The sequence below is a fragment of the Salmo salar genome, chromosome 05 (genome assembly GCF_965601325.2).
Source record: "Salmo salar chromosome 05, fSalSal1, whole genome shotgun sequence".
NCBI lineage: Eukaryota > Metazoa > Chordata > Actinopteri > Salmoniformes > Salmonidae > Salmo > Salmo salar.
In genome coordinates, this window is record NC_138295.1 from 41705405 (window position 1) to 41993762 (window position 288358).

Consider the following 288358-nt stretch of genomic DNA (forward strand, 5'->3'; position numbering starts at 1 on the left):
CCGTATTCCTCCTAGTCCACCAGGTACTACAGAGTGCTTCGGACCCAACGAGCCTCCAACAGACGCCGGACACTGTAGGCCAGGCGGCCTTCAACACGTCGAGGGGTCGGAGGGGCAGGTGTGGGGGGAGAGAAGGGACTGGTCCTTACCAGCTTGAGAAGGGAGACATGGAAGGATGGACAGACCCTCATACACCTGGGAAGCTAGATAGGTGACTAGGTTGATGCGACTCAGGATCTTGAATAGTCCAATGTAGCACGGAGAGAGCTTCCGCGAGTCCACATTTAAGGGAAAACCACAGGTGGACAGTCACACCCGTTGACCCGGTCGGAGGCACTGAAGAGCCCTTTGGTGCCGGTGGCTTGTCTGGTGTTGGTGTCTGGCAAAGGAGAAGAGCAAGGAGGATCGCGTTCTGATCCAGGTGCGGCAACATAGTCGAATGAACGCCTCGGCTGATGGCACCCCCGCTTAGGCCTCTTGTTCAGGAAACATGCAGGGGTGAACCCGAACTGACACTCAAACGGCGACAGTCCAGTGGACGAGTTCAGCAGTGTGTTATGAGCATATTCCGGCCCAGATGAGGAACTTGCTCCAGTTGATGGCCTGAGTGGCGACAAAACAGTGGAGGAACATCTCCAGCTCCTGATTGACCTGCTCAGTCTGCCCATCAGACTGTGGGTGGAAGCCCAAGGAGAGACTCACCAAGGCCCCCAACAAGGAGCAGAAGGCTTTCCAATACCGCGCGAGGAACTGGGGCCCACGATCCGAGACAATGTCCTGGGGAAGTCCGTGTCGTTCGAAAGACATGGGTAATCATGAGATCAGCGGTCTCCTTCACAGAGGGCAACTTGGGTAAGGCAATGAAATGGGCTGCCTTGGAGAACCGATCGACGACCACCAGGATAGTGGTAAGCCCTTGGGATGGGGGTAACCCTGTGATAAAGTCTATGGACAGGTGGGACAAAGGCCGGCTGGGGTTGGGCAGAGGTTGGAGCAACCCAGCTGGTCGCTGTCGTGAGGACTTGCCTTGGGCACAGGTGGAGCAGGCCGTAATGAAGGATCTCACATCCTCAATCATGTTGGACCACCAGAATCTCCGCCTCAGGAACTCCAGTGTCCGATTAACCCCTGGATGCGCAGTTAATTTAGTGGAGTGTCCACATTGTAGTTCGGGCTGATCGTGGAACATCAAGTCTGTTAGTAGGGCCCACACCAGGGTCAGGTTCTTGGGTCTGGGTTTGTCGAACCGTGGTCTCAATACTCCATATCATGGGGGCCATAATGCGGGATCTGGAGATGATGGGCTCGGAGTCCCTTTAATTGTTAGAGACATCATGTTGGCGGGACAGGGTATCTGCTTCCTGATTCTTGGATCCCGGGCGATAGGCTAGTGTGAAGTTGAACCTGTTAACCCTTGTGTAGTCTTAACATTCTGTATACTCCCTTTGTCCTAAGGGTCAAAAATGACCCGCCTTCACTAAACCCTTAAAATAAAGCATCTTAATTGAATTTTAAACCCCAAATCTATTTTGCATGACGAAACAACCTGTCATTCATCACAAACGTTGTGAATATCTTGGTTTTCCCTCTTCACAATGCAGAAAGACTGCATTTAATCAGTGGACACCACTCGTTTTTATTACAACACATCTGTCATAATTGTTTTCTTTACTAAAGTGGAGGTATTATTATTATTATTGCTAAAGGTACTGTATAGGTGTAAACATATATTTTTTAGCAAGAGATATGCTATACAAGTGCTAAGAAAGTAGCAGAAATGTGCAGAAAGTAGTTTTGAATGCATTTTATTGAAGGGAAATAATAACAGTCAAACTTTTTTGGCAACATAGTGATATATTCTTAGTCTTCTCCCATTTTTTTAACCATTTCCCCCACCCACAATGTGTATAAACAACAATAAATAAGAATAAAATAAGATAATAGTATCAAAACAAAAACGTGAAGAACATAAATCAAATCAACTCTAATTAGCACATGTAGGACAGTATGCAAGTGTGTGTCCATGGACTTTGCAGATGTATTTCTCACATGTGCAGCACATAGTATTTGTTTTACAGTCCTTCTTTGGGGGCATAATTGGCATCTCCTCCTCTTGCCTGCCCCAGCTGCAGCCTCAGGTGGATCAGGACAAGATTCAGCCTCCTGAACAGCTTTCACAAGTGCGCTGTTGTGTCATCGTCAAACTTAATGATGGTGTTGGAGTCGTGCCTGGCCGTGCAGTCATGAGTGAACAGGGAGTACAGGAGGGGACTGAGCACGCACCCCTGCGGAGCGCCAGTGTTGAGCCACATCCAGCCAATCAGAATGAGTGATGCGACTCACAAATGGCCTTTATTGGAGACAGAAATAATCCTCAGAACCCCACCTCCCTCAGACGATACCGCAGGTGAAGTAGCCGGATGTGGAGGACTTGGGCTGGCGTGGTTACACATGGTCTGCAGTTGTGAGGCCGGTTGGACGTACTGCCAAATTCTCTAAAACAATGTTGGAGGCAGTTTATACTGTTGTAGAGAAATGAACATTCAATTCTCTGGCAACAGCTCTGGTGGACATTCCTGCAGTCAGCATGCCAATTGCAAGCTCCATCAAAACTTGAGACATCTGTGGCATTGTAATGTGTGACAAAACTGCACATTATAAAGTGGCCTTTTATTGTCCCCAGCACAAGGTGCACCTGTTTAATGATCATGCTGTTTAATCAGCTTTTTCATATGCCACACCTGTCAGGTGGATGGATTATATTGTCAAAGTCGAAATGTTCACTAATAGGGATGTAAGCAAATTTGTGCACACAATTTGAAAGAAATAAGCTTTTTGTGCGTATGGAAGAGAAAAAAAGGACACATTATAATACCAACAACTTGTCAAGAAGACAAAAACATGTTGAAACGAAATAGAAGCAAATATAATTTCACAACAAAATCAACATTGCAGGGGAACAACAGGATTGGAGATAGCTGTGAAAAAAAGGAAAATGTGTAAGGCTACAGTAACAAAGACAGCAGCTACAGTGCCTTCGGAAAGTACTCAGACCCCTTGACTTTTCCAACATTTTGTAAGGTTACAGCCTTATTCTAAAAATGTATTGAATTGTGTTTTCTTGCCCTCATCAATCTAGGAGAGTGATGGAGTGCTGCATCAGATGACCTGGCGTCCACAATCCCCCGACCTCAACCAAACTGAGATGGTTCCATATGTGTTATTTCATAGTTTCAATGTTATTCTAGAATGTAGAAAATAGTAAAAATTAAGAAAAATCATTGAATGAGTAGGTGTTGTAAAACTTTTGACCGGTAGTGTATTTTCAGGTCTCTCCAGAGATGTTCGATCGGGTTCATGTCCGGGCTCTGGCTGGGCCACTCAAGGACATTGAAAGACTTGTCCCAAAGCCACCCCTGCGTTGTCTTGGCTGTGTGCTTAGGGTCATTCTCCTGTTGGAATGTGAACACTCACCCCAGTCTGAGCTCTGCTGCAGGTTTTCCTCAAGGATCTCTCTGTACTTTGCTCCGTTCACCTTTGCCCACTAGTCTCCCTGCTGCTGAAAAACAGGTTTTCTCCAAGTGGGCTGTCATGTGCCTTTTTACTGAGTAGTGGCTTCCGTCTGGCCACTCTACCATAAAGGCCTAATTGGTAGAGTGCTGCAGAAATGGTTGTTCTTCTGGAATGTTCTTCTGGAAGGTTCTACCATCTTCACAGAGGAACTCTAGAGCTCTGTCAGAGTGACCATCGGGTTCTTGGTCTCCTCCCTGACCAAGGCCCTTCTCCCCTGATTGCTCAGTTTGGTCGGTGAAGAGTGGTGGTTCCAACCTTTTTTATGTAAGAATGATGGAGGCCACTGTGTTCTTGGGGACCTTCAATGCTACAGAAATGTTTTGATACCCTTTCCCAGATCTCTGCCTCAACACAGTTCTGTCTCGGAGCTCTACGGACAATTCCTTCAACCTCATGGCTTGGTTTTTGCTCTGACATGCACTGTCAACTGTGGGACTTTATATAGACAGGTGTGTGCCAAATCATGTCTAATCAATTGAATTTACCACATCAAGTTGTAGAAACATCTCAAGGATGATCAATGTAAACAGGATGCACCTGAGCTCAATTTCGAGTCTTATATCAAGGGGTCTGATTACTTATGTAAATAAGGTATTTCTGTTTTTTATTTTGTATAAATTTGCAAACATTTCTAAAAAACTGTTTTTGCTTTGTCATTATGGGGTATTGTGTGTAGATTGCTTAGGAAATTGTTTTAATTAATCAATTTTAGAATAAAGCTGTAACTAAACAAAATGTGGAAAAAGTCAAGGGGTCTGAATACTTTCCAAAGGCACTATATGTCCATTCATGACATGATTGAGTCTCTGAGCCCTCTACTGTTTCCATATTTACCCCTGTCCTCTCTGGGCTCTCTCTGAGGACTGGCTGGCACTCCTTCACAGTGAAGTTTCTATCAGTCTGACCCCGTTCCTCACTATTATCTGATACTAGTTGTGTGCTACTCTGTCTGCTCTCTTCATCCCTACATGACCTATTGATGAATACTGGATAAGAATCCTCATCTGAGCTCTCAGACTCAGCGCTCTCCCCATTTTGATGCTTTTGCTGGGGTGGTTCCCTTCTCCACAGACCTCTACTGGGTGTTTCAACAGGTTCCTCAAATGGTAGGAAATTACATGACATGAGCATATTGCGATGCAGAACCCGGGCCCTGCCTTTACCCCTCTCGGGTTTGACCTCATAGACAGGGCTATCATCACCTTTCCTGGTTACCACCACATGTATTTGGTCCTCCCAGTGTGATCTTAGCTTTCCAGGCCCCCCACGTTCTGACATGTTCCTCACCAGTACACGATCCCCTGAGACCAAAACCAAACTCATTTTCTTCCAATCGTAGTAGGCGTTTCCCTTTGCTGTTGATTTCTCAATGTTTCTACTGGCAATGTCATAGGCTTCAGCCATCTGTTGCTGCCACTTCTTAGCATAATCCTGCTATGATTTCTCCTGTTCCTTTATCTGTTTCCCAAAGACAAGGTCAACAGGTAGCAGTGGAGCCCTTCCAAATAGCAGGAAATACGGTGAGAAACCACTGGTGGTACAACTATATGCATGAATGACCTTGTTCAGATAATCACCCCAGTTGGCCTTTTTCTCTTCATCTAGTGTGCGCAACATTGACAACAGTGTACAGTTAAATCTCTCCACCGGATTCCCCTGTGGGTGATATGGAGAGGTTCTGGTATTGGCTATTCCCGTACAGTTCTGCAAAGCTCTGAATAACTGATTTTCAAACTCTCTTCCCTGATCATGATGGATTTTTGACACAAAGCCAAACTTTGTGAAATAATAATCGAAAAGTTTTTTTGCTGCAGATTTCCCTGACTTATTTCTGGTGGGGTAGGCTTGTGCAAAGTTATCTAAAATAACTAAAATGTACTCGTAGCCCCCTCTGCTTTTCTCCAAATGCACATACTCAATTGAAATCATCTCGAAAGGAGCTGTAGCTCGTACATGTTGCATTGGGGCCCTAGTTATTACACTGGGTTTCTTTTGTTTGATACACTTACACACTTTGGTGATAAAGTGTTCAATGTCATGTTGCATGCGCGGCCAATAAAAGCGTTCTCGTGCTAAGTTCAACACTCTTTCTGTTCCTAGATGGGCCATTTCAGTGTGTAAGTACTTGTAAATCAGTGCTCTACACTGACTTGGTACTACAACTTGTGTCCTTTTTGCTGTTTTCCTTTGTAATAATCCATCTGGTGAGACATGGAGCCTGTTCCACTCTTGCAGTAACTGTTTGACTTTGTATGACTCTTGTTGACATTCTGTTGGTTTAGGCTTAGTCCTTTGACTTTTCAGTTCAAGGATTCTCGATACAGCCGCATCCTTTAACTGAGCCTGCATGATATCGTGTGGAGACAGTCAGTCTGTAACTGTTCCCCCCCACCATGACAGCTCATCTTGCACTGATGGCCTTAGTGTGACCGTGGATATCCACGTTACACAGTCATTCTGTTGTGTCTGAACATTATTGAGTGTTGCTTTAACCATTTGAAATGAGTGTTTCTCTGTGCATTCTTCCATGTAATGTTCAGCATGCAAAGGAGAGCGTGACAGAAAGTCTGCGTCAGTGTTTACCTTTCCAGGACGATCCTTCAGTGTGAGATTAAAGTCAGACAACTCTGCCACCCAGCGATGACCGGTGGCATTCAGTCTTGCTGTAGTTAGTACATATGTCAAGGGGTTATTATCACTGTACACTGTCACAGAGGGTGCATAAAATAGGCCATCTCGGAACCGCTCAGTCACTGCCCATTTGAGGGCCAAGAATTCCAGTTTCCCTGAGTGAAGGTGATAGTTTCTCTCTGCTTGAGTCAGGGTGCGGGAGCCATATCCAATGACTCTCAGTTTGCCACTTTCTCATTGGTATAACACCCCTCCCAATCCCTCTTCAGAGGCATCGACATGCAGGATAAAAGGGTCCTTAAAATCTGGGCAAGCAAGCACAGGTGGATTAGTCAACACACTCACCAAGTGTTCTAATGCTCTCTGGTGAGCATCCTCCCATATTACTTTCTGGTGGGGCAGAGCCTGTCCAGACTGCATAGCTACCTTGGCCCTTCGCTTCCCGTATGCTGGGGTCTCCAACTTCACTGCTAGTAAGTCATAGAGACATTTCGCATGTTGTGAAAAGTTCTGTACATAACCCCTATAGTACCCTAGAAACCCCAGTAGTTTCCTCAGCTCTCTCACGTTTGTTGGTGGCCTGTTTACCAGTTCTTACACTGCTACAATTTCTTTAACATCCATTCTGTAACCCTCAGCAGAAATAATCTTTCCTAAATAACGGACCTCATTCTTGAATAGGTCACACTTATCAGCCCTGAGTTTAACACCCCATTTATTTTGCTGCCTGAGTACCTGACGGACATCTTCCACATGTTGTTCAAATGACTGACTAAAAATAAAAATGTCATCCAAATATGGTATACAGATTCTATCTCTTATCCCCTCTAAACTTTCCTCCATGCTTCGTTGGAAGGCAGAGGGACTGTTTGATAAGTCAAAGGGAATTCTATTCCATTCATATAAGGCCCAAGGGGTGCTGAAGGCAGTGTATTTTCTGGACTTCTCTCCCACAAAGCCTTGGTGGTATGCCTTTCCTTGATCTAAAACTGTAAACCATGAGTTTCCTCCCAAACCATCAAGTATTTCCTGTATACGGGGTATGGGATGCCTGTCCAGAACAGTCTTCTTGTTCAATCCCCTGTAATCAACACAAAGTCTTAAACTCCCATCCTTTTTCCGTATGCAGAACAAAGGTGATGCGTAAGACGAAGTTGAATTCCTGATAAAGTATTTGTTCAGGAGCCCCTGAAGGTGGCTTTTCACCTCAGCATACAAGGGGCGTGGCACACCGTTGTATCTCTTTGCCACTGGTATGTTATCAGTCAATGTTATCTCCATTCTGAGATTTTCAATACACACTATGTCCATGTCATCTTTGGTGAAAACAGCTGATTCCTCTCTGAGCATCCGTTTGACTAATTCTTGTATCTCTTGGCTCAAGTGCTGAACCTCTACAGGTAGGTCCCACCACTCTATTTGACCGTTGTCAGGGCCAGGCTCCGGTGGGGATCTGTCCTGAATCTGTGCTACAGTTACCTTTTCTCCACTGGGCACAGGAACCGGGTGACATGCTACTACTCTCTATAATGTCCCTATCACTGTTTGTCTTGGTAAGGTAATGTCATGCTTGGAAGTATTCACTACTGCAATGTCAACTTTTCGAGATGGCCGTTTTGATGGTTTCACGACCTGACTTTGTAGGTCCAAGCCCCAGATCACTCTCACGTCCGGTTCAAATAACACAATTTCATCATTGAAGTGAGCCCGTCTTGGGATACAGGATGAATCCTTTTTGTTTGTCCACCTGGAATGACAACATCACGTCTGCCTGCTGTAAGCAAGCATTCCTCCGTGTACTCTGAGTGCTGAAGCAGATCGAGTAGAGTCTTTGCCTTTCCCTGTCCTAGCTTAAGTGCACTTCTAAGCATCTTTACTGTATACATCAGCTCTGAGGGCTCCTTGTTACTTTTTGATTTAACTATTTCTTCAATTACATTAAACCCAATGATTGGTTTATCCAGTCTTTCATTTGTGACTAATATCGGAACCCTCAACTGTTTTCCTGCAATGACCTCAGCTTTGGAATCAAGCAAACCAAAGCAAATGTCCATCCAACCCAGAAAGGGAATTTCAGTGCCATTGTCTGCCCTCAGATCCTGTTTCTCTGTATTGCCCATGATTTCTGCCAATTTGTGTGCGTGGCAAATTAAGTTTTCTCCAATCCTTACTTATGATGGATACCTGAGCCAGTGTCCCATAGTGCTAGAGTCTTTACACCCTCCATATAACACCACACTTGACATTTTTTACCAATGAGCTGTGCTATATTACAATGTCCTGTGGTAGCTGGGGTAGTTGGCCCCCACTCTTTCTGTGTCATGGGACAAGGGGAGTTGTGGTCAGTCTTGCGGGCAGTCTTACATGTAGGTTGATGCTTTTTCCAATTATCCTGTTGTCACACTTTGGAACAATAGGCAGATTTATGACACAATGAACACAACTTCAACTCTGAGATTCCCCCTGAGATTCCCCCCAGGCTTTTCCCGATGGATGTGCGTTGCCCCTGATCCTACATCCTACTGCCCAATGGCTATCACTGCCACATTTGTAGCAATGATGACAAGTCTGTTGACCAGTCTCATAACAACTTTTGAATTTTCTTTTCTACCTGTTGGTTGGACTTGGTTTTCTGTTGGAGCGATTCCTAACTGAACTGTCACCCTGGCCCTGCACTGACTGTACTAATGAGGCAACCTGACAGGTCAGTTCTTTGATTGCTTCATTGCTCGCATCAATTTTACTCAGGAGAGGATTATATTTATTTTGTTTTCGGAGTGTGGTCTGTGAGGGCTCTGCCTGTGCACATTCCTCTCCGCTATCCCCGTTATCCTCACTCTGTACTGCATTCACTCATGTGGGTGTGAATTTACGGGAAATCCTGGCCTTTTGCATGCGTTCGCTTTCATTGCCCTGGGCAATTTGCATTTTCTCAAGCAACAGTTCATCACTGTTGTTAATATTCTGGAGATGCACTCTCATCTTTGCCTTGACATTATCATTTGTTAATCCTGTAACAATGGCCTACAGGCATTGGCTCTTGACTAACTCTGTGCCATATTTCAGTCCTGATTGGGCACGAGCTGAGGCTGATAACACTTTCAGTCTCAGGTCAAAGACTCGGACTAGGAAGTCCAAGGCAGACTCTCCCGGCTCTTGTGTTGCTTTAGTCAACTTGTGATACAGTTCAGTAGCATCCTTCTCTGCATAACATGTCCTCAAGATTTGCCTTAGTGTGTAGTGTCATGTCTGTTTTTCCCTCCAGATAACTCCTCATCTTAAGCCCTGGGCTCACAGCTCTGATTACTGCTTCTATGATTTCTAATTCATGGTACCCTTTTCTCTGTCCATTTTCAATCTGATGTTCTAGGCTGCTGAAGCTGAGCTTATCTTTTTGATTCTGATCTCCGATCTGTCCATGAATTTTAAAGTCTTTATAACTGGACATACTCACTCCATTCTCTCTCTGTGGCAGGTGCCTTTCTGGAGCTGAGTCCACTTCTCTGCTGGGCTGAGGAGCCCCTCCCTCTTCTTTTCGTTCTGCCACAGCTCCCGTCTCTCCGCTGGGTTCGCAGTCCACTTGCCTCGTTGGCGCCGACTTGCTGGGACTTGTAGGCAGACTTTTCACAGTATCCTCAGAGGCCGATATTCCTTTGATTTCGTCTTTCAGTTGAAGCAGCCAAGACATTCCCTCATCCTCTGATTCCATTAAATCCTCATTCTCACAGTAATCTTCCATCAATTTGCGTCGCAAAGCGCGATGGCTCTTTCCTTTTACTTCAGAGTCATCTACACCTCCTATTCCACAACGTACACACAAGTGCCGTAAATTGTCCTCAGTTAACCTCCCTGGGCAAGGCGGGATGCTTGCGTCCCACCTAGTCAACAGCCAGTGGAATCGTGTGGCGCGAAATACAAATACCTCATAAATGCTATAACTTCAATTTCTCAAACATATGACTATTTTACACCATTTTAAAAGACAAGACTCTCGTTAACCTGTTAGGGCTAGGGGTCAGTATTTACACGGCCGGATAAAAAACGTACCCGATTTAATCTGGTTATTACTACTGCCTAGAAACTAGAATATGCATATAATTATTGGCTTTGGATAGAAAACACCCTAAAGTTTCTAAAACTGTTTGAATGGTGTCTGTGAGTATAACAGAACTCATATGGCAGGCAAAAACCTGAGAAGATTCTGTACAGGAAGTGCCCTCTCTGACCATTCCTTGGGCTTCTTGACTCTTTTTATTGAAAACTTAGGATCTTTGCTGTAACGTGACACTTCCTACGGCTCCCATAGACTCTCAGAACCCGGGAAAAAGCTGAATGATGTCGAGGCAGCCCCTGGCTGAAAAACATCAGCGCCTTTGGTAAGTGGTCTATCAGAGGACATCGAGACTGAGGCGCGTGCACGAGGCGACCCCATGTTTTTATTTTCTCTCTCTTTGTACTAAAACACAGATTCCCGGTCGGAATATTATCGCTTTTTTACGAGAAAAATGGCATAAAAATTGATTTTAAACAGCGGTTGACATGCTTCGAAGTACGGTAATGGAATATTTAGAATTTTTTTGTCACGAAAAAGGCTTTACAGCGAAAGCAAAACATTAGATTATGTCAGGAGAGTACCCTACCAAAAATAATCACACAGCCATTTTCAAAGCATGCATATATGTCACAAAAACCAAAACCACATCTAAATGCAGCACTAACCTTTGATGATCTTCATCAGATGACACTCCTAGGACATTATGTTATACAATACATGCATGTTTTGTTCAATCAAGTTCATATTTATATCAAAAACCAGCTTTTTACATTAGCATGTGATGTTCAGAACTAGCATACCCACCGCAAACCTCCGGTGAATTTACTAAATTACTCACGATAAACGTTTACAAAATACATAACAATTATTTTAAGAATTATAGATACAGAACTCCTTTATGCAATCGCGGTGTCCGATTTTAAAATAGCTTTTCGGCGAAAGCACATTTTGCAATATTCTGAGTAGATAGCCCAGCCATCACGGCTAGCTAATTTGACACCCACCAAGTTTGGCCCTCACCAAACTCAGATTTACTATAAGAAAAATTGGATTACCTTTGCTGTTCTTCGTCAGAATGCACTCCCAGGACTTCTACTTCAACAACAAATGTTGTTTTGATTCGAAATAATCCATAGTTATATTGAAATAGCTCCGTTTTGTTCATGCGTTCAGGTAACTTTCCGAAGGGTGACGCGCGGGCGCATTTCGTGACAAAACATTTCAAAATATTCCATTACCGTACTTCGAAGCATGTCAAACGCTGTTTAAAATCAATTTCTATGCGATTTTTTCGTAAAATAGCGATAATATTCCAACCGGGCGACGTTGTATTTGTTCAAAGACTGAAAGAACAAAATGGAGAATTCACATGAACGTGCATCTCCAGTGTCACTGTCCCCAGGCAGGCCAGTAAGAAACAGAGCTGCTGTACTTAGCCCAGAGACTGCAGAGCTCTCATTCCACTTTCTGGTGCCTTCTGAGAGCCAATGGAAGCCTTAGAAAATGTCACGTTACAGCAGAGATGCTGTATTTTTGATAGAGATAACCTAGAAGGACAACAAATTGTCAGACAGGGCACTTCCTGCATGGAATCTTCTCAGGTTTTGGCCTGCCATATGAGTTCTGTTATACTCACAGACACCATTCAAACAGTTTTAGAAACTTTAGAGTGTTTTCTATCCAAAATTATATGAATATTCTAGTTTCTGGGCAGGAGTAGTAACCAGATTAAATCGGGTACGTTTTTTATCCGGCCGTGCAAATACTGCCCCCTAGCCCCAACAGGTTAAAGTCCATAAACTCTGTTTGATTTCATCCAACAACGTTTCCCTCTCTCGACTCATATTGAGTGGCAACAACGACAATGCAGGCAATGGCAAGATAGCTACACTCCGTTAGGTGGTTAGCCTGCTAACGTTAGCTAGCTAGCTACTCTCCCAATGTCTCTCACTCGTTGTCCGTTCCAGGAATATGGGCCGGTGCTTACATGAAAATAAATCTCAGTGGTGCCTCCAAATTTGTTACCCTTCCAATGAGCTTATCATATAAACTACAACGCGAAAAGTACTGTTTACTTCACTTGTAATCATGTCAGCACAGGTAACAGCGGTTTACAGTCTTTCTTTAGTTTTACATTTACTCTTTCCAATTCACTTAAAGTATATTTCTTTATTTCCCATGGGCTTCACAAGAGTACCCCCTAGTGGCTGGAATACAACTGTATTAAGCCCCTTACACTAGCATAGCGGTTGTCACATCACAATGACTGACATTGTAACAATTATCATGCGTGTTTCATGTTGTGTATTTTGGTGGTCATATCCAGTGGCGTAAAGTAATTAAGTAAAAATACTTTGGGGTATCTGTACTTTACTATTTATATTTTTGACAACTTTTACTTCACTACATTCCTAAAGAAAAGTATGTACTTTTTACTCCATACATTTTCCCTGACACCCAAAAGTACTCGTTACTTTTTGAATGCTTAGCAGGACAAAAAAATGGTCCAATTCGCACACTTATCAAGAGAACATCCCTAGTCATCCCTCCCTACTGGCAGACTCACTTGCGTTGTTTTTAATAAATGATGTCTAAGTGTTGGAGTGTGACCCTGGCTATCCGTAAATGAAAAATACAAGAAAATTGTGCCGTCTGGTTTGCTTTAATATGTGGAATTTTAAATTAGTCATACTTTTACTTTTGATACTTAAGTATATTTTAGCAACTACATTGTAATGCCCAACGCAGGAGATGAGAAGCAGGTACAGGGAGTGAACCATTTAATATAGACGGACATGCAACGGAACAAGAACAGAGTCTGAACATAAACACGACACGACAAACAATGCTACTACAGGGAACAACACAGAGGAGCAGACATATATGCAGGGGAAATCAACAAAGTGAAGGAGTCCAGGTGAGTCCAATGAGCACAGCTGAGCTTAATGATGGTAACAGGAACTTATGATGACAGGTAGCCTGGCGCCCGAGGAGGAGCGGGAGCAGGCGTGACATACATTTACTTTGATACTGAAGTACATTTAAAACCGAATACTTTTAGACTTTTACTCAAGTAGTATTTTACCGGGTGACTTTCACTTTTACTTGAGTCATTTTCTATTAAGGTATATTTACTTTTACTGAAGTATGAGAATTGAGTACTTTTTCTACCACTGGTCATATTTAGAACTACAGCTCACCCTACTATATTTGCAACTACAGCTCCCTAGAGCACTCTAGTTTACAAATTCAGTTTGAATTCGCCCACGCTAGCCTGTTGTTGGGGGGATCTGTAGTTGCAGAGCCTGCTGCTGCCTGTTCTGTATGCTGAGGATGACCAGTGGTGACGTTCGCCACCAGGTGGACATTCACTGAAAAGCACGACTCAGAACTAGTCATCAGTACAGCCAGTGTCATCAAGCCTTGAACTTCAGTTGTTATTATCTCAACTACGTTTCTGTATCGGTTTCTAAACCAAGGTTATCTTTTTCATCAATACTGACTTGGGACCTTATCACTGAATAAGATGGACCAGATCCCTATATTAAATATATGGCTCTGGGAGAGACCGCCGTAGGGGTAGTATAAGCAATACTATTACAATGTGCAGTGCATCTTATTAGGAACCTCTGTCTCTCATACTGCACAAACATGCGCAAATACTTGCTCTGTTCTGTATGACTCAATCACATCCCATACCACATCAACACCTCAAGCTCACTCATTTCTTAAAGCAACAGCAACCCAATACTGAATAGGATAGGTGACATTTCTGAGCACAACACTTGAGTGCCTGACTGTTTCTGCATACAACAACATTCCGTCATTGCATTGGCAATATAATGACAAGTTGGCATGACTGGCGTGTAGTCTACATACATCCTCTTTGGGCCTTTCTGTGCTGCAGTCAGGTTGGCCTATGTGTGGAGGAAGAGAATGAGGCTCTTTTGGCAGTGAGCCACTGAACGTTGGATGAGAAACATTTTGTTCTTTCAAAAGAAGCAGAAATCCACACCTTTCTAGAGTTCCTGTCAGGTCTCACCTGGCTCTTGTCTGGCACCTGGCTCTTGTCTTCACTGTTCTACATTGCTTCACCACCATGGCATTCTCTGGGAAGTACGAGCTCGAAAGTCAGGAAAACTATGATGAGTTTCTAGAGGCAATTGGTAAGTCAAAACACTCAACAATATTTTGAATTAGGGTATTGCACAGAACATTGTTGTTAACCTCAAAATCTCATCAATACTTCCCAACTAACCCTACCCCTAAACATAACCCTACCCTACCTTAGCTCAACCTAACCCTAGATAGGCAGGCAGATAGACAGACAGAGACAGACAGATAGATACAGTAGATAGATAGATATTATTGATCAATTATAACCCTACCATTATGTACTCTTCCCATAGGTTTTGCCAATGCCAAGACAGACATCAAGGTGATAACAGAGGTGCTTCAGGAGGGGGATGATTTCACCTGGTCTCAGGTGATCCCAAACTGGACCTGGACTAACAAATTCACCATCGAAAAGTAGTGTGAGTTAGAGACTATGAGACACTCCAAATTCACAGTGAGGGAATTTATGAACGAGTGAATGATTGAATATGCTTATTAAAATCATTGAATATCAGCTAAAGTATTCTAGAAGTTGTCATTCAAAGATCTGAACTTTTTTTGTCCTTCTTAGACCACCTTCACCATGGAAGGTGGCAAGATTGCTATTCCGTTCCCCCAGTACCGTTTTACTGCTGAGATCAGCGGGGAGAAGCTTATCATGGTAAGAGCAAGTGACCGAGATAGAGAGAAAGAAAGAGGAGAATGACTAAGATAGTAAGAGATTAAATGAAAGAGAGATACATATATATAGTGAAGCTGTGTCCGAATACCCATATTCCATTCTAAATAGTAGGCTTTTTGGGTATGCGATAATATACAGTTTTATAGTATTTTTGCGATCCTGGCTATATGAGTGATGTTTCTATTCCCACCAAGTAGGTGTTTGCCTTTCACGCCAGTGACCAGGGTTCGCTTCCCTTCCCCGCTGTTTGCTACATTGGTGTCAGAAGTGGGATGGTGCCCGTAAGCCCATCTGAGAGGCATGTACAGACCAGGAACTTGGTATTGCGGGACACACTCCCTCTAATGAAGGGGGTAATGTAACGACCTTAACTCAACATCTAGAGACCCCTTCAAAAGATTTGGATCTTTTGGCGTAATGGTTAAAGCTAGAATCCTTAGCTGCTACATACATTTTTGGACTTATAAATCCATTATACACTACCGGTCAGAAGTTTTATAACACCTTCTCATTCAAGGGTTTTTCTTTATTTTTACTATTTTCTACATTGTAGAATAATAGTGAAGACAACACCACGAAATAACACATATGTAGTAATCAAAAAAGTGTTAAATAAAGCAAAATATATTTTACATTTGAGATTCTTCAAATAGCCACCCTTTCCCTTGATGACAGCTTTGCACACTCTTGGCATTTTCTCAACCAGCTTCACCTGGAATGCTTTTCCAACAGTCGAAGGAGTTCCCACATATGATGAGCACTTGTTGGCTGCTTTTCCTTCATTCTGCGGTCTGACTCATCCCAAACCATCTCAATTTGGTTGAGGTCGGGGGATTGTGGAGTCCAGGTCATCTGATGCAGCACTCCATCACTCTCCTTCTTGGTAAAATAGCCCTTACACAGCCTGGAGGTGTGTTGGGTCATTGTCCTGTTGAAAAACAAATGAAAGTCCCGCTAAGCCCAAACCAGATGGGATGGTGTATTTCTGCAGAATGCTGTGGTCGCGATGATGGTTAAGTGTGCCTTGAATTCTAAATACATTACAGACAGTGTCACCAGCAAGTACCCCCACACCATAACACCTCCTCCTCAATGCTTTACGGTGGAAAATACACATGCAGAGATCATCCGTTCACCCACACCACGTTTAACAAAGACACAGCGGTTGGAACCAAAAATCTCACATTTGGACTCCAGACCAAAGGACAAATTTCCACCGGTCTAAAGTCCATTGCTCAAGTTTCTTGGCCCAAGCAAGTCTCTTCTTCTTATTGGTGTCCTTTAGTAGTGGTTTCTTGGCAGGAAATCAACCTTGAAGGCCTGATTAACACAGTCTCCTCCGAACAGTTGATGTTGAGATGGGTCTGTTACTTGGACTCTTTGAAGCATTTATTTGGGCTGCAATTTCTGAGGTTGGTAACACTAATGAACTTATCCTCTGCAGCAGAGGTAACTCTGGGTGTTCCTTTCCTGTGGTGGTCCTCATGAGAGCCAGTTTCATCAGTTCAGCCAGTTCTTGAAATGTTCCGTATTGACTGACCTCAATGTCTTAAAGTAATGAAGGACTGTCGTTTCTCTTTGCTTATTTGAGCTGTTCTTGCCATAATATTGACTTGGTCTTTTACCAAATAGGGCTATCTTCTGTATACCACCCATACCTTTCACAACACATATTATTGGCTCAAACGCATTAAAATTCCACAAATTCGACTGTACATTATTTCCACAAATGAACTTTTAAGAAGGAACACCTGTTAATTGAAATGCATTCCAGGTGAAGTTGGTTAAGGGAATGCCAAGAGTGTGCAAAGCTGTCATCAAGGCAAAGTGTGGCTATTTGAAGAATCTCAAACATAAAATATATTTTGATTTGTTTAACACTTTTTTGGTTACTATATGATTCCATATGTGTTATTTAATTGTTTTGATGTCTTCACTATTATTCGACAATGTAGAAAATAGTAAAAATAAAGAAAAACCCTTGAATGAGTAGGTGTTCTAAAACTTCAGACCGGTAGTGTATATACCTTATGAAGGCCTCAAGAGCATAGATCAACTGTTCTACCCTATCAGACCGCAAAATATAAGCTTGTTTTACTCCAACATTTGTAAACCATATATAGCCTCAAAACATGGTTAAAACTATAATTTCAATATCATGGATGGTTAGTCCTTGCATCCATGTCTCTGTCTATGAATTTGAGAGTGGTTAAACTTCTCCCATCCAGGGACGGACTGGGAGTAAAAAACGGCCCTGGACTTTGATCCAGATCGACCCACCAGAACCGGCCCCCGAATACTCCACCACGGCCGCCCTGCTAATGCACGCACGTACACACACGACCAGCCCTTAATACAGCCACCTAGCTGCATCACAACCATTGATCACTATTGCAGTACTACTTTAAAAAGGCAGCAGAACACACACACAAACACTGCACATTGTTATAAAACTTCTACAGAACACACACCTCACATCACATGAAGCCCAGAGTGAAAATGAGATTCAAAAATATCCACAATACTCATTGAGACATAGAACTGTCTAACTGCTGCTCAGGGTCAGTTGGCTGGCTTAGTGTCATGGGAGTACACCTTCTAAAAAACAATGGTTGAACACCTCTCCAAACATATAATGTTGCCTGTAAGAGAGCAGCACAAGCCATCATGAGTCATGATTCATCTACATCACCTGAAGCCTAGAGTAAAAAAGAGATGCTATAATATCCACAATACTCACTGAAGCATAGAACTGTCTAACTGCTGCTCAGGGTCAGCTGGCTGGCTTCACTCTGTCAAAGTACTGGACAGCAATATTACAGATAGGAAAAAGAGACGGAAATGTAGGAGTAAAATAATGGTCATGGCTTTTCTCTGCAACTCTATCGATCACCATGTCAAAAAAAAAAAACATCCTCTCTGGGCAGCTTTAAAAAGAAAGCCAAAATATGTTTGATGTCTTCTGTGCCCATATGGATAACCCCTATGATGTAACTGCAATGATGAGATAGAGGTTCTTCTTCTCTGTTTTTGTTTTATTATTTCACTGCCATACTGTGTTCGATCTTGTCTAGCCATCTTGTCTCAAGAGGACCACAATGGAAATAAGTCCCAGACTTTAATGTGTTATCCTCGATGATTTTATTCATGTGCATGTATGGCTTTTTCAATGTTTTATGTGTGCTTGTTTTTTAAAATGGTCGAATTAATAAACTAAACTAAAGTATCCAGGGCCATTAGGATGTCCTTCTCGGTGGCCATCAGCATGAAGGCCTCTAGGTGTTCTTGTGAGAGAGTGCTCCTGAGTCTGCTCTTGATATAATTTAAGGTAGAAAAACTTTGCTCACAATCTACTTGGGTAACTGAGAGGGTGAGTAGGAACTTGTATCCAAGGCCAAGGATATGGTATGCATCAGTCAGCAGGTTGTACCGTCTCAGCATCTGGTAACAACACAGTGGACAATCTTTGCAGGATGAGCAGCATTTATTCTTCATTTCCACCTCATCTTCATTTCCATTAGGGCCATCCTCCACTGTCCTGGTCATGTATTCCTCCAATCCTGAAATGTTCAGTCTTTTCCACTGTACAGTGAGGCTTCTCAGCACATACGGCAAATTGTCAAAAGTTGCTTGGCTATCAAATCGAAGCAAACATTTGCTGAAGCAATGTCTCTGGAAGACCATTGGATGTTATTTGGGAGAAGTTTCTAGGGTCCAGAAGGGCTAGGTCAGCATATAAAATGCCATGAGACAGAATTCGCCTGTGGATACTATCTGTGACTGTATCCATAATTTGATTGTGGACTTGAACTTTATAGGCACTCTCTGCCTCTGTCAAAGCTTCGTCTTGAGCCATCTCTCCAGACATGATTTTCTTCTTTCTTGCCCTTTTCTGTGGCAGAGTGACTTCCACCTCCTCCAGCTCTGTGTCCTCATCCTGTTCTTTGATCTTCTTATTTGCAAACTGAACAAATGTGTCTGTAGTTGCCTTAATGGTGTCAAAGTCTCTTGACATGCCTTTCAGGGTTTCCTGTGTAGCCACAACCATTTGATGAGCAGACAGGATGTCCATACCACTTGTCTGCAGGTATTTGGACAGTGGTGACGTGTTCTCAAATATCCAAAGAAATATTTGAGCTGTCAGTATCGTCTTATACCAGAGAAGAGCCTCAGTAAATCCTCTTTCCTTCACCCGAAGAGTTGTCTTCATGTTGACCTGTCCTTGTATGGCTGATAGTGTGAGGAGTACTTCAACATAGAGACCCTGCTCTGGTTTTCCAAAGGATCCAAATACCTTCTTCAAAGCACTATCATTAGCCCACCAGCGTGTTTCTCCGATTGGAGACAGGCGTCTGTGTTGCGTGTCCTGGCTCTTCTTCTCCCACACATTCATCCTTTGGTAGGATTCACGGAGTAACACAGCAATGTCGTTAAGGAGAGCAAACAGCGACCCACTTGCTAAGACAATTTCAGTTGTGTCAGACAAAACCAGATTAAGGACATGTGCATAGCACCATACAGTGCCTTGCAAAAGTATTCATCCCCCTTGGCGTTTTTCCTATTTTGTTGCATTACAACCTGTAATTTAAATGGATTTTATTTGGATTTCATGTCATGGACATACACAAAATAGTCAAATTGGAGAAGTGAAATGAAAATAAAAACCTGAAAAGTGGTGTGGGTATTCCCCCCATTTCCTATGAAGCCCCTAAATAAGATCTGGTGCAACCAATTACCTTCAGAAGTCACATTATTAGTTAAATAAAGATTGCACACATCCACCTGTGTGCAATCTAAGTGTCACATGATCTGTCACATGATCTCCATATATATACACCTGTTCTGAAAGGCCCCAGAGTCTGCAACACCACTAAGCAACGGGCACCACCAAGCAAGCAGAACCATGAAGACCAATGAGCTCTCCAAACAGGTCAGGGACAAAGTTGTGGAGAAGTACAGATCAGGGTTGGGTTATAAAAAAATATCAGCCACTTTGAACATCCCACGGAGCACCATTAAATCCATCATCAAAAAAAGAATTGAAAGAATATGGCACCACAACAAACCTGTCAAGAGAGGGCTGCCCACCAAAACTCACGGACCAGGCAAGGAGGGCATTGATCAGAGAAGCAACAAAGAGACCAAAGATAACGCTGAAGGAGCTGCAAAGCTCCAGTGGAGATTGGAGTATCTGTCCATAGGACCACTTTAAGCTGCACACTCCACAGAGCTGGGCTTTAAGGAAGAATGGCCAGAAAAAAGCCATTGCTTAAAGACAAAAATAAGCAAACACATTTGGTGTTTGACAAAAGGCATGTGGGAGACTCCCCCAACATATGGAAGAAGGTGCTCTGGTCAGATGAGACTAAAATGTAGCTTTTTTGCCATCAAGGAAAACGCTATGTCTGGCGCAAGCCCAACACCTCTCATCATCCCGAGAACACCATCCCCATAGTGAAGCATGGTGGTGGCAGCGTCATGCTGTGGGAATGTTTTTCATCGGCAGGGACTGGGAAACTGGTCAGAATTGAAGGAATAATGGATGGCGCTAAATACAGGGAAAATCTTGAGGGAAACCTGTTTCAGTCTTCCAGAGATTTGAGACTGGAACGGAGGTTCACCTTCCAGTAGGACAATGACCCTAAGCATACTGCTAAAGCAACACTCGAGTGGTTTAAGGGCAAACATTTGAATGTCTTGGAATGGCCTAGTAAAAGCCCAGACCTCAATCCAATTGAGAATCTGTGGTATGACATAAAGATTGCTGTACACCAGCGGAACCCATCCAATTTGAAGGAGCTGGAGCAAATCCCAGTGGCTAGATGTTCCAAGCTTATAGAGACATACCCCAAGAGACTTGCAGATGTAATTGCTGCCAAAGGTGGCTCTACAAAGTATTGGCTTGGGGGGTGAATAGTTATGCATGATTAAGTTTTCTGTTTTTTGGTCTCATTTCTTGTTTGTTTCACAACAAATATATCTTGCATCTTCAAAGCGGTAGGCATGTGTAAATCAAATGATACAAACCCCCAAACAATCTATTTTAATTCCAGGATGTAGGCAACAAAATAGAAATAATACCAATGGGGCTGAATACTTTCGCAGGCCACTGTACATGTACAAACTACCTCAATTAACCTGTAACCCCGCACACTGACTGGGTACCAGTACCCCATGTATATGGCCTCGTTATTGTTATGTAATCTTATTGTGTTATATATATTTTTTTACTTTACTTTATTAGTAAATATTTTCTTCACTCTATTTCAAATCAACATCAAATCAAATTTTATTGGTCACATACACATGGTTAGCAGATGTTAATGCGAGTGTAGCGAAATGCTTGTGCTTCTAGTTCTGACAGTGCAGTAATATCTAACAAGTAATCTAACACTTCCCCAACAACTACCTAATACACACAAATCTAAAGTGGTGAATGAGAATATGTACATATAAATACATGGATGAACGATGGCCAGTGGCATAGGCAAGGTGCAATTGATGGTATAAAATACAGTATTCACATATGATATGAGTAACGTAAGATATGTAAACATTATTAAAGTGCCCTTATTTAAAGTGGCATTGTTTAAAGTGACTAATGATCCATTTATTAAAGTGGCCAGTGATAGGGTCTCAATGTAGGCAGCAGCCTCTCTGAGTTAGTGATTGCTTTTTAGCAGTCTGATGGCCTTAAAATATAAGCTGTTTTTCAGTCTCAGTCACAGCTTTGATGCACCTATACTGACCTCGCCATCTGGATGGTAGCGGGGTGAACAGGCAGTGGCTTGGGTGGTTGTTGTCCTTGATTATCTTTTTGGCCATCCTGTGACATCGGGTGCTGTAGGTGTTGTGGAGGGCAGGTAGTTTTCCCCCGGTGATGCGTTGTGCAAACCACACCACCCTCTGGAGAGCCTTGCGGTTGAGGGCGGTGCAGTTGCCGTACCAGGCGGTGATACAGCCCGACAGGATGCACTCGATTGTGCATCTGTAAAAGTTTGTCAGGGTTTTGGGTGACAAGCCACATTTCTCCAGCCTCCTGAGGTTGAAGAGGCACTGTTGCGCCTTCTTCACCACACTGTCTGTGCGGGTGGACCGTGTGGTGAAGAAGGCGCTACAGCATTGTAGGTTAAGGGCTTGTAAGTAAGCATTTTATGGTAAGATCTACACCTGTTGTATTTGGCGCATGTGACAAATACAATTTGATTTGATTTGGGATTGTACAAGAACCTCTGGCAAGAGACAGGTCGGTAATGTCTCCTTACAACCACTAGGGGGAGATATTTGGCCACTGTTTCTCTACTACTGAAACAACTGAGATCCTTTACAAAATGAAATAAATAATCATTTATCCTCTACACCAGGGCTGGGCAATTATTTTCCATGGAAGGCCACAGAATATATTTTTGCCATCGCGGGTCAGGATCAAATTACATTACTGTGTTGACCAATATGTCTCCTGTAAATCCCATCCAGATATGCTACTTATTTTACTTTTTTAACATGCACAGAAATGAACCATGGTCTCCTTCTGGTAGGTATTTTCATTATTAAACATGCAATGAACTACACGGAGGGAAAAGTACACCGTGCATTCAGCACCACGGACAGAACTCTTGCTAACGGGTATGCACAAAAACACAAGAAAGAGAGTGAGAGCTCAACATTACATTTCAACTACTCAATCAGTGTGAGGAGTGAAGTCTCTGATGGGCATTGACTAGAGCAACAAAGTCAGGTATAGTTTCTGACGTCGCTATGCGCAGGATTGCTGAGAGATGATCTATGCCTTGACTTGTTAATTCCTCACTCAAAATGTCTGTTCACATACGTAGGTTGATCCAAACAGTACAAACATCTTCTGAGCATGTCTCCTAATCTTTGGAAAGTTTTGTTCATCGAGAGATGCATAGAACCTCGTCAGTGACATTGTTTTGAATAGTTCTCCAATCACTGCATCAGACTGAAAATCGATATGCTCAAGTTGCAGGTCAGTGGGAGCGTTATCCACATTGAAGGTGAAAGCTGAGGAAACCAACAGCATGTCATTTTCCAACACTTTGAAATCCTCAGAACGACGAGAAAACTTGCCGTTCGAAAGCACGCAGCAGCAATGTAAACTTCTCCCGCTGGTCATCTGATAGGGAACAGACTAGTTGTGTCGGAAGGTGGGTGAGATTGTTGGCTTCTACTTGGCGGGTCAGGAGGAGTAATCTTCCCTTGAAGGCTTTGACAAGGCTGTACATCTGATGTGCAAAAAGGCCCTTTCCTTGTCGTTTTTAATTCAGTTCATTCATGAGGTCCATGATGTCCACGATGAAGGAAAAATCAGCCAACCATTCTTTATCTTGCAGTTGAGGGAAATCCACATATTTTCCTTTCATTTGCAAAAATGCAGCAATCTCTGACTTCAGATCACACACCCTTCTAAGCACCTTCCCCAAACTCACCCATGTCACATTTGTGCGGTAGGGGAGATCTGCATGACCCGACTCTCTCTCTTCCAACAGTGAGACAAACTGCCTGTAGTTTAAAGATTTTGCTCTTATGAAGTTTACCACCAGTGACTGCATCCACAACAAGTTTACCAGTGACTGCATCCACAACATGGCTCATTTTCAGATCACGCTTACAGAGCACCTCCTGATGAATAATGCAATGCAGGAAAATGATTTTCTGATCTGGGTTCAGCTCAGCTACTTGATCTTGTATCCTTTTCAAAAGGCCAATGTTTTTCCTGTCAAGTTTTGGCACCCATCAGTAGTCACATTGGATAACTTTTTAAAACTCAGTCCCAGCATTGCCACACACTTCTTAACCTCCTCCGATAAATCTTTCCCTGTAGTTGTGCTCTTCATTGACTGCACTGAAGCAAGCTCCTCTGTAATTTCAAAGTCTGGGTTTATGCCTTGTAGAGATTATCAACAACTGCGCCATGTCACGTTCATCACTGCTCTCATCCAGGATCAATGAGAAATATGTGAAATCCTTTACCTTGTCTTTCAACTGTTGTTCCACGTTCTTTGCGATGTCCTCAACACGCCGTGTCACTGTTCGTCTTGAAAGGGAAACATGTTCAAACAGCTCTTTCTTGTCAGGGCAAAGTATTGCTGCAGAGTCAATTAAACATTATTTAATGAATTCGCCCTCAGCAAATGGCTTGCGCAATTCCGTCGTTTGCTGAATGCAGTTTTGTGAAAAGTCCTTGCTGCTTTTGCAACTGAGAAAGCAAGTCCTTCGATGCACCTGCCCTCTGCTCAGAAGACATATTTCTCTATTTCTCTGCATGCTTCATCTGCAATGTGTCGGAACAAGTTGAAGTCTTTCAAGACAGCGATGCTCTCTTTGCAGACAAAGCATACAGCTTTCCCTGATACCTCAATAAAGAAATATTTTGATGTCCACTCTTGCTGGAACACCCTACATTCATTGTCTAATTTTTTGTGCAATTTCTAGCAAGCTACTATATATAACTGTGACGTGAGTGTCAGCCTGTCAGTCACTGTCTATCCTCGTGCAGTTGTTATTTATACGTGCCTTCAAAATAAATGCCCCACAAGTGGTGGGAGTTAAATCATTACACAAAGGCGAGTATTCATTAGCCTTTTAATTTGAATAACAAATACAGTACGTTTTTCAAAACTTTACTAGCAGTGGCTTCTTCCTTGCTGAGCGGCCTTTCAGGTTATGTCGATATAGGACTCGTTTTACTGTGGATATAGATACTTTTGTACCTGTTTCCTCCAGCATCTTCACAAGGTCCTTTGCTGTTGTTCTGGGATTGATTTGCACTTTTCGCACCAAAGTACGTTCATCTATAGGAGACAGAACGCGTCTTCTTCCTGAGCGGTATGACGGCTGCGTGGTCCCATGGTGTTTATACTTGCGTACTATTGTTTGTACAGATGAACGTGGTACCTTCAGGCATTTGGAAATTGCTCCCAAGGATGAACCAGACTTGTGGAGGTCTACAATTATTTTTCTGATTTCTTTTGATTTTCCCATGATGTCAAGCAAAGAGGCAGAGCTTGGAGGTTGGCCTTGAAATACACCCACAGGTACACCTCCAATTGACTCAAATGATGTCAATTAGCCTATCAGAAGCTTCTAAAGCCATGACATAATTTTCTGGAATTTTCCAAGCTGTTTAAAGACACAGTCAACTTAGTGTATGTAAACTTCTGACCCACTGGAATTGTGATACAGTGAATTTTAAGTGAAATAATCTGTCTGTAAACAATTGTTGGAAAAATGACTTGTGTCATGTACAAAGTAGATGTCCTAACCGACTTGCCAAAACTATAGTTTGTTAACAAGAAATGTGTGGAGTGGTTGAAAAACGAGTTTTATTGACTCCAACCTAAGTGTATGTAAACTTCCGACTTCAACTGTAAGCCTACGTGTATATATACATAGCTCTATGATCAAAATCATTTGAAAAACGGCTACTTCCAAGGAGCACCATGAAAGGGTTATAAATGTGACGACCCTAACTGTCACATCTCATGTAGTCTCGTGCATACAGTGCATACAGCGCATTCGAGAAAGAATTCAGACCCCGTGACTTTTTCCACATTTAAATGTGGAAAAAGTCACATTTAGTTTTACTTTACAGCCTTATTCTAAAATGGATTCAATTGTTTTTACAATTTTTGCATATTTATGAAAAAGAAACAACTGACATATACATTTACATAAGTATTCAGACCCTTTAATCAGTACTTTGTTGAAGCACCTTTGGCAGAGATTACAGTCATGAGTCTTCTTGGGTATGAGGCTACAAACTTGGCACCTGTATTTGGGAAGTTTCTCCCATTCTCCTCTGCAGATCCTCTCAAGCTCTGTCAGGTTGGATGGAGAGCGTCGCTGCACAGCTATTTTCAGGTCTCTCCAGAGATGTTAGATCGGGTTCAAATAAAATAAAATAAAATGTTATTTGTCACATGTGCTGAATAGAACAGGTTTAGACCTTAACATGAAATTCTTACTTACAAGCCCTTAACCAACAATACAGCTCAATAAATAGAGTTAATAAAATATTTACTAAATAAACTGAAGTAAAAAAATACAATTAAAAGTAACAATAAAAGAACAATACAGAGGCTATATACAGGGGGTACCGATGGGGAGGGGGGGGGGGGGTCAATGTAAATAGTCTGGGTGGCCATTTTATTAATTGTTCAGCGGTCTTATGGCTTGGGGGTAGAAGTTGTTAAGGAGCCTTTCGGACCTAGACTTGGCGCTCCGGTACCTGCTTGCTAGTGTACCTGCTTGCTAGTGTTACGTGTATGATCTTGTTGTAATATTATTTGTCTCTCAGAGCCATTTGCATTGCTAGTTATAGCCTAATGTTAGCTAGCTAACATTGAATCTGGTTGGTTTATTTGAACAGTGAGAGACAGAATAACAACAAAAAAATCCAGAAAAATCCATGTCAGAAATGTTATAAAATGATAAGCATTTTAATGAGGGAAATAAGTATTTGACCCCCTCTCAATCAGAAAGATTTCTGGCTCCCAGGTGTCTTTTATACAGGTAATGAGCTGCGATTAGAAGCACACTCTTAATAGGGTAGGGGGCAGCATTCAGAATTTTGGATGAAAAGCGTGCCCAAATTAAACTGCCTGCTACTCGGGCCCAGAAGGTAGGATATGCATATTATTAGTAGATTTGGATAGAAAACACTCTGAAGTTTCTAAAACTGTTTGAATGATGTCTGTGAGTATAACAGAACTCATATGGCAGGCAAAAACCTGAGACGAATCTAATCAGGAAGTGTGGAAATCTGAGGTTTGTAGTTTTTCAAGTGATTGCCTATACAGTATACAGTGACTTAGGGATCATTTTGCACTTCCTAAGGCTTCCACTAGATGTCAACAGTCTTTAGAACGTTGTTTAATGCTTCTTCTGTGAATGGGGAGAGAATAAGAACTGACTCAACAAGTGGACTGCCTGAGGCCAATGAGTTGTTTACTGTGCGTCACGCAGACGCGCCGTTCCTTCTTTTTCCTCTGTAATGAATACGCTATTGGCCGGTTGGAATATTATCGAAGATTTATGACAAAAAGACCCTAAGGATTTATTTTAAACATCGTTTGACATGTTTCTACGAACAGTAAAGGAACTTTCTGACTTTTTGTCTAGGGTTTTGCACTCGCGCATTATGCCTTTGGAATAGTGATCTGAACGCGCGAACAAAACGGAGGTATTTGGACATAAATATGGAGTTTATCGAACAAAATGAACATTTCTTGTGGAAGTAGGAGTCCTGGGAGTGCATTCCGACGAAGATCAGCAAAGGTAAGTGAAGATTTATAATACTATTTCTGAGTTGTGTTGACTCCAGAACTTGGCGGGTAACTGTATAGCTTGCTTTGATGGCTGAGCTCTGTACTCAGATTATTGCAAAGTGTGCTTTCGCCGTAAAACGTTTTTGAAATCTGACGCAGCGGTTGCATTAAGGAGAAGTTTATCTATAATTCTTTGAATAACAGTTTTTATATTTTATCAACATTTATAATGAGTATTACTGTAAAGTGATGTGCTCATTCACCGGAAGTTTTTGGAGGCAAAACATTTCTGAACATTACACGCCAATGTAAAAATGGGGTTTTTGGATATAAATATGAACTTTATCGAGCAAAACATACATGTATTGTGTAACATGAAGTCCTATGAGTGCCATCTGATGAAGATCATCAAAGGTTAGTGCTTCATTTTAGCTGTATTTCTGGTTTTTGTGACACCTCTCATTGCTTGGAAAACGGCTGTGTGGCTTTTCTTGTTTAGGCGCTGTCCGAACATAATCTAATGCTATGCTTTTGCCGTAAAGCCGTTTTGAAATCGGACACTGTGGTTAGATTAATGAGAAGTTTATCTTTAAAATGGTGTATAATAGTTGTATGTTTGAGAAATTTGTTTTGAATTTGGCGCCCTGCTATTTCACTTGCTAGCGTCCCACATACCCTAGTGAGGTTAAAGGGAGTGCTCCTAATCTCAGCTTGTTACCTGTATAAAAGACACCTGTCCACAGAAGCAATCAATCAATCAGATTCCAAACTCTCCACCATGGCCAAGACCAAAGACTCTCCAAGGATGTCAGGGACAAGATTGTAGACCTATACAAGGCTGGAATGGGCTACAAGACCATCGCCAAGCAGCTTGGTGAGAAGGTGACAACAGTTGGTGCGATTATTCGCAAATGGAAGAAACACAAAAGAACTGTCAATCTCCCTCTGCCTGGGGCTCCATGCAAGATCTCACCTCGTGGAGTTGCAATGATCATGAGAACGGTGAGGAATCAACCCAGAACTACACGGGAGGATCTTGTCAATGATCTCAAGGCAGCTGGGACCATAGTCACCAAGAAAACAATTGGTAACACACTACGCCGTGAAGGACTGTAATCCTGCAGCGCCCGCAAGGTCCCCCTGCTCAAGAAAGCACATATACATGCCTGTCTGAAGTTTCCCAATGAACATCTCAATGATTCAGAGGACAACTGGGTGAAAGTGTTGTGGTCAGATGAGACCAAAATGGAGCTCTTTGGCATTAACTCAACTCACCGTGTTTGGAGGAGGAGGAATGCTGCCTATGACCCCAAGAACACCATCCCCACCGTCAAACATGGAGGTGGAAACATTATGCTTTGGGGGTGTTTTTCTGCTAAGGGGACAGGACAACTTCACCGCATCAAAGGGACGATGGACGGGGCCATGTACCGTCAAATCTTGGGTGAGAACCTCCTTCCCTCAGCCAGGGCATTGAAAATGGGTCGTGGATGGGTATTCCAGCATGACAATGACCCAAAACACACAGCCAAGGCAACAAAGGAGTGGCTCAAGAAGAAGCACATTAAGGTCCTGGAGTGGCCTAGCCAGTCTCCAGACCTTAATCCCATAGCATATCTGTGGTGGGAGCTGGAGGTTCGAGTTGCCAAACGTCAGCCTCGAAACCTTAATGACTTGGAGAAGATCTGCAAGAGGAGTGGGACAAAATCCCTCCTGAGATGTGTGCAAAAATGGTGGCCAACTACAAGAAACGTCTGACCTCTGTGATTGCCAACAAGGGTTTTGCCACCAAGTACTAAGTCATTTTCTGCAGAGGGGTCAAATACGTATTTCCCTCATTAAAATGCAAATCATTTTATAACATTTTTAACATGCATTTTTCTGGATTTTTTTGTTGTTATTCTGTCTCTCACTGTTCAAATAAACCTACCATTAAAATTATAGACTGATAATTTCTTTGTCAGTGGGCAAACGTACAAAATCAGCAGGGGATCAAATACTTTTTTCCCTCACTGTACATGTCTAAACAAAAGACTCCACTATGCAAGTAACTATTTCAATAGAATGTTTATGATGTCACTGCGACAAATGTCGATAGACGTAGCTGGTAAATTTGCACTAGCTATCTACTCCGATTTCAGAGCGCTCTCGTCTGAGTGTGCCAGAGCACAGAATAACTCACGAATTTATGAGCACTCAACACCTGTTTACATTTACATTTTAGTCATTTAGCAGACGCTCTCATCCTGAGCGACTTACAGTAGTGAGTGCATACATTTCATACATTTTTTTTCTCCCCGTACTGTTGAATATGGTCGGTGTCATTTTCTACTTTTATCCAATGTAAAAAAACACAATTTGTTAAATTTAAAAAAAAAATCACAAATGTGGAAAAAGGGAAGGGGTCTGAATACTTTCTGAATGCACTGTACTCTGATGGATGAGTAGGTAGGTGGTGAGTCACAGGGCCTGCTCCAGGCATAAGCGACACAAGGGCCCCAGGCCTCTAGGGGGCCCCAAACCCTCCTTTTTTTAGGAGCTAAGTCAGGGTCCCAACTTACTGTTGAGGGTTAGAATAGTAGAATACACAAGGTGCAAGTTCTAAATGTTGTTGTGCATCAGCTATTTTTCTCTTGTTAGGTCAGTGACTGACAGTTCCTCAGTTAGCCATTTGTGACCGACCGGCTCGATTCGGTCTTATGTAACAACATTTGAAATAGTGTTTTTTACGTTGGACAAAAGTAGAGACAGCTATTTGCATCCTAGCAATGCTGGATGGTTGCCTTTCACAATGTATAGTGGTATTTTTACCTTCTGTTTGTTGAGCTCCACTGTAACAATCACGCTTCCTCTCACTGGAACAATCTCACCAGTGTATGTTTTCAGCGTCATCTTTGTGGGCTGTAGTGTAAGGTGATGTAGTTTCTTCTGGTATACAGCCTCAGACAGCAAAGATATGGCTGCTCCAGTATCCACTTGCATCTGTACTGCGTTTCCATCCAGTAGTGGTGTCACCCAGTATCCGTGTCCGTTGTCTGAAATGGACAAAACATGCAAAGATTCTTCCCCTTCAGACAGGGTATCACTTTGTTCATCCTCTGTGTGCTCCATTTTATGCACTTCCTTTTTGTACTCCCTGAAGTCGCTTTTTCTTTATTCAGTACTTTTGTTTTATTGTCTCTTTTTGTTTTTACATGCACGTTCGATGTGACCCTTTTTTCCACAACTTTTGCAGTCTTGCAGCACCAACACTCCTCTGCTTGGTGACCTGGTTTCCCACAGCGATAGCATGGCTTGCCACCTCCTGCCTTGTTTTTTAACTCTGTAGACACCTTATGCACTTGGGTCGATACACTTAGCTGTTGTGCGTCTTTATTTGCCATTTTCATTGACGTACTCACTTCTATTGCTCTCTGCAATGTTAAGTTACTCTCAGTAAAAAGGCACTTCTGAATTGCCTCGCTGCGCATGCCACACACTAACCTATCACGTATAGTGTCACTCATTGATCTCCCAAATTCACAGTGTTCAGATAACTGTTTCAATACAGCCACAAACTGTGAGATTGATCCCCCCTCCTCTTGATTTCTCTTATGAAACCTGAATCTCTCTGAGATTATCAGTGGTTTGGGAGAATAATGTCCTTTTAAGGTAGCCACAATTTCATCATATGATTTATCACCAGGTTTTTCAGGCGTTACTGTGATACCCTGTCTGAAGGGGAAGAATCTTTGCATGTTTTGTCCATTTCAGAAAACGGACACGGATACTGGGTGACATCGCTACTGGATGGAAACGCAGTACAGATGCAAGTGGACACTGGAGCAGCCATATCTAGGCTGCGCAGTAGATTAAATGTTTTTCCCCCCATAACAGTCAAAAAGGTTGGCACAACGACTTCTGCTTTAATTGCATTTGCCAACACAAAGTACTCAAAACGTTCTGTGTAAGAACTCCATTGTTCCACAGATTCATCAAACGTTCCTATATTTCCAACCAATGCTACTATAGTAGATTTCAATAGAAAACACTCTGAAGTTTCTAAAACCGTTTGAATGGTGTCTGTGAGTATAACAGAACTCATATGGCAAGCAAAAACTTGAGAGAAATCCTACCAGGAAGTGGAAATCTGGATGCATGGGCTCTCTTCAAGTCGTTTCCCATTGAATACACAGTGACGTAGTAATAATTTTGCACTTCCTAAGGCTTCCACTAGATGTCAACAGTCTTTACAAAGTTGTTTGAGTCATCTACGATGAACAGAGACTGAATGAGAAGGTGGGGAAGTTGGTGAGGCAGGGAATGACATCACTTCATTGGCCTGCATTCACGAGGGTGGATCCTCTGTTCCAAAACGTTTTTCAAGACACAGGAACCGTCCGGTTGAAATATTACTGAATCTTCACGTTCTAAAGGCCCTAAAGATTGACGTTTTACAAAGTTTGACATGTTTGAACGAACATAAATACAACTTTGTTTTACTTTTTGTCGTGACATTGTCCGCGCGCTTCCTACATTTGGAGTAGCTTACTGAACGCGCGAACAACAAGGAGTTATTTGGACATTGTCACGCCCTGACCAGGTGAACACGGGTATTTTGGTCAGGGTGTGTCATGTTGGGTATTTTTCCTTGGTTTGTTTTCTATGTTTGTGTTATAGCCTTGTGTTAGCTCTATGTGGTTTATTTCTATGTTGGGTTCTGTCGATTCCCAATCAGAGACAGCTGTCGCTAGTTGTCTCTGATTGGGATCACATTTAAGTTCCTTTTTCCCCCATGCTGTTTGTGGGGTGTTGCCTCTTTGTGTTTTGAGCAGTTAACGTATCGGCATTTTCTTGGTTTTGTGTACGTGTTTATTTCAGTGTGAAGAATAAACATGTGTTCGCTCCCAGCTGCGCTTTGGTCCGCTTCCTCATCACCCGACGACGATCGTTACAGACATAAATTATGGACTTTATCGAACAAAACAACATTTGTTGTGGACCTGGGATTCCTGGAAGTGCCTTCTGATGAAGATCTTCAAAGGTAAGGGAATATTTCTAATGCAATTTATGATTTTAGATGACTCCAAGATGGCGGCTATCTGTATAGCCTAGTGTATTTTTCTGAGCTCAGTACTCAGATTATTGCAAAGAGTACTTTCCTCGTGAAGCTTTTTTGAAATCTTTCATAGCGTTTCCATAAAGGAGATGTTCATCTATAATTCTTTGAACGACAGTTAAATTTTTTATCAACGTTTATGACAAGTATTTTTGTAAATTGTGGCGCTGATCCACCGGCAGTATTTGAGGGAAAATATCTTCTGAACGTCACGCGCCGATGTAAAATACTGTTTTTATATATAAATATGAACTTTATCGAACAAAAAATGCATGTATTGTGTAACATGATGTCCTAGGAGTGTCATCTGATGAAGATCGTCAAAGGTTAGTGCTGCATTTAGCTGTATTTTGGGTATTTGTGATGCATGCTAGTTGCTTGGAAAATGGCTGTGTGGTTATTTGTGTCGATGTACTCTCCTAACATAATCTAATGTTTTGCTTTCGCTGTAAAGCCTTTTTGAAATTGGACAACGTGGTTCGATTCAGGAGAAGTGTATCTATAAAATGGTGTAAAATAGTCCTATGTTTGAGAAATATAAATTATTAGATTTGGTTTTGAATATGGCGCTCTGATTTTTCACTGGCTGTTGATCCCGCTAACAGGATTGGTGTCGTAAGAGGTTTTAATGCGTTTCACAGGAAGAACATTCCAAGCATTTCAACGTAGGTAAGCAAGGGGGGTTACAGGTGCCCTAAAGGGACAAAACTAGAATATCAATACACAAAAGCGGATGTTTCCGGGTTTCAGGGATACAGTTTTTTTCAACTTAAATTCTGTTTCCCCTGATAAATGGAAGTGGGAACTCCACTCAGGCGTCTTTTTACTCATGCTCTGTTAGGTTTTATGGCTGTAAATCCCATTGTCAAATCAGACAAAGCCATTACCATCAAGTGCTCAACACTAGCCACTTGATGTTCCACTCAGAAGTATATCCAGCCAACACAATGTTTTATCCTACTGGTAATTAGTATTTGACTATGTCAGATTATGTGGAAAGCAGGCACATTTTTAATTTTTCATTGTTGGAGCTAGCTTGATTTGTGACCCAATTTAAGCATAAGTGTTTTTGCAAGGTGGGAAGGAAGGGAAAACACAATGACAATTGCCACAGCAACAGTGGGACCTCCTGGCTATTGACAAACTGCACTGAGTCCAGTAAATATAAACTATTAGAACCACAGTCCTCTATCGATCAGTGTCTTCTACTCCTGCTAAAACAATTCAGTAGAATACATCGAAAAACAGACATAGCTCAGATTGATTGTGTTGAGATAAAAGCACCACAGAGTATCCAATGATATAACTTTCTATAAACCATGACAGAGGTATAGAACAGGGCTTTATTCCAGGGGAAACACCTGGCCTTAGATCATGACAGTATTTTACAAGTTATGCATTTCTCCTGTCAAATATAATTTTCATTTCATTTTTATATTTAGCAGACACTCTTATCCACAGCAACTGCATACATTTTCATACTGGTCCCCCATGGGAATCAAACCCACAACTCTGGCATTAGAAGTGCCATGCTCTACCGACTGAGCCACACACAATATGGCTTTGTGATTTATGATTTGTGCTTGGCAGTGGTTTCATTGTGGGGTGTTTGACATGAAAAATAAGACTGTGTGGTGAGTGAAAGATGTTTTCAATATCCCTCGCAGTCAGACTAGTCCTTCGCTCACTTTTTGCACAGTGTGGTCCCAAACTGAACAAATACACATTCAAAAGAAATCAACTCACTTATGTCTAGACTGGAGGAATTACGAAGCATAATCATGAATTAGTATCTGAAAGAATAGAAGCTAAATGACTGAAGGTTATGAAAATATATAATTTGCTATAAGTTTGAAGTTATGATGGATCTGGATCGATCTCACATTGATCCACTAGGACCTCATCAGAGACTGTGATTCTACAGTATGTAACACACCACTGGACCATTGATAATCTGTCCATCACTAGAGTTGCAGTAATGGACAAACAGGTTTAACAACCAAGTTGTGCCTCAATGGTCAGTCAGGATAGGGAGTTCTGTTCTGTGATGTTTCAGAGGGACCAGAGGAGCCACATCAGCATGGTAGGAGATCAAACATGCCTGTATTTCTAGCCATGGCTCAGTACAGTGAACTCCATCTCCCTCCATGGCTCAAAAAGCGTCTCAGACTCCAAAATCTAGGTCCGTCCCTGTCTGTTTAATGCTATTCATCATGATCTAAAAGGCAAAACTGATCCTATATCAGCAGTCATACTCTGTCCGAGACTCTTTGTACAGGCCCATGCCTGGAGGAGTCACCATCAGCATCAGCCCAGTGGAACTCTGGTATCTCTCTCTCTCTCTCTCTCTCTCTCTCTCCACCTCTCCCCCAGCTCTAGCAGTTAAGAGTGTTGGGCCAGTAACTGAAAGTTCACTGGTTTGTATCCCTGAGCTGACTAGGTGAAAATTCTGTTGACGTGCCCTTGATCAAGGCACTTTACCTTAGTTGCTCTGGATAAGAGTGTCTATTCTAATTGACTTAAATGTGTTGGTGTGAATATTGTCTTTGAGGCAGAACTGAGCAACTTCTGCTAGATTGGCCAGGTGCAAAGTGACAATTTTGTAAAAATACATGAAAACAAAAATGTGCTTTTTGGTCTCCATTTAAGATTAGGGTTAACAATGGGATTAAGGTTAGAGTTAAGGTTAGGTTAAAAACCCGATTTTATGACTTTGTGGCTGTCCCAGCAAGTGACCACTCTGCAGAGCTGCATCCAGAACAAGACTGATGATAAAAAAATGCTAACCTGTGGCTCACAGCTTAAAAGAGAAAAGGAGGGAGCTGCTGGGAAAGGAGGGAGTGTTGGTCATAAAACCCTCCAGAAAGAGAAATTGGCAGTAGACACTTTAGGACACTACTAGTAAACCCATTTCCCAGCAAAGAGACAGTGCTCTAAATATCTATGGAATGTTTGGAGGAAATAATATACAGATAGTTGGAAAACATCACTGATGCCATCACTCGTTTATTTTAGTAAAATGACAACAGGTATCCTAAACAAAACATCTTAAACTGTAAAGGATATGCTGAATAATTACCTTACTTTGACAGGCTGGCCTTTTAAAATATATATAGTACCAGTCAAACGTTTGGACACTACTCATTCCAGGGTTTTTCTTTATTTTGAAAATGTTCTACATTGTAGAATAATAGCGAAGACATCAAAACTATGAAATAACACATATGGAATCATGTAGTAACAAATCAAAATATATTTTATATTTGAGATTCTTCAAAGTAGCCACCCTTTGCCTTGATGACAGCTTTGCACACTCTTGGCATTCTCTCAACCAGCCTCATGAGGTAGTCACCTGGAATGCATTTCAACTAACAGGTGTGCCTTCTTAAAAATGCGTAGAATTTCTTTCCATCTTAATATGTTTGAGCCAATCAGCTGTGTTGTGACAAGGGAGGGGTGGTATACAGATGATAGCCCTATTTGGTAAAAGACCAAGTTCATATTATGTTAAGAACAGCTCAAATAAGCAAAGAGAAATGACAGTCCATCATTACTTTAAGACATGAAGGTCAGTCAATACGGAACATTTCAAGAACTTTGAAAGTTTCTTCAAGTGCAGTCGCAAACACCATCAAGCGCAGTGATGAAACTGGCTCTCATGAGGACCGCTACAGGAAAGGAAGACCCAGAGTTACCTGTGCTGCAGAGGATAAGTTCATTAGAGTTACCAGCCTCAGAAATTGCAGCCCAAATAAATTCTTCACAGAGTTCAAGTAACAGACACATCTCAACATCAACTGTTCAGAGGAGAATACGTGAATCAGGCCTTCATGGTCAAATTTCTGCAAAGAAACCACTACTAAAGGACACCAAGAAAAAGAAGAGACTTGGTTTGGGATGAGTTGGACCACAGAGTGAAGGAAAAGCAGCCAACAAGTGCTCAGCATATGTGGGAACTCCTTCAAGTCTGTTGGAAAAGCATTCCTCATGAAGCTGGTTGAGAGAATGCCAAGAGTGTGCAAGGCTGTCATCAAGGCAAATGGTGGCTACTTCGAAGAATTCTTAGGTATTCTTTGATTACCACATGATTCCATATGTGTTATTTCATAGTTTTGATGTCTTCACTATTATTCTACAATGTAGAAAATAGTAAAATAAAGAAAAACCCTTGAATGAGTAGGTGTGTGTCACACCCAGACCATAGAGAGCCTTTTTATTCTCTATTTTGGTTAGGTCATGGTGTGACTATTGTGGGTAATCTAGTGTGCGTATTTCTTTATTGGCCTGATATGGTTCCCAATCAGTGGCAGCTGTTTAGCATTGTCTCTGATTGGGGATCATATTTAGGCAGCCATTTCCCCACTGTGTTTTGTGGGATCTTGTTTTGAGTTAGTGCATGTGAGCACTCCATAGCTTCACGTGTTCATTTATAGTTTTTTTTGGGAGTCTCATTTAATAAACATGTGGAACCCAGATCACGCTGTGATTAGGTCTGAGTATGCTTCCAGCGACGATCGTGACAGTGTGTAAACTTTTGACTGGTACTTTAGAAACATATCAGGAGGAGATTTGGCGAACTAAGCAAGGCAGACAAAATTGAGAAGCAAAAATACACACTTTATGAAGGAATTAAGGCAATAAGGGCGTTTGATAGCATGAGTGGCGGAAGTTCACACAGTGCTCTCATCTCTGGATTACAGTGTAGAGCCCTATAGTATAGGGGCTAAACTCCATTCAAGTTGAGCTGAGAGATTGAGATTCTCCTCCCCTGAACTTCTAAATGTTAGATGCATTATTAGAAAGCTTATAAAGCCATTCAAATCTAGACTATATTTATAAAGGTCAAGTTGAGACGGTTATCAGAGCCACAGGAAATTAATGGGATCTGCAACTTAGCAGTTTACTCCTCCACGTGACAATCAGGGAAAGACATTGTTCAGTTTCCACCCAATAATTATAAGGTTAGCTTCACCATGGTGCTTGATAACTGTTAGGGACCAATACATCCTTTTTGTAATCAGGCCAAACTGTGAATTCAACATGGTCATGGAAAACAATAGGAAACTATTTCCATTTAAACTAAAGTTTATTTCAAAACAATAGTCTTTGAGGAGTGACCAAAAGTCTTCCAAAATTATATTCACACTTAACAGACTAAGAAATACATAACTGAAGGTCAGGTATGAGAAATAAAGAGGAAGTAAATAAGCAGGAAATAAGGAATGTTTGTGTGCCCCTTCATACTATGGCCAATCAGCTTCTGAAATAATTTGGCAAATATGATTGACAATTGAGGTTTGTAAATCCTGAAACCAATTATATCTACACTTAGTGCCAACCTATTGATTCTGAAAGTAAACAAGAAAATAGATGATTGTGCAATAGTCCAACTTGTCATGGCACAGTGTGTGTCATGGCACAGCGTGTGTGTGTGTGCAGGTATGCGTGCATGCGTGTGCACATTGAGTGTGAGGATACACAGTAAATGTATTTTAAAGTCAAGAAGCAGAGGACGAAAGAAGGAGACTACTTTGTGTGTCAGGCACATATCCCTTTAGGATTACGGTAGGCTAGATAAAACCCCAATGTGGCAAGTCCATCTGTTAAGCCAGTTATGGAAAACTTGCTTTGACAGCTGCAGGATATTGTGATTCTGTAAGGGGTTTCCATCCGATTGAAACACGCCATTGTGTAATGAGGCTCACGTCTGTCTGTCATACTTAGGTCTGTCTGGGAACCAGGATGTGTGGTATTTGTCTGTCAAAAGTCTGTCAGTGACCAAGCTGAGCCATATGGTCCACTGTTTTGGGGCCAAAATGACACAGCAGCAACTCAGCATGTTTGTGGACCTCCGTGATATGTTCAACGTTAGCCTTACTGTAAACCTTAGGAGACATTGTGACATTATGCTAACATGGTTAGCATAATTATGAACCCATGGGACTCCATTAAAAAACATGATAAGATTTACACACAGATAAGTCTGTTTTTACCTGGTACATGTAGTATGTTTATTCTAGACTCTCTCAGTCTGATGCAGTCCCTGTGCACCGTAAATAAACCAGAGGAGAGGTTGGGAGTGACGCACACAGCTGTCCTTGTATTGGCTAAAGGAGAAATGATCTCCTGCTGTCTGAATCAATAGGCTGTATTCTAACTGTGCTGCGGGACTGGAACAGAAGGCCATTGCCTATGGTAAAAGGGTAAAGCTTCCCTACCGGAGTGACCCTCTTTATTCACGATTATATAAGAAGCTAGGCAGCCAATGAACACTCCACTGCCTCACTCATTCTGTTTGAAGAGAAAAAGACTGAGAATGCTTTACATTTGGAATAAACAACTGTAATTCTCTATGAAGTGTTTGAATGATACTGTTATCTGTAATCTAAATTACTAGCATGCTCCCTATTGAAACCAGGTGATGCCTAAAAGAAACTTGACGCCAGGGATTAATAACATCTCTCCGTCTTAAATCATCATTTATTTATTAGAGCTCTCACCGACCAACAGAAAAAGTCATACATGTTCTGGCGCCCTGACAGAGAAGAAGTTCATGAAAATAGTGACCCATCTGTGTTCCATCAAAATAAATACTGAGGAGTTTTATTACAAAAGTTTATTCTTCAACAACACTGTTGGGAGATTTACTGTACAACACATTCATGCTGTGAGCTTCCACTGCCTTCAGGGCAGCCTTCAGAAGTGGCACCCAAAGAGTGAGAGCGGAAGGTTGGAGGAGGTTCCTAGGGTGAAGGCATGGTGACGACATGTTGGGGACTAACTGAAACTGAAAAATGATTGCACCAAAGCTTCCAAACCTAAAGGGAATGTATGGCTTTGAGATACAACTCTTTCTCAGACATTGGTTATATCTGAACAAACTTTTAAAAACGTAATACTGTGTTGAGTTGTAAAAGTAGCAACATTTGTGTATGTTTGGAGGTATGACATTTGCTGCAACTTAAATGGTTTGTTGAAACTGCATATTTCATTTTATTCTTCCTCATTGTCCAATATCTCCCCAGATGAGTTATGTAAGTTACAATTGACTTGATCTGTATATTACATTGTGGCTGTACGCGAGATGCCGTCCCTTGCCTCTGCCTCTAGACAACTGCGTCCGTATCCATCTCAGGGTAGGAGTGCTGATCTAAGATCATTTTAGCATTTTAGTTCATAACAAATAAGATTGTATAGACAGATCCTAGCTCAGCACTCCTTCTCTGAGACTCTTTGTGGATACGGCCCACCTCATAGTTCAGCCTCTCTCAGATGTTCTCAACATGCAGAGGCTGGGGAATACACCACGGGGACAGATGATGCCTGTGGTTCTGATCACTAATGAACAGGTGAAGCATTTAATTAATCATCGCCTTAACCTTTACGTACATGCATGTAGAGCTGGGCGATATGGGAAAAAAAATCCATGTCATGATAAATTGCCAGAATTTATGCGATAATGATAAATAGAATGATACATTTATGACATTACCTTAAACTTTACCACAGCTTTTTTTTAATGATCCTTTAAACCAGGGGTCTCCAACAGGTCGATCACGAGCAGCCCACCTACGAGTAGCTCAACAAACAATTCTGAGGTATGCTATATACAACTTCCCCCAAAACCTTCTCAATTAAATGTTAACCGCAAAGCTGGCTTACCTGGCACAAGTATATCATTTGTATGATATACTTTGTCATGAATTGAGAAGCAGCAGTACAGAACCATTGTTAGACCAGCACATTAGACCGGCACATTCCTCAGTCGCCAGATGTGCAATTAAAGAGGAATTACAATTAAAAATCTAAATTTCTTCCAGACTTAAAAAAAAAATTCTTATGTGATTTAAGCATTGACATGGACTCAGAACATCCAATGTTGTTGTTTCTCTATGAACAATAGGAATTTTAAAAGTGAAAAATAAAACAGAACGTAATTTAGGAAAATATAAAACAGAATTTTTGGGGGAAAAAAATCAGATTTTAAAGGGCCCGGCTTAGAGTAGTTTATTAACCATTATTTTACCAGGTATATTGACAAAAAACATAGGGAACTACTTTCTCTTGTACACTAAGACCCAAGGAAGAGCTGCAGGTGAGAGGAGAAAATGATAATGTGTCTGTTTGAAACCAAAGATTTATTGTGTAACTGGTGACATTATACTTTTTTTTAAAGTAGCTTTCATGCTACAAAAGGTTGGAGATACCTGCTTTAAACTATTGTAGCCATCAAATGTTCCATTAACAATCACCCATATTAGCAAACTCATTTCAAACTTCACATTTCTCTAGTATAGGCTACTTATCCTAATGAACGAAATGCCTGCGATAAGTGACCAATTTGGTCGGTGTCAATCATTTTTGGTTTATTGTCCCAACTCTATGTGTATGTAACTCAACAAGGATTAAAGGAAGTCCTACAGGACTATTCACAGGGAAAGTACAATGTATTACCAATGTATTACTGTGCCGTTCCCAGTATCACGTCTGTTTTCAAAACGTCTGATAAATAATTAGACTCTATATTGTGTAACTGGTATCTGAATATACAGTATAAAATTAGGTAGTTGATGGTTCTCCTTTCAAATCTACCTCAGGGGTGTAACTAAAGTAAATATCCACAGGTTGTGTTCTAATTCTGGACTTTCAACCACCAACACATAATGTACCATACATGTTGATCACAGAGATTTATATTCCAGGTGTCATGGAAACTGCCGGGCCCAGAGGAGTATGTACGCAGCACATCTATTATCACAAACAAAACATGAAGGGAAACCCCCTCCTTTTTAGTCTGGGTGGAATTCTTATGCTGGCCACGTCAATTGAAAACTGGCAATAAAATGTTGTGATGTACAAGGTTTATGAACATCTTGAACATAAAAAACAGCTGTATGTGACTATGCATACACATATGTGTACTGTAGTATATGGTGGCATACATGTTCAGGCTTTATCATTATACTGTGCTGGAAGGATAGGCCAGCAGAGCTACTGGAATGAAGAATATTAAGCCATTATAATTGCTGTGTTCAAGTCCACTGAAGAGACAGACTCATATCCCACTTTTTGCTGAAAAATATTCATCTATGTACACTTTAAAATCCCAGAAATATAAGCCTTAATTATGCTGGAAGTACAATGCATATATCATCTTCTTAATTGGCTGAATTAATTCCTGAAAAAGGAAACACAAACAAAGAAAAATATACAAATTCAATTTTAAAATTGTTCATGGACAAACATTATGTTGCATTGTTTGCACTGTAAGCAAGTAAAGTCCCACTCACAAAGGGAATGATTTGAGACTATTTTGATTATTATATAATTAGAATGGGTCTTCATGGAATGTACACGTGGCATTTACCTTTGTATCCAAAATAATGCACTACAGACTTTTCTGAATGTATCATCAAAAATACAATACAAAACAAAATCTTCAGGATGAATGAAAAGGAAAGTAAATCATTTAAGTGATCAAAATACCTTTGTTTATAAAGTTGGTCTTGGACAATCAACTGATGAGAAGACTGGAACAATCTTTTTACATCATTATCATCTATATATTACTAAAGTGCCAGTGCTTCAATTATGAAGAGGTCACAGTCTGAGATAAATAGCTTCTTTTTTTTAAGGAGCATGAAAAAAACAAGAACAAAAAAAATAACATTGGTTTGAAATCTGTTCCAGAAGGGTATAGCACTGTAAAGGCTCTGCCTACACTGGGTGTACAAAACATTATTGACACCTGCTCTTTCAATGACATACTGACCAGGTGAATCAAGGTGAAAGCTATGATCCCTTATTGATGTCACTTGTTAAATCCACTTCAATCCATGTAGATGAAAGGGAGGTGACAGGTTAAAGAAGGATTTTTAAGCCTTGAAACAATTGAGACATGGATTGTGTATGTTTGCCATTCAAGACAAAAGTTTTAAGTGCATTTGAATGTGGTATAGTAGTAGGTGCTAGGCGCACCGATTTGTGTCAAGAACTGCAATGCTGCTGGGTTTTTCACTCAACAGTTTCCTGTGTGTATCAAGAATGGTCCACCACCCTAAGGACATCCAACTGTGGGAAGCATTGGAGTGAACATGGACCATAACTGTTGAATGCTTTTGACACCTTGTAGAGTCCATGCCCTGACGAATTGAGGCTGTTCTGAGGGCAAAAGTGGGGGGTGTCCTTAACGTTTTGTAAACATAGTGTATATATTCTAAATACATTTAGCTGTCAGTTGTTGCAGGAAAAAACAAGAACATTTCTATTGACCAAAACCCTCTGAATAGAAGAGCTGTCATTGCCACTGAAAATCATGCCCTGTAAAGTCTATCAAGATATATTCTGAAAGTTTCGTCAAATAAAACTTGAAGTTATTATTACTTCCCATGAATGTTCAGGGGAAAGATTGAGTCCAAGGACAAGAGGGAAGGAGGGAGTGACAGACATTTTGGTTTTGTAAGGAGGAAGACAGGATGGATGTAATGACTTATGGCTTAATGCTACTGGACTCTGTGTAACACACTCAACCTTGCCCCAAACACCCCACTCAGAGACAATCTGCTCATAAGGATCATCTGCTGAGCTATCTATTAAAGCCTCATGCAGTCTTTTTCATTTTCATTTTTTAAATCATCACTCAGTGTCTAATAAATCACTATGAGTGTTTGTTTCATGATAATAAATCTAAATATATTTGTCTATCATTTATTTCCCTGAGCCTTCTTTTGCCATTGAAATGCTCAGACTGATCGTGTGGATGTACTGATACATCTGATTGGATCATCTAGACCAGGGTTTTCCAACCCTCTCACATTTTTGTTTGAACTCTAAATCTTCACGCCTTTGCCTAATTGAATCAGATGTGGCACTTTAGGGTTAAAACTCAAATGTGAAACATCTGAGGAGAGGATTGGGAAACCCTGGTCTAGACTCAAGGGCAGGGGTGTCAAACTCATTCCATGGAGGGCATAGTGTCTGCTGGTTTTGGGGTTTTCCTTTCAAATAAGACATAAACAACCAGGGGAGGGGAGTTCCTTAGCGACCTTAATTCATCAACCAGGTACAAGGGAGGAGCGAACACTCGTAGATACTCACCCAGCTATTGGTCAGAATAATCAGATCAGATTGTGATATCATGCTTTGGGCCAAAAACTCCATTCCACCTGAACAAGCTGAAATTCCAGGCATTTTTTTTCTTCAAAAAGCTTACACTAAAAGGGCATTTTCATAATTTTCACAATTTCAATTTTTTTCTCAACCTGATAGTCTGGAAATATCATACAAAAAAATGGTAAATGGTGTTTTTGACTGCACTGCCCTTTAAGATTGGACATTTCATCAGGAAGTTCAACCAACAGGGTAATTTTGTTTAAGTTGCTGTTTAACGGATGAATGTATGGGGAAAATGCAGTTGGTATTCTTTACATCCTGCTGTATATGACTATGTATGATCTCTTTGCATTGTTTTCTGAAAGGAAATATTCCCAGTGCTTTGGACAGAATGTTATTAACTGAACTACTGAGCCTCTATTTGGTGACTCACAGAAAATGAAACGCTGGCTTTGGTGGCGATTGCCTTTTAAACGAGCTAGTCATCATTGGTAGCCTACTGAAGGATTCAGCAAGTGGAATGGTTTGCTTTGGAATTGCACAGGAAAAGAAAGTCAATGTTTACATTTCAAGTGCAGGTAAATATACATTTCAAGGGATAACTTGGATTGTTCATGAATACAAAATGCCAGAAAATTGTAGTACACTCCAGCAAATGTTTTCGGACTGCTGTTAGTAATGCATAAGAAATTCGATGTTGCTGTGGACTAGACTAAACACGTGGTGTTGAGAGGGGCACTTCATGAAGTATAGGACAAGATCTCAAGCATGCACCCACATACTGTACGTAGTATGTACGTACTGTAGTAGACAACACACATCAGTAGGAGGCAAAATACTGTGACCAAGATTAAATTGCTTCAGCAACCATAATCTTTAAAAACATGTCCAATCTTATTGCATGGTCCATCTTTGTCGACATCTGAGAGAGGAGTCATGAGAGATAAGGGATCATTTATAAAGTGTAGTAGCTAATAATGCACTTCAGGGGCTGAATTATTTAATCACATACCATACAATACCGTGGGTGTGTTAAAATACTTTATCACTTTCGGCTTTTGAAAATTATGCAGAGTATCAAAGGAAAGTTATGGGATCTAGGCTGATAGTGATTGAGTATAGGGCACCAATGACAGGGAGAGATAAGAGACCTGAAGTTGAATAAAATTAGAATATTTTCAAGTTAATACTTAATTCTAAATGAAGGGGTTATGAGCCCTCTGTGCCTGTGTGAAATTGCACCTCCTTAGATCAATAAAGCTTATTGAAATGTTTATATTGGTGACAGATAACACTAAGCATTACTGGAACACTAACAGAGCTAGCTAAAGTGGATCAGAAAGATTGAGTGTTTTTCTTCCTTTTCTAAGCAACGGAAATATGAAACGACATATCTTAAAACAAAGTTAATATCAAATAGCTTTGGCAACATTATTCACCTTAAAGTATTCCACAGTCCATAATCGATCCCGCTACTAAGAATTCAGTCCAAACGTGTTGTTGGTTTGGCTGTCTCTCAGTGGGAGAGGCCGCCTTAGAATGACTCCCTCTAGGGCTGGTTCTGGTTCTGACCCAGTCCCTGTCTCAGGTTGCACAGGGTAGTGTCTGTCTGACTGTCTGTGGTTGTCAGAAGCAGGACTCCGGCGACTCTGTGGCTTTTCCTTTTCAATATGGTTTCCATTGTGCAGGGCAGCATACCTGAAATTATACAAACAGAGATTTCATTTCAAACTGACATTGGGTAGTCATTCAATTAACTTCAATATCCGAGATGCATCAATACTCTTTGATGAGTAACTCCTAAAACAAACATTTCACAGAATACAGAACAATAGATTTTACACAGGACTCACTGTTTTGTTGAACTTGTAGCATACCCTTAAAATGAGAGAGGTATTGTTAAGTAACTTAAAACCACATGAAGCGAGCAGCACTCCTGCCTGATTCAAGCAGTCTGGTTAATGTGAAGCTCTGGGATTACAGTAAATTGGGTTCGGCTCTGCGGAGGTGAGCCTGACTTTCTCTTTTCTGGGGTTCTTGTTGGCTGCAATACAGGAGTGGAACCTTAACTGGTTCACTCTAAGGGTCATGATAAATCAGGATTAGTGATAAACCTATGATGTTGTCGGCATGCTTTAAATGACAATATTCAGATCCACTATACAGATATACCCCACAAATCATACAATCCAACATAGAAAAGTGGGATAGGAGGCTGAGTCAAGCCAGTGCCAAGTCTACAAGACTCCTACTTGAGATAACTATCCCTTTCACCATCTGGCATCATAAGAACTTGAAGATACACCAAAAAAGGCAGACATTTTTCCTTTAATGGATGGCTGAAATCATGTCATGTTGATGATACAGAATGGTGAGTGAAAACCATCCAGCTGCACATTTTAGACGCAAGTCATGATTTTAACTTTGACAAGTTTAGGGCCACAGATGTTTTCGTAATACTTATTTTTCCTTACACAGTAAAACATTACTTCGCTAACTTTCAGATGAGTAAGCGATATGATCAACAGTTTCATATTTCTTCAAATTCTGTGACGCTTTGCACTGATCTCCCCACAAAGGACATACAATCAGAAGTTGGAATGAGCTCCCTATAAAGTACAAAACGGTCACGTTGACTGTAACGTGATCATTAATTCACTCCAAATATAAAACAGACTTTCAAGGGAAATTGAGACATAGGAATATGGCAAAAATCATTGCATAAAATAATCATGCTAACTAAATTACATTTCCCACGTGCAAGAAAGCAAATCGTCAAACAGGTGAGAAAGAAACACCATTTGGAAACCATATAATGAGTGATTTCTCTGGAGTAAATCGCTTATATTGAAGTGAATCAAACAATTCCCTGTCATATTGACTCATTGTCTCTGTTTGAGAGGTGGAAGCCATCCTAAAACCATTAGGATCTGTTTTCATAAACAACCAAACCAAAGGCAATTCCTGCTTAGAAATTGGCTGTGAAATTTACTTTAAAAAAACCCCTCAAAACTGTCTAATGTTCCGGGATTTAAGGAAATGTGCTAGAGCTTTCCAATGGAGCAGAACCCAAAATTGCTACCACATTGCAGTGTTTAACCCAAAATGTCCTGCTTGTGGTGGTACAACTGATATAGTGGTACCAATTACCCACAGAGAGGACCACAGACTGAAAGGAAGATGGTGACACTGCTCCTAATGGATAAAATGCTCTGGAAACACATGACTTAGATTATGATGCAGTAATTGCAGTGATCGAGGGGCAGATGAGTTCATCTCCTCTTTTTCTCTGTATCCCTATATCAGCTCCTGAGCTCTGTAATAAGGGGTAGCAGCAACACATACAGTAGGCCAGAGCACCCTCTTGACTGGCATGTCCACCACACAATCTCTGCTGCCCTCTCTCTGATTCTCATCTTGACTTTATTAACGCTTAACCGCTGACATTTTAATGTAATCCATCCAAACCTTTTAGAGAGCTTGTCTTACGTTTCATATAAACAGTTTTGCGAGTCGCTGGGCTTTAAACCCCCTAGAGTCTAGTGACGGTGTGTTAATCTAAATAACCTAATAAAAAAAAAATCCCATCAGAATCTGTCAGTTTAAAACCCTCTAGAGTCTAAGCCCTGTCAAAGCCAGGGTAGGGGTTCTACTAAGCTAACATATGGAATTGATTTAAGATGGTCACACCAAGGATAATTTAACTATTTTATTAAACATTTTAAGACCCCTTAAAGGTATAAAAAAATATTTGATGAAACATTGAATTTGGCATTACTGCTATTAGCCCATATAACTCACTGAATAACAGATTCACTAAATGGAACAACAGATTGTCCGCCCAAAAAATCTAAAGAAAGTTTGTTCTGAAATGTCTGTTCTATATCTGAGAGATATAAGAAAGATCAGGAAACAATTTTTTCTTCCATACATTGTTTTTACTGGTACCTATGACCTTGTGACGAGTCTTGTTAGAGCAAAACAACCGACATGTACTGTACTGTTCACAACAAATTCACCTTTCCACAGAGTGGTCATATTAGTCCCATGACGCTTGTCGGGTGGTAGAGCAAAAACGGAGAACCCCATCGTGTTCATGAGAGTCTCATCTTTCCACAGAGGGGTTTGTAGGCCAAACCGCTTGGACGCTTTCGATGTTTTAGTGAGAAGACCGATTTTCAGGATGTCTCCTGGTCTGACAAACACCGCTTTAGCTCTGCCATCGGGGGATGCAGTGGATTGAGACACACCCCATGCAAAAAAAATACAAAAAGCTACAGCTTAAACAGACGGATTTTGATTGAAGTTGTAGGAGAAAGGTTAAGCAAGAGATATCATTTTTTTTGTTGCATGGGCTGCGTCTCAATCCACCGCATCCGCCTATGGCAGCCTTCTGCATCTGCGGTTGAAGGTGGCCGAACTACAGCGTGGTTTGTCAGAACATGAGACATCCCGAAAAATCGGTCTTCTCACGAAAAACTCTGTAGCATCTGAATGGTAGGCCAAACCATTCAGTTCGAAAGGTTTGGCCTAAAAAAACTAATATGACCACTCTGTGGAAAGATGAGACTCTCAGGAGCACGAGGGTGTTCTCTGATTTTCTCTACAACCCCCACGGGACTCATCTGAAGTTGGTACCGTTGATGTAGCATCCAAACCGTTTAGGCTACAAACTAATGTGAAAAGGGACGATTCTCACAAACACGATGGTGTTCTCCATTTTGCTCTACCGCCCCCACAAGTGCCACGGGACTCGTCTGAAGGTAACCAGTACTAGTTAAAAAAAATATATGGAAGAATGAAGGTAGTTTTGTGCCTACCACAAAAAATGGGTTAAATATGTGTAAAAATATATATATTTACACTACTGGTCAAAAGTTTTAGAACACCTACTCATTCAAGGGTTTTTCTTTATTTTTATTATGTTCTACTTTGTAAAATAATAGGGAAGATATCAAAACTACGAAATAACACATATTGAATCATGTTGTAACCAAAAAAGTGTTAACAAATCAAAATATATATTATATTTGAGATCCTTCAAATAGCCACCCTTTGCCTTGATGACAGCTTTGCACACTCTTGTCATTCTCTCAACCAGCTTCACCAGGAATGCTTCTCCAACAGTCTTGAAGGACTTCCCACATATGCTGAGCACTTGTTGGCTGCTTTTCCTTCACTCTGCGGTCCGACTCATCCCAAACCATCTCAATTTGGTTGAGGTCGGGTGATTGTGGAGGCCAGGTCATCTGATGCAGCACTCCATCACTCTCCTTCTTGGTTAAATAGCCTGGAGGTGTGTTGGGTCATTGTCCTGTTGAAAAACAAATGATAGTCCCACTAAGCCCAAACCAGATGGGATGGCGTATCAGTGCAGAATGCTGTGGTAGCCATGCTGGTTAAGTGTGCCTTGAATTCTAAATAAATCACAGACAGTGTCACGAGCAAAGCACCCCCACACCATAACACCTCCTCCTCCATGCTTTACGGTGGGAAATACACATGCGGAGATGATCTGTTCACCCACACGTATCTCACAAAGACAAAGCGGTTGGAACCAAAAATCTCCAATTTGGACTCCAGACCAAAAGACAAATGTCCACCGGTCTAATGTCCATTGCTTGTGTTTCTTGTCCCAAGCAAGTCTCTTTTTCTTATTGGCGTCCTTTAGTAGTGGTTTCTTTGCAGAAAATCGACTATGAAGGCCTGATTCACAGTCTCCTCTGAACAGTTGATGTTGAGATGTGTCTGTTACTTGAACACTAGGAAGCATTTATTTGGTCTCCAATTTGTGAGGCTGGTAACTCTAATGAACTTATCTTCTGCAGCAGAGGTAACTCTGGGTCTTCCATTCCAGTGGCGGTCCTCATGAGAGCCAGTTTCCGTATTGACTGACCATGTCTTAAAGTAAAGTTCTCTTTGCTTATTTGAGCTGTTCTTAACATAATATGGACTTCGTCTTTTAACCCCCCCCCATTTCAATTAACACCTGTTAATTGAAATGCATTCCAGGTGACTACCTCATGAAGCTGCTTGAGAGAATGTCAAGAGTGTGCAAAGCTGTCATCAAGGCAAAGGGTGGCTATTTGAAGAATCTCAAATATAAAATACAACTGATTTGTTTAACACTTTTTTGGGTTATTACATGATTCCATATGTGTTATTTCATAGTTTTAATTTCATCACTATTATTCTACAATGTAGAAAATAGTAAAAATAAAGAAAAACCCTTGAATTAGTAGGTGTTCTAAAACTTTTGACCGGTAGTGTATATTTCCTGAGTGTATATTTCCTGAACCCCCAACGGCTTAGACCCTTAAGAAGTAAATGTCAAACAATGTAGGCTTCCTGAATCCAAAACTGTTACTTGGGCAAGCTTAGAAATAGGAACAAATACCTGGCTTTTGTCACCTGCCCTGTATATCCAGTAAACTGGTGGTGGATGATCAAGGAAGTGTTCGAGAGACATCCAACTCAGGCCCGTATCCACAAAGCATCTCAGAGTAGGAGTGCTGATCTAGGATCTGTCAATATAATCTTATTCATTAGTATCTAAAAGGCAAAACTGATCCTAGATCAGCACTCCTACTCTGAGACGCTTTGTGGATATGAGCCCAGGTCTCATCTCATTGGTATTAATGGTTCATTACCACTGACCACAACATAACAGCCACTCAGCTGTGGCCACAGCAGTCAAGTGTTTGATCTGTGCCATATGCTTCACTGTGGGTTAGACACAGTGCTGCCTCTGAGAGTTCAACAAACTCCATAATGTAACTACAACAAGAATTACTGTATACATTTGCAGCTACTCTGGTAGAGGATGGTAATTCAAAGTGAACACCATCATTTATTGTGAGAGGGCTTAAACTTTTAAACTTTGGTCTAGGAGAATAAATACATGTGCTCATTCTAACAAATTTTGTCTGAACAACTTTGTTAGGAGAATGACTAAACAGTTGGGCATCAGTTTGAAAATATAAATAGTGAAATTAAATGAATCAGAGAGCGGGGCTGAGAATCTAACTAATTAGATAAAATATGTTTTCCAGTTTGTTTATCTGGTTATCTGGGCGACGTCAGAGCGAAGACTAAATGTTTTGCCATTTCAGCCTGCTAAGGAGCACAATCTATGGCAGAGGAGCAGGGGTCAAAGCTTCCTTACTGAGCTGTTTGGAATTAAATAGGGAAGCAAAACCCAGATAACTTGCTCCTCTTGGTAATAGGCAACTCTGCAATTCCAACCTTCTTTTGGAGGAGGAGAGGGAATCTATTACAAACTAATCTTTTCCAACATGTTCTAGTTCACATCAGGGTGTCACGTAAAAAACTTCCCAGCATGAAATAGTTCCTAATCGTTCTGAATGTGTTCTAAAATGTATCCCACATGTAAATGTTCCCAGTTCAATAATTGCATCTTTTTTTGTGGATGTCTGAGCTCATGCGGATGATTCTCTCTCTCACCCTCCCTCAACCTCCAAAAACTGTTCTGTCTGCATGAGCATTTGCTTCACACATCTGCAAATCAATGGTGGCCAGGAGTATTGACTCTGACCAATCAGAAGCTTGTTGAGGCATGAGGTCAGCATATAAATTCCCGGACTCGCGTGTGAAAGTGCTGAGGGTTGATGTGAGGAGAGATTTTTTTGCAATTGCAAAGACTTGGGTGCTGCGTTTTTGATTGCCAGTGCATATATGTTTGTGAGTTAGTTAGTTAGTTAGTTAGCTATACAAACATGTTAAAACTGCACACCTCTGAGAAGATGCCATCTTTACCAGTTTATAGCTAATTATGCTAGTTAGCTAGCCAAATCAAGGGCGAGGGGGTGTGAGAGAAACATCTGCACAAGCTCAGCCATCCACACAGACGCACGTGCAAATTATTGACTGGGAACATTTTCACGCTGGTAGAAATCTTTACAACATGACGTCACAATCAGAACGATTGGGAACTATTTCATGCTGGGAAGATTTGTACATGACACAGGGCACCGGGAGGGCATCAGGACACAACAGGGGGGGCCTCCCTTCATTACACTGGGGCTCACGTTCCACCTGTATTTCTCCAGAAGAGGGACAGGCACGGCAGCAGGGGGGCGCCCCAGATTTCACTTGAAGTCTTTATTGAACGATGCCAGCCTGATTAAGCAAGCTATTGTCTCTCTGAGGATGTAGGCTGAATGAAGGGTACTGCTCCACATCCACTACCCACTGTTGTTTCCAGTATTTATTTATGCAAAGTCACATTAACATAGGAACCTCATTTACATAAGAATTTCATTAATATAGAAATGTATTTTTGAAGGGAGCCTTAAATGAGACATGGCACCATAGAGAATGCCCATATGCTAACCTGGATATAGACATGGAGCTCCGTCATACAGAATGCCCATATGCTAGTCTGGATATAGACATGGAGCTCCATCATACAGAATGCCCATATGCTAGTCTGGATATAGACATGGAGCTCCATCATACAGAATGCCCACATGCTAATCTGGATATAGACATGGAGCTCCATCATACAGAATGCCCATATGCTAATCTGGATATAGACATGGAGCTCCATCAAACAGAATGCCCATGTGCTAATCTGGATATAGACATGGAACTCCGAACAAGGCCCAGTGCAAGACTGGCAGGACCACAGAGAGAAGTCAAGCAGTGTGATTGATCTTTCAGTGAGGGGTCCAGAATACGGACAGTTCCCTGGCTGGTTAGAAACACACACACACACACACCTACAATCAGGGCAGGGGTCAGACAGGCAGCTGTGGGTGTCCAGGCTAGCTAACACACAGGGGAGCCAGCTGTGGTAGTTGGAGGAACGTTGTGTCTGTTTCAAGATAATAACATCAACATGCTGAAACTCTAAATGGAACAAAGATAGTTTGATTACTTCGAGTTGAGTGACGGTTGCTGTTGCAGTGGTAGAGCATTCCTGACCTGATTGTTTCTTTGACTGGAAAGAGGAGCCAATATGGACAGAGCAAAAATAAGAAAAGTACCTACGAGTCCCCTGGGAGAGGAGAAGTCTGTTAACCTTACAATTCAGATGGCCTGTTTGTTTGTGTGCGAGGTGTGTGTGTCTGTGGGTGTTTGACAGAGAGAGAGCGAGTGTTGAGTAATAAGAATAAGACAGAGTAAACCTTTGTGTGTGAACATGTTTTTAAAAGTGTGTTGTGGAGAGGAGTGTGCTGTAAATGTACAAGTCTGATGCCTTTTTGTCTTCACATAAACCAGAAAAAAAATCTCGCAATACATTTTCAGAGGCCGGCCCCAACACCTGAAGTTCTACGGCCAAGGTTTAGGTGAGGATCGCACTAAAGGGGGTCCTATCCCCGCTTTCCGATGGGAGAAAAATAATATTGCATTTTCTTTGAGAACATTCCCATCATTTAAACTCCCGAGTGGCGCAGCGGTCTAAGGCACTGCATCTTAGTGCAAGAGGTGTCACTACAGTCCCTGGTTCAAATCCAGCCTGTATCACATCTGGCAATGATTGGGAGTCCCATAAGGCAGCGCACAGTGTCGTCCGGGTTTGGCCGTGGTAGGCCGTCATTGTAAATAAGAATTTGTTCTTAAATAAAAGGTTACATTTAAATTGAAAAGAATCACAGTATGTGAGCCTCACAGCCAGGGGAATACAGTAGGGTGAAGAGCGTTGACTCAGGTGAGACCAGACTGCTGTTCATGAATAACCAGAGCAGCCAGGGGAATACAGTAGGGTGAAGAGTGTTGACTCAGGTGAGACCAGACTGCTGTTCATGAATAACCAGAGCAGCCAGGGGAATACAGTAGGGTGAAGAGCGTTGACTCAGGTGAGACCAGACTGCTGTTCATGAATAATTGTAGCTAGCTGCTGGCAGACAACATCCCAAGATGACATTACATGTTTCAATGGGTGTAAAACTTAGGAAACACAACATAAAAAAAATATCAGCTAGTGTTTACCTGCTCATCGCCAACAGGAGAGCATAAGCGTTTATGTTTCAGGACAGTGCTGCACCACACACGTGAGGGTTAGAGGTATGGTGTTTCATTGACTAATTCATACAAAAGTTACTTTTAAAACTCTTCACATTTCATATTGAAGACACAATGGTTGCTTTTATGATAATTTATACATTATACACTATGACAAAGAGCAGACGCCACACAAATGGAAGGAGTAACTCTAAAATGAACGGACTCTCCAAGAAACCTGCCGCTGGACTGTGTCCAACATAGCCCAGAGTGCTGAATTTCCTACAGTCCATTTGAAGAGGAAAACCCTCATATTTAGGTGATGCCCTGACAGTGTAAAACAAACAGCTTTATATCATATGTTCAGAGTTAATCCCAAAAAATTCAACTCATGTTTAAGGTGGAAACACTGACGGGGAGAGAGAGATTTGGTAGAGAGAGAGAGACTCTGTCAGACCTGGGCCCTAACAATAAATCTCAGTAAGACAAAAATAATGGTGTTACAAAAAAGGTCTAGTTGCCAGGACCAGGAATACAAATTCCATCTAGACACCGTTGCCCTAGAGCACACAAAAAACTATACATGCCTCAGCCTAAACATCAACGCCACAGGTAACTTCCACAAAGCTGTGAACGATCTGAGAGACAAGGCAAGAAGGGCCTTCTATGCCATCAAAAGGAACATAAAATTCAACATACCAATTAGGATCTGGCAAAAAAGACTTGAATAATTTATAGAACCCATTGCCCTTTAAGGTTGTGAGGTCTGGGGTCCGCTCACCAACCAAGAATTCACAAAATGGGGCAAACACCAAATTGAGACTCCGCATGCAGAATTCTGCAAAAATATCCTCTGTGTACAATGTAAAACATCAAATAATGCATGCAGAGTAGAATTAGGCCGATACACGCTAATTATCAAAATCCAAAAAAGAGCCGTTCAATTCTACAACCATCTAAAAGAAAGCGATTCCCAAACCTTCCATAACAAAACCATCACCTACAGAGAAATGAACCTGGACAAGAGCCCTCTAAACAAGCTGGTCCTGGGGCTCTGTTCACAAACAGACCCCACAGAGCCCCAGGACAGCAACACAATTAGACCCAACCAAATGATGTGAAAACAAAAAGATAATTACTTGACACATTGAAAATAATTTATAAAAAAACTGAGCAAACTAGAATACTATTTGGCCCTAAACAGAGAGTACACAGTGGCAGACCACTGTGACTGACCGGAAATTAAGGACATATTTGACTATGTACAGACTCAGTGAGCATGGCCTTGCTATTGAGAAAAGCCGCTGAAGGCAGACCTGGCTCTCGAGAAGACAGGCTATGTGCACACTGCCCACAAAATGAGGTGGAAACTGAGCCGCACTTCCTAACCTCCTGCCAAATGTATGACCGCATTAGAGACACATATTTCCCTCAGATTACACAGACCCACAAAGAATTCGAAAACAAATACAATTTTGAGAAACTCCCATATCGACTGGGTGAAATACCACAGTGTGAAATCACAGCAGCAAGATTTGTGACCTGTTGCGACAAGAAAAGGGAAACCAGTAAAGAACAAACACCATTGTAAATACAACCTATATTTATGTTTATTTATTTTCCCTTTTGTACTTTTAACTACTTGCACATCACTACAACACTGTATACAGACATAATATTACATTTGACATGTCTTTATTCTTTTGGAACATTTGTGAGTGTAATGTTTACTGTTCATTTTGTTCATTTCACTTTGGTTTATTATCTATTTCACTTTATTTGGCAATATAAACATATGTTTCCCATGCCAATAAAGCCCCTTGAGAGAGAGAGACCCTTTCTTCTGACTTCCATGGTAGATTTTCCTCAACAGCTCTACAATGTGACCATCAGATAGGCTATTCACTGATTGGATGATGCTCTTTTCTGTAACTAGGGGAGCATGCGTTGAATGTCAACCTTGCACTTGTGTTCTTTAAATTCATGTGACAACTTTTAAATGAAATGTCACAGGTGCATTCATGTTGCCTATACAGTGCATTTGGAAAGTATTCAGTCCCCTAGCCTTTTTCCACATTTTGTTACGTTACAGCCTTATTCTAAAATTGGTTACATGTATTTTTTTCCTCATCAATCTACACACAATACTCTACAACGACAAAGGGAAAACAGTTTTTTAAATGTATTAAAAACGAAAGAAACAGAAATACCTTATTTATATACAGTTGAAGTCGGAAGTTTGCATACACCTTAGCCAAATACATTTAAAGTCAGTTTTCACAATTCCTGACATTTAATCTGAATAAAAATTATCTGTCTTAGGTCCGTTAGAATCACCACTTTATTTTAAGAATGTGAAATGTCAGAATAATAGAAGACTCGAGGCTGTAATTGCTGCCAAAGGTGCTTCAACAAAGTACTGAGTAAAGGGTCTGAATACTTATGTAAATGTGATATTTCAGTTTATTTTGAATACATTTGAAAATATTTCAAAAAACCTGTTGTTGCTTTGTCATTATGGGGTATTATGTGTAGAACTATTTAATCAATTTTAGAATAGGCTATAACGTAACAAAATGTGGATAAAGGGGTCTGAATACTTTCCGAATGCACTATAGATGCCTATCTGGTCTTTCTTATAGTTTGTGTGGGTTGCCACAGGTGGGAGGATGGGTGATATTTTCCACATTCTGTCAAATACATTTTTTGTCATAATTCAGAATATAAAAGTGTGTACGTGGAAATGTAGTCTAGCAAATATGACAAGTAGGTTAAAGTGCTTACTCTAAGTGTCATCGCGCAGTGAAAAGGTGAAAGTAAATACAGTCATTTCATTCAACGATAAAATAACCGTTGAGAAGTGTTACTTAGATTCCAGCACAAAGACGGGCGCATGCTTTCAGAACCCATATAATGGCAGACAGAGAAAAAAGAATGCTAAAGCTACTTGGTGAAATGCTGAAAACCAGCAGCTCTTAGTACTATAGTCCTCTTACATAACCCTAATACAGCTAATAATAGATATGGATTTGGCTTTCCATACTTTAAAACCTGATAAAAATAAAAGAATTAGACATGCACGTCTCAATAAATCCAGTCGTAAATTAGTGTTTTTTTTTTTGTATATCAGATTTTAACATTACCAACCTCGTGTAAACTATCTTTTAAACATGCAGTACAGCGAATTACAGTTAGTAACCTTGTATCTATGAGACTTTAAAATGTCAGACTACCTGTAACATGTGACCCAACCAGAGCTTTTAAGCTATTTCTCATGTGAAAGGCATTCATTTATCACTTTGTCTTAAAAAGGGCACAGGCTATTCATATTTAACCACTTACCCTATTCACAACGACCTGAAAAACATACCAAAGGACAAAGTGCAGACGTCTGCTTGCCTGCCTGCGTGAGTGGATCATGGAGCTGGTATTTCAGTGCATATGGCAGTACCATTCAAAGAGCTATGACAACCATCATGCTTATAGCTCTGTAAATGGCGCTGCAATCTGCACCATGCAGTCTTGGTGTCTTTTGGCAGGCAAAAATCAGTCAAACAACGCAAAAAAAAGGTTAAGCAATCACATTATCATGATCATTCAAGTATCACATTGCTGCGGTCAGTATGCAGAAATATGCAAATAAACCAGTATGCAGATAAACCCCTGTGTTATCAGAGTAAATTGTCCCCACTTGAGCAAAATCATTGAATGAAATATTTTGTATTGACTTTCACCTTTTGGTGTGATGACTCTTGGCTGAATTGTTAAGAAAGTTGTGGAAGTCATTTAACCAATTTTCTACTGTGAAGCTCATTTGTGTTGTTGGAGAGTTATAGTCCCAGGCGGTATTAGATAGAACGTCGTGGCCCCACCGCCTTTGGGGAAAACAACTACTAACTACTGAAACAGTTTTAAGTCCAAAAAGTAATAAAGAAATCGAAGTCTAATATTTTTGTACATTGCTCACCCAATGGAAAGGCCCAAGTTAAACTGAAAATGAATATATTTCAAATGTATTTAATAATTTCTCATTACCGTAATGAATCTTGTTTTCTGTCATCTTCCGAATATTTCTTTTGTCATAACCTATTTTTATGTACACATATTTGGATAAAGAACAAATGTCACGTTATCAAATTAAGCCAAAATGTCTAAAGTATTTGAAAAATATATATTTCCTAAAGATGAGCAGGTTTCGAAGATGCAATTGCATGTTAATATCAGAACTCAGGATAAGACCCAGATGCAGACAGTTCGAAGCACAGAAGTTTATTTACAAAACAGGGGGCAGGAAAACGACAGGTCGGGGACAAGCAGAGGTCGGTGACCATGTCCACCGGAAGTCCATGGATCCGGGACGACATGCTGCACCATGACCTGGGCTGTCTCCTTGGCTGAGTGTAGCTTGGGGAAGGGAATGAAATGGGCAGCTTTGGAAAACCTGTCCACCACCGTAAGGATAGTGGTGTTGCCATCAGACGGAGGGAGACCAGAAGTCCAGAGATATATGTGACCAGGGATGGTGAGGGACAGGACGTGGTTGAAGGAGGCAAGCCGGAGCTTGCTGAGTCTTATTCCGAGCACAGACAATGCAGGCGACGACGAACACGGGGTGCGTCAGGGACCATGGTGGGCCACCAAAAGCATTGTCGAACAAAGGCCAGGGTCTGACGGAAGCCAGTTTGACAGGCAAGCCTGGAGGAATGAGCTCATTCCAGGACCGGGGCGCGGGCAGCGTCTGGGAAAACATCCGGTAAGCCGGGCCCCCCACCCCCGGGGTCCTCACAGACCTGGTTCTCTCTTCCCCAGATGAGTGCAGCTGCCAGACACGAGGTAGGAAGGATGGTTTCGGGGTCCGAGGGTGTAGCAGCGGGGCAATAGCGGTGTGAAAGCGCGTCAGGCTTAACATTCTTGGACCCCGGGTGGTAGGAGATGGTAAAGTTGAACCGAGTGAAAAGCAGGGCCCATTGAGCTTGCCTGGAGTTGAGACGCTTGGCGTTGCGAAGATATTCCAGGTTCTTGTGAGCCGTCCACACAATGAATGGATGTTCCGCCCCCTCTAACCAGTGCCTCCACTCCTCCAATGCCATCTTCACTGTGAGTAGTTCTTGATTTCCCCTCTGTGGCGTTAAGAAGATGGGAGAAGAAGCCGCAGGGATGCAGCTTAAGGTCCAGGGCAGATTGCTGGGACAGGTCAGCCCCGACTCCGTCCGAAGTGTCGACCTCCACCACAAATTGACGGGACAGGTCCCGGTACTCCGTTGGAATGGCGGAGAGGAAACGAGGCTTCTTCCAAGCCCACAGGAAGACGTCCCGGGGCAGGCTGAGACAACTTCAAGGCAATGAGCATAGTCCATGATAGCTCCAGTCCATGATAGCACCAGCAGTCCAGTCGATGAAGGGATTGTGATGCTGGAGCCAAGAAAACCCCAAAACCACAGCTACCTGAGGAGACTTGATGGGCATGAACACTGTGGTTCCCTGACACTCGCAGGTTGATAGGAGTGGTATTGTGGGTGACTCTGCCTATAGAGCACCCATTCAGCGCTCTAACGTCCATGGGAATGGAGAAGAGCTGAGTGGGGATGCCCAGCTCTGACATCAGGTAGTGTTCATGAAACTCTCATCGGCCCGAGTCAATGAGTACCAGGAGAGTGACTGGTCACCCTACCGCAGGATGGCATGGAGAGGGGTACGAGTAAGGGGAGAAGGAAAATTCTCTGTAAGACCCATGAGAGTACTCGTACCTAGTGATGAGCCTGGTCTTTTAATGGACAGGTAGACACGTAATGACCGGTAGTCCAGCTATACAGAGAACTCTTGGTGTTAAGTCTGCGTAAACGTTCGGCTGGAGACAACCTAGCTCTGCATCGGCTCTGGAAGAGGCGAGTTGGCAGACCTCTGAGACTCTCAGGGGAACTCGGGTGACCTCGGATTCTCTCAGAAACATAGACGCGGGAACTTCCGGGATTCCTCTGAGGCGAGGTGGGATCCTTGGGCGAGCGAGTGGGACCTGAATCAGACCTCCTCTCCCTCCTACGTTCACGTAGCCACCCATCGATCCAGATGGTCAAGGCGATGAACAAGTCGAGATCTGTAGGCAGCTCCCGGGCTGCAAGCTCGGCTTTAACCACCTCCGATAATCCGCAGAGGAACTTATCGAACAGGGAATCCGGGTTCCAGGCACTTTCGGCAGCCAACGTGTTGAAATCAACAGCATAGTTTGCCACACTGCGGGAGTCTTGATGAAGCTGGAGTAACTTCCTGGCAGCCTCTCTTCTGGACAATGGAAAACCTTTTTCACCTCAGCCACGAACTCCTCCAGACTGAAGCACCCAGCAGACTATTGTTCCCACACCGCCGTAGCCCAGGTGAGGGCCCTCCCGGACATCAGCGTTATGAGGTATGCTATCTTCGATCTGTCCGAGGGAAAGGACGAGGGCAGGAAGCTTGACGATGAGGGAACACTGGGAGAGAAACGCCCGACAGGGTCCTGCCTCTCCAGTGAAGCGTTCCGGAGGTGGTAAGCGGGGATCTCGGGAAGCCAGGGTGGCCTGTTGAGACACACTGCTGACAGCAGGGTTACTGGGAGGCTGGGAGGTTACAATCCACGGAATTGCTCCAGCAACGTATTCAAGGCACGGTCATGGTGTTCCGCCAATGTCTGTAATCCTTCCATAAGACCTCAAAGTAACTCCTCGTATGTCCCAATGGTGGCTCCTTGGGAGGAGACGGCATTGAGGAGCTGGTCTGAATCTGCTGGGTCAGTCATGGCCAGTTCGTACTATCAGAACTCAGGGTAAGACCCAGATGCAGACAGTTCGTATCACAGAAGTTTATTTACAAAACTCGGGGCAGGCAAATGACAGATCAAGGACAGGCAGAGGTCGGTAATCCAGGTCAGAGTCCGTAAGGTACAGAACAGCAGGCAGGCAGGCTCAAGGTCAGGGCAGGCAGAATGGTCAAAACCGGAAGAACAAGAAACCAGGGACTAAAGCGAACAGGAGTACGGTAAAATACACTGGTGGCTTGACAAGACACGACTAACCGGCAACAGACAATTAGAAAACACAGGTATAAATGCACAGGGGCTAATGGGGAAAATGGGCGACACCTGCAGCGGGGTGGAGACAAGCACAAGACAGGTGAAACAGATCAGTGTCAGGTGCAGAAATCCCGGGGGGGACACAACCCCCCCATCCTGGGAAAAATATGATTTGTCCCCCCCAATATATCACTGAAACATAACTATGTAATTTAAATAATATTAATAATACGCAATGAAAGCAATTGTGCTGATTATAGACACTTAATAGCGCGTTTTTAAGTTTCAAAAGATTGCGACCCCCCCCCACCCTTTGCCTCACAATGGTTTGATCCACTGGCAAGGTAACAGAGGGGTCGTGTCACCTGTCTGAAAGGCACTCAATGAACGTAACTGACGTGAGGTTAATCCAGTCAATCGCGCACACACACTAGCTGAATATGCAGAGCTAGCGCGCAAATATTAACTATTAAGCTAGCTAGTACCTATTCCATTTATGTGGCCTCGTCAAAGATGGAATCTTTGCTATCGTCAATTTATTCCAAGATCAGCATGCAGATGATGTAAGTTAGTGCTTCAAAGTCCCTGTGATAAGGTTAGCGATAAACTGAAGTCCAAACTGAACAGAACTACACTCTCTTCTACCATTGTCTTAAATATATTTAATGGTCTCGTTGCAAAAGCTAAATTGTCGCAAGGGAACTTTTATTTATTTATTTATTTTATTTAACCCGGGTAGCAAAGATTATAGCAAACACCACTGAAACGGAATTGGTGCTCGCTTGCTTTGCAAATTCAGCTATTGTTGGAAGCCAGCCAATATGAAACAAACTATTAAAATTACAAAAGGTTGCAGCATATGTTGTGTAAATGGTGAACTCATACAGCTGTCAACTCTTGTCATTTTAATCCGTTTCACATTTGCTAGCTACCTTTTAGATCGAAGCCCAAATAGAATGATAAAAGATAAGATGATAGAAGCCCATCTCCTACTGTAAATAACCTACACACACTGTGTGTGTAGCCAGCCAGCCAGGTAGAAAAATGGCAGAAAAATAAAAGACTGACATCAGAGTATTTTTCAGTACACCAAAACGCAAAGTAAGAACCCTAGTAGCCTAATATCTCAAAGACTAGTTGATAAAATGTTCATAAGAAAGAAATGAAATTCTAATGGAAATGTTTCACAATGATGTCATTAGGCAGAGCAGGCAACAGATGGCACACAGACAGCAGAGTTGGGGACAGATATGCAGGGACAGACTGGCAGAGACAGAGTTTCAGGTAAGTTTGTTGAGTCTTTGTTTGGCAACATTATGAAAGGTTCTCAATTTTTTGGACTTGTAAAATAGGAACATAATTGGAAAATGCCATGGATACCCCCACTCTCAACTTAAACTGGTGACTGACCTAAGATTTGTTAAAGGCAATGGTATTGCTGTTGTGAGTAGTTGTGTAGTTTTGGGTACCGGTAGTTAGGAGTACGGCAAACACCTTATTTCTTTGGTTCCTCAATATACATTTACCATATTACAATGCAGGCTATGTGTTACATCACTACTTTTGGTGTCCCCCTCAGGAATTGCTCTTGAGAAAATTTAATGTAATTGTCCCCTCCAAAGTTGATATCAGATTTTCGCCCCTGATCAGTGTGTGACAATTTCGGTAATGAGTGTTGCATACTTTCCATTATAAAACTGTACTGAGATCTATCAGAGATTCAGTAACCCAGCACATCGTCAAACTGTCATTTGTTAATCCCAAATTACTTGCATAATTACTGATGTTAATGCACTTGACAAAAAAAATCTGCTTATTTCAGTATTACATTTACGTCATTTAGCAGACGCTCTTATCCAGAGCGACTTACAAATTGGTGCATTCACCTTATGATATCCAGTGGAACAACCATTTTACAATAGTACATCTATCTTTTTTTTTGGGGGGGGGGGGGGGGGGTTAGAAGGATTACTTTATCCTATCCCAGGTATTCCTTAAAGAGGTGGGGTTTCAGGTGTCTACGGAAGGTGGTGAGTAGTTATATCCTGTAATTACATGCATGAATTTTCAAAAGTCAAAAGTGAATTTGAGTGTAACAAATTGACTTAAAAAATTATAATATCCATGGTAATATTAGTGTATTAGGACGTGGAAATGTGTGGATGTAAGGTATTTTAGATGTATTTCTGGATTGAATGGCATCTATGGGAAAATGGCATGATAAGCATGACATGATATGCCTATAAAGTATCTAAATGTGTGAGATATGGACCAAAAACTGTCTTGGGATATCAAACAACAGAAAATCAGGGATATGTCACACCCTGATCTGTTTCACCTGTCTTGTGATTGTCTCCAACCCCCACCAGGTGTCTCCCATTACCTCATGTATTTATACCTGCGTTTTCTGTTTGTCTGTTGCCAGTTCGTCTTGTCCCGTCAAGTCCTACCAGCGTGTTCCCGTGTTTCCTGCGCTCTAGTTTTTGTTTTTCCTAGTCTTCCCAGTTCTGACCTTTCTGCCTGGCTTGATCCTGATCCTGCCTGCCGTTCTGTTCCTGCCTGACTTTGATTTGGATTACGACTCTTTGCCTGCCTTGACCTACCGATTGTATGCCCCTTGTACCGTAATAAACTCTGAGACTCGTACTATCCGCCTCCTGTGTCTGCATCTGGGTCTGAGCCTGAGCCGTCATAGGATTGACTCATTTAAATGGCGGGGATGCTCCTTGCTGAAACACAAACTACAGATTGTGGCTTTAACTAAATTAAATGGGGTTTATGCACAAAATATTTCTTAACAAACCCTACTAGTCAAATAACTGATGTTTTCCAAAAATATATACAATAGGTGTAAGGAGTGGTCCTAGTAATAAATTAAAGTCACCAGCACAGCACACCCATTGACTATACATTACAATTAGTTTATTATCATTACCGAAATTAAGGTTCTCATTACCCCCCCAAAAAACAGCAAATGAAGTGGTAATGATACATTTGTGTTTAGCTCAATCAGCAAATAATAGGAGACAGACATTATGAGTCAGCAAACAGTACCTATGCTGCCCTATGTACATAGACATGGAATCACTGGTCACTTTAATAATGGAACACTAGTTACTTTAATAATGTTTACATACTGCTTTACACATTTCATATGTATATTCCGTATTCTACTGTATTTTAGTCAATGCCACTCCGACATTGCTCGTCCTAATATTTATATACTTCTTAATTCCATTCTTTTACTTTTAGATTGGTGTGTATTGTTGTGAATTGTTAGATACTACTGCACTGTTGGAGCTAGGAACACAAGCATTTCGCTACACCCGCAATAAAATCTGCTAAATATGTGTATTTGACCAATAAAATTTGATTTGAACAATTGACCACATCACTAAATCCCATTCATGCCTCCATGTTTTTAATGTAATGTTTCTCCGACATTTTCCAATTTCAGCTTTTTAGGCATTTCGGTAATGAGAAGGTAAAGGGGGTGTTTGAGAATAAGAACCTCATTCTGATGGCATATAAGCAAATAAATTAACTTGTGCTCATCTAAGGGCTACTCCTCTAGATTATGCATCATGCATGGGTGAATACAACTATTTAAATACTGATCGGAGTTCTTACAGGAACTTGAAAAAGTGCTACGTAATGAGAAACATGTCCACAGACATGATTTTCCGTAATTTAATGTTTAATGTAAATTTCAACTAGTGTAACATTGTTATTAATGTTGGACATAATACAGCAACATTCTTTGTGTTTTATTGAAATAAATTAGGTTTTTGTAAAGTAAAATAAAATTGAACCCGGACAAATTTCGGTAATGAGAATTAAGGGGGAAAATGTCCAAACTTCAAAAGAAAATGCTAAACGTATTTACAATAATACACAGTGCAATTAACTATGGATCTTACGCTTCAGAATGATAGTAGATTTTTGAAGATGCATCATGGTTTTGTAACTGTATTATCTACAGACATGGTTAAACCCGGTTTCATGATAATCACCCTGCTGGTTTTCTGTTCTAACTGATAATTAGGTCTAATTCATTCTTCTTAGAGGGGAACAATGAAAAAAGCATTGGCTTCGAGGACCAGATTTGAATTTGAGGGGCTCTGCAGTATTTAATGCTCCTAGCGGGTGGTTTAGAATGTGTTAGTATTCCATCTCCCACAGCTTGTTATCTATAGGGATTCAATGCAAGAACACTTGTCAATACAGTATAATGGAATAAAAATGGAATAACTATATATGCACTATATGTTAATGTACATCTATTTTCTAGTGTGCTATTCAAGGCTGGTGTTCTGTCTTTCTGGGGATCTGCTTCTTGACTGATAATGAGAAAACAGTATTGTGCATAGGCTTTCATCATCAATCATCTCTTATTCTGAGACTGTAAAGACTGCCATTTAATGAGCCAGTGCAATAACTCTTGTCTTGGCTATTTATACCATTGTTTCAGATTGTCTACAATATTTTATTCCAGAAGCAGAAATAATTGTAAGTTTCGACAAGACAGTACATCAGGGCTCTGTTCTTCCAACAACAATACCTGTACAGATTGCAAGGTGAGCCCATATCTCTACCGAGCGCGTTTCCGTGATCAGATCTCGACTTGTTTCCTCATTTAGTTCTCGAGAGAATGGAGAAAAGGTGTTTGGGGAAATGTCATAACAGCTGCTGTCCATAAGAGTGCATAGAGGGAAGCCTCCCGAAGAAGCCTCCTTGTGGCAGGCTGGGCGTATGCATACTGACTTCGGTCGCCAGCTGTGCGGTGTTTCCTCCGACACATTGTTGCAGCTGGCTTCCAGGATAAGTGAGTTGTGTGTCAAGAAGCAGTGTGGCTTGGCGTGGTCGTGTTTCGGAGGACGCATGGCTCTCGACCTTTGCCTCTCCCAAGTCCGTACGGGAGTGGCAGCGATGAGACAAGACTGTAACTACCAATTGGATATAACGAAATTGGGGAGAAAATTTTTTTAAAAAGTTTATTTTTTAATTTTTTTAATCTGTACATAAATAAATAAAATAATAATCATTGATAGAGGGCGCACCTCTATCTTTGCCATTGATCACTTCTGTGATAGCAAAGCCCGCATAGAGGGCTTCATCGTCTATTGGCAATTGTGGGCTCTATACATCTTCATTGGTCCATGTATGTGCGGTCTAACCAGAACTGGTGGCATGAGAGAAAGATTTTGATTTTCGATTGTACAGAATATATAATAATAATTAATTAAACAGCACATATGATACCGCAGCGCTTGTAGACTAGCACAGGAAAGCAGCGCCACATGAAAGGACAAAACCTGAGTTAGTAAGTAGCCTATATATGGTACAGCGTATGCGGCTCACCTCGCTACCTCCCTCCGACAGCCAAAAATGTGAGGTTTTTTCATGAAAGTAACGAAAAGTAATATAACATAATGTAATATGTTACTTTTGTTGAACGTAATAAGTAATATATTAATTAACTAATCCCAACACTGCTTGTAGAGTTTATATTACAATCTAATCAAGCAAATAGCGCCCACTGGATTATATCAGAGGCCAGAATTAGATTAACAAGCAAAAAGAGATTAGCAACAAGTGGTCAGTCAGGCCTATTCAGCTACTCAACAGGCTCAACAGACAATCTGTCTGACTGGCCGGTAATGGGAGATCTTTCAAGTTCTCTCAAGACATGGAGAGGAGCACATGCATGCACACACAGAGAAAATACAGAATACAGAAAACGATAATTTCTTATTTTTGTACAATTGAACATAAAACAATGCAATTGAAAATTAAATAGATCCACATCATCACACACTCTTCACATCATGCATGTAACCTGAACTAGCATGTCAGAGAGATTGACAGAGAACACCAAAAAGGTTGAGGGAGTATGGGTGTGTGAAATAGACTCACTTGAGAGGTTATCAAGCAGCACTAGACAGGAACAGGCCTAGTGTTGCAGAACCAGAGCAGGAGTTTGGAGGCAGAGGAGCAGCCACTGGAGGAGGAGGAGGAGGCACATGGTAGCAAGAGCAGGGGGCAGAAGAAGTCCAGACAGAGGGAGAGAGGCGAGAAGAAGAGAAAGCGGAGGGAGGAAGGGAGGGAGGGAGTGAGAGAGAGAGAGAGAGAGAGAAAGAAAGAAAGAAAGAAAGAAAGAAAGAAAGAAAGAAAGAAAGAAAGAAAGAAAGAAAGAAAGAAAGAAAGAAAGAAAGAAAGAAAGAAAGAAAGAAAGAAAGAAAGAAAGAAAGAAAGAAAGAAAGAAAGAAAGAAAGAAAGAAAGAGTGGGGAAAAATCTGGTTAATCCACACCCAAGTGACTCATTCAGCAGTTACTAACACACAGCTAGTGTACATACAGCCAGATACTTTAGGAGACAGCTCCGCACGCAGGTCACTAAGCTAACATATGGAATTGTTTTAAGATGGTCATACCATGGATCATTTAGCTATTCAATTTTGAATTTTAAGACCCCTGTAGGTATCCACAGTTTTCTAAAATAAATGTGATAAATAAATTATTTGATAAAATATTGAACTTGGCTTTTACTACTATTGCCCATAGAAACACAATTAATAAAAAAATAAATAAATAGCAACCGGTACCAGATTACCTTCAGATGAATCCTGTGACACTTGTGGGGGTCGTAGAGCAAAACTGAGAAAAACATTTGTGAGAATCTCCCCTTTCCATAGTGGAGTCATAGTTTTTTGTAGCCCAAACCGTTTGGACACTACAGACAGAAGTTGGCACATCGGCAGTACCGACATCAGACGAGTCCCGTGGGGCTTGTGGGGGTCGTAGAGCAAATGGAGAACACCATCGTGAGAGTGAGAGTCTCATCTTTAGTTAGTAGGCCAACCTGTTCGGACGCTACAGACATTTTCGTAAGAAGACTGGTTTTTGGGATGCCTCCTGGTCTGACAAACGACGCTGTAGCTCTGCCACTTTCCACTGCAGATGCAGAAGGCTGTCGAGTGGATGCGGTGGATTGAAACCTAGCCCATGCAAAACAAATTATATCTCTAGCTTAAACTGACGGATTCTGACTTTTTTGTTATAATGTTTCTTCACGCTGCGTCAATAGACGTAAGGATTAAGGACAAATTGAGAAAATGCAGCACACCAACATTAAAGTAAATTAAAGAAGTAGTTGAAAAAGTAAGTCTATAAAAAAGTATCTACAGTGTCTAACAATATAGAGGAAGGTTTGAGATGGCAAAAGGCTCTCTCGGAAGTAATAAGACAGATAACGAAAGACCCTTAAACCAGGTGAGTCAGACCTGCTCTGTCTTTATTTCTGACCTAGAAGTCATATGTGTGGTTAGCAGCACATACAGAAACCACAAATGATGTACATTATGGGCTCGGCATGTAAAAGCAAATACGTGAATGTACACAGTATACACATAGCCTTAATCAATAAGGTTATCAGGTGCTAACTATGGGCTCGGCTACTTGTTTGGTGCCATTCTTCTTCAGCAAACCACAACAACAACTCAACTCTCACTGCTGGGTAAAGGCAGGAGTGGATAGGATACTGAATCTACAGTACAAAGAATCCAACAATGGACTGTTTCCCTATGTGCTCTATAACAACACTGTTGTGAGGTCCACAGGAAAAGACAGCACTCAAACTGACACTCGAATGGCGGCAGTCCAGTGGACGAGTTCGGCAGTGTGTTGTGAGCATCCTCTGCCCAGACGAGGAGCTTGCTCCAGTTACTGGCCTGGGTGGAGACGAAACAGCGGAGGAACTTCTCGAGCTCCTGGTTGGCCCTCTCCGTTTGCCCATTCGACTGTGGGTGGAACCCCGAGGAGAGATTCCCCGACACCCCCAACAGGGAGTAGAAGGCTTTCCAATACTGTGCGACGAACTGGGGCCCACGATCCGAGACAATGTCCTGGGGAAGTCTGTGTAGTCGAAAGACGTGTAATCATGAGATCAGCGGTCTACTTCGCTGAGGGCATCTTGGCGATGAAATGGGCTGCCTTGGAAAACCGATCGACAACCACCTAGGATAGTGATAAACCCTTGGGATGGGGGTAACCCTGTAATAAAGTCTATGGACAGGTGGGACCAGGGCCGGCTGGGGATGGGCAGAGGTTGGAGCAACCCAGCTGGTCGCTGTCGTGAGGACTATCTTTGGGCACAAGTGGAGCAAACCGTAAAGAAGGATCTCACATCCTCAATCATGTTGGGCCACAAGAATTTCTGTCTCAGGCACTCCAGAATCTGATTAACCCCTGGATGCCAGTTAATTTAGAGGAGTGTCCCCATTATAGTACTCAGGAACGGGCTGATCGCGGAACATAAACATGTTAGTGGGACACGCTGGGGTCAGGTTCTCGAGTTTGGGCTTGTCGGACGGTGGACTCAAAACTCCATAACACAGGGGCCACAATGCGGGAGCTGGGGATGATGGGCTCGGAGTCCCTCTCCTTGTTAGAGACATTGTGTTGGCGGGATTGGGTGTCTGCTTTCTGATTCTTGGATTCCGGACAATAGGCTACTGTGAAGTTGAACATGTTAAACAACAGAGCCCACCGATCGTGGCGAGCGTACAACCTCTTGGCTTCTTAAATGGAGACCAAGTTCTTATGGTCCGTCCAGATCAGCAATGGACAAGGTGCCCTCTCCAACCAGTGTCTCCACCCATCAAGGGCCCACTTAACTGCCAAGAGCTCCCAGTTGCCTACATCGTAGTTACGTTCCACTGGTGAGAACCGCTTGGAAAGAAAGGCACATGGGTGCAGTTTCTTGTCCCCTTCGTTCCGCTGTGAAAGGACCACCCCTGCTCCTCTACCACAAAGGGACGGGTAGAATCAGGATGGACGTACTTAAGTAAAAATACTTTAAAGTACTAGAAAGTCGTTTTTTGGGGTATCTGTAGTTTACTATTTATATTTTTGACAACTTTTACTTTACTACATTCCTAAAGAAAATGATGTACTTTTTACTCCATACATTTTCCCTGACACCCACACCTACTTGTTACTGGTCTAATTCACACACTTATCAAGAGAACATCCCTGGTCATCCCTACTGCCTCTGATCTGGTGGACTCAATAAATACATGCTTCGTTTGTAAATTATGTCTGAGTGTTGGAGTGTGGCCCTGGCTATCTGTAAATAAATAAAAAAACTACAAAACGTGGCCGTCTGCTTTGCTTAATATAAGGAATTTGAAATGTTTTATACTTGTACTTTTGATACTTAAGAATATTTTAGCAATTACATTTACTTTTGATACTTCTACTCAAGTAGTATTTTACTGGATAACTTTCACAGTAATTTTCTATGAAGGTATCTTTACTTTTACTCGAGTATGACAATTGGGTACTTTTTCCACCACTGCACCCACTAACATGCAAGCTGCTGCTACTCTGTCTATCTTATACTTACATGTAAATATGGTATTGGAACTGAGTTTCTTAATATTCTTAATATTTCCTGTATATAGTATGCTTACTTACTCAGTGTATTTCATATTTCCTATTCTTATTTCTCGTGTGTTTTTGCTAGTAATACATTGTTATTGATTATTGGATTGTTGGGTTTTGATTTTGCAAGAAAGACATTTCACCGTACTTGTGCATGTGACATTAAAACTTGAAACTAACACCAGCCACACTACACGATAAAGGCTCAACATTTCGGAAACTGACAGAAGTTTGTCAGAGCCTACGACCGCACATAGTGGTATTTAAATAGTCAGACCGAGACCCTGTCACACTGAACGAGTGAAGATGTCCGACAATCGTTTTACGACCTGGACATTTTGTCTGGGACGACAAAATCGTGGCATAAGACGGCTACAATCGTACAGTCTGTGCGGGCATTTAGCAGTGTCGCGGTTGGTTATGGCGTGGATTTTGACAATGGAAGCGCAGCCTAACCAGTCTTGACGTGCAATGCAGTGCCCATATGCACATGGAACAAGAGATGGGTTTTTTGTGCCTGTAAACCTTGTATGTAGCAGCATTGTTTCATTTGATAAAAAAAATCAAGTCCTTAGTAGGCTACCCTTACCATACTCTACCAAAAGCTGGTTCAACAGCAATGCATCTGGTGTCTTTCTTATCCTGACCATCCATTAGCCAAGTAGCCTATCCATGAAAGGTTTCTAAATGCTCTACTTGTGAGGCTTTTGCCTTCATGCTTTTGCATTATTCACAGTTCACATAGGTCCTGCAGTGCATATTGCATTCGGCTTGTATCCATCCCCATTTTCAAAGACTGCCTCTTGGCCGGTTACCAAAGACGAGCTCATCTAAACATATAAAAAATATATAGTTCTATAACGCAATATCAACGGTATGCCTCGGCTAAGTCTTGCTTATTGAGAACGTGCCTCAAACATAATAATACAATTTACGGGAGCCTAGTATTTTTTATTTGAGGATAAGTGCAATGCGTAAAGGTCTATACTTGTTGGCATGTTGATGTTTATTGTCATGAGTCTTGTCCTGGAGGAATAACTGAGCGATTTTCTCTTGGATAGGCCAGCAGTAGAGTCAAAATTGGCTATATTGTAAAAATTCATGAAAACAAATATTTGATTTTTGGTCTTAATTTAAGGTTAGGCACTAGGGTTAGCTGTGTGGTAAAGTTTAGGGTTACGGTTAGGGTTAGGTTTAAAATCAGATTTAATGACTTTATGGCTGTGCACCAATTAATGATCACTCTGTAGAGCTGCCTCCAGAACAAGATTCATGATGAAAAACGCTAACCTGCTACTCGTTAAAACCAATTACAAGAATGTTGACTACTACTACTACTGGTCCCAGCTAAACTGGATGTTTATTTTTACTCTTGCTATCACACGTCACTGTAGCCTATGCTATTTAATAATGGACTAGGATGAGAATCTACAATGGACTAGGATGAGAATATTCCATGGTCCCAGCCAAATTGGAGTTGATGACAATGCAAAGACCGTTATTAACCTACAGAACTTGAGACGAACACATGCAGTATTAAGCCATGGAAGGCCTTGATTAGCCAGTGAGTGGTCAAGACCTTGTCACACCTACAACTTGTTTATTAATCAAAATCCAGCCCTTTCCTGCCACCGCCAGCTATTGTGCTCTTAATTCCATCTGTTTAAATAGCAATCATATTTTTGACACACCCCCGGACCTATAGCGCTACCACCAGCCCTTAGATTTACAATTGAGTTAGGTTTGTTAGAATAGAGCCTACGGTCTAAAGAATATTACGAGCATGACCTCTTTCGATATGAGCCTTTCCCAGTCAGGAACATGGCTGAGTCCTCATAACCTTACATACATTGGTTGATGTTCCTCAATCATGATATGGTAATTGACGAAGGTCCTTGGATAAACTTACAAACGTTCAGTATTGATTGATGTTATGGTAAGGAGAAATTAGGTTAATTATAACTCTTGATGCAGAAATCGCACTCAGAAATCCAGTTGCTTTAAACATTACCTTTAGCCCATAAATACCTTTACTAAATCAGAAAACATGTAGTGTAGTTTGTGATCATAATGTAATGTCTTTCTATGCGATTCTGGTGCTAGTTGACAATGTCATAATCCTGTCAAGGTATTTACCGCTGTTTATTTTCTGCAGACAAAACAAAACAAAACAGACAGACTCTCCACGCTGTCCAGACACTGTCTGGTCCAGACCTGACACATACACACATATATGTGGCATTGTTTCAAAGCCATTCCACCAGAACCAATCATCCAGATGCAGACTGAGTAAGTATAGGAAGTGTATTACAAATTGCATACAATATGCTGCTAAGTGTCGTATGTGCTACCTGATTGAGCTGTTAAGCAATCTGTGAAATTGAGGCTGGTGGGGGGGCGGGGGGGGGGGGGGGGGGGTTTACACTGCATCTGGTAGGGACTTCTAACCCAGAGATATATTATATCCAATATACCATAGCTTACAGTACATTGGGGAAAACAGTAGATCAAATATCTGTTGAAAATATGTCTATGTTATTTGATAGACTGCTTGGTATTCAATATGAGAGGAGCGCAAGGGCATTTGATCATTCTAAACAGAGTGGGTTTAAAACCCCACCACAGTGAAACTGATCTGCAATGCCACCCGGTGCTCACTAGCAGCGCCCGCGTCTGTGAGACTGTACATGTTTTCTTAGCATCACTACACACTCCCCCTGCCAGAGTAACGCTAAGCTCAGGGGTGAGCTTTCATTGCTGTAGCAGTGTAGATTGTAGGGAAGCTAGATGTAGGCCCAGACTGGGCTTTGCTGGCTCTGCTCTCTCAATTGCCCCATACATCTTCCCTATTAGCCCTGGAGCTGATGCAAAAAACTGCTGTTGGTTCAAGATGTGGCACCATGGTGCGGTGTGGTTTACCTCCTCTTCACATGTGCTACCTACTCTCACTTTGGCCAAGGATTAGTTTCTACCACAATCACGCAAAAACCGCTCTTCTACCTCACACATATAAATAAAGGAGCAGGTCAAAGACGAGGCCTTGTTCGAGGTAAGACACCTTGTGGGAGTGTAGACTGAATAATGCAACAAAACCTTTGCTCCAGGTCTGAAAAACAGCAACCCTTTCGGTTTTATATATTTATAATAGCCTAAACGTGGGCAGATTGGATATATTTTTTTAACAAAAATGATGTACCTACATCCTTAGAGCGTTGAAGTATGCATAGGGGTCAATACTGAGAGGCAAGGGCAACTGAGTACATCTTTGAAACAGTCTTTTAATGTGTGAAAAAAGTAACATTTTCATCTCTCAAGAGCTGTCCCTGTGATGAATGTCTAATAAGTTTACACAATCACAAAATCCCTCCGACAGCTCCCTTTTGAAGTGGATTTTGTAATATTGTAATGGTGGAAATTGTAAGTAGCAAAACGTCATAAAATGATTGAGTTTCCTTATTAAGTCAAAGCTTAACTTAAAATGTAAATCATAATAGATGTCATTTATGGCACACTGAGGGGAGCCAGGGAGCGTGAACCAACACAAACAGTGGCTGCTAGCGCCTCAGACAGGATGACTGTCTGGCCTGGCCTCTGTCTCCACACTCACTTGACATAACTTAGAAATATGGCTCCTCGGAGAATAACACGACTACTAGGCCTACGAGGTGAGGACGTGGTAAGTTAAAGGCTCAGTAGACTCTGAAGAAAATATTATGAATGTTATTAGTTGTGCTTGGGCAGTAATAAAATAACAATATATCACATAAAACAGTCTGATACTATCAATGGCTTTAGGGTTCTGTATTTTCCCATTTAAACCATAACAGCCTATGATGCACATTGCACATTATCAGATTGCAGATATCAGCATTTTATACTGAACAATTGATTTCTTACAATACAACGCATTTTGTAACATGTATGATGTATGATTTTATTGTCAGAAATGTAATATGCTTGTAATGTTCCTGTAGATTTTGGATTGGGGTTAACACAATGGGTCAGCTGAATAACCGTGTGGGCGGGTGCGATTTCATCTGCTTTTACTCAGGAGTCAAAAAGGCGTACGCCTGTCTCCACCACTCTGAGGGTCAAGGCTTCACATCCCTGCATTTCCCGATTTGTTTACATACAATTGACTGGAAGTGCATCAGGCGTGACTGCTGATGCACTTCCAGAACTAAAGGAAGCTGTGTGATCTTGTGGTTAGGAGTCAGGTGAGGTTGGAGCATGCTGAGAGAGAAGGACGACTAGGAGGAGAGATGTGCCCCGTTCATTCTGTGGTAGATAAGAATCTGACCCCTGCATCTGGGTACATGTCAGCTCCTGTGAGGATCACACCAACCAGTGTTTAACCCCATGCATCCCAGAAGAGAGAAACTGATGACTCTTGAACAGGTCATGAAAAATTAGACCATTGGCATTTATTGCTGTCAGATACTTAACTTTTTCTCTCATTTACTCATAACTACTCCAATTTACTCTGCATAATTGGGTCATTCTGTAAAAAGAGTGTGTTGCATCCCTTTGATATTTTAAGTAGAAATTGTGCACCAATATTGAATTTTAAAAGCCTGATATATTAAATGAAGTGACCTTTAATATAGACAAATATACTGTAGAATTCAATGAAACAGATTTTTTTTATATGAATAAAGGGCTTGCTAAATAAAGAGCCAAAATTCTGCATTTTGACATGTCCCCAACCCTGTGTCCACTTCTAGGTACAGTTGCAAAATTCCAGGGGCCTCATTTATCAATCATGCGTAGGCACAAATCTGTATGTAAACCATGTGTGGGATCCTTTCCACGCAAAGTGTGAGATTTATCAATATGAACATTTGCTTGAGAGTGTGCGTAAATCTAACCACACAATTGTACGCACAGTGCCGAGTGGTAGAATATGGGAACTGCTTGTCAAGCTTAGAATCGGGAAAATATATGTTGAAAATGTATGAAATTGTGAGTCATAATTAAATAATTTTTTGATTTAATTGTATTTCCATTGTGAATTCTTGCATATCATGATAGGCTACATATAATTTGACCACATCAATGCATTTGTTATGATAATAATCCATATAAAGTACAGTAATCTGTGAAATTAGAGGCACGTGTGAAAGGAAAACCATTTTAGAAATACTATAAAAGACTGAGATAATGGGAAATCGAATGAGAGATGGCTTATCTTGCTCTGTTGGAAGATTTGGCACAAGCTGCATTTCGCAGAGAGCACATTTTAGACACAGGTGGGACTTTTTTTGCAAACCAATCTTATAGGATCTTTATGAGAATTTAAGACCTACTTTAGAAAGGTAAACACATACCATTCCGATACACATCAAAGTGCTATCCACCCTTGGGGCTTTGGGCACTTTTCAGTGGGAGCTTGCCGATCAGTATCTCACATCCCTCGATGGGCCAATGTTTTGGATGCAATCATCAGCAAAACGAACTGTGACATACAATTTCCATACACCATCACACAACAGGTTGAAGTCAAGAAGGAATTATTTGTCGTCAATGGGTTCCCAAATACGAACAGAGCAACAGACAGCACCCACATCGCCATAAAAGCACCATCCCAAAACGAGTTCAACTATGTAAAGAGAAAACTCTTATTGTGCAGGTGATAGGTTATGTGATGTGCAAAAAACACTGCTGAATGTGGTGGCCAGGTGGAACGCGCGACTCGTTCATTTTGCAGAACAGCAATGTTGGCCTGTACGCCTATATGATGGACCTGTTGAGGATGGATGGCATATTGGTGCGTGTTGCCTACTCATTTGAAGGATATTTGCCATTGCTAAAACAACTTCAAATGTCCTAATGGTCCTGTCTTTGGAGTGTCATTACTGTCCTGATCAGGTCAGGTTACAGGAGACCACAACCCTACAGATTATCTCTCACCCCCAACAGAGGAGGAGAGATCTAGGGGTATGAAGATGTGGGGGTTTTATGACCCCTTACGCCCATGGTAAATCTTGGGCCACAGACAAAATTCCTTTGTCCTCTCACTATGGAGAACCAGCCTCAGAACATTAAACATGCAATAAAGCGACTTTGGAACAATGGTTTCCGTCAGCCACAATGGTGGTCATGACGATAGATGGAATATGAAAATGTATGTCATTTTTGTTTTGTTATTAAAGGTTAATAGATGACGTTATTACGAAAACATTGTAACTTTAAGAGTTTTCCTAGTATATGCCTGATGTTTATACATTGTACGTTGTGTGGAAAATGTCCAAATCAAAGAGAATTTTTTGGTAAAGATGAAATGTGAAGTTAGTTGCCTAAATTTGGATTTGAGTAAAATCTAGACCTTGCCTCTTAACTTGGTACGCCCAGAGAATTGCCCTAAAGGCGGTTGTGCCCACTTCTGACCCGAGGGTATAAGACATGTGAGTTAAGAAGTAACATATCAGACTAAGTGACCCAAAGCTGCAGCCGAGGTCTAAAAAGTCAACGAACCCAAAACGAGGTTGAAGACAATTAAATATTTTTTCTACCCAAGCTACGGATGAGTAGCTGTGTCTAAGCGGGTGAATTCAAGCCGAACCACCTAGTCTCCATCGAATCGTGGTATCTACACTGTTTCATTCCTACGCTGTGAGCTCTGAGCTACAGAGCTGTCTGTCCTCAGAAGACCCCTTCCAGAGCAAGGGCGAGGAAACAGACCACTAAGCCAAAAAGGACACTGACATCGTGAGGACAACCAGAGAGTTGCGCCGGAGAAGTGTGTCATTGAGAAGCCTAAACGACCCACGCGGCGCTTCCCATCGGAGATCTCCAACACGTAATTACATCATTATATTCTGACCCATAAGAGCGGCAGTTCGGAGCAAGGCTAGGGTTAAAATAAGCATAGCTGACAAATGCACCCAAATGTATATTTCTCTCGTATACTTTCTCTTTTTCTCTCTCTTTTAAATCCCCATTTTGGGTAACACGCGCCATAGTGTGTTGGCCCGTTATACTAAGTTCTAATCAATAGCCTAGACTGTGTTTTGTGTATGTGTATCTTTTATCATCATTTTAGCTTTCTAGTAAATAAATAATCAACTAAGATTGGTGTGGTACGAACTCATTGGTGGGACCCGGGTCCGTGCAGATTCCCGGATTATGCGACGTTCAGAATGAGATTGTAGAGGAAATGGATTAATTAGCGTCTGTTGTAAAATCGATATTCTGATGTTCTTTGAGTTCATTTGGGAAATAGAAACTCAATAAAACAAATTTTCCCATGGTGCCCCAGGTTAATGAGTTAATAATCGCTTGATTCATTTAATCACGCAATTAGAAACCTTTAATCATTCGATGAGCAACAGTCGTCACATTAACTAATACAACGTCACGACAGTAGCTATGTTTTTTATTTTTACTGGTCAAACCACAATTGACTGAGCCAAATAAAACCTTTTGGTTGTACTCAATTTCTGACACTAGTTTCTCTATTTCAGTCCCGTAAACATTTTATGTAGAATTTCATGGTATGGAATTGTATATTCCCCACAGGCTTTAAAGATATGATTTTGAGCATATATGGTTAAATAGGGGCGCTTCGAAATGCTAGTAGCCAGTGGTGTAAAGTACTTAATTAAGAATCTACCCCTTTAAAAAAAAAAATGACATCCCCAAATCTAACTGCCTCTAGCTCAGGCCCTGAAGCAAGGATATGCATATTCTTGATACCATTTGAAAGGAAACACTTTGACGTTTGTGGAAATGAGAAAGGAATGTAGGAGAATATAACACATTAGATCTGGTAAAAGATAATACAAAGATAAAAACAACAATTTTTTTTTGTACCATCATCTTTGTAATGCAAGAAAAAGGCCATAATGTATTATTCCAGCCTATTATTGGCCACTAGATGGCAGCAGAGTATGTGCAAAGTTTTAGAATGATCCAATGAACCATTGCATTTCTGTTCAAAATGTTGTGTCAAGACTGCCCAAATGTGCCTAATTGGTTTATTAATAACTTTTCAAGTTCAAAACTGTGCACTCTCCTCAAACAATAGTATGGTATTATTTCACTGTAATAGCTACTGTAAATTGGACAGTGCAGTTAGATTAACAAGAATTTAAGCTTTCTGCCAATATCAGATATGTCTATGTCCTGGGAAATGTTCTTGTTACTTACAAGCTCATGCTAATCGCATTAGCCTACGTTTGCTCAACCGTTCCATGGGTGGGACACCAATCTGTAGAGATCCTTAAGATTAAGTAGAAATACTTGAAAGTACTACTTAAGTAGCCTTTTGGGGTATCTGTTCTTTACTTGCCTAATTATATTTGACAACTTTACTCCACTACATTCTTAAAGAAAATCATGTACTTTTTACCCTATACATTTTCCCTGACACACAGAAGTACTCATTACATTTTGAATGCTTAGCAGGGCAAGAAAATGGTCCAATTCATGCACTTATCAAGAGAACATCCCTGGTCATCCCTAATGTCTCTGATCTGGCAGACTTAATAAACACAATTGCTTAGTTTGTAAATTATGTCTGAGTGTTGGAGTGTGCTGCTAGCAATCCGTAAATTAAAAAAACAAGTAAATCGTACCATCTGGTTTGCTTAATATAAGGAATTTGATGTGATTTATACTTTTACTTTTGATACTTAAGTATATTTGAGCAATTACATTTACTTTTGATACTTAAGTATATTTAAAACCAAATACTTTTTTACTTTTACTGAAGTAGTATTTTACTGTGTGAATTTTCTATTAGGGTATCTTTACTTTTACTCAAGTATGAAAATTGGGTACTTTTTCAACCACTGCTAGTAGCCAAGGTAGCGCATGAGCACTACGGCTGAAAACAATTAATATTTTTATCAATGGTTATCTCCTACCGGTGTGCGTATGACGCTCGTAGGATTGTTTGATAAATCACACTTTTTCTATGTGTACAAATATTCTAAATTAAGTAGTATTTAAGAATAGTTTCCATGCAATAATGATAAATAAGGCTTTCAATAAATTCCCTGGTTTTGCCCAAAATCCCAGTTGGAGGGTCCCCGGAATCAGAGTTTCTGGAATTTTGCAACCCTACTTCTAGGGAGATTTCAACCCACTTAATCAAAAACATTTCAAAGATTCAACATTATTGTAAAGCCCTAGTTATTTTGGTGCTTGACCAAATTAATTTCTGAAGATTATTTATTTCATTTGATTAGTGTTCAATTATGTCTGTCCCTAATTTTAAGCTGAACTCTGTTACTATACGTCAACTGAACTCTCATTTTAAAATGGTGAAACTATTCCTTAAAAAAAAAAAAAAAAAAAAAAAAAAAACATATGATAGTCTAATCATAGTGTAAAATTGTGTGAGCTGGTTCTAGTCTTTTTGGCCATTTTTGGCCTGGTGTTTTGTGGTGGAAAACTTTGTGGGTTGAGCATAACAGGTCAACCCTGTTACCCATAGATTGACAGGCTAGAAATGTTTTATAAATTTCATATTTTTTTGTGAAGTTGCATTCAATTGCCAGTCCCTATTGCACACAACAAGCTTCCATTCCCCCTGTCACGAGGGGATTTATGGTTGATTTAAGATGGAATCGTCAACCCTATTTCGGTCAACCATGTTACGGTAAAGCATGTTACTTTATTTGGCACTTAATAGGCATTTACTATAGTACCATTTTTTATTTAACCTCTTAAGATGGCAAAATTCATTTTTTTTATGAAGTAAAACATGTGCTCTTTATGACAATGTAAAAATTAGGTGAAATCAAAAGTTACGTACTTCCAAGTTACACTTCTCAAAAGGCATCGAATTGGTGGAACGACCCGATTACCTGCAAAAGACAGAAGGTAATTATGAGTTAATGTGTTAATTTTTCATTTCATTAGTTTGTTCCCATTTGGAATTCATCACTTAGTCATGTAATCTTTTTTGATAGGTTTATTTTTCTACCGCTGACCTTCAGTTGAGTACATATAATTGCAGACTGTGCTGTGCTCACTCATGCTGTTCTATTCCATTTTACTGCATACAGTACCAGAGGTAATCATCTAGAACAAAATACCAAACTTGACCAACAATATGACCTTTCTTCCCATTAGGAGTGGTAATTAGTGCTATTACACTAATTATCCACCATTTGAAATCAGTTCCAGAATGTATGTTCACCCAGAGTTTCCAAGCAGAAGACAAAGATTTTTTTGCGAGGGCATTGTGTAGATTATTTCATGGTCATTTATATTTTTCAATCTGGAGATACTTTCAACATGTTCTGTTTACAGAACAGACTCCGGTGGCGAAGGAGAATGTTGTTAAACTAAAAATGTATATGCTTTCAATTAAGGTCTGTTAGTACGGACAGGCTGTCATCACCTTCAACAATAGCACTCTTTACTGAGGCCCCCAAGTTGGTAAAATATATCTTTGCATTATAAAACATTAAACACTTAACTTAGAAATTCAATATCTACTTGAATGGTACATTAACATACATGTACCCATAACCAAGTTTTCTGAAATAACTTCATACAAAAACACACAATCTTACACACTTGAGGTAGCCCTTTACACTCGTACACGTATAAAGGTTGAAAATGGCAGATTTGGGTACAGAAAAATCGGCTAAATTGGAACGCAGTGGCTGTACAGTAACTTGCTATAAATGAAGTCAGACCTCTTGCTCTGCACTTCACAACACTGTATGGGTTTAGACTTACTGCCGTAATGAACTTGAGCACCTCACGCGACAAGAAGTTTCCCCCCCATCCCTCTCTCTAATTGGGCAACTTTAGAACATTTTTGTTGTCTGAGTGAAGGAAATACTGTAAATTAAGAAGACTCTTTCTATTTTGAAAGGTGAGATGTTGAGGATTATAATAAATACCACTTTGAAGTCATTCAAGCAAGCCAAACACCCGTGCTTCCAAACGTGCACTTCACATACCCATATCATCAAACTCATGTCATATACAGCGTCAACGTTTATGATCACTATGTTTGATGTACAGTTACGAGGTGACATGGTGTCAAACCCTGGGTTGTTCTGAACAGAATGAGCCTGTTTGTCTAATGTGAAGACAATTCGCTGTGGCACACGTACCTGAACGCGCTCATGACTCCTTTCTATGCGCACCAAAATTACTATCCGTTTCCCTGAATTGCATTGTGAAAGCCTAACACCAATGTCATATTTTATAGCTTAGCTAGCCATGTCGGCAATAGAACACGCTTTCAAATGATGCCCACCTGACCCAGATTGCAATTTAGAAAGGACCGTTTTCGGATTGTGTAAACAGTAATTGTGGCAGGGTTGTGTTCCAAACAAAACAACTACAAGTGTGCTTGCTCTAGTTTCTCAACGGCACAGATAGGAGAGCAAAAAAAAAAAAACACCTTATAGTTAAAGACACTTCTTTGAGTCATAAAAGTGCATTGAAATGACTTAGGAACTGTGCACACTTTGGAGAGGTGTGTGGCCACTTGAAAACACCAGTTAGTCCTCTCACTCAAACCCTTTTAAATGTTTTGTCTTATGTTACACCTACCCCACATTTTCCAGGAATATTGTTATCACGTTGCTGAATTTATCCGGAGTATTTTCAGATTTTGTTATCAAAAATGCAGTGAAAGGTACAAAAGTGGAACCACAAGTCCCAGAGTGGAGTGGCCCCCAAAAATGATCTGGGCCCGTAGTTTTTCCTGATCTGGTAACGTAACCAGGTAAAACTCCGGACCTTATACGGTATGACGTCATTAATCTGATTCTGTTGTAAAAAGGTTTAATATGGGCTATGATGGGACCAGAGTGTTCCCAATCAGGTCACATGGTCGATCGGTTTCATATACACAGACACACAGACACACAGACACAGAGAAAGCAACATGATTGGACAATAAAACTCACAGGGCTGAGCTTGCTCTATGCAGGTTTGCATCTTGTGCAACTATAGGCCTAATAATAAACTAACTCACAGTCTATGTCAGCTATTGTGTGTATTGGTTAACTCCAGTTAATAATTTGAGATATAAAAGTCTAGGTAGCCTAATTAGCCCAAGTTTGATTTTACACACAAATTACCACACAAATTACAGATATTACAGCCTAAAAATGGACAGAGAGATAGGACTATATGTTCATCTTATCATATTTCTCCAATACCTATCTTGTTTGCAACGAAACTGTCCCTGTTTGCAAATAATTATATCTGAAACGTCATTAGGAATCTGAGCATGGTACATTCAAAAGTTAGGCCTACCTTTCCACCCCAGACAGAGAAGGTCTACCGACACAGAAAAATGTATGCTTTAATTTAAGAGTCTATTAACATAATACAAAAATCCACATCAAAATCTGTCAGTTTAAGCTAGAGATAAAACCAATCCACCGCATCCGCCTACAGTACCTTCAGAAAGTATTCACACCCCTTGCCTTTTTCAACATTTGGTTATGTTACAGCCTGAATTGAAAATTGATTAAATTGAAATTGTGTGTTATACACAATACCCAATAATGTCAAAGTGGAATTATGTTTTTAGAATTTTTTACAAATTAATTAAAAATGAAAAGCTGAAATGTCTTGAGTCAATAAGTATCCAACCGCTGTGTTATGGCAAGCCTAAATAAGTTCAGGAGTAAAAACTGTGCCTAACAAGTCACATAATTAGTTGCATGGACTAACTCTGTGTGCAATAGTAGTTTAACACATTTTTTTTATGACTACCTCATCTCTGTACCACACTCATACAATTATCTGTAAGGTCCCTCAGTCAAGCAGTGAATTTCAAACACAGATTCAACCACAAAGACCAGGTAGATTTTCCAACGCCTCGCAAAGAAGGGCATTTAAAAAGCAGATATTGAAAATCCCTTTGAGCATGTTGAAGTTATTAATTACACTTGGATGGTGTATCAATACACCCAGTTACATCAAAGATACAGGCGTCCTTTAACTCAGTTGCCGGAGAGTAGGGAAAGCGCTCAGGGATTTCACCATGAGGTCAATGTTGACTTTAAAATAGTTATAGAGTTTAATGGCTGTGATAGGAGAAAACTGAGGATGGATTAACAACATTGTAGTTACTCCACAATACTAACCTAAGAGTAAAAAGAAGGAAGCCTGTAGAGAATAAATATAATCCAAAACATAAATCCTGTTTCCAACATGGCACGAAAGTTTGTCCTGAATACAAAGTGTTATGTTTGGGGCAAATCCAATACAACACATTACTGAGTACCACTCTCCATATTTTCAAGCATAGCGGTGGCTGGATCTTGTTTTGGGTATGCCTGTAATTGTTAAGAACTGGGGAGTATTTCAGGATAAAAAAGAAACGGAATGGAGCTAAGCACAGTCAAAATCAAAATCCTATAGGAAAACCTGGTTCAGTCTGCTTTCCATGAATGCATGATGAATGCAACTTTCAGCAGGACAATAACTTAAAATACAAGGCCAAATCTACACTGGAGTTGCTTACCACGAAGACAGAGAATGTTCCTGAGTGTCTGAGTTACAGTTTTGACTTAAATCTGCTTGAAAATATATGGGGGAAAAAATATTAAAATATATTAAATAGACTTGAAAATGGTTATCTAGCAATGAAGAATTCTAAAAATAATAAATTGTGCAAATATTGTATAATCCAGGTTTGGAAAGACACACAGCTTTGATTACAGCAAAAGGTTATTCTAACATGTATTGACTCAGGGGAGTGAATACTTATGTAAATTCATATTTTTTATATTATTTATTTATTATTTGCAAAAATGTCTAAAAACATGTTTTCACTTTGACATTTTGGGGTATTATGTGTAGATGGGTTAGAAAAAAATATAAGTAACCACAAAATATGTAATAAGTCATGGGGTATGAATACTTTCTGGCCTTCTGCATCTGAGGTGGAAGGTGGCCTAGCTACAAAAGTGTTTGTCAGACAGTGAGACATCGCAAAAATTGGTCTTCTCACGAAAACATCTGTAGCGTCTGAAACTAATATAACCACTATGGAAATGGGAGACTCTCAAAAACCCGATGGTGTTGTCCGTTTTGCTCTAGGACCCCCGCAAGTGTCACAGGACTCGTCTGAAATCGGTAACGTTCAGGGGCGGAAATCCCGGGGGGGACGGGGGGGACACGACCCCCCCATCCTGGGAAAAATATGATTTGTCCCCCCCAATATATCACTGAAACATAACTATGTAATTTAAATAATATTAATAATACGCAATGAAAGCAATTGTGCTGATTATAGACACTTAATAGCGCGTTTTTAAGTTTCAAAAGATTGCGACACCCCCACCCTTTGCCTCACAATGGTTTGATCCACTGCCAGTTCCTTAGCTTGCTCCGTAACAGAGAGGTCGTATCTACTGTCTGAAAGGCACTCAATGAACGTAACTGACGTGAGGTTAGCCAGTCAATCGCGCACACACACTAGCTGAATATGCAGAGGTAGCGCGCAAATATTAACTATTAAGCTAGCTAGTACCTATTCCATTTATGTGGCCTCGTCAAAGATGGAATCTTTGCTATCGTCAATTTATTCCGAAATCAGCATGCAGATGATGTAAGTTAGTGCTTCAAAGTCCCTGTGATAAGGTTAGCGATAAACTGAAATCCAAACTGAACAGGTTCTAATTTTAAGACAATGGTCTTAAATATATTTAATGGTCTCGTTGCAAAAGCTAAATTGTCGCAAGGGAACTTTTATTTATTTTATTTTCAACTTTATTTAACTCGGGTAACAAAGATTATAGCAAACACCACTGAAACGGAATTGGCGCTCACTAGCTTTGCAAATTCAGCTATTGTTGGAAGCCAGCCAATATGAAACAAACTATTAAAATTACAAAAGGTTGCAGCATATGTTGTGTAAATGGTGAACTCATACAGCTGTCAACTCTTGTCATTTTAATCCGTTTCACATTTGCTAGCTACCTTTTAGATCGAAGTCCATATAGAATGATAGAAGATAAGATGATAGAAGCCCATCTCCTACTGTAAATAACCTACACACTGTGTGTGTGTGTAGCCAGCCAGGTAGAAAAATGGCAGAAAAAAGAAAAAAGACGGACATCAGAGTATTTTTCAGTACACCAAAACGCAAAGTAAGAACCCTAGTAGCCTAATATCTCAAAGACTAGTTGATAAAATGTTCATAAGAAAGAAGTGAAATGCTAATAGAAATGTTTCACATTGATGTCATTAGGCAGAGCAGGCAACAGATGGCACACAGACAGCAGAGTTGGGGACAGATATGCAGGGACAGACTGGCAGAGACAGGGAGTCTCAGGTAAGTTTGTTGAGTCTTTGTTTGGCAACATTATGAAAGGTTCTAATTTTTTTGTTATCTTGTAAAATAGGGACATAATTGGAAAATGCCATAGATACCCCCACTCTCAACTTAAACTGGTGACTGAACTAAGATTTGTTTAAGGCAATGGTATTGCTGTTTTGATTAATTGTGTAGTTTTGGGTACCGGTAGTTAGGAGTACAGAATGAAATTCTGAACATCATGGCCAATACAGTCATTCAAGGCATTGCAGCTGAGATTAGGTCTCTTCCGATTGTACAATTTTCAGTAATTGTTGATGGTACTCAAGATGTCTCTGGTGCTGAACAGGAGAGTGTCTGCCTGCGTTATGTTGACCATGACCTTGTCCCTCACAAGGAGTTTATTGGGCTATACAGGGTGTCGGAGACAACAGGCGAGGGCATTGCGAAAGTGGCAACTGATGTGTTGTTGAGGCTCAATTTGCCCATGTCTGGCTTACGTGGGCAGAGCTACGATGGTGACTCTAAACATGGCAGGAAAATACACAGGTGCACAGGCAATTGTGAGGAGGCAGCAGCCATTAGCCCTCTATGTGCATTGTGGAGCACACTGTGTAATCTGATTACACAGGCTGGCTGCACAGCCTCCCCACTGATCCGGGATTCCCTTTCTTGGGTCCATCAGTTAGGTGTCCTCTATGGCCAGTCAGGAAAGTTTAAGAGCATGTTTGAATCAATTGCCACGTCCAAAGATACAAATCTGACCACCCTGAAACCCCTATGTCCAACGAGGTGGACTGTGCGGAATACTGCTATTAGAGCTGTGCTAGGGCAGTATGAGCGGGTACTAAGCAGCCTAGAGGAGATGGCAACAACTGCATCCAAGACAGCTTCAACCGCCAGTGGCTTATTCGAGCACTTCAGCAAAGGCAAGACTGTGTTGGCCCTCACACTTGCCTCTGCTGTTCTTGGAGAGCTTGAATGTCTAAACATTTCACTGCAGAAGAAAACTCAGACTGTCTCTGGTATGCAGGCTGCAGTCGAGTGTGTGCGGTCATCTCTTAGGGGCAAGAGAAATGACGAAAGCTACCTTGCACTGTATGAGAAAGCAACAACATTGATTGACTCTATTGAATCCATTGAGACACACTCAAGACGATTTGCTGGCAAAGCAGTGGATCACTATAGGGCAGAATTTTTTTGTGTTGGATGGTGTGGAGGTTCAGTTTGGCGACCGTTCTGACCAGGACAGTCTAAACGTCCTGCAAAAGTTGGAAAGAGCGCTTCTCACGGGGGAGTTGGATGAGTCTCTAGATCAGTACCCAGAGCTAAACATAGATTCTCTTTCAGTGCAGATCCCTCTCTTTCACAACAAATACCCCTGTAGCAGCAGTGGAGAGGCAGCAGAGGTCCTCAGGAGGCTTTAATACATGACAGTACACTTACTAATTATTTATTTCATGTTATTTTATTTAAAATGTCATACTTTGTGTGACATACTTGTCCATAGCTGCTGTTTGAAGAGTTGAGACACAGACTGAAGGATATTTTGGTTGATTTATTTGGGTTATTCATTGAAGTAGTTATTTTGCTTTTAGAACTGTACTTATTTTTAGCTTTTTGTTCTTGTAAAGCTATTGTAGTAGACTCAGGCCAGTGGCACATATTTAATGACTTTATAAATGTATCAGAAAAGTAAAATTAAAAGGTCAATTCAATACGGAGAACAACTTTGTGATGTTACTCAATGGAGATTATTTTAGACGAGATCACACCATGTTCATTGTATTTACGAAAACTGCACCCATACAGTGTACAGTACCATTGCCACCTACTGGCTTTTCTTGGTATTGCTGGTTGTAAATACAAATACCTGCAGACATACTGGACTGATAAGGAACACTGCTATAACTATTATTAGTAGTAGTATTATGATGATTTAAACATTTGAACAAGTTGGGACAACCCTTCTGTTAACTACTGTACCTATCAATTATCCAGTAGTAGTAAGTATGGTTCCTCAATATACATTTAACATATTACAACGTAGGCTATGTGTTACAGCACTACTTTTGGTGTCCCCCTCAAGAATTGCTCTTGAGAAAATTTAATGTAATTGTCCCCTCCAAAGTTGATGTCAGATTTTCGCCCCTGGTAACGTTGACGTGCCAACGTCTGTCTGTAGCGTCCAAACCGTTTGTGCAACAAACTATTATGACCCCACTGTGGAAAGGGGAGACTCTCACGAACACAATGGCGATTTGCTCTACGACTCCCACAAGTGTCACGGGACTCGTCTGAAGGTAACCCATACACATGAATGGAAGTATAAAGGTACAGTAGTTTTGTGCCTACAAAAATACGGGGTTAAATACTTCAAAAAATCTAAAATATTTTATGAGCTTTCTTATATCTCCTAGATATAGGACAGACACTTCAAAACCTTATTCCTTATCATACATTTTTGGACTGTCTTTTTTTCCATTTATAAATGTGTTTTTTAAAATGTGTTTCTATGGGCTATAGCAGTAAAGGACAAATTCAATATTAGATCAAATAATTTGTAAATATATATATATATTTTTTATAGCTAAAGGGGTCCTAAAATTCCAAATCAAATGATCCTTAGTCTGACCAATTCCATATGTTACCTTAGCTTAAACCCCGTCTGGGTTTAAACATATTTTATTGTACAGAAAGTGAATAGCTTAAGCAATTGATAGTGATAGAATTAGATTACTTCATTTTTTTTGTCTGCTAGGCTGTAGAATGTCAAAGAAACGAAACAAATGATATTCCCATCTGCATCTGAGTCATGTCTTTCCAGGGGATTTTACAGCTTGTTTCTAGCAAAGCATCACGGACCAAAGCACTGTTATAGATCACTTGATATAATCGGACACATTTTACTTTCGTCAAAATCTTAAGCTAACGAGACCTGTGGTTTTTGCAATTGGCTTTAATAAAAAGGTGAGTCTTGGTTTTAACTTAACAGCCCCTTCACAGAGGTAGGCTACCACAGAGCCCTTCACAGAATGCATGGTGGGTAGAGGAATTAACCGACAAATCTATGGATATAGCAGCCTATAGCCTAATTTTGTCTCTCAAACAGGTAGGCCTAAACCTCTTAATTATTAAATAGGAAGAAATAGGCTCCAACACAAAGCCCTCGTTGAGACATATTAACATTTCATCAATTACAAATTACATGACCCTCCCCTGGACTAGATTTAAAAAATACTAAACCCTCCCTTTGACTGAAATTGAAAAAGCATGACCCTCCCCCATTTTCCTCCAGGTAACCATTCTGTACATTTTGATCCATCCCTAAACTAAATCAAAAGTGGTTTGGCGCTGCCACACCTGATTGAAAAGTGCTGTGGCAAATGCCGCCTCACCACACGTTTTCCAGCGGCCCTGAAAAGTACAGTAAATGTAAAATGCACATAAAATCAACAGTGTCATATTTGGATTCAGTCTTGTGTCAGTTGAACTGTTGTCCTCATCTTTGGTCTAATAATTTTCCCATCATCTCCAAACTGTTTCCTTTCAATTACTACAATGTTTATGCATATGTATTTCAAATTTCTTCTGTAAGAAACATTTCAATTTAGCCCTATCATATAAGTCAATTCCCACGAGTGTAAGGGGTTAATACATGTCACAGATTTATGTTTTTTTTATCTGTTAATGTTCGGCCCTTTTGCCAGTTCAAGTAGTTGGTGTCACAGGGCCCAGTACTATGCTTGGTTTCTTAACTCTATTCCAGTGGTATTGCTATGGCAACAAAAGGGTTGCCAGGAGTGAATGTTTTTCGAACATGCAACCTTGAACGCCGCAACCTTCCTGTAGAAAAATGACTTGGTATTTGTGTTTAGGCTAGACTCCAGTGTAAACTGGATGTTACAACAGCACAAAAGAAAAACGATTGAATTCTTAACCGACCACATCAGAGGTCCATTCGCCTGAGAGATGGAAGTAGCTGCACGATGATGACACAGACGTATGTGTATTTAAACTCTGCAACTGTATCTCCTGTACCCTCCATTCTCCGAAGGGAAACACATCTAAATGTCACTAACAAACCATGCATAAAGCACAGAGTTCATACAAACCATGAATAAAGCACAGAGTTCATACAAACCATGCCATGCTAACTAGTTGCCACTATGAATAATTCAAACAATGAATCCCCCCATCTATTAAACATAATTGTTGTTCCTTATTTGCTTTGCTTTATGAGTTTGTAGAAATATTAAGGAAGCAGTTTTTCTTCATTATGCCAGTTAACATATCTACTCTGTCTTTTTCCTGTTGATTTAATACAAGCTCTCAGCTATAGTAATAACATTCATTTAACTGTAGCAACAAAATAAACACATCAAGTGTGAAAAGTAGGGAACATTAGTTTTCCTGCAATAACGTCTGCATTAGTACATCGTGCAATTAGAGTCTCTTGTTTTGTAAGATTTCTGTCTGGGAAAAGCAGTTAAGGACTAAATGATCAAACCAAATTTTATTTGTCACATGCGCAGAGTACAACAGGTGTAGACCTTACCCTGAAATGGTTACTTACAAGCCCTTAACCAACAATGGCTATGTTTATGGCCATCATTTACCTGTCTAATGACCCAGAGTAGTGATCTAGGAGAGGAGAGCTGGGCATCAGTGATTCATTGGTAGTAATATCATACACATTAATCATGATGCCTTATTTCCTTGACACTCTCCCAATCATTCTTCTCCAGCATCACAAGTAGATAGAGATTCCCTTAAGAGAGAGCGCTTCAATTGAGAGGTGGAATGTAGCCAACTTGACTGTATCTTCATAAGGACTAGCTGCTTGTCTGAGATATGGGCAAGCTGGGACTTAGCAGGGACTGCTGGTCATAGGGTAAATGAAGTAATAAAAGAGAGAACATCCTGTCCTGCAATGGTTTAGTAGTGACCCTCTGCATTATTGCCATGTATTGTAACATACATCAGGCCAAATCTCTAGATGAAGCAAAGGGGATAAATAAATGATGCTTAGTTTGGACGGAGCTATAGTTGTTTCCCATTATTGTCTGAGAATTCTAAAATTAGACAGTTGGGTGGATGATTGACATCTTGACCATGTTCAGTTATAATATCCACCCTGCACAGCCAGAAGAGGACTGGCCACCCCTCATAGCCTGGTTCCTCTCTAGGTTTCTTCCTAGGTTTTTGGCCTTTCTAGGGAGTTTTTCCTAGGGAGTTTTTCCTAGCCACCGTGCTTCTTTCACATGCATTGCTTGCTGTTTGGGGTTTCAGGCTGGGTTTCTGTACAGCACTTTGAGATATCAGCTGATGTACGAAGGGCTATATAAATACATTTGATTTGATTTGATTTGATTGACTGAAATGTAATAACACAGGAGCTTAATGTGCTACTAAAGCAACATGACAGAGACTGAGCGTGAGTCTCTAACTCACCAAATCTAACGGGAAAGCAAACAGTCTATTGTACAGTAGATGGTAATCTGTGTAAAATAATAAAGTCATATGCCACTCAGGTCCTGGAACATGGTGGGAATGTTATGGCAGGTGCATGATGGTCACGTAAGCTACAGTTCATCCACTTGCCTAAGACCCCATTCCTTTCCATTGGAAACAATATATTAACAACAAAATCTCAAGCTGAGGCAAACATCATCTGAAGAGTATCTGTGTGCTGTAGAGCGTTAGAGAGAGTGGCTCTCAGGTACGTAGGTAAGGAGGGCACTTACTTGAGCACATGTGTGGAGCCGTTGATCTGTGTGGCCGAGCAGGGGGGCCCTGGCCCTAGTATGGATGGCCGCCTGACGCTGTAACGCTTTCTCCCACAGCAGAGGATGATGAGGAAGGCACGGCGGAAGGACTTGTTCAAGAAGGCATAGAGAATGGGATTGAGCATGGAGTTAATGTAACCCAGCCACAGGAACGCCGCCCACAGCTGGTCGGGCACTGTATAGCTTATGAAGGGGTCCACCACGTTTGTGATGAAGAAGGGGGCCCAGCACAGGCAGAAACAGCCCATGATGATGCACAGAGTCTTGGCCGCCTTGGTCTCCGTACGCATCCGGTGGTTGCGCTGGTGGTCGGCGCTGTCTGCCGAGGCGGCAGCGCCCCCCGCCCGCTGCAGCACGCCGATTTGTCGCGCGTGCGCCCGTGCAGTCACATAGATACGCTGGTAGGCCAGTACCATCAGAACCAGAGGGATGTAGAAGGCCACCACGGAACACGTCAGCGCGTAGGGCTTGTTGACCATGAAGACACACGCCGTCGAGTTGGCTGCATCACCGCTGAACTTCCGTTCCTCTATCTACCAAGGGGTTGGGATGTGGTAACAACACACACACACACACACACAGAAGAAAAACACATACATACATACATAGTTAATGTGTCAGTTCATGGAACTTTAGTTTCACAAACACAGTACAGTAATAATTCTGAGAACAGGTCTATGATATGACAAGTTGATATGGATGAGGACAATACCGTTCAATGACAAATTGCGGCAATTAATTATTTCCATGGTGAGAGGATGAGCTTGTCAGGGTAGTCCACCATTTACAGTGGAGTCCTGAAGGCTACTGATGATTAAGTGGATTTTCTAAACAATGAAACTTAAGTAGGAGTGCAATGATCAACAGTGCACAAACCAGTCTCCAATCAATGCTATTTCCTGAGCAGGCTGACTAGGTCCAGACTGGGAAAGAAGAGGTTCTCTGAACTGATCATTCGTCACCGTCTTTCTATCGGCACCCTGTCAGAAACTCCAGGCCACTTTCACATCACATCTGTGCCTACTGCCTACGAATCCAAAGCGTTTTGAGCTCTGTCAGGAGAAAACAAATGACACTATGATGGATAGATATACGCAACGCATATTCATAATCAACAGGAACTACACCTGCATTGGGGGAGGCAGCTTTGACTGGGCTAGCGTCCTACCCACTGGGCACACGCTTGTTGTATCAACGTTGTTACCGCATCATTTCAATGACATTACACTGAACCAACGTGGAATAGATGTTGAATTGACGTCTGTGCCCAATAGGTAACGTATTAGCTAGTCCTGGCTCAGGAGCCAATATTGAATAAATAATATTGGTCTATCTGTTCAAACTTGTAATATTCATCTGTATGCAGACGCCACTGTTATGTATGCCATAGCCCCGACTGTTGACCAGGCTATGTTAGACCTGCAATCTGAACTTGTTGCCTTACAGAAAGCCCTGGTTGGTTTAAAACTTGTACTTAATGTGGGCAAGACTAAATACATGTTGTTCTCTAATTCTTGCAAAAATGTTTCAAATGGACTACATATTTATTCATCGGGTGGTTCTCCCATCAAATCGGGTTCCTGGGCATTTGGATTGACAAAGATTTCATGTTTAAAAAAACATACATATGAGCTAGTTAAAAAGAGAAGATTTAAAGTGGGCTTCCTTTTTTAGAAATAGATCTCGCCTCTCCCTAAATGTTGGTACTCAGGGCACCATTGTGAATAAGGCTCCCCTGAATATATAAAAGCAAGAAATATATATACATTTGATATCAAACCACGAATTAGCTTCTCTGAGGGGACTTCTAAGAAGATCTGGCCATTTGCCTCATGTCCTCAACTTCTTTCACAGCTTGTTGTTTATTTGTTTATACATGCATTAGTATATCAACTGGGCCCTCTTGTTGGATGAAGCTTTGGCGGAGATCCTAACGACTGAGCCTGGAGATGTGTTTCTGCTTGACCTACTGATTTGCTGAGTCTCATTTCTAGGTATATAGTTGTGGTCACTTGCAATGTGTAGACCTATATACACTCAGTGTAGAAAACATTAAGAACACCTTCCTAATATTGTGTTGCATCCCCTTTTGCCCTCAGAAAAGCCTCAATTCATCGGGGCGTGGACTCTACAAGGTGTCGAAAGCGTTTTCACAGGGATGCTGGCCCATCTTGACGCTAATGCTTCCCACAGTTTTGTCAAGTTGTTTGGATGTCCTTTGGGTGGTGGACCATTCTTGAGACACACAGAAAACTGTTGAGCGTTAAAAAAAAAAACTGCACCATTGCAGTTCTTGACACACTCAAACCAGTGCTCCTGGCACCTACTACCACACGCAGTTCAAAGTCACTTAAAAGGCAAGTTCACCTAAAAATACTTGTGGGCCCTTTATAACACTTGCCTAGTCATTTGTCAGTACCACAGACAGTTTTTAGGTCCATTGTTTGATTATTTAGATGTAGGTAATAAGCTGATTCTTCTCACGCCTTACCGATAGAAACCCCATACAACGTCAAAGTCCATCATAAATACCTCCCAAACGCACTGCTCTGGCCTCCCTTGACCGCAATAGTCCTTGTAATGACTTTCTTGGCACAATTTTTTTGGTTTGAGCCAGAGTATACGGAGGCTGAGTTGTTCCATTTGCGGGCTGACCAAGAGAAAAGAGCTAGAGAGGGACAGGAGCGAACAAATGTTCAGGAAACACAGGCTCTTCCCAGAATGCATGGTGACTGATGTGGCAGTTGAGGGAGATACCTACTGTACCTTTACCAACAGACAGTGAATGTCTCGGCAGTCCAGAATGGGACCATCTTATTCCGAGAACGGAGGAGGTAGAACATCAGACTGACGATGCAGCAGAAGATGGCGCATACGTAACTAAACACTCCGATTTCTTGTCTGTCATCAATAGTGTGTTGAAGAATTTCTTCAGAATGCCCAGGATCAACAGGAAACAACGTGCCACACCTGACGGTCCAAATGGGAAGCTCTCTGAAGAGTAAATGTTTTGGCTAATATTACTTACAGGATATTTATATTACTCTCTAAGATGAAAATAAATAGCCTACCGAATGACACCTTTCCAACTGTATTTTCATGTATCCTGCCTACACCCCATAATGTAACTGGCTACTGTAGTCCCCTTCAAGTTTGTCTGACATTGATGACACGCTGGCTAGGTAAACAGTGTCTAGAACGAGTGGATGTGCGCTATAGAAATAGAATGTATGGGACGCGCACTTCCCAATCTGGGTCTACATAAACGATCATTTATATTACCAAACGCTGTAAGAAGTATAAAGTCAATAGTGGTAGTAGAGAAGAACATGTTGCTTGCAGCTGCCAGTCTATATTTCATACCAATAATATCCTAATTAGCCTGGAAACCCACACACAAGAGGAAGAAAAACAGCCTCACCTGACCACTAACACCGTTTGAACAATGAGTTGGCTATGCAGTCTTCAAGTATACAAGACCAAGAGAGCCATCGAGTCAATAGTATTGCGGAAGGTAGCCCTTTCGGTTAAAGTTTTGGGCCAGTAACCAAAACGTTGATGATTCGAATCCCCGAGCCGACAAGGTGAAAAATCGGTATATGCGCCCAGGATCAAGGCACTTAATCCTAACTGCTACTGTTAGTCACTCTGGAATATGCTTAATGATCCCTGAGCCTGTTACATTTATGTTTCATAGGCCTCGGCCTATTTATTTTCCTGAATGTTGTATATAACATTTGTATGTATTTATTTTCATTTTCAATACAGACTGCTGTCTTATCGGATCACCCTGGAGTGGATGCTGAGGGGAGAACATCTAGGTTGAGGTCAACGACGGGTACTCCCAGCCATTGTGGTGGCAACAGTTACATCTAACTACTCTTACCCCAACAGCAGCTACATTGGATCCCAGGAAGTTGAGGAGTGTGGGTTTATGTAAAACACAGGGAAGATCCCAATTGCATACTCTTTGCGTCCTCTCGCCTTCTCAAAACACACTGGATGAGAAAGCCAGACCTTTGGCTTTCTCATCCAATGTGTTTAGAAAAAGAGACGAGGAGAGGATGTGAGAAGATCTTCCCACAGAATCCTACTCGTTACTCCATGTGCTGGCTCACGCCTGGGAGGCGTGACCTACCCAGGCGCCCGGGCCAGATTAACCAAATCCCCTCATTGAATAGAGCGGTGGTTGCCATTCAAGACAATGATGGCATAATGGGTGGACTACTGGCCATTGCGAGTGTACCCATAGGCGCAAAACAGTAAGTAAAAGCATAAAGTAAAAGCAGGAAGTGTACCCATCAATCTGTGCTGTGATTTGGTGAATCAACTCAACTGACATTACAAAAAAGACATTCCATTGCATGAGCCACATCAGTTAGCAACATCTGAATGAACATTCTAGATTACCATGGAAATGATTGCATCATGCACGGCAAGCGGTACAGATGTGCCATGTCTGGAACCCACAGGACCCTGAACAGCTTCTACCCCCAAGCCATAAGAATGCTATATAGTAAACAAAATAACTACACAGACTATCTGCATTAACCATTTTTGCACCAACTTTTTCACTCATCACATACGCTGCTGTTACTGTTTATTACACATTATTCCTAGTTATACATACATATCTACCTATATGTACATATCTATATAGGCAAGTTATCATTATTCATTGTGTATTTATTATTAATTGTATTATTGTGTTACTTTTATAATATCTATTACTTCTATGTTATCTATCCTCTATTTTCTCTCTCTCTGAATTGTTGGGAAGGGCCCTTAAGTAAGAATTTCACTGTTAGTCTCCACCTGTTGTTAACGAAACATGTGATAAATAAAATAAAATCTACCCATGAGTTGACCAGTCAAAATGCCAGGGTTAGAGGTTTGTAAGCCTGTTCTATTCATTCTGATTTCTACGCCCATGAGCTAACTGGATTGAATACACCCATGAGGTAGAGAATGGTGCTGTTCCAGGTGGTCTATATGGCCAAAAGTATGTGGACACCACTTTAAATTTGTGGATTTGGCTATTTCAGCTCCACCCGTTGCTGACAGGTGTATACATCCAGCACACAGCAATGCAATCTCCATAGACAAACATTGGCAGTAGAATGGCCAGTACTGAAGAGCTCAAGGACTTTCAACGTGACACCATCATAGGATGTCAAATTTCTGTCAGTTCGTCAAATTTCTGTCCTGCTAGAGCTACCATGGACAATTGTAAGTGCTGTTATTGTGAAGTGGAAACGTCTAGGAGCAACAACAGCACAGTCATGAAGTGGTAGGCCACAGAAGCTCACAGAATGGACCACTGAGTGCTGAACCGCATACCGTGTAAAAATCGTCAGCCCTCAGTTGCAACATTCACTACTGAGTTACAAACTGCCTAGAAGCAACATCTGCACAAGAACTGTTCATCGGGAGCTTCATGAAATGGGTGTCCATGGCCGAGTAGCCACAAACAAGCCTAAGATCACCATGCGCAATGCAAAGTGTCGGCTGGAGAGGTGTAAGGCTCGCCGCCATTGGACTCTGGAGCAGTGGAAACACATTCTCTGCAGTGATGAATCACGCTTCACCATCTGGCAGTCCGACGGACAAATCTGGGTTTGGCGGATGCCAGGAGAATGCTACCTGCCTCAATGAACAGTGCCAACTGTAAAGTTTGTTGGAGGAGGAATAATGGTCTGGGGCAGTTTTTGGTTTGGGCTCGTCCCCTTAGTTCCAGTGAAGGGAAATCTTAACGCTACAGCATACAATGACATTCTAAACAATGCTGTGCTTCCAACTTTGTGGCACCAGCTTGGGGAAGGCCCTTTCCTGTTTCAGCATGACAATTCTCCGTGCACAAAACAAGGTCCACTCAGAAATGGTTTGTCGAGATCGGTGTAGAATAACTTGAGTGGTCTGCACAGAGCCCTAAACTCAACCTCATCGAACGCCTTTGGGATGAATTGGAACACCGACTGCGAGCCAGGCCTAAATCGCCCAACATCAATGAGTAGGTGTGTCCAAACTTTTGACTGGTACTGTACACATACTCAACAATGGACCAAATAAAATGATTAGTAAACACAATGTTGAGATAATCTTAAAGCCAGGCACCACAGGCAAAAATTGTGACGTTGCTTCCATCTGTCAATTTTCAGATTTTGTGATATTTTGCAACTATAACTTCCATACTTTCATAAAATGTACAAATAAATCGGCAATAATGTATATAAATATTTTATTTGTATCATTTTATCCCAACTCCGTCAACTACACCTACCATAAATGTCGTTCTTGATAGCATGTTTCATGTATAACTTCAACTGCTATTTTTACAACTCCATGTTGAACCATATATCATTCAAAAGCTTGTTTTCCAGAGCATATACTCCATACACGTTTATATTCTTTGTAGATGTTGGGCTGAAAGATTAGTAATTTCCTGACATCCGATTTGTTACTGGCATTTACAGGCCCTTTCCGGCAACCTGATTGGTTAAAATGCCTCATGTGCCGCGCAGCATTTCCTTGTTTGAAAATATCTCCCGCGAAGTATCAACGTAAAGAGAGACAAAATTATCTCGAAGAATATACATACAGTATGTGAATAAAAATAGATGATCTCAGTTAGTCAATGCGAGAAAAGCATTGAATGAAAGAAATCATTTGCCTGATCCGCCGATCGAGGCAGTGGCAGTACAGGTAGTGGAGGAAAAGGAGGTAGCCCGCAGCAGCGCGTTGAGACGCAAATTAGTTGTGATGAAGATGACAACTAGCAGCGATCAACCAGACAGCAGCCAGCCAACAGTGGCTTTTATACGTCTCAAATAAACCAACTTGTACATGATTTGATTTGCCCTAAGTGTCTAAACACTGGACTGACAATCACCATAGACTAGTGATTCTGTAATTATGTCATGATAGAATGCGCAGACTGAAGGTGATCGTGATGCATTTAGGAGTGTTTACACTTCCTCCAGGCTGCAGGAGTGCTCCAAGGGGAAGGTGGCATTTGATATGAATGTGAGGATGGTTCTTCTCTAGCCTATGAACTTGGACTTGGTTATGCAGCTCTAAAGAAAATAAGCAAAGTCCTAGTGATTCCTTCCTTTCTTCTCAGCTCATATCAGAGACATGACAGGAGAATGACAGGTAAATAAAAAGGGAGAGTAGCCCATTATTGTCAGTGACTTGCTGTGTATAAATAATATTTATTTCCTTGCTCCAGCAAATGTATTCAAAGTTAACCTGTTAGGGATAGGGGGCAGTATTTTCACGGCCAGATAAAAAACGTACCCAATTTAATCTGGTTATTACTCCTGCCCAGAAACTAGAATATGCATATAATTAGTAGATTTGGATAGAAAACACCCTAAAGTTTCTAAAACTGTTTGAATGGTGTCTGTGAATATAACAGAACTCATATGGCAGGCCAAAACCTGAGAAGATTCTATATGGGAAGTGCCCTGTCTGACCATTTCTTGTCCTTCTATAGCCTCTTTATCGAAAATACAGGATCTCTGCTGTAACGTGACAATTTCTAAGGCTTTCATTGGCTCTCAGAAGGCGCCAGAACGTTGAATGAGATCTCTGCAGTCTCTGGGCGAAAAACAGCAGGGGTTTTGGAGAGTGGTACTTCTGAGAACAATGGCACTGGTGCGCGCGTGCATGTGACGACTCCATGTTTTACTTTCAGTGTTTGAACGGATACAATGTATCCCGGTTGGAATATTATCGCTATTTTACGAGAAAAATCGCATAAAAATTGATTTTAAACAGCGTTTGACATGCTTCGAAGTACGGTAATGGTAGTTTTTGTCACGAAACGCGCCGGCGTGTCATCCTTCGGATAGTGACTTGAACGCACGAACAAAACGGAGCTATTTGGATATAACTATGGATTATTTGGAACCAAAACAACATTGGTTGTTGAAGTAGAAGTCCTGGGAGTGCATTCTGACGAAGAACAGCAAAGGTAATCCAATTTTTCTTATAGTAAATCTGAGTTTGGTGAGTGCCAAACTTGGTGGGTGTCAAAATAGCTAGCCATGATGGCCGGGCTATCTACTCAGAATATTGCAAAATGTGCTTTCCCCGTAAAGCTATTTTAAAATCGGACACCGCGATTGCATAAAGGAGTTCTGTATCTATAATTCTTAAAATAATTGTTATGTTTTTTGTCAACGTTTATCGTGAGTAATTTAGTAAATTCACCGGAAGTTTTCGGTGGGTATGCTAGTTCTGAACAAAACATGCTAATGTAAAAAGCTGGTTTTTGATATAAATATGAACTTGATTGAACAAAACATGCATGTATTGTATAACATAATGTCCTAGGAGTGTCATCTGATGAAGATCATCAAAGGTTAGTGCTGCATTTAGCTGTGGTTTTGGTTTTTGTGACATATATGCTAGCTTGAAAAATGGGTGTGTGATTATTTCTGGCTGGGTACTCTCCTGACATAATCTAATGTTTTGCTTTCGTTGTAAAGCCATTTTGAAATCGGACAGTGTGGTTAGATAAAGGAGAGTCTTGTCTTTAAAATGGTGTAAAATAGTCATATGTTTGAAAAATTGAAGGTTTTGCATTTTTTAGGTATTTGTAATTCGCGCCACTCTATACCATTGGATATTGGTGAGGCGTTCCGCTAGCGGAACGTCTGTCCCTAACAGGTTTTAACAAAACAGAGTGATATGAGAACAACCATACAATGAGACTGTCACATAGGCCTACAGTGTCATAGGGCTGTAGCCTTTACATAAAGGAAATATATGCTGATATGCTAATATTTACATAGGGCAACATGCTGATATTTAGCCCTGCAGTTATGTCTGTAATGTCGACAGACATAATAAGTGCCCCCCCCCCATTTTAGTTGCAGAGATTCAGAGAGGGGCTACAGTCAATAGAGAGTGCTGCAAATATTACTAGAAGAGCAATATACACAGATATAGACCCAGACAGAGCAGAATTGCTGAAGGAGGATGGCACAGGAGAGGATTCACTTCCAACTACGGGATAGGTGTGTGTATTGGTGTTGGTACCAGCGAGCCATAGAAAATGGTGAAGCTCCACCCTGTCACAAAAACCTTGGAGGCCATACATTTTTTAATAGAGAGGTTGCACAGAAAATGGTACCTGTGTATCACAGGATGTCAAATGATAACGTCCTCAAAAGAATGTAGCACGGAGGAACCCAGAATGCAAATGAATGGCTGAACTCTGTAATATGGTCGCGATGCCCCAAAACTGTGTTGGGCAAAAGCCGCATTGACGGAGCAGCCAGTATTGCAGTAGCCACGTTCAATGAGGGAGTCACTGCTATACCAAATGTGATGAAGAAATTGTGGCTTGTCAGCACTTTGGTGAAACTGGAGCAATCAGAGAGGAGTTGTGAGAGCTGATGCTGCTTCAATGGCGCGTGCCAAGCGTAGGCGCAGGTCACATGACATAGTCAAGAAAGTAAAGCGTCAACAGCAATAACTCAAAGAGGGCCTTACATATGGGGCAGGCATAGCTGATTAATGTTCTGCACATTTCAACAGCCATACAAAATCATTGTATGTGACAAATTGAGCAAAGTGATATGAGAATTTGCCCAAAAATGCATATTTGCTCAACAGGCCAGTATTCAAAGCATATTCTTTATTGCTTGAAACAAATGTATTAAACATGCTAATGTAAAAGGTATGTTTGATGTTTATTTGTCAGTTTAGAAGTGATATATGAATAAGAGTTTAATTAATGTGACGTAAATGGTCATGTTTATGGAAAGTACATTTTAATTGCATTAACCTATCTTTATAGGCAATCGGTCATGAAGAGGGCACGACAAAGTCTATTCCCCCCCAGGAAACTAAAAAGATTTGGCATGGGTCCTCAGATCCTCAAAAGGTTCTATAGCTGCGACAACGAGAGCATCCTGACTGGTTGCATCACTGCCTGGTACAGCAACTGCTCGGCCTCCGACCGCAAGGCACTACAGAGGGTAGTGCGTACGGCCCACTACATCACTGGGGCTAAGCTGCCTGCCATCCAGGACCTCAATACCAGGCGGTGTCAGAGGAAGGCCCTACAAATTGTCAAAGACCCCAGCCACCCCAGTCATAGACTGTTCTCTCTACTACCGCATGGCAAGCGGTACCGGAGTGCCAAGTCTAGGACAAAAAGGCTTCTCAACAGTTTTTACCCCCAAGCCATAAGACTCCTGAACAGGTAATCAAATGGCTACCCGAACTATTTGCATTGTGTGCCCCCCCCCCAACCCCTCTTTTACACTGCTGCTACTCTCTGTTTATCATATATGCATAGTCACTTTGACTATACATTCATGTACATACTACCTCAATTGGCCTGACCAACCAGTGCCTCCGCACATTGGCTAACCGGGCTATCTGCATTGTGTCCCGCCACCCACCACCATATATGCATAGTCACTTTAACCATATCTACCTTTATATACTACCTCAATCAGCCTGACTAACCGGTGCCTGTATATAGCCTCGCTACTGTTATAGCCTCGCTACTGTTATAGCCTCGCTACTGTATATAGCCTTGCTACTGTTATTTTTCACTGTCTTTTTACTGTTGTTTTTTTTTTTCTTTACTTACCTATTGTTCACCTAATACCTTTTTTGCACTGTTGGTTAGAGCCTGTAAGTAAGCATTTCACTGTAAGGTCTACACCTGTTGTACTCAGCGCACGTGACAAATAAACTTTGATTTGCTCAAAATGACATGTTCCCGGGGCGCCAATTCATTTTTGTCTGTCTTCAAAGGACGTACATTCCCATTATTCCACACACAGGTTCTTAGGCCTTATAGGCAGACTTTTACAGAGTATTTTTTATATATCTTGTCACGTTTTGATTTTAAGTGTCATTTTATGTGTAAATATATGCAAAATATGCATCCATCATACATGTGAAGTGTTTTTTAAATAATTCCATGAAATTACAATATTTTGATAAACTGATCTATAAAAGTCTGACCATTGAGTGTCTTATCACAATAAAACAAAAAACAGTTTGCCTTGAAGCAATGTGTTGAAAAACAGATTCTCATAATATGCAAATTAGCGCATATTTAAGGTTGGCTTGACTCATTTGCATTTTTATATTTTAAAATAAATAAAACTTGTAATACAATAATATATTGTATGTATGTATACTTTCAACTGGTAAAGTTTCAGTCTGATGAGAGTAAAGAAAGAAAAAAAATCCCTATTAGCCTGTGGTGCCTGGTCTTAAATCAGAGTTCATGCCTGAAAAGTATTATTAGAATGAGAGATACAGTGGCAAGAAATAGTATGTGAACCCTTTGGAAATACCTGGATTTCTGCATAATTTCGTCATAAATTTAATCTGATCTTCATCTAGGTCACAACAATAGACAAACACAGTTTGCTTAAACTAATAACACACAAACAATTATACGTTTTCATGTCTTTATTGAACACACCGTGTAAATATTCACAGTGCAGGGTGGAAAAAGTATGTGAACCCTTGGATTTAATAATTGGTTGACCCTCCTTTGGCAGCAATAACCTCAACCAAACATTTTCTGTAGTTGCGGATCAGACCTGCATCATGGTCAGGAGGAATTTTGGACCATTCCTCTTTATCAAACAGTTTCAGTTCAGCAATATTCTTGGGATGTCTGGTGTGAACTGCTCTCTTGAGGTCATGCCACAGCATCTCAATCGGGTTGAGGTCAGGACTCTGTCTGGGCCACTCCAGAAGGCGTATTTTCTTCTTTTGAAGCCATTCTGTTGTTGATTTACTTCTGTGTTTTGGGTCATTGTCCTGCTGCATCACCTAACTTCTGTTGAGCTTCAATTGGGGGACAGATAGCCTATATTCTCCTGCAAAATGTTTGATAAACTTGGGAGTTCATTTTTCCGTCGATGATAGCAAGCTGTCCAGGTTCTGAGGCAGCAAAGCAGCCCCAAACCATGATGCTCCCTCCACCATACTTTACAGTTGGGATGAGGTTTTTATGTTGATGTGCTGTGTCTTTTTTTCTCCACACATAGTGTTGTGTGTTCCTTCCAAACAACTCAACTGTAGTTTCATCTGTCCACAGAACATTTTGCCAGTAGCGCGTGGAACATCCAGGTGCACTTTTGCAAACTTCTTTGGGACAGCAGTGGCTTTTTCCGTGGTGTCCTCCCATGAACACCATTCTTGTTTAGTGTTTTACGCATCGTAGACTCGTCAACAGAGATGTTAGCATGTTCCAGAGATTTCTGTAAGTCTTTAGCTGACACTTTAGGATTCTTATTAATCTCATTGAGCATTCTGCGCTTTGCTCTTGCAGTCATCTTTGCAGGACGGCCACTCCTAGGGAGAGTAGCAACAGTGCTGAAGTTTCTCCATTTATACACAATTTGTCTTACTGTGGACTAATGAACATCAAGGCATTTAGAGAGAGTTTTGTAACCCTTTCCAGCTTTATGCAAGTCAACAATTCTTAATCTTAGGTCTTCTGAGATCTCTTTTGTTCGGGACATGGTTCACATCAGGCAATGCTTCTTGTGAATAGCAAACTCAAATTTTGTGAGTGTTTTTCATAGGGCAAGGCAGCTCTAACCAACATCTCAAATCTCGTCTCATTGATTGGTCTCCAGGTTAGCTGACTCCTGACTCCAATTAGCTTTTGGAGAAGTCATTAGCCTAGTGGTTCACATACTTTTCCCAACCTACACTGTGAATGTTTAAATGATGTATTCAATATAGACAAGAAAAATACAATACTTTGTGTGTCATTATTTTAAGCGCACTATGTTCATCTATTGTTGTGACTTAGAACAAGATCAGATCAAATTTGATGACCAATTTATGCAGAAATCCAGGTAATGCCAAAGGGCTCACATACTTTTTCTTGCCACTGTACATGTCCTCCGTTTAAACAAATCTAAAGAAACATAAGCTCATGACTATTCGTTACTAGAATAAGTTAACGACTCTCTACCCATGCTTTTCATTACATCGGTCTTTCCCCCGGTCCATTTGTTTTGGGTTGGTATATAGTAGAACTGGGTCTGACATTTCAATCCAGACTCCCTGCTGTTTCATTTTAGCATTACTACCACACAGTATCATTCAGCCAATGCCTTTCATTGAGCTTTCACTTACAACCATTGTTTTATTATGAGCAGTAGTGGGAGATTGGACGACATATGCGTTCAGATTGGACGACATGCTTATTACGTACTCAGTATCCTATCCTAGACACAGACTAACCAAGTCTGAAAAGGTGATAGCCTGAAACAGCTTACACATATCCTACAGCACGTTGACCAGATATACACTAGAACCCTTTTGGTTGTGTGGAGGTGTTTCTTTGTCTCATTGACATCCTATGGAATTAGTTAGGATATACATGTAGGTAGCACATAAAAAAAACAAACACTTAATGTGGTTTCATATAAAGTTCAATTTGATCCTGTTCCACTTATCAAATATCTGCAGTGTATATGCACATTGACACAGACAAATTAGTTATTACTCACCAAATGGTCTATTCCGATACTGTTCCATCCTAGCATTATGGGTAGGAAGGATATAAAGGTGGGGATTACCCAGCATCCTCCTAACATAAGAGCCACTCTCAGTGGTGTCATCTTATTCCTGTAGACCAGTGGCTGGCAGCAGATGGCATAGTACCTGGAGAATGAGAGGAAACACTATTATAAGAAATGGGGTACAGTGCATTTAGAAAGTATTCAGACCCCTTGACTTTTTCTAAAATTGATTAAATTGTTGTTTTTTCTCATCAATCTACACAAAATACCCCATAATGACAAAACAATTTTAGCAAATGTATAAAAAAAAACTGAAATATCACATTTACATAAGTATTCAGACCCTGTATTTTCAGGTCTCTCCAGAGATGTTCGATTGGGTCCGGGTTCTGGCTGGGCCAATCAAGGACAATCAGAAAATTGTCCGGAAGCCACTCCTGCGTTGTCTTGGCTGTGTGCTTCGGGTCGTTGTCCTGTTGGAAGGTGAACCTTCGCCCCAGTCTGAGGTCCTGAGCGCTCTGGAGCAGGTTTTCATCAAGGATGTCTCTGTATTTTAATCCTGTTCATCTTTCCCTCGATCCTGACTAGTCTCCTAGTCCTTGCCACTGAAAAACATCCCCACAGCATGATGCTGCCACCACCACATTTAAACGTAGGTATAGTGCCAGGTTTCCTCCAGACGTGACGCTTGGCATTCAGGCCAAAGAGTTCAATCTTGGTTCCATCAGACCAGAGAATCTTGTTTCTCATGGTCTGAGAGTCTTTACGTGCCTTTTGGCAAACTGAAAGCGGCCTGTTGTGCCTTTTACGGAGTAGTGGCTTCTGTCTGGCCACTCTACCATTAAGGCCTGATTGGTGGAGTGCTGCAGAGATGGTTGTCCTTCTGGTAGGTTCTCCCATCTTCACAGAGAAACTCTTGAGCTCTGTCAGAGTGACCATCGGGTTCTTGATCACCTCCGTGACCAAGGCCATTCTCCTCCGATTGCTCAGTTTGGCCGGGATGCCAGCTCTAGGAAGAGTCATGGTGGTTCTAAACTTCTTCCATTTAAGAATGATGGAGGCCACTGTGTTCTTCGGGACCTTCAATGCTACAGAAATGTTTTAGTACCCTTCCCCAGATCTGTGCCTCGACACAATCCTGTCTTGGAGTTCTACGGACAATTCCTTCGACCTTGTGGTTTGGTTTTTGCTCTGACATACACTGTCAACTGTGGGACCTTATAAAGACAGGTGTGTGCCTTTCCAAATCATGTCCAATCAATTGCATTTACCACAGGTGGACTCCAATCAAGTTGTAGAAACATCTCAAGGATGCTGTTGGAAAAGGGATGGGGTCTGAATACTTTCCGAACGCACTGTATATACTGTATGATTACATTCAGCTCAAGCTTTTCTTTCATTAGACAAAATGCTGTTCAACAAGTGTATCTTTCATGTGAAATGACACTTTGTGGAAAAATACATTATCCTTGTGATAAAGACAGATAAAAGGTATATTTGTGATCCCTAAAGGTTTGATGATGCTATCTAAAGTATTTTTATCATGTTAATAGCATACTGTACCTGAGAGTTTTGCTTTATCTCTGACATTTTAGACATCAAAGCTCTCTACCTCTCTGCTGGGAAAGTGCTATGATCATTCAATTATTTGCAACAAGAACTTGGTTTCTAAAATCCCTGAAATGTCTTCAGCCACAAATTGCTACTTGGCCTTGCTGAACCCTCTGTCTGTAGAGATTGAGAGGTTAACCCTACCTGATGTCCCAGAGACCTCACATTTGGACTTCCTTTTGCTCTTTAATGGACTTCAGGTTACAACATGACCACATGTCAAAGCTCTCAGATGTGATTGCTTTATGATTGATTTTTAACTGATCGTTGACATTAGACAGTTTAATGAATTCCTATTTCACTAAATAAAAAACACAGAGATTGATCATTCCTTGCATATGTTTCACTGTGTAATATTTTCCCCACTGGATGGGGATTAGCTCAAACATCACATGAATCCCCAACCGGGTCACGGGGGTGGGCGCCCAGTCGGTAGGCCTATGGATGAGCAGCTTGTCACGTAGACTTTGATGTAGGCTCTAGAGTGGTAAACCTCTCCCTCTCTGACTAGCTGGTCTGGGTACCAGTCTCTTTAGCTAACTTTCCACTCCTTGCCACTCATGTCATTTGCCAAAGAGACGGATTTACGGCATAGTTGCTGATTGGTAGTTGGGAACATGACAACGTAATGGAACATAGGCTGCACACAAGATTAGAATTTTAAGAATGACAACAAACAATACCGTTACGACCTGCTGCGGTCATTCGCTTGAGAGAAGGCAGTGTCAATGCAAGATCATGTTGTTCAACGTGGCTAGAGAGGACTCCATAATGATATGGAAAATATTAGACTACAAGAATCAATCGAGCTACGTTTGCTTCAGTTGTGTCCCATTAATAAGGAAATAAATGCAAAACTTGCACCTGTCGTCATTCGCACATAATTTATGCTGATCAACAGGACTTTTTATAATTCTGTTATGCTCATTTCAGTTATATTATTTGTCCCTCCTCTCTTATTAAATAGACTCCAGACAGGCTACTTTAGAGAGAAATAGAGAACTCACACACACCCCTAAAAGGACCCATCAATCTTTATTTTATTGAACCTTTATTTAAGTCAGTTAAGAACAACCTCTATGGGCTAGGTGGGACGCTAGCGTCCCACCCGTGGTGCACTCCATCAACAGCAGGTGCATTTCAAGAGCGGCAAATTTGAATCCAAATAAATGTCAAAATTCAAATTTTTCAAACATACAACTATTTTACACCCTTTGAAAGATAAACATCTCCTTAATCTAACCACGTTTTACGATTTCAAAAAGGTTTTACGGCGAAAGCATAAATTTAGAGTATGTTAGGACAGTACATTTACAAGAGTTGTGTGTAATGTTTTGTCAATTCAAAGACAGGGTCACCAAAACCATAAAACCAGCTAAAATGATGCACTAACCTTTTACAATCTCCATCAGATGACACTCCTAGGACATTATGTTAGACAATGCATGCATTTTTAGTTCTATCAAGTTCATATTTATATCCAAAAACAGCGTTTTACTATGGCATTGATGTTGAGGAAATCGTTTCCCTCCAATAACCGGCAGTCAAGTCAGCGTCACAAATTAAATAATTAAAATTAGAAAACATTGGTAAAATATTATATTGTCATTTAAAGAATTATAGATTTACATCTCTTGAACGCAATCAACTTGCCAGATTTAAAAATAACCTTACTGGGAAATCACACTTTGCAATAATCTGAGCACTGCGCCCAGAAAAATACGCGTTGCGATACAGACTAGATGTCATGTTGGGGAGATCTAAAATCGAAAATACTATGTAAATAATCCATTACCTTTGATTCTCTTCATCAGATGTCACTTCCAGGTATCACAGGTCCATAACGAATCTAGTTTTGTTCAAAAAAGCTCATCATTTATGTCCAAAAATCTCCGTCTTGTTAGCACATGATCTAAGCCAGCCGGACTTCTCGTCATGAACAAGGGGAAAAAATATATTTACGTTCGTTCAAACATGTCAAACGTTGTATAGCATAAATCATTAGGGCCTTTTTTAACCAGAACATGAATAATATTCAAGGTGGACGAATGCATACTCTTTTATAACGTATTAGAACGAGGGTACCCAACATGAACTCGCGCGCCAGGTGTCTAATGGGCCATCATCGTTCCATGGCTCTTGTTCGGTCAGATCTCCCTCCAGAAGACTCAAAACACTTTGTAAAGGCTGGTGACATCTAGTGGAAGCAATAGGAAGTGCCAAAATATTCCTCAGCCCCTGTGTTTTTCAATGGGATAGGTTTAAAGGTAATACAACACATCAGGTATCCACTTCCTGTCAGAAAATGTCTCAGGGTTTTGCCTGCCAAATGAGTTCTGTTATACTCACAGACACCATTCAAACAGTTTTAGAAAATGTAGGGTGTTTTCTATCCATATGTAATAAGTATATGCATATTCTAGTTACTGGGTAGGAGTGGTAACCAGATTAAATCGGGTATGTTTTTTTATCCAGCCGTGTCAATACTGCCCCCTAGCCCTAACAGGTTTTAAGAACAAATTCTTATTTTCAATGATGGCCAACCCCGGGCAAACCCTAACCCGGATGACGCTGGGCCAATTGTGCGCCGCCTTATGGGGCTCCCAATCACGGCCGGTTGTGATACAGCCTGAAATCAAACCATGGTCTGCAGTGACGCCTCTAGCACTGATATGCTGTGCCTTAGACCACTGCAATCTTGTCTCGGAGCTCTACGGACAATTCCTTCAACATCAAAGCTTGGTTTTTAATCTGACATGCACTGTCAACTGTGGGACCTTATCTAGACAGGTGTGTGCCTTTCCAAATCATGTCCAATCAATTGAATTTACCACAGGTGGACTACAAGGATGATCAATGGAAACAGGATACATCTGAGCTCAATTTCAAGTCTCGTAACAAAAGGTCTGAATATTTATGAAAATAAGGTATTTCTTTTTTTATATAATAATTTAGCAAAATAATAAAAAATAAAAAAACTTTTCGCATTGTCATTATGTGGTATTGTGTGTCAGAGGAAATTGTTTTATTTAATACATTTTTTTCAGCTGCAGGGACAGGGAGACTAGTCAGGATCGAGGCAAAGATGAAGGAGAAAAGTACAGAGATCATTGATGAAAACCTGCTCTAGAGCACTCAGGACCTCAGACTGGGCGAAGGTTCACCTTCCAACAGGACAACGACCCTAAGCACACAGCCAAGACAACGCAGGAGTGGCTTCAGGACAAGTCTCTGAATGTCCTTGGGTGGCCCAGCCAGAGCCCGGACTTGAACTCGATCGAACATCTCTGAAGAGACCTGAAAATGGCTGTGAAGCAACGCTCTCCATCCAATCAGACAGAGCTTGAGAGGTACTGCAGAGAAGAATGGGATAAACTCCCACAAAATACAGGTGTGCCAAGCTTGTAGCGTCATACCCAAGAAGATTCAAGGCTGTAATCGCTACCAAATTTTCTTCAACAAAGTACTGAGTAAAGGGTCTGAATACTTATGTAAATGTCAGATTTCAGTTTTATTTTTAAATAAATTATAAAAAAATTATAAAAATCTGTTTTTGCTTTGTCTTTATGGGATATTGTGTGTAGACTGATGAGGGAAAACAAGTATTTAATCAATTTTAGAATAAGGCTGTAACCTAACAAAAGTCAAGGGGTCTGAATACTTTCCGAAGGCACTGTATGTATGTATGTATGTATGTATGTATGTATGTATGTATGTATGTATGTATGTATGTATGTATGTATGTATGTATGTATGTATGTATGTATGTATATATATATATATATATATGAGGAAATAAGCACCTTGCTTTTGTGTGCTGGATATAAAATAGGATACAGCATTCACAACGAATTGGTGGGAAAGTTTGAATGGCAGGCCGCTCCTACCTCTTCTGGTAGGAACAGCCTGCCAGGTAGGATGCAATCCGAGAGTGTGCAGAGTCTGAGACACCCAGCCCTGAGAGGGTGGAGAGGAGGATCTGATGGTTCACAGTGTCGAAGGCAGCAGATTTTTATTTTTGTTTAACCTTTATTTAACTAGACAAGTCAGTTAAGAACAAATTATTATTTTAAAATGACGGCCTACCCCAGCCAAACCCTGCCCTAACCCGGACGACGCTCGGCCAATTGTGCGCCGCCCTATGGGACTCCCGATCACGGCCGGGTTGTGATACAGCACTGAGATGCAATGCCTTAGACCGCTGTGCCACTCGTGAGCCCGGATAGATCTAGGGAGGATGAGAACAGAGGATAGAGATATAGATTTGGCAGTGCGGAGAGCATCTGTGATACAGAGAAGAGCAGTCTCGGTTGAGTGACCCGTCTTGAAACCTGAATGGTTAGGGTCAAGAAGATCATTCTGAGAGAGATAGCGAGAGAGTTGGTCAGAGACAGCACACTCAAGTGTTTTGGAAAGAAAATAAATAAGTGATACCAGTCTGTACTACTGTCCCCTGTCTTCTGAGCTCCCCACAGTCAATCAGTTCTTCCATCCCTGGGCAGTATTCAGTCTCTCTCTCTCTCATCCTGCTCTGGCCAAACACCATTGCTGTAGTCGCTCACCCCTCGGCTTGGTTTGACATTCCTGGCATGTGTTCATCACACCCTGATTTTGTCCTGGCAAAACTGGGGCCTACTGTAAGGGATCACAATACACAGGTCTCTCTGTCTCACTGTGCCACAGCATTGCCCGCTGCAGCCCATTGCAGCCCGCCAAATCTTCAAGGCACTACTATATTTACTCTCACTCTCATTGTTGATTTGACTCTGTCACCCTGAGGTTGTTTTCATGACTCAGAGGGGTGTCAGTGAGGTCATTTCATATTTCATTGCAGGTGAACTGAACTGGAGCCACCAACTCTTCACAACATAAATAAATGAGCAGACCCACCTGATTGGTCGATCCGATGCACAAATCTGATACATCTGAAAGAATGTTTACCCAGAGTTCCAAGCAGCATCTTACCTCAGTTTTGTACTAGGATGCTTTTTATGTGCCTGCCTGTGTCTCTTGAGTAATGAGTACAATATGGCTCTGAAACAGCATGACTGTATTAATAAAATGTTTGTGAGTCTAGGTTAGATGGAGCTTGGCTGTATGTGTGCACTGTGCTGCTTTTTGTCTCACCTAGCCAAAACCCGGCCTGTGTGTCAGAGGGCCAGAGGCACAGAAGCAGTGTGGATAGTTGACAGCAGGCCAGCCTTCTACATCTGTTCACCTGGCTTATTGAGCTCACTTTGGCAACCAATAGCTAGTTATTAGGACATATAACAGAGCCTCAATGGAAAACAGATGGGACCAACAAACCAGGCACTTAAACTTGAATTACATGTGATCCATGTGATCAAGTTTGCTGCAGTAAGTAGTCAAGGTTGAAGTTTAATTTAAGAGACAGGAATGAACAGTAAAAAATGAAATAAAAAAATCCTCACTCTTCGGATGGCTGCGTTTAATGACGGAGAAATGAAAAGCGTGACAAATCTGCATGTGAAATTAGGGAGCAAAACATGCTTCACTTCTCCCCTTCATCCTAAATGCCTGTTGTCAATGTTTGAACAATCCATCATTCATTTAAAATGTTCCTTCATGTCTTAAGCTTGGATGGAAAAAGGCATTATAGGAAGATGTGTAAAACTAAATTCCAAGCTCTGCTGGCACCACACAAATGTATACTGAACAAAAATATAAACACAACATTTCAAAGAGTTTACTGAGTTACAGTTTATACGAGGAAATCTGTCAATTTAAATAAATTCATTAGGCTCTTATCTATGGATTTCACATGACTGGGAATACAGATATGCATCTGTTGGTCACAGACACCTTAAAAAAAATGGGGCTCACAATGGGCCTCAGGATCTCGTCACTATGTTTTTGTACATTCAAATTGCCATCAATAAAATTCAATTGTGTTCGTTGTCCGTAGCTTATGCCTGGTCATACCATAACCCCACCGCCACCTTGTTCACAACGTTGACATCAGCAAACCACATGAAACCATACACATGGTCTGCGGTTGTGAGGCCGGTTGGACGTACTGCCAAATTTTCTAAAATGACATTGGAGGCGGCTTATGGTAGAGAAATCAACATTAAATTCTCTGTCAACAGCTCTGGTGGACATTCCTGCAGTCAGCATGCCAATATCACGCTCCCTCAAAACTTGAGACATCTGTGGCATTGTGTTGTGTGACATAACTGCACATTTAGAGTGGCCTTTTATTGTTCCCAGCACAAGGTGCACATGTGTAATGATGTTGTTTAATCAGCTTCTTGATATGTCACACCTGTCAGGTGGATAGATTATCTCGGCAAAGGATAAATGCTCACTAACAGAGGTGTAAACGTATGGAACATTTCTGGGATCTTTTATTTCAGCTCATGAAACATGGGACCAACACTTTACATGTTGCGTTTATATTTATGTTTAGTAAATGTTGTGGAGAAATTAACCTGAAGGCAAATGAAAAGCAGACATCTGTGCTGTACGAGTAGAGACCAAAGCGCTAGCTATGAACATTTTATTTAAACTCTCTTCTATGAACGAGAAACAGATTGTCCATTCAGGGTCACTGCGCTCTCTTGCCCTTTTTAAACGTACCACTCTTAGTAAAACATAATTGCTCATGTAGCCTTTCTATTGTGCTGATCTGATATATACAGTTGAAGTCGCAAGTTTACATACACATTAGCCAAACACATTTAAACTCCGTTTTTCACAATTCCTGACATTTAATCCTAGTAAAAATTCCCCGTCTTAGGTCAGTTAGGATCAAAAACAAAATTACTCTCGGCTACAGCGCATGTAAACACACTACGGTTTCTAAATCAGTTTAATTGAAGAATAGAATTTGAACATTTAAGGCTTGAGGGGCAGATTGGAAATATGAGAGGAGAGAGAGACGTTTAGACTCAAGTGAGTCCATGTTTTAAACTTTTTTAAAGGAAAGGACATAGCTAATATTGTTTTATGCGATAACTAAGTGATGCCCAAAGAGCTGCCATTTCTGTAGCATTTTTCTTACTCATAAATATTTGTGAAATGGCCAAAATGAGTCTGTTTCTCTTTTCTGGCAAGATTCATGATTGTCTAAACTGGCTGGTTGCAGTCCTGGCTTACTGGAACTTCCCCTGGTGCTTGCAGCTTGACGCACGCAAGTAATAATCCACACACTAGAGTTGTGCAATATACAGGAGAGCTTACTTCAACTTCACTGAAGGATGAAATGATGAATAAACGGAACCGTCACACGTCACATCATTCATTCTCAAATAATGAAATCCACCATTCAGCTAGGGGGCAGTATTGACACGGCTGGATAAAAAACATACCCGATTTAATCTGGTTACCACTCCTACCCAGTAACTAGAATATGCATATACTTATTACATATGGATAGAAAACACCCTACATTTTCTAAAACTGTTTGAATGGTGTCTGTGAGTATAACAGAACTCAAATGGCAGGTCAAAACCTGAGAGATTCCTTTACAGGAAGTGGCCTGTCTGACCATTTCTTGAACTTCTTTTCCATCTCTATCATTTACTAAGGATCTCTGCTCTAACGTGACACTTCCCACGTCGTCCATAGGCGCTCAGAGCCCGGGAAAAAACAGAATGTCGTCATTCCAGCCCCAGGCTGAAACACATTATCGCCTTTCTCAAGTGGCCGATCAAGGGACACTGGGCTTATGCTCGTGACCCCGACCGCCCCCGCCTTTGGGATTTTTTCCTCTGTTTGCCGAAAAGGAGATTCCCTGTCGGAATATTATCGCTTTTCTACGAGAAAAATGTCGTAAAAATTGATTTTAAACAGCGGTTGACATGCTTCGAAGTACGGTAATGGAATATTTAGAATTTTATTGTCACGAATTGCGCCATGCGCGCGACACTTCTTTACTAAATAGCGAGCCCGTGATGCCTGGGCTATGTACTTAGAATATTGCAAAATGTGTTTTCACCAAAAAGCTATTTTAAAATCGGACATATCGAGTGCATAGAGGAGGTCTGTATCTATAATTCTTAAAATAATTGTTATGCTTTTTGTGAACGTTTATCGTGAGTAATTTAGTAAAATGTTAGCGAATTCCCCGGAAGTTTGCGGGGGGTATGCTAGTTCTGAACGTCACATGCTAATGTAAAAAGCTGTTTTTTGATATAAATATGAACTTGATTGAACAAAACATGCATGTATTGTATAACATAATGTCCTAGGGTTGTCATCTGATGAAGATCATCAAAGGTGAGTGCTGCATTTAGCTGTCTTCTGGGTTTTGGTGACATTATATGCTGGCTTGAAAAATGGGTGTCTGATTATTTCTGGCTTGGTACTCTGCTGACATAATCTAATGTTTTGCTTTCGTTGTAAAGCCTTTTTGAAATCGGACAGTGTGGTTAGATTAACGAGAGTCGTGTCTTTAAATGGCTGTAAAATAGTCATATGTTTGAGAAATTGAAGTAATAGGATTTTTAAGGTTTTGAAAATCGCGCCACAGGCTGGCAGTGGCTGTTACGTAGGTGGGACGCAAGCGTCCCACCTAGCCCATAGAGGTTAAACACATTTCCTTTTCGTATACACTCTTGTCTCTATGGAATGGTGTGTACTCTCAATAAAACATTTATATGGCCAGCAAAATTCCATCTGCCATTAACATTAATTGAAGAGCTATCAGTGGGTTAAACTTAAAAGCCATCTCTTCTCTGGGGAGAAGTGGAGCGCAAGAGAGAGAGAAAGAGAAAGAGAGGGAGAGAGAGAGAGAGAGAGAACGACACATTCAGAAGAAAAGGCCCTTTTCATGCAAAATACTCTCTCTCTCTCTCTCTCTCTCTCTGTCCTACTGTCTGACTCTTTGACCCCAGCAAGAACCATTCCAGAAACCGGGAACATTACCAGAACATTACCTAAGATCTCCATTAAGTTAGTTAGGTTTTATATAACATTAGGATTAACAAACCCAAAAACAAATGTTTTTGATAACAAAACACTTTTATTTTATTTTTTGTATTTATTAAATATCCTTGGAATATTCTCCTAATGTTCACCAAAATGTTGTGCACAACATCTGTAATAACCACCACAGAACATTTTCAAAACTTTGTCCTCATTAGGTTTCCAGATAATGTAATAACACAATATACCAGTAATGTTCTTAGAACATATTGCCGCAACAGAATTAGGGAGCAATAGAAGTGGTTCTGAGGAAATATTACATGAACGTTCTGCTAATGTTGATGGATATGTTATTCAAAGCACCCATAACAACAAGCAGGAAATATTCCTACAATGACATGATGGTTCCAATAACGTTCCCTAAACATACTTCAGCAATAAAATGTTGGAGCAATAGAAGTTGTTCTAAAAAAAACATTCCTGGAATATTTAGCTAATGTTGATGGAGATAGTACTGCTAACACCAATAACAACAAACAAGAAACGACAGTGGTAGGCCTGATTACCGACAACGATGAGACAGCCTATAGGGAGGAGGTCAGAGACCTGGCAGTGTGGTGCCAGGACAACAACCTCTCCCTCAATGTGAGCAAGACAAAGGAGCTGATTGTGGCCTACAGGAAAAGGCGGGCCGAACAGGCCCCCATTAACATCGACACGGCTGTAGTGGAGCAGGTTGAGAGTTTCAAGTTCCTTGGTGTCCACATCACCAACGAACTATCATGGTCCAAACACACCAATGCAGTCGTGAACAGGGCACGACAACACCTTTTCCCCCTCAGGAGACTGAAAAGATTTGGCATGGGTCCCCAGATCCTCCAAAAGTTCTACAGCTGCACCATCGAGAGCATCCCGACCTGTTGTATTCGCCGCATGTGACAAATAAAGTTTGATTTGATTTTTAAAAAGCTGCGTTAGACAGGATTACCAACACTTACTGACCAGCTCGACTAAACAGAAGCGTGCTATTTGGCAGACCAATCCAAACTCATCTCTCAGCATGTCCAGCTTACTCATTACCTCAGCCAATCATGGCTAGCGGGAAGGTTGCTGTTTTTTTCTGTGGCTAAACCAACTAGGCTCGTAATTTAGCCATTTTATTTGTATTTACAGATGGCATACACGTTTGTTATTCAGGCACATTAACTTTCACATGTTCAAGAAGGCATTTCTGCCAAGAAAACGCATTTTGATGAAAATAAAAAGTTAAAACGGCTCTCCTGTGAAGTAGTGACCAGCCACATACGCCTAGTTTCCTGAAACAGGTCACATATGTATAGTCATAGGCAGACGTTGCAATTGGAGGATGCATTTTAAGGATATTCTATAATGATATTTAATAGGCTACATCTGTCGATACAAACTGTCATGACTGTCCTGTGAGGATCACAATGGGTCAGATCAGCTTGGCAATGATTGACAATAACCAGACCTTCTCTCACCCACAGAAAGGGGGAGGAGGGGACTTGGCCGGTTTGACAGTTCACACCGTGTTGTAAACTACAGGCGAAGGGTGGGCTCTTTCTCACCCTTTAGTATCAACAAAGGAATGCCTTTGTTTCACAGATAGTTTCCATTTGAAACTCTGACACGGTTAAAAGTGGATACTGGAACAATATTTCTAACATAACAATGTGGGGAATGGTCAGTGAGGAACTATAGAAAAAAATGAATGTCATATGGGTTTTCATTTTGTGATGTTATTAAAATTGCATGGACGAAATACTGTAACTTTGAAAGTATATCCCCTTTATCTGTCAAGTTTCCATCCAATACGATAAATTATGAAAGTAGTTTTGTTAAGATATGAATGTGACTTTAGGAGGGATGAAATAATCTGTCTCCTATAAACTGTTCATAGTAAGTAGCCACGCCCCGAATGTGGTCAGAGAGGGTGTCAGACTGACGTAACAATCCCCTTTTGACAAGAGTCCATAAAAAGCATTGCCAACGAAGTTACCATCCGACCAGGAAACATGAGGTGTTAGCTACATGTTTGAAATGGTTGGAACTTTGAACCTTAATAACACGAGGTGAAGAAATAAACTCACCTTCTTTTAGACCAGAGAGATGGTGAGCTGCAGCTCATGTCCATAGTGGTCTGAATCCTGAACCCTGCATAATGTGTAGGCTAGAAGCTCACTTCCCAGACAATCACTGGTACGGATGATTAGCTGTCCTAAGTCAGATATCGAGGCAAGCAAATCTAAGAGGGACCATCCTACTACGCATCAAACCATCCCATCCTACTACGAGTCTCAAATCACCCTGTTCTCCGACAATCATCACCAATGGGAATCGTCGACACGGCTGTCTTCCAGAGCGAACAACAGTAGAAGAGACGGGTCCAGAACCTTACAAGTGTGCCGCTGAAAGGCCAAACCACCTCCTTCCTAAACGGGTTGCGGTTCATGTGCAAAGCATATGATTAATGGGAGAATAGTTGTAGAATGTACCCCGTTTAATGTCCCTTTTCTCCGTCTCTCTCTTTTTCCACTCTTCATCGCTGTGTATTAAGCCGTCATATTGTCAGTCTGCTAGGGACTTTCTTCTCATGTATTAAGTGTGTATTTTATCCGGTTTTCTCATTTTAGTTAGCTAGTAAATAAATAATTAAACCAATTGGTGTAGTGCTGAATCATGAGCAAGACTGGGGGTTTTGCAGATGCATGAGTTTACGACTGTTCAGAATGATGATATGATAAGAGGTAATTATTAATAAGATGACCGTTTATCGATTAAATTGATATATATCTTATAGAGTTTAATTCGGGAGATGGTAACTCTTTAAACAACCTCTTCCATGGTGCCCCAAATCCTAATGAGTTAATTGTTACATGATTAATTTAATCGGATAACAATTAAACAAAGTTAGTTGATTAAATAAATAACAGTCATCAGATGAATGAAAGTAAAGTCACAACAAAACGTTAAGAAATTAGGACGTCATTAAATAATGTATGGGGGATACTCTGTAGGCTACACGGCCCCGTGAATGTCCCGCAAAATCATCCTGTTTTCCCGCATTTGGGTATTTTAAATGTGGTCACCCTACCCGCAATGTTCCCACCAGACTGTTTCCACAACCTAATGAAACATTCTGGGAACCTTTAAAGAACAGACAAAATGTGGGAACGTTCTTGAAACGTCAGGTGAATGTTTTATACAAACATTGTATAATCATCTACACAACTGGACAGTTTTTGTGTTATCAGAACATTTGCTGAATGTTCTGGGAACTTTCATAGAACCAATGTTTGTTTCCTGGGATTATTATTGTAACGTTGCTTCCAAAATAATAGCTGCAGGGGATGGAGTGACGCAAGCCTATCTCTGCACCCAGAGCTCAGCTGTCCTAAATTAATTAATACGCTTATGCTGGGCTCGAACATAGAAAGCATTTTGAATTAACAAGCTACTATGCAATACTGTAGAAATGCAGATCCTATTGTTGTGTATGGTTAGTCTTCTGAGTAGCTGTGTCTATATGTCTTTCCTTGTCACTTAATGCAAGAGCCCATCCAGCAACCACACTGACATTTTATCCACCATATAATGTAAACCCTTGATTTCCCCAGCAGCTTTTTACAACTCATATTAATGCATTCATATATTAATGCATATTTTTCCTGTAATTCTTTAAAAGCATGTTCCCTTCATTTCCCATTTGCTTTCATCATCAGACTCGTGAATCGTTTTAATGTGGTAAATTAGGATGATAAATAAAATGGGTCGTATCTTTAGAGGAAATTAAATCAAAATAATTTATGGCCGGCACATTGTGTCTCTCAACACCGCAAGCCAGCCAGTTACTATGAATGGCTAATAGTGCTGTTTACACACTCTGCACAAGCTTTGCTCTCTATCCATATAATTGAATGAAACAACAATTTCCTCCTCTGCAGTGAGACGAGGTCAAGAACACACTTGTATGGTTGGAGAGCTGAAGCATAGGGAAACTGGAGCATATAGGGGGGTGTACATACACTATATATACAAAAGTATGTGGACACCCCTTCAAATTAGTGGATCAGGCAATTTCAGCCACACCAGTTGCTGACAGATGTATAAAATTGACCACACAGCCATGCAATCTCCATAGACAAAAATTGACAGTAAAATGGCATTACTGAAAAGCTCAGTGACTTTCAAAGTGGTACCGTCATAGGATGCCCCCTTTCCAACAAGTCAGTTTGTCAAATTTCAGCCCTGCTAGAGCTGCCCCGGGTCAACTGTAAGTGCTGTTATTGTGAAGTGGAAACGTCTAGGAGCAACAACGGCTCAGCCGCAAAGTGGTAGGCCACACAAGCTCACAGAACGGGACATTTGAGTGCTAAAGCATGTAGCGCAAATCATCTGTCCTCGGTTGCAACACTCATTACTGAGTTCTAAACTGCCTCTGGAAGCAACATCAGCACACGAACTGTTCATCGGGAACTTCATGAAATGGGTTTCCATGGCTGAGCAGCCGCACACAAGCCTAAGATCACCATGCACAATGCCAAGCATCGACTGGAGTGGTGTAAAACTCGCCGCCATTGGGCTCCGGAACAGTGGAAATGCTTCACCATTTGGGTTTGGCGGATACCAGGAGAACGCTACCTGCCCGAATGCAGAGTGCCATTAATCTGGGTTTGGCGGATACCAGGAGAACGCTACCTGCCCAAATGCAGAGTGCCAACTGTAAAGTTTGGTGGAGGAGGAATAATGGTCTGGGGCTGTTTTTCATGGTTCGGGTTAGGCCCCTTAGTTCCAGTGAAGGGAAATCTTCACACTACAGCATACAATGACAGTCTAGACAATTCTATGCTTCCAACTTTGTGGGAACAGTTTGGGAAAGGCTCTTTCCTGTTTCAGCATGACAATGCCACCGTGCACAAAGCAAGGGCCATTCAGAAATGGTTTGTTGAGACGGTGTGGAAGAACTGGCCTGCACAGAGCCCTGACCTCAACCTTTTTGGGATGAATTGGAATACTGACTGCGAGCCATGCCTAATCGCCCAACATCAGTGCCCGACCTCAATAATGCTCTTGTGGCTGAATGGAAGCAAGTCCCTGCAGCAATATCTAGTGGAAAGTATTCCCAGAAGAGTTGAGGCTATTAAAGCAGCAAAGGGGGGATCAACTCCATATTCATGCCCATGATTTTGGATTGAGATTTTCAGTGAGCAGGTGTCCACATATTTTTGGTCATATAGTGTATGTAAGCCCAGCATATCACACAACTATTTCAATGTCTCATACAGTAGTCCTCAGAATCGTTTTGTTTTTATATTTAACCTTTATTTAACTAGGAAGGTCAGTTAAGAACAAATTCTTATTTACAATGACAGCCTAGGAACAGTGGGTTAACTGCCTTGTTCATGGGGCAGAACAACAGATTTTTACCTTGTCAGTTTGGGGATTCAATCTAGCAACATTTTGGTTACTGGCCCAATGCTCTAACCACTAGGCTACCTGCTGCATCTTGATAAAGTCAATAACAGGAAGTGCCATCCTACTGTAAGTCAGTTAATAAAATAGGATGTGTTGCAAAATGTGTTGATGGTTTGATACTGTTAGTACGATACTAAATACTATATCTACTGACTTCATGTTGGCATCGTTCCAAGCCAGTTGTTGAGCAGTGGTGCTTACCTGTCCAAAGCTATGCAACATAGGTGTAATATGGAGGCTGTTGTCAACAGTACATCTAGAGATGTCCGGACCAGGCAGAAGGTTTCTCCATAAATCCAGTTCTGGTGAATCAGTTCTATGGCACCAAACGGCATCACCAGCACCGACACCATCAGGTCTGCAAAGGCCAGCGATACTATGAAGTAGTTGGTCTTGATTTTCCTGGGAGAGAATTGAGTGAGAGGTATCTTATTGGCTATATGTTTAAAGATGATTTCCATTGTTAACTTGAAACAGCATAGGTGTATCATATGGTAGTATGTATGATATAGGAATGTTGTGGAAAAATAATAAATAATCCAGAACACACTGAAAAGAACAGAAGGACTGTCTACTAGAGGTAAATGCATATAAACATACAATGTTATAGATTTTTGTCATGTGAGAGTATGTATGTACAGAGGTATGCACTAAACTATTTAATTGTTTGAATTGTCTGTTACACATGACAACAGATTTACCATTTAAATATGCTTTCACTATACATCTTGTAAATCTCCACCTTGCAGTAAATATTGGTAATAACTAAATTAAATTGAGAGAGAGAGAGAGAGAGAGAGAGGAGAGAGAGAGAGAGAGAGAGAACCCCTTACAAAAAAAAACAGGAAAAAAATAACTTGTGAAAGTGAGATTTTCACAGTTGGAGTTTTCTTACCTGTGACAAATGTGATTTTCACATGAATGTTTTCTTACATGTGAAACTGCAAATTAGATTTTCATATGTGGAATTGTAAGTTCACATGTGAAAAACAGTCACATATAAAAATCTAATTTGCAGTTCGTATGTGAATAACTTTCACATGTGAAAATCTCACTACACTTGTGGAATTTCAAGTTAAAATGTGAAAAACAATCACATGGAAGTTTTTCACTTATGAAACTGCAAATGTGATTTTTACATATGAATGTTTTTCACATGAAAATACATTTCCACTTCTGAAAGTGGGATTATCACATGGAGTTCTCTTCAATGTGAACCTGAACATTTTGTTTTCAACTCTAATTGTAATACATGTGAAAATATGGTTTCACGTGTGAAATTTAAGCTCAACATATAAAAACAGCTGTTTCACATGTGAAAATGCTAATTTGTCATGTATGTTTATGTTAAGGAAACATATGGCGAGAGAGACAGGGAGAGATTGAAAGAGATTACATTAGAGGAGAAAAAGAGAGCGATAGCTTGTGTGAGACAGAGAGGAAGGGGAGAGAGAGAGAGAGAGAATCAGTGATGTAGAGCCACTGGTGTGGCGGCGTCCCTCCTTTCAGTCTGTTTGAGAAAGACCAGAGCCCTGGGCACTCCATTAATGACAAATAAAATTCTCGGTGAGGCAACCGCTCAGAGCCCGCTCGGCTAAAAATAGCTGCCTGAGAACGGCTAACGGCTGTCAAATCCCGTTGTCATTTAACCAGAACATGCCATAAATGCTTTTTACCAGCTATCTGTTAACAACAGATTCAAAACTGAATGCAGTATCTAAAGAATATAAGATCATATTTGCAGTGATGCAAATGAATTGAATAAATAAAATACTGGATTTTTTTAACATAAAAAGCTAAATCATCTCGTCGCCACTGGGTTCGCCACTGAACTGAAGCCTAATTAAAAGGCCTAAAATATGCAAATCAGCATTGCTGTCACAATTGGGGCAGGGGACATAAAAAGACCCCAGTAAAAACAGAGAGCAAGAGAGAGAGAGCGAGAGAGAGAGAGAGCAAGAGAGCAAGAGAGAGTGGAATGATGATGATTTGAATTAGTGCAATGTGTCAATGACAGTAAAGCCATATCCAGTTTTCCATTTTGGTAATCAACTTGCAGAAGTTGAGGCTGGCTCTGTGGCTCTGCCTCCAGCTGCACAATGTCTCCCATTAAGGCTAAGCCGTCTTACGACAGCTCTCATTTTATGGATGGCTGGAACAGGTGTGCTATTACAGGGTAAATTGGTGATTGTGGATGAATTCTCCAGAGTGCGGGGAATGGGCTCTGGTAGAAGTACTGCTTCACGTCACTATTAATCTGAGCTGCAGGGAAGTCATGGTGGGAGGAAAGGAGCAGGGTAATTGGCATAGTGGGTTTCACAAACATCCTTTCTGAATTTAAAAATAATCCTCTAGTTTTTCAAAGTATCTGTAATCTGATTACAATATTTTGTTTACACTTTTTCTCCCCAATTGGTAGTATAGTTTTGTCCCATCGCTGCGACTCCCATACGGACTCAGGAGAGGCGAAGTTCAAGAGCCATGCGTCCTCTGAAACACAACCCTGCAAAGCCGCACTGCTTCTTGAAACTATGCCTGCTTAACCCGGAAGCCAGCCGCACCAATGTGTCAGAGGAAACACCGTACAGCTGGCAACCGAAGTCAGCGTGCATGCGCCCAGCTGCCACAAGGAGTCGCTAGAGCGCGATGGGACAAGGACATCCCAGTCGGCCAAACCCTCCCCTAACCCGGACGATGCTGGGTCAATTGTGCGCCACCTCATGGGTCTCCCGGTCGTGGCCGGCTGCAACACAGCCCGGGATCGTTTTTGGGGCTGAACATTTGGATGACTAGGGATTTGAAGTTAACACTACCAAGAATCCCTCCTGGTGCTGTCATTTCCTGAGTGTGTGTGCGTGCGTACATGCTGTGTAAACAGTGAAAAGTACTATTGTCTCTTCCATCAGGGGTGCTGAAAGATGATACTATCCCCAGGTTATCAGACAGCCTTTCCCTTCCGGCATCTGACTGTTGGCATGCTAGAGTCACTGCACGCCAAGCTAGTAACTCAACCTGCAAGGGACTGGGATCACAATAGACCACTCAGTAGGAGGTGCTCTTTTAATGAGAAAACAATTACTGCATAATACTGTCAGCGCAGGATCATTCAAATCTGGACTGATTCAGGCTGTGTGTGGTGCAACAAGGTGATAAGATGCTAAAACAGAAGAAAGAGTGCATTTGCTTCGGCCAGAGCAGGATGAGCGAGCGAGACACAGACACACAGACACACAGACAGACAGACAGACAGACAGACAGACAGACAGACAGACAGACAGACAGACAGACAGACAGACAGACAGACAGACAGACAGACAGACAGACAGACAGACAGACAGACAGACAGTAGGGAGAGACTAACCTGAGCTGGCGGTCCTTGCAGACAGCTGTCATGACCAGGAGGTTCCCCAGGACACTCATGAGCATCACCAGGGAAAGGAAGCAGATGAGAGCAATCCTCTTCGGCATGCTGTTGCTGTGGTTACGACAGGAGAGAGGACAACCACTCAGTGAATATATCAATAACCAACCATGAAGTAATAACTGATTGGTAAGTTATTTCCATGTAATAACCTTCCCGGTCCAAGTATACCTACATTTCAACTGGACAATTGAGTCTTGTGAAAGAACACATTCCCGAATTAGTAAAACATCACTGACAATATAGTCACCTGTTACAAGAAAAAGTTTGTTTTGACACTTACATTTATACAATGAGTTAAAGGAACATATTTCTTCAGATTTGCAGTCGACTGTTAATGATCCAACTAAATGTTACATGATGACTGGAGAAACTAAAACTGGTTCTGTCACCTTGGTAACATGAATTTGTAGGCAGGCAATGTCCAGACAACACTGCCAAAATCCCGGCTAATGTGTCATGTTTGTGATAATTAAAGGTAATTATCTGTCACGACAATGATTTAAAGTCCTTAAAATGATTTGCATAGTTGTGAATGTTTGATATATTTAATCTCCTGATGTTTGTAGTTTTCACACTCCAGGTTTTACAGTCAGTCTAAGTATCCACACTACCTCACTACTACATTTGTTGCCCCTGGGAGTTTATACAGTGAATAGTAGAATACATTTATCAACCCAGCTATACTATAATCTTTCTATTTTCATTTTTTGTCTCAGATCAGTCTTATTTGCTGCCTTCATTATGTTAATTTATTTGACCTAAAGTTACCTCAAGTCTAAAATCTAGAGCTACCTCACTTAAAGGTCCAATGCAGCCATTTTTATCTCAATATTTAATCATTTCTGGGTAACGATAAAGTACCTTACTGTGATTGTTTATTTTTGACAATTTTCAATTGAAAACAAAGATACCTTCTTAGCAAAGAGCAATTGCTCAAGCAAGACAGTTTCTAGGGCTTTTTGGGAGTGGTCTGAGTGGGGATGGGAAAACTGAAAACAAGCAGAGAGGTTTGGAACTCTCTTTCTTATTGGTCTATTAACTCATTTACCACCTGGTGAAGTCACTAGGCAGGCCAAAACTCCATCTCACCAAAACAGGCGGAAATTCCAGGCAGTCGTTTCAAACAGCTCTTACACTGAATGGGCATTATCATGATTTTCACAGTATTATTCCAATCTGAGTGTGGAAAGGAAATATATATATATATATATATATTTAAAATCTAGTTTTTGCTTGCACTGGGCCTTTAAGAACTGAACTATCACCAAATTCTTAATGTAGCTACTTCCCAAAACTTCCCACAGCATCACAGCAAGTTTAAAAGGACATTTCATTTCTCGAAGATGAAGCATTAATTTGATGTCAGCTCCTACAGGTATGTTCTAATCAGAAACACAGAGTTCTGACAGTTACTCAGCATCCACCTCCTCTAGCAATTAAACAACATACACTACACCTAGAGGTGGAGAAAGATGCCAACTCAACATGTAGGATTTGTTGTAAAAATTTGACCTCTCCCTGATGACAATTCACATTCATGTACTGTAGTCATTTCAATTGTTTTTATTACATCTAGTTGACATTGATGGCAGACAAATAATACTGCCTTTCTTGTGATGGCTTTGTCATTATAGTCTTCTAACTACATACAGTGCTGTGAAAAAGTATTTGCCCCTTCCTGATTTCTTATTTTTTTGCACATTTGTCACACTTAAATGTTTCAGATCATCAAACACATTTTTATATTACACAAAGATAACCCAAAATGCAGTTTTTAAGTGATAATTTTATTTATTAAGGGAAAAATGCTATCCGAACCTTCATGGCCCTATGTGACAAATTTGTTAAGGTCAGTGTTCACGACTCAACCATAAGTAAAAGACTGGGCAAAAATGGCATCCATGGCAGAGTTCCAAGGCAAAAACCACTGCTGACCAAAAAGAACATAAAGGCTCGTCTCACTTTTGGCAAAAAACATCTTGATGATCCCCAAGACTTTTGGGAAAATATTCTGTGGACTGACGAGACAAAAGTTGAACTTTTTGGGAAGGTGTGTGTCCCATTACATCTGGCATAAAAGTAACACAGCATTTCAGACAAAGAACATCATACCAACAGTCAAATATGGTGGTGGTAGTGTGATGGTCTGGGGCTTCTTTGCTGCTTCAGGACCTGGATGACTTGCTGTAATTGATGGAACCACGAATTCTGCTCTCTACCAAACAATCCTGAAGGAGAATGTCCGGCTATCAGTTCGTGACCTCAAGCTGAAGCGCACTTGGGTTCTGCAGCAGGACAATGATCCAAAACACACCAGCAAGTCCACCTCTGAATGGCTTAAAAAAAACTAAATGAAGGTTTTGGAGTGGCCTAGTCAAAGTCCGGACTTGAATCCGATTGAGATGCTGTGGCGTGACCTTAATTCACGCTCGAAAACCCTCCAATGTGGCTGAATTAAAACAATTCTGCATGAGTGGGCCAAAATTCCTCCACAGCGATGTGAAAGACTCATTGCCAGTTATCGCAAACGCTTGATTGCAGTTGTTGCTGCTGAGGGTGGCACAACCAGTTATTAGGTTTAGGGGGCAATTACTTTTTAATATAGGGCCATGAAGGTTCGGATAGCTTTTTTCCCTTAATAAATAAAATGATCACTTAAAAACTGCATTTTGTGTTTACTTGGGTTATCTTTGAGTAATATTAAAATGTGTTTGATGATCTGAAACATTTAAGTGTGACAAATGTGCAAAAAAATAAGGAATCAGGAAGGGGGCAAAAAAAAATTCACAGCACTGTAAGTACTGTTTAGTAAGGCTTTGATATCAAGTTTAAATGTAGTTCAGATATTCTAACTGCAACTCATTGTAAAGAAGTCCAACTCAAACTCCAACAGATTTTCAGTGATGCATCTACATGTGTGTGATGACATCTGAAACATTTGACCCTTAGCCGTACAATTGAGCTCTACCTAACAGACAATCAGTGAGCAACAGCTCAATCAACACTCCAACCCCAAGACAGATGACCTAAGGCTCAGTGAACACACCAGCCCAGTAGTTTAATCTGCTACATGACTACAATTGCATAACCCGTCACAATCAACCGCAATATGGTACTTTGCGCATTTATTTATTATAATCACACCTAAGCCAGAGGCATTACTAATATTCATCTCACCATAATTCAGTTTATATTGGGGAATGCTGTCCCTTTCACAGGCCTATCAAATCACAATCAAGCCCCTTGGCCGTGCTGGTGTCCTCCATGCAAATTGTTATTATAAACAATAGCTATCTGGACATGAAAATGTAATTAGTGGTTCCTCTCAGTAGGAGTGTCCTAACAACCTATTATGTACTCCAGGGCAAAGTGTCTGTCTGTCTGCTCCAAATATTCACTCACTCATCTCTACAAAAGTACAGTGTCAAAATGTTATCAGAGCCACAAAAACAGACTATGCAGAGTGATGTGGAGAAAATTGAGTGCAGTATGTTCTCCTCAATTAGGCTTAAAGGCTGTAAAGTAAAGTGCATTTCAGCGGATAGTGGTGCATAATAACTGAAATATAACTGAAGTGAATGACTCAAAGCATTAGGGTAAGTGCTTATTTCAACATGAACCAAGCAGAAAGACTGCTAGACAAACTATCAGAAGGTATCACTACCCTGTTTAGTCATACCGAGAGATTTCTCAACATGTCAGGAATAATGTCAACGCTAGCTATAAACCAAGCTATATTCCTCTAAAACATTTTTTTGTTCATTTTCAGGAGTTTTGTTATCTGTACAAGTCAATATATGCAACTCAATAACATCAATCTGGGTGGTCACAGACATTGACAAACAAAAACACAAAAAATGTTAATCTTGCATTTACAATAGAGTTATGTATTTAAAGCTTTAGTCAATAATAGTTTGACTCAACCCTATATTTATTGTAACACAGAATTTGTTGTTAAAAAAATCAGTTGAAAGTTGTAAGTGCACCTTGGCTGAGATTTGAATTTAAGTGGCCCCAGGCAGCCTATGTTATTTTAGTCCCAATGATTATTTTATTTTCAAAGATGGGCCTTTCTATGAGACCACTGCTGCTTATACTTGCCTCTTGTGGCATATTTATGTTCACGCATTGAAGTGATGGAGAATGCTTCAGACAAGTGTTATTCTTATTGTTATCTTTACCTCTTGTGAAACTGATTTTTCAGCCAGAAATAGTTTAGGAGGGTAGAAAACAATGAATGCATGAAGTACAATCTGGTTGAAAAGTATCAAGCACTCCAGAGTAAATGTATCAAAATGCATGGTTCGGACTTGAGAGGTATATTGATTGCTATGCAGTTTTCTAGATAAAAATATTAAACCTCTGGCTCATGAAAAAAAAACAAGGTTAAGAACTTAAATGAGAGATTCAGTCAAAACATTTGATAGAAAAAAAGCTTATAGACAGAGGTTACTATAGGTTGGCAGAAAGCTTTTAATAAGAGTTTATTAAAATGTGATGTTTATTTGCTTAGTGTCATGATTGCAAATGTCAAGTTAGCAAGATACATTTTATTGCCTTATATCATCACTTCATACAGATGAAAGAGAGAGTTCTATCTAGGTCTAGGAACCGATGAAACAGTCCCATAACATCACTGCTTGTTCAGCTTTCAAGCCCTGACAGCCAAAGGGGTATCTTCAGAAATACAGCATAATATATGACTTGAGATACTTGAAATTAGCCCTCAAAGTTAAAAGTTAGATTTTACATCAATTACTAGAAGTGATCCAAATGAGATGCATGTCAGTCTCTGTTATTATGGATGTTTAAATGTTCTGGACAGGACTTTAGTCTACATCCCAAATATTCCCTACATAGTGCAATACTTTTGACCATTTGGGATGCATGCAAATTTGATTCATATTTCTTCATACAGATACAACAAAAGGGCAGGACACAGGACAAGACCATAGGCATACAATTATAAATAATTTTCCACTCTGTTAACTTGTTCTAGTCCTCTTTTCTCTAAAGACAGTTGACAAAAGAGCCTATTCAGGTCACAGAGCTTCTGGCCCCCCATACGGCCACATGAAATGGCATAGCAGAGGCGATGTGACAGGGCTGTTTTCCTATCTGCAAAGTGTGGCAGGCATGGTGGTTAAAACTAATGAACTGTGACTGAGATAATCAACCTCTTGTACTTCGTCATGCCAGACACTAAAACTAGCTACAGATGTAGGATTTTAATTTGAGACACTTTGCTACAGCAGGAAAATAATCCTGCAGCAACAGGAAATGTGAATTATTCTGTGGATTATAATTCATGGACATTTTTTTTGTAGGGATTGATAGATTTTTTGTTAGGGCAATCAAGGAAATTACAAACTTTAGAAGCCTTTTTAAACCTTGAATACACTACCAGTTTGCATTTCCTGCTGTGCAGGAAAATTCTGAGCAATAAAAGAGTGATCAAATTAAGATCCTACATCTGTAGCTGTCTCACAGACAGACTGGTAGATAAGCATGGACAGAGTCTGTCAAACTAGATCTGATCCCTACTTTCTATGAGAAGAATATGACTGACTACGCAATTAGATATTTGTTGTGACAAGAGCACTTTGGCAATTGTGTCTAGAGAGAAAAATCTGTATACTGTAATATATATATCTGTACTGTATATCAGTAATCTGCATTTGTATAATACAAATGACAAAAAAATGCTCATGCTTTTGAAAGATGTAAATGTTGATGAGCATAATTCAAGGACCATAATAATTAGAGGAACATCATATGTAAGAAAATACTCTCATTATGACACATCCTAGAGTAAAGCATAATTCTGACAGTTTACACATAAACACTGAGCATTCCATCATTCAGTGAAACTAAATAGGCTAGGTCAATTGAAATGACCATCACCAATCATATACAACGTAATACATTTATTTCCTTGCAATAATCAATCATTTATTTGCCTTATCCTGTTTGTGGCATAGCTTGTAATAGAAAGGAAATCTGTAAATGGCTTGCACCTGGGGTGGGATTTGATTGCTCCTCATTTAAACTGTCTTTGAATGTGACTTCCTTCAGTCCCAGTGGATAAAGAGGTCCTTTAGGGTGAAACTGAATTAGCACTGAAGCTGAAAAGATGATTGACACGCTTCCATTTTCTGCCTTGTATTGTTTTCTTCTTTTTTCAGAAAGAATTACCAAGTGAATTCAGTCTATGCCACGCTATTCCATTCCACACCAACCGTATACTCACTGCACACGGTCAATTTGTTCACATTAGATACATGCATACTTCACATTGCTGATGTTTTGCCAAACATATCGGCACTGTGTCAAAATACACATCACCTCTACTGTAACCAATATAAATGATAATGATGGTGATGATGATGATGATGATTGACAATGATGTTGATGACCATTCCTCAGCGATATCATCCAGTTTCATAAGTAGCAGCAGTGAAAGCAGCAGCATGCAATAGAGCAGGGCTTTATGATGGCATAATTGACAGAAGTAATATGGCAGTAATATGGCAGTGTGTAGACTGTGTCAGTGATACATTCTTATATCCCGTCTACGCTTGACATTCTTGTGAAATCACATCTATGATAACCACCGTCAAAGACCCGTATGAATTGCCTTTCAACATTGCATGTTTGACATTGTGAATCACAAGACTTTAGCTACACTCTTAGGGGGAAAAAAGCTTCTTAATTTTTTCCTATGGGAGAACCCTTTTTGGTTCAAGGTAGAACCCTTTTGTGGTGAAAAAAAGGTTACACTAAGAACCTTTTCGTGGTGAAAGGGTTCCAGGTAGAAACTCATATTACTGAAAGGGTTCCAGTTATTTTCAGAGGGTTCTCCTATGTGGACAATTGAAGAACCCTTTATGGTTCAAAAAGGTGGCACCTTCTTTTCTAAGAGTTTACTTTACTAATCGAACGATGCAAGAAAGACCTCCCCAATCCAATGCTGCACCTGCACCTGTCTTTTTACAGGTACTATCCACATACATTCTACCTCTATATTTGGCACCCAGTCTGCAGCTCAACATCATGAACCAGACATACATTGGCCGGGTCAGAAATCTGTCTTGCCTACTAGTTTCTAACACTAAATACTGTGTAATAATCGTACTACATACTATTTAGAACGTACTGTTTAGTAAAAATGAATGCAGTACATTTACAAAAAAAACATGACAAATTTGCACTTTCACATGTCAAATCGCGACACATTTTCACATGTGAGGGGAATAACATATTTTCACCTCACGTAAATTGCGGTTCCACATGTTAAAAAAAAATCACATATGAAAATCTCATTTTCACATGTGGAATTGCAAGTTCACATGTGAAAATCAATCACATGCGAAAATAAAATGTGCAGGTTCACATGTAAGAAAGCCTATAGGGAAAAGGTCACGACCTGGCAGTGTGGTGCCAGGACAACAACGTCTCCCTCAACATCAGCAAGACAAAGGAGCTGATCGTGTACTACAGGAAACGGAGGGCCATGTACGCCCCCCATCCACATCTAGTGGAGCGGGTCGAGAGCATCAAGATCCTCGGTGTCCACATCACTAAGGAATTAACATGGTCCACACACACCAACACAGTCGTGAAGAAGTCACAACAATGCCTCTTTCCCCTCACAAGGCTTAAAAGATTTGGCATGGGCCATCAGATCCTCAAAAGGTTCTACAGCTGCACCATCGAGAGCATCTTGACTGGCTGCATCACCACTTGGTTTGGCAATTGCTAGGCATCCAGATGTGCTAGAGGGTAGTGCGTTCAGCCCAGTACATCACTGGGGCTGAGCTCCCTGCCATCCAGGACCTCTATACCAGGCGATGTCAGAGGAAGGCCCTAAAACATTGACCCACCTACACTGCTGCTGCTGTTTATTATCTATTCTGTTGCCTATTTATTTTATCCCTACCTATACTGTATTTATCTACCTCAGTTAGCTCGCACCTCTGCACATTGACTCAGTACTGGTACCATGTGTATATAGCCAACTTATCGTTACTCATTGTGTATTTATTCTTTGAGTTATAATTCTTTCTATAATTGCTCTATTTTTCTCTCTGCGTTGTTGGAGCCTGTAAGTAAGCATTTCACTGTTAGTCTACACCTATTGTTTATGACGCATGTGATAAATAACGTTTGATTTGATTTAGAGCTAGTGAGTCATTTTCTCCTAGAGATGGGCCAGATATGCCATGTCTAAGACAAGGGATACCTTTCTGTTGTTTGGATACGTCTTCACCTTGGCAAAGGGCAGACAGAGGAAAAATAGCATCTTCCATTTGTCCTTTTAAAATGGGATAATGTGCTTTGTGGTTGCCTCGATCAAAAAGTTCAAGTATATAATGAAATGGAACCTGAACTGGGTGTGTTGTCCCCACTGACCTGTCCTACACTGTGGAACTCAGACTCCTGACTGACTCTACATGTACCTGGCCTCTAATGACAGTCCATATTACATTAAAAGACTCAGAGATGTTATCTGGCTAAAATAAACACTTTCTCTTTTCACAATCCTGCTAATGGACTTTCAAATGAGCCATTTCCGTGAATAATCACACTCATACAACCAATTCCATTTAACGTATACAGGACATACAGTACCAGTTAAAAGTTTGGACACACCTACTCATTCCAGGGTTTTTCTTTATTTTTACTATTTTCTACATTGCAGAATACTAGTGAAGACATCAAAAATATGAAATAATGCATATGGAATCATGTAGTAACCACAAAAGTGTTAAACAAAAAAATATGTATTTTATATTTGAGATTCTACAAAGTAGCCACCCTTTGCCTTGATGGCAGCTTTGCACTCTCTTGGCATTCTCTCAACCAGCTTCATGAGGTAGTCACCTGAAATGCATTTCAATTAACAGGTGTGCCTTGTTAAAAGTTCATTTGTGAAATTTCTTTCCTTCTTAATTAGTTTGAGCCAAATCAGTTGTGTTGTGACAAGGTAGGGATGGCATACAGAAGATAGCCCTATTTGATAAAAGACCAAGCCCATGTTATGGCAAGAACAGCTCAAATAAGCAAAGAGAGGACCGCCAAGGGAAAGGAAAACCCAGAGTTACCTCTGCTGCAGAGGATACGTTCATTAGAGTTACCACCCTCAGAAATTGCAGCCTAAATAAATGATCCACAGAGTTCAAGTAACAGATACATCTCAACACCAATAAGAAGAAGTGACTTGCTTGGGCCAAGAAACATGAGCAATGGACATTAGACCGGTGGAAATCTGTCTGACTTCCGGTTTGGAGCGAGCAGTCGCACCACGCTTCGCTCCACAGGTAATATTACACTTTGCTACATTACAACGGCTTGATTTGTTTGATCTGAGCAATTCTTCTTAGCTAGCTACATAGCCGTCTTTGTATCAAAGATAATTGTGTAGTTTAGAGTAACTGAGTAATTATCGAGGCTAGCTATCTTCGTCCTCCTAACGTAGTCAACACTGCTAGCTGCTAGCTAGCTAGTCATCACTGTTAGCTAGCCAACTTCTACCGACTAGCAGCACCGCAGAAACTATTACATTACAACGCAACGACTTGATTAGTGTGGCGTTAGTGTTAGTTAGCCAGCTACATAGTTGTCTTTGCTGTCTCTGTATCTAAGATAATTGTGTAGTTTGAGTTTGAGTATTATCGAGGTGTGCTAGCCAGCCGCGACGCGGCGCCAGACTTACTCAACACACCTAGTCATCATTAACCCACTGCCAGCTAGCCAACCGTTACCGACTAGCAGCGCTGTAGTTACTAATACTTTACAACGGAACGATTTGACTAGTGCAGTGTTACCTAGCTAGCTACCTAGTTGTCTTTGTCATAGCTTGATAATTGTTAATTGATAATTGTTAGCTAGCCAGCCATCGAGGTTAGCTAGCCAGCTATTTCCGTCCCCCGCGACGCCATTTTTCCTAACCTAGCCAACTAGCCAACTATTACCGACGAGCAGCATTGTTGAAACTAAATACACTACAAGGAACGTCTTGATTAGTGTTATGTTAGCTAGCTAGCTACAAAGTTGCTTTGTATCATGACAAGGTGTAGTACTGAAACTACCGAGGTTACCTAGCCAGCTACACGTTCAAAGTCAACAACGCAGCCACTGCTAGCTAGCCTACTCCACCAGCCAGCAGTACTGTATCATTTTAGTCAATAACATTTTTGCAACGTAAGCTTAACTTCCTGAACATTCGAGACGTGTAGTCCACTTGTCACTCCAATCTCATTTGCATTAGCGTAGCCTCTTCTGTAGCTTGTCTACTATGTGTCTGCCTATCCCTGTTCTCTCTCCTCTGCACAGGCCATACAAACGCTCCACACCGCGTGGCCGCTGCCACTCTAACCTGCTGGTCCCAGCGCGCACGACCCACGTGGAGTTCCAGGTCTCCGGCAGCCTCTGGAACTGCCGGTCTGCGGCCAACAAGGCTGAGTTCATCTCAGCCTATGCTACCCTCCAGTCCCTAGACTTCCTGGCGCTGACGGAAACATGGATCACCACAGATAACACTGCTACTCCTACTGCTCTCTCCTCGTCTGACTACATGTTCTCGCATACCCCTAGAGCATCGAGCCAGCGGGGTGGTGGCACTGGAATCCTCATCTCTCCCAAGTGGACATTCTCTCTTTCTCCCCTGACCCATCTGTCTATCTCCTCATTTGAATTCCATGCTGTCACAGTTACCAGCCCTTTCAAGCTTAACATCCTTATCATTTATCGCCCTCCAGGTTCCCTTGGAGAGTTCATCAATGAGCTTGACGCCTTGATAAGTTCCTTTCCTGAGGATGGCTCACCTCTCACAGTTCTGGGTGACTTTAACCTCCCCACGTCTACCTTCGACTCATTCCTCTCTGCCTCCTTCTTTCCACTCCTCTCCTCTTTCGACCTCACCCTCTCACCTTCCCCCCCTACTCACAAGGCAGGCAATACGCTTGACCTCATCTTTACTAGATGCTGTTCTTCCACTAATCTCATTGCAACTCCCCTCCAAGTCTCCGACCACTACCTTGTATCCTTTTCCCTCTCGCTCTCATCCAACACTTCTCACTCTCCCCCTACTCGGATGGTATTGCGCCGTCCCAACCTTCGCTCTCTCTCTCCCGCTACTCTCTCCTCTTCCATCCTATCATCTCTTCCCTCTGCTCAAACCTTCTCCAACCTATCTCCTGATTCTGCCTCCTCAACCCTCCTCTCCTCCCTCTCTGCATCCTTTGATTTCCTCTGTCCCCTATCCTCCAGGCCGGCTCGGTCCTCCCCTCCTGCTCCGTGGCTCGACGACTCACTGCGAGCTCACAGAACAGGGCTCCGGGCAGCCGAGCGGAAATGGAGGAAAACTCGCCTCCCTGCGGACCTGGCATCCTTTCACTCCCTCCTCTCTACATTTTCCTCTTCTGTCTCTGCTGCTAAAGCCACTTTCTACCACTCTAAACTCCAAGCATCTGCCTCTAACCCTAGGAAGCTCTTTGCTACCTTCTCCTCCCTCCTGAATCCTCCTCCCCCTCCCCCCCCCTCCTCCCTCTCTGCGGATGACTTCGTCAACCATTTTGAAAAGAAGGTTGACGACATCCGATCCTCGTTTGCTAAGTCAAACGACACTGCTGGTCCTGCTCACACTGCCCTACCCTGTGCTTTGACCTCTTTCTCCCCTCTCTCTCCAGATGAAATCTCGCGTCTTGTGACGGCCGGCCGCCCAACAACCTGCCCACTTGACCCTATCCCCTCCTCTCTTCTCCAGACCATTTCCGGAGACCTTCTCCCCTACCTCACCTCGCTCATCAACGCATCCTTGACCGCTGGCTACGTCCCTTCCGTCTTCAAGAGAGCGAGAGTTGCACCCCTTCTGAAAAAACCTACACTCGATCCCTCCGATGTCAACAACTACAGACCAGTATCCCTTCTTTCCTTTCTCTCCAAAACTCTTGAACGCGCCGTCCTTGGCCAGCTCTCTTGCTATCTCTCTCAGAATGACCTTCTTGATCCTAATCAGTCAGGTTTCAAGACTGGGCATTCAACTGAGACTGCTCTTCTCTGTGTCACGGAGGCTCTCCGCACTGCTAAAGCTAACTCTCTCTCCTCTGCTCTCATCCTTCTAGACCTATCTGCTGCCTTTGATACCGTGAACCATCAGATCCTCCTCTCCACCCTCTCCGAGCTGGGCATCTCCGGCACCGCGCACGCTTGGATTGCGTCCTACCTGACAGGTCGCTCCTACCAGGTGGCGTGGCGAGAATCTGTCTCCGCACCACGTGCTCTCACCACTGGTGTCCCCCAGGGCTCTGTTCTTGGCCCACTCCTATTCTCGCTATACACCAAGTCACTTGGCTCTGTCATATCCTCACATGGTCTCTCATATCATTGCTATGCAGATGACACACAATTAATCTTCTCCTTTCCCCCTTCTGACAACCAGGTGGCGAATCGCATCTCTGCATGTCTGGCAGACATATCAGTGTGGATGACGGATCACCACCTCAAGCTGAACCTCGGCAAGACGGAGCTGCTCTTCCTCCCGGGGAAGGACTGCCCGTTCCATGATCTCGCCATCACGGTTGACAACTCCCTTGTGTCCTCCTCCCAGAGTGCTAAGAGCCTTGGCGTGACCCTGGACAACACCCTGTCGTTCTCCACCAACATCAAGGCGGTGACCCGATCCTGTAGGTTCATGCTCTACAACATTCGCAGAGTACGACCCTGCCTCACACAGGACGCGGCGCAGGTCCTAATCCAGGCACTTGTCATCTCCCGTCTGGATTATTGCAACTCGCTGTTGGCTGGGCTCCCTGCCTGTGCCATTAAACCCCTACAACTCATCCAGAACGCCGCAGCCCGTCTGGTGTTCAACCTTCCCAAGTTCTCTCACGTCACCCCGCTCCTCCGCTCTCTCCACTGGCTTCCAGTCGAAGCTCGCATCCGCTACAAGACCATGGTGCTTGCCTACGGAGCTGTGAGGGGAACGGCACCTCCGTACCTTCAGGCTCTGATCAGGCCCTACACCCAAACAAGGGCACTCCGTTCATCCACCTCTGGCCTGCTCGCCTCCCTACCTCTGAGGAAGCACAGTTCCCGCTCAGCCCAGTCAAAACTGTTCGCTGCTCTGGCACCCCAATGGTGGAACAAGCTCCCTCACGACGCCAGGACAGCGGAGTCAATCACCACCTTCCGGAGACACCTGAAACCCCACCTCTTCAAGGAATACCTGGGATAGGATAAAGTAATCCTTCTAACCCCCCCCCTTAAAAGATTTAGATGCACTATTGTAAAGTGGTTGTTCCACTGGATATTATAGGTGAATGCACCAATTTGTAAGTCGCTCTGGATAAGAGCGTCTGCTAAATGACTAAAATGTACAAAAAAAATAAAAAAATGTAAAAATGTCCTTTGGTCTGATAAGTCCAAATTTGATATTTTTGGTTCCAACCGCCGTGTCTTTGTGAGATGCAGAGTAGGTGAACGGATGATCTCCGCATGTGTGGTTCCTACCGTGAAGCATGGAGGAGGAGGTGTGATGGTGTGCTTTGCTGGTGACACTGTCAGTGATTTATTTAGAATTCAAGGCACACTTAACCAGAATGGTTACCACAGTATTCTGCAGCGATACGACATCTCATCTGGTTTGTGCTTAGTGGGACTATCATTTGTTTTTCAACAGGAAAATGACCCAACACACCTCCAGGCTGTGTAAGGGCTATTTGACAAAGAAGGAAGGTAATGGAGTGGGGCATCAGATGGCCTGGCCTCCACAATCACCTGACCTCAACCCAATTTAGATGGTCTAGGATGAGTTGAACCACATCATGAAGGAAAAGCAGGCAACAAGTGCTCAGCATGTGTGGGAACTCCTTCAAGACTGTTGGAATAGCATTCCAGATTAAACTAATGCGAAGAGTGTGATTTGTTTAACACTTTTTTGATTACTACATGATCCCATTATTTCATAGTTTTGATGTCGTCACTTTATACTACAAAAGCTGAAGAACATACGCACATCCAGGAACTTTCCGCAGGTGCTGGAGTTGTAGGCAAACTCATCACATCTCTCAAGAATCGACGAATCCGTGAGACAAAACAATATTATCATGCAGTCACCTTACGTGATTATCTAAGGAATAAAATAATTCCACGAGGATTATGGATACAGAAAGCACCTGCTCTTGGTTCGAACAATCCCTCTTTTTGTGGCAGATGGTGCGAGATTCTTAATAAATGCTTTGTTTGATTCAATGGCGCTCACCATACAAGAAGTGACAGAACAATTGAGCACGACTAGAGAGCAAGTGACACAGTTAAATGTTGATCAAGAAAGCAAGATCACCGATAAGGACAAAAGAGAGAACATTCTGACCAATGTTGAAAACATTTTTGACAATCTTGCGGAGGAGACAAAGACAAACAAGCGGAAAAAAGTTTGTGTGTGATACTGCAGACTACAAGGAGTAGAAGGTATATTTATTTGGTTACACATCACCAAATAATTGTTAAAATACATTGTTTTGCAATGAAGGTCTACAGTAACTTCAAAAGCACTGTCTGGGGTAGCACCATGGTATAGCCGGAAAGACAGCTAGCTTCCGTCCTCCTCTGGCTACATTGACTTCCATACAAAACCTAGGAGGCTCGTAGGCCTCACTCCTTCCATAGACATACATGGTAATTATGACCACTTCCAGAGGACATCCTCCAACCAATCAAAACTTTTGTAGTATGAACTGACATGTTGTCCATGCAATCATAGAATTAGGATCAGAGAATGAACCTAGTGAGTTGTATTGGGATTGTGCCACAGAGCATTATGGGGGTTTTATGTGTTCGAACCCCTTTCATCATCCATTAAAAGATTAAAAAGAGAGGTTGACGCAGCACATTGTTTTGAGTGCACTCAAGTAGGCTTTCCACTTTCCTCCAGTATTTATTTAGCAAAGATAACACATCATCACTCTGGACAGACACATGCAAAAACTGATGATATAAATGTTGCGGCTAGGCTACACCTAAACATTTGAGATCTGACATTCTGTATGGGATGAAAACGAGACAATTTTTCAGTCTGATCAAATGTTTGCTACTAATAAGAGCAGCTGCATACATCCAATGTGCGCTGTCCATTTGGTCAGGGTAAACTAATTGGTAACATTATGTATTTCTAGTCCATTTGTGTGTCAGGAGAAAATGTGAATGTGATCAAATTTGGTTTATATTCAAAAGTATTAACTGGAATTAATCAATCAACATAGTGATGACAGAAGTGAGTACATTTTTTATAGGGCCTACAGTTACATAGAACTGCATGATGCAAACATTCATAAAGCAAGTTCAGCCCTGTGAGTTCTATTGTCTATCAGTAGAGGAAATCCCCTTCCTAATCTAGTCTAAATATAATTAATATGAACAAGTATAAGATTTCTGCAGTTTGACAAGGTTTTCATCCCCCCAGGGCCAAGAGTTTTTTTTCTGTTTTTTAAAACCATGTGACCTGATTTGGAAAAACTGGTCCCATCATAGCCCTTATAAAATATTTTTACAACTGACTTATCACTGTCATACCTTATAGGGCCCAGAGTTTTCCTGGTTAGGTAAACGGCTAAGGAAATACTCTGGGCCCCAGTTGGTAAAAATCCCCCCTCCCCCACCCCCCGCTCTGGGACCTATGGTGCCACCAGTCTGCTTGCAGTTGTCAGTTATAGTCAGGTATGTGGATGATCAAGGCGTTATTCAGGAATGTTTCTTGGGCTACTTTGATGTGTCAAGTGGGCGAGATGTGAACTCTGTGTTTAACTTCACGGATAAACTTTTTCAAACCATAAGATGGCGCAGCAGTAATGGAACGTATCTGCTCTTTGTATTTCCAGCTACAGTGAGGGAAAAAAAGTATTTGATCCCCTGCTGATTTTGTATGTTTGCCTGCTGACAAAGAAATTATCAGTCTATAATTTTAATGGTAGGTTTATTTGAACAGTGAGAGACAGAATAACAACAAAAAAATCCAGAAATACGCATGTCAAAAATGTTATAAATAGATTTGCATTTTAATGAGGGAAATAAGTATTTGATCCCCTCTCAATCAGAAAGATTTCTGGCTTCCAGGTGTCTTTTATACAGGTAACGAGCTGAGATTAGGAGCACACTCTTAACTTAAAGGGAGTGCTCCTAATCTCAGTTTGTTACCTGTATAAAAGACACCTGTCCACAAAAGCAATCAATCAATCAGATTCCAAACTCTCCACCATGGCCAAGACCAAAGAGCTCTCCAATGACGTCAGGGACAAGATTGTAGACCTGCACAAGGCTGGAATGGGCTACAAGACCATCGCCAAGCAGCTTGGTGAGAAGGTGACAACAGTTGGTCTGATTATTCGCAAATGGAAGAAACCCAAAAGAACTGTCAATCTCCCTCGGCCTGGGGCTCCATGCAAGATCTCACCTCTTGGAGTTGCAATGATCATGAGAACGGTGAGGAATCAACCCAGAACTACACGGGAGGATCTTGTCAATGATCTCAATGCAGCTGGGACCATAGTCACCAAGAAAACAATTGGTAACACATTACGCCGTGAAGGACTGAAATCCTGCAGCGCCCGCAAGGTCCCCCTGCTCAAGAAAGCACATGTACATGCCCGTCTGAAGTTTGCCAATGAACATCTGAATGATTCAGAGGACAACTGAGTGAAAGTGTTGTGGTCAGATGAAACCAAAATGGAGCTCTTTGGCATCAACTCAACTCGCCGTGTTTGGAGGAGGAGGAAGGCTGCCTATGACCCCAAGAACAACATCCCCACTGTCAAACATGGAGGTGGAAACATTATGCTTTGGGGGTGTTTTTCTGCTAAGGGGACAGGACAACTTCACCGCATCAAATGGACGATGGATGGGGCCATGTACCATCAAATCTTGGGTGAGAACCTCCTTCCCTCAGCCAGGGCATTGAAAATGGGTCGTGGATGGGTATTCCAGCATGACAATGACCCAAAACACACAGCCAAGGCAACAAAGGAGTGGCTCGAAAAGAAGCACATTAAGGTCCTGGAGTGGCCTAGCCAGTGTCCAGACCTTAATCCCATAGAAAATCTGTGGAGGGAGCTGAAGGTTCGAGTTGCCAAACGTCAGCCTCGAAACCATAATGACTTGGAGAAGATCTGCAAAGAGGAGTGGGACAAAATCCCTCCTGAGATGTGTGCAAACCTGGTGGCCAACTACAAGAAACGTCTGACGTCTGTGATTGCCAACAAGGGTTTTGCCACCAAGTACTAAGTCATGTTTTGCAAAAGGGTCAAATACTTAATTCCCTCATTAAAATGCAAATCATTTTAGAACATTTTTTACATGCGTTTTTCTGGATTTTTTTGTTGTTATTCTGTCTCTCACTGTTCAAATAAACCTACCATTAAAATTAAAGACTGATAATTTCTTTGTCAGTGGGCAAACGTACAAAATCAGCAAGGGATCAAATACTTTTTTCCCTCACTGTAAGTCCCCTCCTGTTCCCTGATTAAGAGGTGATGACCAATCCACTCTACTACCATTGTCAACTCTGTCCTGACATGAACTGAAGCCATGTCTCATGTGCCCGCTCATCCACTGGCACACTGAATGTTTCCTCTCCAAGCACTGTGAGTACCCCTATCAATTTTCTCTCATTACTCTATGTAGAGTCAATCACATACACAAACACATTATTAGACATCAGTGATTTTATTCCTTGCTTGGACTAACTCATTCTTAGCTCTTTGGTCTAACTGTGTAGTGTGTTATGTTATTGTTTTTTGTCTTCCCAGACAAATCCTGTCCTGCACTGAAGTCAAGGCTCTGAACATCGGAACTTATGCCTCATATCCTCATTCAATCACTGCTGTGATCCCTTCCAAACACTGTAAGTAGCCCTCTCATTCCCATTCCTCATAATATTGTACTACAAATGTCTTTATTAAATGCTTTAGGTTAAAATAATTACTCTTCTGACGATTTTTGAAACACACTTTGACATCTCCATGTGTTTAGCGCCTATACCATAGGTCTCCCACCTTCCTACATTTTTCAAGTCTCCAGCCTCCACTGATACTGACCCACCATTGAAACCCATTTTTAAATATCCCCCACGTATGGTTTTTGAAAGACCCCAAATGTGAGAGACGTTGTGGTTAAATCTGATTACCCACCGGTTGCTTTTCATTTTGTACAAGCTGGACATCCTATTAGTTCTCTGAGATACATTGGAATAAAAATGGTCAAGATGTCACGCAGGGGAGGGAACATTGAGAGGAAACTTCTTCAAAGGGAATCTTTCTGGATCCACAGGCTCTACACACTGTCAACTCTTGGCCTTAATGAGGAGTTTGACTTGAAACAGTTTTTATAGTTTCAATATGTACAAATTGTGTTTTTTTTTTATCCCAATTGAATATTGTATGTGTATGTATATTACTGTACATTTGAATCACATTCCTTGTGTATGATCATATATTTTGATACATTGAATATTCATATTGTGAACCTATGTTGTACATGTTTTACCTCCTGTTTCAGGAAGTGATGTCACTGAGTACTGCCCCTATATATAGGACCTTCCACCCCCACCTGGGATATGGATGCCTGATGAAGATCTAAGGGTCGGAACATTGTTGTACATAAATAACACCTGGGAGCATGAGCAGCATTGTGCAACGTTTTCCTTTCTGTTTTTCACTATTATTCTACAAAAATAGTAAAAATAAAGAAAAACTCTTGAATGAGTAGGTGTGTCCAAACTTTTGACTGGTACTGTATATACACTGCTAAAAAAAATAAAGGGAACACTAAAATAACACATCCTAGATCTGAATGAATGAAATAATCTTATTAAATACTTTTTTCTTTACATAGTTGAATGTGCTGACAACAAAATTACACAAATAATCAATGGAAATCCAATTTATCAACCCCGGGAGGTCTGGATTTGGAGTCACACTCAAAATTAAAGTGGAAAACCACACTACAGGCTGATCCAACTTTGATGTAATGTCCTTAAAACAAGTCAAAATGAGGCTCAGTAGTGTGTGTGGCCTCCACGTGCCTGTATGACCTCCCTACAACGCCTGGGCATGCTCCTGATGAGGTGGCGGATGGTCTCCTGAGGGATCTCCTCCCAGACCTGGACTAAAGCATCCGCCAACTCCTGGACAGTCTGTGGTGCAACGTGGCATTGGTGGATGGAGCGAGACATGATGTCCCAGATGTGCTCAATTGGATTCAGGTCTGGGGAACGGGCGGGCCAGTCCATAGCATCAATGCCTTCCTCTTGCAGGAACTGCTGACACACTCCAGCCACATGAGGTCTAGCATTGTCTTGCATTAGGAGGAACCCAGGGCCAATCGCACCAGCATATGGTCTCACAAGGGGTCTGAGGATCTCATCTCGGTACCTAATGGCAGTCAGGCTAACTCTGGCGAGCACATGGAGGGCTGTGCGGCCCCCCAAAGAAATGCCACCCCACACCATGACTGACCCACCGCCAAACCGGTCATACTGGAGGATGTTGCAGGCAGCAGAACGTTCTCCACGGCGTCTCCAGACCCTGTCACGTCTGTCACATGTGCTCAGTGTGAACCTGCTTTCATCTGTGAAGAGCACAGGGCGCCAGTGGCGAATTTGCCAATCTTGGTGTTCTCTGGCAAATGCCAAACGTCCTGCACGGTGTTGGGCTGTAAGCACAACCCCCACCTGTGGACGTCGGGCCCTCATACCACCCTCATGGAGTCTGTTTCTGACCGTTTGAGCAGACACATGCACATTTGTGACCTGCTGGAGGTCATTTTGCAGGGCTCTGGCAGTGCTCCTCCTGCTCCTCCTTGCACAAAGGCGGAGGTAGCGGTCCTGCTGCTGGGTTGTTGCCCTCCTATGGCCTCCTCCACGTCTCCTGATGTACTGGCCTGTCTCCTGGTAGCGCCTCCATGCTCTGGACACTACGCTGACAGACACAGCAAACCTTCTTGCCACAGCTCGCATTGATGTGCCATCCTGGATGAGCTGCACTACCTGAGCCACTAGTGTGGGTTGTAGACGCCGTCTCATGCTACCACTAGAGTGAAAGCACTGCCAGCATTCAAAAGTGACCAAAACATCAGCCAGGAAGCATAGGAAGTGAGAAGTGGTCTGTGGTCACCACCTGCAGAACCACTCCTTTATTGGGGGTGTCTTGCTAATTGCCTATAATTTCCACCTGTGTCTATTCCATTTGCACAACAGCATGTGACATTTATTGTCAATCAGTGTTGCTTCCTAAGTGGACAGTTCGATTTCACAGAAGTGTGATTGACTTGGAGTTACATTGTGTTTAAGTTTTCCCTTTATTTTTTTGAGCAGTGTAATTACATATATGAAAAGCTTTGTTCAGTAATGCACAACACAAATTATACTATAGAACTGATTCGATTACATTTAATTAGCAACAGCCATTCCAACAATTAATTGAATTTCTTATGTTTCATTTGTGACCTGTTTCAAGAAGCTAGGCATGTCACTACTTCACAGGAGAGGCATTTGAACGTTGTTTTTTTATATCAAAATGTGTTTTTTTGGCCCAAAATTCCTTCTAGAACATGTGAACTTTCATGTGCTTTAATAACAAAGGTGTATGCCATCTGTAAATATAAATACAATTGTACGAGCCTAAGTGGTTTAGCCACGGAAAAATACATGAACTTTCCCACTAGCCATGATTGGCTGAGATAATGGATGTGCTGGACATGCCCGAGAGATGAGTTCAGATTGGTCTGCCATGTAGCAAGCTTCTGTCTATAACATGAGCTGCTCAGTATGTGTGGATAATCCTTTTTACCGCTGCTTTTTTTTAAAGATATCATGAAGAACTAAAAAGGTGTTGCATTGCTGCCCTGAAGTTAATAGCGCTATCGACACAGATCAGTGGGGAAAAGTTGTGATGGACTACTTTCTGGAGGACAATCATTCCGTGCTGACTTTCTCTGGCTCTGAAAATGAATCAGACGATAACAAAATACCTAATTTAGGTAAAAACATTTTCATTGAACCTGAGATTGTAGAGACTTCTGAAGACCGTGATGGGTGAAGAAATGGCAATCAACAGTGTTGTTCTCACGGAAGAAGTTGACCGAGTTTTGAAATCAGTGGAATGCCCAGTGGAAGCAGAGAGATGATTGCCAAATGCAGAGAAAGTCGAAAAGAGAACACAGGAGGCTGTTGTATAAAACACCTGTCTCCGGATTACATCTTCAAACTAAGGGCAACCATGGCATCCATGACAGAGGGAGAAGTGTTCATCCATGTATATGGGTAAGAGTCTAACTACATTTTCAGATATTATACGTTTCTAATTTTGTCAGAAAGTCATTTTCATTGCAAGTGAAAGCATGCTGTTAGCTAGTCTATCTAGCTAACGTTAGCTGGCTGGCTCGCAAGCTAAAGTTGTGTGTATGATCTGTGTAGTAATATTATTTGGATCTCAGAAACCATTTGCATTGCTAGTTATAGACTAATGCTAACTAGCTAGCTAACATTGAACCTAGTTGGTTAGCTTTAGCTACCTGCAGATTCATGCATGGTGCATATTAGTATGAGTTGGGGTTATGGTTGATTGGTTAGGCAGATAGCTATCTAGCTTTGTCACTAAACAAAAGACTCCACTATGCAAGTAACCAGTTCACTGTGCCATTTACACCTTCTGCATCCTGTGCATGTGACAAATAAACATAGCTTTTATTTGACATAGTGTGTATTTACCATAGACGGTAATGTGAAGAACAACATGACCTGCACCAAAGTCAGATTAGGATATAAACGAAGGACTAGTTAAAGTGTATTTTTCATACTACTTTTTGCTTCTACTTTCACCACTTTTAGTCTTGAAAACTTTGGCTGTTTACTACACTACTGTATTCACTCCGTTTAGCACATGGCCTCACATGTGAATCCTTAAAGAGATGGGTGTGACTAAGGCTTAAGAGGGTGTGAACAATGCTGAAAGGGTGTAGACAAAGAGGAGATCTCCAGTAGGTGTACCAAATCAATCATAGGCAATTTTCTCAATAGAGGGGTTACAAGTTTATCAACTTTCCTATTGTTCCTCAACTGCAGTGTATGATATACAATTGTCTAGCTCTGAGTCTAGTTTTTTTCCAGTGTAAAAAAAAACATTATTTCAAATGTTGCTACATAGGACCGAATCCAGGTGGTGGGTCACATTTGAAAAAAAAAGAATTAAAGAAGCAATCTGCAGTTGCTACATGCATTTTTGGACTTGTAAATTTATGATATTTACACATTGATTCTTGAAGAATATAACTTGAGCTTAGTTCAACTGTCCTACCCCGTCAGAACCCAAAATGTAAGCTTGCTTTACTCTAATGTTTGCAAACAAAGTAAATGTAAACAAACACTAATGTATCGGCCTCAAAACATGGTTAAAACTATAATTTTTACATCATGAAGGGTCAGTCCTTGCATCCATAGCTCTGTTAACTGGGTCGTTTTATTCTTTGTGTCCCTTTGCTATTTTAAGTAGAAATTGTGCATTTTAAAAGCCTGTTATATTAAATGAAGTGCACTTTAATGTAGACCACATGGTCAATTAAATAAATCAGATATTTTATGTGAATAAAGATTGCTAAAGTGCCAAAATTCTGCATTTTAACCCACTTAATCTCAACATTTACTCAAGTTCACTATCATTGTAAATCCCTAGTTATTTTGTTGATTATTATTTATTTCATGTGATTATTGATTTATTTTAAGTGGAAAAAAAACCTGTCCCTCATTTTATGGCCAACCCTGTTATGTGAACTGAACTCTCATTTTAATATGGTGAAACTATTCCTTTTGAAATGTTTAACATCTAATAGTTACATCCGCGAAAAAGCAGGTGAGCTGGTTATACTCATTTGGGGCATTTCCTTTAGTTTTATGGTGGAAAACTGAGCTGGTCAAGCATAACACTTCAACACTCTTACCCGTAGATTGACAGGCTAGAAATGATTTAACAATTTCAATTTCTTAGTGAAACTTTCATTCAATTTCCCCTACCTGTTGCACACACAAGCTTCAATTTCTCCTGTCACAAGGGGATTTATGGATGATTTAAGAAGAAGTTGTCAACCCTGTTTCTTTATTTGGCACTTACTATGGACAATTTATTTAATCTCTTGAGATGGGATATGTTATTTTATTAAGTTGAACATATGCTCTTTATGACATAATGTTAAAATTAAGTGAAAAACGTTTTTTTTTCACCAAGTTACACTACTCAAAAAGGCACCTAAGTGGAATGACCCAACTACTGTACTGAAGGGAACAACTGTACCTATCTAGTACATTTGCTAGCAACTTCAGTGGATGTTGATCACATTTCTACCTGCAAATAATTTATCCTCTGTTTGTCATGGCACACACCTTCCACGTTGTGCATTATTTTCCACAGAACCCATAGCCCCTCGTTGGTTATCCTTCACTTATCTGAGTGTAACCAGAGCGACCACATTGAAAATGCATGTATGACGGCCGCCATATGTATGTGGCTGCAAGATATAACTCTGGAGGGATAATCATGTCATAAATTACTAAATAGAAATTATCGGGGAAAAAACATGAATAATTATCAAACAAACATGCCTTTGCATAATCTATAAAAGGGCTGACCCAACTGGGGACGATGTTTGGTTTGGCCTGCCCAAAGAAAACACACCCCAAAAAATTGTAGTCGAGTGAATGTCCATGCCAAGTTCACAGAACCGCGGTTACATGAGTAACCTCCGATAGCGGTTGGAACAAGCAGAGTGGTTTCTGTTTTCTTCCTACAAATTTGGCTCTAGCTTTTGAACAGTTGGAGCTTTCAGCTATTATTTTACTTTACAACGCAGGGGATGTTTTGAAGGGACAGGGGGGGACGGGGGGGGAATCTGTTCCATGTGAACAACAAAAAAGTGGACATGCGCCGAATACAACAGGTGTAGACCTTATCGTGAAATGCTTACTTACAAGCCCTTAACCAACAGTGCAGTTCAAGAAAGAGTTAAGAAAATATTTACCAAATAAACTAAAGTAAAACATTATAAAAAAGTAAGACAATAAAATAACAATAACGAGGTTATATACATGGGGAGTCAATGTGCGGGGGTACAGGTTATTCAAGGCAATTTGTACATGTAGGTATGGGTGAAGTGACGATGCATAGATAAACAGCGAGTAGCAGCAGTGTAAAAAACAAATAGTCAATATAAATAGTCCAGGTGGCCATTTGATTAATTGTTCAGCATTCTTATTGCTTGTTGGTAGAAGCTGTTATGGAGCCTTCTGGTCCTAGACTTGGCACTCCGGTACCACGTGCTGTGCGGGAGCAGAAAGAACAGTCTATGACTTGGGTGACTGGAGTCTTTGACAATTTTTGGGCTTTCCTCTGACACCGCCTAGTATATAGGTCCTGGATGGCAGAAAGTTTGGCCATGGTGATGTACTGGGCAGTATGCACTACCCTCTGTACCTCGTTACGGTCAGATGACGAGCAGTGGCCATACCAGGCAGTGTTGCAACCGGTCAGGATGCTCTCGATGGTGCAGCTGTAGAACTTTTTGAGGATCTGGGGACCCATGCCAAATCTTTTCAGTCTCCTGATGGGGAAAAGGTGCTGTTGTGTTTGGACTGTCTTGTGTTTGGACCATGATAGTTCATTGGTGATGTGGACACCAAGGAACTTGAAATTCTCAACCCGCTCCACTACAGCCAAGTCGATGTTAATGGGGGCCTGTTCCGCCCACCTTTTCCTGTAGTCCACGATGAGCTCCTTTGTCTTGCTCACATTGAGGGATAAGTTGTTGTCCTGGCACCACACTGCCAGGTCTCTGACCTCCTCCATATAGGCTGTCTCATCATTGTCGGTGATCAGACCTACCACTGTTGTGTCATCAGCAAACTTAAATGGTGTTGGAAGTCGTGTTTGGCCACGCAGTCGTGGGTGAATAGTGAGTACAGGAGGGAACTAAGCAAGAACCCCTGTGGGGCCCCAGTGTTGAGGATCAGCGTGGCAGACGTGTTGTTGCCTACCCATAGCAACTTGGTTGCAGTTTCTGTGCCAACATGGTGACATTTTTAATACTGGTCATCAGAATGTGTTGTTAGATGTCAGTTATATGATTACAACTTGATTCATGTTTGAAGTGTGGTTTTATGATTAATTACTAAAAGGCCAGTGTTTAAAAGACCCTAAAAAGCTATTTACCTTTTATATTTCTAAATAGATAATGTACAGTATTATTTGTTCGGCCCGCATCCCACCACTCAGATTATATTTTGGCCCATCAAGCGCAAAAGTTTGAGCAGTCATAAACTACACATAAAATTAGAATGGCGTTGCATGATTTATATAAGTAATAAACCTAGACGGCATACTATTATTTGGCAGCAGTCCAATATAATGCAATCATGTGCCTTTGGTGATACTCTTCTTTTTTCCTATCAATCCAGCACATGAAAAACTGTCACATTGCAGGAGTTATTGACTCCGAACCGGACCTTTCTTTACAAAGAGCTGCTTTTGACCTCTACACATCGTCATTCAGATGACCCACACATGAACTCCCACTCTAATGTCAATAGAGGTAGGCGACAGAGCAAGCTCACCGCATTCAACAGCTCATTAAATTCATTGGCTGGATCTTAGTAATAAAATATGATATGACAGGATGAGACTACATAAGCATACACTTCTTAGTTCAAATCAAATTGTATTGGTCACATACACATGGTTAGCAGATGTTAATGTGAGTGTAGGGAAATGTTTGTGCTTCTAGTTCCGACAGTGCAGTAATATCTAACAAGTAATCTAACAAATTCACAACGACTATCTAATACACACAAATGTAAAGGAATGAATAAGAATATGTACATATAAATATATGGATGAGTGATGGCCGTGTGGCATAGGCAAGAAGCAGTAGATGGTATCGAATACTGTATATACATATGAAGTGAGTAATGTAGGATATGTAGACATTAAAGTGGAGTTATTTAAAGTGACTAGTGATACATTTAGTAAATGGATTTAATAAAGGTATTAAAGTGGCAAGAGATTTGAGTCTATGTTAGCAGCATCCACTATGTTAGTGATGGTTGTTTAACAGTCTGAAGGCCTTGAGATAGAAGCTGTCTTTCAGTCTCTCGGTCCCAGCTTTGATGCACCTGTACTGACCTGTACTGACAGGCAGTGGCTTGGGTGGTTGATGTCCTTGATGATCTTTGTGGCCTTCCTGTGACATCGGGTGCTGTAGGTGTCCTGGAGGGCAGGTAGTTTGCCCCCGGTGATGCGTTGTGCAGACAGCACTACCCTCTGGAGAGCCTTGCAGTAGTTGGCGGAGCAGTTGCCGTACCAGGCTGTGATACAGCCCGACAGGATGCTCTCGATTGTGCATCTGAAAAAGTTTGAGTGTTTTAGGTGACAAGCCAAATTTCTTCAGCCTCCTGAGGTTGAAGAGGTGTTTTTAGGCTACGCTGTTGCGCCTTCTTCACCACACTGTGTGGGTGGACCTTTTCAGTTTGTCCGTGATGTGTACGCTGAGGAACTTAAAACTTTCCACCTTCTCCACTACTGTCCTGTCGATGTGGATGGGGGGATGCTGCCTCTGCTGTTTCCTGAAGTCCACGATCATCTCCTTTTTGTTGACGTTGAGTGAGAGGTTATTTCTCGTCGTCACTGTTGAGGAAATGAAAGACTGGGTTTCCTTTACTGATGTCCTGTGTTTGTATCTTTCACAATCATTGTCTCATATACTGTACGTACAGTGTGGATTCTCCTACCCGGAAACCACAAGACAAATAAACTACCATAAACTGTTATGACCCTGTGCAGCTTACTCAAGAATTGCACAAGAAATACAGGGTTCAAAAAGTGTTCTTCGGCTGTCCCCATAGCAGAATTATTTTAGGTTCAACGTAGAACACTCTGTGTGAACTGTTCTACATGAAACGCAAAAGGGTTCTATCTGGAGTCAAAAAGGCTTTTTCAAAAGGTTATCCTATGGGAACAGTTGAATAACCCTTTTAGGTACTAGGTAGCACCTTTTTTTTTTTTTAAAGAGTCTGCCTATAGAATTACTAGAAAACAGTTAGAGTACTACTATGTACAGATGTCGGATCTTAATATTACCCATTTCATTGCAGTAGGAAAATTGTGCAGCAAGGATATCCCAAAATGGAAACATCTGACACGAATAACAGATTAACAAGTAACTGAATCGAGCTCCTCAGTACCTGAATTATGAATGAAGTTGACACCGACCAGAATTATTATCCTACGGTACGGGGTCCTCCTCTCGTATGTTGCTTGGTTTGCTGCTCCATTGTTGTGGACATGACAAGTTTGTATGCATGATATCATACAGGCTACGATTTTCATTTACAGGTTAAATAAGCTATTTCACTGACTGTTTAAGAATAGTGGTGTTTCATTGTGAAGCTAATATTGCATTAGAGCTGCTGTATTTTTCTAATGAGTAGGCTTGCATTGTGATAGTCATACAAATATGACACCCATGAATATTATTAAGTTATATGTTCTAGTTAACATGGTTTCATATTCGTTAATAATATTGAAAGGTGATACGATGCAATCTACTGTAACTAGATTAGACTGCCTAGGCTACTTCCTAATGTAAGCTAAATGCAATGGATACAAAATAAATAGTTGCATGTGATGAAGGATAACATGTCCAATATATATATATATATATATATATATATATATATATATATATATATATATATATATATATACACACACACACATATGTCAAAATGATGGACACACCTACTCACTCCATGATTTTCCTGATTGACTTCAGGTCTTATTTGAGACAGGAGTTTACAGTTGTTGTTTTTTCAGCCCTTCACTAACACCTAATTGGGGCCTAAACTGAATCCCCTGGGGCAGATATCATATTTCAGAATTAACTTTATAAATTACAATGTCCTGACAAATCTGCATGATAAATAATATCATGGGTGAATCTATTTCTAACATTGTGAGGTTGGACCACTCCTAAATAATATCCTGGGATATGGTGATTATCCTGGTGGCTGGAAGGTTCATAACAAGTTCCTTACATCTGCAGGGTGGAATATCATTCAACCTGGAGTAAGTAAAAACAAAGGGTGAGACATTAACCTCACTGCTCAAATTGTTGCTGAAGCCACAACTGCCTTTAATGTGCAATCGTTTTGTTAACAGTTTTGCATATTTTTAGGCTTGATTAAGTTGTTTACAGTAAGAGTAGAATAACAGCCTCTAATTTTAACCAGTAACACCAACCCCAATGGTGCAACACAATAGGGGAAGGGAAAGTAGCAAGATCATGTTAGCTAGGTAAACAGACACTGCATAATAGCAAAACAGACTCAACAGAATGCATAATAACTTGGCTGGCTAACAAGCCTAGAATGAACAGAACACAGCTGGCTGAATGTCCTACGTTTTTCATCAGAAGTTGTTGAACTGTCTTACTTCCAAACGAGTCGTGCAGAACTGTTTTTCTCCTGTCAAGCCAATACAATGGAGTGAAACGTGATCAGGTGCCACTTTAGTCTCTGGAAACAAATGGGAAGAAACTATTTAAAAACTCTGGGTCTTCACAATTGACACATTGCTGAATATACGATTAGCTAATTTAGTTCATCTCTAAAACAGCCGATTAGCAGGATGAGATCGCCTTCTGGCTAGCTATCGTGTCCAATGTATTAGCTAGCTTGGCAATGGGATGATAATCACCAGTTACTTAACATTTTAATTCACAATTGATATGAAAGTAATTTCTTGAAAATGTCATCATTTGGCGAATAAATGTTATACTTACATTTTGTGGATTTCTGGAAAATGTTCTCCCAAGTGTGGTCTTCTGTCCGCCGTCAATCATTTTTTTGCTACGCCGCAAGGTGTTAAGGGATAGCCTCCCGGCGATGGATACATGGGATTGGGTCCTGCCTGGAAATTCTGCCTCAACAGGTAGCAACCTTATTATTGCCAGCTGGTCTTGTTAAACCACCGATACGTGCTAAATTCACCTGCACAGCTGATCTTAATTGCAACCATTATTGGTCACCTCATTACAGCTCCCTGAAAGATGCTATGTTCGCCCTCTGGTTGGTGTTGTCATCGCAACAACTTAGTCCTTTTTGAACAGACTAAGGGTGATTTATCTATTTGACAAGCATTCCGTACAAAAGAAATCAACTATTTCCTCGTTTACCACGCCAAATCTACTGTGGCAATTTACCCGACACTTTGTATGAATGGAAACTAATGTTTGTGTAGCCTACTGACTGTTATTATTTTATTTGTTTCCTATTTATGTTATCCAAAAGTGTCTGGTATGGTCATTTCCTATCAGGACCGGGTGTAAAATAACCGTGGACTGTACATATGAAACGTGTAACTACTTGAAGTCAATTGGGGGACTGAGTTATTTGTGCTAGAAGTGCATGGGCCAGAATCGAATCCAGACGGTTGGCCTATATGTGCGTGTTGATTGTAGCAGCCCTACCCACTATACCACCCCACGCCACAATTTAACAGCATTTTTAGTTAATTAGTAACCTAAGGATATACTAGACACTTCTGTGGCGTAGCCTAGTGGAGATCAATATCTATCTTGTTTTATTAAGCTATATAAAACGATGGTTTTCAGATACATTTTTGTACATTTGAATGTTGCAGTAATAGGACCTAGGCCTTGCATTTGAGTGAACGCGAGAGAACATAATTTTGATAGAAAGCCATGATCCCAATGCCCACGCATGGAGAGAAAGAGAACTGCTCATTTTCAGCCAGTGATGAGGCTCATTTGAATTTCCTGATGCATCTGGAAAATTCTCTACAACAAAAGAGTGATTATTAAGTTACGTTAAGATCCGACATCTGTATTTGAACAATTCAGCAATATGTTGTCCTAATGTGTGTCCTAACTTCAACAAAGACAATGAAGTAAATGAATTCTAATTATTTCCGCGGTACACGTAATGTCAGTGGAAATAATGAAAAAGCTGACAAAGAAAACATTGTGTCCTCCAGAAATAATCAAGACAGTTAGTACAGCATTAGCAGCACATACTGCCAGGAGATCATGAGCAAGCAATTATCCACCCCTAATCTTTCACATTTATTACCTTACAAATAATCCCCCCTCCAGGTGCGGCAACCCAACCTGTTAAATCTCAATCATCTACACACAGGGAAGTCACAGTGGTGGTAAATCTGGCACTAGTGTGTGGCTCTATCCACAATATCATTCAAGTTCACTGAGAAATACAGTAAGACTTTATCGCACAGCTGCAGTCCGGTGAGGCTGTATCAAAGTACTCTGGAATGAAATCCCTACATTAAAACATGCAGCAGACCATGGCTTAATTTTAGGTAGCCCTTTACACTTGTACCTAGGTTGAAAATGGCAGATTTTTGGCACCGATAAATGCCTAAATTGGAACGTAGTGACTGTACATTAACATGCTATACATGACGTGAGAGCTCTGGCTGTGCTTCATAGCCCTGTATGGGTTTTGAGTGACAGCCTTTCTGAACTTGAGCACAGGACAGGAAGTTGCCCCCTCCTGCTAATTGGGCAACTTTTGCAAAACAAATTGTGGACTGAGGGAGCGAAATGCTGTAAACGGTACGCACTCATGACTCCATTCTATGTGCACCAAAATTACGATATGTTTCCCTGAATTGCATTGTGAAGGCCAAACACTGTAATATCGTATTTTCTAACTTAACTAGTCGTGTCGGCAATAGAATAAGCTTTCAAATGATGTCCACCTGACCCATATTGCGATTTCTAATGGAGTGTTTTTAGATCGTGTAAACAACAACAGTAATTGTTTGATGCAGGGCAGTGTTGCAAACAAAACAACTACAAGTGTGCTTGCTCAAGTTCCTCAATGGCACAGCTTAAGTAGGAGAGATCAAAAAGTATATTATAGTTGAAGACTTCTTTGAGTGATAAAAGTGCGCTGAAATTACTTAGGAACTGTGCACACTTTGGAGAGGTGTGTGGCCACTTGGAGATAGCAGTTAGTTCTCTCACTCAAACCTTTTTTTGTTTTATGTGCACCTACCCCACATTTTTCAGGCATTTTCTTATCATGTTATTGAATGTTTCCAGAGTATTTTCAGATTTCGTTATCAACAAATGCGGCGAAAAGTTCAGTGAATGTAAAATGCACACAACAGTGTAATGTTTGAATTCAGTCTTGTTTCAGGTGAACTGTTGTACATATAGAGAAGATGGCTGCCGTTTTATGGTCCCCTAACCAATTGTGCTATTGTGTGTGTTTTTGTTGCATTATTTGCTACTTCCGTTGTACATAATGTTTCTGCCACCGTCTCTTATGACTGAAAAGAGCTTCTAGATATGAGGACATTACTCACCTTGTACTGGAGGAAGATTTTTTCTTTAATGAGTCGGACGCAAAGGATTTACTTCAGACACCCGACAAGGCCCTCATCCCCATAATTCACAGGAGAAAGAGACAGAGATATTGGGGACGTAGGTCGGGGTGCCTTGTAAGGATCTGACGGCAAGTAGGTAATCTGCCTTTACCATTGGTCTTATTAGCCAACGTACAATCATTGGATAATAAAATAGATGAACTATCACGTATATTCTACAAACGGGACATTAAAAACTGTAATATCTTATGTTTCACCGAGCCGTGGCTGATTGACGACATGAATAACATACAGCTGGTGGGTTTAAAGCTGTATCGGCAGGATAGGACAGCCGCCTCTGGTAAGACAGGGGGTGTGGGTCTATGTATATTTGTAAACAACAGCTGGTGCATGAAATCTAATGAAGTCTTGAGGTTTTGCTCGCCTAATGCAGAGTATCTCATGATAAGCTATAGACCACACTATTTACCAAGAGAGTTTTTATCTATATTCTTCATAGTCGTCTATTTACCACCACAAACTGATACTGACACTAAGACCGCACTCAATGAGCTGTATACGGCCATAAGCAAACAGGAAAACATTGATCCAGAGGTGGCGCTCCAAGTGGCCGGGGACTTTAATGCAGGCAAACTTAAATTGGTTTTACCTCATTTCTACCAGCATGTTAAATGTGCAACCCAAGGGGAAAAAAAACTCGAGACCAACTTAACTCCAAACACAGAGACGCATACAAAGCTCTCCCTCGCCCTCCATTTGGCAAATCTGACCATAATTCTATCCTCCTGATTCCTGCTTACAAGCAAAAACTAAAGCAGGAAGCACCAGTGACTCGGTCAATAAAATGTGGTCAGATGAAGCAGATGCTAAGCTACAGGACTGTTTTGCTAGCACAGACTGGAAAATGTTCTGTTATTGATGAGTACACCACATCAGTCACTGGCTTCATCAATAAGTGCATCGATGATGTCGTCCCCACAGTGACTGTATGTACATATACCCCAACCAGAAGCCATGGATTACAGGCAACATCTGCACTGAGCTAAAGGGTAGAGCTGCCGCTTTCAAGAAGCGGGAAGAAGCTTATAAGAAATCCCGCTTAGCCCTCCGTAGAACCATCAAACAGGCAAAGCGTCAATGCAGGACTTAGATTGAATCGTACTACACTGGCTCCAACGCTCGTCGGATGTAGCAGGGCTTGCAAACTATTACAGACTTCAAAAGGGAAGCACAGCCACGAGCTGCCCAGTGACACGAGCCTACCAGACGAGCAAAATTACTTTTATGCTCGCTTTGTGGCAAGCAACACTGAAACATGCATGAGAGCTGTTCTGGACAACTGTGTGGTCACGCTCTCCGTAGCCGATGTGAGTAAGACCTTTAAACAGGTCAACATTCACAAGGCCGCAGGGCCAGACGGATTACCAGGACGTGTACACGGAGCATGCACTGACCAACTGGCAAGTGTCTTCACTGACATTTTCAACCTGTCACTGACTGAGCCTGTAATACCAACATGTTTCAAACAGACCACCATAGTCCCTGTGCCCAAGAACGCTAAGGTAACCTGCCTAAATGACTTCTGACCCGTAGCACTCACGTCTGTAGCCATGAAGTGCTTTGAAAGGCTGGTCATGGCTCACATCAACACCATTATCCCAGAAAACCTAGACCCACTCAATTTGCATACCGTCCCAACAGATCCACAGATGATGAAATCTCTATTGCACTCCACACTGCCCTTTCCCACCTGGACAAAAGGAACACCTATGTGAGAATGCTAAAAGGAGGACCGAGCACGCCCCCATCTCATTGACGGGGCTATAGTGGAGCAGGTTGAGAGCTTCAAGTTCCTTGGTGTCCACATCACCAACAAACTATCATGGTCCAAACACACCAAGACAGTCGTGAAGAGGGCACGACAAAGCCTATTCCCCCTCAGGAGACTGAAAAGTTTTGGCATGGGTCCTCAGATCCTCAAAACGTTATACAGCTGCCCCATCGAGAGCATCCTGATTGGTTGCAGAGGGTAGTGCGTACAGCCCAGTACATCACTGGGGCCAAGCTTCCTGCCACCCAGGACCTCTATACCAGGCGGTGTCAGAGGAGGCCCTAAAAATTGTCAAAGACTCCAGCCACCCTAGTCATAGACTGTTCTCTCTGCTACCGCATGGCAAGCGGTACTGGAGCGCCAAGTCTGGGTCCAAAAGGATTCTTAACAGCTTCAAGCCAAAAGACTCCTGAACAGCTAATCAAATGGCTACCCAGACTATTTGCATCGCCCCCCCCCCCCCCCTTATACACTGCTGCTACTCTCTGTTTATTATTTATGCATAGTCACTTTAACTCTACCTACATGTACATATTACCTCAATTACCTCGACTAACCGGTGCCCCCGTACATTGACTCTGTAACAGTACCCCCTGTATATAGCCATGCTACTGTTATTTTACTGCTGCTCTTAATTATTTGTTTCTTCGATTTTAGATTTTTTACTTATTTCTTTTTTACTCAACACCTATTTTTCTTAAAACTGCATTGTTGGTTAAGGGCTTGTAAGTAAGCATTTCACTGTAAGGTGTGTTGTATTCAGCACATGTGACAAATAACATTTGATTCGTATCCTCAACCTTTGGTATAATACTATTCCCATAATCTCCATAATCTCCAAACTGTTCCCTTTCAATTGCTACCATGGTTATGCATATGCTTTTCATATTCCTTCTGTAAGAAACATTTGAATTTAGCCCATATAGGACATTCCCACGAGTGTAAAGGGTTAATTGTGGCAGGAAAGATGATGAATTTCAGCAAAGTCATCAGTCAGAGTTCACATTTTTTCATAGCACTGGCTTCTTGTACTGCCAAATGTCTTATGTGATTGCAATTTTTCATTTATAACCCGTCACCGGAAAAGTAAGTCACTCTCTGTAAAGAAACATTTTAGTAGAAAGGGAGTGAAGTTATATGTGAGGCGCTCTGATATCACTGACAGATGTGATACATCACGCTAGAAGGCATTAATAAAACATATGTCCAAACAATGTCTAATGGAAAACTCAGCCTTTCTCTGCCTCTGCCTTTTCTCTGCGGCTTGAGCTGATAATTATTTGCTAGTCCATCCCGGGGGTTTTTATCAATGGAGATTTTGACAGCTTCGTTAGGCGCATTACTATAGCGATTCAGCACCACAGGCTGGACACATGAGTGGATGTTTCATAGTTTTTCATTCTGCAATAGGTTTCAAGTCAGCTTATCAGGACCACATTCACATGAGCTGAATTAATACACTCATTGTCTATGAAAGCAGTCTCTAAAGCTTTCCTCCAAAAACCAACAATCACATGTAGGCTACACTGGAAACACGTTATTAACGCATACGTCTGATACCAGCTATAAACCTATTATTTATATGTCATGTAGTCAAAATTATGACCAGGCCATGAGGGTAATCAAATCATATCAAATTGTATTAGTCACATGCGCCGAATACAACAGGTGTAGACCTTACAGTGAAATGCTTACTTTCGAGCCCCTAACCAACAATGCAGTTAAAAAAAATATGGATGAGAATAAGAAATAAAAGTAACAAGTAATTAAAGAGCAGCAGTAAAATAACAATAGCGAGACTATATACAGGGGGTACCGGTACAGAGTCAATGTGCGGGGGTACCGGTTAGTTGAGGTAATATGTACATGTAGGTCGAGTAATTAAAGTGACTATGCATAGATGATAACAACAGAGTAGCAGCGGTGTAAAAGAGGGGGGAGGGGGGAGGGGCATTGCAAATAGTCTGGGTAGCAATTTGATTAGATGTTCAGGAGTCTTATGGCTTGGGGGTAGTGGGTCTATATGTAAGGAGTGCTCGTGTCATAAAAGCTAATGTTCTGTATGATGCCATTTCAAGGATATTCCTATAGAAACCTATCCTCCTGATAGGAAGCCTGTCACAGGATATCAAATGAGGGTACGTTGAGAAGGTAAGCAGGGAGCAGGGAAAGATGATGCCAGCCAGGGGAGGAAGCCTCTGGTTTCTGCAAAGCTGACCACAGGCATCCTTCCCCATGGACTCAGGGACATAAGCCTTCCAATACCACCACCATCCCTCACTCTACCTTACGTGTTATATTGTATGACACCTAGCCGCTACTACGTGCCAACACTTCAATTAATGAAAAAATCGTGAATAATATCCAATGTGCACATTTCACATTGTATACTGTATGTGTATCCTTTTCATTATGATGCTATGAAGGGCTTTATCAGTATGTCTATCAACTTGGCTCAGACAGGTATTCCATTGATAACTCCATTCCATTGACTACCATATATTTTTTCAAGAGCACATGCGGTCATTGATGCAGTGTACTGTCCTTACCTCTCACTGCCGCTGATATCTACTTCCTCCATCACAGGCATCGGGCCCCCGGAACTTAGATTCATGTACCCATAAATACAGAAACTCCCTACGAAACAAGGAGAAATAGAGGTTACTCAGATAGGGCAGTTAGGATTTATGGTGACCTTACAGATATGCCCTGGAAGTTACTCACTAGCCCTAATTTTGTAAGGCTGTCAACAGAAGTGTATTGTTGAACAACTGCACATATTTGGGGGGAAAAGATTTCAAAAGCAAAGCACATATTTAACCTGTGATTGAGAGGATTAATGAGACAAATAAAATAGTATTATTTCATTGTTGAGCATAACAGAAAATATGCCTGAAATTACTCTACATACCAATAACATATGCACTAAGAGGTTGGGAATTAAATCATTACATGCAACAACAACATTACACAAAGAATATAGCATTGGATATAATGACTGTAATTAAAATGAAGCGCATGCAAGAATAGTGTAACTGATACTTATAATGCTTTAACTTGCCATAGTCATATAGGCTATTGGTTGCATTTCTTGTTGGGTCACATAATCCCATTTTGTTCAAGAAATTCATTGCGTTCACATCTCCTTTTGGGATACGTTAATACAAAAGGCTGCCACATGATCTATGCAGCAGACCTGAAACACTCCCAGGCAGGAGGTAATGGTTAAAACTGCAGAGATGACATTGGGGTTCTGACTGCTCAGAATATGTGAATGAAAAGTGTCGTGTTTCGCCTTTAGTGAGGTGAACAGCTTAATGTGTACATGTATCTGTACCATCACTTGATGTGTTTCCCATGTATTCCAATTTCAGAAATTGCCTTTTGGGAAATGAACAAGGAAAATCTACACATGACTTGTCACATTGTCCACATTTGCATTGACCGTGACTGCATCTGGCCAATTGCGCCTTGTCCTGTACAGTGAGCAATATTGTATCAATCTCTATGGACTTTGAATGTATTTTTATAATATGAACATCTTCATAATACAAGGTATTTAGAGTGCCTTAAGAAATTATTCATACTCCTTGACTTTTTCCACATGTTGTGTTACAGCCTGAATTTAAAAAATATTAAATTGAGATTTTGTGTCACTGGCCTATGCACAATACCCCATAATGTCAAAGTGGAATTATACAGTATTTTAGAAATGTTTACAAATTAATAAAAAATTAAAAGCTGAAATGTATTGAGTCAATAAGTATTTAACCCCTTTGTTATGGCAAGCCAAAATAAGTTCAGGAGTAAACATGTGCTTAACAAGTCACATAATAAGTTGAATGGACTAATACTGTGTGCAATAATAGTGTTAAACATGATTTTTCAATGACTACCTCATCTCTGTACCGCAATACACCCAGTCACTACAAAGATACAGGCGTCCTTCCTAACACAGTTGTGGGAGAGGAAGGAAACTGCTCAGGGATTTCAGCATGAGACCAATAGTGACGTTAAAACAGTTATGTAGTTTAATGGCTGTGGTAGGAGAAAACTGAGGATGGATCAACAACATTGTAGTTACTCCACAATACTAACCTAAATGGCTGAGTGAAAAGAAGAAAGCCTGTACATGATTAAAATATCCCAAAACATATATCCTATTTGTATTAAGGCACTAAAACTGCAAAAAATGTGGCAAATAAATTAATTTCATGTCCTGACTACAAAGCGTTATGTTTGGGGCAAATCCAATACAACACATCACCGAATACCACTTTTCATATTTTCAAGTTTGGTAGTGGTTGTATCATGTTACGGTTATGCTTGTCATCGGCAAGGACTACGGAGTTTTTTGTTGTTGATAAAAGGAAACGGAATAACCTGGATAACCTGGTTCAGTCTGCTCTCCAACATACACTGGGAAACTAATTCACCTTTCAGCATGACATTAACCTAAAACACAAGGCCAAATATTCCATGGAGTTGCTTACCAAGACGACATTGAATGTTCCTGACTGGCCTAATTACAGTTTTGACTTAAATCGTCTGGAAAATCTATTGCAAGACATGAAAATGTCTGTCTAGCAATGATCAACAACCAATTTGACAGAGCTTGAAGAATTTAAAAAGAATCATGTGCAAATATTGTACTATGCAGGTGTGGAAAGCTCTTAGAGACTTAGCTAGAAAGACACAGCTGTAATCGCTGCCAAAGGTGCTTCTACAAAGTATTGACTCAGGGGTGTGAATACTTATTTTAATTTGATATTTCTGTATTTCATTTTGAATACATTTGTACAAATAAAAATGCACTCCATTTTGAATTCAGGCTGTAACACAACAAAATGTGAAATAAATCAAGTGGTGTGAATACTTTCTGAAGGCGCTGTACATAATATGTTCTTAGAAGTATTATCTCCAGAGCAGTAAGGTACTGTACTGTGTGTATGTGTAATTTATCTCAAGTTCATGTAATAATAGCAGTTTGATTTCTGAAAACATTATGCAAAAGTATGTACAGAGACTAATTATGCTATAGTTTACATTCTGTCTGTTTGGTGCTATTGCAATTCCTATAGTAAACTATTTTAAACTTTTCATAAACTTTGGTAGTGCTCAGATTATCATCACAAATGTATGAAACGGTTGTGAGCAAAATGATGATGCACCACTACCAACTGGACATTGGACTCAGTGAATCCGAGGGATAGAAATCCTGCTATGGTATGTGCAATTCATTGTAATTACCATGGGCCGGCTGGTAGCCTAGCGGTTAGAGCGTTGGGCCAGTAACCAAACGGTCACTGGTTTGAATTGCCGAGCCGGCAAGGTCGACAAATCTGCCGTTCTTCACTTGAGGAAGGCAGTTAACCCACAACAACAACTGCTCCCCGGGTGCCAATGACGTGGAAGTTGATTAAGATAGCCCCCCGCACCTCTCAGATTCAGAGGGGATAGGTTAAATGCTGAAGACACATTTTGGTTGAATGCATTCAGTTGTGCAACTGACTAGGTATCCCCTTCCCCACCTACAAGAGGTAGATTTAGGAGAGAAAATGAAGTATCATTCTTTTTCATTCTGCCATTGGTGTTGCATTGCTATAACTAAGCCACTGTATGCTGTGTTAGTTGAATAATTCAAATGAATAACCTTGTAATATTGTTGACAAAAGCACTCACCCTGTAATATTAAGAATTCTTCTCATTAATATGGAAACTATTTTTACTGTCGTTTATGTATGAAGCACTGATGTAAAGTCTAATTAGAACTGACAACGGATGACATATTTACACCTTGAGAGCTTATCTGATTCATTCTCCTTTGAGCCCCGAAGCAGCGGGCAGGTCTTGAAGAAGGGCTGTCCTGGATGCAACGCATTCGAAACTGACCATGCTGGTATATTTGCAACTCTGTTACTGTATGTGTTATTTGGTTTAGAATTAAATGATTTGTGGCAGTCATCAAGAAACGTCTGGCTCCACACCCAAACGCATTACTGGGCTTTTGCCTTTCAGCACGAAAATGGAAATCTCTGATGTGCTTACACCTGGGAAAGAGATTGAGCACGGAAGCAATATTTACAAGGGAACATTGATGCTAATGGATTTCTCAGGACGGTATGGGACAGTATTGGGGAGGAGAGGCTCTTAGTAATAGCTGGAACGGAATCAATGGAATGGTATCGAACACATCAAACACATGGTTTCCATATGTTTGATACCATTCCATTTACTCCATTCCAGCCATTATGATGAGCGGTCCTCCGCTGAGCAGCCTCCTGTGGAAGATATTGTGTCATTCACTGCTCTAGGTGGAGAGAGTATTCCAGTCGTAACTGTCCAGCGGAGGTCCTTGAATTCATGCCCTCCAGACGGGGTGTTACTCTCACAGGTGGTCTCTCTCCAGGCACACGGAGGACCCAGACAGACACGCTACACACATAAACTGTACACACAGATACATGCTGCGCGCACACGTTGCGCACGTACACACACACACACACATACAACGGCACAGGTATTCCATTCACAAGGATGGTCGTCACAGAACCAGCGCAATATGTTAGATGCCCACCAGTCAGCATGCTGAAATTGTGTCAGCACTGCAGCACTGTTAAATCATCAAAGATATACCAACACTGCTGCTAGTTTGCCTGACTGTCTGCATGGAGTCTGGACTGTATCAATTTGGAAAAGAAAAGGTAGACCAGACAGGGTTTGTCTAGAGTTGCGTCACATACCAGTCTGCCCTTGTTTTCATTAGTGTGCTTGCTGAAAGCAAGACCATTCTAGCACTCTTACATAGTCGTATTATTTTTATATTTATTCCGCTGCTTAAGCACTTAAACTGCTTTAGCACTTCAACTGCTTAAGCTATCAACAATAAACATTGTTTAGACTGGCCCAACTTAGATTGCTTGAGAAAATCTTTTTGATACTATTTATACTTATTTCATATTTATATGAGCTCCCAACGCATTTCAATGGCAATAAAGGTGCCATAGACTTGAATGGTAAAAACTTTGAAATGCTACTCCTCTTGAACCGTTTAAGCAATCAACACCAAACCAAATTGAAATGTGCAGACTGACCCAACTTATATGAATCGTATACAGATTTTTTATCATATTTATACTTTTTGAACTATAAACATTTTCAATTTGCATAAATTAACAGGTTTGAATGAAAACCATAGGAATATAGTGGTACAGTAGCAATTCAAAAGGGTCCTGCTCCTTGGCTAATTCATTTTACAAGACCAACTTTGAAACGTTCAGGCTCTCCTAACTACAAATTCTCTAAAAACGTTAGAAACTATAAACAAATTCAATTTGCATAAATTAGCATAATGTATTCAATGCCAACCAGAAGAACACAGCGGTGGAAATGTCAAATGCTACTACTCTTTAACCATTTCAGCTACAAACATTAAAGCAACTGTCACATTTTCAAAATGTTAGAAACTATACCAATTAAAATGTGCAAACATTTGCATATATTAACCCATCAACAATAATAGTAAGTCTTGAACATTTCAAGCTAGAGACGCCAAACTAACTTTCACATGTTCAGGCTATCCTATCAATCAATCAATCAATCAATCAATCAATCAATATTTCCATCTACCTACCGTTTCAACTATAATCAGTCACTACCATTACTACTGCAGTCACTATTACTACTATAACTACTTTCACAACCATAAATACTTTAAGACACATTGCAACTCTGTTACATTTTATTACTTTCAAGAGCATTTCTGAAATCTCTTTTTTTAATTTTGATAAGTAAAACAAATCTGTATGAGCCTAATTTATTTTACTTGCTTTGAGATCCAGTGATGTTATAATGTGTTTGGAGAATTTCTTTCTTCCATTTTCGTCACTATAACAAACACATTGGGGACAAATTGGACGGCGTTAGCATGGAGCGTTCTTTGACTTCATTACCCATCTGTCTGGATAACTGCCAAATGTGTTATCTTACACTGTGTGCCCCAGCTACATTTTATTGCTTTATCTTTCAAGAACTGACAATGTGTAGCCGTTTCATATGTGATCGGTACAATAGAATTGGAACTTCTGAGAGGTAAGGTCAGGGGTGTCAACCTGCTTAATTACGCATCTTATAATATGCCCGTAACCAGATATCAAAAACCTTGTGAGAAACAGAGAGAAATGCCTTTCATTTTAAGATGAAAACCAATGAAATAATGGCACCCTTTCATCTAAATCCCCCATTCCCATTCATAATGACACATTTCAAACTAAGCAATATCTCATCCTTTGTCTCTTCTGAGATAAACTGAGTTAAACTCCGACCTCTGTTAGCTGATGCTGGAATCGAGATGGAGCTCCAGCCACCTCGCCATCTGGCTCAGGTTTCCCCTAGCTGTGGCCCTGTGGTTCAACGCTTTAATCCCCCCATCCTAATCAGGACCTTCTAGTGCCAGCTAACCTGACCTCTGACCTTTCACCCGCCTCACACTTGACACATATTTCCACATCATTTGGCTGCTTCTTGTTCCTGAACTTAGCGTTGGCCCAGACAGATTATCCTAGGACCTCTAGCTGATCTCTGATTTCAAGTGTCCCCTTTACTCACATTCTATATTCATTTAATCACTATTAACAATTTTCAGATATTCATTAAAAAAATAGCTTACCATGGTATAATGATATTTTATATATTCATCCTCAACAACATGAAGATACTTTGCTTCCAACTTTTCCCTTATCTAATTCTGTGCACTACAGCTGCCTTGCCAGGCACAGAGGGACCCATGTGTGTCAGGTATAAGCCAGCCTGTTGCTGTTTATTGGGCGATGCCGCATACCAAAAAAGCAGCATAATTTCAAGGGAGCTTCCTCATTATACAGAAAACTACACACACTTTCCCACTCCTCGATGGATTTGGATTTAATGATAGTCTTGGGGCTTCTCATGCTCTAACTTGTGCTCCTCCTGTCTCATATTTACTGAGTTCCCCTGCCTGTCGTCAACGCCCTCAGCTCTGCTCTGGGCATGTGGATGCAGCCAAGTATTAAGAGCAATTTGCCAAACCATTAATAATGCACATCATGTGGATACAGTGTGCACCCATGCATCCAGAATGTGTCTTTATCTGCCAAAACAGAGTTCTCAACAGAGTAAATATCTTAATCACATTTTTCTCAAAATATAGAACAACTAATTACATTTCATTAGAAGAGTGTAATTATTGATTATGGAGTCAGTAGGCTAACCAACAATCCAGTCATGTAATCTGGGAGAGATTACAGAGAGACATTTCTGCTGTGACTATACCTAAAAATCCTCTCAGGTTGTTTATTGGCATGATATTGTTTCACGATAATACAAGACATTATATTATATTTTATAGATACTTGCACCCCAAATGTGAATAAGAAAAACGGTTCAGGACATCGAATTGACTGCAGGGGATTTTATGAAGCAGAAATAAAATAAACTTAGTGGCACTCTAAATATGCCTGAGTAGATACTAAGTACAACCTCTACTGTGATGGATGTCAAACTATTCAATAAAGCAAAGACTCAGATTTGAACTGATCACCAAAATGTTCAAAATAGCAATAAACTGAAGTAGTGTGTTTCATCAGTATTGCCTAGAGCTGCTATTATTTGAGAGCTCATCTGTTAATAAAAAAAACATCTGCAGGAGTAGGACCAATAAAAACACCGGACTTTCGAGAAGTGCCATGAGAGGAATAAACTCATTGTAGGGCTCACTATTCTGACTCAGAGCCTTTTAAATTACATGGCCAAATATATAAAAAGTCAAACTGCACCCCTGGTATCAAAAGAAAGGATCGATTAAGATGACCCAAAAGGTCGCTGGATCGAATCCCCGAGCCGACAAGGAAGAAAAATCTGCTGTTCTGCCGTTCTGACATGGATGTTGATTAAGGCAGCCCCCCGCACCTCTCTGATTCAAAGGGGTTGGGTGAAATATGGAAGACACATTTTGGTTGAATCTATTCAGTTATGCAACTGACTAGGTATCCCCTTTCCCAAATGTTGGAGTGATTGTGGTGATGTAAGAACTTAGTATTTACCCATTGAGACTGTGGTACCATCATGTTCCAAAATAAGTTATGCTTACAGCCTAAGGTATGCTCATTACCTTGACTGAAAAGCCACACATTCAAGACAGAAGTAGAATTATAAAGTATTCATACACACTCTAAAGTGAAACTCCCTCATCACTATAGTAATACAGACTATAGCAGGGTTATTCAACTCTTACCCTACGAGGTCCAGAGCCTGCTGGTTTTCTGTTCTACCTGATAATTAATTGCACACACCTGGTGTCCCAGGTCTAAATCAGTCCCTGATTAGAGGGGAGCAGTAGAACTGGTTTCTAGGTCCAGAGTTGAGTTTTATAGTATACTGTATATCCCATTGACTGTTTGCATGTCAAAATGGAAGAAATCAAAAGAAAAGTAACATTAAAGCAGGTTGCATCTGCTACAAGACCATGGTGCTTGCCTACGGAGCTGTGAGGGGAACGGCACCTCCGTACCTTCAGGCTCTGATCAGTCCCTACACCCAAAGAAGGGCACTGCGTTCATCCACCTCTGGCCTGCTCGCCTCCCTACCTCTGCGGAAGCACAGTTCCCGCTCAGCCCAGTCAAAACTGTTCGCTGCTCTGGCACCCCAATGGTGGAACAAGCTCCCTCACGACGCCAGGACAGTGGAGTCAATCACCACCTTCCGGAGACACCTGAAACCCCACCTCTTTAAGGAATACCTAGGATAGGATAAAGTAATCCTTCTAACCCCCCCCCCAAAAAAAAAGATATAGATGTACTATTGTAAAGTGGTTGTTCCACTGGATATCATAAGGTGAATGCACCAATTTGTAAGTCGCTCTGGATAAGAGCGTCTGCTAAAATGACGTAAATGTGATGCAACATCTACCCATCTGATTAAAACAGTGAGGGACTGCTAAAGTGATTTACAGTGGGGTCCGAAATGATTGACACCCTTGATAAAGATAAGCAAAAAATACTGTATAAAAGTAAAGAATTAAAATAGTGAGCTATATTGTATGTTAAAAAATTGGGAATGAGAATGCATAAGCAGATAAGAACCCCATACCTACTGTAAAATATGGTGTTAGATATTTTAGGTTATGGGCTGTTTTCCTTACACTGGTCCTGGGCCCTTTTTAAGGTCAACAACATCATTAACTTTAGCTCAAAACCTGGTTGGACATTTTAGCCAAAAACCTGCTGTCAGGAGGCTGAAACTTGGTCGCAACTAGATCTTCCAGCAAGACAATAACCCCAAGCACACATTTTTTTTAAATCCACAAAGAAAGATTAATTGACTACAAAATCAGTTTCTGGACTTGAATCCAATTGAAAACCTGTGGTTTGAATTAAAGAGGGCTGTCCATAAGCCCAGACGAAAGATATCAAGGATATGGAAAGATTCTGTATGGAGGAATGCGTTCTCCAATCTCATATTTTTTTTTTCTTGAAAGGTGAGGTATTGAAAGATATTGAAAACAAGGGTGTCAATAATTTGACCCCTATGTTTTTGAGAGAAAACAAGTATTAGTTGTTAAACAACATCTATTATATAAGTATAAAATAAGATAATTTCCCCATAGAATATAGCTCAGTATTTGAATTATTTATTTGATAGTCATTTTTGCTCATCTTGATCAAGGGTGTCAGTAATTTTGCACACCAGTGTATAATTAGGTGTGCGTTGAGGCCTCCCATCTGGAATGCAGTATCATTATGCGTAATTATAAAATCCCTATACTATAGGTCCTCCTTATGTCTACATTTGAATACCTCTTCAGACATAAATAGTAATAAGCTCAGTCATGTTCAGGGTAGATGGTATTCCTATAACCGTTTGAGTGGTGTTGACTTGCACGCTCACTAAAACCATAAAAGGGTGTAAATCCCAGAAATCTTACTAATATGGCATACGATATCACTATAATGTGCTGCTGATCGAGGTGGTCTTACAGTAACACGTTAACAAGAGCACAGTAGCGACATCACAGACTTGCTTTAGATAAAGCGGAGGTAGAATGCCTTGTAAAGGAACTTCCACTAAAACACAATCTGACTCCTTCACCTCAGCACAATACAACCTCCTGTCTCACACTGATTAGAACGGATGCCATAGTTTTACAACTTAACACCTGCTACAATTTTACGATTCTTTAACAGTCTGGGTTCTCTGGTCTGTATTCAAGACCTCTGCGCAAAGTCCAAGGTCTCCCAGAATTTCTAGCATTTCCTATTCGGTATGACTGTTGTATAGGCTATATAGTGGCCATGCTCCAATTCTTTCAAAGCATGCCAATCACTATTGTGCTCCCTGACGGCACTGAGTTCTGAATGCAGCAATCTGAGGCACAGTCAACAACAAAAACAATAAACATCCCAGAAGGGTTAAGCAGCTGTAATAAATGATGTATGCTGTCAGAGCATCTTAAGAGCCTGCACATTAAAGGTATAAAAATACTTTATTGAGTGAGTTGGAGTCCTAAAACCCCAACCTGGCATACTTTATTTATCCCATTATACTTTACGGCCCATTACATCAGTATAGCCATTTGAAAGTGGCAGACATAGAGGTGCCCCTACACTGCCTGATATGATATTACTGGGCCATATTCACAAGTATAATACCAACAATTGCGCTGATTAGCGACTGTGAAAAAGTAACAAATATGACTTTTAGGGTCCATTAAGACACTTAACAATTACATGGTCCTTTATTTAAAGGATTACAAATAAAAGTGAAAAGGGTAACAACAACTTCATAGAATTCGTATTTGATATTCAGGATCAGGCCTTACTAGTCCTTAAGTTATGTTGTCAGGTTTTGGGAAATTCCTTGATCCTGTGACACATACAGTAATGTAGCCTACACTAACAATCAAATGAGTAAAACTCTCGAAAATGAAACCTAACTATCTACAACACAAAGGAATATAATAAAGCAATAGGGTGCGAAGATGAATGAGTCAGTTTATTGGTGCCATAATCCTGGTACCCTTATGCCAGCAATACAAGAGTGGCATGACTATGTGACTGGCTTACAGACCTGATTAAAGACAACTGACTAAAATGGGAGATTCATGTGGCTGTCTGTCCAAATGCCATGTAGTGTGCAGTTATAAATTCACTACCTAAAATCCCAAGATTAGATCTAATTCCTTTGGTAAGAGTTGGAAACTTGGAACAATGAACCAATGAAAAGTGAAAAACGCTCCAGCCCGTTGGTCTGTGCCAGCTGGTTTAACATGGAATAGCAGGAACTGGAACAATAATAGCTTATGAAAATAATTACAAAAAAAATAATCTGTTTCTACTGTTGTTGAATGTAAACCTGTACAGACAACATTTTTCATTGATTGAGGACAGTTCAAAATTTACTGGGGTAGGGAGGGGGGGCTGGTCCAAAAAATAGGGAAGGGTTGTAAAACACCCTGGTCTGTTTCACCTGTTTTGTGATTGTCTCCAACCCCCACCAGGTGTCTCCCATTACCTCATGTGTATTTATACCTGCGTTTTCTGTTTGTCTGTTGCCAGTTCGTCTTGTCCCGTCAAGTCCTACCAGCGTGTTCCCTGTGCTCTAGTTTTTGCTTTTCCTAGTCTTCCCAGTTCTGACCATCCTGACCGTCCTGACCGCTGTTCTGTACCTGCGTGACTCTGATTTGATTTAGACTCTTTGCCTGCCTTGACCTACCTGTAACCTAAGCACATGTGAGATCATAGAGCACATATATTGGCTATAGTAGGCAATATCATCGCAGTCAACAGCTATATCCATTTACATTTAATTTAGCAGACACTCTTATCCAGAGTGACTCATATCAATTTTCATACTTGTTTGTACTGGTCCCCCATGGCAATCGAACCCACAAACCTGGCATTGCAAATTCCATGCTCTACCAAATGAGCCACACAAGACCCACAGCCTTATGGAAATGTTATGGCATTTGCTCCATTGTTATTGTTGGTAGGCCACTCTGATAGGCCTACATTATGTTCAAATAGCCACGATAGCCTATTGGCCACTGTCTGAAACTTTAACTTAAAGCGGATACAGCCTAAGTGTTCACACCCACTGGGCACAGACGTTTAACGTCTATTCCACATTGGTTCAATATAATTTAATTGAAATTACGTGGAAACAACGTTGATTCAAACAGTGTGTGCCCAGTGGGCTGTTAATGTGCGCCGGAAGACCGCTCAACACCATAGTACCCTCCAAGCTCATCATTAAGCTTGAGGCCCTGGGTTTCGTTGCCGCCCTGTGCAATTGGGTTCTGGACTTCCTGACGGGCCGCCACCAGGTGGTGAAGGTAGAAAACAACATCTCCACTTCGCTGATCCTCAACACTGTGGCCCCACAAGGATGTGTGCTCAGTCCCCTCCTGCACTCCCTGTTCACACATGACTGCGTGGCCATGCACGCCTCCAACTCAATCATCAAGTTTGCAGACGACACAACCATAGTAGGCTTGATTACCAACAACGATGAGACAGCCTATAGGGAGGTGGTGAGGGCACTCGGAATGTGGTGTCAGGGGAAACAAACTCTCACTCAATGTCAACAAAACAAAGGAGATGAACGTGGACTTCAGGAAGCAGCAGATGGAGCACCCCCCTATCCACATTGACGGGACAGCAGTGGAGAAGGTGGAAAGTTTTAAGTTCCTCGACAAACACATCATGGACAAACTGAAATTGTCCACCCACACAGTGTGGTGAGGAAGGCGTAACAGCGCCTATTCAACCTCAGGAGGCTGAAGAAATTGAGCTTGTCACCTGAAACCCTCACTTGAAATCATTTGCCACTTTAATAAATGGATCACTAGTCACTTTAATAAAGCCACTTTAATAATGTTTACATATCTTGCATTACTCATCTCATATATATACATATACTGTATTTTATACCATCTATTGCATCTTGCCTATGCCGCTCGGTCATTGCTCATCCTTATATTTCTATGTATATATTCTTATTCCATTCCTTTACTTATATTTGTGTGTATTAGGTAGTTTTTGTGGAATTGTTCGATTACTTGTTAGATATTGCTGCACTGTCGGAACTAGAAACACAAGCATTTCGCTACAGTCGCAATAACATCTGCTAACCATGTGTATGTGACCAATAACATTTGATTTGATTTGAATTGAATTTGGTCAGCGCCAAAAAAATGTTTAAGGGAACATTGGTCAGGAGCTGGTGTGACAGCTCTGTATTGGTGTTGCACTGATCACTTTGAAAATACTCTTCACAATATTAACCCATTTACATCCTTGTACTATATTTAGTACAATATCAAAATGCGCCACAGAACAAATTCTGTTTGGCATAAATGCATGACCTTTTGTTTCAATATAGTTAGTACAAGTGTCTAGACAAGCCATATTGAAATGGTAATAGTGTCTATCATACTTCCAGTGTCAATCAATGATGGGATTTTGAGAAAATGTGAAAAAAAATAAACATTTAAAAGACTTCAGCAAGCGTATTTTGAAATATCGTGAAACATCCTTTCACTCACTCCTCTCTACATTCTCCTCTTCTGTCTCTGCTGCTAAAGCCACTTTCTACCACTCTAAATTCCAAGCATCTGCCTCTAACCCTAGGAAGCTCTTTGCTACCTTCTCCTCCCTCCTGAATCCTCCTCCCCCTCCCCCCCCCTTCTCCCTCTCTGCGGATGACTTCGTCAACCATTTTGATAAGAAGGTTGACGATATCCGATCCTCGTTTGCTAAGTCAAACGACACCGCTGGTCCTGCTCACACTGCCCTACCCTGTGCTTTGACCTCTTTCTCCCCTCTCTCTCCAGATGAAATCTCGCGTCTTGTGACGGCCGGCCGCCCAACAACCTGCCCACTTGACCCTATCCCCTCCTCTCTTCTCCAGACCATTTCCGGAGACCTTCTCCCCTTCCTCACCTCGCTCATCAACTCATCCTTGACCGCTGGCTACGTCCCTTCCGTCTTCAAGAGAGCGAGAGTTGCACCCCTTCTGAAAAAACCTACACTCGATCCCTCCGATGTCAACAATTACAGACCAGTATCCCTTCTTTCTTTTCTCTCCAAAACTCTTGAACGTGCCGTCCTTGGCCAGCTCTCCTGCTATCTCTCTTAGAATGACCTTCTTGATCCTAATCAGTCAGGTTTCAAGACTGGGCATTCAACTGAGACTGCTCTTCTCTGTGTCACGGAGGCTCTCCGCACTGCTAAAGCTAACTCTCTCTCCTCTGCTCTCATCCTTCTAGACCTATCTGCTGCCTTTGATACTGTGAACCATCAGATCCTCCTCTCCGAGTTGGGCATCTCCGGCGCGGCCCACGCTTGGATTGCGTCCTACCTGACAGGTCGCTCCTACCAGGTGGCGTGGCGAGAATCTGTCTCCGCACCATGCGCTCTCACCACTGGTGTCCCCCAGGGCTCTGTTCTAGGCCCTCTCCTATTCTCGCTATACACCAAGTCACTTGGCTCTGTCATATCCTCACATGGTCTCTCCTATCATTGCTATGCAGACGACACACAATTAATCTTCTCCTTTCCCCCTTCTGATAACCAGGCGGCGAATCGCATCTCTGCATGTCTGTCAGACATATCAGTGTGGATGACGGATCACCAGCTCAAGCTGAACCTCGGCAAGACGGAGCTGCTCTTCCTCCCGGGGAAGGACTGCCCGTTCCATGATCTCGCCATCACGGTTGACAACTCCCTTGTGTCCTCCTCCCAGAGTGCTAAGAACCTTGGCGTGATCCTGGACAACACCCTGTCGTTCTCCACTTACATCAAGGCGGTGACCCGATCCTGTAGGTTCATGCTCTACAACATTCGCAGAGTACGACCCTGCCTCACACAGGAAGCGGCGCAGGTCCTAATCCAGGCACTTGTCATCTCCCGTCTGGATTACTGCAACTCGCTGTTGGCTGGGCTCCCTGCCTGTGCCATTAAACCCCTACAACTCATCCAGAACGCCGCAGCCCGTCTGGTGTTCAACCTTCCCAAGTTCTCTCACGTCACCCCGCTCCTCCGCTCTCTCCACTGGCTTCCAGTTGAAGCTCGCATCCGCTACAAGACCATGGTGATTGCCTACGGAGCTGTGAAGGGAACGGCACCTCCATACCTTCAGGCTCTGATCAGGCCCTACACCCAAACAAGGGCACTGCGTTCATCCACCACTGGCCTGCTGGCCCCCCTACCTCTGAGGAAGCACAGTTCCCGCTCAGCCCAGTCAAAACTGTTCGCTTCTCTGGCACCCCAATGGTGGAACAAGCTCCCTCACGACGCCAGGACAGCGGAGTCAATCACCACCTTCCGGAGACACCTGAAACCCCACCTCTTTAAGGAATACCTAGGATAGGATAAAGTAATCCTTCTAACCCCCCCCCCCCTTAAAAGATTTAGATGCACTATTGTAAAGTGGTTGTTCCACTGGATATCATAAGGTGAATGCACCATTTTGTAAGTCGCTCTGGATAAGAGCGTCTGCTAAATGACTTAAATGTAAATGTAAATGTAAATACAATTCAGAATTAAATTGTTTAGAAGTATTGTTAGACCTGTTGTAAGCCAAGATATGCCAAATACATGATTCAACATGTTTGTGATCTACTGCCGTTTCTTTATCATACTATAGATCGTATTTGGACATACAGGGTTAATGTTTTTTTACACATTTCATGAATCAAGTCATGTGAATACATGTTCAAATGATCAGATGTTAATCATTTGTGGTATATAGATTGTCCGGAACAATATATACTGTATATAAAAACAATATGTAAAGAAATCCACACAAACTCACTTTCACACACACACACACACACACACACACACACACACACACACACACCACTAGAGTATATGTGTTGCATTGTATAGCTCTCCCCATTCCCATCATGTGAGATATTGATCACCTCCAGCTCGTGGTTTCAGCCAATCAGACTGTCCCCATGCACCCCACATTGCCCATGCACTGATCATGCATAATGTTATTGGTTAGATGCTCCTAGCTAGCCCAGCACTGGCCAGTGGGAGCCGTTGCTTACTCTCTCAAGCGTATACGTATTAGCCGGGCCAGAACTGTATTTTTCCCAGTGTCAGAGCGTGGGTGGACATACGTGCATGGGATGTGTGATTACAAATTCCTGTGTGTGTTAACTCTTGGGCTGCTTTATTCCCCTCTAACCGGGGCGGTGTCAGTGGGTCACAAACCAGTAGAATACATAGAGCCGGGTCGCTCTTTTTCAATATAAGAGACTGGAAACGGAGTCATTTTACAGTGTTTTCTCTCTTTCTCAGATATTAAACATGTTCACATCTTTTAATAATTGTCTCGACCAATATATATATATATACACACAATATCTAAAGAAATCCACACACACCCACACACACTCCTAGAGTATATTATACAGCATAAGAAAGGTTTTGTTCATGTCACAATTGATGCATTCAAAAAAGGGATTCAATTCATTATATGAACTTCCCACACTTTAATCACACATACCACAGCAAAAGGTAAACAAATAACAATTCTACAGTTCCTACAAACTTAACATTCAATCAAAGAAACGAGTTAGGACATCAGACTAAACAAGATTAGCTTCAAAGACATGTATTTGTAAATAAATTCAGAACGGTTGTACTTTCCCACCAGGTGTTGCTTGTGTGTTTGTGTGTGTGCATCGGTGTGTGTGTGTGAGTGTGCGTGCGTGCATGGGTGTGAGAGTGTGTGTGTATGTCTGTGGTATGTGTGTAAACATGTGTGCTTGTGAGAGAGGGAGAGAAAGAGGGAGAATGCTGTATCATGCCTCACTCTCCATTGACTTGTATTGGATTTGCTTATGCTATATAATATACTCTATGAGTGTGTGTGTGAGAGAGAGAGTATGTGTATTTCTTTAGATATTGTTCATACACTCACTGCACAAAACATTAGGAACACCTTCTTAATATTAAGTTGCACCCCCTTTTGCCCTCAGAACAGCCTCAACTTGTTGGTCTTGAACTCTACAAGGTGTTGAAAGCATTCTAAAGGGATGCTGGCCCATGTTGACTCCAACGCTTCCCACATTTGTGTCAAGTTGGCTGGATGTCCTTTAGGTGGTGGACCATTCTTGATACACACAGGAAACTGTTGAGTGTGAAAAACCCAGCAGTGTTGCAGTTCTTGACACACAAACCGGTGCACCTGACGCCTACTACCATATCCCGTTCAAACGCACTTACATATATTGTCTTGCCCATTCACCCTCACACATACACAATCCATGTCTCCATTGTCTCAAGGCTTAAAAATCCTTCTTTAACCTGTTTCCTCCCCTTCATCTACACTGATTGAAGTGGGTTTAACAAGTGACATCGATAAGGGATCATAGCTTTCACCGGGTCAGTCTGTCATGGAAAGAGCAGGTTTTCTTAATGTTTTGTACACTCAGTATATATACTGTATATTACATTTACATTTAAGTCATTTAGCAGACGCTCTTATCCATAGCGACTTACAAATTGGTGCATTCACCTTATGATATCCAGTGGAACAACCACTTTACAATAGTGCATCTAAATCTTTTAAGGGGGGGGGGGGGGTTAGAAGGATTACTTTATCCTATCCTAGGTATTCCTTAAAGAGGTGGGGTTTCAGGTGTCTCCGGAAGGTGGTGATTGACTCCGCTGTCCTGGCGTCGTGAGGGAGCTTGTTCCACCATTGGGGTGCCAGAGCAGCGAACAGTTTTGATTGTGCTTCCTCAGAGGTAGGGGGGCCAGCAGGCCAGAGGTGGATGAACGCAGTGCCCTTGTTTGGGTGTAGGGCCTGATCAGAGCCTGAAGGTATGGAGGTGCCGTTCCCTTCACAGCTCCGTAGGCAATCACCATGGTCTTGTAGCGGATGCGAGCTTCAACTGGAAGCCAGTGGAGAGAGCGGAGGAGCGGGGTGACGTGAGAGAACTTGGGAAGGTTGAACACCAGACGGGCTGCGGCGTTCTGGATGAGTTGTAGGGGTTTAATGGCACAGGCAGGGAGCCCAGCCAACAGCGAGTTGCAGTAATCCAGACGGGAGATGACAAGTGCCTGGATTAGGACCTGCGCCGCTTCCTGTGTGAGGAAGGGTCGTACTCTGCGAATGTTGTAGAGCATGAACCTACAGGATCGGGTCACCGCCTTGATATATATATACACAGTACCAGTCAAAAGTTTGGACACACCTACTCATTCAATAGTTTTTCTTTATTTGTACTATTTTCTACATTGTAGAATAACAGTGAAGATATCATAACTATGGAATAACACATATGGAATCATGTAGTAACCAAAAAAGTGTTAAACTAATCAAAATATCTTTTAAATTGTAGATTTGTCAAAGTAGCCGCCCTTTTCCTTGATGACAGCTTTGCACACTCTTGCACACCTGTTAATTGAAATGCATTCCAGGTGACTACCTCATGAAGCTGGTTGTGAGAAGGCCAAGAGTGTGCAAAGCTATGAAATAGATTTTGATTTGTTTAACAAAAACTCACATTATAGAAAAACGCTTTGGCCGATTGTAAAACCTTCTTCAGATGTGTCCATCGGCAAGCTCAGAGAACAAGTGTACCAAAATAAATTATAAATTTCTGTTATGGACATGAATGGGTTAAACATAATAGTAATAGAGAGAAATAGTAATGGCGTCTTTGTGTAGGCAAAATGTATAAGATCTCCTAAGCCTGTGTTAACCTCGGACGTTATTTTCAGCATTTGTCTCATAAACCCCATTCCATCCCCATTACCTTCCCTATAGGGATGGCTGAACGAACCACAGGTAACTCACTTCCTGGTTTTATGACTACAAGCTGGTGAGCTCTATACATTCACATACTTTTATGTCACGCAGTATCCAGCTGAGTTAATAATGTTTCTTTTCTGAATTTTTTCCCGCCAAGAAACACTAACATTAGAGGTATTTCCGAAGGAACTCACCAAAAATAAAGCTCATTACTACTTTATTTTAACTCTGCACACTAAACAATAGCTTTTCACCAGACACAGCTATCAACATCATATCTGAAGATTACATTTTACGATAGTTAAATAAATAACTGCAAATAACTCACCCCCATGAAATACTTTATGGGAGTTGACATTGGTCATGTGTCATCCTGAATAAGACTAGATTGAATTTTCTCTCAAAATAAAGTCCCATAACCTTTGTAAAGTAGGCTACAGTGCATATTTGTGATATTACTCAATGCAACACACTGGAGAATAAAATTGAGTTGAACAGTCCAGGGAGGCCACAGCTATGTGTATTTTCAGAGGTCATGGCGTTGAGGACAGTGGCAGGCTCCTCATCCTGGGGTAATAAAGTGCTTCTCTACCACTGCCAGTATAAACTACAACGTCATCCATCGTAAGTAAGCATTTCACGGTAAATGACACACCTGTTGTATTCAGTGCATGTGACGAATAACATTTCACTTGATTTGATTTAACTGCCTTTAACGAGTGTAGGCCTTTTATGCGTCGCACTTCTAAAAAAAAAATAATAGGCTCCCGTAAAGTTTCTTGTATGTGAGAGGCAGGTTCTCAATAAGCAAGATATAGCATAGGACTCCCATTGATATGGCGTTATAGGACTGAAAAAAATAATTAGCCTATGTTTGGAGAAACGCGCCTTTTGTAACCAGACAAGAGGCACTCTTTGGAAATGTAGATGGCTACAAGCCAAATGGAGTATGCACTGCAGGTAGTCATATGTGAATTGGGAATAACGCAAAAGCATGTCGGCAAAAGACACAAGTAGACCATTTAGAAACCTTTTGGCCAGGATAAGAAAGACACCGGACGCATTGCTGTTGAACCAGCTTTCGTCACAGTAGGGTAAGGTTAGCCTACTAACGACTTGTTTTTCTATCAAATTAAATGGAAAACAAGCTATTGTTAAGGGGAAAATAACTTCAATGTTTCTAAATAGTGTCACCAGATTAACTCATGTCTCATTTCATGACGGGCATATGGCCTACGAGGAGGGATTTTTACGCACATCCAAAATTATAACACGAGCTGGATAAAATAACCCACTCACTGTTTTGCTGTTGCCAAACTTGATCTTTAAATAAAACTTTGGTGATTAAGAATTATTTCAAAGTGGTCACACGAGCCTAACCCTTCATCTATATTCTTGACTACTGGGCGAATGCATTGTACATGTTTCAAAGTTTCTATTAAAATGACTGCATTCCTATTAACAACTGTCTGTTGTATAACGATATAATACTGTAGTCATACTCAGATACAACTTTTCTTTAAAGGATTGACAATACTATTAAATAGCTGATGTTCGACAGTGAATAAATAATTGTTTATTGTAGAGCAACTTTTTTCAACTCAAATAATCTGTGCCTGGGGAACATTAACAAAAATGTTTTTTTAATTATATTCAAGATAGGAGGAAAAGATCTGCAACTCAATAAGAGCCATTGGTTTGGGAGAATACATCACTGAAGTTAAGTTTTAAGTTGCCATTCCTTTATTTTAACCTTTATTTACCTAGGCAAGTCAGTTAAGAACAAGTTCTTATTTTCAATGACGGCCTAGGAACAGTGGGTTAACTGCCTTGTTCAGGGGCAGGACGATGGATTTTTTACCTTGTCAGCTCGGGGATTTGATCTTGCAACCTTTACGGTTACTAGTCCAACGCTCTAACCACTAGGCTACCTGGCGCCCCATACTTGACGTCATCCATCCAATATAAGAGCAAGTGCTGTAGCAACAGAGCCGATTAATAAAGGCAATGATGTGTATAACAAAAATCAAACAAGGCTCTCCTTAAAATGTTCCTATCCCTGTGGCAAAGTATTTACAACTAGCTTTAGTGCTCTCATTGGCACGTGTCTCTCTTTTAAGAATTTCACCAAATTTACATTTTCATTTCGGACGGCGGACAAATTGATCTGCCGTATAACATACGGAACGCTTTAACATTCCAGATGAACCTATAAACTGGAGATTTGTTCAGTCAAGTCTAGCTCAGACAAAGAACAATCCCTCTCAAGAGGGGAGAGAGAGTCACCCAAGCTTATGCAGGGCCAGGCTCTGGGGAATACATGCGGAAGCATGAGTACTTGGTTCTTGAGTTTGTTTTCTATCTACTGGTTGTCTGAGGCAGACCGCAGCACGACTTTCTGCGTATTTGCCCTGTTCTTTTCTTCTCTGCCAGTCAGTCCAAAGAACTGATTACCACTGCTGCTGCTCTGCTCTGGTCTTTTCCTCTCTCACTTCTGGAAGTTATTGGGCCAGGAGACTAAAAGTTTAGGTTCCCAAATGTTTCTGTGGTATAAACAATCCCTAGTGGATTTTTAACAGGGATTCTTGTTTCACTGACTAAATTCCGGAGTTCATTACACTGACGTATTGAAATCCACCCCAAGAGCACTTACCCCTCCATAGAGAAATGAATATCATAATCAGTTTTTTACATGTTTGTTGTCATTGATTTCTATTAGTCACACGTTGCAAAATAAACACTCCCGTTTCTCTTGGACTAAACTCTAGGGGATAGATAAACAGTCTAGCCGCTACCAAATATGTCCAGCATTCCAATCCCAAATGTAAAAAAAACAAAACATTATTTTCCGGAGATCAGAAAAAGTGCGGAGCAAGTTCTTAGAAAACAAAGTACCAAGAAAACAAAGCAGTATTTTCCTCATCACACTCTATTCTGTGGCTACTGTAATTCAAATGCCAACTGACACCTGCTCACTCAGGTTTCTATGATTGTTAGTTTTTTACAATCACTTTGGCGCAATTTTCACAAGTATGTGGTACATTTTCACAACTCTCAACACAAATATCTAAACAGATCCTCAAAATGGCTCATGTTTCAAAACTCTAAGCAGATTTTTCATTGACTGAGTACAACGAACAATTCACAAAGTCACTTGTTAACTGTACCAAATCACTCTTTCAATTTCGATACTTATTCAATATTTCCTGTGGTGGTCCTCATGAGAGCCTCAAATAGGGCTATCTTCTGTATACCAACCCTACTTTGTCACAACACAACGGATTGGCTGAAATGCATTAAAAAGGAAAACAAATCCACAAATGAACTTTTAACAAGGCACAGCTGTTAATTGAAATGCATTCCAGGTGACTACCTCATGAAGCTGGTTGAGAGAATGCCAAAAGTATGCAACGCTGTCATCAAGACAAAGGGTGGCTACTTTGAAGAATCCCATCTGTTGGGGACTGTTGGGATTGGGATTTAAATGATGCCAGAACACCGGTGAAACAGAAATACAAGCGAGAGGATTGCAAGTGGAGATGTTTTAGTGAAGATATGCTACTCTGACCATAGACATTGTGTAATGAGCTTCCAGCACCTTTGTGGTGGCACAAGTAGCATCACCCATGTGGGTGCTACACATGGCCATAACTACATATCAGGACAACGAGGACCGGACCTTTTTCTAATTTGTATATTGTACACAGCAAAGAAAATCAATTGCGGGTCAACATCTAAATATTGCTCCCAGCATTGATCAAAGCTCAGAATACTTATATTTTTTATCTGACTGAATTCTATTTGCGCCAGCCTCTTTGCGAACGAGTGGAATACTTTACAGTGGTTTGTTGTGTTATGTTCGCCTGCATTCCACAGATTTGCCTCCCATACTTCCCATTTTAGCAGCACATTCAGCACTCTGTCAAACAACTAATTCTCGCGGCACAAGCAGAGGGCGACGTGAAATGAACTACCCCAGCTCGCAGTCAGCTCAATAGGCAACTAGTCTAGAGATGCTGCTGCTCACAGTGTGTTTGTGAGATGCCGTACAAAAGGCAATTTTAAAACCGTCCCGCAACTCCTGCCTTGTCTACAGACATCCCCCCCCAAACAAACAAAATCTGACTCTCGGAGAATGAGTGCACAACTGGTAAATAGTCACTTATAGATATGTCAGTCAGGTGACTATCTGCCGGCAGAGACTTAAATTGCTGTAACATTGAAGGGCTCTGGCTAGTATGACTTAGCCAGCTAGAAGGATGAAGTAAGAAGCTAAAGTTAAACGGAGCCTACCTCAGCAGGAGCAGAAATTACGCTACTAAAATCTCATAATAACGTTGCTTTACAGAGAGTAGGCTACTGAGACATACAGTGATGTAGCACTCAGTGGGGAGGCTGAGACAGGCTGCAATGCATGCAGGAGGAAGCAGAAGAGACAGAGAGAGAGTGTCGCATCGGTATGAATGATTCGGGGGGAATGCAGGAATGCGTAATAGAGTTTTTTATTGTACCCAAATTACGGCGTGCCGTGGAAAGGCACGGGGACGAAGACCAAACAAACACTAAACAAAACGCACAGGGTTGAAACCCCCCCAAAAAAGAGTGAGGTGTACCTCAAATATATAACACACGCGCACAATGATTAACCCACGGGACGAGACCCGTAATTATCTACGCAAGGGCACGAAAGGGCACGAAAGCCCAAAACACACAGCACAGGTACTCACACGCACAAACGGACATTGTAACAATATCCGACACCCAGTGGAAACCAAAGGGCACATACTGTATATACAAACACTAATCAGTGGGAATAGGGGACAGGTGTGCGTGATGAAAGTTCCAGAGGGATCCGTGTCAGAGAGTGCGGAAGCAAGCGGAGAGAGAGGTTAGTACAGTGGTTCCCAAACTTGGGGTCACAGGCCCAATTTGTGATCCCCTGAGAAAATCTGTACTAATCCCATCAAACAAGTCAGGAACTGAAAAAAAAATGAAATATGAACATACCACATGGCCTATCTTCCTTATAGGTCTACATTAAAAATCCAATCAAAATGCAAACAATACAGTTCTAAAAATGTCATCTGTTTTTTATTATTGCTGTTGCTACATGTCAGTGTGAATATTTTCTCATATTTCCTCCTTTTCAGAGGTATAACATAGCAATTGTATAGATAATAGGCTATGTATTTTTTGTAGATCGACTGAGGTGAATGAACCTACAGCAGCCAAGGTGATAATGGCTAGGGTTATTTTTGCTTGTTTTTGCTGATCACCAAATAGCAAATAACTCTTCCGGACCTCACTAAAATTCAAACCCTAGATACGGCCCTGGTGCTACACGGTGTTTGTTGAGAGGAGTGGCTAGCCAGCTAACCATCAACAAAGCCAGAGAAAGGAGGATGTGAGAGGACAGCAAGATGAGATTCCGAGGCTGCGGACCTGACTGTCTCTCCGACTGACTGACCAGCTCCCTCCAAGATCATCAACGCTCCGCTCTCAATACCATTTGATCTGTTTCAACTCTCATATATTCTTCAGCCCCCATCCTAACTGACTTGCTGATTTCATTTTAAATAGTTTTTGTTCAAATTACTTGTATGTGCAGTATGCTGCAATTCAGCTTTTGGCTGCCTTGTACTTTTTTCTCCATACGTTTTCTTTGACATCCAAAGGTACTCGTTACCTTTTAAATGCTTAACAGGACAGGAACATGGTCCAATTCACGCACCTATCAACAGAACATCCCTGGTCATCCCTATTGCCTCTGATCTGGTGGACTCACTAAACACACATGATTCGTTTGTAAATTATGTCTAAATGTTGGAGTGTGCCTCTGGCGATCTGTAAATTAATAAAATAAGAAAATGTTGCCGTCTGGTTTGCTTAATATAAAGAATTTGAAATGATTTACACTTTTACTTTTGATACTTAAGTAGATTTTAGTAATTACATTTACTTTTGATACTTAAGTATATTTTAAGCAAAATACTTTTAGTCTTTTACTCAAGAAGAATTTTACTGGGTGACTTTTACTTTTACTTGAGTCATTTTCTATTAAGGGATCTTTACTTTTACTCAAGTATGACAATTGGATACTTTTTCCATCACTGCTCACAACCTGCCCTTGGATACAAATTATAAAACAATTGTGCATAGTCAAAAACTGTATAGAAAATCATATTTAGCATCTATTATTCTTTATATTCAGCACTTAAAAAATAAACGTTTTTAAATGTGTATCTTTTACTGTTTGCTATTAAATTAAAAGGTAGTTAAAATGTCTAAATGCCGAGCCTATCATTATCTGATATATTGGGGCCTAAACAAAATGTGCTCATGGTACAGTATTTAAAAAATAAATATTATTTAGCATGAATGACTCAGGGGTGAAGGGTGTGTGAACCCCCAATGAATGCACAATCAAAGTTTCTGAACATAAGTGTCACACCCTGATCTGTTTCACATGTCTTTGTGCTTGTCTCCATCCCCCTCCAGGTGTCGCCCATCTTCCCCATTATCCCCAGTGTATTTATACCTGTGTTCTCTGTTTGTCGGTTGCAAGTTCATTTTGTTTGTCAAGCCTACCAGCGGTTTTCCCCTTGCTCCTTTCTGTTTTCTAGTTTTGACCATTCTTCCCTGGCCCTGAGCCTGCCTGCCGTTCCGTACCTTGTCACACAACACTGGATTATTGACCTCTGCCTGCCCTGACCCTGAGACTGCCTACCATTCTGTACCTTTTGGACTCTGATCTGGATTACTGACCTTGACCTTGACCTTTCGTCCTTGACCTGTCGTTTTGCCTGCCCCCTGTTCTAGTAATAAACTTTTGTTACTTCGACACTGTCTGCATCTTGGTCTTCCCTAAAATGTGATAATAAGATAAGGGGCATTAAAAGTGTTATCAGTTTAGAGTTTTGAAAATATACATCTGAAAAATTTGCCAAAGTGATAGAAAAAAACTGTAATTGACACAATGATATTCATGTGTGACAAGCGTTACTTAGAGGTGTCATACAGGACAGGATATTGTATGTTGACAAGGGCCCGAATTCATAATTTTATTTCAGGAAAATTATTTCCAACATTTACAGTAGAACTCAACTTTCTAGCATACCATATCATATTATTTCTTTATGTAAATGTAAATACACTGCTCAAAAAAATAAAGGGAACACTTAAACAACACAATGTAACTCCAAGTCAATCACACTTCTGTGAAATAAAACTGTCCACTTAGGAAGCAACACTGATTGACAATACATTTCACATGCTGTTGTGCAAATGGAATAGGAAACAGGTGGAAATTATAGGCAATTAGCAAAACACCCCCAATAAAGGAGTGGTTCTGCAGGTGGGGACCACAGACCACTTCTCAGTTCCTATGCTTCCTGGCTGATGTTTTGGTCACTTTTGAATGCTGGCGGTGCTTTCACTCTAGTGGTAGCATGAGACGGAGTCTACAACCCACACAAGTGGCTCAGGTAGTGCAGCTCATCCAGGATGGCACATCAATGCGAGCTGTGGCAAGAAGGTTTGCTGTGTCTGTCAGCGTAGTGTCCAGAGCATGGAGGCGCTACCTGCAAAATGACCTCCAGCAGGCCACAAATGTGCATGTGTCTGCTCAAACGGTCAGAAACAGACTCCATGAGGGTGGTATGAGGGCCCGACATCCACAGGTGGGGGTTGTGCTTACAGCCCAACACCGTGCAGGACGTTTGGCATTTGCCAGAGAACACCAACATTGGCAAATTCGACACTGGAGCCCTGTGCTCTTCACAGACGAAAGCAGGTTCACACTGAGCACGTGACAGACGTGACAGAGTCTGGAGACGCCGTGGAGAACGTTCTGCTGCCTGCAACATCCTCCAGCATGACCGGTTTGGCGGTGGGTCAGTCATGGTGTGGGGTGGCATTTCTTTGGGGGGCCGCACAGCCCTCCATGTGCTCGCTAGAGGTAGCCTGACAGCCATTAGATACCGAGATGAGATCCTCAGACCCCTTGTGAGACCATATGCTGGTGCGGTTGGCCCTGGTTTCCTCCTAATGCAAGACAATGCTAGACCTCATGTGGCTGGAGTGTGTCAGCAGTTCCTGCAAGAGGAAGGCATTGATGCTATGGACTGGCCCGCCCGTTCCCCAGACCTGAATCCAATTGAGCACATCTGGGACATCATGTCTCGCTCCATCCACCAACACCACGTTGCACCACAGACTGTCCAGGAGTTGGCGGATGCTTTATGCATCCCTCAGGAGACCATCCGCCACCTCATCAGGAGCATGCCCAGGCGTTGTAGGGAGGTCATACAGGCATGTGGAGGCCACACACACTACTGAGCCTCATTTTGACTTGTTTTAAGGACATTACATCAAAGTTGGATCAGCCTGTAGTGTGGTTTTCCACTTTAATTTTGAGTGTGACTCCAAATCCAGACCTCCATGGGTTGATAAATTGGATTTCCATTGATTATTTATGTGTGATTTTGTTGCCAGCACATTCAACTATGTAAAGAAAAAAGTAGTTAATAAGATGATTTCATTCATTCAGATCTAGGATGTGTTGTTTAAGTGTTCCCTTTATTTTTTTGAGCAGTATATTATGTTGATTCTGTTACGCTCGTCGTTAGAAATGGACCAATGCGCAGCGTGCGTAGAGTTCCACATGATTTAATAAATGAAACTCACCAAAACAAATACAGAAGCAAACGAAACGTAAAGTAATGGTGTGCTCACAGGTATTACATAAAAACAAGATCCCACAATCACAGGTGGGAAAAGGGCTGCCTACGTAGGATCCCCAATCAGAGACAACAAAAAACAGCTGCCTCTGATTGGGAACCATAGTTGGCCAACAAAGAAATAGAAACATAGCTATGCCCACCCAAGTCACACCTTGACCTAACAAAATAGAGAATAAAAAAGGCTCTCTAAGGTCAGGGCGTGACAGATTCAGTGTGTGTGTGTTTGTTTGTGCAAACATCCCAGCTAGCAATCAGGAACCGGCCCAGAAGCGGGGCTGGAACTGATTGAATCGGCCCGAAATCGAGTGTCGGACTCGGCCTGGAATCAAAATGAATGACTGCCCAGAATCGGCCCAAGTACATCAGGCCGTTTCTTTCTACCGGAATTCAGCCGACTTTGCAGGCATCTTACCAGAACCCCCCCCAGAAGCGGCCCGATTTAGTAATTTTAAATATTACTATTATACATTTTATGCATTCAAATTATGTCGGAGGAAACACCGTACACCAGGTGACCGTGTCGGTGTGCATGCACCTGGCCCTGCACAGGAGTCGTTACAGCTCAATGGGACAAGGACATCCCGGCCGGCCAAACCCTCGTCTAACTCGGAGGATGCTGGGCCAATTGTGCGTCGCCTCATGGGTCTCCCGGTCGCGGACGGCACGGGTATCAACCCAAGCATCTGTAGCAACGCAGTTCGCACTGCGACGCAGTGTCTTAGACCGCTGCACCACTCAGGAGGCTCCATCCACAAAGTTTTTAACGCTTATCAATTGCCTTGCACAAAGTATCAAAATACTAAAATACTACTTAAACAGGACTCTTAAAATGTTTTATTTAAATGTTAATTGCATTTTTTGATCACAGAAACAATGAGAAAATATGGAAAAATAAATAAATAATGAAATGTTCATTATGTAAACCAGCCTGTGTAATCATCTGCCAGAGAGTAGCCCAATCGGCCCGAGACCCAAGTAATACATTTGGGCCAGATAACTCACACCGGAATCGTCCTTAGCCTCAAGTTAATACTTTGGGACAGATAATTCTCACCGGAATCAGCCCGAGCTCAATCCCCGCATCCTAGCCATAAGTAATACAGCCTAAGGCAGCCCAGACTTCACATAACGTCGGCCGAGTCTGACTCTCAGCCGAGTGCCCCAACTCTCAGCTGGAATCATCCCAGATCCACTGTGCTAGCTGGGATCTTTTAAAATGTGATATTCGTAATATGGACAGTACCTGAGGTGAATGACAATGCTTGCTTGTCTGAGTTTAAAAGAAATCCTTGCCAAAAAACACAGAAACCGAAAACATTTTTCTCTCCAAACAGAAAAGCACTCAGGACTAACACAACACTGATATAATGTAATTAAAAAATGATTGTCTATTTATTTCTCAGTGGCTGACAAAAACGGTTACTCTACAGGGATGGACATGATATAACTTAATCAATTCCTAAAAACAACAAAATGGACCGTTACAAAGTGTCAGTGAATAACGACTTTCCTAAAAGCTTTAATTGGGTCTTTCTCTTTCTGACGTTCTCTTCTCTAATAAATGAGCCATAACTCATAATTTGAAAGCTGTTTTCACAAGCTTTATAGACTGTATAAAATATTTATAAAAACGTTTCATTTTGTTTTTCAGTTCTCTTATGATCAATGTTCCAGTGACACAGTGGCGAGTGGCTCCAGAGTGGCGAGTGGGCAGCGGTCTAAGGCACTGCATCTCAGTGCTAGAGGCGTCACTACAGACACTGGTCCAATCCCGGGCTGTATGACAACCAGCCGTGATCGGGAGTCCCATAGGGCGGCGCACAATTGGCCCAGCGTCGTCTGGGTTAGGGGAGGGTTTGGCCGGGGTAGGAAGCCATTGTAAATAAGAATTTTTTTCTTAACTGACTTGCCTAGATAAATAAGGTTTACAAAAAATAAATAAACACAGTCAGTGCAGGCTCAATTCAGTAATTATAAGCAATATTAGGAACATAAAGTAAACACTTCACAGCAGCACCTTGACCACGCAAAGCACTAGCTCTCTACTGAGGTTCGATCAATAGGAGAAATGGTGATAAACTGCAGAGACATGGAAATCTCTCATTGTTCTCTTGCTGTTCATTTTTCGCTTGCCGTTCATTTCTGGGTTCAGCTCACACTGTCTATAATTACCAACTGGGATGAAAAAAAGTTTTATATGCAGCGTTCACGTTCCACTCTTTTCACCAATACCATTATTTAGGTTCTAGATACATTGTGGAAAGAATGGCCATTCAGAAAGTCATGACAATGCATTCTTATGACAAACTGTGTATGAGGACAGCAATCACATACTGTACTTTTTCATTACATCCATTGTCCACTTTGTAGAAATTACTACATGTGGAGTAGTAAGTCCTCTACCTATCAAAAATAAATTTGATAAAGTTTGATACTGTATGTTTCCACTGAGACCTGTAATTGAACAGAGAGGTATTCCCCTCTGTTTAACTGATGGGACGGTGTGAGTCTGTGCCGTGCTGGGCCATGAGACAGACCGAGGGCTTCAGAGTATATAGAACTTCTCAGGGAAGGGCGTAAAGTGTACATAGGAATGGAAGCTGTCAGAGAGTTTGTTTTCACATCTAACCTTTAGCTCTTGGGTTTGCTCAGCTCCACAGAGTTCTAATGCGATGTGAAAGTGGAGTCTATTGATCCTCCAACAAGGCCCTCTCCATGCCATGCCATTCATCAGAACACATCCTCTATCTAGTATCTACCACACACCAAACCTGGCACCGCCACTGCCTTATTGACTGGCTGCTGAGTTGTTGCGTAAGCTCACTTTGACCAGCCAGGCAGGCAGGCAGCTCCCATTGGAACAGAGATGAACACACTTCTAGTCGTCACAGCTAATCATCAGAACACACTTGCTTTGCCTTTCCTTTACTCCTGGCTCTCAGCTGTTTAAACCTCTTATCTCTGTCTTGCTGGGAGAATCAGCGAACGGGAAATCACCACATGTAATTTATAACACCAGCTTCATCAGAGACCAAGGATTGGAACCAAAATAATTTGTTCAGAACCATAATGTTTTTCATTTTTCATAATAAACTTTTGAAAGACAAACACACACACTGTGCACTGTGCTGCCAGTACCTATGGACAGACACGTTTAAAGCACGAGATGCGGGTTGGGAGAGTGCGAGAAAGGGTGGAGGAGGAGGCTTGGAATGAAGTGCTGGGCATCTTGTTATGAAATGCATTATCTGAGTTAGGCCCACAGAATTTTACCTACAGAGGAGTGGCTTCTATGGAGGAACTTGAATGTCTTTTTAACGTCCGAGAGTTGGCTTAATGTTGGACCAGAGCTATTGTTAACTAGCTTGTGTGTGCAGAACAGCACTAGAATTAAAAACACATCTTAGCTTTTTGTAGTTAATAAATGTGAAATGGGATAGCTATACTATCCTTAGCTAGCACTGAACAAGTTCATCCATTCTTCTCTAATAAAAAATCTCTCTCTAATTTCTGAATCATGCTTTTAATGTTGTCAGTAGGCTACAGTTAGTGGTGTAAAGTACTTAAGTAAAACTTAAGCCATTTTTTTAGGGTATCTGTACTTTACTATTTATATTTTTGCCAACTTTTACTTCACTACATTCCTGAAAAAAAATGTACTTTTAACATCACACATTTTCCCTGACACCCAAAAGTACTCATTACATTTTGACACAAATGGTCCAATTCACACACTTATCAAGAGAACATCCCTGGTCATCCCTACTGCCTCTGATCTAGCGGACTAACTAAACACAAATGCTTCATTTTTAAATTATGTCTGAGTGTTGATGATGCTGTCTGGTATGCTTAATATAAGGAATGTTAAATGGTTGATACTTTTCTGTTTACTTTTGATACTTAAGTACATTTAAAACCAAATGCTTTTAGACTTTTACTCAAGTAGTGTTTTACTGGGTGACTTTCACTTTTACTTGAGTCATTTTCTATTAAGTTATCTTTACTTTTACTCAAGTATGACAATTGAGTACTTTTTACACCACTGGCTACAGTAACCTATGCTTCGGAGGGGGAGGGGCAGAAAGCCTACACACGCACACATACTGGCAAAGATTTCCAGCTTGCAGGCAGACACTGGAAGATTCGGAGTGACAGAGGGAGGGCTTTGAATAAGCGCTTTGTTGCGATTTTTGTGGGACTGAACAAAAATTCCCAGAATGTAAAAGAATGTTATCATCTACGGTGTCCCTGGTTGAGCTAACGTGGTTGAGCTAACGTGCGCTAATGTGATTAGCATGACGTAAGTAACAAGAACATTTCCCAGGACATAGACATGTCTTATATGGGCAGAAAGCTTAGATTAACAAGAATTTAACTGAACTGTTGAATTTACAGTGGCTATAACAGTGAAAAAATAACATGCTATTGTTTGAGGAGCGTGCACAACAACAAAAACACTTTTGTCACGGCAACTGGTTTGATACATTCACCTCTGAAGGTAAACAATGTACTTACAGCAATCTTGCTCTGATTTGTCATCTTGAGGGTCCCAGAGATAAAATGTAGCATAGTTTTGTTTTACAAAATCCATTTTTATATTCAAATGTAGGAACTGGGTTCTACAATTTGAACACATGCTGTGTCTGGCTCCACACCCACCGCGCCCACCGCGCCCTACCATCTAGATATGTGAAAGTTAGTGTATACGCTAATGATCCATCATGCATGACATTCCTGGGAGTGTGTAAACTTACATTTTGTATGTTCTCTTTAGTTAAGTACTTGAAAATGTATCAAATGACTAATTCGGCACATTTGGGCAGACTTGATACAAAATATTGTTCAGTATTGCAATGCTTCACTGGAACAATCTGAAACTTTGCACACACAATGCTAGTGGCCAAAATCTAAATTGCACCTAAACTGCAATATTACTGTATGGTCTTTCTCTTGCATTTCAAAGATGATGGGGGAAAAAAAGAATGTTTACTTGTTTGTATTATCTTTTACCAGATCTAATGTGTTATATTCTCCTACACTAATTTCAAATTTCCACAAATTTCACTTCCACAAAGTGTTTCCTTTAAAATGGTATCAATTATATGCATATCCTTGCTTCAGGTCCTGAGCTACAGGCAGTTAGATTTTAGGAAAAAAAAATGTTTTAAAAAGGGTCCGATCATTAAGAGGTTATAATCAAAACAGATGACAAAATAAAGTAACAGAAAACAGACAAAATTGACAATTGTGGGAGACCTTTAGTAATATCAAGGAAACCTGACTTTTTTCAATCAATTTGTCAAATTTCAGATGTAAGTTCGGAACCTTTGAAAGATAATACAAGAAAAAAAACAACGTTTTTTCTTTTGTATCATCTTTAAAATGCAAGAGAAAGGCCATAATGTATTATTCCAGGCCAGGTGCAATTTAGATTTTGGCCACTAGATGGCCGCAGTGTATGTGCATAGTTTCAGACTGAACCAATGAACCATTGCATTTCTGTAAAAAATGTTGACTGCCCAAATGTGCATAATTTGTTTATTAATAACTTTTCATGTTCAAAACTATGCACTCTCCTCAAACAGCATGGCATTCTTTCACTGTAATAGCTACTGTAAATTGTGCAGTTAGATTAACAAGAATTTAAGCTTTCTGCCAATATCAAATACAGTTGAAGTCAGAAGTTTACATACACCTTAGCCAAATACATTTAAACTCAGTTTTTCACAATTCGTGACATTTAATCCTAGTAAACATTTCCTGTTTTAGGTCAGTTAGGATCATCACGTTATTTTAGGAATGTGAAATGTCAGAATAATAGTAGAGAGAATTATTTATTTAAGCTTTTATTTCTTTCATCACATTTCCAGTGGGTCAGAAGTTTACATACACTCAATTAGTACTTGGTAGCATTGCCTTTAAATTGTTTAACTTGGGTCTAACGTTTCGGGTAGCCTTCCACAAGCATCTCACAATAAGTTGGGTGAATTTTGGCCCATTCCTCCTGACAGAGCTGGTGTAACTGAGTCAGGTTTGTAGGCCTCCTTGCTCGCACAAGCTTTTTCAGTTCTGCCCACAAATTTTCTATAGGATTGATGTCAGGGCTTTGTGATGGCCACTCCAATACATTTACATTTACATTTACAATACCTTGACTTTGTTGTCCTTAAGCCATTTTGCCACAACTTTGGAAGTATGCTTGGGGTCATTGTCCATTTGGAAGACCCATTTGCGACCAAGCTTTAACTTCCTGACTGACATCTTGAGATGTTGCTTCAATATATCCACATAATTTTCCTTCCTCACGATGCCATCTATTTTGTGAGGTGCACCAGTCCCTCCTGCAGCAAAGCACCCCCACAACATGATGCTGCCACCCCGTGCTTCACGGTTGGGATGGTGTTCTTCGGCTTGCAAGCATCCCCCTTTTTCTTCCAAACATAATAATGGTCATTATGGCCAAACAGTTCTATTTTTGTTTCATCAGACCAGAGGACATTTCTCCAAAAAGTACGATATTTGTCCCCATGTGCAGTTGCAAACCATAGTCTGGCTTTTGTATGACGATTTTGGAGCAGTGGCTTCTTCCTTCCTGACCGACCTTTCAGGTTATGTCGATGTAGGACTCGTTTTACTGTGGATATAGATACTTTTGTACCTGTTTCCTCCATCATCTTCACAAGGTCCTTTACTGTTGTTCTGGGATTGATTTTGCACCTTTTGCAACAAAGTACGTTCATCTCTAGGAGACAGAACGCGTCTCCTTCCTGAGCGGTATGATGCCTGCGTGGTCCCATGGTGTTCATACTTGCGTACTATTGTTTGTACAGATGAACGTGGTACCTTCAGGCGTTTGAAAATTGCTCACAAGGATGAACCCGACTTGTGGAGGTCTACAATTATTTTTCGGAGGTCTTGACTGACTTCTTTTGATTTTCCCATGATGTCAAGCAAAGAGGCACTGAGTTTGAAGATAGGCCTTGAAATACATCCACAGGTACACCTCCAATTGACTCAAATGATGTCAATTAACCTATCAGAAGCTTCTAAAGCCATGACATAATTTTCTGGAATTTTCCAAGCAATTTAAAGGCACAGTTAACTCAGTGTATGTAAACTTCTGACCCACTGGAATTGAGATACAATTAAGTATAAGTGAAATAATCTGTCTGAAAAACAATTGTTGGAAAAATGACTTGTGTCATGCACAACGTAGACGTCCTAACCGACTTTCCAAAACTATAGTTTGTTAACAAGAAATTTGTGGAGTGGTTCAAAAACGAGTTTAATGACTCCAACCTAAGTGTATGTAAATTTCCAATTTCAACTGTATGTCTATTAGTGGTCGACCGATTAACCAGCATGGCTGATTAATTAGGGCCGATTTCAAGTTTTCATAACAATTGTAATCGGTATTTTTGGACGCTGGTTATGGCCGATTACATTGCACTTGATGAGGAGACTGAGTGGGAGGCTGACCACCTGTTATGCGAGCACAGCAAGGAGCCAAGGTAAGTTGCTAGCTAGCATTAAACTTATCTTATAAAAAACAATCTATATTAACATAATCATAAGTTAACTACACATGGTTGATGATATTACTAGTTTAACTGGCTTGTCCTGCGTTGCATATAATCAATGCGGTGCCTGTTAATTTATCATCGAATCACAGCCTACTTCGCCAAATGGGTACTGATTTAACAAGCGCATTCGCGAAAATAGCACTGTCGTTGCACCAATGTACCCAACCATAAACATCAATGCATTTCTTAAAATCAATACAGAAGTATTTATTTTTCTAAACCTGCATATTTAGTTAAAATAAATTAATGTTAGCAGGCAATATTAACTCTGGAAATTGTGTCACTTCTCTTGCGTTCTGTGCAAGCAGAGTCAGGGTATAGCATACAGCATTTTGGGCCGCCTGGCTTGTTGCGAACTGTGTGAAGACCATTTCTTCCTAACAAAGACCATAATTAATTTGCCAGAATTTTACATAATTATGACATAACATTGAAGCTTGTGCAATGTAACAGCAATATTTAGACTTAGGGATGCCACCTGAATGGTTCCGTATTTCACTGAAAGAATAAACGTTTTGTTTTCGAAATGATAGTTTACAGATTTGACCATCTTAATGACCTATGGCTCGTATTTCTCTGTGTTTATTATATTATAATTAATTCAATGATTTGATATTTTATAGAGCAGTCTGACTGAGCGGTGGTAAGCAGCAGCAGACTCGTAAGCATTCATTCAAACAGCAATTTCCTGCGTTTGCCAGCAGCTCCTCGCAATGCTTGAAGCACAGCGCTCTTTATGACTTCAAGCCTATCAAATCCCGAGATTAGGCTGGCAATACTATAGTGCCTATAAGAACATCCAATAGTCAAAGGTATATGAAATACAAATGGTATAGAGAGAAATAGTCCTATAATTCCTATAATAACTAAAACCTAACACTTCTTAACTGGGAATATTGAAGACTCATGTTAAAAGGAACCACCAGCTTTCATATGTTCTCATGTTCTGAGCAAGGAACTTAAATGTTAGCTTTTTTACATGGCACATATTGCACTTTTACTTTCTTCTCCAACACTGTGTTTTTGCATTATTTAAACCAAATTGAACATGTTTCATTATTTATTTGAGACTAAATTGATTTTATTTATGTATTATATTGTTAAAATAAAAGTGTTCATTCAATATTGTTGTAATTGTCATTATTACATATATATATATATATACATATATATATATATATATTTCAACGCCGATACCGATACCGATTATTGGAGGGCCAAAAATGCCGATTCCGCGTAATTAAACGATTTATTTATATATATTTATATATATATATATATATATATATATATATATATATATATATATATATATATATATATATATATATATATATATATATATATATATCGGCCAATTACGCGGTATCTGCATTTTTTGGCCCTCCAATAATCGGTATCGGCGTTGAAAAAGCATAATCGGTCGACCTCTAATGTCTATGTCCTGGGAAATGTGCTTGTTACTTACAACCTCATGCTAATTGCATTAGCCTATGTTAGCTCAACCGTCCCGCAGGGGACCCACCAATCCTGAAGACGCAGTAAAACTGCCCTTCTTTAGACTAGTTGAGTATCTGGAGCATCAGGATTTGTGGGTTTCATTACATGCTCAAAATGGCCAGAAACAAATAACTTTCTACTGAAACTCATCAGTCTATACTTGTTCTGGGAAATGAAGGCTATTCCATGCGAGAAATTGCCAAGAAACTGAAGATCTCGTGCAACGCTGTGTACTACTCCCTTCACAGAACAGCACAAACTGGCTGTAACCAGAATAGAAAGAGGAGTGGCAGGCCATTGGCACACAGGAGTGATGGTTGCTGATAATTGGCTTCTGTACGCCTATGTAGATATTCCATTAAAAATCTGCTGTTTCCAGCTACAATAGTCATTTAACTCTTCTTGAACTGCACTGTTGGTTAAGGGCATGTAAGTAAGCATTTCACGGTAAGGTCTACACTTGTTGTATTCGGCGCATGTGACAAATAAAGTTTGATTTGATTCAACTGGATTTTTTTCCTTACAGACTATTTTCCAAATATATATATTTATAATAATAATAATAATAATAATAATAATAATAATAATAATAATATGTGTTGATTTCCTATGTCTTCATACCCCTGAGTAAATACTTGGTGGAAGCACCTTTGGCAGCCATTACAGCTGTGAATATTTTTTTATAAGATTCTATCAACTTTGCACAACTCTTAGGGCAACATACATTACATCCATTGTTTTTGTAAAAATAGCTCAAGCTCAGTAGATATTCAACCTTGTATATGATTTTCAAGCAAATTTAAGTCAGGACTGAGACTGGACCACTCAGGAACACTCAACGCCTCTTGGAAAGCCATGCATGTGTGTCTTTGGCATTAAAATGTGTGTAATTGTCCCGATGAAAAATAAAACTGAAATCTGAGGTGGGTTTTCCTCAAAGTTTTTACCTGGGCTTTGCTCTTTTCATATTTATTTTGATCCTGATAAACTCCCCAGTCTCTGCCAGTGACAATCGTACCCATAACATGATGCTGCCACCACAATACTTGACAATACAGAGGGTATGTATTGGATTTGACCCAAATCTGTAGTTTTTAACTCACACCAAAAAGTACAATTATTTGCCATGTTGTCTTGCAGTTTTACGCTGGGCAAAAATGATCATTGTCAGGGTACCTTTACATGACACGATTTTGATATTCTAGAGAATACAGACCATTTCCAATGTATATTTGAAGTTGTGGATAGGCACCATATCCTGACAAATTTGGAATCCAGATGTGTCTTTTAGACATATATGATATTGGGATTACTCCGAATATCACACATGGACATTTCCGATGGCCAGATATACTCACAGTAGGCCTTCATAGTATATTTTCTCAGCGTATACTCTTGGCTGAGGTCCATAGCCGGATCGTGATATGCATTTTGATATGCTAAATAAGGACAATTGCTGATGCATATTTGAGTTTTGAGGACATGCTCAATAATTTGACAAATATTAAATCCATATCATTCAAACTGACAACTGGAGAAACAAAGAAATGAGAAGCTGTTCAGAAAATACCTCAAAGAAGTTAACGCTAAAGTGAGCAGCTAATTTGACATATGTTTTACTTACCTTAGTAACTTGAATCAAGACTGTTAGCTGGCTAACTTGGCCGGTAGCCAGTAGGATTATGTATCAAGGCTTGATGGGGGGGGGGGGGGGGGGGTAAAAGCTAACTTGTAATGTTAGCCTAGGTTACAAATAACGAAAATTGCCTTCCCTTCAGGAAAAAAAACATTTTTATCCCCATCAAGCCTCAAGGTGACCGCTAACATTTTAAAATGTTTAGGTGTATTTTGTATTACTGGTAAATAATAAGCTAACTAGCTACCTAGCAACTTGGCTAGCTACTGTTGACTAACCCCATTCCGTACAAATTTGTGCAACCGCGACATTCAAACGAGGCTGCAATGAAAACTAATGGGACTGTAGTGACTGTGTTGGCATCAAAATCTGGGGTGTGAACTTCGTTTCTATTCAAGCGTTGATTGACATGGTAATGGCCCGATAGTATTGGAGAAAAGTTGAAAAAAAAACTGACCACTCTGACGCTGTACGTTAAATTGTGACGTGTCATGACGTAACGTACAGCACACACAATGCAACTCATTCTGTGTCGTACAGCCTCTCACGACCAGGTGTAGTGCTTCTCTCGCAGATTAAAAACAAGAAAGGGACAGGGTAAGTGGGGGATACCTAGTCAATTACACAATTGAATGTATGCATTTTTTGCGTCATCACTACAAGCCAACATGACTCTCAAAAGCCGCGACAGCTGCTGTTTACTTCTGAAGATAATTTTAGCGCCGCCCTAAAAAACGGATTCAAATTCGACACAAACCTTCAAATAGTTATGTAATGACACATTATATAAACTCTTTATAGTGTTCTATTTACATTTTAGAGGTGATAAATTGGACAAATCGGGTGAAAAAAAAACAATTTCCCCACAAAGCTTATCTCCCCTTTTCCCTATCACGCTTCCCCACCCGTCATTTTTAAAAAGACCTGACAGAGGGCATCGCCTTCTTCAATCATGCAGAGACGGGCAGCATGAAGGTCATCATTGATTTTGCTGGAAAGGGGAGAAATTGTGCTTTACAATAGTATTCATATTACAGTTGACCTGGAAGTATTATGTTTTTTGGGTACTAAAATAAGGTAAATTATAGGTTATAGCGCAATGTACCAAAGTGCATTGGCTAACTATAGCTAGTTCCAGCCAGTAAGTTCTCATCATGAATGAAGCAGGTAGAGTAGCTACCTTGTGTTATGGTTATGAGTAATGACAATATTTTCTTGCAATATCGATACAATTTTGATTCATGATTTATGCATTGACAGTTTGGAGTGGATCACAGACCAACACTCTACCACCACGTTTGGTTTGGACTGTGAGGGACCGCCACTGATGACCCAATCAGCACCCATCGCATCGGCAATGATAACAAACAGGGCAGGCAGGGGTATTAATTTTCTGTTAAATAAGTACAATATTTTTCCGCAAAGATTGGACTATGTTTGCATCTTTCCAGAAAACATGTGTTGTGATTGGAGCTCTGGATTTGCTATGCTGCATATTTTAAAACAGAAATAACAGAGATCTGCTTTGGAAATATCAACTTGGATTAAATATGACGATGTTTGCCTTTCCGTGCCTTGTATAGCCTACTACTGAATATGGTATGTTGCGAAGAAGCGCAATGATTTTCAGCACCTGAACAGATACAATTATTTGGGTGCTGGACATTTCATGAGTCGGATTTAGCCCATTTTCGATCAGAGGAGGATGAAACATTCAAATGTCTATGATTCACATATCATGTAAGAATATCTATTGAAATTATGCATTTTTTGAGAAATACGGATACATAAATGATCAGGTAATGACTACAGATATGATACATTTCTGAAAATATGAATGAGTATAAAGTCTTACCATTTCCGGAGTTAGAATATTCTACAAGTATGTAAGCGAGTGCACATGCATCAGGTGCATGTTTTAAACGTATCTCAAGATATTTACCTGGACTCATACGACAGCTGAGAGACTTCAGAGGTCCGGATTGGATGCATGTAGAAACTAAGGACATTCGTATCTGGAGCATGTATACTCCTTATATTAAATAAAATGTCAGATATCTGGAAATAAATAAATAACATATCCCCTGATATTGACAATTTTCGCCCAGTGTTACTTAACGTCCTTGTTGCAAACAGAATGTATGATTCAGAGTGTATTTAACACAGGCATACTTCATTTAACTTTGTTATACAGGCCAGTAATGTGTAATGAATGTGATATTGTTGATCTTCTGTATTTTCAAGTATTGTGGTGGCAGCATCATGTTATGGGTATGCTTGTCACCGGTAGGATCAAAAGAAAAGGATCAAAAGATTCAAAAGATCAAAAGAAATATGAAAATAGCAAAACCCAGGTAAAAGGTTCAAGGAAAACCTGCCATAGTCTTCTGCAAACCTAACCCTGGGATAGAGTTGTAGTCTTCAGCGAGACAATTACAAATGTTGTTATGCCATAGACAAACCAAAATGGCTATCCAAGAGGTGTTGAGTGTTGGATGGTTTTGTGAATGGTTTTGTCTCAGTCTGGACTTAAATCTACTTAAAAATCAATGACAAGGTTTGACTTGTTGTCCATCAATGGTTCCGAACCAAACTGACTGAGCTTGAGCAATTTTTACCAAAAATTGTTGCCCTAAAAGTTGTGCGAAGTTAGTAGAATCTTATTCAAAATGATTCACAGCTGTAATGGATACCAAAGGTGCTTCATCCAAGTATTATTTTTGCGTGACCCAACCAAATTCACATAGAAATGTAAGTTAGAAATCTGTCATTCTCATTGAAAGCAAGTTTAAGAAGCGGTAGATCTGTTCTATGTGCACTATTTCTATGCTTCTCGTTCTTAAGTTCCATTTTTGCGGCTTTTACTTTTGGTTTTGTACACCAGCTTCAAACAGCTGAAAATACGATATATGCAATAAATACAATAAATGCATTCACAGCGGTTTAGATGGTAGAATGATTCTTTACTCTATAATTGATTGTTTTCTCACATAAACTAGAATTTTAGCAACCAGGAAATGGCAGAGTGATTTCTGCATAGTGCACCTTTAAATGTTGAATACTTTGTCTTTCACTTTGAAAATATGGAGTAGGTTGGGTAGATCGGTAGGTAATTTTTTTTTTTTTAACGTAATCCTTATTTAGATTTCATTTTAAGGCCGCTAAAATGTGAAAACTGTGAAAGGGGTGTGTAGACTTAGATTAAATATGCATCCAAATAGATAATGTGACCTTGTGGTGTGAACAAGTGACTTTGTGAATGTGTTTGTTGTACTCAGTCAATTGTTAGAATTTTGAAAACATGAGTAATTTTCATGACCTGTTTAGATTTCTGTGCTTAGAGTTGTGAAAATCTACCACATACATGTGATTGAAAAAAACTGTAACACCATCTTTTGCTGCATTTAATTTTTTGAGTCTATAAAATGTTTTGCTGTTTTCAAATGAAACAAAACACATTGCTCTTGTTAAAGCTTTTGGAATTGATTTGTATATTAAAAGAAGGTTTAATTATATTGTAATCAGGATTTTATTAGAGACAGGTGAGGTAAGGCACGGCTGGAGTACCTTTGTTCAAGATGCATTGGTTAACCTTGATTGCTCCATCAAATAGCCTGTACGACTAGCTTACATAATGTGCAGTGTACACTTGTCAGTGTAAATGTCAGATGTAACTTCAATGCCGTGTTCATATGCATAAATAGACAACCACGCTCATACCAATTGGTCATTACATAGTACTGTAGGCAAAATGTGGACAAATGTGTGCAGTTATTTTGATATTAACTTTCATACTTTGAAACAATGTGAAATGTGACTATTCTAATTATTGATTTTAAGTAGGCTAGCTATGGGCTCGCAGTGCTGTTGTAGTGTTTTTTAATGTAGATAGTTTCCAATATTCCTGGTATACATTTGGTCTGGGGTTGTAATAACTATGATACAAGTGATGATCTAATGTAAACAACTATCCATAATCCATTGATATTTTCTTGGTATGCACTAACACATTATGTCAGTGCTGGAGGCCATCTTCAATATACAGTAGTTGGCACAACATGTGTATGAAAAACTGGGGCAACAGCACAGCATGATTCCCAAACAAAGTGGACTTACAACTACTTTTCATCATTAGTGTAAAAGTTAGGGACAACAGCACATATTGTGGCTGTCAGTGTCCTGTCCTCCCTCCTACGATTAACTTCCATAATAATATATATATAAGTGTCAATTATAAACACTTTATACAATAAAATATGACTAATTCCACATAAGGGCTCAATTACGATGTACAATAATAATTCAGCACACTTACCATTTCCTTGTGGAGACGCCGGGTCTCAAAACCATTTTACGACTCTATATCCCCCTTGAGAAAAATCACATTTTCGATTTGTATCAAAACACAGTTAATTAAGAAGTGAACTGTTTTTTTTTTGTGAGTGCAATTTATGAGCTGTTCCCGGCGGACATTCACAAAGCGAAATCGTTTTCCATGTATGCTGAGCGCAGTCGGAAGTATGAGCGCAAATGTAAAAGGCTGGACAGAATCATACGCGTGGATCACCACCGCGCGCTGTTCTGTGATTGAAGTGCTTGGAAAGCACACCCTCGGTATTCCCAGCAAATTGTACCTTCAAGTCCCTCCTCTTTCGCTTGGTGTCTTTTACGTGGTAAAATAAGCTCCGTTTAAAATCGGTTGCAATTATCCTCTTTCATTGTCGCTTCAAAATTTTTGATACATGTAGGCTTGGTGGTAAGTGAAATTCATTGTGAATTGAATTGCTTGAACATGTGGACTTGCAAGACAGATTCCACGAGTATAAATTGCTCTGTTATGCCATTTTTTTCTGATAATTCGTAATCTAGTATTTTTTCTGTTAAAATATCTTACCATATAGTCTACTACAAATCACTGTGGTATGGACTGTTGGCAAAGAAACCCTTATGTAAAATTTGACAAGATGTATTCGCAAAATAGAAGAGCTCTGGGCAAAATATTATTAGGGGTTTGCAGCCAAGCTGTGAAACCTGTTGTTATTCTTATATTATTATGGTCAAATAACTCCAGCTTAGATTGATCACTGTTTTTCTACTTTGGCACAAAGAAACTAGAGGCCATGAGTAAATTGGTGAAAAAGAATGGCAGAGATTGGCCTATAGGTAGCGCTGTTATAAGCAGTCTCACTTAAACCCTCATATCTGCCACCCCGTTTGACCTAGAGTGTGTAGGTGCCTTTCCTCATGCTGAACAAAATTATTTTAAGGACCCATAAGGTCTGTCAGGATAGTATTTAGTACTTTATTAGGATTCCCATTAGCTGTTTCTGAAGCAGCAGCTACTCTTCCTGGGGTCCACACAAAACACAAAACATTACATAATACAGAACTTCAAAAGACAAGAACAGCTCAAGGACTGCACTACGCAATTTATAGGAGGAGGATAGAATTTCCTCAATCTTGGAAATGTTGGTAAACCTTTGAAAAATTAACCATAAATACAAATAACACAAACAAATAGATTGGTTAAGAGATGGCTGAGTTATTGATAAATCAGGAAATCAGATTTTGTGTCCATTTTTTAAATCCACTAAACAATGGCTTATTAACTTTCAACTTCAGAATCATCAAAGACATTACCATGATGAACCATGTTACGTTTGGCAATGATATCTTTAACAAAATAAGGAAATTATTAACAATTCACTTTTTTGACTACAGTTGAAATCGGAAGTTTACATACACTTAGGTTGGAGTCATTACAACTCGTTTTTCAACCACTCCACAAATTTCTTGTTAAAAAACTATAGTTTTGGCAAGTCGGTTAGGACATCTACTTTGTGCTTGATGCAAGTAATTTTTCCAACAATTGTTTACAGACAGATTATTTCTCTTATAATTCACTGTATCACAATTGCAGTGTGTCAGAAGTTTACATACACTAAGTTAACTGTGCCTTTAAACAGCTTGGAAAATTATGTCATGGCTTTAGAAGCTTCTGATAGGCTAATTGACATCATTTGAGTCAATTGGAGGTGTACCTGTGGATGTATTTCAAGGCCTATCTTCAAACTCAGTGCCTCTTTGCTTGACATCATGGGAAAATCAAAAGAAGTCAGTCAAGACCTCCGAAAAATAATTGTAGAACTCCACAAGTCTGGTTCATTCTTGTGAGCAATTTCCAAATGCCTGAAGGTACCACGTTCATCTGTACAAACAATAGTACGCAAGTATAAACAACATGGGACCACGCAGCCATCATACCTGTAATGGCTGTCGTAGAGAGGGGACCAAAGCGTAGCGTGTTGACTGCTCATGATGAATATTTATTATAACTCAAAACACTAAAGGAAAAATAACAAAGAGAAAAACGAAAGCGCACAGTTCTGTCAGGTACATAAACTAAACAGAAGACAACTACCCACAAACACAGGTGGAAAAAAAACCCTACTTAAGTATGATCTCCAATTAGAGACAACGAGGACCAGCTGCCTCTAATTGGAGATCATCCCAAAAAACAACAACATAGAAATAGAAAAAGTAGAATCTAAACAGATATACAAAACATAGAAAAACACAAAACACTCCCTGTCATGCCCTGACCTACTCTACCATAGAAAATAACATCTTACTATGGTCAGGACGTGACAGTACCCCCCCCAAAGGTGCAGACTCCGAATGCCACTAAAAAAAAACAAAAAAGGGAGGGTAGGGTGGGTAACTCCTGTCTATGGCGGCTCTAGTGCAGTCCACATAACCTTATCCTCCAGCGGATCCTCCAGCAGAGGAGGCGGCTCCGGTTCGAGGCGTAACCCCCGCTCCACCCGCTGATCCCTCTGCTTTAGTACCACCGGACCGTGGATTTGTCGAAGGAACCGGACTGTAGATCATCGCTGGAGGTTCCGGGCTGCAGGCCATCGTTGGAGGTTCCCGGACTGGGGAGCATCGCTGGAGGCTCCGGACTGGGGAGCGTCGCTGGAGGCCTAGTGCGTGGAGCCGGGACAGGTGGCACCAGACTGGTGACACGCATTTCAGGGCGAATGCGAGGAGCAGGCACAGGACGTACCGGGCTGTTGAGACGTACTGGAGACCTGGTGTGTATAGCCGGTATCACTTGTTCCGGAACTTCCACACACTTCTCAGGACGAGTACGGGGAGCTGACTCAGGTGGCACCAAACTGATGACTCGTTCCTTTGGGAAAAACTTGTGTGTCCTCCACCAACTCAACAACTCTCCCATTTCTCTCTTCTCCAAATTTTCCCTCTTCTCCCGGATTGGCTCTGGTTTACTCCTCGGCTCCACCGACAGCTCCATGTGCCCCCCCCCCCATTTTTTTTATATTGGGGTTTCTGTAGCCTCTCGTGCTTCCCCAGCAGCCTTCTGTATCTGTCCAATACTTGACCCCAAGTCCAGTCTATCCTCTCTCGCCAATCCTCCAGAGACCAGGAATCCATCTCCTCCCGGGCACGCTGCTTGATCCAGTCGTGGTGGGTAGTTCTGTAACGGCTGTCGTAGAGAGGGGACCAAAGCGCAGCGTGTTGATTACTCATGATGAATATTTATTATAACTCAAAACACTAAAGGAAAAATAACAAAGAGAAAAACAAAAGCGCACAGTTCTGTCAGGTACATAAACTAAACAGAAGACAACTACCCACAAACACAGGTGGAAAAAAAACCTACTTAAGTATGATCTCCAATTAGAGACAACGAGGACCAGCTGCCTCTAATTGGAGATCATCCCAAAAGAAACCAACATAGAAATAGAAAAACTAGAACCTAAACATAGATATACAAAACATAGAAAAACACAAAACACCTCCTGTCACGCCCTGACCTACTCTACCATAGAAAATGTCCCGTGTGGCTCAGTTGGTAGAGCATGGTGTTTGTAACGCCAGGGTTGTGGGTTCAATTCCCACGGGGGACCAGTACGGAAAAAAATAAATAATAATAATAATAATTTAAAAAAATGTATGTATGAAATGTGTGCACTCACTACTGTAAGTCGCTCTGGATAAGAGCGTCTACTAAATGACTAAAATGTAAATGTAAAATAACATCTTACTATGGTCAGGACGTGACAATACTGCTCAGAAAGGAGATGCGTTCTGTCTCCTAGATATGAATGTACTTTGGTGCGAAATGTGCAAATCAATCCCAGAACAACAGTAAAGGACCTTGTGAAGATGCTGGAGGAAACAGGTAAAAAGTATCTATATCCACAGTAAACAAGTCCTATATCAACATAACCTGAAAGGCTGCTCAGCAAGGAAGAAGCCACTGTTCCAAAACTGCCATGAAAAAGCCAGAATACGGTTTGCCACTGCACATGGGGACAAAGATTGTACTTTTTGGAGAAATATCCTCTGGTCTGATGAAGCAAAAATAGAACTGTTTGGCCATAATGACCATCGTTATGTTTGGAGGGAAAAGGGGGAGGCTTGCAAGCCAAAGAACACCATCCCAACCGGGAAGCACGGGGGTGGCAGCATCATGTTGTGAGGGTGCTTTGATGCAGGAGGGACTGGTGCACCTCACAAAATAGATGGCATCGTAAGGAAGGAAAATTATGTGGATATATTGAAGCAACATCTCAAGACAGTCAGGAAGTTAAAGCTTGGTCACAAATGGGTCTTCCAAATGGACAATGACCCCAAGCATACTTCCAAAGTTGTGGCAAAATGGCTTAAGGACAACAAAGTCAAGGTATTGGAGTGGCTATCACAAAGCCCTGACCTCAATCCTATAAAAAATTTGTGGGCAGAACTGAAAAAGTGTGTGTGAGCAAGGAGACCTACAAACCTGACTCAGTTACACCAGCTCTATCAGGAGGAATGGGCCAGAATTCACCCAACTTATTGTGGGATGCTTGTGGAAGGCTACCTGAAATGTTTGACCCTAGTTAAAGAATTTAAAGGCAATGCTTCCAAATACTAATTGAGTGTATGTAAACTTCTGACCCACTGGGAATGTGATGAAAGAAATAAAAGCTGAAATAAATCATTCTCTATACTATTATTCTGACATTTCACATTCTTAAAATAAAGTGGTGATCCTAACTAACCTAAGTAAGGTAATCTTTACCAGGATTAAATGTCAGGAATTGTGAAAAACTGAGTTTAAATGTATTTGGCTAAGGTTTACATAAACTTCCGACTTCAACTGTATGTAATGCTAATGCTTAGAATAATCATAAAATATATTCTTCTCATGGAATAAAAGTCAGATTTACTCCAAATTAGGTGTCTAGGCTCATCAAAATAGTCCCTAAAGAGTTTGAGAATATAACGTTAATGCATTTAATAATGGCCACACTATACCAGTAGATGCATAAGCTAAAAATTCTTCAAAACTCTTCTTCTCATGAACCATAGGACCAAATGACTACTTGGTATATGGCACATGTCACCAAATGGCCCAGGGTACATGTCTTAACATAGTTTGAGAAAAGCTTGGTCAAAAGATTGGTCAAAAGATGGCTGAGTTACTGACAAATAAAAAATCCCGATTTTAAATGTCAATCTGAACCACTGTAAATCTACTCCACAGTGGCCTATAAACTTGAAACTTGCCATCCCTAAGATGACCCACACTGAATTTGTTTTTAGTATAAAAAAAACAAGGAAACTATTAACAGCTCATTATTTGCATATGTAACGCTAATGCTCAAAATCATCTGTAATCATCTGCTCCTTATGAACCACATATCAGATTCAATCCAGATTTAGTTTTTACTCATCAGTCTTGGTTTTGAGACTTTTTTTTGTTTAAATCAAATATGGCTTCACTGTACCTATAGATGCACATTAGCAACAATGCTTCTTCTCATGAACCATAAATCAGATTTACTGCATATTTGGTAAAGACTCAATTAATTCGCTTATAAGAAGAATGCTTAGTTGCTGCATTCAAAGTCGGCCATGCTACCAACCTAAAGCACTAGACTAAACTTCACTTGCGTCATCCTTGTGGCGTTGAGAGATAAACATGTTCATGCTTTCACTGATTGCACACAAAGAAAGATAGTTTGTACATGGTGGCGTGCATCCTTATTGAAATCCTACACATCTTGGTACAATAGCCTAATTACTACTTTAGTCATTATGAAATCATGCACACATCTTGAAGTGTTGAAAGCATAACTCTATATGGCTCTTACGGGCAATTTTAATACAGATACAGTTCCTGATTCCACAATTAGTGTAAATATTTAGAATTATGTAAAGTTTGTTAAATGAAGAGGTCCCTCCTCACGTGGCCATTAAGGAGAAATCCGATCACAGGAAGTTATCCCTGCATCTGTTTCAGGATGACAAACACAGGTTGCATCCCAATTAAATGGCCCCGGATTCCCTTTATTGTTCACTTCTTTTAACTAGGGCCTACTAAGGCGGCCAACCAGGGGTACTTTGCCGATCCACAGGGGGTGTTTGAGAAGACTCATGAGACTATAGGCCTACTGGTAGAATGCACATGAGGGGGTACTTCAGGAGTACTCCGGGCAAAGCAAAATTCAGTTGGAGGTACTGCTACCGAAAAAGGTTGGGTACCACTGTCTTTTGGGATGCAGACAGAAAATAGTTTTCTGTGGAGGCCATCAAGCAGCAATATAGTGTTTCTCATTCCCCGTCTAATCATCTTGCACGATGCCCTCAATTTGTCCTCCCTCTCCACTAAGAATGCATTGACATGGAGGTGAACTCAATAGCAGTCTCAGAGAGGTTTGTCTCATAATTGCCAATCAGTCTGAGAAGTCTGTCACTGTTCAGGTTCCAGCACAGTTCGTGGCAAGGCATCCAGCATCCCACCACCATCTCCAGCCAAATTTGAAGGGGCTTCTTAAATAAACCAAACAGGAAGATTAGAACAGTCTGAACTTTTTCTTCAAGTCGCCGTATTGTTCGTTTTCCTGGGTCTTGGTGGTCCAGTGAGATGGTTCTCATGATTTGGTGGCATGACTGTTATGTCTCGCTCTCACACCTTTCCTACTACTCCAAATAGCTCTCTTTCGCTCGTTCCTCTTTTTCTCTCTGTCCCCTTTCTCATCTCCTCTCCGTCCTTCACACAGGGGAACACTTGCTCATTTACACAACGTCAGCGAGAAGTTATTTGTCTGGTTTTCTACCTCGAGAGTATGCAGAGAGTTGCTCACAGTCAGTCAGACAATCTTCTGTCCCTGTGCATTCTCATTCTCACTCCAGCAGCGATGGTGACAGTCAAGAGAGAATGATCCCCCTCAGGATTCTTAGATTACCAGTCCGTACTTTACCTTTAGTGTTGGGCTATGACAGGTTCAATCTAAATGCTTCAACGGTTCTTATTCCATTTCTATCACCACGATTGAGTTCCCCTGTGTTTTGCGAAATGTGTTAGCTGAATAAAACAAGGAAGATGCACAATATAAATTGTCACATCAGGACAGCACAAGCACATAACCACTGTTTGGAATGCTCTATGAACTCTCGTCTTTGCAACTTGTGTTGTATGTAAAGAAAGTAAATCTCTGGAAAGCAATGGCAATTGTTACTTAGTCGACTGTCCTGGCTTATTGAATAAATAAAATAAAATGGCATTAATATCTAATAGATTTGGTCTGAATATGTGGTTTCCACTTGACCCTCATTTCGAGTGGATTTCATGTACAGTAGTAATACATCCATCTGTTTCAGCCCGCGTGGCTGCCTGGCCAGACTGTACTGTATATCCTCCATACATCCCCCAACAGACTGACAGCACAGAGCCTGGTCCGGCTGGGCCGTCAGACTCGGAACCACTTCTCCAGACCTGGCTGGCTGGAACACACACTTCCCTCCATTCTTTCCAGGCCATCGAGTGGAGCGAGAGCCCCTTTATTATCCACACCTGGCAGAATTGCACTCAATGTGAAATATACAAGAATGGCAGCAGTGAGAGTGCCAGGTGATTCTTGCTGAACCGTAGGGGTTTATTGCAGTGAGAGGTTTCAGCTAAGGATAGCCTAGCTGCAGTATATTGATGATATATTGTAGGCTGTAATGACTTTGCCAACAGAGCTAAGTTTACTTTTTGTGCTTGTTTTGCTTTATCGGCGTTGTTGCACAATGGTTTAGTAAGGGCCCAATAAACATCATGGAAACGGTATACACTGGTATCTGCCTTCCTCAGAGCTGTGTTCAAGAGGCTACCACTCACATTTATAGCCCTATTAATAGTTAACCGAAGGAGGTAACAAATATTATCTACAAAGTCAAGCAGAAACATGCCACAACATGAATGTGCTGTTGTTAAACAATGGACCATTAGTAACATATACCAACTTGGACTTTTCTGACTTCTGATTGATTGTTAGCCCTACTGAATGCGCTTAATGGAGCAAATGATAGGAATTAACATAAAATACATTAGAAAAGGAAAAGGAAAGGAAGCATCAAATGTATTAGATTGTACCACAATTGGTAATAAATATTATACTAATTATTTCAATTCATTTGTGAATGTAGATATAGAATCTTTGTGCATTTTTCAAGTCCGTATAAATAATGGTAATAGTGTACAATATAGAATGTTATCATCTTGCATTTTATAATCATAACTCATAAACCCATACGATTCAATGGTATGGTTCAAAGAAGCAGCCTATTCTACTGTATGTAAACCTAAGGAGAGGAGAATTGTGAGGAGACTTCCTTCTTCCTCTTTGTAACTTAATACAATACAACAGAGGAGGATTGAAATGTGCATCACCACATTCGGAGGAGTACAGTAATTCTACACAGGTCCTATTCTATCACTGCCAAATGAAATGTAACACATGAATTATGCAACAATTAATTTACATAGAGATGTCATTTTGGCAGCTGAGCAGCAAACATTTAGCTATACTAAATGGAAAGCCTCACTTTTGCTTCTGCCAAATTGCTGAACACTTTTTAGATATACAGTATGTGCACTGACTGCATTGATTCTACATTTCAACAACAATTAAAGGTGCAATATGTAGAAATCGTGGTGCCATTTCCTGGTTTCAAATAGTTCTCCGAATTGTTGTTTATGTGACAAAACAATAAAGTATAGTGTAGAAAATCATTGTACCATCTAAACCGCTGTGAAATATTTTATACATAACCCAAAAATATTGTATTTTGACCTGTTTGAAGCTTGTGTACAAAACTGAAAGTAAACTAAACTTAAGAATGGGAAGCATAGAAATAGCGCAAAGACCTACTTTATTTTTATTTTTATTTTATTTAACTAGGCAAGTCAGTTAAGAACAAATTCTTATTTACAATGACGGCCTACCCCAGCCAAACCCTCTCCTAACCCGGAAGATGCTGGGCCAATTGTGTTTGCTTTCATTGAGAATGACAGATCTATTACTCACATTTCTATGTGAATTTGGTCAGGTTGCCTAAAAAGTTGCATACTGCAGCTTTATGTCAGGCACCACAGGCTGAAATGCCATCTAATACTAAACAAAAATATAAATACATCATGCAGATTTTACTGAGTTACAGTTCATAGAAAAAAAATCTGTAAATTGAAATGATTGGGCAGAGGCGCAGCCATGGATTGGCCTGGAAGGGCATATGCCCACCCACTTGGGAGCCAGGTCCAGCCAATCAGAATTAGTTCTTCCCCACAAAAGGGCTTTATTACAGACAGAAATACTCCTCAGCACCCCCCCCCCCCCCCCCTTCCCCCTCAGATGATCTCGCAGGTGAAGAAGCCGGATATGGAGGTCCTGGGCTGGCGTGGTTACATGTGATCTGCGGTTGTGAGGCCAGTTGGACGTACTGCCGTATTATCTAAAACGGTGTTGGAGGCAGCTTATGGTCGTGAAATGAACATTAAATTCTCTGACAACAGCTCTCTTGGACATTCCTGCAGTCAGCATGCCAATTGCAAGCTCCCTTAATACTTGAGACATCTGTGGCATTGTGTTGTGTGACAAAACTGCACATTTTAGAGTGGCATTTTATTGTCCCCAGCACAAGGTGCACCTGTGTAATGATCATATTGTTTAATCTGCTTTTTGAAATGCCACACCTGTCAGGTGGATCTTGGCAAAGGAAAAATGCTCATTAACAAGAATGTTTATTGCAACATTTAGGAGAAATAATATTTTGTGCGTATGAAACATTTCTGGGATCTTTTATTTCAGCTCATGGAAAATGGGACTAACACTTTACATATAGTGTTTATATTTTTGTTGGTATTTTGGTCCTTTAATATGAGAACTTTCTAGAAGTAAACATAAAAATGTCAAAACATAACGTAAATGTATATTTTCTTCATTTTATCATGCTACTCTCTGGCAACATCAATATTTCATGAATTTAAAAATGTTAAATGGACATACATCTGTAATTTCAAAACTCACTAAAGGGAATCACATATACAGTAATTGTAAAGCCCATCTCATAGAGAATGGTACAAAGTGGACTGTACACTGAGTATACCAAACATTAGGAACACCTTCCTAATATGGAGTTGCATCCCCACCCTTTTACCCTCAGAACAGCCTCAATTCATTGGGGCATGGACTCTACATGTCTCAGTTGTCTCAAGGCTTATAAATCCTTATTTGACCTGTCTCCTCCCCTTTATCTACACTGATTCAATTGGATTTAACCTCTCTGGGCCAGTGGGACGCTTGCGTCCCACCCTAATCAACAGCCAGTAGAATCGCGTCATGTTAAATGCAAAACCTCATAAATGCTATAACTTCAATTTCTCAAACATATGACTATTTTACACCGTTTTATAGATACACCTCTCCTGAATCGAACCACGTTGTCCGATTTCAAAAAGGCTTTACAGCAAAATCAAAACATTAGATTATGTCAGCAGAGTACCCAGCCAGAAATAATCACACAGCCATTTTCAAAGCAACTAGCATGCATCACAAATACCCAAAACACAGCTAAATGCAGCAATAACCTTTGACAACCTTCATCAGATGACACTCCTAGGACATCATGTTACACAACACATGCATTTTGTTCGATAAAGTTCATATTTATATATAAAAACAGCATTTTACATCGGCGCATGACGTTCAGAAAATCTTTTGCCTCAAATGCTTCCGGTTTATTAGCGCTACAATTTACAAAATTACTATTCGAAAACATTGTTAAAATGTAATATTGTCAGTCAAAGACTTATAGATTAACATGTCTTGAATGCCATCTCTTTGCCAGATTTAAAAATAACTTTACTGGGAAATCACACTTTGCAATAAACGACGTGGTATCCCCAGAAAAATAGTCTAGGCTATACATGTTTTGAGCCATCTTGGAACGATCAACCATCAAAAATACTATAGTAAATAATCCCTTACCTTTGATTATCTTTATCAGAAGGCACTTCTAGGAATCCCAGGTCCATAACAAATGTAGTTTTGTTCAAAAAAGTTAATAATTTATGTCCCAATAGCGTTAGCGCGCTCCGAAGGCTAGTGAAAATGTACCGTGTGCGTCTGACTTGTCGTCAGGAATGAGCAAAAAAATATATATTTAAGTTCGTTCAAACATGTCAAACATTGTATAACATAAATCTTTAGGGGCTTTTTCAACCAGGGCATCAATAATATTCCATTGGGATGGTTTCATTGTCTTTCAAAACGTTTTGAAAAGGGAGAGTACCCATGGGCGCCGACGTCACAATGGTAATGGACCATTTCCTGTGACCAAGGTAAACATCCTCTCTTTCAGTCAATTTTGATGGTAGCAGGCTCAAAACACTTTGTAAAGACTGGGGACATCTAGTGGAAGCTTTAGGAAGTGCTAAATGAATCGCAAGCCACTGTGTGTTTCAATGGCAAATGTTTGAAGTGATATCCACACATCAGATTTCAGTTTCCTGTCAGGATTTGTCTCAGGGTTTTGACTGCCATATGAGTTCTGTTATACTCACAGACACCATTCAAACAGTTTTAGAAACTTTAGGGTGTTTTCTATCCAAAGCCAATAATTATATGCATATTCTAGTTTCTGGGCAGTAGTAATAACCAGATTAAATCGGGTACGTTTTTTTTATCCGGCCGTGCAAATACTGCCCCCTAGCCCTAACAGGTTTTAACAAGCGACATCAATAAGGGATCATAGCTTTCACCTGGATTCACTTGGTCAGTCTCTGTCATGGAAAGAGCAAGTGTTCTTAATGTTTTGTAAACTCAGTGTATGTAGTAACTTACTTTGGTGAATGGATCAAAATCAAAGACATTAAAACCAGTAGATAGTGATAGCACCCGCCGTCATCCACGTAATTCCTATGGAAAACTGCAGATGGAGCATAAAGTATTTGAATTTGAAGCACTGTTTAACTTAATTATATATCTCTATTTGTAGCAAACTTTCTAATTATTCACAGTGGTGTTCAAACTTGATCATGATAAACACATTTTAAAGACCAAAACGGCCGTCAAAAACACATTTATTTGGCCATTCTGCCGATTGTAATTTACATAGGCTTTCTAGGGCAGACCGAGGCTTTTGGCACCACTAGGTTGCTACACAGTAGCCGACCAGCCTAGCTCACAATTTCATGCTCCAGACCGGACACTGAGGGCCTGGTCAAAATAGACGTTCGACGATTGGTCGGCTAAATTCAGTGTACTGTACTTGTCTTTAACTGCCATTTCCCGATAGTCAGACTCTTCCCACATGCCCCCCAAAAATTCTCAGCTTCAGAAGCATTCACCAAAGTTTGTGAGGTCATCCTTAGATATATTCTCCAGACTTAATCAGAGGGAAATGTTCATATGCTGTAAACTTTTTATTCTTACATTTTACGTGCATATGTAGTATTTTACAGATGGAAATATGAAAAAGTAATTATCCATAACCTGGTGTGATTAAGTCCGGTGTCTTAACAAATTTTAATCAAAATATTGAGGCTGACTTCATCCAATTTCCAGAAAAATGTATTTGCAATATATGTAAATATGTGCATATTTACCTTTTTTTTTTACATTCGCTAACATCCTTTTGTCCAATCTGTAGTCACATTTTAAAAACTCTAAACACAATTAGCACAACATCCGTCTGTTGTGGACCATACCATGAACACAATTCATGTTGTTTTCACAGAATATGCAGTCAATTAACACGTTTCTAAAATGCTTACATTTTCTTTACATACAAGCTTACCCAATACCAAAATTATGGATTTTCTTGTCTTATTTACAAATGCTTGCACAGCATGCCAGAAATGAAGACCTAATGTTCAAAACCTTAAATATAGTATAAAGCCTCTACTTCTGCAACAACAGCAGCCCAAAAGCGATATTGACACAGCTAATAAGCATTTTTTTATGAACATTGAAACATTGAGAAATAGCTGATTTACTGTAAATTGTGTAAAATTGACCAATCACAGCTGATTCCAATCTCAATCAGAGACATAGCCAGGTGGTGAAGTTCTTTAAATTACATGGACATACACAGGGGACTCTTTGGATTGATTTTGTTCAATGTGGATACTGAACAACACAGAGGAGCAAATAGAGAAAGAAATTATGTCTGGACAAGGGAGAGGAATAGTTGGACCAGGGAGAGGAGTAGCTGGACCAGGCAGAGGAGTAGTTGGACCAGGCAGAGGAGTAGTTGGACCAGGCAGAGGAGTAGTTGGACCAGGGAGAGGAATAGTTGGACCAGGGAGAGGAGTAGCTGGACCAGGGAGAGGATTAGCTGGACCAGGCAGAGGAGTAGTTGGACCAGGCAGAGGAGTAGTTGGACCAGGCAGAGGAGTAGCTGGACCAGGGAGAGGAGTAGCTGGACCAGGCAGAGGAGTAGTTGGACCAGGACAAGGGAGAAGGAGAGGTAGGGGGAGAGGAGTAAGAATGTGTGGTGGTGTTCAAAGGAGAGTAAGAGCTGTTGTCACTGATGAAATAAGACCATGGTCTATCACTGAGAGAGGCTGGTTAAAGAGTCCAGCCTAATCTCAGACGGTCAACCGTGGCTTCCATTATCCGGAATTTTCAACAAACCAACAGGTAAGTAATGCATTTCACAAGGGCTTCTATCATTACTGTTGCTATGTCCCACAGTAACTGTAGGCCACCAGTCCCAATGCAAATACATATGTTGTATTTTTGTTCCTCTAAAGGAAGCAACGTCTTCCTCCCTCTGGGGGAAGAGGAAAGCTCCTCAGTGAAGACCAAGAGCATTCCATTGTAGGATTGGTCATTGCTGACAATGCAATAAAACAGAGAAATTCAGACCAGAATTGTAGAGGACAACCTTGTATTTCACAATATGGAAAGCATCAGCCTGACTACCATTACGCGGACTCTGACCAAACACAGAAAGGAACAGTGAGCAGGTCAAGGAACTCCGGCACCAATACGTCCAGGTATGGTGTCTATCCAATATGTCTTGTTCTATAGTGAGTTTTACACTATGCTACTCTACATGTAAACATGGGTTACAGTACATACAGTAGGACACTATGCTACTCTACATGTAAACATGGGTTACAGTACATACAGTAGGACACTATGCTACTCTACATGTTAACATGGATTACAGTACATACAGTAGGACACTATGCTACTCTACATGTTAACATGGGTTACAGTACATCCATTAGGACATACTGAAAAGCATTTACACATACTGTGTTTGATTTATTTCAGAGAGTCATGGAGTTGGAGGCTTATCAGACCACACATGAAATCATTCATGTAGACGAGGCAGGGTTTAACCTGGCAAAAACACGTCAGCGGGGAAGAAACGTCATCAGGAAAAGGGCCACCGTTGATGTGCAGTTAGAGAGGAGCAAATATCACAATGTGTACTGCAACCTCGAGTGCTGGTTTGGTCCTGCAGAGATGCCAGATTGGTCCCTACAACACTGAGCGCCTTCTTTTGTTTTTAGATGACCTCCACCAACAACTGGTGCCAGAAGCAGAAAGGGAACAGGTGGGAGGAAACATTAGGACATTTGTGATTGCATGGGACAATGTAGCATTCCACCATTCACATGCAATCACAAACTGGTTTGCAGCCCATCCACAAATGGTTTCCATTTTCCTCCCCTCTACTCGCCTTTCCTCAACCTGAAGGTAGAAAGTGTACGAACATCAGCCACATGACCAAATGTCCCTCCTGGATGCAATAGATGCCGGCTGCAGAGACATCTCAGCTGAAGACTGCCAGGCATGCCAAGCGTTTCTATCCAAGGTGCATAGCGAGAGACGGCATAAGATGTGATGTGGACGAGAACATGTGGCCAAATGCTGAAGATCGTATAGATTAGAACAGGACTGTGCATTTTCCCTTCTGTGCCTTTTTTTTTACTGTAATTGTGTTTCATTTTTACACATTTGGAACCAAAGGCCATGTATGTTAGATTTTTTGTTGATCACTGGCAGCAATTTCATGTTGCTAATAAAGCTTTTACTGCAGCAATTTTGTTGCTTACAATTTTTTTCTACTGTACATTCTATAAAGTAAAGATGACTCATTTACTTTAAGAAAGTATGTTACCCAAAATGCACACATTCGACACTCAACCAAAAAATGTAGAGTGGTTTAAAGTAAAAGACAATGGATTTCATATTGTCTATTGTATGCATGTAGAACTGAAACATGAAAGTAATGCAGTTTTTGTAATACCATCAACTGTTAGTATTTTGAAAGTGGCTGTCCTATGATTGACTGTGTTCCTCTTAGATAGAAAACATGTGCTAGATAGAAAACATGTGTTTTGACAGAATGATTAGATATTGAGTTGGGTTTGCCGTGTTTTGATAGAGTTAGTGAATGTAGAGAAAGTTTTTTTTTTGCATTTTGAAATGTAGAGTTGGTATTTAATTTAATATTTAATGTAGAGAAAGTTTTTTTTTTGCATTTTGAAATGTAGAGTTGGTATTTAATGAACAAAACATGGTTTTGAGCAGAAAATGTACTATTTGGCTAATTGTGTGATGTAGGTGTGTTGCTGTGTTAAGCGTTTAGAAAAATTATCTTAAGTATAGGTAAACGCTTGTTAGCAATTGTAAAAAACTGTAATGATATATTACATCACTTGCATATTTTATACAACAAGAAATATACAAAAAAAATTATATTCTAGTTCTGTCTACATTCAACTGTTACAAGTTGACTGTGATATGATTATAACTTTTTTTAAAAAATCCTTATTAGGGTGTGGTGCCTGGTGTTAAACAAAACAACAAAAAAACAGATATGGAATTTCTAATTCTGAATAATAGAAAGGCACCTGACGTCCATACTTCTCTGAAGATTGAGTGACACATAAAGCATTTCTATAAATATAATTATAGCTGTCTGTTTAGGCTTATCTAACTAGGGCTAGCAGACATACTGTAGGCAGTAGACATACTGTGGAGGTGGTATGGTAATAACAGGGATAGCGACGGTCTGTGTGTGTGCTCGAAGACGAGCCAGTTAGCATTGATCTTCTGTTCTGAGGCCCACCAGCATTCTCTCTCTGTCTGGCATGATGGCCATGGTGCTGCACCCCACAGACTGGTACACCAAGTCAACCCACACACATTAAAATTAACAGAAAAACATAATTGGAATGGCAAAAACAAAAAAACACACACTGCCCAACCACGCAGACACAAAATATTGTCAAATGTTCTGTTCTGCTAATTGTCATGCAGAACAATCATTTTAAAATCTATGCATCACCTTGTAGGAGTATAGTTACGTGTACGACCGAGCAGTCTTCCTATAGTGATCACATCTGTGCAGGGCAATTGGCTCCCTGTGAGTGGTTAATTATTATAACTGCATTCAAGCGGAGTGTACTGCATTATTCAGTTTGGGATTAATAAGAGAAGAAGCCTGTAGCCTAACCTAGATTAATAAATTCTAACGCCATGGCAGGGCTAACCTTGCAGGAGGGCTAACAGTAACATAATACCATTGCTCAGCCGTGGGTAGTGATAAATAACGATGCTGACGCAACAAAAGCAGGTGACGCACTGGGTCCTGACTGCGGGTCTGGCACACTCTCAACTTCAATACATTACTACACCCACAGTACAAGAGGACTTCATGTGCTTTTAGATTAAGAAAAATGGTCGCCGCAGAGAAAACATACAAGGTAGTGAATAGACATCAAGATTACAGGAGGGTTTTTGAGAACACTGTATAGGACCATGTTAGACCTCCAGTCAAACAAGGAAGTGATGCCAGAGGAATATGCTCTCTCACAGCTCCTTTGTCACAGACACCATTGATTTAGTGGAGTGACATCACTGTAGTACACTGATTCATCACCTGAAACAACCTGATGGATGACTGAATGAGGGACAATACCAGCTAGCCAATGGGCTGTGTCTATGTGCGTCTCTAAAGGATGTTCGTCTCCACATCAATGAGCAAAATGCACCATTGGGGCTACCTATTTATGCAGCACAAATGCTTGTTGGAGTACTTATCAATGACCTTGGTAAATACTGAAATTAATGTTTGAGAATTGAGACTTCTGGGTAATGGCAATGTGCTAAGACGTCGCGATCGTATATTGTTTGAGAAAAAAAGGAGCAAGATTAGGATGGAGTTTTTTCTACTCCGTTTGTTTAACCGAAACGCACTATACAAGAACACAGCTGAAGAAGTTAATACAATGGCAAGAAAAAGTATGTGAACCCTTGGAATTACCTGGACTTCTGCATAAATTGGTCAGAAAATATTATCTGAACTTCATCTAGGTCACAACAATGGACAAACACAGTCTGCATAAACTAATAACACACAAACAATTATACGTGTTCATGTCGTTCCTGAACACACCGTGTAAATATTCACAGTGCAGGGTGGAAAAAGTATATGAACCCTTGGATTTAATAACTGGTTGACCCTCCTTTGGCAGCAATGACCTCAACCAAACATTTTCTGTAGTTGCGGATCAGACCTGCACAACGGTCAGGAGGAATTTTGGACCATTCCTCTTTACAAAACTGTTTCAGTTCAGCAATATCCTTGGGATGTCTTGTGTGAACTGCTGTCTTGAGGTCATGCCACAGCATCTCAATTGGGTTGAGGTCAGGACTCTGACTGGGCCACTCCAGAAGGCGTATTTTCTTCTGTTGAAGCCATTCTGTTGTTGATTTACTTCTGTGTTTTGGGTCATTGTCCTGTTGCATCACACAACTTCTGTTGAGCTTCAATTGGCGGACAGATAGCCTATATTCTCCTGCAAAATGTCTTGATTAACTTGGGAATTCATTTTTCGGTTGATGATAGCAAGCTGTCCAGGCCCTGAGGCAGCAAAGCGGCCCCAAACCATGATGCTCCCTCCACCATACTTTAAAGTTGGGATGAGGTTTTGATGTTGGTGTGCTGTGCCTTTTTTCTCCACACATAGTGTTGTGTGTTCCTTCCTAACAACTCAACTGTAGTTTCATCTGTCCACATAATATTTAGCCAGTAGCGCTGTGGAACATCCAGGTGCACTTTTGCTTCAGACGTTCAGCAAAGTTTTTTTGGACAGCAGTGGCTTCTTCCGTGGTGTCCTCCCATGAACACCATCTTGTTCAGGGTTTTACGTATTGTAGACTCGTCAACAGAGATGTTAGCATGTTCCAGAGATTTCTGTAAATCTTTAGCTGACACTCTAGGATTCTTCTTAATCTTAAGGATTAGCCCCTTTTTTCAATTTTCGCCTAAAATGACATACTCAAATCGAACTGCCTGTAGCTCAGGCCATGAAGCAAGGATATGCATATTCTTGGTACTATTTGAAAGGAAACACTTTCTAGTTTATGGAAATGTGAAAGTAATGTATTAGAACACAATAGATCTGGTAAATATAGTACAAAGAAAAAAACAAACAGTTCTTTTGTATTTGTTTGTACCATCATCTTTGAATTGGAAGAGAATGGCCATAATGTATTATTCCAGCCCAGGTGCAATTTAGATTTTGGCCACTAGATGGCATCAGTGTGTGTGTGCAAAGTCTTAGACTGATCCATTGAACCATTGCATTTCTGTTAAAAATGTTGTATCAAGACGGCCCATGTTCAAAATTGTGCACTCTCCTCAAACAATAGCATGGTATTCTGTCACTGTAATAGCTACTGTAAATTGGAAAGTGCAGTTAGATTAACAAGAATGTAAGCTTTCTGCCAATATCAGATATGTCTATGTCCTGGGAAATGTTCTTGTTACTTACAACCTCATGCTAATCTCATTAGCCTACGTTAGCTCAACCGTCCCGTGGAAGGGACACTGATCCCGAAGAAGTCCTCAGAGCATTCTGCGCTGTGCTCTTGCAGTCATCTTTGCAGGACGGCCACTCCTAGGGAGAGTAGCAACAGTGCTGAACTTTCTCCATTTATAGACAATTTGTCTTACTGTAGACTTATGAACATCAAGGCTTTTAGAGATACTTTTGTAACCCTTTCCAGCTTTATGCAAGTCAACAATTCTTAATCTTAGGTCTTCTGAGATCTCTTTTGTTCGAGGCATGGTTCAGATCAGGCAATGCTTCTTGTGAATAACAAACTTACATTTTGTGAGTGTTTTTTATAGGGCAAGGCAGCTCTAACCAACATCTCCAATCTCGTCTCATTGATTGGACTCCAGGTTAGCTGACTCCAATTAGCTTTTGGAGAAGTCATTAGCCTAGGTGTTCACATACTTTTCCCAACCTACACTGTGAATGTTTAAATGATGCATTCAATATAGACAAGAAAAATACAATACTTTGTGTGTAATTAGTTTAAGCACACTATGTTTGTCTATTGTTGTGACTTAGATGATGATCAGATCAAATTTGATGACCAATTTCCAAAGGGTTCACATACTTTTTCTTGCCACTGTGCATCCCTCATAACATCTAGTCCGCAGGTGTCAAACTCATTCCACGGAAGGCTGGTTTCTGTTTTTACCTTTAAATGTGTGTCCAATTAAGACCTAGACAGCCAGGTGAGGGGAGTTCCTAACTAATCATCAACTTGAATTGATCAATCAAGTATAAGGGAGAAGTGAAAACCCGCAGACAGTCGGCCCTCCGTGGAATGAGTTTGACAGCTGTGGTCTATAGTCTATTTACACGCCGTGTTTCACTCATAATGGTGAAAAATAAAAAGATGCTTCCTTTGTTGTCGGAGAGGATACAGTAATGTAATAAAGTGGATTATCTATGAGATTGCTTAGAACAATGAATAATGTCACCATTGTTGTTTTCGCTTTGTAACCTTTCTACCACCCCTGTTCCCGGAGCTAAACAGGTTCCGATTTACATATAACCTTTATTTAATGGAGGATTATCTGTAAAAGTGAATTTATGCCTCTTGTTTAACCTGTTCCCCTTGTATGAACAATGTCCGGCTCTGTAGTCATTTGCTTGTGTATTCCAACCATCATATGCCCGGTTTGTATATTGAATTATACTACGGCTCACTGCCACACGGTTAATAGCATAATTAACTCCAAACCGATTACGTCAGAGGAGGTTACAAAGTTGCTTTAGGGGGTGATTAAAGGTTACTATATTTAAAGTCCAAAATGAATAAATTAACTATTGGTAAATGTGAACAGTTGTTCAATCAATGATGTGCATTGGCCTTTGTGCCATAGCCTCTTAATGAGTACTTACCCTATGTATTGTAATGCATGTGTGTAGGGTACCAGTATCAATAGATGTGTAAAATGTAAAATGTAAATAATGTGTGGAGTCTCTAGTGCAAAGCGGGGTTCTGCAGGCTAATTGTAAACAGGCTGACAGGAGTGATCAGGCCCTACCGACCTCAAACTGCGGGGGAGGAGAGGCAGCCCGTCAGGAAGGGAGGGAAGGAGGGAGGGAGGGCAGCTCAGACACTGGGCCCAAGCAACTGCTGCCCAGACACCAGGCCTAAGCCCAGGATCCTGTTGACCCACCGCAACCATGCGGAAAATGAGAAAGGACTGATAGTTACTGAAAACCTACAGGAATGTATCTATTTATTTGTATTGACAAAGTGCCGACGATGGTGGGAGAAGGGTTTTAAAGGACTGCGGGCTGCTATGTCAACAGTGTCCGATGATTGATTTCAGCTCAGGTATAGGGAATCATGGGGTCTGAAAACAACCCAATTTGTCTCCTTCTGATAATAGATTCCACTCCGTGCCTTGGCGTGAAGAGAGAACAGATACAGTATGTCTGCGAGTCATGTATCTAACCCAATAGTGTATTATCCCCGTTATTCATTCAGTAATCCACCTCTCAACTCTCTCCACCTACACTTATCCTAATGCTCTGTGCCATAATGTAAGAAACCATCAGTCCTTACCTTGTATGGAATGTGGATGGATGCTGCTCACCAAATGGCCAACAAACCTTTCCATTAACTTCACTGTACAAAGGCTCCTTTTCTTACAGCGCTTTGACTTTTTTAAACAACTCCATGCCGTTTCGACCACATTCCCTGCCACCATTTCAAGTGGAAAGGGTTTCAACCATTACACCCCTCACTTTTACTTTCTTTTGTTTTTCCAGTTATACAAATATTTTTGAACTATATGAACTGCATGAGAAGAATATTGGAGTTTGACAAGGACCAGATGTTCAGATGCATCGATATATTCACCTTCAAGTTGATTGATTATTGGCAAAAGAGTTCTCTGTTCACTTCAATGTATTGTTATAGTAGTCTCTCAAATCTGGTTTCACTTGCTGCACTGCCGGAGTTCTCATCCCCCCCCCCCAGAATATAACTTATTTTTAACTCTTGAATTCTTTGTGAACTCCATCTGTGCATTGTAGGTGGTTGAATGATTGCATTTGAAACGTGACATTCATAACTTTGCCATGTTAAGAAAGATGATTGAGAACATTGGTGACTCAGAATAGTGCTGCTTCCACATCAATCCCTCCTTGTTTCTCCTCCCTCGCTTTCCATTTTAGCTTGGCAACATAATATTTAGGCGCTTTGTTACAAGTAAAATGTATTTATCAATTGAACATTAACGCTACATATATGGGAAATAACCTGTTTTCTTGCCAGCATGAGGGACCATAGAGAAAACTGACAGTAATTTCTTCTGCCTGTGTTTATTTCTCTTTTCCCATATCCAACTCCCTTGCAAATGCATTTTCAGTTTCACTAAAGCATAATAGGCACAGCACCTTGCTCCAGGTCAAACAACAACATATGTCGAGTTTACAGCTCAGGCGCACAGCCCCCAAACACTGGCCACATCCCCACCAGTACAACCCTTAAACCACAGCTTCCATCGCTACCTACCTGGCCCAATTGGAAACCCTAATGTATTATGGGCCGACAAGGCATTTCTATTCCAAGTTCATTCAGCCAAAGGTCGCTGACGCAGGGCTACTATATGTACATGCCAGTCAGCCGCAAATGTCTGCATGTTGTAGATGAATCAATGTGAAAAGAGCAGGGTGCAAATGCTTTCTCTCCCCAGAGAGCCTGATATGATGCCAATCCATGTCAATGTCAACAACAATGTCACAATGTCAACCACATTCAATTTGATTTATACTACTGTGAACAGCCATTGGTTGCTGGGTTACTCAGCATGACAGGGACACGACAGTAGAGATCTTAGAACCGGGGAAGTTAAAGTATTCTCTCTCTCTCTCTCTCTCTCTCTCTAGCACTGACTCAATTCTTTCACGGCCTTTCGGCTTGAGAGTGTGGATCCACCTCCGTCCTCCAGGCGAGATGAGCCCTGTCAGGCAGCCTGGTCCTTAGATGTGACATTCACCAGAGAGAGATTCCCAGGACACTCTCCATCAGAGGACCACATCAGAGGAGATTGCAGGGGAGTCTCTGGAGAGATGAGACAGCAGACATGCCAAAGGTCTAACGTCAAAGTCCTGTTCTAGACTGACACCTGACTGTCTGTTCTTAGGACTGATTCTTGTTGGACAAGATGGAGGACTTTTAATCTTTCCGATAGGATTGTAATTCAGACAAGCTGAAATTAAGGGAGTCTCAGTCTTGCATGCATTGGGTGTGCATGAACACACACACACACACTGTCTAAAATTACACATATTTTGTTATCCTAGAACAGAAAAGGACAGACACAATACTGTCTGTGATGCACTGTGACTTTGAATAGGAACTCTCATGAATGAACATGGCATCATGCAGAGTGGTAGAAAGAAAAACATGATTTGATTGCTCTGAGAACAATATGACAGTGCCGGTTGGTTGGGGGGAACTTGGCAGGGCCGTTCAATGAAATAGCTACAGTGCTAATGGGATGAAAGCGACGGTTAATATGCCAGCGGCTAAAAAGCATTTCTCTGGCTTTTGATTGCTGTTTAGCCTCCTAATCATTAGCTGCACTCTTCCTTGTCCCCTCTGAGCTTGGTTTAAATGAATCCCAATGTACTCTTCAACAACATGTATTCATGAATATGATTTTCTCACACTTTATCAATGTATATCTTGAATTCCCTTTACTGTGTTTCAATGTTTGACCCCACTGCTCTTTGGTCATTTCTCCACTAGATAAAGAGGCTATATTTTCAATAACCCAGAAGGTGTACAGTACACATTCTACTGTGTTCTAAAGACAACCAAAGTATGTATGTCTGTGTGGTCACAACGCACTCCCCTGCTAGCAGGCAGAGTATGGTGGAATTTAACCTGAAATGAATTCTTAATGTGGGGGATTCTATATTTATTTAGCAACATTGCACACTTTGGTGTTAGCAATTAACTGCCCACATTAATATTTTGTCTGGCACTGGAGGCATGCAGCTCTGATATGCAGCAATGTGGCCATTTCCAAAGGGGGAGAAACTTTAATTACGCATTGACGGAACAAAAGGTGCATCAGCCGGGGTACAAAACAAAATCCCCAGCAACTTGTGAACTACTCAAAAATGTTGTTTTTTTACCGAAATATAAAGTTATCCACCTTAAGCCATTATTTGTGAAGATCTGTCACAGACCAAGACGAAAGACCTGCAGGGACCTGGGAGGGCCCGTTACGTGTTTAGAAGTTAATGAGTCAAATCTGGTGGAGTCAGGACGCAAACAAGTTCATGCATCACGTCACTGTATTCCAGTAAAGCCAAATGTACTGTACGTAAACCTTCAGAGAACCACCTTGTATTTGTTTGTCCCAGCTCCTTGCTGAACCATGGACCATGCAGAAGCTCTCATATTTAGTTGTTGTTCTTAGCCCAGGAGGAGTGCACCTACTGTATACAAAGTGGTCTTAGTGTGGAGCAAACATAGTAAAGGGCAACGGAGGAGAGCAAACTGTCTTGGACAAAAATACCTGTCAGTTCGGCCTGCACATTCAAATACTGGAGCGGAAAATATTTTTGGTATCCCAGATTGTTCTGGCAATTCACACATAGGAAATGAATTGATGTTTAAGATGACTTTTACATCTCTATCACAAACAATGTTTCTGAAAATCATAATGAAATTGGCAATTTTAAGCCCTTTTTAGACCTATACATGCCTCCTGTTTGACCCTGTGATCCATGAACTGTACATGATACAGACATCTTAGTGTCATTATACTCCTTATAGTGTTCTCTCAAATATGGAGTATGTATAGATTGTGAAATACACTATTTCACATTCATTTAATCAACATAAAAATATTAATATTTCAAAAATGACCCTTTGACTTATATGGCATCCAGTTCATTGTCTGCTTCAGAGCGAAACGCCTGATTGTCAGAGGAGGATGAGACCTTGAGTTTGCACTATCGATGAAAATGCTACATCAGGCTTGGTTAACATCACGGCGTAGACTGCTGCTGCACGGTCACCACGTCCGGCTGTCCTTACCTACCCCACCACGTCCAGTCTCACCACGTCCACTTCAATCAGCACATCACATCCTCTCAGTTGCCCCAACATGGACTGATGGCAGACTGACGGCTGTCCGAGGATGACGTAGAGAGATCCACATTTCACTCTGAGAAGCCTTGGGCGCTCATCTCCTGTCTGTCTGACGCAGCAGATCGGTCAACCCTGGGCCCTATAGGAGGCAGAAATCAACAGTACGTTCCTCCTACCCTCGGGGTAGAGACTGGCCACTGTATGACCCTCAGTGCCTGGGGTATCCACCCTGAGGTCAGAGGATGGAACGGTCAGTCAAACAGCAGACCCCTTACTTATTGGAGAGGCTGGGTCTGGGACTGGGGCTGAGCTGTGGCTGGGGTGGTATTGGACTCGAAGGCTGGTTAATTCATAGACCACACTGCCCTGTCCTGTTCTCTTCTAGTCATTCATTGTGTCCCACATTTTAGAGAGGAGAAAAAAAATATTTCGCTGAGAATTTAATAATGCCAGGGCTGGAAGCCTTTTTTGGCAGTGAAAGTTCCACAACAGCTGTGTAGGAAAGTTTCAATGATCTCACTGACAGACACAGGCACAGACACAGGCAGGCAGAAAGACCGGCAGACTGACAGGCCGAGCCAGGTGCCACAGAGGATGTATGGTAATTACATAGGGTCCATGTTACACACACATCTATAGGTCGGGATTTTTTTTATTTTTTCAAACAGTTGGGCAGTGGAAAGAATATGCATGAATATGCCTGTATCATTTTTTATCAGACATAAAACGTTCAATCATCTTCTTATTCATGTCAGCTTTGCATTGTGTTCAAAAGCCTATTCATTGTCAGATGCCATTCATCTAAGCCTTGGGTGCTGAATGTGACACAGTATAGCTGACAGCAGATGAGATCAAATTAACTGTGTATGGTTGTAGAATTTGATGCCCACCCACACATCCAAACAGAACGGTTTAAAAATGACACATTACTTGAAGTGGCAGATTTTAGATGAGTGTATATAGGCCATTTTGAGAGCAAACAATGGACCCATCCACTAAGCCTTTATCTCTTTGTACTGATGGCCAGAAGTGCTTTTTTCTGTGAGATGAGTAATCAGACTGATTATTAACTATGGTAGATAAGACTTGAGTGCACGCTGCTGATAAATGGGTGGTTTGATGCTTGCAAAACCTCTCCTCTCAGATATGTAGCTATGTCTCCATAGTGTGGCAGCTGAAAACTGTGGGGTTCTCAATACATTTATACACTATATATACAAAAGTATGTGAACACCCCTTCAAATTAGTGGATTCGGCCACACCTGTTGCAGTTATGCAATAGACAAACATTGGCATTCCAATGGCCTTACTGAAGAGCTCAGTGACTTTCAACGTGGTACTGTCATAGGATGCCACCTTTCTAACAATCCAGTTTGTCAAATTTCTGCCCTGATAGAGCTGCCCCGGTCAAAAGTAAGTGCTGTTACTGTGAAGTCGAAACGTCTAGGAGCAACAACGGCTCAGCTGCGAAATGGTAGGCCAAATAAGCTCACAGAACGAGACCGCCGAGTGCTGAAGTGAGTTGTGAGTAAAAGTCATCTGTCCTCGGTTGCAACACTCACTACCAAGTTCCAAACTGCCTCTGGAAGCAACATCTGCACAATAATTGTTTGTCGGGAGCTTCATGAAATGGGTTTCCATGGCCGAGCAGACGCACACAGGCCTAAGATCACCATACGTCATGCCAAGTGTTGGCTTGAGTGGTGTAAAGCTCGCCGCCATTGGACTCTTGAGCAGTGGAAACGCATTCTCTGGAGTGATGAATCACGCTTCACCATCTGGCAGTCCGACGAACGAATCTGGATTTGGCCAGGAGAACGCTATCTGCCCGAATGCATAGCGCCAACTGTAAAGTTTGGTGGAGGAGGAATAATAGTCTGTGGCTGTTTTTCATGGTTCGGGCTAGGGCCCTTAGTTCCAGTGAAGGGAAATCTTAATGCTACAGCATGCAATGACATTCTAGACAATTCTGTACTTCCAACTTTGTGGCAACAGTTTGGGGAAGGCCCTTTCCTGTTTCAGCATGACAATGCTCCGTGCACAAAGCGAGGTCCATACACAAATGGTTTGACGTGATCGGTGTGGAAGAACTTGACTGGCCAGCACAGAGCCCTGACCTCAACCCCATCGAACACCTTTGGGATGAATTGGAGCGTCGACTGAGAGCCAGGCCTAATCGCCCAACATCAGTGCCCGACCTCACTAATGCTCTTGAGGCTGATTAGAAGCAAATCCCTGCAGCAGTGTTCCAGCATGTAATGGAAAGCCTTCCCAGAAGAGTGAAGGCTGTTATAGCAGAAAAGGGGGGACCAACTACATATTAATGCCCATGATTTTGGATTGAGATGTTTGACGAGCAGGTGTCCACATACTTTTGGTCATGTAGTGTAGATAGTTATACTCAATGCAAAAAAATAAAACACAGAAAGAAATGGAGAGCACGAGACAGCAAAATAGATATAGAGAGAGACAGCAAAAGAGATAGGGAGAGAGACAGCAAGAGAGGTGGGGAGAGGGCGAGAGAGAGAGAGCAAGAGAGAGAGAGGATTATAAATAAAAAGCTTGCAAGCAAAACTATTGAGCTAGCAAAAGATAGAACCACCCTCTCCTGCTGTTGTGAGGCCAGAGACATGTTGTTCTGTGAGCAGGCTGACAGCAGGGACTGGCCAGGGTCAGCTTTAAACCTCCACAGAGACAGGGAAAGGTCAGTGGCCACCCTCTGTCTCTGGCTTGTGGCTGTTTGGTGTGTCGTCAAGGCATGGAGCATGGAGCGGTCCATGCACACACACACACATGCACGCGCAAACACACAAACTGGTTCTAATTAAACAGAACTGCAAGAACTGGTCCCTGAACCCCTACTGAGGCTTTTCAGCAGGAGCTTAGCCATAACTTGACCATCCATAAGGTAACTACTTCACGCTCAATCTGACTCAGATTCCTTATGCTCTTTGGCTCTACAGCACATGGTATGGAAAAGGACACTGGTTAAGGGATAATGAGAATGAGAGTGCAGTTGGGTGAATCTTGTGTTTTAACTGTTTGTGCTCCTGAGCTATAGGAAAAGACTGAATTGAGAAATTCATTCTTAGTTTTTGGGGAAGATATTATATTTTGTTTGTATGAAAAGGAATCCTCTTACCTTGTAAGCAGTTCAAATGGCTTGTTTGATTTTAAGTATTTCCAAGTACAAGCTTAACCTGACAAAGATTCATCTGAGGATGCAGGATTAAATTCAGAGTATTCATCTCTCTAATAATCCTTATTCGGCAGCTTTATGGCAGGGGCGAGGTTTCCCAGCACCATTATATAAAATGGAATGGTCTCTGTGAGGAGCAATATCTTGTCTCTCTTTACCATTGGGTAACATTCATTATTTTGGCTGCGATGTTCTATCGTTATCCATGCTCAGAAAACAGAATTGGTTTTGAGAAAAAGTGAAATTTGACATCCATCAAAAAAAATCGGACTTTTTTTAAATACATTTTTTCGGACCCACTTTTAAACTAATCATGTGTGATATTTGACTCGAAGAAAAAAACACATGTCTTCAGTTTAATGGTGCCCCAAAGACACACATATTTGGAGCCCCCGTGCGAGGAATCTAAGATAGAATTAGACTTTGCTGTGTAATTCTATATGTCAATTGTGCAAACAGAATTTTACAAACAGGCTATCTATACAAAAAGTGAGTGTGTGTATTTCCACTGGGAGAAGCTATTTAGAGTGGCTCCGGTCGTATGTCGATAGCAGTAAGGGATAAATTCCAGATTTAGTCCGTTAGGCCAAACGGTACTATTTCTGTCGGTCAAGACTAACTTCTAGAGTAAGGTTAGAAATGATCAGATATCTGTTCGGTGACTGAGCCAAACTTGAATTATTCGTCTACCGAGACCATATGAGTATCTGTATTTATGTACCGTGTCGCTCCAGTCAGCATAAACGCTAGCAAAGTATGCCGAATGGGGTTAATGTGAGACTAGAAAACCCAACCTTTCCATTGTGAGAGGACCCTATTTTGGTGCTTGGAAGTGATACTCCTGAACAAAGTTAGGAAGAGCTTAGCATTACGGGCAAGCTAACAGAGAGGGAACATTTTTCTCTCCCTGTGCCACGTTTAAAATTCCTCCGCTAGCGCGACGGAAGTCCCGACTTTTGTACTTCCGTTTAATTTCAGCATTCTGCACCCTGGTGGTGAAGAATTGCCAGTACATCTCTTGGGGAAATCCAAACGTGGATCACGGTAAGATATCCAGCCAATCGCAATATCGGGAAATAACAAGGGAAATTGCCAGATTTACCTTTTCAAGTGGATCTTTTTAATAATATCCAAATTGATTGGGCTTCTACAATGAGACATGATTAACTTTTTCCAAACTTAACTTAGATGAAGCAAAGCTCTCAGGTTAATTGAAAGTTAATTCCCAGATAGCCTATACAGGTTTGATTTATCATAAATAGATTAATCAGTGAAATCTGCTTTAGCAAAGCACATTCAGTAAAACCCATTACTGACAGGATTGAATCCCATGTGGCTTCGGCCTAAGGGGAAAGTATAGTGGTGAATGTACCCTAAACATTTAAACTACATTACTTTTATGATAACCCAGCAATCTCAATTGATCTGGGTATCATTGTCTCATTCAATTTATTTATTTAAATTGTCGAACATACCTTTCTAGGTTCTTCCAATTAAATGAGACAACTTAAACTTTGCATATTAACCTGGATGAAGCAACCTCTCAGGTAATTCAAGTTTAATACCCAGATAGCCTACCCAGGTAGGACTAATCATTGGCATTGATTAATTCAATTTGCTTTTGCAAATTCATTCACGTCCAACTTCCACAGTACTGATGGTTCATTAACGTCTATAAATAGATTAAAATCGTCTTTGCCGCTCCCAACATTCCAAAAGCAAATTTTGGAAAATTAGGAAAAACATTTTTCCTTTCAAATGTTCTAATAATGTGCAAGCTATCAGAGGGCTCTCTGACCTCAGCAGCGATAACAACCCTAATTATGCCATTAGTGGAAAAGCCGACAACAATGCTTTCCAAAATCAACCATCGAGCGCAGGCCTCGTAAAGGTTCTCTCCAGTCTAGCTCTGATGTCTTGCCATCCGAGATTGGCATCTGTCCAATACCGCAGTGCACAGCTGAAGCAAGAGCAGGTAACGGTAGACATAAAGGGACAGGTGGAGAGAACCGGGAAACCAATCACAAACACAGAAAAGGGAAAAATTCTGCTAGCTATGGAACTGCGTTTGAAAACTGAACAATTAAACGTAATTGCAAAAACGTATAACGATGAACAAGCACAAGCTCTTCAACAAAATCATTTTCTACAGGAACAAAATCATATGCTACAGGAACAACTCGATTTAGCCAAAACTAAATACGATGATGTCCACGCCAAACTACATAAATCTGAAGAGTTATCTACAAACAGGAGCGCTCAACTTGACAACATGCATGCTGTTTTGTTGAATGTTACTCAAAATAACACGGTTCTCCTCAAAGCGCTGCAGACCAAAGACGATCAGTTAATGAACACAATGACAAAGTTGGATAACAAATCAGCAGAACTTATTGAAGTCGCTGACCAAATGAATGATGAGAGAACTCAGGTGATGAAGATGGAAATATTGATTTCTAAGCAAGCAGAGGAAATCTCATCTGATTCTCTCGCTCCGTACTCAAGAGCTCTATCTGCAAACCATGACAGATACGCTTGAGACCGAAAGGAGCAGGTGTGACACTCACGTGTCCAAAATCAGTACTCTAAGTGCTCAAGTGGACTCTGCAATGCAGCAGAATACCACCCTTAGGTACCATCTGGAGGAAATCCAGAATGGTCACGCTCTACAGCGCGACTACCCATCCAAGCAACCGGAGCCCTGTACTCATAGGAGTGAAGACAATAGGTTTTAGACCTTGCCTCCCTCATGTGTCCCTCAGCCTTCTCCTCTTGGCCCTTCGGCACTGAGTAATATGGCGCCTCTTGGCCAACAACAACAAGGCTTGGCTTCTTCTCTTGGCCTTTCGGCCCCAATCTCTCCACAGGATGAAGCCAACCCTCTCCGCCCGCTTGGCGCGGAATACCTTGACAAACTCGTCAAGAATTTCCCTACCTTTGACCCCGTTCCAGGTCAGCCAAACGATACTGAGACGTTCATAGCTGACATAGAGGACGCGTTGGATGGCTACCCGAACGCTACGGGTTCTGACAGGGTTTACCTGTTGAAGCGAACGTCGAATAGACACGTGACGAGGTTCATTCGTCTACAACAGCAACACGTGCTAAATGACTACGCTAAACTTGCCACAGCTTTGAAATTAGAATTCAGTGGTTCTGCGACTCGCAAACACGATAGCTCACTGGCTAACACCGTCAAACAAGCTCGGAACGAACACCCACAAGCTTACTATCATAGGCTTCGTTCAGCTTACTTTGGCCTACTCACTGAAACAGGAATGGAAGAGCTGTTACCATTCAAACAAATGTTTCTGTCGAACATGTATCCCACCTTCATTACCTACTTGGGCCCTGCCGCCCACGTTGGCTTGCCTATCTTACAACTCAGAGAGCTTGCAAGCACAGCTTTTGAGGCATCAAAAGTTCACAACGCTAAGAGCCCTGACCACTCGGTTTTGAAGTTTGACCAGGAGCACTCACTCCAGTTAGAGGGTGCATTATCAGGTATTGGAGAGTCAAGAGATGACGCACAACAACAGTTTCTACCACGAAACCATGATTCCAATAACCTCCACAGTCGAAATAACTGTAAAGTACGTCGCCATCAACATGACTACCGCTACAATCGACCTGTTCGCTACGTTCCTGCACCCAACCCACAAAAAGTGTCAGAGCACAAGGGTAACAAAGGGTTGAAGGACGATCAAAACGTAGACCGATGTTCTCCAGAAGTTCCACTACAGGAAGAACTAAAGCGAGAACAATTTGAGAAAAGGGTAAAAGATAAGTCACAAGGACTAGACGGGGAATTACCGGACACCAGGTCCGCAGGAATTAACACCCATAGCAAGGACGTTAAAGTTCACATTTCTCCCGCTCTCATTCACGACCCTATCCAGGGCCCGCTTGATCAAAAAACAAACCCCCGGGCTTTGTCTATAGACTCTGATACAAAGGTTGCGAAGAAAAAGGTCAAACGCTTCATTAAAGCCAAGCCCACTCAAAATCGGAAAAGTCAATCTGCTTCCACCTTGAACAGAAATGGTACATCACGTCGTTGCGAACGACCACTCCACTTTGTGGGGAATATGTCCACTAACCACGAATCTAAACGGCCATACCTGGAAACAGTCCTGGAGGACTGCTTAACCTGTTATGGCTAGGGGGCAGTATTTTCACGGCCGGTTAAAAAACGTACCCGATTTAATCTGATTATTACTCCTGCCCAGAAACTAGAATATGCATATAATTATTAGCTTTGGATAGAAAACACTCCAAAGTTTCTAAAACTGTTTGAATGGTGTCTGTGAGTATAACAGAACTCATTTGGCAGGCCAAAACCTGAGAAGATTCACCTGAGAAGATTCACCTCTCACATTGAGAGTCATGCTGAAACTACACTTCCAGGACGTATCGCTCATTCACCCTGTGTATGTTACCAGCCTCGAAACTGTACCCCTGCTACTTGGAGCAGACTTGATGGATCGGTTACTCCCATTGATGGATTGGAAATCCAACCAGGTATGGTCACAGGCCACAGTGCCTTCTCCACTGACCACACTGTCTTCCCCTAATGCTAGCTGCAACGCAGTCATTCACGAGGGGTATCTGTCGAAAGCACCCCTTGGGAAAAAGACGTTTAGAAACATCTTGGTGCAGAATCCGATCCAAGGAGATATTACGATATCTCGACACATTCCATCAGCCAACCTGATTGACCATTCTTTTCATGATTTCGAGCCAGCTGTCTCTGTGAATAAGCAACTTCCCTCCTCCTTGCAGTCGTGCAATACGATAGTTGAGATGAACTTCTCTTGCCCTTCGGACACTTCCGCAAGCACTGCGGCCGTCTCAGCAAGAAAAACATTGATGCGCAGAGTATACTCTGCTTCCGATGATACACCTTCCGCTTTGTTGGGGACTGTCACCCCTTACAATGACACCATTGGCATCAGTCCAGCAACTGACCCGATGACTCCCTCTGGTGAAACACTTTGCGATATCACAGACCGATATCCTCGTATCAATTCGCAGGTACTGAAGAGGTTGCCACACGCGGACGCGGTGGTGACTGACATGCCTCGAAAGCCGCTGAGCGTTTTGAAACACAAACACCAGGAGATTTGGTTGAAAGGTTACATCCATTCTCATAAATACGCGGCCGCTGACAACTCGTACATAGGGTCCGATCTTTTCGTTTGCGCATCGGACACCAACACCACCCACTGGTGGGGGGGGTCCCGAGACACAAAGGGGGGGAATAGTAGCCCAGACCCAAGATGAGCCTCATCGAGGCCGGTGGGGGGGGTCGAGACTACGGACAACACCGAACGAGGCCGCCAGAGCATAAATCAAATCTAGTTGTAAACTCCCCTATGAGAACAGTGATGAGCAGACAGGCCCCTAGACGGGGATTATCTTAGAAGACATCTAAGATAGTACTGAGGTGTACCACACTGGTCGTAAAGAAAGTCCAGTGGACTTGTCCACCTCCAAAACAAATGGCAACAATAATCATTCTTTGCCATGTGTACGTTCAACTACAATACAACTAGTAAAATGCTTCAATCATGTGTTCCGGTAGAAAATATTTCAGAATAAATCGGTAGGATAACTGGTCCCCTTGAGTACCAGTACCAATACCAGCAACAGTCAGTCCAGCTACAATCAGTAAGAAGGTTAGAGACCTAACCAATCAAATTACCATTGACAACAGCGACATAGGCGTCACTCAGAGTGCAACACGTGGAGGGGAATCTCCAGTGCACTCTTCCAATGGTTAACACACGTCACTAATAAATAGGACCCTCCATTCAGGAGGAAAATTATTAGAAGTCATGAACCATGATCACACCACGTACGACTGGTCCAATACTTAAAGAATACTTCCATCGTGAGGTTAGCTCCTCCGTGGATAACATAGCTATGAAATAGACTTCATACCTATCGCCACTACAATAGTGGAAGACACAGTGACTTGTAGAAAAACTACTACAGACTCCCTTGACACCAATTCTGACTGACCTCCAGGCGTTGACCTGAAAATTACCTGACTACGTCAAACTCATTCTGAACAAGTTGTAATCTGCCAGGATACTTGGTTTTCTTCCCTTGACATGTGCGATTGTGTAAGCATAAACGCACATACACAACGGAACATCCAATTAGGATTTATGCTAGGACCACTTAAGGGCCCAAGCAATATACCAGCCTTAGTAAAGTTGAACATTTACTTCTAGGCCTTTGACTCTACAGCACTCACCAGTTTTCTTCCCAGAAGTCCATAGGTCATCCCTGTAGACTGCCCAAAACTAGTGCATTACAGCTGTAGTTATCAACTATAGTTATCAACTTAGGATAGTGCCTAAGCAACACACCAAGTAGGAAAACCATAGATATGGCATTAGAGACAATGCCATGATAATCATTTTGCCAGAACATTGGACGTATATAGAATACAGTCCAATTAGATTATTTTTGTGTGAGAACTATATTTTGTATATCTTTTGTTTATGCTTTCATTCCTTTTCTGTTCAGTTCCTTTGACACTTAGGAAGTGATAGAGCCATAAACAAAGTCCCCATACAACCATCACTTAGTGCCACAACGCCGCTCATTGGGGAATGAATGTAATTATATATATTTCATGAGTGTGTGTGCGTTGTTAACATCTGCCTAAGTTACTGCCCAGATCTTCCAGTCTGGACGACGGGTCCGGAACGGCGACCCCAAATCCGGACACCCACGGCCTATCCTTGTGGCGGCATACCGACTGTCAGAGAGCCTACCAAGGTAAACCACCAGAGGGGGGGACCGCAACGGCGATCACCGACCAGGACATTCCCGGGCCCTTCCTGGGGTACTTTGCAGCTTCCAGGGAACCTACCAAGGTACACCACTAGAGGGGACCGCAACGGCGACCACCAACCGGACATCACTGCCCATCCTTGTGGTGGACTGCTCCGCTTTCAGAAAGCATACCAAGTTCAACCACCAGAGGGGACTGCAACGATGATCTACCAATGGGACATCACGTGGTCATGATTTTATGTTGATTTGTAACTTGCAGGATAAACAAGATCCAAACCACCAGGGGGGTATGTCATGACGTTGCCCTCTGGGTTTTCTATACACCATCCCCCGACCTCTATACTTCTGACACAAGGCTGTGTGAAGGCGGTCGTAAATTCCAAAGGGAATGTCCTGCCTAACAGGCCACAGTAAAGAGACAGAGTGTTTTCATGGAGAGAACAAAGGATTCTTCCACCTCACAGAATTGGAGAACCAAACGACATTTATGTTCTGGAGAAGGTATAAAAGATCGGTGAAGAATCCAGCTACGAACTGGTCCGCTTGGTACAATTTTGTGAGGCTCATTAGAGACTATATGGCCATATTACCATACTAAGGTTTATATACTAGCCTCAGCGATGAGACTTACATCTAATGGTTGTATAAAATGATTTAATAAGATTAAAGCTATTTGGAATATTTTGAGATGCTATGTACTGATGTTAATGTGAGAGAATTGTATTTCTGTTCAAAAGCTTAACTAAGTCATCGGCACGCCCCCAGGGACACAGACAGGACAAGGCGTCATGTGACAGCCTGTTCTATGTTCAGTATAAAAACCCCGACCTAGAATTTCTTTCTTGAGACCAGCTTACCTCAGAAGAGAGAGCCAAGGTTTGACCATGCATTCCTCTACTGAAGTTTAACCATACCACGTGGTTAAACTTTTAGACTATCGATACCGAAAGAATAATAACAAGTCTTTGATATTAATTAATAGTCTGCAGCTAGAAATTCAGTATCATTGAACGCGAAGACCGACAAAACATCCATTCTATAATGACATTAATGAATGTCGCTTTGAAAGATCCATTCTAACCGAGAGAGAGAACCCTGACAAAAACTCTCCATCAAGGATCCCGACGACACACTGAGCGTAAATATATATTGATTGCAATTGTTCCCGAATGAGTGAGCGTTCATGCGCAAAGGATTAGCATATAAATTGTTAATATTTATCAACTCTGTTGTGCCTTCTCCGCTGCCCCCAACCCCTTGTTTGTTTAACAAGCCGCCATGCCGGTTTAGACCACTAGGGCACATTACCCTACCATTTCTTTGTGACGATAACTACTGTTTGTATGCTTTCTGTGAATTACTTAGTTTAGTAAATAAATGATTTTAAGACAATTGATGTATGGATGACTTAGTGAAGACTGGGTTCGTGCAGATAACAACAATTTACGACGTTTGGAATGAGACTGGACGAGGTAAAGAATACACCATTTAAACCCGAAGATAATCGGTCAGATACTATAATATAATATATGTTATAATATAGGAAAGTTATATTAGGAAAATTATAACTTTGTAATCTGAACATTTTCCTTGGTGCCCCGATCTCCTAGTTAATTACAGTTAAACGATTAATCAGTTTAATCGCGTAATAATAATTACAGGGAGTTATTTGATAAACATGTCTTCAGTTTAATGGTGCCCAAAAACACGACAATAGTAAGAAAAAAACTAATAAAGAGACATATCTGTATAGAAGTTAACTTTGCCTTTCACATTGGCCCTGTTGTTAATCGACAGTTCTTTAAGGTTCCCCCATTGTTATAACTCAAGATTGACTGTGTTTGCCAAGAATTCCCCATCCTTGGGCTGCATGCAGTATGAGAGGAAATATATTGCATTTGACTCTGCAATTGAAATGCAAGCTGAATAACCCAGCTTGATAGCACATACGGTAGCTCCAAGAGATTTTAGTGTGAGCCATTCAAGCAGCTGTTGTGAATGCCAGTCATACAAATAATGTGGCTATTCAAGTGTAAATGTATTTCTCATGGAAAATTGTGAGAAAATATTAGTTGTGGTTGTGGCACATCCAGGCTATTAACTTTTGACATTGGTAAAACGTCTGCAAAACCTGTCCTATACATCACGATGACACCAATTGGACACCTGACGTCAGTCTGCATTGACACATTACCGTTGATTATCCTCATGCTTCCCAGTCACATTGTGTAAAGGAACCTACATACAGTAATGCAGCTATGTCCCCTGGCACATGTGCTGTACAGTACACTGACTGGACGTTTCAAATTGTATCAGTCGTATGTTGAGGAACCACATGGTATATACTGTCCAAGGAAATGCTTACTTGCAGGTTCCCTCTCGACAATGCAATAACAACAAGAAATCATAAATGAGAATAGATAATAATAATAATAATATAAATTAAATGGATCAGTAGAATAGAAGACATTTTAGCAAGCTGTGACAATTTACAGTACTGTACAATATTTACATGTGTATCAGGGAAAGGGGCAAGTGTTTAAATTGTGCAGTATTAGAAATAGTAAATAAGAGTCAGTTAGCAGCAATTGTGATGTGTGTGTAGCATGAATGTGTGTGTGTGTGTGTGTGCGTTTGCTAAAGTGCGGAGAGTCAGTGCAGGCGGTCAGTCCAGTTAAAGTGTTCAGCAGTCTGATGGCTTGTAGACAGAAACTTTCTCTGAGCCTGTTGGTACCAGACCTCATGACCTCACGGATACCATGAGAAAAAGAGCGACCCGGCTCTACGTATTTGACTGGTTTGTGACCCACTGACACCGCCCCGGTTAGAGGGGAATAAAGCAGCCCAAGAGTTAACATGGGAATGAAACTGCATTTTTTTTTAAATTCAACCTTAATTTAACTAGGTGATAAGAGAATTATCTAATAAAGGTAAATGAATCAATAAACCATGATGAATTATTAGTCATACAGCATGGTTAATGAATAATCAATGTAATGATCAATGTAGTGATCGATTGGTCTGATTAGTCCCAGAAAGTCCAGGAACCACTGGAGAGGGAAAGAAATGTGTGTATGTAATTAGTGTAGAGAGTAGGGGACAGATGGTAAAGGTAGTACAACTTCAAGGGGTTCCTAACCTTGAGGGAAAGGAACAGGCTGAGCTAGATAGTGATAAACAGTGTGGGAAGTCAATGGGGGATGCAGGTCACCAACAGTTTGTGTGTAAATGCATGTGCGTAACTAAGCAAGAACTATAAAATGACTGTTTTGTTATCCTGACCTCAGAACGTTCTCTGAATAAAGCTACAGAAACCTTTTGCAGAAAGCTGAGTCCTTGCCTAATTATTTAACCCATTGTCTTACAAACCTTGGGCATTAGTCAAGGCGAATTGATTATTGATTATTATCATCAAGATATCAAATTATTCTATCACTAGGCAAGCCAGTTAAGAACAAATTCTTATTTACAATGATGGCCTACAATGGCAGCAATGAATATACACTATACACATACAAGATACAATGAACAGCACAAAGTAATGAATGGATATGAATGAGCTATAACTGTGTAATGGCATAGAACTACAAGAGCATAATAGGAAGAACAGTATCTAATAACCAGGTATTACATAGTAATACAGGAATAACGACTAGCATGATTGCTAACAATATCAACAACGGCAGAGTAAGTGAAAACAAGCTACCTAATACCATACAATGAGGCTATACAAATGGGCAACATAAATAGCAAGTATTACACATAGAAATTACACTAGTGGTAATAATAGCCAATGCTAATGTCAACAGCGTATAACATAGCAATAGCTATGAGATATGCAAAGCCAAGCTAAACAACAACCACAACAACTTACTTTGTCGTCACGCATCCCATGCACATATCCACCAACGTGGCTCGCCAACTGAGGCAGGCAGGTCCCCCAGCACAGGAACCGGAGGTTTGCACAGATCAGGAGGTAGTGGTAGTAAGTCCAGTGCAGGTAGTGGTAGCAAGTCCAGTGGCGGATCAAGCTGGACCCCAGGAGCAGGAAAAAGGTAGTGCTCCTGGGACAGGACACTGGGGGAGGCAGATCTGGGCGGTCGCCCACGATGAGGTCGGCACCTCGGGAAGTCTAGTTCCCATACATAGTGCAAGTGATCAGATTCTGCACAGATTATTATAGACATTTTAAAGATTTCCACAGACCTGCGACCTTTGCATGCTATGTTGAACATGTACACTTTCTATGATTACATAAGAAGACATTTATAGTTACAGTAACCTCGACATGTGGCCATGAATGTCTTACTCATTTTAAGGTTGAATAAATAGGGTTACATTAGTTTGTAAGCTAGCTTCAACTTTAATATTACAAAAGTAATATTGAATTGTGTTTGGTTGACCATGCAACCAAATATCAACATTTAAAAGAGATACAACTATCCAAGCATTAGATCCATCTGAGCCACTGGATTAATCCTATTCTTTAACTGTTCATTTTGGTTTAGTTGGAGATGTGAATCCAACATATCATTTAACTTGTCGACAGGTTAAAAGGCTATTTACTGTATTGCAAAAATGAAATTGAATTGTGTTTGGTTGTCAAAGCAACCACATATCAACATTTGAAGATGTATCTTTTGTGCCACTGACTTAGTCTGGCTTTAATTCCAGTTTAACTATCAATTACAACTGATATGTTGGATTCAGGTCTCAGCCAAAAATCGAAGTTAAGGAATAGGACTAAATCAAATTAAACTTTATTTAAAGTGCATTTAAAGTGCATGTGAAATCAATCAAAGCTTGAACTCCTAGGCCTATATGTATTGTCTATTTTTAGTTGAACCCTGGGATGAATTTAAAACTTTGCAAATGCTATATAGGCATTAAAGTACACTGCTCAAAAAAATAAAGGGAACACTTAAACAACACAATGTAACTCCAAGTCAATCACACTTCTGTGAAATCAAACTGTCCACTTAGGAAGCAACACTGATTGACAATACATTTCACATGCTGTTGTGCAAATGGAATAGACAACAGGTGGAAATTATAGGCAATTAGCAAGACACCCCCAATAAAGGAGTGGTTCTGCAGGTGGTGACCACAGACCATTTCTCAGTTCCTATGCTTCCTGGCTGATGTTTTGGTCACTTTTGAATGCTGGCAGTGCTTTCACTCTAGTGGTAGCATGAGACGGAGTCTACAACCCACACAAGGGGCTCAGGTAGTGCAGCTCATCCAGGATGGCACATCAATGCGAGCTGTGGCAAGAAGGTTTACTGTGTCTGTCAGCGTAGTGTCCAGAGCATGGAGGCGCTACCAGGAGACAGGCCAGTACATCAGGAGACGTGGAGGAGGCCGTAGGAGGGCAACAACCCAGCAGCAGGACCGCTACCTCCGCCTTTGTGCAAGGAGGAGCAGGAGGAGCACAGCCAGAGCCCTGAAAAATGACCTCCAACAGGCCACAAATGTGCATGTGTCTGCTCAAATGGTCAGAAACAGACTCCATGAGGGTGGTATGAGGGCCCGACGTCCACGGGTGGGGGTTGTGCTTACAGCCCAACACCGTGCAGGACGTTTGGCATTTGCCAGAGAACACCAAGATTGGAAAATTCGCCACTGGCGCCCTGTGCTCTTCACAGATGAAAGCAGGTTCACACTGAGCACATGTGACAGACGTGACAGAGTCTGGAGACGCCGTGGAGAACATTCTGCTGCCTGCAACATCCTCCAGCATGACCGGTTTGGCGGTGGGTCAGTCATGGTGTGGGGTGGCATTTCTTTGGGGGGCAGCACAGCCCTCCATGTGCTCGCCAGAGGTAGCCTGACTGCCATTAGGTACCGAGATGAGATCCTCAGACCCCTTGTGAGACCATATGCTGGTGCGGTTGGCCCTGGGTTCCTCCTAATGCAAGACAATGCTAGACCTCATGTGGCTGGAGTGTGTCAGCAGTTCCTGCAAGAGGAAGGCATTGATGCTATGGACTGGCCCGCCCGTTCCCCAGACCTGAATCCAATTGAGCACATCTGGGACATCATGTCTCGCTCCATCCACCAACGCCACGTTGCACCACAAACTGTCCAGGAGTTGGCGGATGCTTTAGTCCAGGTCTGGGAGGAGATCCCTCAGGAGACCATCCGCCACCTCATCAGGAGCATGCCCAGGCGTTGTAGGGAGGTCATACAGGCACGTGGAGGCCACACACACTACTGAGCCTCATTTTGACTTGTTTTAAGGACATTACATCAAAGTTGGATCAGCCTGTAGTGTGGTTTTCCACTTTCATTTTGAGTGTGACTCCAAATCCAGACATCCATGGGTTGATAAATTGGATTTCCATTGATTCTTTTTGTGTGATTTTGTTGTCAGCACATTCAACTATGTAAAGAAAAAAGTATTTAATAAGATTATTTCATTCATTCAGATCTAGGATGTGTTATTTTAGTGTTCCCTTTATTTTTTGAGCAGTGTATATTTGTTGATATGACTTTAGAGTATGGTTACATTTCATTTGCTTTGTTTGACCTAAGCTTCAATAGCAACTGTCACATTCTGACCAGTATAAGGGGTTATTGGTTATTGTAGTTTGGTCAGGACGTGGCAGGGGGTGTTTGTTTTATGTGGTTTGGGGTTTAATGGGATACGTATTTATGTAAGAGGGGTGTTTGATGTATGTGTTCCGGGGTTTTGGGGTAATTGTCTTGTTTTGTATTTCGATGGTTTTCTATGTTGTGTATTTATTTGTGTTGGCCTGGTATGGCTCTCAATCAGGAACAGCTGTAAATCGTTGTTGCTGATTGAGAGTCTTACTTAGGTAGCCCTGTTTCACCTGTCCCTTTGTGGGAAGTTGTTGTTGTACTGCTGTGTGTTAGCATGCAACACTGTTCGTTCGATCGTTTTCTTGTTTTGTTTGTTACGTGTTCTAATAAAGTTAAGATGAGCCCTCAACCCGCTGCGCCTTGGTCCATGACGTACGACGACCGTTACAAGCAACAGTGAATCTATTGAGTTACTAAGAGATCTCTCAATAATCATTCTCACGATAGTACGTTGGTAGTTGCCAGTGACATATCAAAGCTAAGCAGGCTTGGTTAAAACCCTGAATAGGAGACCAAAAGCATAGCTGTAACATTGAAGATCTGATGTTGTTTCAAAGGTACAAACTCAACATATTTTATACAAGCTTTGTCTATGTTGAAAATTGGTTACCATGGTGACATAATCCTGCAGTTGAAATTTCACCCTCAAAACAGTTCACGTTGATTACTTTATTTTAAAATCCAACATATTTTCCACGTAGATTCCATGTCACAATGCATTGACAAATTACATTGTAACAACTTGATTCAACCGGTTTGTGCCCAGTGGGTGGTAGGGAACAATCAGAAGGGGCTGATAAAGGCACTCCGGATACATCCTCGGGGCTCACAAAGGACTGAGATGATTGAGCTGACACTCTATGGCAGGGGCTTTTAACAACGCAGCCTGAGCCTTGACTTAAAATGGGCTCTCTTACAGCCTGCTGGCTATTCTTGCTATACGCCATCACATAAATCACACTAGTCATGTATCGTTAAAAAAACAAATAATATGCAACATGTTTATATGACACACTAATACTACATAGTGAATTCAATGAGTTGGCTATTCTATATGTACTATATATTCTGCTACCTTTCTCAACTGCTTAATTATGCTGTACCATAAGGTTAATTACTGTGAACCCCAGGGAAATGTACATTAACTTGGTTTTACCACCTGGGATGCATTTGTCAACCTTCTATAGGGTCTCTCCCTAGAAGTCTGTTTGTGAAGCTACACACGCACGCACACACACAGCCAGGCCAATCTCCTGGCCCTCATAGCAGGCAAACTAACAGCCAGTTCTGTGTAAGTAAAGGACTTTGCCTCTTGCCCCAGAGGACCCCTTGCTGTGTGAGTTGTGGCATGCAGGAATAACCGAAGGTGCGTCACCCATATGCTCACTATCACCATGAGTCACAAAGCTGAAATCTACTCATTTGCATCTGCTGGAGCAGACCAGGTAGCCGACCAGAGATGATTCATCTCCCTCAGTCTTTTTCAGAGGGACGTGAGACTGTTCACTGGCATAATGTGCCTTGTTCATTATCTCAATACATAGGAGAATAGTTTGTGAATGTGTTCCATTTCTTGGCTTGTTAGCCAAATTGTTAAATCTATATCAAAAGCAACAATATGTAACTTTTTGGGCTACCCGACCAAATTCACATAGAAATGTAAGTAATAAATCTGTCATTCTCATTGAAAGCAAGTCTAAGAATTCGTAGATCTGTTGTGTGTTTGCTATTTCTATGCTTCAAACAGCGGAAAATACAATATTTTTGGTTAATGAAGATACTATTACAATTTTAGCAACCAGGAAATGGTGGCGATTTCCTGCATATTGTACATTTAATTGGCTGATAACAAATAAATTAGGCTGATCAATTAATTCCACCCCTAAATAGTCTGATAGGGGGGATTTGGTTTAAAAAGTTGAACTGGGTAGGAAATAGCAATGTGGTCCGGAAGCTAAGTCCATCTGACAGTACCGATGCACCAAGTCTGGAACCAACAGGTCCCTGGACAGCTATTACCTCCAAGCCGTAAGATTGATTAACAGTTAGTCCGTGTAGCTATTTGGTTAAGTATTTAACTATCTGCAATGACCCTTTTTTCACAAACTTTTGTGACTCATCACGTATGCTGCTGCTACTGTTTATTATCTGTCACTTTGCACATATCTACCTCAATTACCTCCTACACCTGCACATCGACTCGGTACTGGGACCCCTTGTATATAGCTAAGTTGTCGTTACTCATTGTGTTTCACTATCTATTATTTTTCTATTTTCTTTCTCTCTGCATTGTTGTAAGCATTTCACTGTTAGTCCACACCTGTTGTTTATGAAGCATGTGATGAATCAAATTTGATTTGATTTCTGCTTCTGCAGAACCCTGATATCAGCAGCTCCTTGGGCAAGGCAATAAATCACAATCAAATGACTGAGGTTTGCCAAATGCCAAGGCTAATTTCCCCAGCCAAAGCCCATGCATGCCTTATTCATGTCGAGATAATTACCAGAGCAGTGGGTGTTAGGTGTGCTTGATTGAGAGGCATATTTCCAAAAAGTGGACGTTTATAGACCTGTTGCTTTCCCCAGATCGTTCACAGCCCTTCATTGTGAAGAATTTTTCTTTTTCTTTAAGGGCAGGTTCTACCCCCCCCCCCCCTCATAGTCATGGCAACAGCTCAAACCGTCACCAGCGAAAACAGTATGATGTGAGATAACCCTAATTTCTCCAATTCAGGGTTATCGCTGAGTTCTTGTGCTAGAAAAACTGGTTCTTGTAGAGACGATAAACATATATTTCTATAAAGGCAATGGGAGATCAGAAAGAAAATAGAAATAAACAAATCATGGAACCTGGTTCAGGAGAATTGCATTGACGACAACCGTAGAGGTGATTCATAGGCCCCTTATTGGTTTGGATTTAGGATGCTTTTATGTCTACTCTAGCTAGCTATTTAAATTTGATATACTAAAAGGCCCATGAGGCGAAGGGGTTGGTCACAATTCATTTCTCACTAACTGCACTTTCATAATATAACTTGGTTTCCTTTGGCCTCCCGCTGAAACGGTAAAACATATTCCCATTCAATTTTTTTTCAGGGGGAGCGGGCCATTGTGTTTTTCTCTGATGTACTAAAGGTGAGGAATGAAACCAACCTTGGAGAGTTCGAAGACGGATGACTCAGATTTGCCTCACCAGCATGAAATAAGTTATATCACTTTTCCGTTCATCCTGTGGGAAGAAGAAGGTGTAGATTTCAGTGTGTGGGATCATCCATCTCCAAAAATAATTTATTTGAGGTAATATTATTCTCATTCTTTCAAAACAAAGTATCTGTCAAGGCATGTTATTTTGTCTAAAAAGTCAATGGACAACTTCCGGTGAAACTTGAGGGCGTGCAAATCAAATAATCATATAAATTATGGATATTAAACATTTAGGTACATATAAATGATTGTAGCAGGTGCGTCCTGTCTTCATGGCGCGCGCAAACACAAATTTCCAAAACTGTGTCCCTGTACTAAAACTGATATTTCTTATTCATTTTTGAAGTTACAAGCCTGAAACCTTGAACATAGACTACTGACACCCTGTGGAAACCATAGGAATTGCATCCAGGGAGCTAATTTCAATATAACTTTTACTTGCCTTTCTAAGAAGTTGGTCTCTCAAAAAAAAAGAATCAGGTTGGTTTTTCACCTATCATATCTATTTTGATATATTGTACTACATTATTTTAACATCTATACAAACTTCAGTGTTTGGATGCGCACTGGAGGGAGAGTGCGTGGAGCAGGAACAAGACACCCCGGACTGGCAGGCGCACTGGAGGCCTGATGCGTGGGGCTGTCATAGGAGGCGCCAGACTAGTAACACGCACCTCAGGGCAAGTGCGAGGTGTAGTCACAGGACGTACTGGGCTATGGAGGCGCACTGTAGGGAGAGTGCGAGGAGCAGGAACAGGACGTACTGGGCTGTGGATGCGCACTAGAGGTCTGGAGCGTATGGCTGGCACAACCCGCCCTGGCTGGATACTCAACTCAGCTCGACAACTGCAGGGTGCGGGCACAGATCGCAACGGTCTGTGAATGCGCCCTGACGACACAGTGCGCATCACCGCACAACACGGTGCCTGCCCCGTTGCCTGCTCCCCACAGTAAACACAGGAAGCTGGCTCAGGGCTCCACCCAACTCCCCGTGTGCCCCCCCCCAAAAAAATTGGGGCTGCCTCTCGCACTTGCCTCTTCGTTGGTATCGTGCCTCCTCTCGTCTCCACTCTGCTCTCAATGCCTCCACCTGTTCCAATGGAAGGCAATCCCATCCCGCCTGGATCTCCTCCCATGTCCAGGATCCCTTGCCGTCCAATATCTCTTCCCAAGTCCACTTTTCCTGCTGCTCCCTTCCACACTGCTTGGTTCTTCGGTGGTGGGTGATTCGGTCACGGCTGTCTTAAGGATCGGACCAAAATGCAGCGGGTTCGTAGTTCCACATCTTTTATTTATTGTGAAACGTTTGCAAAACACCAAATACTTGAAAATACAAAAACAACAAACCGTGACGCAGAGAGGAAAACACACTACTCAAAAGATAATCACCCACAAAACAGGAAGCGAAAAACCCCTACTTAAATATGATCTCTAATCAGAGGCAACGAGGATCAGCTGCCTCCAATTAGAGATCAACCCAAACAATCCCAACATAGAAATAGAAAAACTAGAACTACAACATAGAAATAGAAAACATAGAACAAACAACCCCTGTCACGTCCTGACCTACTCTACCATAGAAAATAACAACTTACTATGGTCAGGACGTGACAGGTACCAATTATATGCATATCCTAGCTTCAGGGCCTGAGCAACAGGCAGTTTACTTTGGGCACGTCATTCAGGCGTAAATTGAGAAAAAAGGGGCCTAGCCCTAAGAAGTTTTAACACTCTCATGAGATCATCTCGGATACTGTAATTGCAAAGGCAGACGTGGTTGTAAGCATGAAAGGTTGCATAACGTTTACTACATTCATTGATTATAGCCAAGTCGTTAGCTCTTGCCCAATAACTTCCACTGAGGCGTGACAGAGGATAATCTCTATCTCAGTCTAGGGTTGGGAGGAATGGAAACCGTTGGACGAATATTGGTCAACAGGTCCAAACCTCACCAAAAAAGGAGGTTGTTGTCCGGTCCAGTGTGAGGGAGTTAGCTGTGTTGTGCTGATGACCATGCTATGTGAGAAGGGAGATATGGGGGGAGTGAGTTTACAGAGTCTCTACAGAATGGGAGGGAAGAGAGAGAAACAGAAAAACAGAAGCCAATTTACTTTTCAAAAAACAGACAATTGATTTAACTGATCTAAACTAAAAAACACATTTTCTCAATGATAGAAAGATGACTCACTAGTCAGAGACGTGGCTGAGGAGGGATACTGCTAATTTCACATTGTCACTAGATAGACATGGGTGGAGGACAGGATAATTAAGACAGGGTTTGGGCCAGGTGTCCCTGCACTTGATAATGTTGCTACTGTGAGTCATATCCTTCAGAAAGATAGTCAGAGGACATTAACCTTCATGTCACTCCTTAAAGTCACTCTGAATGTCACATAGGACTGATTGTGTCACAAATGGACATACTTACCAAGCATTTAAATACACTAGCAGGGCGCTCTACCTCTGATATTGATGGAGGCGACATGACAGTTGAGAAAAAAAGGAACAGTACGCTACCTCACCACCCTCCTGATGTGATCAAACAACAATAGCAAAGCACACAGCAATTACCTGTCTGAAATCAGATCTGTTTACCCAAGACCCACGCTGACAAGTGAAATGACATTGACATGAAACATGTAATCAAAGTTATTCTCACGTAAGTGCAGCTCAGAATTAACAATACCTGCAGAGTTCAGAATTAAATATTTGACTCGTTCCAGAGCATTCCAGAGCATGAGTTAATGTTTCTGTTCTATATGAGTTAATGTTTCTGTTCTATATGGTACCAGGGTGAGATGACCCCAGGGCCAGACCCTGGTCTGTACACAAAGATGAGTGTTTTTATAGCAGATACTGTCTGCTATGAATTATAGGTATCTTTCATACAGATCTTAACTTTGTGACCCTTTCTATATACTGTATCTGTTGTTTGTCATGTAGGTTGAAAGGGGTGTATCTTAGCTATAAAAGACCTTTGTACTTTTGTGTCGGGGCTCTCAGCTAATTATCTGAGGGTGATTCATCGACCAGCCATCGCTATTGCAAAGCTCTCACTAATAAAGATTTCATTTAAGTATAACTCTGACTTGTGATAAGTTTGTCTCTCCTCATTTGATAGTAAAGAAATTAACCACCACAGCTTTTAAGCATTTTTACAGAGACTATTTGCAAACAAGATTTGGATCCTCTGTGTTAGAAACGATTAATGGTCTAATTTACCTTGGAGTGGGTGGTCCATTCTGAGTCACACAGCAGGCTTACAGTGAAAACATCATATAAGGACAAATGATCTCGTTAAAACCAGTAGTTTTGTGGTATTTAATAGCCTTGTCTTTAAATTCTCAAAGTGTTTGGTGAATGTTTTGACAGCGAAAGCCTGATTTCTCTGGATCCAAAACAGATGTATTACTGGGGGTTGGAATGTGAGTTGTCATCCTATTATCTCTGCTTCACCGAGTTCACAAAATATACAGTATCATTTGGTTATTTTTGGGTCAAAGCCAAAGCTTTGCATATGGGCACCTCACATATAGATCCCCACACCAAATATAGTCTTGACAAGTCAACAGACAGTTAGCTGGAGGGTTATTTAACTATTGTGTTTTTCTAATAGGAGCACATGGGTACAAAGGTTCTTGACTTCTAATTGATCCAGTAATAGGGATGTTAGTATACAGATTAAGGCCCCTGCAGACTGATGGATCTACATACAGTGCGCTCACCTCAGATTACATTTGGCAGTAGTTAATTTGAAGCATCTGGTCTCGGTGCATCCCCTTCCGCACCTTACTTCACAATGTTTGATAGACAAGTGGCACAGAGGTCTAAGGCACTGCATTGCAGTGTTAGAGGCATCACTACAGACCCTGGTTTGATCCCGGGCTGTATTACAACCGTCCGTGATCGGAAGTCCCATAGGGCGGTGCACAATTGGCCCAGCGTCGTCCCGGTTAGGGAAGGATTTGGCCGGAGTAGGCCGTCATTGTAAATAAGAATTTGTTCTTAACTGTCTTGCGTAGTTAAAGAAAGGTTCAATAAAAAACTAAAAATGAATTGAACAAATACCCACTTCACAATGTTTGATAACGATTGATCTGAACAAATGCACAAATAAATCCTGAACAGAATGTCCTTGTAAAACAGACTTAAACGGGTATGTTACTAAGCTAAGGATCCTGGGACTAAACACCTCCCTCTGCAACTGGATCCTGGACTTCCTGACAGACTGCCCCCAGGTGGTGAGAGTAGGTAGCAACACATCTGCCATGCTGATCTTCAACACTGGAGCTCCTCAGGGGGGCGTGCTCAGTCCCCTACTGTACTCCCTGTTCACCCACGACTGCATGGCCAGGCACGACTCCAACACCATCATTAAGTTTGCAGACGACAACAGTGGTAGGCCTGATCACCGACAATGACGAGACAGCCTATAGGGAGGAGGTCAGAGACCTGGCCGGGTGGTGCCAGAATAACAACCTATCCCTCAACGTAACCAAGACTAAGGAGATGATTGTGGACAACAGGAAAAGGAGGACAGAGCACGCCCCCATTCTCATCGACGGGGCTGTATTGGAGTAGGTTGAGAGCTTCAAGTTCCTTGGTGTCCACATCAACAACAAACTAGAAGGTCCAAACACACCAAGACAGTCATGAAGAGGGCACGACAAAGCCAATTCCCCCTCAGGAAACTAAAAAGAGATTGGCATGGGTCCTGAGATCCTCAAAAGGTTCTACAGCTGCAACATCGAGAGCATCCTGACTGGTTGCATCACTGCCTGGTACTGCAATTGCTCGGCCTCTGACCGCAAGGCACTACAGAGGGTAGTGCGTACGGCCCAGTACATCACTGGGGCTAAGCTGCCTGCCATCTAGGACCTCTACACCAGGCGGTGTCAGAGGAAGGCCCTAAAATTGTCAAAGACCCCAGCCACCCCAGTCATAGACTGTTCTCTCTACTACCGCAGGGCAAGTGGTACCGGAGTGCCAAGTCTAGGACAAAAAGGCTTCTCAACAGTTTTTACCCCCAAGCCATAAGACTCCTGAACAGGTAATCAAATGGCTACCCGGACTATTTGCATTGTGTACCCCCCCCCCCCCCCCCCCCAACCCCTCTTTTACACTGCTGCTACTGTCTGTTTATCATATATGCATAGTCACTTTAACTATACATTCATGTACATACAACCTCAATTGGGCCGACCAACCAGTGCTCCCGCACATTAGCTAACCGGGCTATCTGCATTGTGTCCCGCCACCCACCACCCGCCGACCCATCTTTTACGCTACTGTTACTCTCTGTTCATCATATATGGATAGTCACTTTAACCATATCTACATGTACATACTACCTCAATCAGCCTGACTAACCGGTGTCTGTATGTAGCCTCACTACTTTTATAGCCTCGCTACTGTATATAGCCTGTCTTTTTACTGTTGTTTTATTTCTTTACTTACATATTGTTCACCTAATACCTTTTTTGCACTATTGGTTAGAGCCTGTAAGTAAGCATTTCACTGTAAGGTCTACACCTGTTGTATTTGGCGCGCGTGACAAATAAACTTTGATTTGATTTGATGTTCCTTTTTTACATTGAAATCTTTGTATCAGCCACTTCATGTTCAACAGTTGTCTTTTGTACTTTCCGGATAGGTATAATATACGAGTACCAGTAAATGGTTGACGACTAGGCAAGTATGCATTGTAAAGCATAGCTGTCAATCATCGTTTGTTACAGTGCTGATAATGGGTAAAAAACATTGAAAGCTCCTGAGTCACTGACCAGACCCCACTGAAGACTTGCCCGTGTTGGATGAATGTCGATGACTTTTCCGGGAAGAAATGTGATGAGCACTAGAAAGTTGGAACATGGCCGTGCTCATAAAATCTATTTTTCATTCTGATTCGAGATCGGGATGTCTGCCACTCTGCTTTTTCAACTTGCTGGAGCTGACCAGGCAGAAGAGCTGATCTTATGGAAAAGGAGGACATGACTGAATTAGGATATCTGATCTGAGGAGCTACTGGGTACTTCTAGGTACTGGTAGGGAGGGGCTTCTGTCCTTTTTAGCACCACCACTAGGGTAGGAGAATTAGGTTAAGGTTATGAAAAGAGTTAAGGTTAGGGAAAATGCTAAAAAATTTAACTTTTGCGTTTAATTTGACAAAAGCTGGATCCCTTCTAGCCATCACCCACTACTAGGCCATCATCTCTTCCCCTCTCCTCCATCTTTCTGTCTCTTCCCTCCTCTGCAGCTGTTGCATTCCTACCCTAGCCAACAGCATGCCAGCTGGATAGCCCTCCGGTCCCAGAGAGCAGGCAGCGCCTGGCCCGTCTACTATTGGCCATATTTCTCCTCTGGAGGCAGGGCTGGATGGAGGATGCGCAGGGCTGGGCTATGGGGAGTGTTGCTGGAGGGAGGTTTGGGCTGAAGAGTGCCTCAGATGTGCCCTGTAGAAGAGTCTGGAGGACCAGGGAGCGAACACTGCCTCTCCCCAGCAGACAGCGGGGGACAGCAGGAGAGGGCAGCCACACAGTGACCCCACATTGGGACATGAACACTGGTTCATCTGTTGACTGAGAATGAAGGGATAAACAACCCACAGCAACAGCATCGGCATCAGTCACAGATATACCAACCAAGGCATCTGGTCTGAATATCCCTCAAAGACTTAACAGGATGGAGACATAATGTAGCACAGAAAGATGTAAGCAACTTCAGCTTATTCATAATAATATAATACTGTACATGCAAACTTTTATCCAAAGTGACTTACAGTCATGCATGCATACGTTGTTTACGTATGGGTGGTTCCAGGAATCACATGCTCTACTTCAGTGTTGACAGGGGTGGGTTGAGTTTAGTAATAGCAACTGTTGATAATGAGGGTGTGTACTGCCAATGAAGGCTAAAGAAGCAATGGTAATAAAGTGCCAAGTAGACTTTCTCCTTTGATGAGATTATTACAGAGACAACAGGGAGGGTTCATTTGGTGCCGTAGTCAATAGCAGCACATCTAGGCTCGGTAGACTCGGCAGACAAGTCAAATAAGATCCATCTGTAAGCTATTACAGGCAAATGGCTGCTCTGTTAATGCTGCCCCTGCTGTGAGAGAAATCACTGAGACCACGGTAGAGCTGCCGCTGAGTGGTGGGCCCGGTGAAACGTATTTTTTGGACCATACATAGTATCATTACAGCATACTTTATCGAGATGCATGATCTAAGTATGCTGAGAATATACATTGTCGCCCATGGCTACGATAAGGACCAAGCCAAGGCATTTTAACATAAATTCTATTAACATTTCATGGAGAAAACGAAAATAAAATCCTACCTTATCTTCTGACCTGAGTTTCTTGGAACCAAGACTCACTACAAAATTGGTGGTTTGACCGTCGTTGTGAATAACAGTGCTTCGATTTGAACTTTGCAGTCATCTGTGCCATGTCCAATCACACAGTGGTGGTCAGTTAAACAGAATTGCTGATTTCTCTTGTCCATCAATTTTGTCATAGTAATAAGGGGAAAGGAACCAGATATTGTGTTGTCAGACTAAAGACTGAGTTTCACCTCAGTCTCACCTCAAGGATGGACATCACAGCTTCTTTTCACACAGTCACGGACAGACCCAGGAGAGGAAAGGTCAGGTCACGGTCATGTTCATTAGAGCACACCGTAGCGAAACGTTTCTTATTTGACAAGTTCAGGTGATCCCTTCCCGTTTCAGTCCGTTTCTTCTATTTGGTGCCTAAATAATACGACCCAGAACAGAGCTCTGTGGACAGAGCAGCTCATGACCACTAATCAATTACAATTACACATCATTATTGGGCTCAGTCCCACAGCACCTGTAGGGGAAAAAAAATCAATGCTGAGTCCTCAGTCCTGGCCACTCTGCTGTCACTGACACATTAGTCCAGGCTCCCTAATCGGCACAAAGAACCTTCCTCTGCGTCCTCCTCAAAGAGAGGAGGGGGGGGGGGGGGTCGTTGTGTGCCAGGAGTCAGATGAGAATGATGTTCCAGACACCACCACAGAGAGGAGAGGAGAGGGGGAGAGGGACATTAGCCTGTCCACTGTTATGCCTTCATGCACTCGCTGCTGCTGCTGCTGCTGCTGATGTCATTGAGAAGTTAAATGCCTGGAAGACATAAATAGTGGTTGGCAGTGCCAAAAGATGAGAGGGGGATACAATGCTCCTTGACAGCAAACGTACGGTTCTGGTTTCTCTATCTGAACTGACATGATGAAATATAGAAATGTTCCTTCACTGTTTTAGGACCTTAAAATCCAACGCCCTTTTGGAAGATATTGCTTCGCTTCATCCATCAATTATCTCAATGGAAAACCAAGCATAAGACGGTGAATTATAGAATTGCTGGGTTCAATGGTGTAATATTTTTGTCTGGGTGTCCATGCCAACATCTGCAGTAAAGAACGGGACGACATACCTGTGTTGTAACGACGTGGAGACAGTCATTCCGTCTTCACTCAATGAACCCAGGTCCACCATCATTCTTCAGATGAAACGCATCTATTTGGTGGAAGAATGGCTGACAGCTTGAAGTACAAGAAAATAAATGTATGTGATAAGAATGTGATGAAAGCCTAAATACCATTTTATCTGTATTATTTATGCAATAGGAAAAGAATACCCATATAAAGTTTCAGCTTTATTTCTCAACAGAATGCAATAAACTATTCTACATTGTTCTATACCAATAGTGTTCATTTCAGGACTTGGCCGATTTTATGCATGTCATTTAATATTGTTGTTTGGCAGAAAAAAACATTCTGTGAAATTAAGTAAACAAATGCACTCAGAAAAGTATTCCCCTGTGCTTGTGGGCCTCTCTCCCTTTCCATCTTCACATAACTTTTTTTTAACATTGGAGTCCACATTTCAATGTACTTATTGACCTCATTTACATATACACCAATATCCAGTTATTATTTGGGAGTATTCTGTTTTTTGAGTTGACGCATATAAACATCATATCCAGTTTACAATAACCCGAAAAAGCTTGTCTCCGGTTAGGAGAACGCCTGATAACTACGGAAAGAAAAAAAAATGTATGAAGTGAATTGAAATGTATGCATTCACTACTGTAAGTCGCTCTGGATAAGAGCGTCTGCTAAATGACTAAAATGTAAAATGTAAATAAGATGCCTGGGATGTGCTGTTCTAAAATGGCATATAAACATCTTATCCCGTTTGCTGTTCTTCTTGTGGTCTGCACAGGTTCAGTTTCGCATACCATGAGTGTTGTTGTGTGAGGATGTTTTCATCTGCTTGTCAAACAAATCACTTCAAAAAGTAGGCTACCTGCGCAGTTCCATCCACGATAATAATGTTTTTTGACCATTTACTACTGGCTACTTGCGCCTCTAATTTAGACACGTTTCCGCTTATAATTTCAGACATTTGGTAGGCCATTTGTTTGTTAACTATAGTTTGATACGTGCAGCTTCTCCCTCTTCTGTCATAATATTTTGCCCCAGAAGACTAAATAAAGAACTGGTCACCAGAATAATGTCTTACATCGATAGAATTAATGGATTAGTAATCGAGTTAACACCGGTAAAGTTGTCTGTTTCATTTAGTTATGGGGAGAAAACGCAATAACTTCAAAACAGTGGAAAGATTGGTCCTGTGCAAAATGTCCAAATGTCATCAGTTTGACCGGTTTTAAGGAAATTAAAACCTGAGAAAACGACGAAACACGTTTATGATAAGACTTCAGTTCGTCTTGGCTGCATATTTTATGTGGTTTAAATACTGTTTGCTTGTATAACGGTGTCAAAGATAACACATTACACGCTCATTCACATTTTCTCAAGAGATGCTGACAGAAGGAAATTATATTTCTCCACTTCCTGTTCCCTAAACAAAGTGAACATTTGTTGTATAATTTCACTGCAACAAATGCATAATTCTGCAGGAGTTAATATTATATTAAGCTACATGTGAGAGGTCAGCATCCATTTTTCAGTTACTATTCCATTTAACCCACATACTTAAATGAGGAATATTCAGTTTATTCATGGATACAGGGATACTCATGACTGGGATATCAAAAGGTGCATGTAAACAGCTTATCCCCAAATAAGACCGTAACCTGTTTTGGAAAATGGTTATTGTTCGGAATTTCGGATGATTGACGTGCCCAAAGTAAACTGCCTGTTACTCAGGCCCAGAAGCTAGGATATGCATATACTTGGTAGCATTGGATAGAAAACACTCTGAAGTTTCTAAAACTGTTAAAATAACGTCTGTGAGTATAAGTGAGCCACTATTCTGAGTACTGTGCGCATGGTAAGGTGGTCACTGATATTTATTAAAGATCCTCATGGATATGCTGCCCTCTCATGGTGAAAATTGGTAGGTCATTCACCACGAGAGTGGTGTTACCATAATAAGTATCAAGGTAGTGCCGTGCCCTTGAGTAAAGAGTAGGAAGAACCTACAACCACACGCCAAGTCATTCATTCCTGTCTCGGTTACATCATGCCAGCACATATTAACATTTAACAGCAAAACATGTTTGTAATATTTATCTGTGTATTGTTGGCGCTGCTCACATAAACGATCTATCACTGTTGTAACATTTGTTTGGGTTTGGGAAAGGCCTTCCCATGCATTCATTGTGCCAGGGCGTCCTATAAGGTTTTATTTTATTTTACCTTTATTTTGATAGGAAGTCATGCTGAGACCAAAACCAGCGAGAACATATTTTCCTTGGAAGTTGTGGGAACGTAAGTTTGTGTTTTCCCAATGGTTCTGGGTACGAAGCCATACATTTCCTGGCCGGTAAACACTTTTTAAACGTACTAAGAACAGAAGAGAAATGTTCATCTGTGCTGGTCGGGTGAGCTAACGCCGTGGTTCTCAAAATGGGGGTCACAAGAAGGTTTCCCCAGGTGAAACTGAATGGAAGAAAAAAATGTAACGCTTATTTTAATAAGCTACATATACCCTACCATTTGTATTTTATATTTATACATTTGCTTAATCGATCTGGTCACTAACATAGACCAACGGCATTGCACCAAATTATTAAAAAAAAACATCTAATCTGTTTTTCAGAACCAAAAAACGTGCATGTTTTTTCTATTGACCAATGACCAAAGGCGGGTGCATATATCCAGATTAGTAACCAGAAAGCACAAGTTTAATTTTCTACGGTTTCATCTGGCAATGTTTTTCCATATAAATACAGTTTAGCAGTATGCTATGGACGCATCTTTGCCTGAACAAAAGCTACCTGGTGATTTTGTTGATAATTTTCATATTTCAGATAGGCCTAGTTTGGTTGGGTTAATGGTATAGGCTACCTCAGTGGTTGGTAGACCTACTGGCTATATGTCTAAAGATAGCTGTAACATCGCACTGCCTTCAACATATGGGATGAAGATATAATATAGTCTGGAGAATTAATTATGATATACAGGGCAATCGGAAAGTATTCAGACCCCTTGACTTTTTCCATATTTTGTTATGTTACAGCCTTACTCTGAAATGGATCAAATATTTTTTTCACCCTTCATCAATCTACACACAATACACCATAATGACAAAGCAAAAACATTTTTTTAGACAGTTTTGCAAATGTATTACAAATAAAAAACAAAAATGCCTTATTTACATAAGTATTCAGACCCTTTGCTATGAGACTCGAAATTCAGTTCAGGTGCTTCCTGTTTCCATTGATAATCCTTGAGATGTTTCTACAATTTGATTTCAGTGTCACGACTTCCACTGAAGTCGGCTACTCTCCTTGTTCGGGCGGCGTTTAGCGTTGCCGCTCCATTGCCGCTCCATTTCTCATATGTCCATTTGTTTTGTCTACTTCCATACACACCTGGTTTTCATTCCATAATCACACTGCATGTATTTAGTCCTTTGTTCCCCTCCATGTCTTTGTGTGTAATTGTTTCTTGTTATGTGTGTATTGTCAGGCGCTACACTTTTGTTAAGTTCCGTGTTTTTTGGCACGCTTACGTTGTTATGTGCTGTCATTTTTTGACCGGAATTAAAGTGCGCCTATTTACGACATTCTGATCTCCTGCACCTGACTTCGCCTCCATACACACCCTTGACATTCAGTCCACCTGTGGTAAATTCAATTGATTGGACATGATTTAGAAAGGCACAAACCTGTCTATATAAGGTCCCACATTTGAAAGTGCATGTGGGTAGAGCTCTGAGACAGGATTGTGTCGAGGCACAGATCTGGGGAAAGGTACGGAAACATTTTTGCAGCATTGAAGGTTCCCAAGAGCACAGTGGCCTCCATCATTCTTAAATGGAAGAAGTTTGGAACCATCAAGGCTCTTCCTAGAGCTGGCCGCCTGGCCAAACTAAGCAATTGTGGGAGAAGGGCCTTGGTCAGGGAGGTGATGGTCACTTTAGACATATAGCCAGTAGCTCCAGAGTTCCTCTGTGGAGATGGAAGAACCTTCCAGAAGGACAACCATCTCTGCAGCACTCCACCAATCAGGCCTTTATGGTAGAGTGGCCAGATGGAAGCCACTCTTCCGTAAAAGGCACATGACAGCTCGCTTGGAATTTGCCAAAAGGTACCTGAACTCTTTGGCCTGAATGCCAAGTGTCACGTCTGGAGGAAATATGGCCCCATCCCTACAGTGAAGCATGGTGGTGGCGGCATCATGCTGTGTGGATGTTTTTCAGTGGCAGGGACTGGGAGACTAGTCCGGATAGAGAGAGAGATGAACGGAGCAAAGTACAGAGAGATACTTGATGAAAACCTACACCAGAGCGCTCAGGACCTCAGACTGGGTCAAAAGTTCACCTTCCAACAACGACCCTAAGCACACAGCCACAACAATGCAGGAGTGGCTTTGGGACAAGTCTCTGAATGCCCTTGAGTGGCCCAGACAGAGCCAGGACTTGAACCCAATCTAACATCTCTGGAGGGACCTGAAAATAGCTGTGCTCCCCATCCAACCTGACAGAGCTTGAGAGGATCTGAAGAGAAAAATGGGAGAAACTCCCCGAATACAGGTGTGCCAAGCTTGTTGCGTCATACCCAAGAAGACTCGAGGCTGTAATCATTGCTAAAGGTGCTTCAACAAAGTACTGAGTAAAGGGTCTGAATACTTAAATAAACGTGATATTTTTTTATTTTTTTTTATAAATTAGCAAAAATGTATTAAAACGTGTTTTTGCTTTGGCATTATGGGGTATTGTATGTATATTGATGAGGAAAAAACTATTTAATTAATTTCAGAATAACAAAATGTGGAAAAAGTCAACGGGTCTGAATACTTTCCGAAGGCACTGTATATAGACAGTAAAAAGTACAGGACCTAAAATTGACCCCAGTGGGACACCTTTCGTAATATCAAGGAAACTTGACTTAACACCATCAGAAAATACATATTGTTTCCTTAATGTTAGGCAGTTTTTAAACCAATTACATGAGCTTGAGCCAGATCCAGAACCACATGAAGCCAGATCCAGGCCAATTGTAGACAATCTTTGAACGAGTAGAGTGGTCAACGGTATCAAACGTCTTTGACAGGTCAATGAAAAGGTCAGCACAGTGTTTCCTTTTGTCCATACAATTTACCACATAATTTAAAACCAGTTATGCAGCGGAGATGGTGCTATGACCTGGCCTGAAACCAGATTGATAAACACTTCGTAGCTAGGAAAGATCTAAGCTGAGAGTTGATTAAAGATTCAAAAATGTCCGCAAGGCAAGACAGTTTAGAGATCGGGATATAATTATTTAGGTCAGAGGGGTCACCACCTTTGTGAAGAGGGAGCACATGGGCCGCCTTCCAAACCCTGGGTATAGCACTCGAGATCTTTGTCAGGTTAAAAATATGTGTCAATCATTCCACAATCAGGGGAGCAGAAAGCTGCAGCGAAAAAAAAGGATCAAGTAGATCAGCCCAGTGGATTTTTTTTTACAAAAATCTAATGCAAGGCATTTAGCACATCACAAGCAGAAAGCTGTTGAAATGAAAACAAAGATTCACTAGAAGTTGACAGATCTTCCATCAAGCCAACTAGAGCCTGGGAGACGGAAGAGCAGTCGACTGACTGACCAGGGTAAATTAATAAACCACCATTTATTTCAAATAAAGACCCTGCCAAGACAAAATGCTGATTAAAATCATGACTTATCTCATTTTTCTCAGTAATGATGCCAGAGTCTGACACAACTTGCTTAGGCAGGGAAGGAGAGGAATTTCCACACTTCAGTGCATTAACCGTTTCCCAACATTTAGAGGGATCACCAGCAGAGTCTGAGATAGAACTCACGGGGTGTTTGTCTGCCAGAGAGATACAAATAGATGAGAAAAATTCAAGAGCCAACCAATTCAGGGTCAGGCATGCTGCTAATAGAAAGCTCAGAATAATACATATAATGAAGCAACCTTTGGCTAGAATAAGAAAAAGTGTCTTCATAATTATATGTGGATCAGTGTTTTTCTGTTTGGTATCTGCAATAGGACAGTGATCACTGAGATCATTAGCAAAGACACCACTGGACAAGTACTTGTGGGTGGCTATATGTCAGAATTTGGTCAATCAGAAAGGAGTTTACATTAATCTGTGTGGTAAATCCCAGCAACAAATGAATGCATATTTTGGCTTATGGCCACATCTACAACCAGCATCTCACATTTCTTGGAACAGTAATATTTAGAGAACATGATTCCATGAATATTGTTTGTACATAAATAGCAACTCCTACTTTTTACAATCTATCACACCTGAAGATATTGTAACCAGCAATTTAAATGTTGTATATTATTGTAGTATTTTTTTATTACATAACTATTTATGAGAAATACTCAGACACATTTTTATATTTGCAAAGTATGTGATCATAATTGTTCATCAATGAAATCAGAATTGTTTGTTGTCACCATTTGGTCTTCATCTCTCTAAACAGGAAGTGGCAATAGCAATGCAAAGCTGATAGGGGAGATTCCAAGGATAATAGTAGGGGTTCCCAGGGTTCAGAATTAAATGAAATTATTTAATTTGATTCATATATGGTACCTTAAATTACATTTTGAATATTATTTATGTAATGTTTAGTCTTTTGTTGTTTTATTGGATTAACTACAGTATGTTTGGTTTGTCTCCGTACAAGGAGCTATGGCTACATAAAGGCTTGAGTAGAGTCCTTCATGGCAGACCATGGGAAACCCTGATGCGTGTAGCACATAAACTTAGATAGACATCGCATGATTGTATCTGTCCCATTATGGAGTCTGTGAGAAATCAGGCAGCACCATTGAGGCCTTCTCCATTTTGAAGTAGTCTATTTTTTTTTTTACAATATCTGAGATGGCATAAAAATGGATTGGGCGGTATCCAGATTTTCAAACCATCATATCGTTTCTGAGCCAGGTTATACGGTATTACCGGAAGTGCACACCAAGGCGTTATTGCCAAAAATATTTTATTTTGATGCACAAAACTATTTGGGCAACAGGGATCTGAATCTCTCTGCTGTAACCAAAAAACTTGATCTTGACATCTGGCCACTTAGCCAGCAAGTTAGCAAACCAAATGCATAGCTAGAGCCCTGAGCTGGATATAATACACATCTTAGATTTCTTATACACTGAAAAAAAATATAAACGCAACATGTAAAGTGTTAGTCCTGAAATAGAAGATCCCTGTTCATAAAAAGCTTATTTCTCAAAAATATTTTTTGTTTAGATCCCTGTTACTGAGCATTTCTCCTTTGCCATGATAATCCATCCACCTGACAAGTGTGGCATATCAAGAAGCCAATTAAACAGCAAGATCATTACACTGGTGAACTTTGTGTTGGGGACAATAAAAGGCCACTCTAAAATGTTCAGTCTTGACACACAACACAATGCCACAGAGGGAGTGTGCAATTAGCATGCTAACTGCAGGAATGTCCACCAGAGCTGCTGCCAGAGAATTTGGTAGTACGTCCAACCAGCCTCACAACCGCAGACCATGTGTATGGCGTTGTCTAGGCGAGCAGTTTGCTGATGGAAAAACGGGGACATTTTCAGCTTGGGGTTATGGTATGGGCAGACATAAGCTACGGACAATGAACACAATTGCATTTTATCGATGGCAGTTTGAATGCACAGAGATACCGTGATGAGATCCTGAGGCAAATTGTCGTGCCATTCATCCGGTGCAATCACTTCATGTTTCAGCATGATAATACACTGGCCCCATGACGCAAGGATCTGTACACAATTCCTGGAAGCTGAAAATGTCCCCGTTTGTCCATGGCCTGCATACTCACTAGACATGTCACCCATTGAGCCTGTTTGGGATGCTCTGAATCGACGTTTACGACAGCGTGTTCCAGTTCCCGGCAATATTGAGCAAGTTAGCACAGCCAATGAAGAGGAGTGGGACAATATTCCACAGGTCACAATCAACAGTCTGATCAAGTCTATGTGAAGGAGATATGGCGTGCTGCATGAGGCAAATGGTGTTCACACCAGATACTGACTGGTTTTCTGATCCACGCCCCTACCTTTTCTTTAAAGGTATCTGTTACCAACAGATGCATATGTCTATTCCAAGTCATGTGAAATCCATAGACTAGGGCCTAATGAATTTATTTCAATTGACTGATTTCCTTATATGAACTGTAACTCAATAAAATCTTTGAAATTGTTACATTTATATTTTTGTTCAGTAAAGTTATAGTTAAATTATACACTGCTCAAAAAAATAAAGGGAACACTTAAACAACACAATGTAACTCCAAGTCAATCACACTTCTGTGAAATCAAACTGTCCACTTAGGAAGCAACACTGATTGACAATACATTTCACATGCTGTTGTGCAAATGGAATAGACAACAGGTGGAAATTATAGGCAATTAGCAAGACACCCCAAATAAAGGAGTGGTTCTGCAGGTGGGTACCACAGACCACTTCTCAGTTCCTATGCTTCCTGGCTGATGTTTTGGTCACTTTTGAATGCTGGCGGTGCTTTCACTCTAGTGGTAGCATGAGACGGAGTCTACAACCCACACAAGTGGCTCAGGTAGTGCAGCTCATCCAGGATGGCACATCAATGCGAGCTGTGGCAAGAAGGTTTGCTGTGTCTGTCAGCGTAGTGTCCAGAGCATGGAGGCGCTATCAGGAGACAGGCCAGTACATCAGGAGATGTGGAGGAGGCCGTAGGAGGGCAACAACCCAGCAGCAGGACCGCTACCTCCGCCTTTGTGCAAGGAGAAGCACTGCCAGAGCCCTGCAAAATGACCTCCAGCAGGCCACAAATGTGCATGTGTCTGCTCAAACGGTCAGAAACAGACTCCATGAGGGTGGTATGAGGGCCCGACGTCCACAGGTGGGGGTTGTGCTTACAGCCCAACACCGTGCAGGACGTTTGGCATTTTCCAGAGAACACCAAGATTGGCAAATTCACCACTGGTGCCCTGTGCTCTTCACAGATGAAAGCAAGTTCACACTGAGCACGTGACAGACGTGACAGAGTCTGGAGATGCCGTGGAGAACGTTCTGCTGCTTGCAACATCCTCCAGCGTGACCGGTTTGGCGGTGGGTCAGTCATGGTGTGGGGTGGCATTTCTTTGAGGGGCCGCACAGCCCTCCATGTGCTCGCCAGAGGTAGCCTGACTGCCATTAGGTACCGAGATGAGATCCTCAGACCCCTTGTGAGACCATATGCTGGTGCGGTTGGCCCTGGGTTCCTCCTAATGCAAGACAATGCTAGACCTCATGTGGCTGGAGTGTGTCAGCAGTTCCTGCAAGAGGAAGGCATTGATGCTATGGACTGGCCCGCCCGTTCCCCAGACCTGAATCCAATTGAGCACATCTGGGACATCATGTCTCGCTCCATCCACCAACGTCACGTTGCACCACAGACTGTCCAGGAGTTGGCGGATGCTTTAGTCCAGGTCTGGGAGGAGATCCCTCAGGAGACCATCCGCCACCTCATCAGGAGCATGCCCAGGCGTTGTAGGGAGGTCATACAGGCACGTGGAGGCCACACACACTACTGAGCCTCATTTTGACTTGTTTTATGGACATTACATCAAAGTTGGATCAGCCTGTAGTGTGGTTTTCCACTTTAATTTTGAGTGTGACTCCAAATCCAGACCTCCATGGGTTGATAAATTGGATTTCCATTCATTATTTTTGTGTGATTTTGGTGTCAGCACATTCAACTATGTAAAGAAAAAAGTATTTAATAAGATTATTTCATTCATTCAGATCTAGGATGTGTTATTTTAGTGTTCCCTTTATTTTTTTGAGCAGTATAGTTATAAGCAGTGAGGCGGGAGTTAATGGCGCTGCCCACGCTAAAAAAGGACTTTTGGGCACAAGAGTCCTCTATTTATCTCTATGGTGTAGCATCAAACATTTTGGAGCGTGTAACTTTTTAGGGACAAATGGCCGTTGCCCAAAACCAAGTTGAAATACTTAATCTAATCGAGAAAAAAAATATTTATCTGGTTGAAAACAGCCTATGTGTCATCGATATGAGCCCCAAAAAGTTATTCTAATGTCAAAATTGATTACAAAGTGTAAATAGGATCATTTTGGTGACAAAGTCAGTCTCATCCAAAATTGAGATTTGCAAGATAATTAGGAAAAAAGGGTATGTCACAGAATGAGGGTACGTAACAGTTTTCCCTGGGTTGGGTTTATTTCAATACTGCCAATATGCCCACAGCTGGCAGCACCCAAGTAATCATCAATTCAGAGCGCAGCGGCACGTGACCAGAGAGGAGGGGCAAAGCAAGAGGGTTTACTCTGAGTTTTTGTATGGCGGTCAAAAAATGTAATTGCTAATTTGCTATGTGAGGCTTATTTGATCAAATAGAAGTTTTGTAATGGTTAGGTTGTTACGAAAGCACTGGTATAATGACTTTATATCGGAGTTGTGCCTATTGTTCACACGCGTATCTGCCCTCTCATTTGCTAGAATGGTCCCACCTGATCTGTTCAGCCTTCCATCTTTGAGGACATGTATTTCCATTGTTAGAGTGGTCACTCAACCATCTTGTCAATATCATAGATAATCTTTGACAAAACCGATCATAAGGCCATGGTAAATTTGGTTTGACTTTGGATATCCCTTTGGGGCTGGTTAGGGACCGTCATTAATGATTAGGGACCATCAGTAAATTACACAATGTATTTGCGACAACGTTTTTAAATTTCAATAGCTCAACATTTCAATGACTTAAAATCCTCAAACCAACTATTGTAGAAATTGTAGAAATTCATATACAAATACTGAAAGTATTTAATGAGAAAACTAAAAGGTGTGCAACATGAAAATATTCTCCTATTTACATTGTGTAATATATTGACGGTCCTTACCCCACAGGTAAGCTATTCAAATCAATTTTTCCACAGCCGCACACTGGCCGGCTGAATCTAATTGGCGAAAGAAGTTGGCTAGCTTGCTAGCTATCCTAGGTTACTTCCAGACACAAGACCTGGTTAGACTGTTTCAAGTTATCTAAAAGAGTGAGTGACTTTAGATGTGTACTGTTTTGGCAGGCAATCTACAAATGCTTCCCACATACGAAAACACATACAAGAAACACGCACATCAAATCATGCCTCCAAGACCCAAATCTCATTCTCAGTCACATTTCCTAATGAGGATTGAAACCGAGGCTAAATCAGTCGGTTCAGCCCTCTTTTAACTTTAGCCTCATGTTTTTCAAGTTTAGGATTTTTTGTTATTGTTGTGTAAGATAAACCAATGGTAACTCTGTCCCGCAGCCTCAATTCCAATGCTTTCAGGCCTCCTACTGCTGCTGGGCCAACCCCACAACTCTACTCAATTTTATGAAAGGACAATAGGAGACAGCAACTCATCAGATTGCAAATAAAACTGAGAACCTGTGAAGATACTGTATGTGTTCACAATGACCAAGTAACAATGTATCAGTGTACAAAAACACACTGTGTCATGCATAACGCATGAGAAGACTCTCCAGAATGTCCTATATAATTACATGTCTCTGCAGGGCCTTGGGCTTTGTAGTGAAGAACCTGTTTGGCATTCTAGACCCATTCCATGACATAAGGCAAGGCAGAGCTAGTTTGTAGTGGCTGGAGTGAGAGTGGCATTCAAGAATGAGCATAAGGCAAGATGAAGTCTGGGGCAAGGTCTTCTCATAATCACTTGGTCATGATCTTGTTGAGGTACATAGGGTGTTAGACACAACTACATCAATTTACTGAGAGTGTATGTAAGGATTTCCACTCACCTTGAAACTCTTACAGACTTATGTGGAAACCAAAATGAATCTCTACGTATCTCCAATAATTTACATTGAGTGTGGATGAATGTGGAACATTTAAGTTCCAAATTTGCACTTCATTGTCCACTGAAAAAGAACCGAACCTAAGTCAGAGTAGTTTCTTGAATAGTAATGCAAAAAATTACTTGACTCAAACTGTTGAAGAGGGAAAGACCAAACCAGCTGCAATGTCCCACTATGGCACAGAGCGACGGCAATGTATGTTTTTGGTCCTGTCTGGACGTCTTTTTTTTTATAAACTATTTTGGTGTGGTCTGGACCGGCCTTGATTTCAACGTCCACGGACGTTGATATTTGGTCCGGTTTGGACCTGACCAAATCTAAACCAATCATAGATGTCTATTTTTGGTTCAGATTTGGTCCGGTCTGGCCTTGATTTGCCCCAAACATAGACGCCTATAATTGATTCAGATTTGGTACGGTCCGGCCTTGATTTGGCCCAAACATAAACGTCTATATTTTGGTCTGGACCAAATCTGAACCAATCAAGTTTGGACATCCCAGTACAACACAGTACAGTAGAGTACAGCAGAGTACAGTACATTACAGTAAAGAAAAGTCAGATATAGTACAGTAGAGTACAGTAGAGAACAGTACAGTAAGAAAAGTAAAGTTTAGTTCAGTACACTAGAGTACAGTAGAGTATAGTACAGTATAATATACCCTACTATGCTCTAATGTACTCTAATGAACTAAACTGTACTGTACCGTACTGTACTCTACTGAACTCTACTCCAGTAAATACAAATGGACTGTCTTGTACCTTACTGAACTGTGCTGTACTTGTGAAACATAGCCTAGACGTCGTCTATGATTCCTTCGGATTTGGTCTGGTCCGGATCGACCAAATTTGTACTGGTTTGGAGGTGGAGCTCATTAGAATAATGCTCAGCATGCTTTGCAAGTGTTTGTTTTTTTACATTTATACAGTGATTTACAGTCAGTGCATTCAACTAAGGTAGATAAACAACAACATATCACAGCCATAGCAAGAAAATAATATTTATGTAACAGCGGTGGCAGGTAGCCTAGTAGTTAGAACGTTGGGCCAGTAACTGAAAGGTTGCTGGATCGAGTAAAAATCAGTTTTTCTGCCACTGAACAAGGCAGTTAACCCACTGCTCCCCAGCAGGCCATTATTGTAAATAAGTTAAATTTGTTCTTATTAACTAACTTGCTTAGTAAAATAAAGGTTAATAGAAAAATAAACTGTTACTGAGACTATTATTGTACTGGCTTCATTCTATAGCTAGAGGACTCCTGAGCAGGGCAGTGGTGGTCATGAAATTTTGTCAGCCGGTGATTGTCACGCAAAAACAACTGCCGGTCTCATGGTAATTGATCATTAATTAACATTTTAGCATATCCTGCCTTCCACGCATAGCCTACAAGCCACTGATGCAGATCTTTGGAATATCTATATTTTAAAAAGTCTAATAAATCCATTTAATATAGCCTACACCATAACAATAAATCCATTAATTATTTTAGACAGGTCTAAAGAAACATGACATGAATAAAATGTAGTCTATTTCAGAAAAAAATAATAGCATATGTTAGGCCCTGATCTGGCTATGCCATATGGCTGTGGGCTACACTAGTTCAATTTTGCAGACAAGATTTACTTTGAATTCCGTGACATTATATTATAGTATGAAAAGTAAAATTTAATATTTTCTCCACACCATTTCTGAGGGAGTGCGCACATGCAGCTATTCTGTATTGAGTGGTTAACAAAGAAACAGGTCCTCCGACAGTATATGCTTAATTTAAAGTTATTTATGCAACTTTAGTTGTGATAGAAATGTTGGGCTATACAGTGCATTCGGAAAGTATTCAGACCCCTTGATTTTTACACATTTTGTTACGTTACAGCCTTATTCTAAAATTGATTAACTTGTTTTTTTCCCTCGTCAATCTACATACAATTCCCAACAATGAAATTGACAGCAGACATTTTTAGAAACCTGTCCATCTCCTCATTTGAATTCCATGCTGTCACTGCCACTTGTTCACTCAAGCTTAACGTTATTGTCATCTATCACCCACCAGGTGCCCTTGGACAGTTGAGCTTGACACCTTGATAAGATCATTTCCTGACGATGGCTCACCGCTCTTCGTACTTGGCGGCTTCAACCTCCCAACATCTGCCTTCGACTAATTTCTTTCCAACTCTCTCTTTCCCCTACTTGCCTCTTTTGACCTCCTCCTTTCCCAATCCCCTCCAACTCACAAGTCCGGCAATACACTTGACTTCATCGTTACTAGGTGCTGCTCGCCTACTAATCTCACTACCACCCCCTCCAGGTCTCTGATCATTACTTCGTTTCCATTTCTGTCTCTCTTTCCTCCAACCCTAACCACTCAGCCCCCTACCCAGATCAAATCAAATCAAATTTTATGGTCACATACACATGGTTACCAGATGGTCATGTGCCGTCGCAATCTTCACTCTCTCTCTCCCACTACTCTCTTCTCTTCTATCCTATCATCTCTCCCTTCTGCTAAATCCTTCTCCCTCTTGTCTCCTGATTCTGCCTCTTCGACCCTACTCTCCTCCCTTTCCACATCCAATGACTCGCACTGTCCCCTTTCCTCCCGGCAGGCTCGGCTCTCCCCTCCTTCTCTGTGGTTGAGTGACTCATTGTGAGCTTACAGAACAGGGCTGCGGGCATCTGAGCGAAAATAGAGGAAGACCTATTATCTTTTCACTCCCTCTCACTCTGTATCTGGTGCTAAAGCCACTTTCTACCACTCTAAATTCCAAGCTTCTGCCTCTAACCCTAGGAAACTCTTTTCCACCATCTCCTCCCTCCTTAATCCTTCACCCTCTCCCCTACTTCTCTGCGGACAACTTTGTCAACCACTTTGAAAAGAACACTTGAGTCCACTGGTCTCACTCACACAGAAGTAATCTACGCCTTGACCTCTTTCTCCCCTCTCTCTCCAGATGAAATCCTGTGACTAGTGAGGTCTGGCCGCCCGACAACCTGCCCGCTCAACCCCATCCCATCCTCCAGACCATTTCTGGAGACCTCCCATTCCTCACTTCCCTCATCAACTCATCCCTAACCACTGGCTGCGTCCCCTCTGACTTCAAAATGGCCCGAGTTGCTCCCCTCCTCAAGAAACCAACACTTGACTCATCTGATGTCAAAAACTATAGACCTGTATCCCTTCTTTCTTTTCTTTCCAAGACACTTGAGCGTGCCGTCTCTGATCAACTTACTCGTTATCTCACTCAGAATTTGCATAGGATGGTTTTCTGGTCCGTGTCAGACTTTTCTTACCCAAACCACATCCATGCGACCGAAGTAGCCCGTCTTTTAGGTACGAGCTCCGTGTCTCTGTGCTCTGTGTCACGTTCACTCTCCTCCATGTTTGTTTGTGTTGCAAATTTCCTTCCACACGTGTCGAAAGCGCCATCCAATTGACAAAAAAATATTGCCGTAAAGAGTGTGCTTTGCGACACAACGAAATAAACGATAGAGCATAATATGAAACGATAGACGTTTTCATCGTCACACGATATATATCATCATATCGCCCAGCACTAGCACCAAGTACTACAAACTGTACTCTGCTATCTCCGATGGCTCAGAAATTGAACCGGACAAGTCAAATCACATCAAATCAAATTTTATTGGTCACACACACATATTTAGCAGATGTTATTGCGGGTGTAGCAAAATGCTTGTGTTCCTAGCTCCAACAGTGCTGTCTGTCACACCATGATCTGTTTCACCTGTCTTGTGCATTTCTCCACCCCCCACCAGGTGTCTCCCATTTGTTCCCATTATCCCCTGTGTATTTATACCGGTGGTTTCTGTTTGTCTGTTGCCAGTTCGTCTTGTCTCATCAAGCCTACCAGCGTGTTTCTTCCGTACTCCTTTTTTTCTAGTCCCTGTCTTCTGTCTTCTAGTCCTCCCGGTTCCGACCTTTTCTGCCTGCCCTGACCCTGAGCCCGCCTGCCATACCATTCTGCCTGCCCTGACCTCGAGTCTGTCTGCCGTCCTGTACCCAACTGACTCTAACCTGGTTTATGAACTTCTGCCTGTCCTCAACCTGCCTCTTGCCTGCCCCATGTCTATTAATAAATATCAGAGACTCAAACCATCTGCCTCCTGTGTCTGCATTTGGGTGTCGTCCTGTGTCGTTATAGTACAAACTGGCCCTGACTGACCCAGCAGACTCGGACCAGCTCCGCAACACTGTCTCCCTGCATGGAGTCACCATTGGAAGACATGAAAAGCTACTCCAGAACCTTATGGAAGGACTCCATACTTTGGCAGAACACCATGACCAGGGCTTCAAATCATTACTGGAGCAATTTCGTAGACTATCTATTAGGCAGCATGCCACAATGGAGACCACCCGGATGCTCAGTGGTGATATTGTCCAGCCTACCCTGGCTTCTCTGGAACCTGCCAAGGTTTCTTCTTTGTGGAAAAGAAGGACAAGACCCTGCATCCATGTATCGACTACCGTGGCTTCAATGACATCACTGTAAAGAATCGTTACCCTCTACCACTCTTCTCCTCGGCTTTCGAACCTCTCCAGGGGCAACCATCTGCTGAACCTTCGTAACGCCTACAGGAAGGAGACGAGTGGAAGACAGCCTTCAGCACGGCTAACGGACACTAAGAGTACCTGGTCATGCCGTTTGGACTCACCAATGCTCCCGCAGTGTTCCAGGCCCTGGTCAACAATGTGCTCCGTGAGATGCTGAATCAGTTTGTTTGTCTACCTCGACGACATACTTGTTTTCTCCTGTTCTGCTCTAGAGCATGTCCAACAAGTCCTCTAGCGCCTCTTGGAGAGACAGTTGTTTATGAAAGCAGAGAAGTGTGAATTCCATCGCTCCACTATCTTTTTTTCTGGGATACGTCATCGCTGAAGTGAACGTTCAGATGGATCCTGACAAGGTGAGAGCGGTGGTGGATTGGCCCAACCCACCTCTAGAGTGCAGCTGCAACGTTTTCTGGGATTTGCTCATTTCTACTGCCGTTTCATTTGGGGCTACAGCACCCTAGCTTCTCTTCACTCTGCACTCACTTCTCCTAAGGTGCCATTCATATGGTCCCCAGCTGCCGACAGGGCATTTTTGAATCTTAAGCATTGTTTCACCACAGCCCCATCCCCATCCATCTGGAGCAGTCCCATCAGCTTGTGGTGGAGGTTGACGCCTCAGACGTTGGAGTGGGGGCAGTTCTGTCCCAACATTCGGCCCAGGACCAAAAGTTGTACCCCTGCCCTTTCCTTTCTCATTGCCGGAAATCCGCTGAGAGGAACTATGACATTGGAAATCGGGAGATTATTGTGGTCAAGATGACGCTGGAGGAGTGGAGGCACTGGTTGAAGGAGCAGAACACCCATTCTTATTTTGGACCGACCATAAGAATCTGTAATATCTCCGCACTGCCAAACGCCTCAACTCTAGACAGGCTCGTTGGGCTCTGTTATTCACTCGGTTTAACTTTACCATCACCTACCACCCTGGGTCCAAGAATGTTAAGCCTGATGCTCTCTCTCGCCTGTATAGTTCTGCGGCTACACCATCAGACCCAGAGACCATCCTCCCTACCTCCTGTCTCGCTGTTACACTTGTCTGGTCCGCAAGTCACAGCATTCCCAGCCGGAAGCTGTCACTCTTCTTAACCTGTTGGGGCTCGGGGGCAGTATTGAGAAATTTTGAAAAAAATATGTGCCCATTTTTAACTGCCTCCTACACCAACTCAGAAGCTAGGATATGCATATTATTAACACATTCGGATAGAAAACACTCTGAATTTTCTAAAACAGTTTGAATGGTGTCTGTAAGTATAACAAAACTCATATTGCAGGCAAAAACCTGTGAAAAATAGGTCAAAAAAAAATGTGAATTTTGTGATTGTACTATTTAGTGTCATTGTTTTATAGATACCATAGTGAGAAAGGATTCATTTCGCAACACCTACGGCTTCCACTAGATGTCAACGATCTTTATAAAGTTGTTTGAAGCGTCTATGATAAACAGAGAGCAAATTAGAATGCAAGGAAGTTGACATGTCATCACTTCATTTTTTTGCGCCTGCGCATAAATCTGAGAAGCGTGAGTTTGTCATTATTGTTTATCTAGAGATAGGATAGGTTGTGTGAAAATATTACTGATGTTTAACGTTAAAAATGGACCAAAAGATTAATGCTAAACAACGTTTGACATGTTTGAACGAACGTAAATAGATTATTTACTAGGTTTTTTTAGCTTTTCGGCGTGATTTTACAACCCCCCACCACGTTTTGTGGGAGCATAATGAACGCTAACTACTTGGTGTTATTTGGACATAAATTATGAACTTTGTCAAAAGAAACCACATTTGTTCCGGACCTGGGATTCCTGGCAGTGCCTTCTGATGGAGATAATCAAAGGTAAGGGGATATTTACAATGTTATTATCGATATTAGATGATGCTAACTGTATAGCATAGCTTATTGTTCTTAGCATAGCACCCCGTTTATTGCAAAATGTGATTTCCCAGTAAAGTTATTTTGAGATCTGGCCATTCGGTAGCAATTACGAGATGATAATATATTATTCCTTGAATGACAATATTATAATTTACCAATGTTTTCGAATAGTAATTTTGTTATGTTCACCGGAAGCATTTCAGAGAAGAAAAAAATCTGAATTTCACGCTACTGTAAAATGCTGTTTTTGGATATAAATATGAACTTGATGGAACAAAAAATGCATGTATTGTATAACATAATGTCCTAGGAGTGTCATCTGATGGAGATTGACAAAGGTTAGTGCATAATTCTAGCTGGTTTCTGCTTTTGGTGACGCCTGACCTTGAATTGAAAATGGATGTTTGTACTTTTGTGGCTATGTACTGTCCTAACATAATCTAACTTTATGCTTTTGCCGTAAAGCCTCTTTGAAAATCGAACAATGTGGTTAGATTAAGGAGATGTTTATCTTTTAAATTGTGTAAAATAGTTGATTGTTTGAGAAATTGAAATTATTAGATTTTTGATGTTTTGAATTTCCAGCCTTGTTAGCAATCCCGACTCGGGGTTCATTGCTAACCTGTAGCCCCAACAGGTCTTCTTAACCTGTTATGGCTAGGGGGCAGTATTTTCACGGCCGGATAAAAAACGTACCCAATTTAATCTGATTATTACTCCTGCCCAGAAACTAGAATATGCATATAATTATTAGCTTTGGATAGAAAACACTCCAAAGTTTCTAAAACTGTTTGAATGGTGTCTGTGAGTATAACAGAACTCATTTGGCAGGCCAAAACCTGAGAAGATTCTGTACAGGAAGTACCCTGTCTGACCATTTCTTGGCCTTCTTGATTATCTCTATCCAATACAGGGGATCTCTGCTGTTACGTGACACTTCCTACGGCTCCCATGGGCTCTCAGAAGGCGGCAAAAAGCTGAATGATATCGAGGCAGCCGCTGGCTGAAAAACATTAGCGCGTTTGGATAGTGGCCGGTCACAGTACTATGAGACTCAGGCTCGTGCACGAGGGGATCCCATGCTTTTATTTTCTCTCTCTTTTGTACGTAAACACGCTTCCCCGGTCGGAATATTATCGCTTTTTTACGAGAAAAATGGCATAAAAATGTATTTTAAACAGCGGTTGACATGTTTCGAAGTACGGTAATGGATGCGTCGTGCGCGTGACCCTTATTTACACTTCGGATAGTGTCTTGAACGCACGAACAAAACGCCGCTATTTGGATATAACTATATTAGATTATTTATAACTAGATTATTTTGAACCAAACCAACATTTGTTATTGAAGTAGCAGTCCTGGGAGTGCATTCTGACGAAGAACACCAAAGGTAATCAAACTTTTCTAATAGTAAATCGGAGTTTGGTCAGGGCTAAACTTGGTGGGTGTCTAAATAGCTAGCCGTGATGGCTGGGCTATCTACTCAGAATATTGCAAAATGTGCTTTCACCGAAAAACTATTTTAAAATCGGACACCTCGATTGCACAAAGGAGTTCTGTATCTATAATTCTTAAAATAATTGTTATGTTTTTTGTGAACGTTTATCGTGAGTAATTTAGTAAATTCACCGGAGGTTTGCGGGGGGTATGCTAGTTCTGAACGTCACATGCTAATGTAAAAAGCTGGTTTTTGATATAAATATGAACTTGATTGAACAAAACATGCATGTATTGTATAACATAATGTCCTAGGTGTGTCATCTGATGAAGATCATCAAAGGTTAGTGCTGCATTTAGCTGTGGTTTTGTTTTTTGTGACATTATATGCTAGCTTGAAAAATGGGTGTCTGATTATTTCTGGCTGGGTACTCTGCTGACATAATCTAATGTTTTGCTTTCGCTGTAAAGCCTTTTTGAAATCAGACAGTGTGGTTAGATAAAGGAGAGTCTTGTCTTTAAAATGCTGTAAAATAGTCATATGTTTGAAAAATGGAAGTTTTTGTATTTTTGAGGAATTTGTAATTCGCGCCACGCCTATCATTGGATATTGGAGCAGGTGTTCCGCTAGCGGAACGTCTAGATGTAAGAGGTTAAGACCACCTCCGGAACCGGCTCCCCGCTATCGTCTCGGGCAGAGGGTAAGGCTCTCATGGTGGAATCCCATAAACTTTCCCCCCGCTTTATCGGCCCCTTTCCCATCTCTAAAATCCTGAGTCCGACTGCTGTTCATCTTCTGTTGCCCCGCACCATCCTTATACATTCCACGTTTCATGTGTCTAAGATTAAACCTTTGTCTGACAGCCCTTTGTCTCCTGTTTCCAGGCCCACCCCCCTCCCAGTCTCATCGATGGCCATCCGGCATACACGTTGAGATGCCTCCTGAGTGTTCGACCTTGGGGCAGGGATTTCCAGTACCTGGTTGACTGGGAGGGTTATGGCCCAGAGAAGAGGTGATGGGTCCCCGCTAAGGACGTCCTGGACCCCGCCCTCATCGTTGACTTTCACCGCCGGCAACCCGTGGCAAACCAGGTATGCGCCCAGGTAGAACACTGTCTGTTGCCAGTTCGCCAGTTCATCTTGTTTTGTCAAGCCTACCAGCGTGTTATTCCATACTCCTGTTTTCTAGTCCTCCCGGTTCCGACCTTTGCTGCCTACCCTGCGCCTGCCTGCTGTACCCATCTGACTATGACCTGGTTTACAAACTTCTCCCTGTCCTCGACCTGCCTCTTCCATTAATAAATATCAGAGACTTGAACCATCTGCCTCCTGTGTCTGCATTTGGGTATCGTCCTGTGTCGTTATAAATATCTAACAAATCACAACAATACACACAAATCTAAAAGTAAAATAATGGCATTAAGAAATATATAAATATTTGGATGAGCAATGTCGGAGTGGTATTGTCTAAAATACAGTAGAATAGAGTATATACATATGAAATGAGTAAAGCAGTATGTAAACATTATTAAAGTAACCAGTTATTCCATGTCTATGTACAGTTGAAGTCGGTAGTTTACACACACTTAGGTTGGAGTCATTAAAACTCGTTTTTCAACCACTCCACACATTCATTGTTAACAAACTATAGTTTTGGCAAGTCCGTTAGGACATCTACTTTCAGCACGACACAAGTAATTTTTCCAACAATTGTTACCAGACAGATTATTTCACTTATAATTCAATGTATCACAATTCCAGTGGGTCAGAAGTTTACATACACTAAGTTGACTGTGCCTTTAAACAGCTTGAAAAATTCCAGAAAATTATGTCATGGCTTTAGAAGCTTCTAATAGGCTAATTGACATCATTTGAGTCAATTGGAGGTGTACCTGTGGACACCATGGGACCACACAGCCGTCATACCGCTCAGGAAGGAGACGCGTTCTGTCTCCTAGAGATGAATGTACTTTGGTGTGAAAAGTACAAATCAATCCCAGAACAACAGCAAAGGACCTTGTGAAGATGCTGGAGGAAACAGGTACAAAAGTATCAATATCCACAGTAAAACGAGTCCTACATCGACATAACATGAAAGGCCGCAAGAAACCACTGCTCCAAAACCGCCATAAAAAAGCCAGACTACAGTTTGCAACTGCACATGGGGACCAATATCATACTTTTTGGAGAAATGTCCTCTGGTCTGATGAAACAAAAATAGAACTGACCATCTTTATGTTTGGTGGAAAAAGGGGGAGAACACCATCCCAACCGTGAAGCACTGGGGTGGCAGCATCATGTGGGGGTGCTTTACTGCTGGAGGGACTGGTGCACTTCACAAAATAGATGGCATCATGAGGCAGGAAAATTGTGGATATATTAAAGCAACATCTCAAGACATCAGTCAGGAAGTTAAAGCTTGGTCGCAAATGGTTCTTCCTAATGGACAATGACCCCAAGCATACTTCCAAAGTTGTGGCAAAATGGCTTAAGGACAACAAAGTCAAGGTATTGGAGTGGCTATCACAAAGCCCTGACCTCAATCCCATAAAACATTTGTGGGCAGAACTGAAAAAGTGTGTGCAAGCAAGGAAGCCTACAAACCTGACTCAGTTACACCAGCTCTGTCAGGAGGAATGGGCCAAAATTCACCCAACTTATTGTGGGAAGCTTGTAGAAGGCTACCCAAAATGTTTGACCCAAGTTAAACAATTTAAAGGCAATGCTACCAAATACTAATTGAGTGAATGTAAACTTCTGACCCACTGGGAATGTGATGAAAGAAATAAAAGCTGAAATCATTCTCTCTACTATAATTCTGACATTTCACATTCTTAAAATAAAGTGGTGATCCTGACTGACCTAAGACAGGGAATTTTTACTAGGATTAAATGTCAGGAATTGTGAAAAACTGAATATGGGGCAGCAGCCTCTAAGGTGCAGGGTTGAATAACCGGGTGGTAGCTGGCTAGTGATGGCAATTTAACAGTCTGATGGCCTTGAGATAGAAGCTGTTTTTCAGTATCTCGGTCCCAGCTTTAATGCACCTATACTGACCTCGCCTTCTGAATGATAGCGGGGTGAACAGGCCGTGGCTCAGGTGGTTGATGTCCTTGATGATCTTTTTGGCCTTCCTGTGACATCGGGTGCTGTAGGTGTCCTGGAGGGCAGGCAGTGTGCCCCCGGTGATACATTGGGCAGACTGCACCACCCTCTGGAGATCCCTGCGGGTGCGGGCGGTGCAGTTGCCGTACCAGGCGGTGATACAGCCCACAGGATGTTCTCAATTGTGCATCTGTAAAAGTTTGTGAGGGTGTTAGGGGCCAAGCCATATTTTTTCAGCCTCCTGAGGTTCTTCACCACACTGTCTGTGTGGGTGGACCATATCAGATCATCAGTGATGTGTACGCCAAGGAACTTCAAGCTTTCCACTTTCTCAACTGTGGTCCAGTCAATGTGGATAGGGGTGTGCACCCTCTGCTTTTTCCTGAAGTCCACGAACAGCTCCTTCATTTTGGAATGTAAATCACACAGAATAGATGCTTGGGTGTACGAGGTTTTACTGCAGAAGAGTTAAGGTGTGTTGAACGAAATAATCAAAATAATCAGTTTGGGTCAAATAGTGGAATGGGGTGGTGATTATTATTTTTTATGAAATAGTGTTATATAGGTGTAGGGTTAGATAGTGGTGCAATGTTTTCCTTTCTTTTGTATCACAAAATGTAACACTCCTGCACAGTAGGTGGCGGCATGCACAAAAATGTGGGAACACCATGATACCGAAGAAGGTTTGAACAACATCACTGCCAATTTTACAAGGGGAGTGCAGTCCAAAAAAAAGGGAAAGGGGGATACATAGTTGTACAACTGAATGCATTCAACTGAAAGGTGTCTTCCGCATTTAACCCAACCCCTCTGAATCAGAGAGGTGCGGGGGGGCTATCTTAAATCGACATCCACGTCATCGGCGCCTGGGGAACAATGGGTTAACTGCTTTGCTCAGGGGCAGAACGACTGATTTTTACCTGGTCAGCTCGGGGATTCGATTCAGCAACCATTCGGTTACTAGCCCAACGCTCCTACCCGCCAGGCTACCTTTAATGATATTTCCACACTACGAGGTCAAAATAACACTCAAATTGTGAAAATGAAAATGCCCTTTAAGTGAAAAAAACATGCCTGGATGGAGTTTAAGCCCACAGCATGACATCGCAATTTAATCAGACTATTCTTACCAATGACCAGTCATCTTTTATTTGCATATGTATCCTCCTACTTTGAAGAGGTAGGCGGGGTAGGCTCTAGAGCAGGGATCTCTGACACTGTTCCTGCAGAGCTACCCTCCTGTAGATTCACTCCAACACTAATCTAGCACACCTGATTCTAATAATCAGCTGGTTGAAAAACTGAATGAGTTACAACTGGGGTTGGAGTGAAAACCTACAGGAGGTTAGCCCTCCAAGAATAGGGTTGGAGAGCCCTGCTCTAGAGTCTAGGCGATCCGATCTGCCAATGTGGGCTTTGTATGTAAATATACACTGCTCAAAAAAATAAAGGGAACACTAAAATAACACATCCTAGATCTGAATGAATGAAATAATATTTTTAAATACTTTTTTCTTTACATAGTTGAATGTGCTGACAACAAAACCACGCAAAAATAATCAATGGAAATCCAATTTATCAACCCATGGAGGTCTGGATTTGGAGTCACACTCAAAATTAAAGTGGAAAACCACACTACAGGCTGATCCAACTTTGATGTAATGTCCTTAAAACAAGTCAAAATGAGGCTCAGTAGTGTGTGTGGCCTCCACGTGCCTGTATGACCTCCCTATAACGCCTGGGCATGCTCCTGATGAGGTGGCGGATGGTCTCCTGAGGGATCTCCTCCCAGACCTGGACTAAAGCATCCGCCAACTCCTGGACAATCTGTGGTGCAACGTAGCGTTGGTGGATGGAGCGAGACATGATGTCCCAGATGTGCTCAATTGGATTCAGGTCTGGGGAACGGGCGGGCCAGTCCATAGCATCAATGCCTTCCTCTGCTGACACACTCCAGCCACATGAGGTCTAGCATTGTCTTGCATTAGGAGGAACCCAGGGCCAACCGCACCAGCATATGGTCTCACAAGGGGTCTGAGGATTTCATCTCGGTACCTAATGGCAGTCAGGCTACCTCTGGCGAGCACATGGAGGGCTGTGCAGCCCCCCAAAGAAATGCCACCCCACACCATGACTGACCCACCGCCAAACCGGTCATGCTGGAGGATGTTGCAGGCAGCAGAACGTTCTCCACGGCGTCTCCAGACTCTGTCACGTCTGTCACATGTGCTCAGTGTGAACCTGCTTTCATCTGTGAAGAGCACAGGGCGCCAGTGGCGAATTTGCCAATCTTGGTGTTCTCTGGCAAATGCCAAACGTCCTGCACGGTGTTGGGCTGTAAGCACAACCCCCACCTGTGGACGTCGGGCCCTCATACCACCCTCATGGAGTCTGTTTCTGACCGTTTGAGCAGACACATGCACATTTGTGGCCTGCTGGAGGTCATTTTGCAGGGCTCTGGCAGTGCTCCTCCTGCTCCTCCTTGCACAAAGGCGGAGGTAGCGGTCCTGCTGCTGGGTTGTTGCCCTCCTACGGCCTCTCCGCGTCTCCTGATGTACTGGCCTGTCTCCTGGTAGCGCCTCCATGCTCTGGACACTACGCTGACAGACACAGCAAACATTCTTGCCACAGCTCGCATTGATGTGCCATCCTGGATGAGCTGCACTACCTGAGCCACTTGTGTGGGTTGTAGACTCCGTCTCATGCTACCACTAGAGTGAAAGCACCGCCAGCATTCAAAAGTGACCAAAACATCAGCCAGGAAGCATAGGAACTGAGAAGTGGTCTGTGGTCTCCACCTGCAGAACCACTCCTTTATTGGGGGTGTCTTGCTTATTGCCTATAATTTCCACCTGTTGTCTATTCCATTTGCACAACAGCATGTGAAATGTATTGTCAATCAGTGTTGCTTCCTAAGTGGACAGTTAGATTTCACAGAAGTGTGAGTGACTTGGAGTTTCATTGTGTTGTTTAAGTGTTCCCTTTATTTTTTTGAGCAGTATATTTAAATTGGTAACAACACGCCCACACAATCACTGAGCATTTCAATGGCAAAAGGAGGCTCAGCTAAATAAATGATACAAAATATACATGGAGTTAATTTCATGAAATAAAAGTGATTTATTAGACAGTGATGATTTAAAAAAGTAATTAAAAAAGACCACATGGGGGGGCTTTAAAGCTTTTGAAAAAGCTAACAGGTGCATGTGGCAGATGGGAGCAATAATAAATATTATGTTGCAATCTTCAGTTGGCTCCTCTTTTCTATATTACATGGATTTAAAAGTTATTATCGTGATATAATGCAAACTTCATTGAGAATGTATGTGCGGTTGAAATGTATGACCATTTAATGACCAAAAAACACATTTCCAATGTCCATCAGGTTAATTTTCGGGTCAGACTGAAAGTTGAATAATAAGTCAACGTCCGGAAAAGACGTCTTTTCACCTCATTCAGAACCTAACTTCAACATCTGGAAAATACTTAAGTCTTTTCAACTCATTTTGATTACTGGAAAATCAAAGAGCAAAAGACTGGTGTAAGTAAATACAGGGACAGTCAGCAAGGCACTTCATAAAACATGATATAACAATCTCAGAGGCACTTGAAAGTACAAGAGGACATATACATTTTTAGTAATAGATGTTTCCCTTATAATTATCTCAACATTGATTGTCTCTATATTCTACACTGTTTTACAACTACAACAAAATAAAGGTTACACTCTACCAGCACTGATTACAAGTTCAGTCAAATGCAGCCATTAATACTGTATATATTTCTATGGCTAAACAACAGTAAAAACATACATAGAAAATAAAAAAGAATAAAGCATTAAAGGCATCAAAACCCCTGAAAACACAAAGGCTATAAAACATTTTATGAAAAATCAAGCTTTGTTTTTGAACTGGTATCACCAAATCTTTGATATAAACTGAAACGTTCTCAGTAAATTAAAACTTCTGGCATGGCCTAGGCTGGCTGGAGTGGAGGATTCTGAGTGTCACTGAGCAGCAGTCCGGAAGGCTGTAATTGGTCAATGGAGGCATTTTTCACCTTGTCTACCTGACTGCCCTTCACTACTACTCCCATTCAGGGTAGGGGTCACATTGACTAGCCCTACCAGCCAAACAACTCCTCTTGCAGTACACTCCCCTCAGGACGCCTGCCAATCTCTCTGTACACTATAAACTCAATCTACACAGAAACAAGTGTGGTAGTTTTCTTTATAGTAAAGGGATATAAGTAGTGTATAAAAAGTACATTTTAATAAGCTAAATCCCTGAATCATGCTTGTAACTAGAGGAGGGCATGGCAGGGCTTTTTGTAATTCATCCCCACACCATCCTTCAAATTCAACACAATAATATGGACGTTGCGAGAATACACACTCCCCTGTAACGGCTTCAGTAAACATTGGATTTTGCATAGTCATCTAGGTGAGAGAACGTCGCAACTCATTGCAATGTTATTCCTGACTGGCTTCAATACACTCATCATTGCACCTATTCATGTATTCCAGGAATTAAAGCCTTCAAAGAAAATAGGAAATGGAATGCAATCATAACAGCGTATCTGAAAAAGAAAAACAATGACATTGATGTATAGTAATAGCATTATAACGACACAGCCTTTTTTTGGTTCGTTAATGTGATCAAGAGTACGATCAACATAGTCATCGCCTGTAAAAAAACAAATATATATATATTATGATCTATGTCAATGAACCTCTTACAATCTCATTCACCTTGAATGTAAATAGTTTGGTCCCAGAAAGCTAAGACAACACAATATCAATCACTACTTCAACATGTTGCAGGTCAAAAAACAATCATGGATCATTTCAAAAGCTTCATAAGACTGACATTCTTATATGTATTCAAAACAAACATCTTTAGTGACTATGACCATTCATCTTATTGACAACAGCTCTATTTTTGCCAGAGTAACAAAGGCTCCCTAGTGGCGGAGAGGTCTAAGGCAACTCATCTCAGTGCTAGAGATGTCACTACAGACCTTGGTTCGATTCCAGACTGAACCAAAACCGGCACATGATTTGGCGTCCCATATGGCGGTGCACAATTGGCCTAGCATTGTCTGGGATAGGGGTAGGCTTTCATTGTAAATAAGAATTTGTTCTTAATGGACTTGCCTAAATAAAAAAGGCAAAACAAATTCTACAACAGTAACATTCCCACTGTTTGCACAAGAACTGAACATGGAGGAATAAATGAGGTGTCAAAATCATGGACCAAAACCATCTCAGAACATTGCTATTGTCCTAAAGCATGACAAAGGATTATATCTTAGATGAGATTGTAACAGAAAGTTCATTTTTGCTCCACAGTCTGACAATGATAGAAAATAATATTTGCTCAAAATGTTACACTGTGTAGGTGTACTGTAAACACGACATTCAACTTTCAAATCAAAGAATCTGTAGTCTTGCAAAAAGTGTCTAGAAAAAGGCACGGCATCTCGGATACATTTACACATGTTCCTGTATGGCACAATAACAATATTGGTTGAGTTTTATGTTGTTTGAGATAGATACTGTATATGTACACTGAATATGTACACTGAATAAGACAAAACATTAGGAACAGCTCCCTAATATTGAGTTGTTCTTCTATTTTTCCCTCAGAATACTCTACAAGGTGTCGAAAGCATTCGACAGGGATGCTGGCCCGTGTTGACTCCAATGCTTCTCATAGTTGTGTCAAGTTGGCTGGATGCCCTTTGGGTGGTGGACCATTCTTGATACACACAGAAACTGTTGAGTGAAAAACCCAACAGCGTCGCAGTTCTAAACACATACCCTGTTCAAAGGCACTCAAACCTTTTGTCTTGCCCATTCACCCTCTCAATGGCACACATAGCTCCACTCTTATTCCCCAGGTGCTCTCTTTTGATGACTTCTGTAACCGTAATAGCCTTGGTTTCATGCATGTTAACATTAGAAGCCTCCTCCCTAAGTTTGTTTTATTCACTGCTTTAGCACACTCTGCCAACCCGGATGTCCTAGCCGTGTCTGAATCCTGACTTAGGAAGACCACCAAAAACTCTGAAATCTCCATCCCTAACTACAACATTTTCAGACAAGATAAAACGGCCAAAGGGGGCGGTGTTGCAATCTACTGCAGAGATAGCCTGCAGAGTTCTGTCCGACTATCCAGGTCTGTATCCAAACAATTTGAACTTCTACTTTTAAAAACCCACCTCTCTAAAAACAAGTATCTCACCGTTGCCGCCTGCTATAGACCACCCTCTGCCCCCAGCTGTGCTCTGGACACTATGTGAACTGATTTCCCCCCATCGATCTTCAGAGCTCGTGCTGCTAGGTGACCTAAACTGGGACATGCTTAACACCCCAGCCATCCTACAATCTAAGCTTGATGCCCTCAATCTCACACAAATTATCAATGAACCTACCAGTTACCACCCCAAAGCCGTAAACACGGGCACCCTCATAGATATCATCCTAACCAACTTGCCCTCTAAATACACCTCTGCTGTTTTCAACCAAGATCTCAGCGATCACTGCCTCATTGCCTGCATCCGTAATGGGTCAGCGGTCAAACGACCTCCACTCATCACTGTCAAACGCTCCCTGAAACACTTCTGCGAGCAGGCCTTTCTAATCGACCTGGCCCCGTGTATCCTGGAAGGATATTGACCTCATCCCGTCAGTAGAGGATGCCTGGTTATTTTTTTGCCTGGTTTTCTTCACCATCTTAAATAAGCATGCACCATTCAAGAAATGTAGAACCAGGAACAGATATAGCCCTTGGTTCTCTCCAGACCTGACTGCCCTTAACCAACACAAAAACATCCTGTGGCGTTCTGCATTAGCATCGAACAGCCCCCATGATATGCAACTTTTCAGGGAAGTTAGAAACCAATATACACAAACAGTTAGAAAAGCCAAGGCTAGCTTTTTCAAACAGAAATTTGCTTCCTGCAACACAAACTCCAAAAAGTTCTGGGACACTGTAAAGTCCATGGAGAACAGGAGCACCTCCTCCCAGCTGCCAACTGCACTGAGGATAGGAAACTCTGTCACCACCGATAAATCAACTATAATTGAGAATTTAAATAAGCATTTTTCTACGGCTGGCCATGCTTTCCACCTGGCTACCCCTACCCTGGTCAACAGCACTGCACCCCCCCACAGCAACTCGCCCAAGCCTTCCCCATTTCTCCTTCTCCCAAATCCAGTCAGCTGATGTTCTGAAAGAGCTGCAAAATCTGGACCCCTACAAATCAGCCGGGCTAGACAATCTGGACCCTCTCATTCTAAAATTATCTGCCGAAATTGTTGCAACCCCTATTACTAGCCTGTTCAACCTCTCTTTCGTGTTGCCTGAGATTCCCAAAGATTGGAAAGCAACTGCGGTCATCCCCCTCTTCAAAGGGGGGGGGGGACACTCTTGACCCAAACTGCTACAGACCTATATCTATCCTACCCTGCCTTTTTAAGGTCTTCGAAAGCCAAGTCAACAAACAGATTACCGACCATTTCAAATCCCACCGCATCTTCTCCGCTATGCAATCTGGTTTCAGAGCTGTTCATGGGTGCACCTCAGCCACGCTCAAGGTCCTAAACGATATCTTAACCGCCATCGATAAGAAACAATACTGTGCAGCTGTATTCATTGACCTGGCCAAGGCTTTCGACTCTGTCAATCACATCCTCATCGGCAGACTCAATAGCTTGGTTTCTCAAATGATTGCCTCGCCTGGTTCACCAACTACTTTTCTGATAGAGTTCAGTGTGTCAAATCGGAGGGCCTGTTGTCCGGACCTCTGGCAGTCTCTATGGGGGTGCCACAGGGTTCAATTATTGGGCCGACTCTCTTCTCTTCTCTGTATACATCAATGATGTGGCTCTTGCTGCTGGTGAGTCTCTGATCCACCTCTACGCAGACGACACCATTCTGTATACTTCTGGCCCTTCTTTGGACACTGTGTTAACAACCCTCCAGACGAGCTTCAATGCCATTACATCTCTCCTTCCGTGGCCTCCAACTGCTCTTAAATACAAGTTAAACTAAATGCATGCTCTTCAACCGATCGCTGCCTGCACCTGCCCGCCCGTCCAGCATCACTACTCTGGACGGTTCTGACTTAGAATATGTAGACAACCCCAAATACCTAGGTGTCTGGTTAGACTGTAAACTCTCCTTCCAGACTCACATCAAACATCTCCAATCCAAAGTTAAATCTAGAATTGGCTTCCTATTTCGCAACAAAACATCCTTCACTCATGCTGCCAAACATACCCTTGTAAAACTGACCATCCTACCGATCCTCGACGATGTCATTTACAAAATAGCCTCCAATACGCCTACTCAATAAATTGGATGCAGTCTATCACAGTGCCATCCGTTTAGTCACCAAAGCCCCATATACTACCCACCACTGCGACCTGTACACTCTCGTTGGCTGGCCCTCGCTTCATACCCGTTGCCAAACCCACTGGCTCCAGGTCATCTACAAGACCCTGCTAGGTAAAGTCCCCCCTTATCTCAGCTCGCTGGTCACCATAGCAGCACGCGCTCCAGCAGGTATATCTCTCTGGTCACCCCCAAAGCCAATTCCTCCTTCGGCCGCCTCTCCTTCCAGTGCTCTGCTGCCAATGACTGGAACGAACTGCAAAAATCTCTGAAACTGGAAACACTTATCTCCCTCACTAGCTTTAAGCACCAGCTGTCAGAGCAGCTCACAGATTACTGCACCTGTACATAGCCCATCTATAATTTAGCCCAAACAACTTCCTCTTCCCCTACTGTATTTATTTATTTTGCTCCTTTGCACCCCATTATTTCTATTTCTACTTGCACTGCAAATCTACCATTCCAGTGTTTTACTTGCTATATTGTATTTACTTCGACACCATGGCCTTTTTTTGCATTTACCTCCCTTATCTCACCTCATTTGCTCACATTGTATTAAAGACTTATTTTTCTACTGTATTATTGACTGTATGTTTGTTTTACTCCATGTTGCTGTGTTGCTGTATGTGTCGAACTGCTTTGCTTTGTCTTGGCCAGGTCGCAATTGTAAATGAGAACTTGTTCTCAACTTGCCTACCTGGTTAAATAAAGGTGAAATTAATAAATAAAAAATAGCTGTGTTCGAATACCCATACTAACATACTGTATACTACATACTTAATGAGTGTATATACTACATACTATTAGTTCATTTTAGTATACTGTAAACCAACAGCATCATTCCAGTTGAGCGTACTAGAGATTCGCCTGTCTACCGGAAGTTGATGCTGTTGCTATGCAATGGCTTGCTAGTAAATTCAATCTGGAGTGCCAAAGCGTTGTCAGATTGTGCTTTCGCAAATTCAGAGCGTTTCGCTCTCGGAGCGCACCCTGGACGCTCTGGCCGAGGAGTAGGGTTGATCCGAGCGTTCAACGGCAGTCAAGCACCCAAGCTAACTGGCTAACGTTGGCTAGCTACTTCCTCATACAAATGAGAGCACACCTCACTGACCATTTTACTCACCCTAGCAGAGCTGGTTAGGCTGTTTTCATGTCATCCAGAGCATTGGTGACTAACTCTGCTGCTGGCAACAATTTAATTACGCTTTTATTTACGTTTACTGACACCGACCATATTCTACAAGTGTTGAGCATTCGTAAATTCATCAGTTATTCTGCACGAAAGTGCTCTGAAATAGGAGAAGATAGACAGAATTAACAATGTCCATTGAAACGCTCAACGACTATACCAATTAGGTAAGAATTATGTGAATATTAAAGTCAATAAACGTTTGGTAGTTAGATAGTTAATATTATGCCTGGCAAGTTTGATGTATTAGTAGCCAACTAACGTTCGATAACTAGCTAACATACCACGTAGCTAATAAATTGTCAGCCAACATAATGTGTGTGTAACTTATTTGAAAAGTCATTACTTTATTACATTGCTCAACATTTTCTTAACATTTGGCATAATTAGTTATTTTCTCAAATCTGAAAACGCTGTGAAGCCACACCCATTTTCTGAAGAATTTCATTATGGGCCCTAAATGCACAGAAATAGTGTACATTGCATGTATACTACGTATTTTGGCGAATTTAGTACAACATCCGGGAACTTTTGGCATACTAACTATATCCATACTATGACCAGTAAGCATACCATATACTCAATTCATGTCACAAATAGTATGGTTAGTGCGGTTAGTATGAGTATTCGAACACAGCTCATGTCTCAATTGTCTCAAGGCTTAAAAATCCTTATTTAACACTGATTGAAGGTAACATCAATAAGGGATCATAGCTTCACCTGGACAGTCTATGTCATGTAAAGAGCGGGTGTTCCTAATGTTTTGTACACTCAGTGTATATGTTGTGTATTAAGTAGGGTTGCAAAATCCCGGGAACTTTAAATAAATTCCCTGGTTTCCCCAGAAATCCTGGTTGGAGGATTCAGGATTTCCTGCCCTCCTGATTCCGGGAATTCTCAAACTGGGATTTCAGGAAAACGAGGGACTTCCCAGAATTGTGCTACCCTACATTAGTATTAAGATCTATTTCTGTAGATATACAATCTTTAAAGCAGTTAACAGGACGTGTCACATTCTACATTTTGAGATGAGAGGCTCTGTGAGTAGTGGACGGCATTGCTAATGGTGAAAAACATGTTTTCCTCCTTTTCCTTAGGGTAGTAGCCACCTCTGTCCAGTGACTCCAGTACTGAGGTATTACACTGGGCCAGGAACACCTGGACCCCCAACACCTTATAATCCTTACAGACTTCCTTCAATGCATTCACCCCTGCTGTGTCCAGAAACAGCACGGGGCTGCAGTCTATAACCACAGAGTGGAAGTTGTCTTGATAGGAAGATTTTGGTTGGTCAACTCGGTCTCTTTATTAATCTTA

At 41.4% G+C, this 288358-nt stretch overlaps 2 protein-coding genes and 1 non-coding gene across 3 annotated transcripts; 2 read left to right on the forward strand and 1 right to left on the reverse strand.

Moving 5' to 3' along the window:
• Positions 1 to 39937: 39937 nt before the first annotated feature.
• Positions 39938 to 202144, reverse strand: LOC106604930 (5-hydroxytryptamine receptor 4). The gene is made up of 8 exons (XM_014200070.3): positions 201874 to 202144; positions 159840 to 159927; positions 123934 to 124047; positions 120774 to 120974; positions 104565 to 104718; positions 91009 to 91583; positions 79772 to 79823; positions 39938 to 45254 (listed from the first exon to the last, which is right to left on the reverse strand). The coding sequence occupies exons 2-7, from the start codon at positions 159902 to 159904 to the stop codon at positions 79820 to 79822; spliced, it is 1113 nt and encodes a 370-aa protein (XP_014055545.1). The 5' UTR covers positions 159905 to 159927; positions 201874 to 202144; the 3' UTR covers positions 39938 to 45254; positions 79772 to 79819.
• On the forward strand, positions 84713 to 86692 carry LOC145879520 (zinc finger MYM-type protein 1-like). Its single transcript, XM_082975218.1, has 2 exons — positions 84713 to 85094; positions 85196 to 86692. The coding sequence occupies exon 2, from the start codon at positions 85503 to 85505 to the stop codon at positions 86502 to 86504; it is 1002 nt and encodes a 333-aa protein (XP_082831344.1). The 5' UTR covers positions 84713 to 85094; positions 85196 to 85502; the 3' UTR covers positions 86505 to 86692.
• A 3271-nt stretch (positions 202145 to 205415) lies between the features above and the next one.
• Positions 205416 to 205489, forward strand: trnat-ugu (transfer RNA threonine (anticodon UGU)). Its single transcript has one exon. It is a non-coding gene; the product is annotated as a tRNA-Thr (tRNA).
• The last annotated feature ends 82869 nt before the right edge of the window (positions 205490 to 288358 follow it).

Bases quoted from the DNA above. Each gene is read 5' to 3' on its own strand.
- LOC145879520 (XM_082975218.1), top strand. From the start codon at position 85,503: ATGGCCAATACAGTCATTCAAGGCATTGCAGCTGAGATTAGGTCTCTT.
- LOC106604930 (XM_014200070.3), bottom strand. From the start codon at position 159,904: ATGAATCTAAGTTCCGGGGGCCCGATGCCTGTGATGGAGGAAGTAGAT. The intron at 104,719-120,773 runs GTAAGCACCACT...CTCATTCTCCAG, and splicing joins TGTTGCATAGCTTTGGACAG to GTACTATGCCATCTGCTGCC. The intron at 91,584-104,564 runs GTGAGTAATAAC...ACCCCTTGGTAG, and splicing joins GTATCGGAATAGACCATTTG to ATAGAGGAACGGAAGTTCAG.